Source organism: Hevea brasiliensis, chromosome 7 (genome assembly GCF_030052815.1).
Source record: "Hevea brasiliensis isolate MT/VB/25A 57/8 chromosome 7, ASM3005281v1, whole genome shotgun sequence".
Taxonomy (NCBI): domain Eukaryota; kingdom Viridiplantae; phylum Streptophyta; class Magnoliopsida; order Malpighiales; family Euphorbiaceae; genus Hevea; species Hevea brasiliensis.
The window spans coordinates 48,093,476-48,381,833 of NC_079499.1; positions in this window are offsets into that span (position 1 = coordinate 48,093,476).

Below are 288,358 nucleotides of genomic sequence, written 5' to 3' on the forward strand. Positions count from 1 at the left end.
CTAAATTTGTTGGCATTGGTTGCCAATTTCATTTCAAAGCTTAGTGTTAGTTATTCACAATTTTCAGATTTCAAACACTAAGTTTACTGTTCCATTGGTCATTTGTACAGTAGGAATTTGGCAAAATTGTCTCCATGAAAGTTGTTCCTTATTGTGTCTAGTTACATTTTTTTTTTTGAATCACTCCATTTGGGGTCTTGTAGCTCAAGTTATGGCCTAAACACCATAACTGGCCAGATTGCAAAGTTTTTAGATTTTCTGGACAGAACCAATTCTACAGTGTTTTGTACACTGACTGCAGGTCAGTTTTTGAACATGTTATGGTCAAAATTTGGGCTTCCTTTCTTCATGAAAGTTGTAGGTCTATGTCTCAGATTTCTGCTGGTAAAATTTCAGGTCAATTGGACCTTTCTACACTGAGTTATGACCAAATGAATAAACACTATTCATTTGGTCATTTTGTCCAGGCATAATGCAAGTCACCGGGATTAGGGTAATTTTTAGGTCAACTTGGTTTAGTTTTCTGGGTAGGGTTTCTTCACCAAAGTTGTGCCATTATATGTCCAATTTCATGTCTAATTGCCTTTGCACCAATTGAACCTACACAACCCAAGTTATAGCTGCCCAAACATGCTGGACTCACATCCAGACCTGCAGGGCACTCAAGGCAGCACACCACTTTCAATTTCAAGGCCACAATTACTTCCAATTTAGGGTCAAACTTTATCAAATGGTCACCAATTGACCATTAGAACTCCAATTAACCATTCAAACACAATATCTCCAATTTTCATACTAACCCTAATTGATCAAATCTCATTCTCATGCAAATTCAAAAAAAAAAAAAAAAATACAACTCCATTCAACTCCAATTCATATGTATACATTAATTGACATTAATATACAAACTTAATTGCAACTAAAGCATCCAAACCCTAACCTTTTCTTGGCTGCCACAATTCATACATACTCCTACATAAGTTTTTTATTCAATTTCTTAACAATTTCTCATTCACTTTAACTTCCTAACATGGAAAAAGAAGAGAGATGTAAGAGTTAGCACTAACCTTTTTGAAACCAAACTTAAGCTTTTTATTCTTGAAGATTTCTCCTAGAACCATAATAATCATAATCAATTATAACTTTACTTTCCCAAATTAAATATCCAATAAAAATTGAACAGTATTTCCCCTTAAATTGGACTAAGCTCCTATCACAAATCTCAAATCTACAAACCATTAATACCCAATCTGGCAGCTTTTGCATTCAAATTTATATATAATGATCTAACCGTCAGATAAATCCCAAATTTGAACCATATATTCAAGACATCCCTATACAATATCAGTAAATATTTTAACATCAAATCATCTCTAGATCATGAGATATCAAAGTATTCATTCAACCCTTCAAAATCTGAATTTTTGCAGAAATCAGTCTTACTCAGACAGCTCATGCAAAACAATTTATATCTCATAAACCACAAGTCTAAAATTCACCAAATTTTAACACAATAGCCTAACATCCCAAATATCATTTGTCCCAAATTTCATAATTTTATAAGCAACCTAACTATTTATTTTTCTCAATTTTTAGTAGCCAAAATTCAGAATTCAACCTGCAGACAACCTGTGTTCAACAATATATTTCTCCAAATCCAACCATTGAACAATCACCAAATTTTAGCCATAAGTTTTACACATACAACATATCCAAAAATCAATAGTATAAGTTGAGCCAAACTCATCTAGACAGAAGAGCAACATGCTGCCATGCTGAACCCCTGTTTCTGCTACTGTTCATCTCCTTCTCTTTCTTCCTTCCTTTCTTTCTTTCTTTTCCTTTTCTCTCTCTCTCTCTCTTGATTCGGCTGAAGAAGAAGAAACCAGAATTTTACTTTCCAATTTTCTCTCATTTAACTCTTTTTATTTGGCTTGGTGAGTTGTGATTGGTGGAGAGTGCTTTGATGACATCATGTGATGTCATAATTCCAATTTTCTTTCATTTTTCTTTCCTTTTCTTTTCTACTCATTTTCAATTTAATTTGTAGCAATATTTATTCACATTTTATGTCATAATAATTATTTACTTAACTGGAAAAGTCGGTCAAAAATCATCTCTGAAGACGAAATGATTAAAATGCCTTCCGTTTGGCTTTTTGAGCCAAAATCGTCTGTATTGATCTAAAAATTTTTCTAAACCTTTTCTTAGCATTGTAATGCCATAGAAATCTCAATGACTCTTCTCTGGAGTCCCAAAAATTATTTCATGAATTTTCTCCAAGGTTTAGAGCTTCTACTTGCGAAGATCGCAACTTCCCACTAGGTTACCCATTGCTAGGGCACCGGATCATTTAACTTGGTTGTATTTTAGTTCTAAAATTTTTCCTAAATTTTTTTTTATTAATATTTGAGTTATTTATGATTCCTTACTCTAGTCTAAATATTTGTTCAGATGTTCTAACTGTCCGGACCGATACCAGTCACCAGAACAGTTGAATGTACGGAATGGCTATAGTGGGGGTGCTACATGATTAGCCAGGCATCACGCCATGATTGACTGCAGACTGAAGATAGTCATTTTTGGTCTCCCTCTGTACGGTGATGTGGTAATATATGGGGAGAGGCAATTACTGCCATCAAACATCATTTCGGCTGCACTAGCCAGAAGGATGATCAGAAAGGGGTGTGAAGCATACTTGGCACATGTGATAGACACCCAGGTGGGGAGTCTAGCACTCAGGGGCATCCCTATAGTATGTGACTTTTCTTATGTGTTTCCTGATGAATTGCCAGGATTACCTCCAGAAAGAGAGGTGCAGTTTGAAATTGATGTTATGCCTGGTGTGGATCCAATCTCGATAACACCATATAGAATGGTATCAGCAGAATTGAGAGAATTGAAAGTGCAGTTGCAAGAGCTGCTTGACAAGGGCTTTATCCGCCCTAGTGTGTCACCTTGGGGAGCGCCAGTGTTGTTTGTTAAGAAGAAAGATGGCGCTCTCCATTTATGTATTGACTATTGGCAGTTGAATAAGGTGACAATAAAGAATAGATATCCATTGTCCTGTATTGATGACTTGTTTAATCAGTTGAGGGGTGCAGCTGTGTTCTAAAAAATTTACCTGAGATCAAGTTATTATCAGCTGAAAGTACGAGAGCAAAGTATTCCTAAAACTACCTTCAGAACCCATTATGGCCATTATGAGTTCTTAGTCATGCCATTCGGGTTAACTAACGCTCCGGCTGCTTTTATGGATCTGATGAATACTGCTTTTAGACCATACCTCGATCAGTTTGTTGTGGTATTCATAGATGATATATTGGTCTATTCAAGGAGTGTAAAAGAGTATGATAGATATCTGCGGATTGTACTACAGACTTTGAGGGAGAAACAACTATATGCCAAACTATCGAAGTGTGAATTTTGGCTGAAAGAAATATCTTTCTTGGGGCATCTAGTATCGGTAGAGGGCATCAAGGTAGATCCAAGTAAGATAAAAGCCGTCCTTAATTGGAGGCCACCCAGAAATATCACGGAGATTCGCAGTTTTCTAGGTTTAACTAGATACTACCGTCGGTTTGTGAAGGGGTTCTCCATGTTGGCATCTCCATTGACTAAGCTATTTCGAAAAGATGTGAAATTTCAGTGGACTGACAAATGTTAGTAAAGTTTTGATGAATTAAAGAGATGTTTAACTGAAGCTCTAGTCCTGACTTTACTTACTCCGGGTAAAGAATGTAGAGTTTATAGTGATGCTTCTCACAATGGGTTAGGCTGTGCATTGATGCAAGATCGAAATGTCATTGCCTATGCATCACGCCAGCTGAAACCGCATGAGAGGAATTATCCAACACATTATTTGGACCTTGCAGCTATTGTATTTGCTCTTAAGATCTGGAGACACTATTTGTATGGGGAGAAGTGCTACATCTATATAGATCATAAGAGTTTGAAGTATTTAGGCACTCAGAACGATTTGAATATGAGACAGAGGAGATAGTTATAGTTGATAAAAGACTATGATTGTCTGATAGACTATCAGCCAGGAAAAGCTAATGTTGTGGCTAATGCCTTAAGTCGCAAGACTATGGCAAGTCTACGAGTTACTCCTTTGTCTATGGTACATGAGTTGAGATCATTACATGGCAGCTTAGAGATTAATGATGAGGGGCAGGTAGTAGTTGCATGGCATGTACAGCCAGTGTTGATTGATCAGATCAGAATGGCTACTCAGAATGATCAGAAGCTATTAGAAGAAGTCCGAAGGGCAAGAAACCAAAATTCTCAATTAGAGATGACGGTCTACTACTTCACCAGGGTAGAATGTGTGTTCCTAATTATGTTGATTTGAGGCAGATCCTTTTGAGGGAAGCACATGAGTCTCCTTTTGCTATGCACCTTGGTGACACAAAAATGTATAGAGGGCTAAAGGAGCATTAATGGTGGATGGGCATGAAAAGAGATGTGGCAGAATTTGTTTCCAAATGCCTAACTTGTCAACAAGTGAAGGCAGAGCATCAAGTACTCGCTGGTTTGTTACATCCACTATCAATACTAGAATGGAAATGGGAGAGAATAACGATGGATTTTATGATGGGATTTCGAGAATATAGAAGAGTCATGATGCAGTTTGGGTCATAGTTGATAAACTGACCAAGTCTACTCATTTTCTGCTAGATCGGATGGACTACAGTTTAGAAAGATTGGCCAAGTTGTACATTGATGAGATAGTAAGACTGCATGGAGTGCTAGTATCCATCGTATCAGACAGAGATCCTAGGTTTACTTTTAGATTCTGGGGTAGTCTTCAGAGAGCCCTAGGAACTAGATTGAACTTCAGTACGACATTCCACCCACAGACAGATGGCCAGTCTGAGAGGATAATTCAGATCTTGGAGGACATGCTACGAGCCTGTGTGATTGAATTTGAGGGCAGTTGGGACATACACTTGCCTTTGATTGAGTTTGCTTATAACAATAGCTACCAATCAAGCATTGAGTTGCCTCCATATGTGTCACACCCTACCCCTCTGTAAGGCATAACATGATCCCGTAGTATACCTAATGAATTACCAACTCCGTCTACTGATAACCCATTAAATACACTACAAGGAATTTTCAAAACTTTTCTTACTTCTTTTACAGTGGTGAGCACTATTTACAGGTGTTAAAAACCTTTTTGAACTGAAGTGATAAAACTGACACATTTGACTTAATTGGAGTTTCTGTAAAAATTTTGGCAGAGTGCCATATGTACTTTGGATAAAATAGTTCTTCAGAAAACCTGTAAAAAGCACTTCAATATGTATTTGCAAATCTCAACTCCAATATATTTCTCAACACAACATATTTCTCAATTCAAATCCATAGTGATTTTTCAAAGACTGAGATACAAGAAATATAATACAAAACTATTTAAGTAAATGAAATCTCAGATTTACATTCACGATAATTTACATTTGATTACATACCAAAATATTTTACAAGAGTTTTATATACAACTGCTCAAATAATTTACATACATATTATTACATGCTTACATCAAAACCTATATACATGGGTATATCTATGATATACCTGGAGCTGATCTGAATGTATCTTCAAGGAAATTTACTTACGGCTCTATGCTCTTCTTACCTGCGACAGCATATAAAGCTATCGCTGAGTGGTGAACTCAGTGGTGCACAACTATAATTTAAAACATAGTACAATATACATTGACAAATTTTACAGTAAATAATTTGAGAATCTGAATACTGATCAAATTTCACAACTCAAAATACTCATTGCCAATAATGTAAATCATTTGTATAAATGACTTGGAGCACAAAATTCAATTTATCATATCTTGACTATCCATTTAAGTAATTCCAACAAAATTAATTATACATAAACCATAATTAAAATCACCATTCCTTACCATTCAAAAGCCATTCTGTATCTCAAAAATCATTATGTATCTCAAATATCATATTGTATCTCAAAAGTCATTATGTATCTCAAAAATCATTATGTATCTCAAAAATCATTATGTATCTCAAAAATCAATATGTATCTCAAAAATCATTATGTATCTCAAAAATTAATCTTTATCTCACTAACTATGCAAGACTAATCCGAAAGGGCCATATTCGATGTGATTCTAACTCCCTATGGTCGGGGAGGTCGAATCTGATTCTAACTCCCTATGGTCGGGGAGGTCGAATCATCGTGCACAGTACCATCACAATAATGAATCTTCCGCAAGGGCCATAACGATAAAATAAACTTAGATCTAACCTCAAATCAGAGGAAAATCTAAGCCTGTGCACGTACCATGGTAATCAAAACACAACTCACTCCATTGTCTTCTCAACAAATGAGAGAGACGGGTAATAACCTAGTCAAGCATCTATAGTGAGATATAAAACAATATCACAATCCTTTTAGTGAGCATAAATCACAATATAATTCGATTCAAATTCAATTCCAATATCCAATAATTTTTTTATGCTCATCACAATTCAAATCATAATTTACATTTTTCCATGAAAATTACCATCACAATTCAAAACATGTTATATCACAATTTTCCAAAACATAATTTATTCAATCCATAACAATGCTTAATAATTGTGGAAATACCATTTCACAAAGCTAAATTCATACATACTATAACAATTTCAATAATCATTGAATTAAATCCAATGCTTGTTAAACATAATACATAAGAAAAATATGTCATTTAATCATATGAAATATTCAAAACAAAATCAGTTAAAAACTAGTTGTGCACAAACACAATTTAAAACAATAATATACAATTAATCATATGAAATATTATTCAGAGCAAAATCAGTTGAAAACTAGTTGTGCACAAACCTCTGATGACTGTCTCCCTGATCTGGACTCAGTGTTTCCTTCCCTTTTGCTGAGTCCTTGTTAACTGAGAAACACAATTTGAAGTGTTTCAGTGCTAAATTAAACTGTCTCTATCGATGGTGTTTGGTAAATAATGCACTGAACTCAATTATTCACTTAATCACCTAATATACCAACCCTCATTGCGTTTTAGGTAAATTAGGTCTTAGTGTCGTTAATATGTCACATTCGATAGGGTTTTAGGTTTGGTACGTTTTACCAAAGTCATTTCCTTGTTTAGTGCATTTTAGTGCAAATTGCTGGATTCCGGGATACTGGTTTGACCTAACCGGACGATCTAGTTCCCTCGGTTTTCGGGTCTCGGTCGAAACTACAAACTTGTAGATCTAGGTCTTATTGCACGCGGGGCAAAATTTCAGGTCAATCCGAGTTAAGTAGACCAAGTTATGGTCATTATACTATTGCTGGTCAAATGGTACCATTTTAGGTCAATTTTAGGTCAATTTGGTCAACTCTTGTTCGGCCAGTTTTTGGACCCGAACTTTTGCAAGCTTTTTGACTTGCTTATGGTCATTTCTGGGTTTTGGTGTCTTCATAAGACTTGTAGGTATGGGTCTTAACTATGCATGGTTAAAATTTCAGGTCAATTGGACCTGTTTTGAGTGAGTTATGGCCTAAATACTCACTGCTGCCCAAATGGTCAGTTTTTAGGTCTCAAGTGTACCTAATCCGAATTGGTCATTTTCTTAGGTCACCTTGCAAGCAGAATTTTGGTATGGTTTCTCAATGAAAGTTGGCACATTTTGTGCCTAGTTTCACCTCAAATTGGTCTCATACCAATTGAGGTTACACATTTAAGGTTATAGGCTAAAATGTACACTGCCCTTGATTACTTTGCTTAACACACATCAACTACACACATTTACTTTGCAATTTGTTTACTTCCCTACCAATCTGTTTTGGTACATTAACCATAGTATAATCTACTTTACATTGACATTATTTTGGGCAGATTACCATTACCCTTAACACACCAAATATAATTCACATTTATAATATCTCAATACCATTACATACACACCTAAACACCACTAATTCTCACATACACTTTACACAATAATTTCATACACATATCCTTCATTCCTCAATGCCACAATTCTGCCAACACTCCCATGAATATACACATTTATTCAAGTGTCCCCAAGGCTGCCGAAATTGTCCTTCAACACCACATTGCCCTACAATCCATCAATTACCATCCAAGTGCCAAAATCACCATATATATGTGAAACAATTCATTAGGATATTAATTTACCATGATCAACATTATTTCTCATCAATTATATGCATAATAAATCATCAAATGTGTGACCCCATGGCTGTCCAAAAATGGCTATCTCAATAACTATTTAAACTTCAAAATTTCCTTCACAAAACTAACACCCATAACATAAACATAAAGTTTAACAAGAAAATTCTCAAAAAAGCAAACTTACCTTTAATTGTAACTTGCTAAACCTTCACCAAACTTCTCAAAATTGGTATCAATATCTTCCTTGTGATGTGTAGACCATTTTTTTGTGAAGGAACTTAAAGGATTGGAGTTGAAATGGAGAGTTAAGAAAGCTTGCATGAAAAATGGCTATGGAGTTTCCTCTCACCTCATTCACGGCAATGTTGAATGCAAATGAGGAAGATGAATTATTCAACTGCATTTTAAGTGTACACATGTCCCACTATGTGTTTAATTAATTCTCTTAGTGGTCCACTAAAAAATTAAATCATTTTATAAGTTAAACTTTCACTTAATCCCACATTAACCCATGATTTTAGCTATTTACTTAAGGTACCACCAAATTAATTTTTCATTTCATTTTATAAGTGTAATATTATTTATTTTTAATGGATATTTAGGTCAAAAGACAATTCGGGATGTCAAATGACCATAATGCCCCTGTTCGGGTTACGTTCCCGATTTTTCGGTAACACCGTATTTTGTCTGTTTTTCGATTTCTCACTTTTCTTTGTACTAATTATTTAATTTTTCTTTGATCTTTCTAATGATATTTATTCTTCAACAAGGGTCTATTTATGTCCTAAAAATGTTTTCCAGGGTTCCCCGCAGTCCAGGGCTAGTCAACGGTCCACGCCGTGACTTCCCGGTGCGGTCACCCATCGCTAGGTTTCCCGGCTCGCTTAACTTGATCACATTTCTTTACTATTATTTTTCCTTTGTTTTTCTTGTATTTTCTTTTCTTGTATTTCATTATTTTATGTCTCTTCACTCATATTGAAGTGTGGTTCTAGGCATCCTAGCTGCCCAGACAACACTGGTCACCGGAGCAGTAGAACGCACTACCAAACTTAGGGGTGTTACAATTCTCCCCCCCTTAAATAAATTTCGTCTCGAAATTTTACCTGGCATTAGTCTCTGAACAGCTGTGGTTGCTGTCTCCTCATATCCTCTTCACGTTCCCAAGTAGCTTCCTGACCTGAATGATGGTTCCACAGCACTTTAACCAGGTGTATCTGTTTGTTTCTCAGCTGCTTCACCTCATAAGCCAGAATTTTTATGGGTTCTTCCTCATATGAGAGGTCTGGATTTACTTCAATCTCTTCAACTAACAGTACATGAGATGGGTCAGATCTGTTCCTCCTTAACATGGACACATGGAAGACACTGTGTATCCTTGCTAGCTCTGGAGGTAATGCCAACCGATATGCCAAAGGACCCACTCTTTCCAGAACTTCATATGGTCCGATGAAACGAGGACTCAGTTTCCCCTTTCTGCCAAATCTCATAATTCTCTTCCAAGGAGAAACTTTGAGGAATACCTTATCACCCACTGCATACCCAATATCTCTTCTTTTCAAACCAACATAGGACTTCTGATGGTCTGATGCAGCCTTGAGTCTATCTCTAATCAATCTGATCTTTTCCTCTGTCTGCTGGACAATTTCTGGCCCAATCATCTTCCTTTCACCTACTTCATCCCAACATAAGGGAGTTCTGCACTTCCTGCCATACAATGCTTCATATGGAGGCATCCCAATGCTTGATTGGTAGCTGTTGTTATAAGCAAACTCAATCAAAGGCAATTGTGTATCCCAACTACCTTCAAATTCAATCACACAAGCCCGTAGCATATCCTCCAATGTCTGAATAACCCTTTCAGACTGGCCATCTGTCTGTGGGTGGAATACTGTGTTGAAGTTCAATCTAGTTCTTAGGGCTCTCTGAAGACTACCCCAGAATCTAGAAGTGAACCTAAGATCTCTGTCAGATATAATTGATACTGGCACTCCATGCAGTTTTACAATTTCATTTATGTAGAATCTGGCCAATCTTTCCAGGTTATAGTCCATCCGGACTGGCAAAAAGTGATTAGACTTGGTTAGTCTATCAACTATAACCTATACTGCATCATGACTATTCTGTGTCCTCAGAAATCTCATCACAAAATCCATAGTTATCTGTTCCCTTACAATGTTTCATAGGGTGCCACTTGTATGCTAGCTTGACACTTATTAATGTATACAAATTCTGTTAGTGGGATGTATCTGTCCCATCTCCTCTCGGATTCAATGACACAAGTTCTCAGTATATTCTCGAGGGCTTATCACGTATTACAGGTTATTATTATCATTTCATTTCATTATTTATAGAAACTCAATGAGTTTTAAAATTTACCTGAATCACTTGTTTCAATTGTCCATCTGTCTGAGAATGATACGTTGTACTGATATCTCTAAGCTTATAGCAATTCTTGAAGTGCAGTAATTCACATTAATATAACTGAGTCACTGACTCTAGCTACCTTACAAGTGTAGTCGTTTGATAGGCTAGTTCTGAAGTTTTAAATTTCTGACTAAAATTTCCACATTTATTTCCAGTAATAGTACTCTATTCGGGTGCAACTGTATCAATTTATAGATTACTTACAAATATTCTTAATTTATTGTACCACAAGGAAGCACGTAGCTCTACATAATAATCTCGTGTCGGTACTGTAATCTGCAGCTTACAATACAAACATTGAGAACATTATATAGTCACTACGTTATAACCTCATGGGCTAGGTTTTCTAACATCTTATCCTTCTCGAATCCACTAATATCCTATATCGATTCTGATTACAATATCCATTGACAATTACTAACAGTAACATCTTTGCCCTCATCTAGAGCAATTCTATTATCAGAACTTACTTTTAGGTCCTCTTGCCTTACATTAAGTAGGCTCGCCAATTAGCTTTATAATTTATGGTATGTTAGAAAATACTTTTAGCTAACAATTCTTCCAAAATTAATGTCAATCATACTTGTTATTGTAGTTTTAATCCTAAAAGACTAGTCACTAACACATCAAAATTCATTTCCATGTGAAGGCGTAACAACAGAACATATAGTTCTGACACTAACACACAACTAAGTAGTGCTGGGATCAAATAATAACTAATTGCTTCTTTCAAAAATTAAGAACTTACCAGCAGCTACATCTGAAGTTTCTGTTCCTTTTACTTGGCGCATAGTGGACTCTCCGACTGGTGCGCTACTATATTCGGGTTGATTCACTGTGTTATAGTGGTGAGGAATACCAACTCTATTTCTATCTTGACTCTGGCTGATGGTCTGTGAACTTCGGAGAGCAGATCGAGGTGGTTTAGTACAATCTTTAGCAAAATGTCCAAGTTTTCCACAATTGTAGCAGGCTCCAGAGGCCTTACGACAAATACCTCCATGTAACTTACCACAAACATGGCAGAAACGGGCAGGATAGGAACTTCTGGTTGTTCGACGACTAGATCTTAGTGGTCTCTGCCCTGATGATCCACCTCTATCATATTTCTGAGCTCTGGGTTCCTCAAATTCTTTTCTCTTTCTCAAATTACTGTTCGAGCTCTGACCCATAGGTTTCTCCCTCTTTTCCATTTCACACTGCCCTTGTGGGGGTTGGAGTGCAGACTTGGGCTTGGGCCAGATTATCGACCATTTGTTGGAAGAAAGTGGCCATTTCTTTGGGCCATTTGTGCAGTAATTTGTACTGTAAAGCTGAGTACGATCGGGCCTTCGACACTTTGTGGAGTTGGGGCCTCAACTTGTACTTCGCCATCACGCATCGTTTCTATTGTCTCATTTTTCTCTTCCATTCTTTTCACAGAATTTTCTATTCCTGTACAACCAACATAAGGAGATTCCTCTCCATTAGTTCACATTTATGATGTAAATGTACTATATGTATCAAACATTTGAGCAGTTGTTGTTACCGACAAAAAGATTTCAAATTCACAGTTCGAAATTCACTTTAAAACCATTGCTCTGATACCACTAAAACATGTCACACCCTACCCCTCTGTAAGGCATAACATGATCCCGTAGTATACCTAATGAATTACCAACTCCGTCTACTGATAACCCATTAAATACACTACAAGGAATTTTCAAAACTTTTCTTACTTCTTTTACAGTGGTGAGCACTATTTACAGGTGTTAAAAACCTTTTTGAACTGAAGTGATAAAACTGACACATTTGACTTAATTGGAGTTTCTGTAAAAATTTTGGCAGAGTGCCATATGTACTTTGGATAAAATAGTTCTTCAGAAAACCTGTAAAAAGCACTTCAATATGTATTTGCAAATCTCAACTCCAATATATTTCTCAACACAACATATTTCTCAATTCAAATCCATAGTGATTTTTCAAAGACTGAGATACAAGAAATATAATACAAAACTATTTAAGTAAATGAAATCTCAGATTTACATTCACGATAATTTACATTTGATTACATACCAAAATATTTTACAAGAGTTTTATATACAACTGCTCAAATAATTTACATACATATTATTACATGCTTACATCAAAACCTATATACATGGGTATATCTATGATATACCTGGAGCTGATCTGAATGTATCTTCAAGGAAATTTACTTACGGCTCTATGCTCTTCTTACCTGCGACAGCATATAAAGCTATCGCTGAGTGGTGAACTCAGTGGTGCACAACTATAATTTAAAACATAGTACAATATACATTGACAAATTTTACAGTAAATAATTTGAGAATCTGAATACTGATCAAATTTCACAACTCAAAATACTCATTGCCAATAATGTAAATCATTTGTATAAATGACTTGGAGCACAAAATTCAATTTATCATATCTTGACTATCCATTTAAGTAATTCCAACAAAATTAATTATACATAAACCATAATTAAAATCACCATTCCTTACCATTCAAAAGCCATTCTGTATCTCAAAAATCATTATGTATCTCAAATATCATATTGTATCTCAAAAGTCATTATGTATCTCAAAAATCATTATGTATCTCAAAAATCATTATGTATCTCAAAAATCAATATGTATCTCAAAAATCATTATGTATCTCAAAAATTAATCTTTATCTCACTAACTATGCAAGACTAATCCGAAAGGGCCATATTCGATGTGATTCTAACTCCCTATGGTCGGGGAGGTCGAATCTGATTCTAACTCCCTATGGTCGGGGAGGTCGAATCATCGTGCACAGTACCATCACAATAATGAATCTTCCGCAAGGGCCATAACGATAAAATAAACTTAGATCTAACCTCAAATCAGAGGAAAATCTAAGCCTGTGCACGTACCATGGTAATCAAAACACAACTCACTCCATTGTCTTCTCAACAAATGAGAGAGCGGTTAATAACCTAGTCAAGCATCTATAGTGAGATATAAAACAATATCACAATCCTTTTAGTGAGCATAAATCACAATATAATTCGATTCAAATTCAATTCCAATATCCAATAATTTTTTTTATGCTCATCACAATTCAAATCATAATTTACATTTTTCGATGAAAATTACCATCACAATTCAAAACATGTTATATCACAATTTTCCAAAACATAATTTATTCAATCCATAACAATGCTTAATAATTGTGGAAATACCATTTCACAAAGCTAAATTCATACATACTATAACAATTTCAATAATCATTGAATTAAATCCAATGCTTGTTAAACATAATACATAAGAAAAATATGTCATTTAATCATATGAAATATTCAAAACAAAATCAGTTAAAAACTAGTTGTGCACAAACACAATTTAAAACAATAATATACAATTAATCATATGAAATATTATTCAGAGCAAAATCAGTTGAAAACTAGTTGTGCACAAACCTCTGATGACTGTCTCCCTGATCTGGACTCAGTGTTTCCTTCCCTTTTGCTGAGTCCTTGTTAACTGAGAAACACAATTTGAAGTGTTTCAATGCTAAACTAAACTGTCTCTATCGATGGTGTTTGGTAAATAATGCACTAAACTCAATTATTCAGTTAATCACCTAATATACCAACCCTCATTGCGTTTTAGGTAAATTAGGTCTTAGTGTCGTTAATATGTCACATTCGATAGGGTTTTAGGTTTGGTACGTTTTACCAAAGTCATTTCCTTGTTTATTGCATTTTAGTGCAAATTCTTTGGATTAGGGATACTGGTTTGACCTAACCGGACGATCTAGTTCCCTCGGTTTTCGGGTCTCGGTCGAAACTACAAACTTGTAGATCTAGGTCTTATTGCACGCGGGGCAAAATTTCAGGTCAATCCGAGTTAAGTAGACCAAGTTATGGTCATTATACTATTGCTGGTCAAATGGTACCATTTTAGGTCAATTTTAGGTCAATTTGGTCAACTCTGGTTCGGCCAGTTTTTGGACCCGAACTTGTGCAAGCTTTTTGACTTGCTTCTGGTCATTTCTGGGTTTTGGTGTCTTCATAAGACTTGTAGGTATGGGTCTTAACTATCCATGGTTAAAATTTCAGGTCAATTGGACCTGTTTTGAGTGAGTTATGGCCTAAATACTCACTGCTGCCCAAATGGTCAGTTTTTAGGTCTCAAGTGTACCTAATCCGAATTGGTCATTTTCTTAGGTCACCTTGCAAGCAGAATTTTGGTATGGTTTCTCAATGAAAGTTGGCACATTTTGTGCCTAGTTTCACCTCAAATTGGTCTCATACCAATTGAGGTTACACATTTAAGGTTATAGGCTAAAATGTACACTGCCCTTGATTACTTTGCTTAACACACATCAACTACACACATTTACTTTGCAATTTGTTTACTTCCCTACCAATCTGTTTTGGTACATTAACCACAGTATAATCTACTTTACATTGACATTATTTTGGGCAGATTACCATTACCCTTAACACACCAAATATAATTCACATTTATAATATCTCAATACCATTACATACACACCTAAACACCACTAATTCTCACATACACTTTACACAATAATTTCATACACATATCCTTCATTCCTTAATGCCACAATTCTGCCAACACTCCCATGAATATACACATTTATTCAAGTGTCCCCAAGGCTGCCGAAATTGTCCTTCAACACCACATTGCCCTACAATCCATCAATTCCCATCCAAGTGCCAAAATCACCATATATATGTGAAACAATTCATTAGGATATTAATTTACCATGATCAACATTATTTCTCATCAATTATATGCATAATAAATCATCAAATGTGTGACCCCATGGCTGTCCAAAAATGGCTATCTCAATAACTATTTAAACTTCAAAATTTCCTTCACAAAACTAACACCCATAACATAAACATAAAGTTTAACAAGAAAATTCTCAAAAAAGCAAACTTACCTTTAATTGTAACTTGCTAAACCTTCACCAAACTTCTCAAAATTGGTATCAATATCTTCCTTGTGATGTGTAGACCATTTTTTGTGAAGGAACTTAAAGGATTGGAGTTGAAATGGAGAGTTAAGAAAGCTTGCATGAAAAATGGCTATGGAGTTTCCTCTCACCTCATTCACGGCAATGTTGAATGCAAATGAGGAAGATGAATTATTCAACTGCATTTTAAGTGTACACATGTCCCACTATGTGTTTAATTAATTCTCTTAGTGGTCCACTAAAAAATTAAATCATTTTATAAGTTAAACTTTCACTTAATCCCACATTAACCCATGATTTTAGCTATTTACTTAAGGTACCACCAAATTAATTTTTCATTTCATTTTATAAGTGTAATATTATTTATTTTTAATGGATATTTAGGTCAAAAGACAATTCGGGATGTCAAATGACCATAATGCCTGTTAGATTCGTTCGATTTTTGAATAACCGTATTTTGTCTGTTTTTCGATTTCTCACTTTTCTTTGTACTAATTATTTAATTTTTCTTTGATCTTTCTAATGATATTTATTCTTCAACAAGGGTCTATTTATGTCCTAAAAATGTTTTACAGGGTTCCCCGATCCGAGAGCTAGTCAACGGTCCACGCCGTGACTTCTCGGTGCGGTCACCCATCGCTAGGTTTCCCGGCTCGCTTAACTTGATCACATTTCTTTACTATTATTTTTCCTTTGTTTTTCTTGTATTTTCTTTTCTTATATTTCATTATTTTATGTCTCTTCACTCATATTGAAGTGTGGTTCTAGGCATCCTAGCTGCCCAGACAACACTGGTCACCGGAGCAGTAGAACGCACTACCAAACTTAGGGGTGTTACAATATGAAGCTTTGCATGGCAAAAAATGCAGAACTCCCCTGTGTTGGGATGACGTAGGTGAAAGAAAGATGATTGGGCCTGAAATTATTTAACAGACCAAGGAGAAGATCAGGGTGATCAGAGATTGACTTAGGACTGCATCAGACGGTCAGAAGTCCTATATTGATCTGAAGAGAAGGGATATTGAGTATGTAGTGGGTGACAAAGAATTCCTCAAGTTTTCCCCTTGGAAAAAAATTATGAGATTCGGCAGAAAGGGGAAACTGAGTTTTCGTTTTATCGGGCCATATGAGGTTCTGGAAAGAGTGGGTCCCTTGGCATATCGTTTGGCACTACCTTCAGAGTTAGAGAAGATACAAAATGTCTTCCATATGTCCATGTTGAGGACATATCGATCAGACCCATCTCATGTACTACCAGTAGAAGAAATTAAAGTGAGTCCAGACGTCACATATGAGGAAGAACCCATAGAGATTCTGGCTCATGAGGTGAAGCAGCTACGGAACAAGCAGATACCGTCAGTGAAAGGGCTGTGGAACCATCATTCGGTCCTGGAGGCTACTTGGGAACGAGAGTAGGACAAGAGGAGATAGCACCCACAGTTGTTTAAAGACTGATACCAGGTAAAATTTTGAGACAAAATTTATTTTAAAGGAGGAACAATTGTAACAACCTTATTTACATAGCCTGGTATATTTCACTATTCCGGTGACCGGTATTGGTCCGGACAATTAAGGAGATTAGAACCACACTTAAGATAACTAGATAAGCCCTAAACACAAATAATTAGTAATTGTCAATTAATTAAGTATAAATAAGAAAAATAGAACATAAGAGGTTAAATGAGCTGAGAGTCACAGCGAAGGGTGACCTTATCGGGAAGGACTGCGAAGTCAATTTAAACTCAAATTTTGAACTGTAAAATGTAACGCTGTGGTCCTTAGGACTATTGCAAACATAGTGGAAAAGAGAAAATCATAAAAAAGAAATGTTAAGACGATCAAATAATTAGGTCAGGGATCCGAAAGAAATATTGAATTATTTGCAAACCGGTCGAACTGGCGAGGGGCAATTTGGTCAATTGACCCCTAGAGCTGACTCCTGACCTGGCTGTTAAATAAAATAAAAGAAAAGAAAATTTTGGAATTGGAAATTAAATTAAAGAACTAAAGAAAAATAAATGAAAAAAAAGAGAAAAAGAAAAAAATGAAAAAGTAATTACATCATACATGACATCATGCATGATGCAATAAACATTATAATTAAAAATTTAAATTTTTGGATAATTTTTGGTCTTACTAAAGGTTAAATATTTAGAAAAAGAAAGGAAAAAAAAAAACAAAAGTCCTTCATCTTCTTCAAATTGCCGTGACCCATCTCTCTCATCCCTCCCTCACCTAATCCTCCATGGAAGCTCACTTTTGAGCTTGAAGACAACAAAATCTCACCATAGAAACTTCATTTACCATAACTAAACTTTGTTTGGGCAACTAAAAAAGAAGGTTCAAGGAGTAAGAAAGAAGAAAGGAAGAAGTTTGAAGAGGAAAAAAAATTTTGCATAAAGGTTGGTAATCTAAACTTGAAGTTCTAGTTGAATTAATTGTGCTTAGAGTTGAATAAACCTAGAAATATACTTAAAATGAAATGAAAATAACTTTGGAGGACTATATGTGAATTTTGACCAGCCATAGATGTATGAGAATATGATGTCACACCTTACCCCTCTGTAAGGCATAACATGATCCCGTAGAATACTTAATGAACTACCGAACTTCACCTACCGATAACTCATTAAGTACCCTACAAGGGATTTTAAAACAATTTTCTTACATTTTAGAAGTGGTGAGCATTTTAGTGAGAATTAAAAACCATTTATTCAAAGTTTAAATACTAGTAAAAATTTTTGTCCATTTTAATTTTGCCACAAATTTTATAAAAATTTTGACAGAGTTCCGTTTGTATTTGGAGAAAACCGTTCTTCAAATACCTAAAAAAAACACTTCCAAAAATTTTCTACAACTCCCATCCTCTAATAAATCTCAATCAACTCAATTCAAATCACTTCAAAGTAATTCCACAATCCAAATCAAAATTTATCATCTCAAAATATTTAACAACTCCATTCACAAGGCATAATATATGAAATTCACATGTACAGTTATTAATTTACAGAAGGAAATCCAAAAATAATATGATTAAAATTTATTTACAACTGCTCAACTTACATTGATACATACAACATTACTATATTTACATCAAAATTAACTACAAGGGTATAAAATAATACCCGTACAAAAAGATCAGTGGAGGCCTCAATTCAATAGCAGCTCACTCTGCTACTTTCTCCTTGCTCTTATCTGCGACAGCAAAATAAGCTATCACTGAGTATAAAATACTCAGTGGTGCACAATAAAAATTTAAAATGCAATACATAAATCGTTCATTGATGAAACACAATTTGAATACTTCTCAATCACATTTCACAAATATCAAAGCTCATAATAACACCATTTAGTCAAATAATTTATTAAACAAAGTGTTGCCAAAATCTTATACACTTAAGCCATGACACAAAATTTCCGATCAATGCTGTGTTGTACACCATGACAAAGCAATCTACAACCCCATTAATCGAAATCAATGAGGGCGGTGGCTAGCTAGCTAATGAGTACTCATCTGATCTCAACCTCAACTGGCAAGCCAAAGAGGGAGGAAAATAAACGATCTCAACCCCATAAATAGAGGGGAATAATGTGATACTGTCATACTATGTGTGAACATAAAATCAATTCAAAACAATTTATTCAAATAATTTATTAGAAATCTGGTAAATTTTCAAAGTCATATTCACAATCATAAGTGGCAACACAATTCGTAATTAACTCAAGAAAAATCAAATTTTCAAGAATCATATATTTAAACAACAATTACTGTGCACAGACCTGACGTGAGTCGCCTCTAGGCCTTGACTCAGTCTCTCAGAGCTTCCAAGTCTTTCTCAGCTAAAACACACAATTTCACAGTGTTTCAGTACCATAACTTAGCATAAATCCAAAAATAAATTTCACTTCATTTTTACCTAGCTTTAATGTGCTAATTTCGACATTCTCGAAGTTTTTGTGTTTCGGGTTACTATTCACTACACTATTCAAGTCAAATTGTTGACTTTTTAAGGCTTAATAGGTATGGGAACTCCAACTTCACCCACATACCACATTTTGGTCATTAAATTTGTTGGCTTTGGTCATTTTCTCAAAGCTTAAGTCCTTTTGGCAAAATTGTCAAATTTTCAGTTTTGGTGTCTCTAATTGCACTATTCCATTGGTCAATCTACTCTTCGAATTTGATAAAACTTCCTTCATAGAAAATGTTCTTTATTGTCTTAAGTTTATTCTCATTTTTGGATCACCCCAATTGGAGTTTTGTAGTCAAGTTATGGCCATTTGAACCAGGGCTGCCGGGTTAGACACAACCCAGATTTTCTGGGCAAATTTTGGTGCTGGCAGTTTTGGGTCACCAAATTGGGGTGGCCAAATGGCTTGGTTTCTGGTAGAATTTGGACTTGTGTTCTTCATGAAAGTTTTAGATCTATATCTCATCTAACCACTGGTAAAATTTCAGGTCATTTGGACCTGTCTAGCTCGAGTTATGACCAAATGAACAAACACTGTTCATTTGGTCAGTTTGTACTGTAGCAGACTGCACTTATCCAACTTTGGTCAATTTGTTCACTAGGTTTTGGTCACTTTTTGGGCATGGTTCCTAAATGAAAATTGTGTCATTCTATGTCTATTTTCATCCCCAATTAGTGCCATATCAATTGGACTTGTAAAATTTCATTTTTGGTCCTTCAAAGTTGACTTGGTCATGCTGCCAGTAGCATGACCATACACCCTCCGAATTTAACTTAATTTCCAACCATTCCCACACAACTCATTTGGTCACAATTGACCATTTTTCACTTCACAATGGGTCAAACACATCATTTACTCATTTCTCCAAATTTTTGCCTCAAAACCCTAGGCCTCCAAACCCTAATCACACTAAATTGTTGCATTTAATCACATTTAAGCATTTCAATCTTACTACCATTCTCATACAAGTTTACTAACACATTTAATTCATTTAAAACACATCATACCCTCATACATCCATGGCTGGCCAAAATTTCAGTTTGGTCCTCCCCACATTTTTTTATTTCAATTCATTAATTTCTAAGTTCATCTAAGTAACTAATTATGCATTTAAAGAAAAAAAAATGAATGTTAGCATACTAACCTTTCTTAAAACTTCAAATCTCTATCTTTTGTTCTTCTTTCTTCTTTCAATCTTCTTCTTAAGTTGAGATTACAAGCTCTAGTAAGGTTTTTAGGGGAGTTATGAAGGTTGAGTGAAGAAATTTAAGCTTGAGTATAAGCTTAAATGAAGAAACTTTCATGGAGGAATTAGGGAGAGAGTGAGACGGCAAAGGGAGAAAGAAGATGACTATTTGATTTTTTTTTCTTTTCTTTTCTTTTATCTATGTTGGCTTATGGAAGACCACAAAAAAAAAATCTAATTAATTAATTTATTAATTATACACTTATGGCATCATGCATGATATCATGCATGATGTCATCACCTTTACTTTTTCATTTTCTCTTTTTTTTTCTATTAGTTCTTTAATTTAATTCTCGATTCTGAAATTTTCTTTTCTCCGATTTTATTTGACAGTTAGGTCAGGAGTCAGCTCTCGGGGTCAATTGATCAAATTGCCCCTCGTCGGTTCATCCCGGTTTGCAAATAATTCCATATTTCTTCCGGCTCCCTGACCTAATTATTTGACTGGCTTAACAGTTCTTTTTCGTGATTTTCTATTTTCCACTGTGTTCATAAGGGTCCTAAGGACCGCAGCGTCACATTTTACGGTTCAAAATTTGAGTTTAAAATGACTTCAGATGCGTTCGAGGAGGTCACCCATCGCTGTGACTCTCAGCTCGTTTAACTTCTTATGTTCTGTTTTTCTTATTTATACTTAACTAATTGAACATTAGTAATTATTTGTGTTTATGGTTTCTCTAGTTGTCTTAAATATGGTTCTAATCCCCTTAATTGTCCGGACCGACACCGGTCAACGGAACAGTGAAATATACCAGGCTATACAAATAGGGGTGTTACATATGATGTGTTTTGAATGAATTAAAAGTGTATGTAAGCTTGAATGAGTTGAGAAATGGTGTTGGTATTCTTGGAATCAATTATATGTAACAAATCAAGTGAATTAGGGTTTGAACCTAGGGTTTTGGAAGAAAAAAAAATTAGAGAATTGGTCAAATGGTGTGTTTAACCTTGTTTGAGTTGAAAAATGGTCATATGTGACCAATTGTGGTATGTTGGAAGTGTTAGAATTAGGTTTAAATTCGGATTGCTTAGGGACATTTTGCAGGTAGCAGGACCAAGGTCCCTTTCAAGGACCAAAACTAAAAATTTACCAACCCAATTGGTGTGAGGCCAATTGGGAATGAAACTAGACACAAAATGACACATTTTTCATTTAGGAATCATGCCCAGAAAGTGACAAAAACCTAGTGAACAAATTGATGAAATCTGGAACTAGGTATTCTACCCTGTACAAAAATGACCAAATGAACAGTGTTTGTTCATTTGCCATAACTTAGGCTAGGTAGATTCAAATGACCTGATTTTTGTGGCATTAGAAAGGTATGACATAGTACAACAACTTTCATGAAGAACATAAACCCAAATTATGCCCTTAACCAAATAATTTAGCCACCAAAAATTAGTGACCTAAAACTGCTAGAACCAAGTTTGGTGCCCAAAAAATCTGGGTTAAGTCCAATCCGGCCAGCCATGTTCAAATGGCTATAGCTTGAGCTACTAAACTCCAAATGGAGTGATTCAAAAAGGGAAATAAATTTAAGACAATAAGGAACAATTTCTATGAAGAAAACTTAGCCAAATTCTAACAGCAACATGGCCAATGGAAACAAATTAGGTAACCAAAATGTGGTATGTGGGTGAAATTGGAATTGCCATACCTATTAAGCCTTAGAAAGTCAACAAATTTGACTTCAATAGTGTAGTGAATAGTAACCCAGAAATACAAATTTTAAAGAACGTCAAGTTTAGCATATTAAAGTTAGGTAAAAGTAAATTTGAATTTATATTTGGATTTATGATAAGTTAGGATACTGAAACACTGTAAAACTGTGTGTTTCAATGGAAAGGAATGCTGGAAAAGAACCCGAGGGATCGAGTCTGTCACACCCTACCCATCCGTAAGATGTAACATGATCCCGTAGTACATCTAATGAATTACCGTACTTCGCCTACCGATAACCCATTAAATATACTACAAGGGATTTTAAAACAATTTTTTTACTTTTTGGTAGTGGTGAGCGTTTTGGTAGGAATTAAAAATATTTAATTGAAGTTTCAAAACTAGTAAAAAATTTTATCCATTTTTATTTTTTCTCAAATTTTATAAAAATTTCAGCAGAGTGCCGTCTATATTTTGAGAAAACAGTTCTTCAAAACATGTGAAAAACACTTCCAAATAATTTCATTTCACAGCTTCAATCTCTAATAATATCCCAAACAATATAGTCAACCACAATTTAAATCAAAATTCAATTTTCAAATATTGCTAAAATAATTCCATTCATAAATGTGGCATTAAAATTAATTTTACATACACAATCTTAATATGCAGAAAGAAAATCTAAAATAATATTATTATAATTTTATTTGTACAACTGCTCAAACTACAGAGATACATATGCATATTATCATATCTGCATCAAACTAAACTACCAGGGTATAGACAAATACCCATATAAAAATTCTTCAACTGTGCTCCTCTCTGACTGTAGCAGCTCACTCTGTTGTCCTTTTATCTATCTGTGACAGCAAGTTAAACCTATCAATGAGTATAAAAATACTCAGTGGTGCACAATAAAGTATAAAATGCATAATATAAAACATTTATGAACAATTCATCATTCAAAAATCTCACAATCACATTTCAAAATTTTTCAAATCACAGTTATAGCAAATCATAATTTAATAAACACAATGTTGCCAATCAATAACACAACTTAGGCCATGACACAAAATTTTCAAACGTGCCGTGTTGTACACCACGATAAGGCAAACTCACCCCACTAATCGAAATCAATGAGGGAGGTGGCTAGCTAGCTAATGAGTACTCATCCAAACTCACCCCTCAAATTGGGAAGCCTGAGAGGGAGGAAAGTGATCAAATATCAAACTCAACCCCACAAGTAGAGGAGGAACATATTAATATTACCATGCTAAGTGTGAATTAAAAATAATTTTAATCAAGTTATTCAAATATTTTATGCAAAACACAATCAATTTCCAAAGTCACATTGCCATTCACAAAGTGGCAAACAATGGTTCTCAAAACCCATAATTAACACATTGCACAACTAAACAAATTTTCTATGAGAAAATGATAATTTAAGGTTTATTGTGCACAAACCTGACGTGAGTCACCTCTAGGCCTTGACTCAGTCTCTTAGACATTCCGGGTCTTTTTCAGCTGAAACACAAAATTTATAGTGTCTCAGTATCTTTGCCTCACAATAATGCCAATAATTAATTCATATATGTTTAATTCTAGCCCCAATATGCTTAAACTCACATTCTTGAAAATTTTCATGTTGATGTTACTATTCATGATACTATTCAAGTCAAAATATTGACTTTCTAAGGCTTAATAGGTATGGGAATTCTAATTTCACCCACATACCATATTTTGGTTACCTAATTTATTGGTTTTGGTTCCTTTCTCAAAACTTGAGGCTTTTAGGCACAAATTTCAAATTTTCAGTTTTGATGTCTTGTTTTGCACTGTTTCATTGGTCATGTTGCTGTTAGAATTTGGCTTAGTTTTCTTCATAGAAGTTGTTCCTTATTGTCTTAACTTTATTTCCCTTTTTGAATCACTCCATTTGGAGTTTTGTAACTCAAGTTATAGCCATTTGAATCATGGCTGCTGGATTGGTCTAACCCAGATTTTCTGGGTACCAAAACTGGTTATGGCAGTTTTAGGTCACCAAATTTGGGTGGCTAAATGACTTGGTTAAGGGCATAATTTGGATTTGTATTATTCATGAAAGTTGTAGGTCTATATCTCAGCTTTTTACTGGTAAAATTTCAGGACATTTATACCTGCCTAGCCCAAGTTATGACTATAATGTTCATTTGGTCATTTTTGTACAGGTCAGAACACCTAATTCCGGATTTGGTCAATTTGTTCACTAAGTTATGATCACTTTTTGGGCATCATTCCTAAATGAAAAATGTACCATTTTGTGTCTAGTTTCATTCTCAATTGGCCTCACACCAATTGGGTTGCTAAATTTTTAGTTTTGGTCCCTGAAAGAGACCCTGGTCATGCTACCTACAGAATGACCATAATCAATCCGAATTTAAACTTAATTCCATCACTTCCTACACACCACAATTGGTCATACATGACCATTTTTCAACTCAAGCAAGGTCAAATACATCATTTGATCATTTTCAAATTTTTCTCCAATTTTTCACTAGTTCCAAACCCTAATTCATCCATCTTACAATTTTTCATGCAATTAATGTCATTCTAACATACAAGCAACACACCCTTCATTATCCAAGCTCAATTACATGGTTAATTCCATTCAAAAGTATCAAACCCTAAACTTCCTCATGTTGGCTGAATTTTATAGGATTCTAGATAGGCTTGATTTTTCATGTTTTCATGTAATTCTAACTACTTTAATCTTAATTATATACTTATAATTCAATTAAAGTTAAGAAAGAGAGCTTACCTCAAATGGAGCTTTCTAACTTCTTGATTCTTCAAGTTTTCTTCAATTTTTCTCTTTTCAATCTTCTTAACAAGACTCAATTACAAGTTTTAGCCAAGAAATCTATAAATTTTATGGCTAAATTTTAGGGTTTAAGAAGCTTTTAAATGAGCTTCAATGGAGGAAGATGAAAGAAATGAGAGAGATGAGAGAAAGAAAGGCCCACTGCAAGAAGAAGAAAGAAATGAAAAAAATGGCTTTTTAATTTATTTTATTGTCTCTTTAAATGATTATCCTCAAATTTTCAAATTATAAAATTATTAGATTTATTGCATCATGCATGATGTCACGCATGATGTAATAAACTTTTTCAACTTTTTCTTTTTCCTTTTTTTTCATTTATTTTTCTTTTAATTGTTTTTATACAAATTTTGACTTAGTCAATTTAGTTAATTAAATTAAAATTAATTTTTAATGTCATGCATGATGTCACTTGTATGATGTCATTATTCCTATTTTCTTTTCTTTTCTTCTTTTTTTCCTTTCTTTTTCTATTGTTTTTTAATTTAATTCTAGATTCTAAAATTTTCTTTTCTCTGATTTTATTTGGCAGTTAGGTCAGGAGTTAGCTCTAGGGATCAATTGACCAAATTGCCCCTCACCGATTCGACCCGACTTGTAAATAATTTAATATTTCTTTCGGATCCTTGACCTAATTATTTTACCGACTTAACAATTCTTTTCGTAATTTTCTCTTTTCCACTGTGTTCGCAATAGTTCTAAGGACCGCGGCGTCACATTTTATGCTTCAAAATTTGAGTTTAGACTGACCTCGCAGTCACTTCCTGCGAAGGTCACCCATCGCTGTGAGTCTCGGCTCATTTAACTTCTTGTGTTTTGTTTTTCTTATTTATACTTAACTATTTGGTAATTACTAATTATTTGTGTTCAGGGCTTAACTAGGTGTCTTAAGCGTGGTTTTAATTCTCTTAATTGTCCGGACCGACACCGGTCATCGGAACAGTATAATTTACCAGGCTATACAAGTAGGGGTGTTACAATTCTCCCCCCCCTTAAAATAATTTCATCCTCAAAATTGTGTCCACTATCTGTCCTCAATTAGTCATACGTGTTGTTTTCTCATGTTTTTCTCCCATTTCTACATAGCTTCATAATCAGAGTAATGGTCCGTAGCACTTTAACCAACGCTATTTACTCATCGATTGCTTACCTCATGTGCCAAGTTTTTTATGAGCTTCTGTCATAAGTTAAATTCAAATTCATTTTAATTTTAGAGGTAAGCAAATCTGTGTGCTAGTGGATCCACTTTTTCTAGGATCTCGTGTGATCCTATGGGTGAGAACTTAGTTTTACTCTTTTCTTATCAAATCTCTTGATCATTTGATGTAACCTTCAGTTTAGTTTAAAATATTTTAGTCTTTCTTGCTGTTATTTTAGTAATTATTTTCCTTTGTAGTGTTATCTTTCTAGGCCATAGGTCCATAACCATTATCTTACCATCTCCATTTATGACCAAGGCATATGTGTTATTTTGCACTATCTTGTTTGCTTTGGTTTAACTTATTTCTTTCTTGATAAAATAGTTCGAGATATCGTTACGTGTCTTATGTAAGTTGCTTGCCTTGGTGGCAATTCCTCATCTAGTGTTTTTCTCATTTCTTACTGTTTTATTTATTTTTATCTGTCACACCTTACCCCTCTGTAAGGCATGACATGATCCCGTAAAATACCTAATGAACTACCGAACTCTACCTACCGATAACTCATTAAGTATCCTACAAGGGATTTTAAAACTATTTTCTTACATTTTGGAAGTGGTAAGCATTTTGGTAGGAATTAAAATTATTTATTCAAAGTTTCAAAACTACTTAAAATTTTTTTCCCATTTTATTTTTCTGCAAATTTTATAAAAATTTCGGCAGAGTGCCATCTGTATTTTGAGAAAACAGTTCTTCAAATACCTGAGAAAAACACTTCCAGTAAATTTTTCCACAACTCTCAACCTCCAAATAATCTCAATTCAACTCAAAATTCTCATATCAAACCATTTTAAAATAATTCCATCAACATTGCATTCAATAAAGCTAATTTACATTCACAAGTTTAATTTACAGATATAAAATCCAAAAATAATATTATTACAATTTATTATACAGTTGCTCAACTTTACATTGATACATTAAACATTACAATATTTACATCAATTAACTATAAGGGTATAAATAAATACCCGTACAAAAGATCAACGGAAGCTTTTCCGGTTCAGCAGCTCACTTTGCTGCTTTTTCCTTGCTCCTATCTACGACAGCAAAATAAGCTATCGCTGAGTATAAAAATACTCAGGGGTGCACAATAAAAATTTGAAATATAGTACATAAAACATTCATTGGCAAATTACAATTTAAATATTTCACAAGTACATTTCACAATTTATCAAAACTCATTATAGCACAATTTTGGTCAAACGATTTAATAAACATAGTGTTGCCAATTCATACACAACTTAAGCCATGACACAAAATTTTCGATCAATGTAGTGTTGTACACCACGATAAAGCAATTTACAACCCCACTAATCAAAATCAATGAGGGAGGTGGCTAGCTAGCTAATGATTACTCATCCGATCTACAACCTCAATTGGTAAACCAGAGAGGAATGAAAATTAATCGATCTCACCCCATAAATGGAGGAGGAATAATAAGGCACTGTCATGCTAAGTGTGAATCAAAAATCAATTTCGAACATTTTATTCAAATAATTCATGAGAAATCCAATAAATTTCCAAAGTCATAGTTTCATTCACAAAGTGGCAACACAATTCATGAGTAACACCAAATTTTCATAAATCATACTAAATCAATTTTTCAATGACAAAACGCTCAAATAAGGTTTATTGTGCACAAACCTGATGTGAGTCGCCTCTAGGCCTTAACTCAGTCTCTCAGACCTTCCGAGTCTTTTTCAGCTGAAATACAAAATTTATAGTGTCTCAGTATCTTTACTTCATAACAATTCCAATAACTAATTCCAATATGTTTAAACTTACATTTTGCAAATTTTCATGTTGAGGTTACTATTCATGGTACTATTCAAGTCAAAATATTGACTTTTTTATACTTAAAAGGTATGGGAACTCCAACTATCCTCACATACCACATTTTGGTCACCAATTTTGTTGGTTTTGGTCGTTTTCTCAAAACTTAGGTCTTTTAAGCAAAATTGCAAATTTTCAGTTTTGGTGTCTTAGGTTGCACTATTCCATTGGTCATTTTGCTGTGAGAATTGGGCTAAGTTTTCTTCATAGAAATTATTTTTTAATGTCTTAACTTTATTTTCCTTTTTGAATCACTCCATTTGGAGTTTTGTAGCTCAAGTTATAGCCATTTGAATCATGGTTGCCGGATTGGCCTAACCCAGATTTCTGGGCACCAAAACTGGTTCTGGCAGTTTTAAGTCACTAACTTTGGGTGGCTAAATGACTTAGTTAAAGGCATAATTTGGGTTTGTGTTCTTCATAAAAGTTTTATGTCTACATCTCAGCTTTCCACTGGTAAAATTTTAGGTCATTTAGACCTGCCTAGCCCAAGTTATGGGCAAATGAACAAACACTATTCATTTAGTCATTTTTGTACTGGTCAGATTGCCTAAGTCCGGATTTGATTAATTTGTTCACTAGGTTTTGGTCACTTTTTGGGCATGATTCCTAAATGAAAATTGTGTCATTTTGTGTCTAATTTCATTCCCAATTAGCATCACAGCAATTGGGCTTGTAAATTTTCAATTTTTGTCCCTTAAAGGGACCTTGGTCATGCTGCCTGCATACTGCCCATAACTAGTCCGAATTTCCATTTGGTTCTAACACTTCCAACATACACCAATTGGTCACAAATGACCATTTTTCACCTCAAACAAGGTCAAACACACCATTTGACCACTTCTCCAATTTTTTGTCTTCCAAACCCTAGGTGCCAAACCCTAATTCACATAATTTGTTGCATTCAACTACTACAATGCATACCAACATCACTTCCATACTCATACCAACTTACCTACACTTTGAATTCAATCAAATTTATGCATACACACATCAAAACCCTAGCTGGCCGAAATTAAAGTTTGATCCCTCATAATTTTTTTTATTTCATTTCTTTAATTTCTAAGTTACTTTAAATAACTAAGCATGCATTTAACTAGAAATTAAAAGTTTAGCTTACTAACCTCACTTTAAATTTTCACCTTTTCAAGACTTCTTCCTTTCTTCTTCTTTTTATTGTCAAGTTCTCTATCAAAGCTTGAATTCAAGATTTAATGATGGAAGTTTAAATTTCTATGGTGGGATTTAGGGTTTGATCAAGCTCAAAATGAGCTTCCATGGAGTTTGGTGAGGGAGAGGGAGAGAGAGACGGCAAAGTGGAAGAGATGAAGACTTTTGCAATTTTTTTTTTCTTTTATAAATTAATCCCTTATGGAAGACCATAATTATCTAATTTTATTTATTTAATTTTTTAATTATTGTTTATTACATCATTCATGATGTCATGCATGATGTCACTAATTTCCACTTTTCCTTTTTCTTTTTTTTTCTATTTATTTTTTCATTAGTTCTTTAATTTAATTCTTGATTCCAAAATTTTTTTTTCTCTGATTATATTTGATAGTTAAGCCAAGAATCAGCTCTCGAGGTCAATTGACCAAATTGCCCCTCGCTGGTTCGACCTGATTTGCAAATAATTCAATATTTCTTCCCGAACCCTGACCTAATTATCTGACTGGCTTAACAATTCTTTTTCGTGATTTTCTCTTTTCCACTATGTTCGCAATAGTCCTAAGGACCGCAGCGTCACATTTTACAGTTTGAAATTTGAGTTTAAATCTACCTCGCAGTCCTTCCTGAGAAGGTCACCCATTGCTGTGACTCTCGACTCGTTTAACTTCTTATGTTCTGTTTTTCTTATTTATACTTAACTAATTGGCAATTACTAATTATTTGAGTTCAGGGCTTAGCTAGTTGTCTTAAATGTGGTTCTAATCCTCTTAATTGTCCGGACCGACACCGATCACCGGGATAGTGAAATATACCAGGCTATACAAACATGGGTGTTGCAATTCTCCCCCCTTTAAAATAATTTCATCTTGAAATTTTACCTGGTATCAATCTCTAAATAGTTGTGGGTGCTATCTCCTCATGTCCTCTTCTCGTTCCCAAGTAGCCTCCTGGCCCGAATGATGGTTCCACAACACTTTCACTAACGGGATCTGCTTGTTCCGTAGCTGCTTCACCTCATAAGCCAGAATCTCTATGGGTTCTTCTTCATATGTGAGGTCTCAATTTCTTTTACTAGTAGTACATGAGATGGGTCTGATCGATACCTCCTCAACATGGATACATGGAAGACATTATGTATCTTCTCTAACTCTAGAGGTAGTGCCAACCGATACGCCAAATGACCCACTCTTTCCAGAACCTCATATGGCCCGATGAAATGAGGACTCAGTTTCCCCTTTTTGCCGAACCTCATAATTTTCTTCCAATGAGAAACCTTGACGAATACTTTCTCACCCACTGTGTATTCAATATCCCTTCTTTTCAAATCAATATAGGACTTCTGATGGTCTGATGCAGCCTTGAGTCGATCTCTAATCATCCTGATCTTCTCCTCAATCTGCTGAACAATTTCTAGCCCAATCATCTTTCTTTCACCTACTTCATCCCAACACAGGGGAGTTCTGCATTTTCTGCCATACAAAGCTTTATATGGAGGCATCCCAATGCTTGATTGGTAGCTATTGTTATAAGCAAACTCAATCAAAGGCAAGTGTATGTCCTAACTGCCCTCAAACTCAATCACACAAGCCCATAGCATGTCCTCCAAGATCTGAATTACCCTCTCAGACTGGCCATCTGTCTGTGGGTGGAATGTCGTGCTGAAGTTCAATCTAGTTCCTAGGGCTCTTTGAAGACTACCCCAGAATCTAGAAGTGAACCTAGGATCTCTGTCTGATACGATGGATACTGGCACTCCATGTAGTCTCACAATCTCATCAATGTACAACTTGGCCAATCTTTCTAAACTGTAGTCCATCTGAACTAGCAGAAAATGAGAAGACTTAGTCAGTCTATCAACAATAACCCATACTACATCATGACTCTTCTGTGTCCTCGGAAGTCCCATCACAAAATCCATTATTATTCTCTCCCATTTCCATTCTGGTATTGATAGTGGATGTAATAACCCAGTGGGTACTTGATGCTCTACCTTCACTTGCTGACAAGTTAGGCATTTGGAAACAAATTCTGCCACATCTCTTTTCATACCCATCCACCAGTAATGCTCCTTTAGCCCTTTATACATTTTTGTGCCCCCCAGGGTGTATGGCAAAAGGAGACTCATCTGCTTCCTTCAAAATGATCTGCCTCAAATCAACATCATTAGGAACACACATTCTACCCTGGTGTAGCAATAGACCGTCATCTCTTATTGAGAATTGTGGTTTCTTACCTTGCTGGACTTCTTCCAACAACCTCTAATACTTCTTATCATTTTGAGCACCCATTTTGATCTGATCAATCAACACTGGCTGTACATGCCACGCAACTGCTGTCTGTCCCTCATCATTGATCTCTAAGCTGGCATGTAATGATCTCAACTCATGTACCATAGACAAAGGAGTAACCCATAGACTTGCCATAGTCTTGTGACTTAAGGCGTCAGCCACAACATTAGCTTTCCCTGGCTGATAGTTTATCAGACAATCATAGTCTTTTATCAACTCTAACCATCTCCTCTGTCTCAAATTCAACTCTTTCTGAGTGCCCAAATACTTCAAACTCTTATGATCTATGTAGATGTAACACTTTTTCCTATACAAATAGTGTCTCCAGATCTTAAGAGCAAACACTATAGCTATAAGCTCCAAGTCATGTGTTGGATAATTCCTCTCATGCGATTTCAGCTAACGTAATGCATAGGCAATGACATTTCGATCTTGCATCAGTACACAGCCTAACCCATTGTGAGAAGCATCGTTATAAACTGTATATTCTTTACCCGGTGTAGGTAAAGTCAAGACTGGAGCCTCAGTCAAACACCTCTTCAATTCATCAAAACTCTATTGGCATTTATCTGTCCACTGAAATTTCACATCTTTTCGAAGTAATTTGGTCAATGGAGATGCCAACATGGAGAATCCCTTCACAAATCGACAGTAGTATCCAGCTAAACCCAGAAAACTGCGAATCTCCATGATATTTCTGGGTGGCCTCCAATTAAGGACAGCTTCAATCTTACTTAGATCTACCTTGATGCCCTCTACTCATACTACATGCCCTAAGAAAGATATTTCTTTCAGCCAAAATTCTCATTTCGATAATTTGGCGTATAGCTGTTTCTCCCTCAAAGTCTATAGTACAATCCGCAGATGTCTATCATGCTCTTCTGTACTCCTCGAATAGACCAATATATCATCAATGAATACCACAACAAACTGGTTGAGGTATGGTCTGAAGATAATGTTCATCAGATCCATAAAAGCAGCCGGAGCATTAGTTAACCCGAATGGCATGACCAAGAACTCATAATGGCCATAATGGGTTCTGAAGGCAGTTTTAGGAATACTCTATTCTTGTACTTTCAGCTGATAATAACCTGATCTCAAGTCAATTTTGGAGAACACAGCTGCACCCCTCAACTGATCAAATAAGTCATTAATGCAGGGCAATGGATATCTATTCTTTATTGTCACCTTATTCAACTACCGATAATCAATACATAAGCAGAGAGTGCCATCTTTCTTCTTAACAAACAACACTGGCGCTCCCCAAGGTGACACACTGGGGCGGATAAAGCCCTTGTCAAGCAGCTCTTGCAACTGCACTTTCAACTATTTCTATTCGGCTGGTGCCATTCTATATGGTGTTATAGAGATTGGGACCACACCAGGCATAACATCAATCTTAAACTACACCTCTTTCTGGAGGTAATCCTGGCAATTCATCAAGAAAGACATCCTGAAAGTCATATACCGTAGGGATGTCCCTCAGTGCTAGACTCCCCACTTGGGTGTCTATTACATGTGCCAAGTATGCTTCACACCCCTTTCTGATCATCCTTCTAGCTAGTGCAGCCGAAATGATGTTTGATGGCAGTAAATGCCTCTCCCCATGTATTACCACATCATCGAACAGAGGGAGACCAAAAGTGACTGTCTTCAGTCTACAGTAAATCATGGCGTGATGTCTGGCTAACCAATCCATGCCCAAGATAATATCATAATCTCTGAAGGGAATTTCAATCAAATCTAATAGAAAAACATGTCCTTGGATCACCAAAGGACAGTCTCTATAGATTCTGTTGACCCGAACCTCTTGTCCTAACGGACTAGTTACTAGCACTTCAAAACCCATTTAGACACACGGAACAGTAAGTGAACTAACTATGCTAGCACTAGCATACGAGTGGGTTGAACCCGGATCAAACAACACAAATACATCTTGATCAGAGATAAAGAATGTACCAGCTACAACATCAGAAGTCTCAGCCTCTTCTCGCTGTCTCATTGTATAAACCCTGGCTAAAGCACTTCCTTGTGCTGACTGGCCAACAATGCCCTGACTGCCAAAAGCAATGCCTCTACCTCTGCCAACCGATTGTGAACCTCTGGAAGCAGGAATCTGAATAGATCCTTCCGCGGTCGTAAGAGCTGGACCGAATCTAGGAGCACTAGTGCAATCTTTCGCAATATGACCCTTGCCTCCACAGTTAAAACACGCTCATGTTGCCCAATAGCATTCTCCCCATGAATCTTGCCACATGTCTCACAGGGGTCGGGAGGTTGTGAACCCTCGCCGATCATTTGACTGCACCTAGGGGTCTCTGTCCAGAGAATCTGCCCCTTCCAAATCTTCCACCTTGACCTCTGCTAGGCCCACCAAATTTCTTCTTCTTTCCAGAGGTACCACCAGAACTTGGCTCTACTTACTTTTCCCCCTTATCTTTTTTTGATTTCTCATCTTTCTCTGATTTTTCCTTTACTGGGGTCACTTTTGTTTCAATTCTCTCCAACTCAAGTGCTTGAGAAATGAGTTCTGAAAAATTGCTGTGTTTGAATTCCACTACATGCATCCTCAAATTGGGCTTCAAACCTGTCTCAAATCTCTTGCAGCTTGCACCTTGCCTTGCTAGTAGAAAGGAGACTCTCACCATAGTGGCTTAAGCATGAGAACTCCCTCTCATATTCTGCCACTGTTCTATTGCCTTGTTTTAGACTCAGAAATTCTTGTAACTTTTGATCCACATATGTGTCTGGGACGTATTTTTGTCTGAATTCTTTGATGAAGTCATCCCAGGTCAGTACTGGTGGTTCAGCCAAGCTGTGGGGGATGGTTTTCCACTAATCATACGCATCCCCTTGCAGTAGAGATACTGAATATTCAAACTTCAATTCATCTGGGCAGTGCAACTTCTTAAACACTCTATCCATCCTTTCAAGCCATTGCTCTGCCTCTAAAGGGTCCACTGTACCCTTATACTTTATAGCCCCATACTTTAATAACTTGTCATATTGTCTGGCTGGAGGCTGTGGTTGTATCACAGGCGTCTGGGGTGGAGCTTGAGCAGGCATACCCCCAGCTATTTATTGAAACATTGCCGCCATCTGCTGTGCGAACTGTGCAGGAAACTGCGGCATTTGTGGGGATGGTGCCACTGACCCACTGACATTCTGTAGAGCTAGGGCTTCCCCTTGTGCCTCAGCTTCAACAGATTGTTCAACTGAGCGATCCCCTTCTTCCATATCAATCTGAACTTAGGGTATCTCCTGAACAAATAACACAAGGAGATTTCCCTCCGTTAGTTCATATTTATGATGTAATGCACTGTATGTAACAAATAAGGACATTGAGCAGTTGTACTTAGCAAAGAAAAGACACAAATTCATAAGTTAAAACATACTTCAAAAATTTTGCTCTGATACCACTAAAACATGTCACACCTTACCCCTCTGTAAGACATAACATGATCCCCTAGAATACCTAATGAATTACCGAACTTCACTTACCGATAAACTCATTAAGTACCCTACAAGGGATTTTAAAATAATTTTCTTCTTTTTATAAGTGGTGAGCATTTTCTAATAGATATTAAAATCATTTATTCAAAGTTTTAAAACTAGTAAAATTTTTGTCCTATTTTATTTTCCCCAAATTTTATAAAAATTTCGACAGAGTGCCGTCTGTATTTTGAGAAAACAGTTTTTCAAATTCCTGTAAAAAGCACTTCCAATAATTTGTCTCAACAACTTCTTCAATTTCACAACCATCCCAATCAATTTCAATATCACTTATCAATTTCCAAAAATTCAAATCCACAATTTCCAATTGAAATATGATCCAAAATATTACTAATCAATTTCATTCAAATTAAAACAAAATACTTTCATTCATATGTAATTAAATGTAAAACAATTTATATACATCATACTAAAAATTTACATTAGGAAAAATTCAAACTAAAATTTATTACAAACTTTATGCAAACTGCTCAAGACCAGTTTTACATGTCCATACCTTTACATACATTACATACATCAAAATAAATTTTTACAGTCAGGGTATAAAATATACCCGATAACTTCAAAGCAGGTAGCTCCTCAATCCTCAGCAGCTCAGTCTGCTGCTCCTCTAGTCTCTAAATCTGTGACAGTAATAACAGCCATCTTTGAGTACTAGGACTCAATGATGCACAACATACTAAAATAAACTTTATGCAGAATTTAAATCACATTTATTCAAAATTTAAATTAAAAATGAGCAATACATTCAAAACATGACTTATGAAATTTTAATTCAAACAATTTCATTTCAAAAGTCTCAAAACACATTTCATAAAAACACACAATTATATCATGCCATTTGAAACAAATATAATCTCAATAGCCAGAGGCTAAGGACAAGTCACATCACAAGGCTAGCTAGCTCAATTATATGGGAACCCATTCTTTTTCTTCTTCTACTGGCACACACCTCAACACTTCAGCCAGAGAAGAAATCAAAATTCAAAACTGATTACCCCTACTAGTCATGCTAGTGAGGTGTTCAAATATATGGTCATGACACTGTGGTTTCAAAACTTATCTTAACAATTTACTAAACATTTATCACCATTTCAAACACAAACAATTAAACATTTATTACCATTTCAAACAAAAACAATTAATCTTTCAACAATTTAAATTAAAAGCATAATAAACATTTCAAGACAATGATATCACAATTCAATATTTCAATTCATTCAAAACGATGTGCAGTAGAAAATTTACAAAAATTCTATGCTGTGCACAAACCTTTAGCGAGTCGCCTCTTGGCCTTGACTCGATTCCTCGGGTTCTTTCCCGGTGTTCTTTTCCCCTGAAACACACAGTTTCACAGTGTTTCAGTATCATAACTCATCATTATTCCAAAAACAAATTCAAATTCCCTTATACCTAGCTTTAATATGCTAAACTTGACGTTCTTTAAAATTTGTGTTTCCGGGTTACTATTCACGACACTATTCAAGTCAATTTGTTGACTTTCTAAGGCTTAATAGGTATGAGAATTCCAACTTTCCCACATACCACATTTGGGTTACTAAATTTCTTGGTTTTTGTTGTTTTCTCAAAACTTAAGTCTTTTAAGCAAAATTGCAAATTTTCAGTTTTGGTGTCTTATGTTGCACTATTCCATTGGTCATTTTTCTGTTAGAATTTGGCTAAGTTTTCTTCATAGAAATTGTTCCTTATTGTCTTAACTTTATTTTCATTTTTGAATCACTCCATCTGGAGTTTTCTAACTCAAGTTATAGCCATTTGAATCATGGCTGCCGGATTGGACTTAACCCAGATTTCTGGGCACCAAACTGGTTCTAGCAGTTTTAGGTCACCAACTTTGGGTGGCCAAATGACTTGGTTAAGGGCATAATTTGGATTTGTGTTCTTCATGAAAGTTTTAAGTCTATATCTTCAACTTTCCACAGGGAAAATTTCAGGTCATTTAGACCTTCCTAGCCAAGTTATGGCCAAATGAACAAACACTGTTTATTTGGTCATTTTTTGTACAGGTCAGATTGCCTAATCCGGATTTGGTCAATTTGTTCACTAGGTTTTGGTCACTTTTTGGGCATGATTCCTAAATGAAAAATGTTTCATTTTGTGTCTATTTTCATTCCCAATTGGCCTCACACCAATTGGACTTGTAAATTTTTAGTTTTGGTCCCTGAAAGGGACCTTGGTCCTACTGCTTGCAGCATGACCCTAAGCAATCTGAATTTGCATTTGGTTCCAACACTTCTAACATGCTCCAATTGGTCACAAATGACCACTTCTCACTTCAAACTAGGTCAAACACATCATTTAACAATTTCTCACATTTTTCCTCCCAAAACTCAGGTGCCAAACCCTAATTCACCTATTTGTTGCATTTAACTAATTTCAAGAATACTAGCATTACTTCTATACTCATACAAGCTTACCTACACTACTAATTCAATCAAATTCATACATTATCATCACCAACCCTAGCTATCCGAATTTTCCTCTATTCCTCTAACAATTATTTTCTTTTAATTTTAAGTTAAAATCTAAGCTACTTGAACCAAAAATATAGAAATTAAACTAGGAAATGGAAGTTTGCTCACTAACCTCAACCTTTGATTTTCAATCTTTAATTCCCTTCTTCTTTTCTTCTTTATTTCTTGCTCAAGCTTCTTTTCAAGACTAAAAGACTAGGTTTAATTAAGGGGACTATGGGATTTATGGCTAGATCAAAGAGTTCTTTAAGCTTAAAATGAGCTTTAATGGAGGAAAGTAAGGGTGAGGGAGAGAGAGATATGGGGCGGCAACTTGAGGAAGACACTTTTTTTTTTCTTTTCTTTTCTTTTTCTTTTTTATATCTTTAGGAAGACCACAAATTTAAATTAAATAAATTTTAATTATAATAGTTATTGCATCATGCATGAGGTCATGCATGATGTCATCCTTTTTACTTTTCCATTTTCTTTTTTTTTTAATTTTTCTATTAGTTCTTTAATTTAATTCCCGACTCTGAAATTTTCTTTTCTCTAATTTTATTTTACAGTTAGGTCAGGAGTCAGCTCTTGGGGTCAATTGACAAAATTGCCCCTCGCCGATTCAACCCGGTTTAAAAATAATTCAATATTTCTTTTAGATCTCTGACCTAATTATTTGACTGGCTTAACAATTCTTTTTCGTTATTTTCTCTTTTCCACTGTGTTCATAATAGTCCTAAGGACCGCAGCGTCACATTTTACGGTTCGAAATTTGAGTTTAAATCGACTTCGCAGTCCTTTCCGAGAAGGTCACCCCTCGCTGTGACTCTCGGCTCATTTAACTTCTTATGTTATGTTTTTCTTATTTATACTTAACTAATTGACAATCACTAATTATTTATGTTCAGGGCTTATCTAGTTGTCTTAAGTGTGGTTCTAATCCCTTTAGTTGTCCGGACCGACACCGGTCATCGAAATAGTGAAATGTACCAGGCTATGCAAATAGGGGTGTTACAGTCATAATCTTTGAAGGGCATTTCAATCAAATTAGACAGAAAAGTGTGTCCTTGGATCACCAAAGGACAATCCCTATATAGTCTATTTACCCTGACCTCCTGGCCTAATGGACTAGTTACTAACACATCATAGTCCATCGGTACACACTGAATAGTAGTAGAATACATCACACTAACACTGACATATGAATGTGTGGAGCCAGGATCAAACAACACATATACATCTTGGTCAAGGATGGAGAAAATACTAGCTACTATGTCTGATATTTCAACCTCCTCCCTCCGACGCATTGTATACACTCTGACTAGTGCGCCACTAGGTACTGGCTGGTTAATCATGCTTTGACTTTCAGGAGTGTTACCAAGACCCCTACCTCTGCCTCTACTAGTTGGCTGTGACCCTCTAGGTGTAAAGACTTGGGCTGATCCCTCAGATATAGCAGAAGGTCCAGATCGGCGCGGACTAGTACAATCCTTGGTGAAATGTCCGCTCCCTCCACAGTTAAAACATGCACTTGTGGCCTTGAAACAAACCCCACCTTGAGTTCTACCACAAATTTCACATTGCCGTACTAATAGAGCTCCTCGGGGTGTTTGCTGGGTCTGCTAATCAGACCAGGGTGGTCTTTGGCCAAAGAATCTACCTTTGCCAGATCTGCGAGAGCTAGATCCTCCAAACTGTTTCCTCTTACCTGAACCACTTTCAAGTGCTTGAACAGTAGTCTTTTCAGTCTTCTCTTTCTCTTGTGTACCCTTCTTCACTGCCCCTTCTAATTCTATCCTTTCTAGTTCTAGGGCCTGTGAAATTAGCTAAGAAAAATTCTGGTGTCTGAATCACATAACTTGCATTCTCAAATTTGGCCTTAACCCGGCCTCAAACCTCTTACATCTGTCTCTGGGAGTGGAGACTAAGCTTCCTGCATAGTGGCTTAGCCTTGAAAAGTCCCACTCATACTCTGCTATTGTTCTGTCCCCTTGCTTCCGGCTCAAGAATTCTTGTAACTTCATGTCTACATAAGTATCAGGGACCCACTTCTATCGAAACTCCTTCAAAAAGTCTATCCAGGTCAACACAGGTTGCTCAACTAGGCTATGGGGGATGGTCTTCCACCATTCATATGCATCCCCTTGCAATAGAGAAACAGAGTACTCGAACTTCAGCTCTTCTACACACTGTAGCTTTCTGAAAACCCATTCCATTCTCTCTAACCACTATTCTGCCTCCAGTGGGTCTACAGTGCCCTTAAACTCGGTGGTCCCAAATTTCATTAATTTTTCATATTGCGTAGCTAAGAGCTGTGGTTGTGCTGTAGGTGCTTGCATCTGAGCTTAGGGTGGCACATTTCCTGCCATTTATTGGGAAAACATAGACATCTGCTGTGCAAACTGAGCAGGAAACTGCGGTGCTGGAGTAGGAGCTGGAGTGGCTGACCCACTCATGTTCTGGAGTGCTGGGGCTTCCCCTTGAACCTCAGCCTCAACAAATTGTTCCACAGAATGATCTCCTTCTTCCATTCCATTTCCCAAAAAGTTCCACTTCCTGAGATCAAACACAAGGAGGTTGACCTCCGTTAGTGCATATTCATGATGTAAATATATCATATGTATCAATTAAAGACACTTGAGCAGTTGCACTTATCAAAGAAATATTCATACACATAGTCAAAATTTATTAGAAAAACCATGCTCTGATACCACTAAAACATGTCACACCTTACCCCACTATAAGGCATGACATGATCCCGTAAAATATCTAATGAACTACCGAACTCCACCTACCGATAACTCATTAAGTATCCTACAAGGGATTTTAAAACCATTTTCTTACATTTTGGAAATGGTAAGCATTTTGGTAGGAATTAAAATCATTTATTTGAAGTTTTAAAACTACTTAAAATTTTTGTCCCATTTTATTTTTTTGCAAATTTTATAAAAATTTCAATAGAGTGCCGCCTGTATTTTGAGAAAACAGTTCTTCAAATACCTAAGAAAAACACTTCCAGTAAATTTTTCCACAACTACCAACCTCCAAATAATCTCAATTCAACTCAAAATTCTCAGACCAAATAATCCAGAAATTTTCTACTCTCTCATAACAAACACAAGGAGGTTGACCTCCGTTAGTGTATATTCATGATGTAAATATGTAATATGTATCCAACATTTGAGCAGTTGTATTTACTGACAAAATATTTCAAATTCATAGTTCAAAATTTATTTTAAAATCATTGCTCTGATACCACTAAATACGTCACACCCTACCCTTCCGTAAGATGTAACATGATCCTGTAGTACATCTAATGAATTACCGTACTTCGCTTACCGATAACCCATTAAATATACTACAAGGGATTTTAAAACAATTTTCTTACTTTTTGGAAGTGGTGAGCGTTTTGGTAGGAATTAAAAACATTTAATTGAAGTTTCAAAACTAGTAAAAATTTTTGTCCATTTTTATTTTTCTGCAAATTTTATAAAAATTTCAGCAAAGTGCCGTCTATATTTTGAGAGAACGGTTCTTCAAAACCTGTGAAAAATACTTCCAAATAATTTCATTTCACTGCCTCAATCTCCAATAATATCCCAAATAATATAGTCAACCACAATTTAAATCAAAATTTACTTTTCAAATATTGTTAAAATAATTCCATTCATAAACGTGGCATTAAAATTAATTTTACATACACAATCTTAATATATAGAAAGAAAATCCAAAATAATATTTTATAATTTTATCTGTACAACTGCTCGAACTATAGCAGCTCACTCTGCTGCTATGTCCTTTTCTCTATCTGTAGCAGCAAGTTAAAGCTATCACCGAGTATAAAAATACTCAGTGGTGCACAATAAAGTATAAAATGCATAATATAAAACATTTTTAAACAATTCATATTTCAAAAATCTCACAATCACATTTCACAATTTTTCAAATCAAAGTTATAGCAAATCATAATTTTCAAAGGTTAATATAACATAAATTTAATCAAACAATTTAATAAGCATAGTGTTGCGAATTAATAACACAACTTAGGCCATGACACAAAATTTTCAAACATGCTGTGTTGTACACCACGACAAGGCAAACTCACCTCACTAATCGAAATCAATGAGGGAGGTGGCTAGCTAGCTAATGAGTACTCATCCAAACTCACCCCACATACTAGGAAGTCAGAGAGGGAGGAAAGTGATCAAATATCAAACTCAACCCCACAAGTGGAGGAGGAACATTTAATATTGCCATGCCAAGTGTGAATTAAAAATAATTTAAATCAAGTTATTCAAATATTTTATGCAAAACACAATCAATTCCCAAAGTCACACTTCCATTCACAAAGTGGCAACACAGTAGTTCTCAGAACCCATAATTAACAGCATAACTAAACAAATTTTCTATGAGAAAACGATAATTTAAGGTTTATTGTGCACAAACCTGACTTGAGTAGCCTCTAGACCTTGACTCAGTCTCTTAGAACTTCTAGGTCTTTTTCAGCTGAAACATAAAATTTATAGTGTCTCAGTATCTTTGCCTCACAATAATTCCAATAATTAATTCATATATGTTCAATACTAGCCCCAATATGCTTAAGCTCACATTCTTAAAAATTTTCATATTGAGGTTACTATTTATGGCACTATTCAAGTCAAAATATTGACTTTCTAAGGCTTAATAGGCATGGGAATTCTAATTTCACCCACATACCACATTTTGGTTACCTAATTTGTTGGTTTTGGTTCTTTTCTCAAAACTTGAGGCTTTTAGGCACAAATTTCAAATTTTCAGTTTTGGTGTCCTGTATTGCACTGTTTCATTGGTTATGTTGCTGTTAGAATTTGGCTTAGTTTTCTTTTGTTTCTTATTGTCTTAACTTTATTTCCCTTTTTGAATCACTCCATTTGGAGTTTTGTAACTCAAGTTATAGCCATTTGAATCATGGCTGCCGGATTGGTCTAACCCAGATTTTCTGGGCACCAAAATTGGTTCTGGCAGTTTTAGGTCATCAGTTTTGGGTGGCTAAATGACTTGGTTAAGGGCATAATTTGGGTTTGTGTTCTTCATGAAAGTTGTAGTCTATATCTCAGCTTTCTACTGGTAAAATTTCAGATCATTTAGACCTGCCTAGCCCAAGTTATAGCCAAATGAACAAACACTGCTCATTTGGTCATCTTTGTACAGGTCAGAACACCCAATTCCGAATTTGGTCAATTTGTTCACTAAGTTATGGTCACTTTTTGGGCATGAATGCTAAATGAAATGTAACACCCCAAACCTCCTAGTTCTGAATAGTACCATTTTTTGTCTGTGACTAGTATTATTCAAAGACACCTTGAGGACCAAAAATAAATAGAAAATTAATTGAGATAGACACAATAAAAATTCAAGTGAACCAAAGACCTAAGGATTTAACGGGTATCAAAAAAAAAAAAGAAGGATTATGACCAGATGAGGGGCATTTTGGTCAATGCACTTCAAGAGTTGACTTTTGACCAAAATGTAAATTAAATTAAATAAAAATAAAATATTGAATTATGAAGAAATATTGAGGGAAAAATTAGAGCAAAAGTGAAAAGAAAATAAAAGAGGCAAAAAACTAGAATTTAAATTTCATTTTTGACCTAATTAAAATTTAAGGGACCAATGGGCTTTGGACAACTCATTAAATGAATTAAAAAGGAATAAATAAGTATAAAAGAAGACAAAACCCTCTCTTTCTTTCCCATTTAGTTGCCACCCACTCTCTCTCCTTCTCTCTTTCTTTCTTTCTTCTTCTTCCTTCTTTCTCCATTGACACCCATTCTCAAAACTCAATTCCTTACTTTTCCTCTATGGGTTTTGCATCTAATTGGTAGAGAGCATCAAATTAATATTTGATTTAGAGATTAAAAGCAAGGAGAAATAAGAGATTAGAAGAAAATTGAAGATTTGGGGAGTTAGAAGGAAGTCATCAAGAGGTAAGTTCTTTAATGCTCATTTTGTTATACAAACCTTAAATTAAGTTAGATTATGATGAAATTTCATAAGAAAATGAAAGGAAACATGCATGGACCTAAATTAGAGTTTTGGCCAAATTAGAAAAAAAATTAGGGTTTGATATATTTCAATGAAAATGATGATGAAATCAAGCTTAGTTGAAGTAGTATGCATGATTAGAGTAAAGAAATTACATGAAATATGTATAAATTTAATTATGGGAGATTAGGGTTCATGGGAAAATTGGGTTTTGGTGCTAAAGAGAGAAATTGGTGTGTGTAGTGTTAAATTATGATCATTTGAGGTTTATTTAGTTTGAATTGACATTGGGTAGATGAATGGAAGTAACAAAATGATAGGATTAGGGAAAATTGCAAACTTTAGTGTTTGAAAATTGTGGGTTTTGTGCTAGGAAGTGCCATTATTGTGTCAATGCTAAATTATAGTCATTTTAGGTGAATTAAATGTGAATTGAGGTTGGTTAGAGGGAAAAATTGAAGAAATGAAAATTTTAAACCTAGGGCAGAATTTGCACACTGAGTTCATTGTGTTTGACAGCCCATAAAATGAGCTACACAACTCCAATTGGTGTGAAACCAATTGAAAATGAAACTTAAGACATATAGCTAGAATTCTAATGAAGAGACCCACCCTAGAAACTGTCCAGAAATTGCCTAAACCTTGGCTTGAACTTAGAGACACAATTCTGGAACCTGCAGAATTTGACCATATGAACAGTAAACTTTGCATGGCCATAACTCTCTCTAGAAAACTCCGATTTAGGCGATTCTTGAATCAATGGAAACCTAAGACATAGTAGAACATTTCATATGAAGAACTTGAGGACAAATTATGGACTTAACCCATTCAAATTGCTGAGCAAATTTGAATCACCGAATCTGCAGAATTGCAGATTTACCATATGAACAGTAAACTTTGCATGGCCATAACTCTCTCTAAAAAACTCTGATTTAAGCGATTCTTGAACCGGTGGAAACCCAAGACATAGTAGAACATTTCATATGAAGAATATTAGACCAAATTATGGACTTAACTTGACCAAATTGCTGAACAAAATTGGATCAATAAATCTATCAAAACTAAATCTGCAGCATGAATAGTGACGTGAACAGTAATCATGTTTTGGGCATAACTTGAGCTACACAGCTCGGAATTAGGCGATTCAAAAAGGAAAATAAATTTAAGACCTAGATGAAAAATTTTCATGAAGAACACCTCACCAAATTATGATCGAAGCTAGGTAAAATTGGATTCAAAGATTAGGGCACCAAGTTGTCCAAAACCAAAATTTTCTAAAATTTGCAAAACTAACTTGGGATGCATTAGACATGCATATAATGAGTTTTTGGCAGCAATTGAGACTGGTATTGAGGTATTTTATTTGTGTATTTTTAGTAGAAAAAGAAGTTGGAAGGGACAAGGAATAGTGAGTAAAGAGAAAGGAGAGCATTGAAAGTTTGTGCACAACTAACCTTTTTCTTCGTTTTTAAACTTGTAAATTGCTTGGAATGTGTTAAATTGAATGAGTTTGCTTTGAAAAAGTTTACTTTAACTGAAATATGGTTTTTCTCTTGCATTTAAGAAATTTGGGTGTTGCCACCTTTATATGCATATTATGATGAATTTAAATGTGTTTATTGATTTATAAATGTGATTGTTGAGTGGGAAATTTTTGGAAACTGTTTTAAAACAACAGTTAGCATGACAGTCCCTTTCGAAACTCCACAGTAGTAATGGCTACTTGGGGTTGATAATTGATATTGATTATGTGTCCCATTAATAACGGTTAGTGGGGTATGACTACATGAGTGCTCATTAGCTAGCTAGCCTTTCCCTCATTAATAACGGTTAGTGAGGTTGAGATTGCTTTGTCGTGGTGTACAACACGGCACTGATCGTGAAATTTTGTGTCATGGCCTAAGCTGTGTGTTGATTTTGGCAACATTAATGCTTTGTGAATTGTGATTTATGAAGTGTGATTTCTCTTTTGAAATGTTATTCCAATAAATGGCTCTTATGGACTTAGAACTATTGTGAAGTTTTCATGCTTAAGAAAAATATGATTTATTATGCTTTGACAAATTGTGTTTTACCTTAAGTTTTAAAGTTATTAGTTGTGCACCACTGAGTGATATACTCAGCGATAGCTTCTTTATGCTGTCGCAGGTAAGGGAAAAGAGAAGGTTGCCGAGTGAGAGACTTGAAAGCAGTATTTTGGTATTGTTTGTTGGTATTTACGTTAGGTATACCCTTGTGATTCCTTTAGATGTATTTTGTACCTGTATGTATGGATGTACGGACATTGAGCAATTTGTATTTAAAAGCATTGCATTGCTATCACATTTTGAGTTTGTAACTATTTTGTATTTTACTTTGAGACTTATGAAAATGTAACTTTTGCAATATTTAGTCTATCATTATTTCCAATGAATATTTACATGGAATTTCAACTATTCTCATGTAGTTGTCCACAAAAGAATTGATAAGATAAAAAGTTATGGTTTGTTTTAAAATCCTTTATAGCATAACTAATGGGTTATCTGTAGGTGGAGTTTGGTAATTCATTAGGTATGCTACGGGATCATGTCGTGCCTTACAAGGGAGAGGGTGTAACATGTTAAGGGTATCAGAGCTTTGGTTTTTGTATAAGTTTTGAAATTACATATTTGAATAATTTTGACAAGTACAACTGCTCAATTGTCATTATTGATACATATAGTGCATTATATCATAAATATGGACTAATGGAGAAAAATCTCCTTGTGTTGGTTGTTTAGGGAGTAGAATTCCCTGTGTGAAATTGGATTATAATGTGCTAGTGACTAGTCCTTTAGGACAAGAGGTTAGGGTGAACAAATTGTATAAGGATTGTCCTTTGGTGGTCCAAGGACATACATTCTTGTTAGACTTAATTGACATGCTCTTCCGAGATTATGATATCATCTTGGGCATGGATTGGTTAGCCAGGCATCACGCCATGATCGACTGTAGACTGAAGACAGTCACTTTTGGTCTTCCCGAGTATGCAAACATAGTGATACATAGGGAGAGGCAGTTATTGCCATCCAACATCATTTCAGCTGCACTTGCTAAAAATATGATTAGAAAGGGATGTGAAGCTTATCTAGCTCATGTGATAGACACCTAGGTGGAGAGTCTAGATCTTAAAGATATTCCTATGGTATGGGATTTTCCGAATGTATTTCCGGAAGAATTACCAGGATTGCCTCCGAAAAGAGAGGTGCAGTTTGAAATTGAGACTATCCCTAGTGTGGAGCCAATCTCCATCACTTATAGGATGGCACCTGCTGAGTTGAAAGAGTTGAAGGTACAATTGCAGGAATTGTTAGATAAGGGTTTCATCCGCCCTAGCGTGTCACCTTGGGGAGCACCAGTATTATTTGTGAAGAAGAAGGATGGTACTCTCCGCCTATGCGTAGACTACAGACAGTTGAATAAAGTGACCATAAAGAATAGATATCCTCTGCCACAGATCGATGATTTATTTGATCAGTTGAAGGATGCAACTTTATTCTCCAAAATTGACTTGAGATCAAGCTACTACCAGTTGAGGGTGCAGGAACAAAGTATTCCAAAAACTATCTTTAGGACTCGGTATGGCCACTATGAGTTCTTGGTAATGCCATTCGGGTTTACTAATGCTCCAGCTGCTTTTATGGGCCTGATGAACACTATCTTTAGGCCATATTTGGACCAGTTTGTTGTGGTGTTCATTGATGATATTTTGGTGTACTCAAAGAATGTAGAGAAACATGACAAGCACTTGAGGATAGTATTTGTAACACCCCTATTTATATAGCCTGGTATATTTCACTGTTCCGGTGACCGGTGTCAGTCCGGACAATTAAGGGGATTAGAACCATCCTTAAGACAACTAGAGAAACCATAAACACCAATAATTAATGAATGCTAATTAGTTAAGTATAAATAATAAAAAACAGAACATAAGAAGTTAAACGAGCCGAGAGTCACAGCGATGAGTGACCTCCTCGGGAACAATTGCGAAGTCGTTTTAAACTCAAATTTCGAACCGTAAAATGTGACGCTGCGGTCCTTAGGACCCTTATGAACACAGTGGAAAAAAGAAAATCATGAAAAAGAGCTGTTAAGTCAGTCAAATAATTAGGTCAGGGAGCCGGAAGAAATATGGAATTATTTACAAACCGGGTTGAACCGGCGAGGGGCAATTTGGTCAATTGACCCCGAGAGCTGACTCCTGACCTAACTGTCAAATAAAATCGGAGGAAAGAAAATTTCGGAATCGAGAATTAAATTAAAGAACTAATAGAAAAAAAAAAAGAAGATGGAAAAGTCAATGGTGATGACATCATGCATGATGTCATAAAGGATTAATTAATTTATTTTATTAATTTGGGATTTTTGGTCTTCAAAAAGGGGATAAGACTAAAGAAAATAAAACAAAAAAAATTAGAAAAGTGTCTTCTTCTTCCCTTGGTTTGCCACCCCACCTTCTCCCTCTCATCTCCATGGAATTCTTCCATTTAAGCTTACAATTAAGCTTGATTTTCTCCACTTAATCAACATAACTCCCTTAAATACCTCACTAGAACTTATAATCTCAACTTATGAAGAAGAGTATAAGAAGAAAGAAGGGCTAAAGCTAGAGATTGAAGCTTTAAGTTAAGGTTAGTATGTTAACTCCTTATTTTTCTATTTAAATGCATAATTAGTGTTTGAAATGAGCTTGGAACTTGATTAAATGAAACAAATATGGGGGAAGGACCATTGCTGAAATTTTAGTCTGGTTGAAGGGAGTATGAATTGCATGAATTTAATGAGATTGAATGAGTGTAGAAACCTTAATTGGTTGAATGATTAGCATTAAAACCATTAATGTAGTTAAATACAATGAATTAGTGAGATTAGGGTTTGAATGTTAGGGTTTGTGAACCAAATTTTGGAGAAATGCATAAATGATATCTTTGACCAATTGTGGACTGAAAAATGGTCAATAATGACCAAAGGAAATGTGTGGGAATTATTAGCATGGGAGTCAAATTCGTAGGTCAAATGGTCATGCTGCTGGTAGCATGACCAAACCAACCTTGAAGGACCAAAACGGAAATTTTACAAGTCCAATTGATATGCCAGCAATTGGAGATGAAAATAGACATAAAATAGCATAATTTTCATTGAGGAACCATGGCAAAAAACTGGCTAAAACTTGGTGAACCAATTGACCAAAGTGAAATGAGAGTAGGCTGCCACTGCACCAAACTGACCAAATGAATAGTAACTATTCATTTGGTCATAATTCCAGCTAGACAGGTCAAATTGACCTGAAATTTTACCAGCAATTAGATAAGATATAGATCTAAAACTTTCATGAAGAATACCAACCCAAATTATGCCATTAACCCATTCAAATTATTGAGCAAAGTTGAGTTACTGTACCTGCAAAACTGCAGGATTGCCATTTGAGCAGTAATGTTTGAATGGCTATAACTCTCTCTAGAAAACTCTGATTTAGGTGATTCTTAAACCGATGGAAACCTAAGACATATTAGAACATTTCATATGAAGAAAGTTAGACCAAATTATGAACTTAATTTGATCAAATTACTGAACAAAGTTGGATCAAAAACCTGCCAGAACCATAGTTGCAGTATGAACAGTGCACGTGAACAGTAACTGTATTTTGGCTATAACTTGAGCTACAAAACTCCGATTGGGGTGATCCAAAAATGAGAATACACTTAAGACAATAAGGAATATTTTCTATGAAGGAAGTTTTGCCAAATTCTAATAGTAGATTGACAATGGAATAGTGCAACTTCGGAGCACCAAAACCGAAAATTGGCAATTTTGCCAAAATGACCTAAGCTTTGAGAAAATGACCAAAACCAACAAGTTTAATGACCAAAATGTGGTATGTGGGTGAGGTTGGAGTTCCTATACCTATTAAGCCTTAGAAAGTCAACTATTTGACTTGAATAGTGTAGTGAATAGTAACCCGAAACACAAAATTTAAAGAACGTCGAATTTAGCACGTTAGAGCTAGGTAATTGTGAAGCTAAATTTATTTTGGATTTATGTTAAGTTCTAGTACTGAAACATTGTAAAATTGTGTGTTTCAGTTGAAAAGAATATCGGGAAGGAACCCGAGGAACCGAGTCGAGGCTAAAGGACGACTCGCTTGAGGTTTGTGCACAATAAACCCTATTTAAGCATTTTATCCTTGAAAAATTGATTTAATACGCATTATGAATTTATGAACTTTTGTGTTGCCACCTTGTGATCAAATTGTAACTTTGGAAATTGATTTGATTTTTGTATGCAATATTTGAATGAAATGTTTGAAATGGATTTTTGATTCACACTTAGCATGACAGTTACTTATTATTCCTCCTCCATTTATGGGGTTGAGATCGTTTATTTTCCTCCCTCTCTGGCTTACCAGTTGAGGTTGTAGATCGAACGAGTACTCATTAGCTAGCTAGCCACCTCCCTCATTGATTTCGATTAATGGGGTTGTAGATTGCTTTGTCCTGGTGTACAACACGGCATTGATCGGAAATTTTGTGTCATGACTTAAGTTGTGTATGACTCTGGCAACACTGTGTTTATGAAATTGTTTGACTAAACTATGTTTAATGGATTATTTGACAAAATGGTATCATTATGGACTTTGATATTTGCAAAATGTGACTGAGAAATATTTAAATTGTGTTTGGCAATGAATGATTTATTTGTTGTATTTTAAATTTTTATTGTGCACCACTGAGTATTTTTATACTCAGCGATAGCTTATTTTGCTGTCGCAGATAAGAGCAAGGAGAAAGCAGCAGAATGAGCTGCTGGTAAATCGAGGACTACTCTGATCATTTTGTACAGGTATTATTTTATACCCTTGTAGATAATCTTGATGTAAATATAAAAATGTTGTATGTATCAATGTAGTTGAGCAGTTGTAAATAAATTGTAATAATATTATTTTGGATTTTCTATGGTAATTTAATATTTGTACATATGAATTCCCTGCTTTATGTTTTGTGAATGGAATTATTAAATATTCTAAGTTGACAAATTTGATTTGGATTGTGGAACTATTTTGGAATGAATTGATTTGAGTTGAATTGTGAATTATTGAAGGTTGGGAGTTGTGAAACATTTTTGGGAGTGTTTTTCCCAGGTATTTGAAGAACGCTTTTCTCCAAAAACAAACGGAACTCTGTCAAAATTTTTATAAAATTTGCGGCAAAATTTAAAATGGACAAAATTTTTACTAGTATTTAAGCTTTGAATAAATGGTTTTTAATTCTCACTAAAATGCTCACCACTTCCAAAATGTAAGAAAATCATTTTAAAATCCCTTATAGGGTACTTAATGGGTTATCGGTAGGTGAAGTTCGGTAGTTCATTAAGTATTCTACGGGATCATGTTATGCCTTACGGAGGGGTAAGGTGTGACAGTATTGCAGACTTTGAGGGAGAAGCAGTTGTATGCCAAATTGTCGAAATGTGAGTTTTGGCTAAAGGAGATTTCATTTTTGGGGCATATTATATCTACAGAAGGTATCCAGGTGGATCCTAGCAAAGTTGAAGCCATTCTTAATTGGAAGCCACCCAAAAATGTCACAGAAGTTCGGAGTTTCCTTGGTTTGGCTGGGTATTACCGAAAGTTTGTGAAGGGATTCTCCATGCTAGCATCTCCACTGACCAAGCTACTTAGGAAGGATGTAAAATTTCAGTAGACTGATCGATGCCAGGAAAGTTTTGATGAGTTAAAGAGGCGTTTAACTGAAGCTCCAGTCTTAACCTTGCCCACATTGGGTAAGGAATATACCATATATAGTGATGCTTCTCATAAGGGATTAGGCTGTGTATTGATGCATGATAGAAACGTCATTGCCTATGCTTCACGCCAGCTTAAACCGCATGAGAGGAATTATCCTCCTCATGACTTGGAGCTAGCAGCCATTGTCTTTGCCTTGAAGATCTGGAGACATTACTTGTACAAAGAGAGATGTTATATATACACAGATCATAAAAGTTTGAAATACTTGGGCACACAGAAGGAGTTAAATTTAAGGCAGAGGAGATGGTTAGAGCTGATAAAAGATTATGATTGCTTGATAGACTATCAGCCTGGAAAGGCAAATGTTGTAGCTAATGCTTTAAGTCGCAAGACTATGGCTAGTTTGAGGGTTTCTCCTTTGTCCATGGTGCATGAATTAAGGGCATTGCATGTTAATTTGGAGATTAATAAAGATGGGCAGATGGTAGCTACTTGGCAAGTGAAGCCAATGCTGGCAGAACAAATTAAAGTAGTTGCACAAAAGGATGATAAGTATGTGAAGTTAATGGAAGAGGCTCGGGATGGCAAGAAACCAGAATTATCAATAAATGATGAGAGCTTGTTATTAGATAAGGGCAAAATGTGCATTCCTGAAAATGTTGAACTGAGGTAGACCATTTTAAAGGAAGCACATGATTCACCTTTTGCAATACTCCCTGGTGGAACCAAAATGTACAGAAGTGTGAAAGAGCACTATTGGTGGAGAGGAATGAAGAAAGATATTGCATAATATGTTGCCAAATGCCTAACTTGTCATCAAGTAAAGGCAGAAAACCAAGTGCCTGCGGGGTTACTACAACCATTGCTAATTCCCGAGTGGAAATGGGAAATAATCACTATAGATTTCATGACAGGACTTCCACGTACACAAAAGAATCATGATGCAGTTTGAGTTATTGTTGATAGATTGACCAAGTCTGCACACTTTTTGCTAGTGAGGATGGATTACAGCCTAGAAAGATTGGCCAAACTGTACATTGATGAAGTGGTGAGGTTGCACGGAGTGCAAGTGTCTATTGTGTCTGATAGAGATCCTAGGTTCACTTCTAGATTCTGGGGTAGTCTCCAAAAAGCCCTAGGAACTAGATTGAAATTCAATATAGCATTCCATACTCAGACAGATGGCCAGTCTGAAAGGATCATTCAGATTTTAGAGGACATGCTTAGGGCTTGTGTGATTGAATTTGAGGGAAGTTGGGACTCACACTTGCCTTTAATTGAATTTGCCTACAACAACAGTTATCAGTCAAGCATCGGGATGCCTCCATACGAAGCACTTTATGGTAAAAAGTGTAGAACTCCCTTGTATTGGGATGAAGTTGGCGAGAGGAAGTTGATTGGCCTAGAATTAGTGCAGCAGACGGAAGAAAAGGTTAAGCTCAATAGAGACAGACTCAAAGTTGCAACGGATAGGCAGAAGTCCTACATTGACCTAAAAAGAAGAGATATTCAGTACAGTTTGGGTGACAAGGTGTTCCTGAAAGTTTCTTCATGGAAGAGGATCATGAGGTTTGGTAGAAAGGGGAAACTAAGTCCTCACTTCATTGGGCCGTATGAGGTTCTGGAAAGAGTGAGTCCATTAGCATATAGACTTGCATTGCCTCTAAAGTTGGAAAAGATTCACAATGTCTTCCATGTCTCCATGTTGCGGAGGTACAGATCAGACCCCTTTCACATTTTGCTAGTAAAGGAGATTGAGGAGAATCCAGACCTGACATATGATGAAGAGCCCATAAAGATCTTGGCACATGAGGTGAAGCAACTGAGGAACAAGCAAATACCTCTAGTGAAAGTGCTGTGGAACTATCATTCAGGCCAGCAGGCTACATTGGAGCGTGAGGAGGACATGAGGAGACAGCACCCACAACTATTCAGAGACTGAGACCAGGTAAATTTCGAGGACGAAATTTATTTTTAAGGAGGGGAGAATTGTAACACCCTGAACCTCCAAGTTATGAATAATACCATTTTTGGTCCGTGACTAGTACTATTCAAAGACACCTTGAGGACCAAAAATAAATAGAAAATTAATTGACATAGACACAATAAAAATTCAAATGAACCAAAGACCAAAGGATTTAACGGGTATAAAAAAAAAAAAAGGATTATGACCCGATGAGGGGCATTTTGGTCAACTCACTTCAAGAGTTGACTTTTGACTAAAATGTAAATTAAATTAAATGAAAATAAAATATTGAATTATGAAGAAATATTGAGGGAAAAATTAGAGTAAAAGTGAAAAGAAAATAAAAAAGGCAAAAATCTAGAATTTAAATTTCATTTTTGACCTAATTAAAATTTAAGGGACCAATGGGCTTTGGACAACTCATTAAATGAATTAAAAAGGAATAAATAAGTATAAAAGAAGACAAAACCCTCCCGTTCTTTCCCATTTAGTTACCACCCACTCTCTCTCCTTCTCTCTTTCTTTCTTTCTTCTTCTTCCTTCTTTCTCCATTGAATCCCATTCTCAAAACTTAATTCCTTGCTTCTCCTCTATGGGTTTTGCATCAAATTGGTAGAGAGCATCAAATTAATATTTGATTTAGAGATTAAAAGCAAGGAGAAACAAGAGATTAGAAGAAAATTGAAGATTTGGAGAGTTGGAAGGAAGTCATCAAGAGGTAAGTTCTTTAATGCTTATTTTGTTATACAAACCTTAAATTAAGTTAGATTATGATGAAATTTAATAAGAAAATGAAAAGAAACATGCATGGAACCTAAATTAGGGTTTTGGCCAAATTAGAGAAAAATTAGAGTTTGATATATTTCAATGAAAATGATGAAGAAATCAAGCTTAGTTGAAGTAGTATGCATGATTAGAGTAAAGAAATTGCATGAAATGTGTATAAATTTAATTATGGGAGATTAAGGTTCATGGGAAAATTAGGTTTTGGTGCTAGAGAGTGAAATTGGTGTGTGTAGAATTAAATTATAATCATTTGAGGTTTCTTTAGTTTGAATTGACATTAGGTTGATGAATAGAAGTAACGAAATAGAAGGATTATGGAAAATTGAAAACTTTGGTGTTTGAAAATTATGGGTTTTGTGCTAGGAAGTGCCATTGATGTGTCAATGCTAAATTATAGTCATTTTGGGTGAATTAAATGTGAATTGAGGTTGGTTAGAGGGAAAAAATTGAAGAAATGAAAATTTTAAACCTAGGACAAAATTTGCACACTGAGTTCAGTGTGTTTGACAGCCCATAAATTGAGCTACACAGCTCCAATTGGTGTGAAACCAATTGGAAATGAAACTTAGGACATAGGGCTAGAATTTTCATAAAGAGGCCCACCCCAGAAACTGCCCAGAAATTGCCTAAACCTTGGCTTGAACTTAGAGACAAAATTCTGGAACCTATAGAAATTAACTGTATGAATAGTAAAATTTGCATAGCGATAACTCTCTCAAGAAAACTCCTATTTAGGCAATTCTTGAATCGATGGAAACCTAAGACACAGTAGAACATTTCATATGAAGGACTTGAGGCCAAATTATGAACTTAACCAAATCAAATTGCTAAGCAAAGTTGAATCACCGAATCTGCAGAATTGCAGATTTACCATATGAACAGTAAATTTTGCATGGCCATAACTCTCTCTAGAAAACTCTGATTTAGGCGATTCTTGAACTGATAGAAACCTAAGACATAGTAGAACATTTCATAGGAGGAACATTAGACCAAATTATGGACTTAACTTGACCAAATTGCAGAACAAAATTGGATCGATAAATCTGCCAAAACTAAATCTGCAGCATGAACAGTGACATGAACAGTATTCATGTTTTGGGTATAACTTGAGCTACACAGCTCGAAATTAGGCGATTCACAAAGGAAAATAAAGCTAAGACCTAGATGAACAATTTTCATGGAGAACACCTCATCAAATTATGATATAAGCTAGGTAAAAATTGGATTCAATAATTGGGGCACCAAGTTATCCAAAACCAAAATTTTCTAAAATTTACAAAGCTAACTTGGGATGCATTAGACATGCATATAATGAGTTTTTGGCAGCAATTGAGATTGGTATTGAGGTATTTTATTTGTGTATTTTTAGTAGAAAAAGAAGTTGGAACGGACAAGGAATAATGAATAAAGAGAAAGGAGAGCATTGAAGGTTTGTGCACAATTAACCTTTTTCTTCGTTTTTAAACTTGTAAATTGCTTGAAATGTTTTAAATTGAATGAGTTTGCTTTGAACAAGTTTACTTTGACTGAAATATGGTTTTTCTCTTGCATTTAAGAAATTTGGGTGTCGCCAACTTTATATGGATATTATGAAGAATTTAAATGTGTTTATTGATTTATAAATGTGATTGTTGAGTGGGAAATTTTTAGAAACTGTTTTGAAACCACAGTTAGCATGACAGTCCCTTTCGGAACTCCCCTGTAGTAACGGCTACTTGGGGTTGATAATTGATATTGATTATGTCTCCCATTAATAACGATTAGTGGGGTAAGACTACATAAGTACTCATTGGCTAGCTAGCCTTTCCCTCATTAATAACGGTTAGTGAGGTTGAGATTGCTTTGTTGTGGTGTACAACACGGCACTGATCGTGAAGTTTTGTGTCATGGCCTAAACTGTGTGTTGATGTTGGCAACACTAATGCTTTGTGAATTGTGATTTATAAAGTGTGATTTCTCTTTTAAAATGTTATTCCAATAAATGGCTCTTATGGACTTAGAACTATTATGAAGTTTTCATGCTTAAGAAAAATGTGATTTATTATGCTTTGACAAATTGTGTTTTATCTTAAGTTTTAAAGTTATTAGTTATGCACCACTGAGTGATATACTCAGCGATAGCTTTTTTATGCTATCGCAGGTAAGGGAAAAGAGAAGGCTGCCGAGTGAGAGACTTGAAAGCAGCATTTTGGTATTGGTTGTGGGTATTTACGTTAGGTATACCCTTGTGATTCCTTTGGATGTATTTTGTACCTATATGTATGAATGTACTGACATTGAGCAGTTTGTATTTAAAAGCATTGCATTGCTATCACATTTTGAGTTTGTAACTATTTTGTATTTTACTTTGAGACTTATGAAAATGTAACTCTTGCAATATTTAGTCTATCATTATTTCCAATGAATGTTTATATGGAATTTTAACTATTCTCATGCAGTTTTCCGTAAAAGAATTAATAAGATAAAAAGTTATAGTTTGTTTTAAAATCCTTTGTAGCATAACTAATGGGTTATCTGTAGGTGGAGTTCAGTAATTCATTAGGTATGCTACGGGAACATGTCGTGCCTTGCAAGGGATAGGGTGTGACATGAAAAATGTGCCATTCTGTGTCTAGTTTCATTCCCAATTGGCCTCACACCGATTGGGTTGGTAAATTTTCAGTTTTGGTCCCTGAAAGGGACCCTGGTCATGCTGCCTGCGGAATGACCATAATCAATCCGAATTTAAACTTAATTCCAACACTTCTTACACACCACAATTGGTCATACATTACCATTTTTCAACTCAAGCAAGGTCAAACACATCATTTGATCATTTCTCAAAATTTTCTCCAATTTTTCACAAGTTCTAAACCCTAATTCATCCATCTTACAATTTTTCATGCAATTAATGTCATTATAGCATACAAGCAACACACCCTTCATTATCTAAGCTCAATTACATGGTTAATTACATTCAAAACTATCAAACCCTAAACTTCCTCATGCTAGCTAAATTTTATAGGATTCTAGACAGGCATGATTTTTCATGTTTTCATGTAATTCTAACTACTTTAATCTTAATTCTATACTTATAATTCAATTAAAGTTAAGAAAGAGAGCTTACCTCAAATGGAGCTTTCTAACTTCTTGATTCTTCAATTTTTCTCTTTTCAATCTTCTTAATAAAACTCAATTACAAGTTTTAGCCAAGAAATTTATAAATTTTATGGCTAAATTTTGGTTTTTAAGAAGCTTTTAAATGAGCTTCAATGGAGGAAGATGAAAGAAATGAGAGAGATGAGAGAAAGAAAGGCCCACGGCAAGAAGAAGAAAGAAATGAAAAAAATGGCTTTTTAATTTATTTTAATGTCTCTATAAATGTTTATCCTCAAATTTTCAAATTATAAAATTATTAGATTTATTGCATCATGCATGATGTCATGCATGATGTAATAAACTTTTTTAACTTTTTCTTTTTCCTTTTTTTTTCATTTATTTTTCTTTTAATTATTTTTATACAAATTCTGACTTAGTCAATTTAGTTAATTAAATTAAAATTAATTTTGATGTCATGCATGATGTCACTTGTATGATGTCATTATTCCTATTTTCTTTTATTTTCTTTTTTTTTCCTTTCTTTTTCCTGTAACACCCCCGTTTGCATAGCCTGGTAGATTTCACTGTTCCGGTGACCGGTGTCAGTCCAGACAATTAAGGGGATTAGAACCATACTTAAGACAACTAGAGAAACCATAAACACCAATAATTAGTGATTTCCAATTAGTTAAGTATAAATAAGAAAAACAGGACATAAGAAGTTAAACGAGCCGAGAGTCACGGCGATGGGTGACCTCCTCGGGAACGACTGCGAAGTTGCTTTAAACTCAATTTTTGAACCGTAAAATGTGACGCCGCGGTCCTTAGGACCATTATGAACACAGTGGAAAAGAGAAAATCGCGAAAAGGAACTGTTAAGTCAGTCAAATAATTAGGTCAGGGAGCCGGAAGAAATATGGAATTATTTGCAAACCGGGATGAACCGGCGAGGGGCAATTTGGTCAATTGACCCCGAGAGCTGACTCCTGACCTAAATGTCAAATAAAATCGAAGAAAAGAGAATTTTCGAATCGAGAATTAAATTAAAGAACTAATAGAAAAAAATAAAAAATAAAAAAAAAGAAAGGAAAATCAAAAAGTAAAAAGGTGATGACATCATGCATGATGTCATAAACAAATTAATTAAATTATTTATTAAATTGATTTGTGGTCTTCCATAAGCCAAGTTTATAAAATAAAAGAAAAAAAATGGTCATCTTCTCACTTTCCCGTCTACACTCTTTCTCTCTCTCTTTTCTCCTTTGTTCCTCCATAGCCATGAAAAATCAGGCTTTTAAAGCTTGAATCAACCCCATAAATCCCACAAATTTCTTATGTAAATCTTATTGTTGGATCTTGACAAGCTTATTGAGAACAAAAAGAAAGAAGAAATTAGAAGAATTGGAGCTTTTGGAAAAAACTTCAATTGAAATATGTTGATCCAACCTTTTCTTTAAGTAAAAATGTTTGAATTAGAGTAGAAATGGATAGAATAACATGAAAAATTGAGAAAATTATGTATGAGAATAAAGATGTAAATTTCAGCCAGCCATGCGATTGTGAAGTGTTTATATGTTTTAGTTCAAGTAAATGTGTGTACAAGCCTAATTGAGCAAGTAGATGTGATTGGCACACTTTGATTTGATGAATTTTAATAAATTAGAAATTAAGGTTTGAATGTTAGGGTTTGTGAACCAAAATTTGGAGAAATGAGTAAATTGCATGTTTGAACTAATGTGAGGTGAAAAATGGTCAATAATGACCAAAAGAGATGTGTTTGAATTGTTGGAAGTGAAGCCAAATTCGGAGGTTGCATGGTCATGCTACTGGCAGCATGACCAAGCCAACTTTGAAGGACCAAAACGGAAATTTTACAAGTCCAATTGATATGCCACCAATTGGGGATGAAAATAGACATAAAATGACACAATTTTCATTAAGGAACCATGCCCAAAAACTGACCAAAACTTAGTGAACCAATTGACAAAAGTGAAATGAGAGCAGGCTGTCAGTGCACAAACTGACCAAATGAACAGTAATTGTTCATTTGGTCATAACTCGAGCTAGGAAGGTCAAAATGACCTGAGATTTTACCAGTAATTAGATAATACATAGATCTAAAACTTTCATGAAGAACACCACCCCAAATTATGCCACTAACCTAATCAAATTATTGAGCAAAGTTGAGTTACTGAACCTGTAAAACTACAGATTTCCATTTGAATAGTAAAGTTCCAATGGTTATAACTCTCTCTAGAAAACTCCGATTTAGGCGATTTTTGAACCGATTGAAACCTAAGACATAGTAGAACATTTTTTATGAAGGAAATTAGACTAAATTATGGACTTAACTTGATCAAATTACTGAACAACGTTGGATCAAAAATCTGCCAGAACCTAAATTGCGGTATGAACAGTGCACGTGAATAGTAATTGTATTATGGCTATAACTTGAGCTACAAAACTCCCATTGGGGTGATCCAAAAATGAGAATACACTTAACACAACAAGGAACATTTTCTATGAAGGAAGGATTGCCAAATTCTAACAGTAGATTGACCAATGGAATAGTGCAACTAGGAGCACCAAAACTAAAATTTGACAATTTTGCAAAAAGAACTTAAGCTTTGAGAAAATGACCAAAACCAACAAGTTTGGTGACCAAAATGTGGTATGTGGGTGAAGTTGGAGTTCCCATATCTATTAAGCCTTAAAAAGTCAACAATTTGACTTGAATAGTATAGTGAATTGTAACCCGAAACACAAAAACTTCGAGAACGTCGAAATTAGTACATTAAAGGTAGATAAAAATGAAGTGAAATTTATTTTTGGATTTATGCTAAGTTATGGTACTGAAACACTGTGAAACTGTGTGTTTCAGCTGAAAAAGACTTGGAAATTCGAAGAGACTGAGTCAAGGCTTCAAGGCGACTCAAGTCAAGTTTGTGCACAATAATAATTATTTAAATATTTTAATCTCAAAAATTTGACATCTTTGATTAATTATGTACTGTGTTGCCATTTTATAATCGTAAATGTGACTTTGGAAATTGATCAAATTTCTCATAAATTATTGTATAAATTGTTTTGAATTGATTTTATGTTCACACTTAGCATAACAGTACCACATTATTCCTCCTCCATTTATGGGGTTGAGATCGTTTATTTTCCTCCCTCTCTGGCTTGCCAGTTGAGGTTGTAGATCGGATGAGTACTCATTAGCTAGCTAGCCACCTCCCTCATTGATTTCGATTAATGGGGTTGAGATTGCTTTGTCGTGGTATACAACGCGGCATTGATCGGAAATTTTGTGTCATGGCTTAAGTTGTGTATGACTTTGGCAACACTGTGTTTATGAAATTGTTTGACTAAACTGTGTTTAATAGATTATTTGACAAAATGATGTTATTATGAACTTTAATATTTGTGAAATGTGATTGAGAAACATTTAAATTGTGTTTGGCAATGAATGATTTATTTATTGCATTTTAAATTTTTATTGTGCACCACTGAGTATTTTTATACTCAGCGATAGCTTATTTTACTGTCGCAGATAAGAGTAAGGAGAAAGCAGTAGAGTGAGCTGCTGTTAAATCGAAGACTACTCTGACCATTTTGTACGGGTATTATTTTATACCCTTATAGATAATCTTGATGTAAATATAAAAATGTTGTATCTATCAATGTGGTTGAGCAGTTGTAAATAAATTGTAATAATATTATTTTGGATTTTCTTCTGTAAATTTAGTATTTGTACATATAGATTTCCTGCTTTATGCTTTGCGAATGGAAATATTAAATATTTTGAGATGAGAAATCTTGAATTTTATTGTGAAATTATTTTGAAGTGTGTTGAACTGAGTTGATTGAGTTATTGAAGGTTAGGAGTTGTGAAATATTTTTGGAAGTGTTTTTTTTAGGTAATTGAAGAACTGTTTTCTCCAGTTTTCAAACAGAACTCTATCAAAATTTTTATAAAATTTGCGGTAAAATTTAAAATGGACAAAATTTTTACTAGTATTTAAGCTTTGAATAAATGGTTTTTAATTCTCACTAAAATGCTCACCACTTCCAAAATGAAAGAAAATCGTTTTAAAATCCCTTGTAGGGTACTTAATGGGTTATCGGTAGGCGAAGTTCGGTAGTTCATTAAGTATTCTATGGGATCATGTTATGCCTTACGGAGGGGTAAGGTGTGACATGTTTTAGTAGTATCAGAGCATGGTTTTTCAATAAATTTTGACTATGTGTATGAACATTTTATTGATAAGTACAACTGCTCAAGTGTCTTTAATTGATACATATGACATATTTACATCATGAATATGCACTAACGGAGGTCAACCTCCTTGTGTTTGATCTCAGGAAGTAGAAATTTTGAGAAAACGGAATGGAAGGAGGAGATCATTCCGAAGAACAATCTGTTGAGGCTGAGGTTCAAGGGGAAGCCCCAGCACTCCAGAACGTGAGTGGGTCAGCCACTCCAGCTCCTGCTCCAGCACCGCAGTTCCCTGCTCAATTTGTACAGCAGATGGCTGCGTTCTTCCAGCAAATGGCAGGTAATGTGCCACCCCAAGTTCATATGCCAGTACCTGTAGCACAACCACAGCCCTCAGCTCGACAATATGAAAAGTTGATAAAATTTGGGGCCACCGAGTTTAAAGGCACTGTGGATCCACTGGAGGCAGAACAGTGGTTGGAAAGAATGGAACGAGTTTACAGAAAACTGCAGTGTACGGAAGAGATGAAGTTCGAGTATTCTGTTTCCTTGTTACAAGGGGATGCATATGAATGGTGGAAGACCATCCCCCACAGCCTGGTTGAGCCGCCTGTGCTGACATGGACAGACTTCCTGAGGGAATTCAGGCAGAAATGGGTTCCTGATGCATATGTAGATAAGAAGTTGCAAGAATTCCTGAGTTTGAAACAAGGGGACCAAACCATAGCAGAGTATGAGAGAGACTTCTCAAGGCTAAGCCACTATGCTGAAAGCTTAGTCTCCACCCCCAGAGATAGATGCAAGAGGTTTGAGTCCGGATTAAGGCCGAATTTGAGAATGCAAGTCGTGGGTTTTCGACATCAGAATTTTGCCGAATTGATCTCACAGGCCCTGGAACTGGAAAGGATAGAATCTGAAGGGGCAGTGAAGAAAGGTACACAAGAAAAAGATAAGACTGAAAAGAGTACTGGATAAGCATCTGAAAGTGGTTCTGGCAAGAGGAAACAGTTTGGGGGATCCAGCTCCTGTAGATCCGGCAGAGGCAGATTCTCTGGCCAAAGACCAGCCCGGTCTGGTCAGCTGACCCAACAAGCTTCTCGAGGATCTCTATCAGTACGACAGTGTGAAACTTGTGGGAGAACTCATGGTGGGGTTTGTTTCAAGGCCACCGGTGCATGTTTTAATTGTGGAGGGAGCAGACATTTTGCTAAGGATTGCACTAGTCTGCGCCGGTCTGGATCTTTTGCTACATCCAAAGGATCAGCCCAAGTCTCTGCACCTAGAGGGTCACAGTCAGCTACTAGAGGTAGAGGCAGAGGTAGGGGTCCTGGTAACACTCCTGGAAGTTAAAGCATCATAACCACCAAAGACCAAAGAGTGCACCAGTCAGAGTGTATACCATGCGTCAAAGGGAAGAAGCTGAAACATCAGACGTTGTAGTTGGTAATTTCTCCATCCTTGACCAAGATGTGCATGTGTTATTTGATCCTAGCTCCACACATTCGTATATTAGTGCAAGTGTGATGTGTTCTACTGCTATTCAGTGTGTACCAATGGATTATGATGTGCTAGTAACTAGTCCATTAGGCCAGGAGGTCAGGGTAAATAGGCTATATAGAGACTGTCCTTTGGTGATCCAAGGACACACTTTCCAGTCTGATTTAATTGAAATGCCCTTCAGAGATTATGATTTTATCTTGGGCATGGATTGGTTAGCCAGGCATCACGCCATGATTGACTGTAGATTGAAGACAGTCACTTTTGGTCTTCCTCAGTATGGTGATGTAGTAATACATGGGGAGAGGCAGTTATTGCCTTCAAACATCATTTCAGCTGCACTGGCCAGAAAAATTATTAAAAAAGGGTGTGAGGCATACTTGGCACATGTGATAGACACCCAAGTGGGGAGTCCAAAGATCGAGGACATTCCTATCAGATGTGACTTTTCGGATGTATTTCCTGATGAATTGCCAGGATTACCTCCAGAAAGAGAAGTGCAGTTTGAAATTGATGTTATGCCTGGTGTGGACCCAATCTCCATAACACCATACAGAATGGCACCAGCAGAATTAAAAGAGTTAAAAGTTCAGTTGCAAGAGTTGCTTGACAAGGGCTTTATCCGCCCTAGTGTGTCACCTTGGGGAGCGCCAGTATTGTTTGTAAAGAAGAAGGATGGCACTCTCCGGTTATGCATTGACTATCGGCAGTTGAATAAGGTGACAATAAAGAACAGATACCCATTGCCCCGCATCGATGACTTATTTGATCAGTTAAGGGGTGCAGCTGTGTTCTCTAAAATTGACCTGAGGTCAGGCTATTATCAGCTGAAAGTACAAGAGCAGAGTATTTCTAAAACTGCTTTCAGAACCCGCTATGGCCATTATGAGTTCTTGGTCATGTCATTCGGGTTAACTAATGCTCCGGCTGCTTTTATGGATCTGATGAACATTATCTTCAGACCATACATCGATCAGTTTGTTGTGGTATTTATCGATGATATATTGGTCTATTCGAGGAATGCAGAAGAGCATGATAGACATCTGCGGATTGTACTGCAGACTTTGAGGGAGAAACAGCTATACGCCAATTTGTCGAAATGTGAATTTTGGCTGAAGGAGATATCCTTTTTGGGGCACATAGTATCAGCAGAGGGTATTAAGGTAGATCCTAGCAAGATTGAAGATGTCCTTAATTGGAAGCCACCTAGAAATGTCACAGAGATTCGCAGTTTTCTGGGGTTAGCTGGATACTACCGTCGATTTGTGAAGGGATTCTCCATGTTGGCAACTCCATTGACCAAGCTACTTAGAAAGGATGTGAAATTTCAGTGGACGGACAAATGCCAGCAAATTTTTGATGAATTGAAGAGATGTTTGACAGAGGCTCCAATCCTGACTTTACCTACACCGGGTAAAGAATATACAGTTTATAGCGATGCTTCTCTCAACGGGTTAGGTTGTGTGTTGATGCAAGATCGAAATGCCATTGCCTATGTATCACGCCCGCTAAAACCGCATGAGAGGAATTATCCAACACATGATTTGGAGCTTGCAGCTATTGTGTTTGCTCTTAAGATCTGGAGACATTATTTGTTTGGGGAGAAGTGCTACATCTACACAGATCATAAGAGTTTGAAGTATTTGGGCACCCAGAAAGAGCTGAATTTGAGACAGAGGAGATGGTTAGAATTGATTAAAAGACTATGATTGTCTAATAGACTATCAACCAGGGAAAGCTAATGTTGTGGCTGATGCCCTAAGTCGCAAGACTATGGCAAGTCTACAGGTTGCTCCTTTGTCTTTGGTACATGGGTTGAGATCATTACATGCCAGCTTAGAGATTAATGATGAGGGGCAGACAGCAGTTGCATGGCATGTACAGCCAGTGTTAATTGATCAGATCAAAATGGCTGCTCAGATTGATGGAAAGTATCAGAAACTGTTGGAGGGAGTTCGGCAGGGCAAGAAACCAGAGTTCTCAATCAGAGATGATGGTTTACTGCTACACCAGGGCAGAATATGTGTTCCTAATGATGTTGATTTGAGGCAGATCATTTTGAAGGAAGCAAATGAGTCTCCTTTTGCCATGCACCCTGGTGGTATGAAAATGTATAGAGGGCTAAAGGAGCATTACTAGTGGATGGGTATGAAGAGAGATGTGGCAGAGTTTGTATCCAAATGCCTAACTTGTTAGCAAGTAAAGGCAGAGCATCAAGTACCAACTGGGTTATTACATCCACTGTCAGTGCCAGAGTGGAAATGGGAAAGAATAACAATGGATTTTGTAATGGGACTTCCGAGGACACAGAAGAGTCATGATGTAGTATGGGTCATTGTTGACAGACTGACTAAGTCTGCTCATTTTCTACCAGTCCGAATGGACTATAGTTTAGACAGATTGGCCTTATACACATCGATGAGATTGTGAGACTTCATGGAGTGCCAGTATCCATTGTATCAGACAGAGATCCTAGGTTCACTTCTAGATTCTGGGGTAGTCTTCAGAGAGCCCTAGGAACTAGATTGAACTTCAGTACTGCATTCCACCCACAGATAGATGGCCAGTCTGAGAGGGTAATTTAGATCTTGGAGGACAAGCTACGGGCTTGTGTGATTGAGTTTGAGGGTAGTTGGGATACACACTTGCCTTTGATTGAGTTTGCTTACAACAACAGCTACCAATCTAGCATAGGGATGTCTCCATATGAAGCTTTGTATGGCAGAAAATGTAGAACCCCATTGTGTTGGGATGACGTGGGTGAAAGAAAAATGATCGGACCCAAAATTTGTAATAGACTGAAGAGAAAATCAGGGTGATCAGAGATCGACTTAAAGCTGCATCAGACCGTCATAAGTCCTAAATTGATTTAAAGAGAAGGGATATTGAGTATGCAATGGGTGAGAAAGTTTTCCTCAAGGTTTCTCCTTGGAAGAGGATTATGAGATTCGACAGGAAGGGGAAACTAAGTCCTCGTTTTATCGGGCCATATGAGGCATTGGAAAGAGTGGGTCCTTTGGCTTATCGTTTGGCACTACCTCCAGAGTTAGAGAAGATACATAACGTCTTCCATGTCTCCAGAGTAGACCAAGTTATGGTCATTACACTATTGCTGGTCAAATGGCATCAATTAGGTCATTTTTTTGGTCAATTTGGTCAACTTTGGTTCGGCCAGTTTTTGGACCCGAACTTGTGCAAGCTTTTTGACTTGCTTATGGTCATTTCTGGGCTTTGGTGTCTTCATAAGACTTGTAGGTATGGGTCTTAACTATTCTTGGTTAAAATTTCAGGTCAATTGGACCTGGTTTGAGTGAGTTATGGCCTAAACACTCACTGCTGCCCAATTGGTCATTTTTCAGGTCCTAATTGCACCTAATCCGAATTGGTCATTTTCTTAGGTCACCTTGCAAGTAGAATTTTGGTATGGTTTCTCAATGAAAGTTGGCAAATTTTGTGCCTAGTTTCACCTCAAATTGGTCTCATACCAATTGAGGTTACACATTTAAGGTTATAGGCTAAAATGTACACTGCCCTCAATATGCCTTTCACACCCCACTTCAAACACACATTTACCTTCACAATTTGTTTACTTACCTACCAATCTGTTTTGGTACATTACCAAAAGCATTTTCTACATTACATCAACATTACTTTGGGCAGATTACCATTACCCTCAACACACCAATTATAATTCACATTTACAATTTCTAAGTACCATTACATACACACCTAACCATTACAAATTTTACATACACTTTACAATATCAATCTACATACATATCATCAATCCTTCTAGGTCAATATTCTGCCTACACTTCCTTCAATATATACATTTACTCAAGTGTTCCCAAGCTGCCGCAAACCTTCTTCAACATCAAAGTGCCGTCCAACTTACCAATTCCCATCCAAGTGCATAAATCACCATATAAACATGAAGTAATTCACTAGGTTACTAACTCACCATGATCAACATTATTTCTCATCAATTATATGCATAATAAATCACTAAATGCGTGACCCCATGGCTGTCCAAAAATGGCTATCTCAATAACTACTTAAACTTTAAAATTTCCTTCACAAAATTAACACCCATAACATGAACATAAAGTTTAACAAAGGAATTCTCAAAAGTGTAAACTTACCTTTGATTGTAACTTGCTAAACCTTCACCAAACTTCTCAAATTTGGTATCAATATCTTCCTTGTGATGTGTAGACAAAGTTTAATGAAGAACCCTAGGTGATTTGGGGTTGAAATGAGGATGGATCAAGCTTTACCCAAAACGGCCATGGAGGTTTTTGTGTTCTTCAATTCGGCAATATTGAGAGGACATGAGGAAGATGAGATTTCAGCTGGTTAGTGGACTTACTTCAGCCATATTTATGTTTAATTAAATCCCTAGTGGTCCACTAACTAAATTTAAATCATATTTTAAGCTAACTTTCACTTAATCCCACATTTAACCTTGATTTTAGCTATTTACTTTAGGTACCACTAAATTAATTTTTCCTTTTATTTTCTAAGTGTAATACTATTTATTTTTAATGGACATTTAGGTCAAAAGACACTTCGGGATGTCAAATGACCATAATGCCCTGTTCGATTACGTTCGATTTTTCAGAATAATCGTATTTTGTCCTGCTTTTTCGATTTCTCACTTTTCTTTGTACTAATTATTTAATTTTTCTTTGATCTTTCTAATGATATTTGTTCTTCAATAAGGTTCTATTTAAGTCCTAAAAATGTTTTCCGTGGTTCCCAGATCGCAGCCAGTAATCAACGGTCCACGCCGTGACTTCCCAGTGCGGTCACCCATCGTTAGGTTTCCCGGCTCGTTTAACTTGATCACATTTCTATGCTATCATTTTTCCTTTGTTTTTCTTGTACTTTCTTTTCTTGTATTTCATTATTTTATGTCTCCTCACTCATATCGAAGTACGGTTCTTGGCATCCTAGCTGTCCGGACAACACTAGTCACCGGAGCAGCAGAACGCACTACCGAACTTTGGGGTGTTACACATACAATTGGTATTCAACAACTTTTCTTTGTAATTTACACTCATTTATACTTACTCAACATAAATTTGAAGAGAAACATAAGTTTAAGTCACTAATCTCTTTTAGCTCAAATCCAAGCCAACCAAAACTTTAATTTTTCTTCAAAATTTTGCTGCCCAAAGCTTCCTCAAGGTGTGGGGTGAATTTTTTGTGAAGACAACTAGGGCTTTTATGGTGTGGAAGCTAGGGAAAATCAAGCTTGAAAAAGCTTGTCCATGGAGGTTAGGGAAGGAATGGTTTACGGCAAGGAAGAAAGAAGAAATGAGAAATCTGGTTTTTCTCTCTTTTTTCAGCCCATTTCTCTCTTTTAAATATAGTTATGCCATGTGTCAACATTGGGTTGGGTGAAGGCACACTAATGACATCATGTGATGTCATAAATTCCCATTTAATTCATTTTTTTTTCTTTTCTTTTCTGCTCATTTTCAATTCAATTTTTAGTAATATTTATTCACATTTTATATCATAATAATTATTTGCTTAACTGGACAAGTCGTCCAAAAATCACCTCTGAAGGCGAAATGACCAAAATGCCCTCCGTTTGGCTTAACGGGCCAAAATTGTCTGTACCGATTGAAAATTTTTTCTAAGTATTTTCTTGGCATTCTAATTCCATAAGAACCTCAATAACCCTTCTCTGGAGTCCCAGAAATTATTTTATAATTGTTCCCCTAGGTTTAGGGCTCCTAGTTGCGAGAACCGCAACTTCTCACTAGGTTACCCATCGCTAGGGCACTGGCTCATTTAACTTGGTTGTATTTTATTTCAAAAATTTTTATAAATTTTTCTTATTAATATTTGAGTTAATTATGGTTCCTCACTTTAGTTTAAATATTTTTCCGGACGTTCTAGCTGTCCGGGCCGACACTGGTCACCGGAACAGTAAACTGTATGGACTAGCTAAAGTGAGGATGTTACAACTCTTCCCCTCTTGTTCAAATTTTGTCCTCGACATTTACCTGATGCAAACAGTTGAGGGAACTATTGCCTCATCGTCTCTTCACTTTCCCAAGTTGCCTCCTCGATGTTGTGGTGCCTCCTCGATGTTGTGGTGCCTCCAAAGCACTTTCACTAGTGGAATCTGTTTATTCCTCAACTCTTTCACTTCTCGAGCTAGGATCCGTATGGGTTCTTCTTTATATGTCAAATCCGGTTGTACTTCAATTTCTTCCTTGGAGATGACAAGTGAAGGATCTGAGCGGTATCTTCTTAGCATAGATACGTGGAACACATTGTGGATCTTGTCCAGCTCTGGTGGTAAAGCTAGCCTATAGGCCACTGGACCCACACGTTCAATGACTTCATATGGGCCAATGAACCTAGGGCTTAACTTAACTTTTCTTCCAAACCTCAGTACCTTCTTCCACGGTGAGACTTTGAGAAACACTTTATCGCTAACCGCATATTCTATTTCTTTTCTCTTTAAGTCGGTATAGGATTTCTGTCTGTCTGAGGCAACCTTCAGATTGGCTTTGATTAGTTTTACCTTCTCCTCAGTCTGTTTCACCAGGTCTAACCCTACTAATTTATCTTCGCCCAATTTAGTCTAGCACACTGGAGTTCTACATTTTCTCCCATACAATGCTTCATAATGGGCCATTTGGATGCTAGCTTGGTAGCTATTGTTGTATGCAAATTCTGCCAGTGGGAGGTATCTATCCCAACTTCCCTCCAACTCAATGACATAACTCCTCAGCATATCCTCAAGGACCTGACATATATTTCATGTTATTATTACCATTTCAGTTCAATATGTGTATTAGTTTAATTGGTTTCAATTGTTTACCCGGATTACTCTTTCTGATTGCCCATCCATCTGAGGATGGAAAGCTGTGCTGAAGTGGAGTTGTGTACCCAAGGACTCATGCAACTTCTTCTAGAATCTCGATGTAAACCTTGGGTTTCGATCAGATATGATGGAAAGTGGAATTTCACGCAATCTAACTATCTCACTGATATACAATTCTGCTAACTTCTCTAGTGAGTAGTCATTCCTAACTGGCAGAAAGTGTGCTAACTTCGTCAATCTATCTACTATCACCCATACTGCATCATGTTTCTTCTGGGTGAGAGGTAGACCACTCACAAAATCCATGGTGACCCGATCCCATTTCCATTCAGGTATGCGTATAGGCTGTAGCAAACCTGATGGAACTTGATGTTCTGCCTTGACTTGCTGACATGTCAAGCATTTAGTCACATAGTCAGCTATGTCCTTCTTCATACTAGGCCACCAATACTGAAGCTTCAGATCATGATACATCTTTGTACTTCCTGGGTGCACAGCATAAACACTGGCATGTACCTCTTTCAGAATACTGGCTTTTAATTCCCCATTATCTGGTACACATACTCTTCTTTGTAGTCATGACACCCATCCGCTTACGTCATAGTCGATTACTTTCCCCGAGATTTGGCTCATAATAGCCATTAACTTTTCATCCGCTTTTGCCCATCTAAAATCATGTAGCAGGTTTGGCCTCACTTGCAACTCAGCCAAAATAGCTCCATCTCGAACCAAAGATAGACGGGCATTCAATGATCTCAAAACTGTGACAGATTTTCTGCTCAAAGCATCAGCAACTACATTTGCCTTCCCAGGATGGTAGTCAATTACACAATCATAGTCCTTCAGGAACTCAATCCATCACCTCTGTCTAAGGTTGAGCTCTTTTTGGGTTGGCAAGTATTTCAAGCTTTTGTGGTTTGTGTAAATGTAGCACTTTTCACCATACAAGTAGTGCCTCCATATCTTCAATGTGAAGATAATTGCTGCAAGCTCTAGATCATGGGTAGGGTAATTCTGTTCATGTGGCCTTAGCTGCCTGGAAGCATAAGCGACCACCTTCCCCTCTTGCATCAATACACACCCTAACCCATTATGAGAGGCATCACTGTAGACCACAAAGTCCTTTCCTGACACTGGCTGTGTTAACACTGGTGCCTCTGTCAACATAGCCTTTAACTTCTCAAAACTGGTCTGACACTTATCATTCCAGTCAAATCTGATATTCTTATGTAACAACTTGGTCATTGGAGCAGCTATTAAGGAAAATCCCTTCACAAATCTTCTGTAATACCCAGCTAGCCCCAAGAAACTTCTGACCTCAGTTGTATTCCTGGGAGGCTTCCATTCCATCACTGCTTCTATTTTCTTGGGATCCACTCTAATCCCATCAGCTGACACTATGTGCCCAAGGAATGCAATGTCATTCAACCAGAAGTCACACTTGGATAACTTAGCATACAGCTTCTTTTCTCTCAGGGTTTGCAGAACAATCCTTAAATGTTCATCATGTTCTTCCCTGGTCTTGGAATACACCAAAATATCATCAATAAAGACCACTAAGAACCGATCTAGGTATGGATGGAAGATACTGTTCATATGGTCCATGAATGCTACTGGTGCATTTTTTAGGCCAAAGGGCATCACCAGAAACTCATAATGCCCATACCGAGTCCTGAATGTAGTCTTTGGCACATCTACATCCCTCACCCTCAACTGATGATACCCTGATCTGAGATCAATCTTAGAAAATATTCCTGCTCCCTTCAACTAATCAAACAGATCTTCAATTCTAGGCAACAGATATTTATTCTTCACAGTTACTTTATTCAACTGCCGGTAATCGATGCATAGCCTCAAAGTCCCATACTTCTTTTTCACAAATAGCACTAGAGCTCCCCATAGTGATACACTGGGGCGTATAAACCCCTTATCAAGCAACATTTGCAACTGAGTTTTCAACTCCCTCAATTCAGTGGGTGCCATCCTATAAGGAGCATTGGAAATGGGTGCTATACCCGGCATTACCTCAATAGCAAACTCGACTTCCCTTTCTGGTGGTAAACTAGGCAACTCTTTAGGAAATACATCTGGGAAGTCTCTTACTGTGGGTATATCACTCAGGTTTGGTTTAACTTGCCTAGTATCAACCACGTGTGCTAGGTAAGCTTCACAGCCTTTTCTCATCATTCTTCTTGTAATTGTGGCTGAGATAACATTGGACAGGAAATCTGTCCTTTCACCCACAACAGTGATCTCATTACCCTCAGAAGTTTTCAGAGAAATTCTCTTCAATTTACAATCAACTATTGCTGGATGATGTGACAACTAGTCCATTCCCAAAATCACGTCAAACTCGTGGAAGGGCAACTCAATTAGATCTGCTGAGAATTCATACCCCTGAATCCTTAACGGGCAACCCTTGTACACTTTGTTCACCACTACACTGTGGCCCAACGAATTAGTGACCAGAATGTCTTGGTCACTCTCCCCTACTAGTATCCCTCTTTCTACGGGTAGGTTAATGCAGATGTATGAATGAGTGGATCCTAGATCCACCAATGCATGCACAGATGTATTGTAGAGGGAGAACGTACCCCTGATGACGTCCGAGGCATCTTACTCCTCCTGAGCTCTCATGGCATAGGCTCGCAGTGAGTCCGCCTCGTGCCTCTCTGCTGGCTCAGATGCAGGCCTCTGTGATGGTCCCACTGCCTCAGATTTGCTAGATTTCCTACCTCTTTGTGGTGCAGGAGCAAGTCTATTTGCTTGTGTTGGAGTAGCTGTAGTAGTTCTATGTGGACAGTTGCTTAGCTGATGCTCTGTCGACCCACACCTTAAGCAGGCACCAGTCACTCTCCAACACTCCCCCTTATGCCATTTCAGACAATGTGGACATGCAGAAGATGCTGGGGCTGGTCCCCTGAACCCCATCCTCGAGAGCGCCCACTAATGGTGTGGGTGACCTCTCCTAGGGGTAACCGTGGCTGGGCCCCGATCATCGACCACGACCTTGTGGTTGACCTGAACTTTGTGCAGGTGGACCTTTGAACTTCTTCCCAGGTGCAGGAGATGAACTAGATTGACCCGAGCCCCTCTTCTGCTGTCTCTCTCTTCTGGTCTGCTCACTTATTCTAACCTTTTCAACTTTTATTGCAGCTTCCACTAACTTGGTAAAGTCTGTGATTCCCAATGCAGTAATCATGATCTTTATGTTGTCATTTAATCCCTCTTCAAATCTCTTACACCTTTCGGCCTCATTAGGGACTATCTTCCATCCGTAGCGGCTTAATCTGACAAATTCCTTTTCATACTCGGCCATTGTCAGCTGTCTCTGTCTCAGGTTAATGAACTCTCTTCTTCTCTCTTCCAGGTATACACTACCCACATATTTCTTCTTGAATTCTGAGAGGAAGAAGTCCCAAGTTATTACTTCTGGTTGCACTTCACTAGAAACCGTATCCCACCATTCATATGCATCGTCTTGTAACAGAGATATGACAGCTTCTAGGTTTTGCTCTGGAGTGCAGTGGAGTTGTTTTAAAACTCTGCCTGTTCTGTTCAACCAATTTTCGGCTGCAATAGAATCATCTTCTCTCTTGCTAAAGAAGTCTACTGCTCCAAATTTTCTCAACCTTTCCAGGTGTGATTTCGGTTGCGGAGGTGGTGGTAGCGGTGGCATTACCCCAGCCATTTGTTTGAAGATTTTGGCCATTTGTTGGAACACGACCTGTGGAGGTTGAGTAGGCTCTGATGGAGCTAGTGGAGCAGGTTCTCCCCTACCCCCAGTCTCAGCTACTGCAGGTGGAGCATGACTCTCCACTTCCTCCTCAATTGCCCTCTGAGATGAAGGGTCCATATCCTATTTAACAAAGACAACAGATCTGCATTAGTGTCACCTCGACTCTTACAAATGCAATGCATGGTATGGACTCAATCTAGGCCCAGAAACACCTAAACCGTGCTTTGATACCACAACGAGTGGCATTGCAAAGGGTTTACTGTTCCATTAGTTACTGCTGCAGTGGGAATTTGGAAAAATGATAAACATGAAAGTTGTTCCTTATTTTGTCTAGTTGAATTTTCTTTTTTGAATCACTCCATTTGGAGTTTTGTAACTCAAGTTATGGTCCAAAAACCACAACTGGCCGGATTGAAATTTTTCTGGACTGACCATATCTACAGTGTAGTGAACAGTGACTTCAACTCACTTGTTGGATAGGTTCTGGTCATAATTTGTCACACCCTACCCCTTTGTAAGGTATAACATGATCCCGTAGTATATCTAATGAATTACCAACTCCGTCTACTGATAACCCATTAAATATACTACAAGGGATTTTAAAAACTTTTCTTGCTTCTTTTACAGTGGTGAGCACTATTTACAGGCATTAAAAACTTTTGTGAACTGAAGTGATAGAACTAACACATTTGAATTATTTGGAATTTCTGTAAAAATTTTGGCAGAGTGCCATCTGTATTTTGGATAAAACAGTTCTTCAGAAAACCTGTAAAAAGCACTTTAATAGATTTCCAATCTCAACTCCAACATATTCTCAACACAACATTTTTCTCAACTCAAATCCACAGCGATTTTTCAAAGACTGAGATAAGAGAAATATAATACAACTTTTACAAGCCAAAATAACTCATAATTATTTTACAACTTCAATGTACAATTTTAATTTACAACTGCTCAAAACCAAAAACAATATGTACATACAGTGGTCATACATTACAGTACAAAATGCAAAATGTGGTATACTCATTATACCTGAAAATCTCTCGCTGGAGGTACTAGCAGCCTAGTCTGCTGCCCTGTCTGTCTGTCTACCTGCGACAGCAATAAAAAGCTATCGCTGAGACAATGTCTCAGTGGTGCACAACATTAACCAAAAACAATTTAAATCACAATTCATAAATCATAAAAATAATGGATACTTAAAACCATGGTTAATTTCAAGACAGTAATTGTCAACAAGAATTTAAACTCCATTTCTCGATATCACAATAAATTTCAATAAGTCAGATCATGGTTGAATTCAAAAGACAGTATATGTCAATAAGAGTTTAAATTCATTTCACAATCTCACAATACATATCAATAAATCACACACAGCTTAATCATGTTCAAAAGTTCAATTCGTCCCAAAAGCCGATGGCTAATGAGGTATCCAATTCGTCCCAAAAGTCGATGGCTAGTGAGGAATAACATAGCTAGCTAGCAAAAATATGAGTACTCATCCAATTCGTCCTCAACAGGCACACACCTCAACACTTCAGCCAGAGAGAGAATTCAATTCGTCCCACTAGACAAGCTAGTGAGGAATACAATCAATATACATGATAGCTGTGGTTTCAAACCATTTCCAATACTTTTCAATTAATAAGTATCCATCAATATCATTCAAACAATTTCTCACAGTTTCAAATCGTTTACAATGCTTTTCAAGCAATAAATATCCATTCAAACACATTTCCACAATTTAAAACAATAATGTACAAATAGTCATAATTCATTTCAATTTAAAAATTCAAAAGAAATAGTTGTTGTGCACAAACCTCTGAAAATTGTCTCCTGGTCTGGACTCAGTGTTTCCTTGCCTTTCCCTGAGTCATTACTAACTGAGAAACACAATTTGAAGTGTTTCAGTACTAAATTAAACTGTCTCTATTGATAATGCTTGATAAGTAATTCACTGAAAGCTATTATTTGCTTAATCACTTAATATATCGACCCTCGATGCGTTCTTGGTAAAATAGCTTTTATTGTCACTAATAATTCACATTCGATAGTCTTTTAGGGTTGGTACATGTTACCAATTTCATTTCCTTGTTTAGTGCATTTTATTGCAACTTGGTGGATTTCGGGATACTAGTTTGACCTAGCCGGATGACCTAGTTCCCTCGGTTTTCGAGTTTCGGTCAAAACTACAAACTTGTAGACCTATGTCTTATGGAATGCGGGACAAAATTTTAGGTCATTCTGAGTTATGTAGACCAAGTTATGGTCATTTTACTATTGCTGGTCAAATGGCATCAAATTAGGTCATTTTAGGTCAATTTGGTCAACTTTGGTTCGGCCAGTTTTTGGACCCGAACTTGTGCAAGCTGTTTGATTTGCTTATGGTCATTTTTGGGCTTTGGTGTCTTCATGAGACTTGTAGGTATGGGTCTTAACTATTCATGGTTAAAATTTCAGGTCAATTGGAGCTGTTTTGAGTGAGTTATGGCCTAAACACTAACTGCTGCCCAAATGGTCAGTTTTCAGGCCTCACTTGATCTTAATCCGGATTTGGTCATTTTTCAAGCTACCTTGCAAGCAGAATTTTGGTATGTTTCCTTCATGAAAGTTGGCACATTTTGTGCCTAGTTTCACATCCAATTGGTCTCATACCAATTGGAGTTACATATTAGAGTTATAGGTTAAAATGCACACTGCCCTTAATTACATTGCATAAAAATGTATCAATAACACATTTACCTTACTCTAAGTCCATCTCTCTTACCCATTCTGTTTTGGTACATTACCAAAACCATTTACCACTTCACATTACAATCATTTTGGGCAGAATACAAACATCCTCAATACACCAAATAAAACTCTAATTCATAAAGTCCAATTATAACCATAAATACACATAACACTACTCATCATTTCATACAATTTCTACCACTAATTTATATACATATCCATCAATCATCAATGTCATAATTCTGCCAATATCTTCATGAATTCATACATTCATCAAAGAGTCCCAAGGCTGCCGAATTGTTCTACAATGCCAAAGTGTCCTACAATTCATCAATTTCCATTCCAAGTGCACAATCACCGTATACATACGGAATAATTTACTAGGATATTAAATCACCCTAATCAACATAATTTCTCATCAAATATATGTATGAATATTTCATTAAACATACAACTCCATGGCTGTCCAAAATTAATATATCAAGAACTCCTCAAAACTTAAAATTTCCTTCACAAAGCAAACACCCATAACAAGTATACAAACTTACCTTTGGTTGGGACTTGTTAAACCTTGACTAAACTTCTTGATTTTAGTATCAAACTCTTCCTTGTGATGTGGGGATAAAACTTAATGAAGAAACTTAGGTGATTAGAAGTGAAATGAGGGAATGGATCAAGCTCATGCAAAACGGCAATGGAGTTCTCCCTTTCTTCTCAATTCGGCATGGTTGAATCCAAGTGAGGAAGATGAAATTGCTGATGATATAATGGGTGTACACCTGCCCCATTTAGCTTTTATTTAATTCTTTAGTGGCCCACTCACTCAAATTAATCATATAATAAGTTTAATTTCCACTCATTCCACATTAAACCCTTAATTTTTGTTATTTACTTTAAGTACCACCAAATTAATTTTTCATTTTATTTTCTAAGTGTAATATTATTTATTTTTTTATGGACATTTAGGTCTAAAGACAACTCGGGATGTCAAATGACCATAATGCCCCTGTTCGGGTTACATTCTCGATTTTTCGGTAACACCGGGTTTTGTCTGTTTTTTGATTTCTCACTTTTCTTTGTACTAATTATTTAATTTTTCTTTGATTTTTCTAATGATATTTATATTTCAATAAGGGTCTATTTAAGTCCTAAAAATATTTTTCAGGGTTCCTCGCAGTCCAGGGCTAGTCAACGGTCCACGCCGTGACTTCCCGGTGTGGTCACCCATCGCTAGGGTTCTCGGCTCGCTTAACCTGGTTACCTTTCTTTGCTATTATTTTTTCTTTGTTTTTCTTGTATTTTCTTTTCTTGTATTTCATTATTTTATGTCTCCTCACTCATAACGAAGTGTAGTTCTAGGCATCCTAGGCTGCAGGCAACACAGTCACGTAAAGCTTGAGAACGCACTCACCGAACTTAGGGTGTTACAATTCTCCCCCCCCCCCTTAAATAAATTTCGACTCGAAATTTTACCAGCATTAGTCTCTCGAGCAGTGTGGGTGTTGTCTCCTCATATCCTCTTCACGTTCCCAAGTAGCTTCCTGGCCAGAATGATGGTTCCACAGCACTTTAACCAGGTGTATCTGTTTGTTCCTTAGCTGCTTCACCTCATAAGCCAGAATTTTTATGGGTTATTCCTCATATGAGAGGTCTGGATTTACCTCAATCTCTTCAACTGATAGTACATGAGATGGGTCAGATCTGTACCTCCTTAACATGGACACATGGAAGACACTGTGTATCCTTGCTAGCTCTGGAGGTAATGCCAACCGATATGCCAAAGGACCCACTCTTTCCAGAACCTCATATGGTCCGATGAAACGAGGACTCGCTTTCCCCTTTACGCCAAATCTCATAATCCTCTTCCAAGGAGAAACTTTGAGGAATACCTTATCACCCCTTTGCATATTCAATATCTCTTCTCTTGAGATCAACATAGGACTTCGACGGTCGATGCGACCTTGAGTCTATCTCTAATCAATCGATCTTTTCCTCTGTCTGTGAACAATTTACGGCCCAATCATCTTCCTTTCACCTACTTCCTCCCAACATAAGGGAGTTCTACACTTTCTGCCATACAAAGCTTCATATGGAGGCATCCCGATGCTTGATTGGTAGCTGTTGTTATAAGCAAACTCAATCAAAGGCAAGTGTGTATCCCAACTACCTTCAAATGCAATCACACAAGCCCGTAGCATATCCTCCAATATCTGAATAACCCTTTGGTGGCCATGCATGCGTGGGTGGAATCTTTGTGCTAAAGTTCAATCTAGTTCCTAGGGCTCTCAAGACTACCCTGAATCTAGAAGTGAACCTAGGATCTGTCGGATACAATTGATCGCACTCCATGCAATTTTATAATCTCATATATGTATAATCGGCCAATCTTTCCGTGCTATAGTCCATCCATAGCGGCAAAAGTGAGCAGACTTGGTCAATCTGTCAACTATAACCCATACTGCATCATGACTACTCTGTGTCCTTGGAAGTCCTGTAACAAAATCCATAGTTATCCGTTCCCATTTCCACTCTGGTATTGACAAAGGATGTAACAAACTAGCTGGAACTTGATGTTCTGCCTTTACTTGCTGATAAGTTAGGCATTTGGAAACAAACTCAGCTATATCTCTCTTCATACCCATCCACCAGTAATGCTCTTTCAGCCCTCTGTACATTTTAGTTCCACCAGGGTGCATAGCAAATGGAGACTCATGTGCTTCCTTCATAATGATCTGTCTCAATTCAGCATCATTAGGAATGCACATTCGCTCGATGTAGCAATAAACCATCATCTCTCCAGAGAATTCGGGTTTTTGCCTGCTGACTTCTTTCGGTAGCTTCGATATTTTTCATCACTCTGACGACCATTACGATCGATCAATCAACACTGGCTGTACATGCCATGCAACTACTGTTTGTCCCTCATCATCAATCTCTAAACTAGCATGCTGTGCTTTCAATTCATATACCATGGACAAAGGAGAAACTCTGAGACTTGCCATAGTCTTGCGACTTAAGGCGTCAGCCACCACATTTGCTTTCCCTGGCTGATAGTCTATTAAGCAAACATAATCTTTGATGAGTTCTAACCATCTCCTCTGCCTCAAATTTAATTCCTTCTGGGTGCCTAAGTACTTCAATCTCTTGTGATCTGTGTAAATGAAGCATTTCTCTCCACACAAATAGTGTCTCCAGATCTTCAGAGCAAAAACAATAGCTGCTAGCTCCAGATCATGTGTTGGGTAGTTCCTCTCATGCGGTTTCAGCTGGCGTGATGCATAAGCAATGACATTTCGATCTTGCATCAGTACACAACCTAAACCATTGTGAGAAGCATCACTATAAACTGTGTATTCTTTACCCGGAGTAGGTAAAGTGAGGACTGGAGCTTCAGTCAAATACCTCTTCAACTCATCAAAACTTTGCTGGCATTTATCTGTCCACTGAAATTTCACATCTTTCCGAAGCAGCTTGGTCAGTGGAGAAGATAACATAGAAAACCCCTCCACAAACCGGCGATAATATCTAGCTAAACCTAGAAAACTGTGAACTTCTGTTATATTCCTGGGCGGCTTCCAATTAAGGATAGCTTCTACCTTGCTGGAATCTTCCTTGATCCCTTTAGCTGACACAACATGTCCCAAAAAGGAGATTTCTTTCAGCCAAAATTCACATTTCTACAATTTGGCGTATAGCTGTTTCTCCCTTAAAGTCTGCAGTACAATCCGCAGATGTCTGTTATGCTCCTCTACATTCCTTGAATATATTAAAATGTCATCAATAAACACCACCACAAATTGATCAAGATATGGTCTGAAGATAGTGTTCATTAGATCCATAAAAGCAGCTGGAGCATTTGTTAACCCGAATGGCACTACTAGAAACTCATAGTGGCCATACCGAGTTCTGAAAGTAGTTTTTGGAATACTCTACTCTTGCACCTTCAACTAATAATAACCAGATCGCAGATCAATTTTGTAGAATACAGCTGCACCCTTCAACTGATCAAACAGATCATCAATGCGAGGCAATGGATATCTGTTCTTTATTGTCACCTTATTCAACTGCCGGTAGTCAATGCATAAGCGGAGAGTACCATCCTTCTTCTTAACAAACAACACTGGTGCTCCCCAAGGTGACACACTAGGGTGGATAAATCCCTTTTCAAGTAATTCTTGCAACTGTATCTTTAACTCCTTCAACTCTGCTGGTGCCATTCTGTATGGCATTATGGAGATTGGTTCCACACCAGGCATAACATTAATTTCAAACTGCACTTCTCTTTCCGGAGGTAATCCTGGCAATTCATCAGGAAACACATCTAGAAAGTCATGTACTGTAGGGATGTCCTTCAATGCTGGACTCCCCACTTGGGTGTCTACCACATGTGCCAAGTATGCTTCACACCCCTTTCTGATCATTTTTCTGGCTAGTGCAGCCAAAATAATGTTTGATGGCAATAACTGCCTCTCCCCATGTATTACCACATCATTGTACTGGGGAAGGCCAAAAGTGGCTGTCTTCAGCCTACAGTCAATCATGGCATGATGCCTAGCTAACCAATCCATGCCCAAGATGATATCATAATCTCTGAAGGGCATTTCAGTGAAATCAGACAGGAAAGTGTGTCCTTGGATCACCAAAAGACAATCTCTATACATTCTATTAACCCTGACTTCCTGTCCTAACGGACTTGTTACTAGCACCTCAAAGTCCATTTTTGTACATGGAACAGCAATGCAATCAATGATGCTAGCACTCACATAAGAATGGGTAGAACCCGGATCAAATAACACAAACACATTCTGATTAAAAGTTGAGAAGGTACCAGCCACAACATCAGATGTCTCTGCCTCTTTCCTCTGTCTCATTGCATACATTCTGATTGGAGCACTGTCTTGCTTTGATTGTTTCACTGTGCCTTGGCTGCCTGCTGGGCTACCTCTACCCCTGCCTCTACCTCTGCTGGGTGGTTGTGAACTTCTAGTGACAGGGCTCTGAACTGACCCTTCTGTAGTAGTAGGAGGTGGTCCAACTCTGCGACTACTGGTGCAGTCCTTGGCAAAGTGTCCTGTGCCTCCACAGTTATAACAGGCTCCAATAGCCTTGTAGCATATCCCACCATGATTTCTTCCACATGTTTCACATTGGCGGGGAGGGTAGGAACCTGCAGTACTCTGCGACTGGATAGGGAGGCTTCATCACGAATATCTTCCCTACTGCATTTATTGCCACCTATGCCATGTCCCCCATAGTTCTTCCTCTTTCCAGTAGGACCACTAGAACTCTGTTTTACAGATTTTCCCTCTTTCTCTGTCTTCTCTGATTTCTTTTTCTCAGGAGCAGCTTCAGACTCAATTCTTTCTAACTCTAGAGCTTGAGAAATAAGTTCAGAGAAGTTAGTGTGTTTGAAGCCGACTACTTGTAATCTGATACTGGGCTTCAAGCCAGTTTCAAACCTCTTCCATCTCTCCCTGCTGGTAGCAAGTAAACTTACTGCATAATGGCTCAGGTGGGAAAATTCCCTTTCATACTCAGCCACTGATCTGTTCCCTTGTTTTAGACTTAGGAACTCTTGTAGCTTCTGGTCTATATAAGCATCAGGGACATACTTCTATCTGAATTCCCTGTGAAAGTCATTCCATGTTAGCACTACAGGTTCTACTAGACTGTGGGGAATGGTTTTCCACCAGTCATAAGCATCCCCCTGTAGCAAAGATACTGAGTATTCAAATCTGAGCTCCTCCGTGCAATGCAGTTTCTTGAATACCCTATCCATCCTCTCTAACCATTGTTCAGCTTCTAGAGGATCTACTGTCCCCTTAAACTCTGTAGCCCCATACTTCATCAATTTGTCATACTGCCTAGTAGGAGATTGTGGTTGTACCACTAGTGTCTGTATTGGGACTTGAGTAGGCACATTACCAGCCATTTGTTGGAATATTGCAGCCATCTGCTGAGCGAACTGAGCGGGAAACTACAGTACTGCAGGGGCTAGTGCTGCTGAACCACTGACATTATGTAGGCCTGGGGCATCCCCTTGCACCTCAGCCTCAATAGATTGATCGACTGAACGATCACCCTCTTCCATGGTCAATTCGAGGATCTTAGACCTCCTGAACAATTAACACAAGGAGATTTCCTCCCGTTAGTGCATATTTATAATGTAATGTACTGTATGTATCAAACAATGATATTGAGCAGTTGTACTATGAAGAAAGAATATTCAAATAACAGGTGAAAACAGAATTTAAAAACTTTGCTCTGATACCACTAAAACATGTCACACCCTACCCCTCTATAAGGCATAACATGATCCCGTAGAATACCTAATGAATTACCAACTCCGTCTACTGATAACCCATTAAATATACTACAAGGGATTTTAAAAAATTTTCTTGCTTCTTTTACAGTGGTGAGCACTATTTACAGGTATTAAAAACTTTTGTGAACTGAAGTGATAGAACTAACACATTTGAATTATTTGGAATTTCTGTAAAAATTTTGGCAGAGTGCCATCTGTATTTTGGATAAAACAGTTCTTCAGAAAACCTGTAAAAAGTACTTTAATAGATTTCCAATCTCAACTCCAACATATTCTCAACACAACATTTTTCTCAACTCAAATCCACAGCGATTTTTCAAAGACTGAGATAAGAGAAATATAATACAACTTTTACAAGCCAAAATAACTCATAATTATTTTACAACTTCAATGTACAATTTTAATTTATAACTGCTCAAAACCAAAAACAATATGTACATACAGTGGTCATACATTACAGTACAAAATGCAAAATGTGGTATACTCATTATACCAGAAAATCTCTCGCTGGAGGTACTAGCAGCTTAGTCTGCTGCCCTGTCTGTCTGTCTACCAGCGACAACAATAAAAAGCTATCGCTGAGATAATGTCTCAGTGGTGCACAACATTAACCAAATACAATTTAAATCACAGTTCATAAATCATAAAAATAATGGATACTTAAAACCATAGTTAATTTCTAGACAGTAATTGTCAACAAGAATTTAAACTCCATTTCTCGATATCATAATAAATTTCAATAAGTCAGATCATGGTTGAATTCAAAAGACAGTATATGTCAATAAGAGTTTAAATTCATTTCACAATCTCACAATACATATCAATAAATCACACACAGCTTAATCATGTTCCAAAGTTCAATTCGTCCCAAAAGCCGATGGCTAATGAGGTATTCAATTCGTCCCAAAAGTCGATGACTAATGAGGAATAACATAGCTAGCTAGCAAAAATATGAGTACTCATCCAATTCGTCCTCAACAGGCACACACCTCAACACTTCAGCCAGAGAGGGAATTCAATTCGTCCCACTAGACAAGCTAGTGAGGAATACAATCAATATACATGATAGCTGTGGTTTCAAACCATTTCCAATACTTTTCAATCAATAAGTATCCATCAATATCATTCAAACAATTTCTCACAGTTTCAAATCGTTTACAATGCTTTTCAAGCAATAAATATCCATTCAAACACATTTCCACAATTTAAAACAATAATGTACAAATAGTCATAATTCATTTCAATTTAAAAATTCAAAAGAAATAGTTGTTGTGCACAAACCTCTGAAAATTGTCTCCTGGTCTGGACTCAGTGTTTCCTTCCCTTTCCCTGAGTCTTTACTAACTGAGAAACACAATTTGAAGTGTTTCAGTACTAAATTAAACTGTCTCTATCGATAATGCTTGATAAGTAATTCACTGAAAGCTATTATTTGCTTAATCACTTAATATATCGACCCTCGATGCGTTCTAGGTAAATTAGGTTTTAGTGTCACTAATATGTCACATTCGATAGTCTTTTAGGGTTGGTACATGTTACCAATTTCATTTCCTTGTTTAGTGCATTTTATTGCAACTTGCTGGATTCCGGGATACTAGTTTGACCTAGCCGGACGACCGAGTTCCCTCAGTTTTTGGGTTTCGGTCAAAACTACAAACTTGTAGATCTATGTCTTATGGAACGCGGGACAAAATTTTAGGTCATTCTGAGTTATGTAGACCAAGTTATGGTCATTTTACTATTGTTGGTCAAATGGCATCAAATTAGGTCATTTTAGGTCAATTTGGTCAACTTTAGTTCGGCCAGTTTTTGGACCCGAACTTGTGCAAGCTGTTTGACTTGCTTATGGTCATTTTTGGGCTTTGGTGTCTTCATGAGACTTGTAGGTATGGGTCTTAACTATTCATGGTTAAAATTTCAGGTCAATTGGACCTGTTTGAGTGAGTTATGGCCTAACCACTAACTGCTGCCCAAATGGTCAGTTTTCAGGCCTCACTTACACTGAATCCGGATTTGGCCATTTTTCAAGCTACCTTGCAAGCAGAATTTTGGTATGTTTCCTTCATGAAAGTTGGCACATTTTGTGCCTAGTTTCACCTCCAATTGGTCTCATACCAATTGGAGTTACATATTTAGAGTTATAGGTTAAAATGCACACTGCCCTTAATTACATTGCATAAACATGTATCAATAACACATTTACCTTACTCTAAGTCCATCTCTCTTACCCATTCTGTTTTGGTACATTACCAAAACCATTTACTACTTCACATTACAATCATTTTGGGCAGAACACAAACATCCTCAATACACCAAATAAAACTCTAATTCATAAAGTCCAATTACAACCATAAATACACATAACACTACTCATCATTTCATACAATTTCCACCACTAATTTATATACATATCCATCAATCCTCAATGTCATAATTCTGCCAATATCTTCATGAATTCATACATTTATCAAAGAGTCCCAAGGCTACCGAATTGTTCCACAATGCCAAAGTGTCCTACAATTCATCAATTTCCATTCCAAGTGCACAATCACCATATACATGTGGAATAATTTACTAGGACATTAAATCACCCTAATCAACATAATTTCTCATCAAATATATGTATGAATATTTCATTAAACATACAACTCCATGGCTGTCCAAAATTAATATATCAAGAACTCCTCAAAACTTAAAATTTCCTTCACAAAGCAAACACCCATAAAAAGTATACAAACTTACCTTTGGTTGGGACTTGTTAAACCTTGACTAAACTTCTTGATTTTAGTATCAAACTCTTCCTTGTGATGTGGGGATAAAACTTAATGAAGAAACTTTGGTGATTAGAAGTGAAATGAGGGAATGGATCAAGCTCATGCAAAACGGCAATGGAGTTCTCCCTTTCTTCTCAATTCGGCATGGTTGAATCTAAGTGAGGAAGATGAAATTGCTGATGATATAATGGGTGTACACCTGCCCCATTTAGCTTTTATTTAATTCTTTAGTGGCCCACTCACTCAAATTAATCATATAATAAGTTTAATTTCCACTTATTCCACATTAAACCCTTAATTTTTGTTATTTACTTTAAGTACCACCAAATTAATTTTTTATTTTATTTTCTAAGTGTAATATTATTTATTTTTTTATGGACATTTAGGTCAAAAGACAACTCGGGATTTCAAATGACCATAATGCCCCTGTTCGGGTTACATTCCCGATTTTTCGGTAACACCGGGTTTTGTCTGTTTTTTTATTTCTCATTTTTCTTTGTACTAATTATTTAATTTTTCTTTGATTTTTCTAATGATATTTATATTTCAATAAGGGTCTATTTAAGTCCTAAAAATATTTTCCAGGGTTCCCTGCAGTCCAGGGCTAGTCAACGGTCCACGCCGTGACTTCCCGGTGCGGTCACCCATCGCTAGGGTTCTCGGCTCGCTTAACTTGCTTACCTTTCTTTGCTATTATTTTTCCTTTGTTTTTCTTGTATTTTCTTTTCTTGTATTTCATTATTTTATGTCTCCTCACTCATAACGAAGTGTAGTTCTAGGCATCCTAGCTGTCCGGGCAACACTGGTCACCGGAACAGTAGAACGCACTACCGAACTTAGGGGTGTTACATAATTTGGGTTAGGTTTCTTCAAGAAAGTTGTTGGTCTATATCTCAGCTTGTTGTGGGTAAAATTTCTGGTCAATTGGACCATTCTACTATGAGTTATGGCCAAATGACCAAATACTGTTCATTTGGTCATTCTGTAAACAGATCGCAGTCACCCGGATTGGGGCAAGCTTTTGGTCCACTTGGTTTGGTCTTATGGGCATGGTTTCTTCACCAAATTTGTGCCATTATGTGTCTAGTTTCATGTCCAATTCGCCAAACACCAATTGAACCTCTACAATTCAAGTTATGGCTGCCCAAACCTGCTGGACTCATGTCTAATTCTGCAGGTCACCTAGGGCAGCCACACTAAACCTAAATCCCATCACTCAACACACTTCATTTTTGGTTTAAACAGAACTAAATGGTCACTAATTGACCATTAATACCCATTTTCATCATCACATGGTCAAAGTCCCATTTCTCCACCCCAAACCCTAACTCAAACATTACCATTCATGCATTTTCATTGAATTTCTTCAATCCACTTACAAAATGCACGTTAAGGGCAGCCATAATAACCTTTTAACTTTATTAAATCATCATAAACAAACCCTAACCATGGCTGCCAAAAATTTAGGGTTTACATACAATTGGTATTCAACAATTTTTCTTTGTAATTTACACTCATTTATACTTACTCAACATAAATTTGAAGAGAAACATAAGTTTAAGTAACTAACCTCTTTTAGCCCAAATCCAAGCCAACCAAAACTTTAATTTTTCTTCAAAATTTTGCTGCCCAAAGCTTCCTCAAGGTGTGGGGTGAATTTTTTGTGAAGACAACTAGGGCTTTTATGGTGTGGAAGCTAGGGAAAATCAAGCTTGAAAAAGCTTGTCCATGGAGGTTAGGGAAGGAATGGTTTACGGCAAGGAAGAAAGAAGAAATGAGAAATCTGGTTTTTCTCTCTTTTTTCAGCCCATTTGTCTCGTTTAAATATAGTTATGCCATGTGACAACATTGGGTTGGGTGAAGGCACACTAATGACCTCATGTGATGTCATAAATTCCCATTTAATTCATTTTTTTTTTCTTTTCTACTCATTTTCAATTCAATTTTTATTAATATTTATTAACATTTTATATCATAATAATTATTTACTTAACTGGACAAGTCGGCCAAAAATCACGTTTGAAGGCGAAATGACCAAAATGCCCTTCGTTTGGCTTAACGGGCCAAAATTGTCTGTATTGATTGAAAATTTTTTCTAAGTATTTTCTTGGCATTCTAATGCCATAAGAACCTCAATAACCCTTCTCTGGAGTCCCTGAAATTATTTTATAATTTGTCCCCCGGGTCTAGGGCTCCTAGTTGCGAGAACCGTAACTTCTCACTAGGTTACCCATCGCTAGGGCACCGGCTCATTTAACTTGGTTGTATTTTATTTCAAAAATTTTTCTAAATTTTTCTTATTAATATTTGAGTTAATTATGGTTCCTCACTTTAGTTTAAATATTTTTCCGGACGTTCTAGCTATCCGAGCCGACACTGGTCACTGAAACAGTAAACTGTACGGACTAGCTAAAGTGAGGATGTTACAATATAAATGTATGTAAATGTATGGACATGTAAAACTGCTCATGAGCAGTTGTATAATGCTTGTAATAAATTTTGGTTTGGATTTTTCCTAATGTAAATTTTTGGAATAATGCATATAAATCATTTTATCTTTAATGAAATATGATTGAAAATATTTTGTTTTAATTTGAATGAAATTAATTAGTAGTATTTTGATGATGTTGAAGTTTGGAATTTGAGAAATGATGTTGAAATTGATTGGGATGGATGTTGAATTGATGAAGTTGTTGAGATAAATCATTGGAAGTGCTTTTTATAGGTATTTGAAGAACTGTTTTCTCAATATATAAACGGCCCTCTACCAAAATTTTTATAAAATTTACGAAAAAATAAAATGGGATAAAAATCTTAACTAATTTTCAAACTTTAATTAAATGTTTTAATACCTATTAGAAAATTCTCACCACTTATAAAAAGTAAGAAAATGATTTTAAAATCCCTTATAGGGTACTTAATGAGTTATCGGTAGGTGAAGTTCGGTAGTTCATTAGGTATTCTACGAGATCATGTTATGCCTTATAGAGGGGTAAGGCGTGACATGCAATGCATGAATGGACCATTTTTTTCTTTTTTTTTTCTTTTTTTGCCTTTACTTTTGCAAAATGAAAATGAAACCATACCAATAGAACCAAAACTGAACCAAAACCAAACCATATAAACTGAACTAAAATTGGACCAAAGACTGAATCAAAACAAAAAAAAAAATCTCCAGAACTGAATCTTTGCCCCCTTATACCTTTAACTCTCACGCGCAGGGTAAAAAAAAAATTCTATCCTAGGCTTCGGTACATTGGACACACCAACAGGGGGTGGTCCAGGACAATCCTTCCCTCATAAACAAGGGATTTATATCCTTAAAGTTTAACCATAAGTAAGCATCCTCTTGCTTAATATGGGTTTGGAAATGGACTTGGGCCTATACACACATTGGGTTTATGCATAGGCCTAGGTTCATCTCAACTTCCACTAGAGCTTATGGTTTAAACAGTAAGGTTATAAATCCAGCACAACAAAAATCTATGGGGTACCTAGGGCTGAAATCTATGGCTCATGGACTTCATCGAGTAAGAAAAGAGTCACCCATGTGAGAGCTTGTCCATTAAGTACAATGGCCGGAGCTATGGCTCTTTTATATACTCGAAGGTATGGGCATGGGGTGCTAACATTCACCAATTCGTCACAGCTCGAATGGAACTATGGTCTCCTTGGCTAGTAATAGCGGGGCTAAGAAGGGTAAAGGTGAACTGTGTGATAGTGTAGTGTAATTCAAAAAGTTTAACAGAGGAATAATATTAGACTAATAGAAACATGTTGGAGTAACTATCCATTTAATCCCCAGTGGAGTCGACAAACTGTAAGAAGGGGGCGTGAGGTGAAATATCATCTACTAGAATTATATAAAATGCACCAGGTAATGCCCAGGAAAGATGGTGGAGTCACAATGGTCTCACTTAAGTACTACCTCTTTAGACAGCATTTCCTAGACATGCACTTCATACAATCCTGATAGAATCAAACTACTGGTAAGTACCGTCTTCCCATAACACTACCACGATACTAAGGATTTATGCAATAAAGGCATAGATAGAAAGGAGTCGCCACCCGGGTAATAACCGGGACATATTTAGTGTTTCTTTTGAGGGTCATGGATGGTAACTTACTCCTTGCAAAGTTTCCACAACCATCATTACCACAGCCCAATGTCTAGGTTCGGGATAGTGGGTACGTAAGGGGAAGGTGTTAGGCACCCCTTACACCTAGTCTAACCTCGTTAATTCGAGTGCTAGTCTTCTACTAATGTTTCTAAAAGTCTTGTTTATTATTCCTTTATTAAACTTTATCCTTAAAATGCAATTCTAATCCTACACAAGTAAGTAATTCACAAAAGGGTTGTTGTTTACAAATAATATTCATGCATAAGTAATTCCTATCTATGGGGTTGCTAATTATTTAAATAAAATTTACCAGATGACTAAAATTAATTTATTATTGAGAATTTAATTTACAAACAAATTCAATTTCAAAAAAACCTACGTTTCTATTTAACATAATTAATTAATTTTTCACTAAGTTACCCCAAGGATAATTAAACTAAATTAATTATGTACATGTCACACCCTACCCCTCTGTAAGGCATAACATGATCCTGTAGTATACCTAATGAATTACCAACTTCATCTATTGATAACCCATTAAATACACTACAGGCGATTTTAAAACTTTTCTTACTTCTTTTTATAGTGGTGAGCACTATTTACAGGTGTTAAAAAAAATTTTGAACTGAAGTGAAACAGCCAACACATTTGAATTATTAGTAATTTCTGTAAAAATTTTGGCAGAGTGCCATCTGTATTTTGAATAAAACAGTTCTTCAAAAACCTATAAAAAGCACTTCAAATATATTTCTCAATGTCAAACTCCAACATTTAATCAACACAATATGTTTCTCAACATTTGTCAACTCAAATCCACAATAATTTTTCCAGTGTTTTCAAAAGCTGAGATAAAAGAAATACATCACAATATTTACAAGCCAAAATAATTTAGAAATATAATTTACAACTTCAATGTACAATTTTAATTTACAACTGCTCAAAATCAAGAACACTATATACATACAGTGAACATACATTACAATACAAAATGCAAAATATGGTATGCTCAATATACTCGATGATCTCTCAGTGTAGTACTAGCAGCCTAGTCTGCTGCCCTGTCAGTCTGTCTACCTGCGATAGCAATGAAAAGCTATCACTGAGTCATTGTCTCAGTGGTGCACAACATTAACTAAATACAACTTTAAATCGTAAATCATAAGTCATATAAATAGTGGATACTTAAAACCATAGTTAAATTCAAAGATAGTGAATGTCAATAAGAATTTAAACTCCACTTCACAATATCATAATAAATACCAATAAATCACACACACACAGCTTAATCATGTTGCCAAAGTTCAATTCATCCCAAAAGCCGATGGCTAGTGAGGAATTCAATTCATCCCAAAAGCCGATGGCTAGTGAGGAATAACATAGCTAGCTAGCAATAATATGAGCACTCATTCTATTCATCCTCAACAGGGACAAACCTCAACACTTCAGCCAGAGAGGGAATTCAATTCATCCCATTAGACAAGCTAGCGAAGAATTCAATCAATATACGTGATAGCTGTGGTTTCAAACCAATTACAATGCTTTTCAATCAATAAGTATCCAGCAAATATCATTCAAACAAATTTTCATAATTTAAAACAATAATATACAAATAGTCATAGTTTATTTCAATTGAAAAATTTAAAAGAAATAACTGTTGTGCACAAACCTTTAATAACTGTCTCTTAGCCCTGACTCAGTGTTTCCTTCCCTTTCCCTGAGTCTTTGCTTACTAAAATACACAATTCGAAGTGTTTCAGTACTTATTTAAACTGTCTCTAAGAATAAAGCTTAATAATTAACTTATTGAATTCTATTATTTCCTTAGTCAACGTAAGATGTTGACCCTCGATGCAGTCTAGGTGAATTAGGTTTTAATGTTACCAATGTATCATATTTAATAGCATTTTAGTATTGGTACATGTTACCCAATTCATTTTCATGTATAATGCATTTTATTGTAATTTGTCGGATTCCGGTATACTAATTTGACCTAGCCGGATGACCTAGTTCCCTCAGTTTTCGGGTTTTGGTCAAAACTACAAACTTGTAAGTCTATGTCTTATTACACGCAAGGAAAAATTTCAGGTCATTCTGAGTTTTGTAGACCAAGTTATGGTCAATCTACCAATGCTGGACAGAATGTACCAAAATGGTAGCTTGAGGTCATTTTTAGGTCACTTTTGATTCGGCTAGTTTTTGGACCTGAACTTGTGCAAGTTATTTGGCTTGGTTCTGGCCATTTCTGGGTTTTGACATCTTCATAAGAATTGTATATATATATGTCTTAACTATTCATGGTAAAAATTTCAGGTCAACTGGACCTATTTTGAGTGAGTTATGGCCAAAACACTAGTTGCTGCCCAAATGGTCAATTTTCAGGCTTTCAAAGCACTAATCCAGATTTTGTCATTTTTTAAGTCACCTTATAAGCAGAATTTTGGTAAGCTTCCTTCATGAAAGTTGGCACATTTTGTGCCTAGTTTCACCTCCAATTGGTCTCATACTAATTGGAGCCACACACTTAAGGTTCTAAGTCAATACATACACTGTCATATTACAATTTGTTTATCCTTTACCAATTACACATCCTATGCTTACCAAGTCATTTCCTACATGCCATTTCTGGTTTGTACCATAACATAAACAAATTTAGCAACTCATTTTTGGTCATTTTGGCAGCTTATAACCATTCTTAATATGTACATTATAGTACAGAATTTTCCAAGTCCAATTACAAATAATTTAACCACATAACATAGCTCATTTATATGTTCAAATTCAAACCTTTATACACATACACATTCTGCCATAACAAGCACCATAATTCAACAATATAATTCCATAAACCAAACCATGAAACAACACATTTTGGTCTACACTTCAAAGTTGCCGATTGTACATGTCCTTCGATTTGTTTCCAAGCTTCCAAAATCAAGTGTACTATCACACATACATTTAGTATACATTATCCAATTTATTCCTACACACATAAAAACTTACATCAACACCTTAATCTACCATTTACATGCAAGGATAAACTGCTCTTATTGAAGTTCCATGGCTGCCAAAAATGTACCTCTCCCTTAACTCATCAAACTTTAAAAATCCTTCCACAAATCAACTACCCACAACACCCATGCAAAGTTTAATGAAACAGGAATTAAAAATACATACTTACCACTCTTAAAATTCTTCAAAACCTCACCAAAACTTGATTTTCTTGCTGCCTATCTACTACCCAAGTTGTGTAGAACAACTTTAGTGAAGGATAATGGAAGAAAATTGGCTTGGATCATGGAAGAATGAAGCTTGCATGAAGCTTGTAAAATACGGCCATGGAGGTTTTCTTTCTTCTTGGTTTCGGCTGGTCTTGGCAAGGTGAGGAAGATGAAGTTATTTCAGCCATAATATGTGTAGTGGTCCACTTAAGTGGAGTGAGTGGAGCACTAAGTAAAGATTTACTGTTTATTTATTCTAAAGTTTCCATATTCCCACATTTAACTCCTATCTTTTGCTATTTAATTTATGTACCACCAATTTAATTTTTCATGACATTTTCCAAGTGTAACATCATTTATTTTTAATGGATATTTAGGTCAAAATACAATTCGGGATGTCAAATGACCACAATGTCTCTGTTCGGGTTGCATTCCTGATTTTTCGGTAACATCGAGTTTTGCCGTTTTATCGATTTCTCATTTTTCTTTGTACTAATTAATTAATTTTTCTTTCATATTTCTAATGATATTTATGCTTCAATAAGTCTTTAATTATGTCTTAAAAATATTTTCCAGGGTTCCCCGCGGTCCAGAGCTAGTCAACGGTCCACGCCGCAACTTCCCGGTGCAGTCACCCATCGCTAGGGTTCTCGGCTCGTTTAACTTGGTTACATTTCATTGCTATTATTTTTCTTTTGTTTTTCTTGTATTTTCTTTTCTTGTATTTCATTATTTTATGTCTTCTCACCAATATTTTAGTATAGTTCTAGGCATTCTAGTTGTCCGGACAACACTGGTCACTAGAACAGTAGAACGCACTACCGAACATAGGGTTGTTACAATTCTCCCCCCCCTTAAAATAAATTTCATCTCAAAGTTTTACCTGGCATTAGTCTCTGAACAGCTGTGGGTGCTGTCTCCTCATATCCTCTTCACGTTCCCAAGTAGCTTCCTGGCCTAAATGATGGTTCCACAGCACTTTAACTAGGTGTATCTGTTTATTCCTCAGCTGCTTCACCTCATAAGCCAGAATTTCTATGGGTTCTTCCTCGTATGAGAGGTCTAGATTTACATCAATCTCTTCAACTGATAGTACATGAGATGGGTCAGATCTGTACCTCCTTAACATGGACACATGGAAGACACTGTTTATCCTTTCTAGCTCTGGAGGTAATGCCAACCGATATGCCAAAGGACCCACTCTTTCCAGAACCTCATATGGTCCGATGAAACGAGGACTCAGTTTCCCCTTTCTGCCAAAGCTCATAATCCTCTTCCAAGAAGAAACTTTAAGGAATACTTTACCACCCACTGCATATTCAATGTCTCTTCTCTTCATATCAACATAGGACTTCTGAAGGTCTGATGCAGCCTTGAGTCTATCTCTGATCAATCTGATCTTTTCCTCTGTCTGCTGAACAATTTCTGGCCCAATCATCTTTTTTCACCAACTTCATCCCAACATAGGGGAGTTCTGCACTTTCTGCCATACAAAGCTTCATATGGAGGCATCCAATGCTTGATTGGTAGCTGTTGTTATAAGCAAACTCAATCAAAGTCAAGTGTGTATCCCAACTACCTTCAAACTCAATCACATAAGCCCGTAGCATATCCTCCAATATTTGAATTATCCTCTCAGATTGGCCATCTGTTTATGGGTGGAATGCTGTGTTGAAGTTCAATCTAGTTCCTAGGGCTTTCTGTAGACTACCCCAGAATCTAGAAGTGAACCTAGGATCTCTGTCAGATACAATTGATACTGGCACTCCATGCAGTCTTACAATTTCATATATGTACAATCTGGCTAATCTCTCCAAATTATAGTCCATCCGGACTGACAAAAAGTGAGCAGACTTGGTCAGTCTATCAACTATAACCCATACTGTATCATGACTATTTTGTGTCCTCCGAAGTCCCATCACAAAATTCATAGTTATCCGTTCCCATTTCGAGTCTGGTACTGGCAATGGATGTAACAAACCAGCTGGAACTTGATGTTCTGCCTTTACTTGCTAACAATTTAGGCATTTGGAAACAAATTTAGCTATATTTCTTTTCATACCCATCCACCAGTAATGCTCTTTCAGCCCTCTGTACATTTTAGTTCCACCAGGGTGCATAGGAAAAGGAGACTCATGTGCTTCCTTCATAATGATCTATCTTAATTCTACATCTTTAGGAACGCACATTCTGCCCTGATGTAGTAGTAAACCATCATCTCTCACAGAGAATTCAGGTTTCTTGCCCTGCTGGACTTCTTTCAGTAGCTTCTGATATTTTCATTATTCTGAGCAGCCATTCTGATCTGATCAATGAACACTGGTTGTACATGCCATGCAACTACTGTCTGTCCCTCATCATCAATCTCCAAACTGGCATGCTGTGCTTTCAACATATGTACCATGGACAAAGGAGAAACTTTGAGACTTACCATAGTCTTGCGACTTAAGGCGTCAACCACTACATTTGCTTTCCCTGGCTGATAGTCTTTTAAGCAATCATAGTCTTTAATGAGTTCTAACCATCTCCTCTGCCCCAAATTCAATTTCTTCTGGGTACCTAAGTACTTCAAGCTCTTGTGATCTGTGTAAATGTAGCATTTCTCCCCATACAAATAGTGTCTCCAGATCTTTAGAGCAAAAACAATAGCTGCTAGCTTCAAATCATGTGTTGGGTAGTTCCTCTCATACAGTTTCAACTGGCATGATACATAAGCAATGACATTTCGATCTTGCATCAGTACGCAGCCTAACCCATTGTGAGAAGCATCACTATAAACTGTGTATTCTTTACCCTGAGTAGGTAAAGTAAGGACTGGAGCTTCAATCAAACACCTCTTCAACTCATCAAAACTTTGCTGGCATTTATCTATCCACTGAAAATTTTCATCTTTCCGAAACAGCTTGGTCAGTGGAGAAGCTAACATAGAAAACCCTTTCACAAACCGGCGATAATATCCAGGTAAACCCAGAAAACTACGAATTTCTGTGATATTCCTAGGTGGCTTCCAATTAAGGATAGCTTCTACCTTGCTGGAATCTACCTTGATCCCTTCAGCTGACACAACATGTCCCAAAAAGGAGATTTCTTTCAGCCAAAATTCACATTTCGACAATTTGGCATATAGCTGTTTCTCCCTTAAGGTCTGCAGTACAATCCGCAGATGTCTGTCATGCTCCTCTGCATTCCTCGAATATATCAAAATGTCATCAATATACACCACCACAAACTGGTCGAGATATGGTCTAAAGATAGTGTTCATCAGATCCATAAAAGCAGCTGGAGCATTTGTTAACCCGAATGGCATTACTAGAAACTCATAGTGGCCATATCGAGTTCTGAAAGCAGTTTTTGGAATACTCTGCTCTTGCACTTTCAACTGATAATAACCAGATCGCAAATCAATTTTGGAGAATAAAGCTGCACCCTTCAACTGATCAAACAGATCATCAATGCGAGGCAATGGATATCTGTTCTTTATTGTCACCTTATTCAACTGCCGGTAGTCAATACATAAGCGAAGGGTGCCATCTTTCTTCTTAACAAACAATACTGGCGCTCCCCAAGGTGACACACTAGGGCGGATGAAGCCCTTTTCAAGTAGTTTTTGAAACTGTACCTTCAACTCCTTCAACTCTGCTGGTGCCATTCTGTATGGTGTTATGGAGATTGGATCCACACCAAGCATAACATTAATTTCAACCTGCACCTCTCTTTTTGGAGGTAATCCTGGCAATTCATCAGGAAACACATCTGGAAAGTCATATACTGTAGGGATGTCCCTCAATGCTGGAATCCCCACTTGGGTTTCTACCACATGTGCGAAGTATGCTTCACACCCCTTTCTGATTATTTTTCTGGCTAGTGCAGCCGAAATGACATTTGATGGCAATAGCTGCCTCTCCCTGTGTATTACCACATCACTGTACTGAGGGAGACCAAAAGTGACTGTCTTCAGCCTACAGTCAATCATGGCGTGATTCCTGGCTAACTAATCCATGGCCAAGATGATATCATAATCTCTGAAGGGCATTTCAATGAGATCAAATAGAAAAGTGTGTCCTTGGATCACCAAAGAACAATCTCTATGCATTCTATTAACCCTGACCTCTTGTCCTAATGGACTTGTTACTAGCACCTCAAAGTCCATTTTTGTACATGGAATAGCAATGCAATCAATGATGCTAGCACTCACATAAGAATGGGTAGAACCTGGATCAAATAACACAAACACATTTTGATTAAAAGTTGAGAAGGTACCAGCCACAATATCAGATGTCTCGGCCTCTTCTCTCTGTTTCATTACATAGACTCTGACTAGAGCACTGCCTTACTCTGATTATTTCACTGTGCCTTGGCTGCCTGCTGGGTTACCTCTACCCCTGCCTCTACCTCTGCTAGGTGGTTATGAACCTCTGGTGACAGGGATCTAAATTGACCCTTCAGCACTAGAAGGAGGTGGTCCAACTCTACGAGTACTGGTGCAGTCCTTGGCAAAGTGTCTTGTGCCTCCACAGTTATAACAGGCTCCTATGGCCTTGTAGTACACCCCACCATGATTTCTTCCTGAAGTTTCATATTGGCGAGGAGGGTAGGAACTTCTGGTACTCTGCTGACTAGATGGAAGAGGTTTATGTCCCGAATATCTTCCCCTACTAGACTTCTTACCACCTCTGCTGTGTCCCCCATAGTTCTTCCTCTTTTCAAGAGGACCACTAGAACTCTGTTCTACTGACTTTCCCTCTTTTTTTGTCTTCTCTGATTTCTTTTTCTCAGGGGCTGCTTCAGATTCAATTCTTTCTAATTTTAGTGCTTGAGAAATAAGTTCATAGAAGTTAGTATATTTGAATCCGACCACTTGTAATCTGATACTAGGCTTCAAGCCGATTTCAAACCTCTTACATCTCTCCCTGCTGGTAGAAAGTAGACTTACTGCATAATGGCTCAGGCAGGAAAATTCCCTTTCATATTCAGCCACCGATCTACTCCCCTGTTTTAGACTTAGGAAGTCTTGCAGCTTCTGGTCTACATAAGCATTAGGGATATATTTTTGTCTGAACTCCCGTAAAAAATCATTCTATCTTAGCACTGAAGGTTCTACCAGATTATGGGGAATGGTTTTTCACTAGTCAGATGCATCCCCCTGTAGCAGAGACACTGAATATTCAAACCTGAGCTCCTCTATACAATGTAGCTTCTTGAACACCCTATCCATTCTTTCTAACCATTGTTCTGCCTCTAGAGGATTTACTATCCCCTTGAACTCAGTAGCCCCATATTTTATCAATTTGTCATACTGCCTAGTAGAAGACTATGGTTGTACCACTGGTGTCTGTAGTGGGACTTGAGTAGGCACGTTACCAGCCATTTGTTGGAACATTGCACCCATTTGCTGAGAAAACTGAGCAGGAAACTACAGTACTGAGGGGCTGGTGCGGCTGATCCACAGACATTGTGTAGGGCTGGGGCATCCACTTATACCTCAGCCTCAATAGATTAATCGACTGAACGATCACCCTTTCCATAGTCAATTCGAGAATCTTAGACCTCCTGAACAAATAACACAAGGAGATTTTCTCTCGTTAGCGCATATTTATAATGTAATGTACTGTATGTATCAAACAATGAGATTAAGCAGTTGTACTATGAAGAAAGAATATTCAAATTACGGTGAAAACATAATTTAAAAACTAGCTCTAATACCACTTAAACATGTCACACCCTACCCCTCTGTAAGGCATAACATGATCCCGTAGTATACCTAATGAATTACCAACTTCGTCTACTAAAAACCCATTAAATATACTACAAGGGATTTTAAAACTTTTCTTACTTCTTTTTACAGTGGTGAGCACTATTTACAGGTGTTAAAAATTTTTTTGAGCTAAAGTGAAACAGCTAACACATTTGAATTATTAGTAATTTCTGTAAAAATTTTGGCGAAGTGCCATCTGTATTTTGAATAAAATAGTTTTTCAAAAACCTGTAAAAAGCACTTCAAATATATTTCTCAATCTCAAACTCTAACATTTAATCAACACAATATGTTTCTCAACATTTATCAACTCAAATCCACAAAAATTTTTCTAGTGTTTTCAAAAGCTGAGATAAAAAAAATACATCACAATATTTACAAACCAAAATAATTTACAAATATAATTTACAACTTCAATGTACAATTTTAATTTACAACTGCGCAAAACCAAGAACACTATATACATAGAGTGAACATACATTACAATACAAAATGCAAAATATGGTATACTCAATATACCCGATGATCTCTTAGTGTAGTACTAGCAGCCTAGTCTGCTGCCCTGTCAGTCTGTCTACTTGCGACAGCAATGAAAAGCTATCGCTGAGCCATTGTCTCAGTGGTGCACAACATTAACTAAATACAACTTTAAATCACAAATCATAAGTCATATAAATAGTGGATACTTAAAACCATAGTTAAATTCAAAGACAGTGAATGTCAATAAGAATTCAAACTCCATTTCACAATATCACAATAAATATCAATAAATCACACACACACAGCTTAATCATGTTGCCAAAGTTCAATTCATCCCAAAAGCCGATGGCTAGTGAGGAATTCAATTCATCCCAAAAGTTGATGGCTAGTGAGGAATAACGTAGCTAGCTAGCAATAATATCAGTGCTCATTCTATTCGTCCTCAACAGGCACACACCTCAACACTTCAGCCAGAGGAGGAATTCAATTCATCCCACTAGACAAGCTAGCGAGGAATTCAATCAATATACGTGATAGTTGTGGTTTCAAACCATTTATAATGCTTTTCAATCAAAAAGTATCCATCAAATATCATTCAAACAATTTTTCACAATTTAAAACAGTAATATACAAATAGTCATAGTTTATTTCAATTGAAAAAGTCAAAAGAAATAACTGTTATGCACAAACCTCTGATAACTGTCTCTTGGCCCTGACTCAGTGTTTCCTTCCCTTTCCCTGAGTCTTTGCTAACTGAAATACACAATTTGAAGTGTTTCAATACTTATTTAAACTGTCTCTAAGAATAAAGCTTAATAATTAACTTACTGAATTCTATTATTTCCTTAGTCAACCTAAGATGTTGACCCTCGATGCAATCTAGGTGAATTAGGTTTTAATGTTACCAATGTGTCATATTTAATAGCCTTTTAGTGTTGGTACATGTTACCCAATTCATTTTCATGTATAATGCATTTTATTGCAATTTCTCAGATTCTAGTATACTAATTTGACCTAGTCGGATGACCTAGTCTCCTTAGTTTTCGGGTTTCAGTCAAAACTACAAACTTGTAGGTTTATGCCTTGTTGCACGCGGGGCAAAATTTCAGGTCATTATGAGTTGTGTAGACCAAGTTATGGTCAATCTACCAATGCTGGACAGAATGTACCAAAATGGTAGCTTTAGGTCATTTTTAGGTCACTTTTGGTTCGGCCAGTTTTTGGGCCTGAACTTGTGCAAGCTATTTGGCTTGGTTCTGGCCATTTCTGGGTTTTGGTGTGTTCATAAGAATTGTAGATATATGTCTTAACTATTCATGTAAAAATTTCAGGTCAATTGGACCGGTTTTGAGTGAGTTATGGCCAAAACACTAACTGCTGCCCAAATGATCAATTTTCAGGCTTTCAAAGCACTAATCCGGATTTGGTGCCTAGTTTCACCTCATGAAAGTTGGCACATTTTGTGCCTAGTTTCACCTCCAATTGGTCTCATACCAATTGGAGCCACACACTTAAGGTTCTAAGCTAAAACATACACTGCCATATTATAATTTGTTTATCCTTTACCAATTACACATCCTATGCTTACCAAGTCATTTCCTACATGCCATTTCTGGTTTGTACCATAACATAAACACATTTAGCAACTCTTTTTTGGTCATTTTGGAAGCTTATAACCATTCTCAATATGCACATTATAGTACATAATTTTCCAAGTCTAATTACAAACAATTTAACCACATAACATAGCTCATTTACATGTCCAAATTCAAACCTTTATACACATATACATGCTGTCATAACAAGCACCATAATTCAAAAATATAATTCCATAAACCAAACCACGAAATAACACATTTTGGTCTGCACTTCAAAGTTGCCGATTGTACATCTCCTTCAATTTGTTTCCAAGCTTCCAAAATTAAGTGTACCATCACACATACATTTAGTATACATTATCCAATTTATTCCGACACACATAAGCACTTACATCAACACCTTAATCTACCATTTACATGCAAGGATAAACTGCTCTTATTGAAGTTCCATGGCTGCCAAAAATGTACCTCTCCCTTAACTCATCAAACATAAAAAATCCTTCCACAAATCAACTACCCATAACACCCATTCAAAGTTTAATGAAACAAGAATTAAAAGTACATACTTACCACTTTTGAAATTCTTCAAAACCTTACCAAAACTTGATTTTCTTACTGCCTATCTACTGCCCAAGTTGTGTAGAACAACTTGGATCATGGAAGAATGAAGCTTGCATGAAGATTGTAAAATGCGGCCATGGAGGTTTTCTTTCTTCTTGGTTTCGGCTGGTCTTGGCAAGGTGAGGAAGATGAAGTTATTTCAGCCATAATATGTGTAGTGGTCCACTTAAGTGGAGTGAGAGGAGCACTAAGTAAAGATTTAATGTTTATTTATTCTAAAGTTTCCATATTCCCACATTTAACTCCTATCTTTTGCTATTTAATTTATGTACCACCAATTTAATTTTTCATGACATTTTCCAAGTGTAACATCATTTATTTTTAATGCACATTTATGTCAAAAGACAACTCGGGGTGTCAAATGACCACAATGCCCCTGTTCGGGTTGCATTCCCTATTTTTCGGTAACACTGAGTTTTATCGTTTTCTCGATTTCTCATTTTTCTTTGTAGTAATTAATTAATTTTTCTTTGATATTTCTAATGATATTTATGCTTCAATAAGTCCTTAATTATGTCTTAAAAATATTTTCCAGGGTTCCTGTGACACCCCTTACTCGTCTACAGTATATCCGAGTAAGATATGTCACCCGGTGTACCGGAACACTCTATTTTATCTTAATCATTTTTATTCTTCCTTAATTTATTTTTTTATCATAGTTTTGAATATAACTTGTGAAATATAATTCATTTAAGTCATTTATTGAAATTATAATTTATTTGAGGTTTCGAAAATTTTATAGAAAATCCGGCAGAGTACCGGCTAAAAATGGAGAAAACAGTTCTTTGGAACCTGTGAAAAAGCACTTCCAATAATCATTTACAATCAATCCCAACTCCATTTCATCAACAAAATCTCAATATGTTTTTGAACAATATTTCCATTTCTCAATCATTCATCTCATATGATAATCATGTAAAAGTCGTAAATAAATATTCACTTTTTCATTCACAAACACAATTTCCACTATATACATTAACATCAAAATACATTATATAAGTCTCATTAACACAAGAGAAAATAAAAGATAGTTACAAAATACTAAAATGAAACCTAGTGTCCTACCAATGCACTGAAGATGGTGAGGTGACACAGACACTAAGCAGAGCTGCAGGAGGTCTCACCCCGGTCACGTGGTCTCATGGGCTCTCGGCCGATCTCGTAACCTACGCATGGCAAAAGTAACGCGCTAAGCAATAATGCTTAGTGGTGCCAATAATAAAATAAAAATAAATAACATAAAATAAATATGCAGTGAATGTATTGATGTTTCATTTCAAATAAATTTCCGATGAGTATTTGTAATCTTACTTATTTTGTACTTGTTATATTCATTATTTCATTAAATTTGTCCACTATCATTTTTTTGTTGCCCAAGTAACTTATACTGGATGACTGGACTGGATAAATGGGTAAACTGGCACTGGGTATCAAGTACCTCGGGCTGCCACACCATCGGTCATATGTGTCTCCCGGTGTGCAACAGAACAACTAATAAGCTGTAATAACATTAGGCACAAGGCCAAGTATCAACATAATGTCAGAATGGCTAAAAGCCATGAAATCACAGAATGGCATAATGCCATGTGCAGTACTGCTAACTAAACCCTATTGGCATGCCAAACTATCCAAACCAATCTTGTTAGGTATACTACGGCATTTGACACTTTTGAATTTTTCAATTTTTGAATTTCAAGTTTTGGTGTTACTATTCCCTTCATTAGTCAACAAAAATGTTGACTTTTGTATAGAAAATAGGTACATTGGTTTTAACACTCCCAACATACCTCATTTTGCAATCAAAATTTGTTGATATTGATTACCAATACCATTTCTAAGCTTAAAATTAATGGAGCAGAATTTGCAGTTTTCATACCCTATATTTACTGTTCCATTAGTTACTGTTGTAGTGGGAATTTGAGAAAATGATAAACATGAAAGTTGTTCCTTATTTTGTCTAGTTTAATTTTTTTTTTTTGAATCACTCCATTTGGAGTTTTGTAGCTCAAGTTATGATCCAAAACCCACAACTGGCCGGATTGGAATTTTTCTGAACTGACCATATCTATAGTGCAGTGAACAGTGACTGCAACTCCCTTGTTGGATGGGTTCTGTTCATAATTTGGGGTAGGTTTCTTCATGAAAGTTGTTGGTCTATATCTAAGCTTGTTGTTGGTAAAATTTCAGGTCAATTGGACCATTCTACACTGAGTTATGGCCAAATGAACAATAATTGTTCATTTGGTCATTCTGCAGAAACTGGTTGCAGGACACCCGGATGGGGGCAAGTTTTTGGTCCACTTGGTTTGGTCTTATGGGCATGGTTTCTTCACCAAAGTTGTGCCATTATGTGTCTAGTTTCATGTCCAATTGGCCAAACACCAATTTAATCTACACAGCCCAAGTTATGGCTGTCCAAACAGGCTGGACTCACATCCAAACCTGCTGGTTTCACTAGGCAGCATACCAAATCAGTTTTCTAATACTACAATTCACTCCAAGTTGTGGTCAATTTACCTCAAATGGTCACTAATTGACCATTAGAATGTTCATTCACCATTACATAAGCAAAGTCCAAATTTCTCTCCAAAACCCTAATTCTCCATTCCCATTCTCACAACATACCTTAGTTAAACACACTAATTCATTATAAATATATATATATATATATATATATATATATATATATATATATATATACTTTAAACACTATCTCTAGTCCACTCTAAACCCATCAAAACAATCAAAATCACCACCCCCTATAGGCTGCTGAAATTGACCATATACCCTAGCATGCATAATTCTCTTCAATTCCCGCAAATTCCTAGCCTAACTTAGCGTCTTAACATGGATATCCAAAGAAAGAAAGAGAAAGATGGCAATAACCTTACTAGGGCAGAATTTTCTCTTGTAAATTCTTCACTTTCTTTTGTTTTCTTGGCTGCCAAACACTCTAGCAAGGTTGGGTGACAAATTTTAGTGAAGGACTTTATAGAATTTGGGGTGAGAAATTAAAGGATTAAAGGTATGAGAGAATGAGAGTTATGGAGGAAGAAGGAGAAAACTCACGGCTGGCTGAAGAAGAAGGAGAAACACCAGAAATTTTTGGTCCATTTTGTCTCTTTTAATTGTTTTAAGAAGGCTTGTTGAATGGTGATTGGTGGAGGCCTTCCTAATAACATCATGTGATGTCATATTTAGGTATTTCTTTCATTTTCTTTTCTTCTTTTCTCTACTCATTTTCAATTCAATTTTTAACAATATTTATTCATATTTTAGATCATAATAATTATTTAATTAATTGGAAAAGTCGGCCAAAAATCGCCTCTGAAGGCGAAATGACTAAAATGCCCTCCGTTTGGCTTAACGGGTCAAAATTGTCTGTACCGATTGAAAAAATTTTCTAAATATTTTCTTGGCATTCTAATGCCATAGGAACCTCAATGACCCTTCTCTGGAGTCCCAAAAATTATTTTATGAATTTTTCCCTGGGTCTAGGGCTTTTAGTTGCGAGAACCGCAACTTCTCACTAGGTTACCCATCGCTAGGGCACCGGCTCATTTAACTTGGTTGTATTTTATTTCTAAAATTTTTCTTAAATTTTTCTTATTAATATTTGAGTTAATTATGGTTCCTCACTTTAGTTTAAATATTTTTCCAGACGTTCTAGTCATCGGACCAGTCACGGGACGATGGGAATGTACGGAGTTGCTACAGGGAGGAGGGTGTTACAACTCTTCCCCTCTAATTTAAATTTCGTCCTCGAAATTTACCTGATGCAAACAGTTGAGGGAACTGTTGCCTCATCGTCTCTTCACTTTCCCAAGTTGCCTCTTCGGTGTTGTGGTGCCTCCAAAGCACTTTCACCAGTGGAATCTGCTTATTCCTCAGTTCTTTCACTTCCCGAGCCAGAATTCTTATGGGTTCTTCTTCATATGTCAAATCCGGTTGTACTTTAATTTCTTCCATGGAGATGATATGTGAAGGATCTGAGCGGTATCTTCTTAGCGTAGATATGTGGAACACATTGTGGATCTTGTCCAGCTCTGGTGGTAAAGTTAGCCTGTAGGCTACTGGTCCCACACGTTCAATGACTTCATATGGGCCAATGAACCTAGGGCTCAACTTACCTTTTCTTCTAAACCTCAGTACCTTCTTCCATGGTGACACCTTGAGGAACACTTTATCGCCAACTGCATATTCTATTTCTTTTCTCTTCAGGTCGGCATAAGATTTCTATCTATCTGAGGCAACCTTCAGATTGGCTTTGATTTGTTTTACTTTCTCCTCAGTCTGTTTCACCAGGTCGGGCCCTACTAGTTTGTCTTCGCCCAATTCAGTCCAGCACACTGGAGTTCTACATTTCCTCCCATACAGTGCTTCATACGGGGCCATTTGGATGCTAGCTTGGTAGCTATTGTTGTATGCAAATTCTGCTAGTGGGAGGTATCTATCCCAACTTCCCTAAAACTCAATAACACAACTCCTCAGCATATCCTCAAGAACCTGACATATATTTCATGTTATTATTATCATTTTATTTCAATATTTGTATTAATTCAATTGGTTCAATTGTTTACCTGGATTACTCTTTCTGATTGCCCATCCGTCTGAGGATGGCAAGCTGTGCTGAAGTGGAGTTGTGTACCCAAGGACTCATGCAACTTCTTCCAAAATCTCGATGTAAACCTTGGGTCTCGATCAGATATGATGGAAAGTGGAATTCCATGTAGTCTAACTATCTCACTGATATACAATTTTGCTAACTTCTCCAGTGAGTAGTCAGTCCTAACTGGCAGAAAGTGTGCTGACTTCGTCAATCTATCCACTATCACCCATACTGCATCATGTTTCTTTTGGGTGAGAGGTAGACCACTTACAAAATCCATGGGGATCCGATCCCATTTCAATTCAGGTATGCGTATAGGCTGTAGCAAACCTGATGGAACTTGATGTTCTGCCTTAACTTGCTGACATGTCAAGCATTTAGTCACATAGTCAGCTATGTCCTTCTTCATACCAGGCCACCAATAGTGAAGCTTCAGATCATGATACATTTTTGTACTTCCTGGGTGCATAGCATAAACACTGGCATGTGCCTCTTTCAAAATACTGGCTTTCAATTCCCCATTATCTGGTACACATACTCTTCTTTTGTAGTGCAAACACCCATCTGCTTTCACCTCATAGTCAGTTGCTTTTCCCTCTGAGATTTTGCTCATAATAGCCTTTAGCTTCTCATTTACCTTCTGCCCATCTAAAATCTGCTGTAACAGGTTTAGCCTCACTTGCAACTCAGCCAAAGTAGCTCCATCTCAAACCAAAGATAGACGGGCATTCAATGATCTCAAAGCTGTGATGGATTTTCTGCTCAAAGCATCAGTAACTACATTTGCCTTCCTAGGATGGTAGTCAATTACACAATCATAGTCCTTCAGGAACTCAATCCATCGCCTCTGTCTAAGGTTGAGCTCCTTCTGAGTTGGCAAGTATTTCAGGCTTTTTGTGGTCTGTGTAAATGTAGCACTTTTCACCATACAAGTAATGCCTCCATATCTTCAGTGCGAAGATAATTGCTGCAAGCTCTAGATCATGGGTAGGGTAATTCTGTTCATGTGGCCTTAGGTATGCGGAAGCATAAGCGACCACCTTTCCCTCTTGCATCAATACACACCCTAACCCATTATGAGAGGCATCACTGTAGACCACAAAGTCCTTTCCTGACACTGGCTGTGTTAATACTGGTGCCTCTCTTAACATAGCCTTCAACTTCTCAAAACTAGTTTGACACTTGTCATTCCAATCAAATCTCACATTCTTGTGTAACAACTTGGTCATTGGAGCAGCTATTAAGGAAAATCGCTTCACAAATCTCCTGTAATACCCAACTAGCCCCAAGAAGCTTCTGACCTCAATTGTATTTCTAGGAGGCTTCCATTCCATCACTGCTTCTATTTTCTTGGGATCCACTCTATTCCCATCAGCTGACACTACGTGTCCAAGGAATGCAATCTCATTCAACCAGAAGTCACACTTGGACAACTTAGCATACAACTTCTTTTCTCTCAGGGTTTGCAAAACAATCCTCAAATGCTCATCATGTTCTTCCCTGGTCTTGGAATACACCAAAATATCATCAATAAAGACCACTACGAACCGATCTAGGTATGGATGGAAGATACAGTTCATAAGGTCCATGAATGCTGCTGGTGCATTTGTTAGGCCAAAGGGCATCACTAGGAACTCATAATGTCCATATCGGGTACTGAATGCAGTCTTTGGAACATCTGCATCCTTCACCCTCAACTGATGATACCCTGATCTGAGATCAATTTTAGAAAATACTCCTGCTCCCTTTAACTGATCAAACAGATCATCAATTCTAGGCAACGGATACTTATTCTTCACTGTCACTTTATTCAACTGCCGGTAATCAATGCATAACCTCAAAGTCCCATCTTTCTTCTTTACAAACAGCACTAGAGCTCCCTATGGCGACACACTAGGGCGTATGAACCCCTTATCCAGCAACTCCTGTAACTGTATTTTCAGTTCCTTCAATTCTCTGGGTGCCATCCTATAAGGAGCAATAGATATTGGTGCTGTACCCGGCAGTGTCTCAATAGCAAATTTAAATTCCCTTTTCTGGTGGCAAACCAGGCAACTCTTCAGGAAATACCTCTGGGAAGTCTCTTACTGTGGGTATATCACTCAGGTTTGGCTTAACTTGCGTAGTATCAACTACGTGTGCTAGGTAAGCTTCACAGCCTTTTCTCATCATTCTTCTTGCAACTGTGGCTGAGATAACATTGGACAGGAAATCTGTCCTTTCACCCACAACAGTGATCTCATTACCCTCATGAGTTTTCAAAGAAATCTTCTTCAGTTTACAATCAACTATTGCCTGATGACGTGACAACCAATCCATTCCCAAAATCACGTCAAACTCGTGGAAGGGCAACTCAATTAAATCTGCCGAGAATTCATACCCCTGAATCCTTAATAGGCAACCCTTGTACACTTTGTTCACCACTACACTGTGGCCCAACGAATTAGTGACCAGAATGTCTTGGTCACTCTCCCCTACTAGTATTCCCCTCTCTACGGGTAGGTTGACGCAGATGTATGAATGAGTGGATCCTGGATCCACCAATGCATGCACAAATGTATTGTAGAGGGAGAACATACCCCTGATGACGTCTGGGGCATCTTGCTCCTCCTGAGCTCTCATGGCATAGGCTCTGGCAGGTGATCTGGTCTCAAGCCTCTCTGCTGGCTCAGATGCAGGCCTCTGTGATGGTCCCACTGCCTCAGATTTGCCAGATTTCCTACCCCTTTGTGGTGCAGAGCAGTGCATGCGCTTGTGTTGGAGCAGCTGTAGTAGTTCTGCGTGGACAGTTCCTTAGCTGATGCTCTGTCGACCCACACCTTAAGCAGGCACCAGTCACTCTCCAACACTCCCCTTTATGCCACATCAGGCAATGTGGACATGCAGAAGATGCTGGGTGTAACACCCTACCCCTCTGTAAAGCATAACATGATCCCGTAGTATACCTAATGAATTACCAACTCCGTCTACTGATAACCCATTAAATACACTACAAGGGATTTTAAAACTTTTCTTACCTTTTTTTTTTTTTTTTTTTTTTTTTTTTTACAGTGGTGAGCACTTTTTACAGGTGTTAAAAACCTTTTTGAACTGAAGTGAAACAGCTAACTCATTTGGACTATTAGTAATTTCTGTAAAAATTTTGGCGAAGTGCCATCTATATTTTGGATAAAACAGTTCTTCAGAAAACCTGTAAAAAGCACTTCAATATTTTCCTCAATCTCAAACTCCAACAAAATTCAACACAATATTTTTCTCAACTCAAATCCACAACAATTTTTCAGTATTTTCAAAGGATGAGATAAAAGAAATATAACACAAATTTTACAAGTCAAAATAACTCATAATTTACTTTACAACTTCAATGTACAATTTTAATTTACAACTGCTCAAATAATTTACATACATATTATTACATGCATACATCAGACCTATGTACATGGGTATACCTATAATATACCTGGAGCTGATCTGAAAGTTTCTTCAAAGAAACTTACTCACTGCTCTATGCTCTTCTTACCTGCGACAGCATACAAAGCTGTCATTGAGTGGTGAACTCAGTGGTGTACAACTATAATTTAAAACATAGTACAATATACATTGACAAAATTTACAGTAAATAATTTGGGAATCTGAGTACTCATCAAATTTTAAAACTCAAAATATTAATTGCCAATAATGTGAATCATTTCTATAAAATGACTTTGATCACGAAATTCAATTTATCAAATCATAACTAACCATTTAGGTAATTCCAACAAAATCAATTATACATAAATCATAATTGAAATCATAATTCTTTACCATTCAAAAACATTTTGTGTCTCAAAAACCATGTTGTATCTCAAAACCATGTCAGATCTCAAAAATCATGTCAGATCTCAAAAATCATTCTTTATTTCAAAAACCATTCTTTATCTCAAAAACCATTCTTTATCTCAAAAACCATTCTTTATCTCACTAACTATGCAACACTAATCCGAAAGGGCCATCTTCGGGGTGATTCTAACTCCCTATGGTCAGGGAGGTCGAATCAGATTCTAACTCCCTATGGTCGGGGAGGTCGAATCATCGTGCACAGTACCATCACAATAATAAATCTTCTGCAAAGGCCATAACGATAAAATAAACTTAGATCTAACCTCAAATCAGAGGAAAATCTAAGCCTGTGCACGTACCACGGTAATCAAAACACAACTAACTCCATTGTCTTCTCAACAAATGAGAGAGACGGGTAATAACCTAGTCAAGCATCTATAGTGACATATAAAACAATATCACAATCCTTTTAGTGAGCATAAATCACAATATAATTCGATTTAAATTCAATTCCAATATCCAATAATTTTTATGCTCATCACAATTCAAATCATAAATTTGTATTTTTCCATGAAAATTACAATCACAATTCAAAACATGTTCTAGCACAATTTTCCAAAACATAATTTATTCAATCTATAACAATCCTTAATAATTGTGGAAATACCATTTCACAAAGCTAAATTCATAAATACTATAACAATTTCAATAATCATTGAATTAAATCCAATGCTTGTTAAACATAATACATAAGAAAAATATGTCATTTAATCATATGAAATATTCAAAACAAAATCAGTTAAAAACTAGTTGTGCACAAACCTCTGATAACTGTCTCCTGGTCTTGACTCAGTGTTTCCTTCCCTTTTCCTGAGTCTTTGCTAACTGAGAAACACAATTTGAAGTGTTTCAGTACTAAATTAAACTATCTCTAACGATAATGCTTGATAAGTAATTCACTAAATGCTATTATTTGCTTAATCAACCTAATATGTAGACCCTCGATGCATTCTAGGTAAATTAGGTTTTAATGTTACTAACATGTCACATTCGATAGTCTTTTAGGGTTGGTACATGTTACCAAGTTCATTTCCGTGTATACTGCATTTTCTTGCAATTTGCTGGATTTCGGGATACTAGTTTGACCTAGCCGGACGACCTAGTTCCCTCAGTTTTCGGGTTTTGGTCAAAACTACAAACTTGTAGATCTATGTCTTATGGAACGCGGGGCAAAATTTCAGGTCATTCTGAGTTATGTAGACCAAGTTATGGTCATTTTACTATTGCTGGTCAAATGGCATCAAATTTGGTCATTTTAGGTCAATTTTGGTCAACTTTGGTTCGGCCAGTTTTTGGACCCGAACTTGTGCAAGCTGTTTGACTTGCTTATGGTCATTTCTGGGCTTTGGTGTCTTCATAAGACTTGTAGATATGGGTCTTAACTATTCATGGTTAAAATTTCAGGTCAATTGGACATATTTTGAGTGAGTTATGGCCTAAACACTAACTGCTGCCTAAATGGTCAGTTTTCAGGCCTCACTTGCACTTAATCCGGATTTGGTCATTTTTCAAGCTACCTTGCAAGCAGAATTTTGGTATGTTTCCTTCATGAAAGTTGGCACATCTTGTGCCTAGTTTCACCTCCAATTGGTCTCATACCAATTGGAGTTACATATTTAGAGTTATAGGCTGAAATGCATACTGTCCTTAATTACATTGCTTATACATCTATCCATTACACATTTACCTTGCTACAAGTGCACTTCTCTTACCAATTCTGTTTTGCTACATTACCAAAACCATATATCACTTCACTTTAAAGTCACTTTGGGCAGAATACAAATATCTTCAATACACCAAATGAAACTCTAATTCACAAAGTCCAAATACAACCATAAATACACATAAACACTCCTAATTGTTACATACAATTTCCACAACCAATTTACATACATATTCATCAATCCTCAATGTCACAATTTACCCAATATCTTCATGAATTTAAACACTCATCAAGAAGCCTGAAGGCTGCCGAAATGCTTCACATTGCCAAAGTGTCCATAATTTCGTCAACTTCAATCCCAATTGCACAATCACCACATATACATGGAAATAACTTACTAGGACATTAATCACCGTACTCAACATAATTTCCCATCAAATATATGTAAGGATAAATCATCAAATACACAACTCCATGGCTGTCCAAACTGGATATATCAATAACTCCTCAAAACTAAAAAATTTCTTCACAAAGCAAACACCCATAACATGTTTTCAAACTTTAACAAAGAAATATTCAAAAAATCAAACTTACCTATTGTTGGGACTTGCTTAATCTTCACTAAAACTTCTTAATATTGGTATCTACTTCTTCCTTGTGAAGTGGGGATAAATTTTAATGAAGATAGGTGTGGGAAAAGGAGGCTTCATCATGGGATTGTTAAGCTTTGAAGGTGGGCGGCCATGGGAGCTTTTCACTTCTTCATTTCGGCATGGGTGAACCAAGTGAGGAAGATAAAGTGTTTAGTGGAGCAATTCTGCCCACTAAACACATATTATAATCCTAAGTGGTCCACTTACACTAAATCAAATATATTTTCTTGTTTAACTTTCATTTATCTCACATTAAACCCATAATTTTTGCTATTTACTTTATATACGACCAATTAAATTTTTTATTATATTTTCCAAGTGTAATATTATTTATTTTTAATGAACATTTAGGTCAAAAGACAATTCGGGATGTCGATTGACCATAATGCCCCTATTCGGGTTGCATTCCTGATTTTCGGTAACACCGGGTTTTGTCTGTTTTTCGATTTCTCACTTTTCTTTGTACTAATTATTTAATTTTTATTTAATATTTCTAATGATATTTATACTTCAATAGGGGTCTATTTAAGTCCTAAAAATATTTTTCAGGGTTCCCCGCGGTCCAGGGCTAGTCAACGGTCCATGCCGTGACTTCCCGGTGCGGTCACCCATCGCTAGGGTTCTCGGCTCGCTTAACTTGGTTGCATTTCTTTGCAATTATTTTTCCTTTGTTTTTCTTGCATTTTATTTTCTTGTATTTCATTATTTTATGTCTCCTCACTCATATTGAAGTGTAGTTCTAGGCATCCTAGCTGTCCGGACAACACTGGTCACTGGAACAGTAGAACGCACTACCGAACATAGGGGTGTTACAATTCTCCCTCCCTTAAATAAATTTCGTCTCGAAATTTTACCTGGCATTAGTCTCTGAACAGCTGTGGGTGCTGTCTCCTCATATCCTGTTCACGTTCCCAAGTAGCTTCCTGGCCTGAATGATGGTTCCACGGTACTTTAACCAGGTGTATCTATTTATTCCTCAGCTGCTTCACCTCATAAGCTAGAATTTTTATGGGTTCTTCCTCATATGAGAGGTCTGGATTTACTTCAATCTCTTCAACTGATAGTACATGAGATGGGTCAGATCTATACCTCCTTAACATGGACACATGGAAGACATTGTGTATCCTTGCTAACTCCGGAGGTAATGCCAACCGATATGCCAAATGACCCACTCTTTCCAAAACCTCATATGGTCTGATAAAACGAGGACTCAGTTTCCCCTTCCTGCCAAATCTCATAATCCTCTTTCAAGGAGAAACTTTGAGGAATACCTTATCACCCACTGCATATTCAATATCTCTTCTCTTCAGATCAACATAGAACTTCTGACGGTCTGATGCTGCCCTGAGTCTAGCTCTGATCAATCTAATCTTTTCCTCTGTCTGCTTAACAATTTCTGGCCCAATCATCTTTCTTTCACCTGTTTCATCCCAATATAAGGGAGTTCTGCACTTTCTGCCTTAAAAAGCTTCATATGGAGGCATCCCAATGCTTGATTGGTAGCCGTTGTTATAAGCAAACTCAATCCAAGGCAAGTGTGTATCCCAACTACCTTCAAATTCAATCACACAAGCCCATAGCATATCCTCCAATATCTGAATTACCCTTTCAGACTGGCCATCTGTCTATGGGTGGAATGCTGTGGTGAAGTTCAATCTAGTTCCTAGGGCTCTCTGAAGACTACCCTAGAATCTAGAAGTGAACCTAGGATCTCTGTCAGACACAATCGATACTGGCACTCCATGCAATTTTACAATCTCATATATGTACAATCTGGCCAATCTTTCCAGGCTATAGTCCATCCGGACTGGCAAAAAGTGAGTAGACTTGGTTAGTCTGTCAATTATGACCTATACTGCATCTTGACTATTCTGTGTCCTCGGAAGTTTCATCACAAAATCCATAGTTATTCGTTCCCTTACAATGTTTCTTAGGGTGCCGTTTGTATGCTAGCATGACACTTATTATTGTAAACAAATTCTGTTAATGGGATGTATCTGTCCCATCTCCCCTCGGATTGAATGACACAAGTTCTCAATATATTCTTGAGGGCTTATCACATAGTACAGGTTATTATTATCATTTCATTTCATTATTTACAGGAACTCAATGAGTTTCTGAATTTACCTTAATTACTTGTTTCAATTGTCCATCTATCTGAGGATGATACGTTGTACTGATATCTCTAAGCTTATAGCAATTACTGTGGTACAGGTAGTTCACATTATTGTAACCGAGTTACTGACTCCAGCTACCTTACAAGTGTAGTCTTTCGACAGGCTAGTTCTGAAGTTTTAAATTTCTGACTAAAATTTTCACATTTATTTCCAGTAATAGTACCCTATTCGGGTGCAACTGTATCAATTTATAGATTACTTACAAATATTCTTACTTTATTGTATCACAAGGAAGCACGTAGCTCTACACAATAATCTCGTGTCGGTACTATAATCTGCAGCTTACAATACAAATATTGAGAACATTACATAGTAACTACGTTATAACCTCATGGGCTAGGTTTTCTAACATCTTATCTTTCTCGAATCCACTAATATCCTAAACCGATTCTGATTACAATTTCCTTTGACAATTACTAACAGTAACATCTTTGTCCTCATCTAGAGCAATTCTATTACTGTAACTTACTTTTAGGTCCTCTTGCCTTACATTAAGTAGGCTCATTAATTAGCTTTATAATTTATGGTATGTTAGAAAATACTTTTAGCTAACAATTCTTCCAAAATTAATGTCAATCATACTTGTTATTGTAGTTTTGATCCTAAAAGACTAGTCACTAACGCATCAAAATTTATTCCCCTATAAAGGAATAGCAACAAAACATAGAATTCTAACACTAACATATAAATAAGTAGTGCTGGGATCAAATAATAACTCATTGTTTCCTTCAAAAATTAAGAACTTACCAGCAGCTATATTCGAAGTTTCTGCTCTTTCTCCTTGGCACATAATGGACGCTCTGACTGGTGCGCTACTATATTCGGGTTGATTCACTGTGTTATAGTGGTGAGGAGTACCAACTCTATTTCTATCTCGACCCTGACTAACGGTCTGTGAACTTCAGAAAGCAGATCGAGGTGCTCTAGTACAATCTTTAACAAAGTGTCCAAGTTTTCCACAATTGTAGCAGGCTCCAGAGGCCTTACGACAAATACCTCCATGTAGCTTACCACAAACATGGCAGAAACGGGCAGAATAGGAACTTCTGGTTGTTCGACGACTAGATTTTGGTGGTCTCTGCCCTGATGATCCGCCTCTATCATATTTCTGAGTTCGGGGCTCCTCAAATTCTTTTCTCTTCTCCAAATTACTGTTCGAGCTCTGACCCATAGGTTTCTCCCTTTTCTCCATTTCATGTTGCCCTTGTGGGGGTTGGGTTTGTACTTGAGTTTGAGCTGACAAAGTATCAGCTATTTGTTGAAAGAAAGTGGCCATTTGCTGGGCCATTTGTGCAGTAATTTATACTGGTAAAGGCTGATCAATGCCTTCGACACTTTGTGGAGTTGGGGCCTCAACTTGTACTTCTGCTATCACGGACTGTTCTATTGTCTCATTCTTCTCTTCCATTCTTTTCACAGAATTTTCTATTCCTATACAACCAACACAAGGAGATTCCTCTCCATTAGTTCACATTTATGATGTAAATGTACTATATGTATCAAACATTTGAGCAGTTGTAGTTCTGACAAAAAGATTTCAAATTCACAGTTCGAAAATCACTTTAAAACCATTACTCTGATACCACTAAAACATGTCACACCCTACCCCTCTGTAAGGCATAACATGATCCCGTAGTATGCCTAATGAATTACCAACTCCGTCTACTGATAACCCATTAAATACACTACAACGGATTTTAAATTTTTTTTTTTTTTTTTTTTACAGTGGTGAGCACTTTTTACAGGTATTAAAAACCTTTTTGAACTGAAGTGAAACAGCTAACTCATTTGGACTATTAGTAATTTCTGTAAAAATTTTGGCAGAGTGCCATCTATATTTTGGATAAAACAGTTCTTCAGAAAACCTGTAAAAAGCACTTCAATATTTTCCTCAATCTCAAACTCCAACAAAATTCAACACAATATTTTTCTCAACTCAAATCCTCAACAATTTTTCAGTATTTTCAAAGGATAAGATAAAAGAAATATAATACAAATTTTACAAGTCAAAATAACTCATAATTTACTTTACAACTTCAATGTACAATTTTAATTTACAACTGCTCAAATAATTTACATATATATTATTACATGCATACATCAGACCTATGTACATGGGTATACCTATAATATACCTGGAGCTAATCTGAAAGTGTCTTCAAAGAAACTTACTCACTGCTCTATGCTCCTCTTACCTGCGACAGCATACAAAGCTATCACTGAGTGGTGAACTCAGTGGTACACAACTATAATTTAAAACATAGTACAATATACATTGACAAAATTTACAGTAAATAATTTGGGAATCTGAATACTCATCAAATTCTAAAACTCAAAATATTAATTGCCAATAATGTGAATCATTTGTATAAAATGACTTTGATCACGAAATTCAATTTATCAAATCATAACTAACCATTTAGGTAATTCCAACAAAATCAATTATACATAAATCATAATTGAAATCATAATTCTTTACCATTCAAAAACATTCTGTGTCTCAAAAACCATGCTGTATCTCAAAAATCATGCTGTATCTCAAAAATCATTCTTTATCTCAAAAACCATTATTTATCTCAAAAACCATTATTTATCTCAAAAACCATTCTTTATCTCACTAACTATGCAACACTAATCCCAAAGGGCCATCTTCGGGGTGATTCTAACTCCCTATGGTCGGGGAGGTCGTATAAGATTCTAACTCCCTATGGTCGGGGCGGTCGAATCATCGTGCACAGTACCATCACAATAATGAATCTTCCGCAATGGCCATAACGATAAAATAAACTTAGATCTAACCTCAAATCAGAGGAAAATCTAAGCCTGTGCACGTACCATGGTAATCAAAACACAACTAACTCCATTGTCTTCTCAACAAATGAGAGAGACGGGTAATAACCTAGTCAAGCATCTATAGTGACATATAAAACAATATCACAATCCTTTTACTGAGCATAAATCACAATATAATTCGATTCAAATTTAATTCCAATATCCAATAATTTTTATGCTCATCACAATTCAAATCATAAATTTGCATTTTTCCATGAAAATTACAATCACAATTCAAAACATGTTCTAGCATAATTTTCCAAAACATAATTTATTCAATCCATAACAATGCTTAATACTTGTGGAAATACTATTTCACAAAGCTAAATTCATACATACTATAACAATTTCAATAATCATTGAATTAAATCCAATGCTTGTTAAACATAATACATAAGAAAAATATGTCATTTAATCATATGAAATATTCAAAACAAAATCAGTTAAAAACTAGTTGTGCACAAACCTCGATAATCGTCTCTGGTCTTGACTCAGTGTTTCCTTCCCTTTTCCTGAGTCTTTGCTAACTGAGGAACACAATTTGAAGTGTTTCAGTACTAAATTAAACTGTCTCTAACGATAATGCTTGATAAGTAATTCACTGAATGCTATTATTTGCTTAATCAACCTAATATGTCGACCCTCGATGCATTCTAGGTAAATTAGGTTTTAATGTTACTAACATGTCACATTCGATAGTCTTTTAGGGTTGGTACATGTTACCAAGTTCATTTCCGTGTATACTGCATTTTCTTGCAATTTGCTAGATTTTGGGATACTAGTTTGACCTAGCCGGACGACGTAGTTCCCTAGGTTTTCGGGTTTCGATCAAAACTAAAAACTTGTAGATCTATGTCTTATGGAATGCGGGGCAAAATTTCAGGTCATTCTGAGTTATGTATACCAACTTATGGTCATTTTACTATTGCTGGTCAAATGGCATCAAATTTGGTCATTTTAGGTCAATTTTGGTCAACTTTGGTTCGACCAGTTTTTGGACCCGAACTTGTGCAAGCTGTTTGACTTGCTTATGGTCATTTCTGGGCTTTGGTGTCTTCATAAGACTTGTAGATATGGGTCTTACTATTCATGGTTAAAATTTCAGGTCAATTGGACCTGTTTTGAGTGAGTTATGGCCTAAACACTAATCACGCCCAAATGGTCAGCTTTCAGCCTCACTTGCACTTAATCCGGATTTGGTCATTTTTCAAGCTACCTTGCAAGCAGAATTTTGGTATGTTTCCTTCATGAAAGTTGGCACATTTTGTGCCTAGTTTCACCTCCAATTGGTCTCATGCCAATTGGAGTTACATATTTAGAGTTATAGGCTGAAATGCATACTGTCCTTAATTACATTGTTTACACATCTATCCATTACACATTTACCTTGCTACAAGTGCACTTCTCTTACCAATTCTGTTTTGCTACATTACCAAAACCATATATCACTTCACTTTAAAGTCACTTTGGGCAGAATACAAATATCTTCAATACACCAAATGAAACTCTAATTCACAAAGTCCAAATACAACCATAAATACACATAAACACTCCTAATTGTTACATACAATTTCCACAACCAATTTACATACATATTCATCAATCCTCAATGTCACAATTTACCCAATATCTTCATGAATTTAAACACTCATCAAGAAGCCTGAAGGCTGCCTAAATGCTTCACATTGCCAAAGTGTCCATAATTTCGTCAACATCAATCCCAATTGCACAATCACCACATATACATGGAAATAACTTACTAGGACATTAATCATCGTACTCAACATAATTTCCCATCAAATATATGTAAGGATAAATCATCAAATACACAACTCCATGGCTGTCCAAATTGGATATATCAATAACTCCTTAAAACTAAAAAATTTCTTCACAAAGCAAACACCCATAACATGTTTTCAAATTTTAACAAAGAAATATTCAAAAACTCAAACTTACCTATTGTTGGGAGTTGCTTAATCTTCACTAAAACTTCTTAATATTGGTATCTACTTCTTCCTTGTGAAGTGGGGATAAATTTTAATGAAGATAGGTGTGGGAAAAGGAGGCTTGATCATGGGATTGTTAAGCTTTGAAGGTGGGCGGCCATGGGAGCTTTTCATTTCTTCATTTCGGCATGGGTGAACCAAGTGAGGAAGATGAAGTGTTTAGTGGAGCAATTCTGCCCACTAAACACATATTATAATCCTAAGTGGTCGACTTACACTAAATCAAATATATTTTATGTTTAACTTTCATTTATCTCACATTAAACTCATAATTTTTGCTATTTACTTTATATACCACCAATTAAATTTTTCATTATATTTTCCAAGTGTAATATTATTTATTTTTAATGGACATTTAGGTCAAAAGACAATTCGGGATGTCGATTGACCATAATGCCCCTGTTCAGGTTGCATTCTCGATTTTTCGATAACACCGGGTTTTGTCTGTTTTTCGATTTCTCACTTTTCTTTGTACTAATTATTTAATTTTTATTTAATATTTCTAATGATATTTATACTTCAATAGGGGTCTATTTAAGTCCTAAAAATATTTTTCAGGATTCCCCACGGTCCAGGGCTAGTCAACGGTCCACGCCGTGACTTCCCGGTGCGGTCACCCATCGCTAGGGTTCTCGGCTCGCTTAACTTGGTTGCATTTCTTTGCTATTATTTTTCCTTTGTTTTTCTTGCATTTTCTTTTCTTGTATTTCATTATTTTATGTCTCCTCACTCATATTGAAGTGTAGTTCTAGGCATCCTAGCTGTCCGGACAACATCGTCCTTTGGAACAGATGAACGCACTACCGAACATAGGGTGTTACATCGGGCTGGTCCCTGAACCCCATCCTGGAGAGCTACCACGATGGTGTGGGTGACCTCTCCTAGGGGTAAAGCGTGGCTGGGCTCTGAGGTGACCACGACCTTGTGGTTGACGTGAACTCTGTACAGGTGGACCTTTGAACTTTTCCCAGGTGCAGGAGATGAACTAGACTGACCTGGGCCCCTCTTCTGCTGTCGCTCTCTTCTGATCTGCTCACTTATTCTTACTTTTTCAACTTTTATTGCAGCTTCCACTAACTTGGTGAAGTCGGTGATTCCCAAGGCAGTGATCATAATCTTTATGTTGTCATTTAATCCCTCTTCAAATCTCTTACACCTTTCGGCCTCATTAGGGACTATCTCCCTCCCATAGCGGCTTAATCTGACAAATTCTTTTTCATACTCGCCATCAGCATCTCTGCCTCAGATTAATGAATTCCCTTCTTCTCTCTTCCAGGTATACACTACTCACATATTTCTTCTTGAATTTGGAGAGGAAGAAGTCCCAAGTTATTACTTCTGGCTGTACTTCACTGGACACCGTATCCCACCATTCATAAGCATCATCTTGTAATAGAGATACAACAGCTTCTAGATTTTGCTCTGGAGTGCAGTGGAGTTATTTTAAAACTCTGCCTGTTCTGTTCAACCAATTTTCGGCTGCAACAGAATCATCTTCTCTCTTGCCAAAGAAGTCCACTGCTCCAAATTTTCTCAATTTTTCCAGGTGTGATTTCAGTTGTGGAGGTGGTGGTGGTGGCATTACCCCAGCCATTTGTTTAAATAATTCGGCCATTTGTTGGAACACGGCCTGTGGAGGCTGAGCAGGCTCTGCTTGAGCTGGCGGAGCAGGTTCTCCCCTACCCCCAGTCTCAGCTGCTACAGGTGGAGCATAACTCTTCACTTCCTCCTCAACTGCCCTCTGAGATGTAGGGTCCATATCCTATTCAAAATAACAAAGACAAACAGATTTGCATTAGTGTCACCTCAACTCTTACAAATGCAATGCATGGTATGGACTCAATCTAGGCCCAGAAACGCCTAAACCGTGCTCTGATACCACTAAATGTGACACCCCTTACCCGTCTACAGTATATCCGAGTAAGATATGTCGCCCGGTGTATCGGAACACTCTATTTTATCTTAACCATTTTTATTCTTCCTTAATTTATTTTTATCATAGTTTTGAATATAACTTGTGAAATATAATTCATTTAAGTCATTTATTGAAATTATAATTTATTTGAGGTTCCAAAAATTTTATAAAAAATCAGGCAGAGTGCCGGCTAAAAATGGAGAAAACAGTTCTTCGGAACCTGTGAAAAAGCACTTCCAATAATCATTTCCAATCAATCCCAACTCCATTTCATCAACAAAATCTCAATATGTTTTTGAACAACATTTCCATTTCTCAATCATTCATCTCATATGATAATCATGTAAAAGTTGTAAATAAATATTCACTTTTTCATTCACAAACACAATTTCCACTATATACATTAACATCAAAATACATTATATAAGTCTCATTTACACAAGAAAAAATAAAAGATAGTTACAAAATACTAAAATGAAACCTAGTGTCCTACCAATGCACTGAAGATGGTGAGGTGACACGGACACTATGCAGAGCTACAGGAGGTCTCACCCAGTTTGTGGTCTACTGGGCTCTCGATCAGTATCTCCAGAACCTACGCGTGGCAAAAGCAACGCGCTAAGCAATAATGCTTAGTGGTGCCAATAATAAAATAAAAATAAATAACAGAAAAAAATATGCAGTGAATGTATTGATGTTTCATTTCAAATAAATTTTCGATGAGTATTTGTAATCTTACTTATTTTGTACTTGTTATATTCATTATTTCATTAAATTTGTCCACTTTCATTTTTGGTTGCCCAAGTAACCTATCTTTGGACGATTGGATCGAAAAAGCAGTAAACCGCACTTTGAGTATCAAGTACCTCGGGCCGTCACACCATCGGTCACATATGTGTCTCCCGGTGTGCAACAGAACAGCTAATAAGCTGTAATAACATTAGGCACAAGGCCAAGTATCAACATAATGTCAGAATGGCTAAAAGTCATGAAATCACAGAATGGCATAATGCCATGTGCGATCGCTAACTGAACCCTATTGGCATGCCAAACTATCCAAACCAATCTTGTTAGGTATACTAGGGCATTTGACACTTTTGAATTTTTCAATTTTTGAATTTTAAGTTTTGGTGTTACTATTCCCTTCACTAGTCAACAAAAAATGTTGACTTTTGTATAGAAAATAGGTACATTGGTTTTAACACTCCCAACATACCACATTTTGCATTCAAAAATTTGTTGGTATTGATTACCAATACCATTTCTAAGCTTAAAATTAATGGAGCAGAATTTTCAGTTTTCATACCCTATATTTACTGTTCCATTACTTACTGTTGCAGTGGGAATTTGAGAAAATGATAAACATGAAAGTTGTTCCTTATTTTGTCTAGTTGAATTTATTTTTTTGAATCACTCCATTTGGAGTTTTGTAGCTCAAGTTATAGTCCAAAAACGACAACTGGCCGGATTGGAATTTTTCTGGACTGACCATATCTACAGTGCAGTGAACAGTGACTGCAACTCCCTTGTTGGATGGGTTCTGTTCATAATTTGGGGTAGGTTTCTTCATGAAAGTTGTTGGTATATATCTAAGCTTGTTGCTGGTAAACTTTCAGGTCAATTGGACCATTCTACACTGAGTTATGGCCAAATGAACAATCACTGTTCATTTGGTCATTCTGCAGAAACTGGTTGCAGGACACCCGGATTGGGGCAAGTTTTTGATCCACTTGGTTTGGTCTTATGGGCATGGTTTCTTCACCAAAGTTGTGCCATTATGTGTCTAGTTTCATGTCCAATTAGCCAAACACCAATTGAACCTACACAGCCCAAGTTATGGCTATCCAAATAGGCTGGACTCACATCCAAACATGCTGGTTTCACTAGGCAGCATACCAAATCAGTTTTCTAATACTACAATTCACTCCAAGTTGTGGTCAATTTACCTCAAATGGTCACTAATTGACCATTAGAATTTTCATTCACCATTACATAAGCAAAGTCCAAATTTCTCTCCAAAACCCTAATTCTCCATTCCCATTCTCACAACATACCTTAGTTAAACACACTAATTCATTATCAATATATATATATATATACTTTAAACACCATCTCTAGTCCACTCTAAACCCATCAAAACAATCAAAATCACCACCCCCTATAGGCTACTGAAATTGACCATATACCCTAGCATGCATAATTCTCTTCAATTCCCACAAATTCCTAGCCTAACTTAGTGTCTTAACATGGATATCCAAAGAAAGAAAGAGAAAGATGGCACTAACCTTAGTAGGGCAGAATTTTCTCTTGTAAATTCTTCACTCTCTTTTGTTTTCTTGGCTGCCAAACACTCTAGCAAGGTTGGGTGACAAATTTTAGTGAAGGACTTTATAGAATTTGGGGTGAGAAATCAAAGGATTAAAGGTATGAGAGAATGAGAGTTATGGAGGAAGAAGGAGAAAACTCATGGCTGGCTGAAGAAGAAGGAGAAACACCAGAAATTTTTGGTCCATTTTGTCTCTTTTAATTGTTTTAAGAAGGCTTGTTGAATGGTGATTGGTGGAGGCCTTCCTAATGACATAATGTGATGTCATATTTAGGTATTTCTTTCATTTTCTTTTCTTCTTTTCTCTACTCATTTTCAATCCAATTTTTAACAATATTTATTCATATTTTAGATCATAATAATTATTTACTTAACTGGACAAGTCGGCCAAAAATCGCCTCTGAAGGCGAAATGACCAAAATGCCCCTCCGTTTGGCTTAACGGGTCAAAATTGTCTGTACCGATTGAAAAAATTTTCTAAATATTTTCTTGGCATTCTAATGCCATAGGAACCTCAATGACCCTTCTTTGGAGTCCCAAAAAATTATTTTATGAATTTTTGCCCGGGTCTAGGGCTCCTAGTTGCGAGAACCGCAACTTCTCACTACGTTACCCATCGCTAGGGCACCGGCTCATTTAACTTGGTTGTATTTTATTTCTAAAATTTTTCCCTTGCTCATCGCTAGGGACAAGAGAATGTACGGAGTTGCTACAGGGAGGGTGTTACAGTTCCCTGCTGTCCAGGGCTAGTCAATTGTCCACTCCGCAACTTCCCAGTGCGGTCACCCATCGCTAGGGTTCTCGATTCGTTTAACTTGATTACATTTCATTGCTATTATTTTTTCTTTGTTTTTATTACATTTTATTTTCTTGTATTTCATTATTTTATGTCTCCTCACCAATATTTAAGTGTAGTTCTAGGCATTCTTGTAATACCCCTCACCCGACAATCGGTGCCGGAGCACCCTAACTTATCTTACTTTATTTTTTTTTAAATAATTTTGAATTCATTTAATTTAATACCAATTATTTTTCGATGGAGAAACCAGTGGAATTTCCCCTAATTTATTATCGTTTGGCGTATTTCAATATTCACCTGTTTGAAATTCAACAATATTTCTAAAATAAAATCTTATCCATACTAATCATAATTATCTCATCAATCATTCTCATAATTTTGTCATATTTCAAATCTCATCCATACATTTCAATTTCATAATCATTTCCATACATTTCCATTCATACTTAATTCATATGTAAACATTCTCAAATTACATAAGCAAAATTTTCAAATTTCCTTAATTTACATAATTTACAAAATAATTACAAAATTTCATAATTTACATAATATATAAATTAATTACATATGAAAAAGCTAATTAATTAATTTACATCGCATTCCTATTAATTACCTGTTCATAATCTACATTATAATACAATATCTAGCATTTTATACAAAATACAAAATATGATATATATATATATATATGGGCCATATCTACATGCATTGCGGAGGAGGTGATAAACTTTGACACTCTGCAAATCAAAACTCCCAAAATTCCCAGTCAAACGTCCATTGGGTTCTAGCTTCAGTACCTGTGCGAAGGAAACAATTCCATCGCGCTAAGCATTGCTGCTTAGTGGTGCAATAATATAACAAGGAAATAATATACAAATAATGATAGAAATAAAACATAATTCAAATAATTAAGATTTATTTATACTTCACATGCGGTTTCTAAAATTTAATATGTTTTATCCTAATTTAGTCTTCTTTAAAAGTGTTTATTTCGCCAATGTACAGTAATAATGTACAAAGAAAAATGATCTGAAAATAATAAATTTATGCTTATATTATTATATAAGTCACATTTGCAATATTTATTTATGTTATAATTTTCTTTCCTAATCTTTTAGCATTTTCTCTATACTTGCTAGGTTGTCTCAGATTATTTCATAAGAAGTAAATTTTGATATCGGTCCAGTTCATTTCGATTCTTTCTAATAAATAACTATTCTAATTTATTTTAGGTCATCTTACTCATTTATTTAATTTCTAATATTCTTAATTACTAATATTCTTAACTTATTTCAATAAATTTCACTGTCTAAGTAACCTATGACAGGTTGACTAAACTGGACAACGAGTTGTTGGCACTGGACACCGCGGTGCCTCGGGCCGTCATACCATGGGACGCAGAACGTCAACCACGTATGCAGTCAGTATGGCTAGAAAGCCATGATAACATATAATGGGGCATAAAAGCCATGAATGTTGGCATAAAGCCATGAATACGGGCATAAAGCCATGAATACGAGCATAAAGCCATGAATACAGGCATAAAGCCTTTCGCAGTACTGCTAAAACAATACCCTATTGGCATGCCAAACTATCCAATCTAACACACATGTCTAGGTAATACAAGGGCACATAATATCGTTAAATATTAATATATTGTGTTTTATGACTTTATTATTTCATGATAAATTTCATAATTTGTACATTCATCATAATATTCATACATTCCTTACATCATTCATATTGATCACAATTCACAACAATGGTGTTCATATACCATTGTACTCAAAACGTTCTTCCTTTCTCTTATAAAGAAAACTAATGTTCCATTCATATTTTCATGTGATTCATTTATTCATTACAATATTTATATGAATTCATAACTCATACAAGGTGTTATTATCTTATTTGTAATGGAAACATAAATCCTAATGTAAACCTCATCCCATTTATACTCAACAATCCATCTAGGTTAATGTCATTTCATATTCAAGTGGTATTACTTATGTTTTATTAGACCTACTAATAATGGGAATAAATCTTAACTATATACTCACATAACTTAAATGTTCATTAAGTCATTTAGGTGAATTACTATTCCTATTCCAAGTAATCCATGAATGTTTCATGGATTCCAAATTTCATACCTTAATTTCCTCTACCAATTTAGTTATTATACTTTGTGTCTTTGTATTACTATTCATATTACTATTCACTCAAATTGTTGACTTTTTAATACATAATAAATTTATTGAACCTAAGTTCTCCAAGATACCACATTTTGCATTCAAAATTTGTTGGTATTAGTTGCCAATACCATTTCCAAGCTTAATGTTAATTGGGCAAAATTTTCAGTTTTCATGCTTTGTCTTTACTGTTCCATTTGTCACTTTTACAGTAGTAATTTGGGAAAATGTCCAACATGAAAGTTGTTCCTTATTTGGTCTAATTGAATTTCCTTTTTGGAATCACTCCATTTGGAGTTTTTTAGCTCAAGTTATGGCCTAAAAACCATGACTGGCCGGATTGGGCAGAACCCAAAATTTTGGGTAAAATTGTTTCTGCCAGATTTGGCAACTCAAGTTTGGTTGATAATTTGACTAGGTTATGGTCATAATTTTGGTTAGATTTCCTCATAAAAGTTGTTGGTCTATATCTCAGCTTGTTGTTGGTAAAATTTCAGGTCAATTGGACCTTGCTACATTGAGTTATGGCCAAATGACCAAATACTGTTCATTTGGTCATTTTGCTCAGGCAGATTGCAGGTCACCTGGATTAGGGCAAACTTTTGGTCAAGTTGGTTTGGTTTTCTGGGCATGGTTTCTTCACCAAAGTTGTGCCATTATGTGTCTAGTTTCACCTCCAATTGGCCTCATACCAATTGGAGTCACACAACCTCAGTCATAGGTCAAACAATACCCTGGACTCATAGGTCCAAATTTCGTGCATAAGAGAAGCACTCCCAATTTTCAATTTCACCCAAATTCCAAACTTCAATTCACATTTATAACACTTCTAATAGTTAATAATCAACCTAAACATCATCAAATTCAAGTCACAACACAAAATTCCATATTTGAGCAAATAATTTTAAATTCCAAGAGAATTTCTAGCACTAACCTTATTCCTTAGCTTCACTCAACTTCAATTCAACCTTCTAATCAATCAAAAACTTGAAGCTCCTTCTTGGTCCACCTTGGCTGAAATTCCTCTTGCCCCAAACTCAATTTTTTTTTTTTTTTTTTTGTTTTCTTGAGTGCTTTCTACTAATTAGGCTTTAGTTTAGGGTGGGCTATAATTTTTCCAAGAAAAAATTTGGTTGTGACTTAGGGTTTTAAGCTTTGGATTTTAGGTTTTAATGGAAAATTTTAGAGAAGAAGGGAAGAAGGCAATTGGATGGGAAGAAGAAGGGAAAAAATGCAGATTTTTGTTCAATAATTAACCTATATAATAATTAAATATTTAATGGCAATATGGTAAATAAGTAGAATGGCAAATTTGAAATTATTTTAAAGTTTATAATCATTATAATTTGACTTTTCAATAATTATTTTTAATTTTCATAATTTCAATTAATTAAATTAATTTAGCTTCATTAAATTAATAATCATCATTTTTGGTCAATATTGGACCCTCAAATTTAATTGACCAAATTTTGCTCTTACTGAGTTGTCGGTTTATCTCGCTTTCTTCTTTCTTTTACTCATTTTTAATTTAATTTTCATCAATATTTATTCCTATTTTATGTCATAATAATTATTTACTTAATTGGACAAGTTGGTTAAAAATCATCTCCGAAGACGAAATGACCAAAATGCCCTCCGTTTGGCTTAACAGACTAAAATTGTCTGTACCGATTGAAAAATTTTTCTAAGTATTTTCTTGGCATTCTAATGCCATAGGAACCTCAATGACCCTTCTCACCCATCGCTGGGGCTCCTAGTTGCGAGAACCGCAACTTCCCACTGGGTTACCCATCGCTGGGGCACCGGCTCATTTAACTTGGTTGTATTTTATTTCTAAAATTTTTCCTAAATTTTTCTTATTAATATTTGAGTTAATTATAGTTCCTCACTTTAGTTTAAATATTTTTCCGGACGTTCTAGCTATCAGGATCGACACTGGTCACCGGAACGGTAGAATGTACGGAGTTGCTACAGGGAGGGTGTTACAATTCTAGCTGTCCAGACAACACTGGTCACCGGAATAGTAGAATGCACTACCGAACATAGGGGTGTTACAATACATGCGTAATTTATTCTAATATCACATAAGGCCCAAACAATCACAACCTAATAAAGATTTCTAACATGCAAATTTATTTTACAATTATCGAGTATTAAATTAAATTTATTTTACATGCTAATGTTAGTTTAATTTATAAACAAGATTAATTTTAATTTACAAAGTATTTATTTAAATTAATTACAAGCAAACATCAGTTAAATTAAGAAAAAAGTTAATTTTAATTTACCAAATAAAAATCCTATTATTACTACAATTTCATGCCAATGGTTATTCTAGAAATTAAGATTACTTACTTATTAGTAATTGCAGTTGCCATTGGGGCAAGCTACCCTTAAAAAAGGGTATTCTCTTCTAGTATGGCAATGATATCCCTGGTTTACTCCTGTTCAGCTTTATGTAAGCTCCACGCAAATGCCCTCTTTGGTACTTACCTTAGGGCTACTTACCAATTTTGCTAGTAATAAAAAATAAAGAAGCTAAAGAAAATAAGAAAATATTAATAACAATTTACATTGGATTCTAACTTTAGTCTCCTAAAGGGTTAAGATTCCTAATTAGTTACAACTACCTGAAGATCCACATCTTTTAATATATTCCGAACACTTCATAATACTTCTTGAATTAAAAAACCACAGAAAAACAGATCAAATATCAATTGGAACCCATAAAAATACAAGAACATGCATAAACATACAATTTCCAAATTCTGGCAGATTGACAGTAGCAAGAAATTTGATTTTTGAAAAATAGTTAGACAAGCCTAAAAATTATGAACAAATTATAGAAGATAGCCAAAACATCATACAACATCATAAAATTTATAAACCAAACAAAACCCTAGCCGAATGGTCTACACAAATCGTAACTTTTTCCAGTAACAGAATCGCACTACTTTTTTTTGTAAAATTCATAACTCACCAACCATAGTAAATATGAATGCGAAACTAATTGGAAAAGATTCACAAGATTCCAAACTTAATTTTAGGCACCAGATTTACACAAAAATATTAAGAAATAAGGGAGATATGAGCTCCACAAGTCAGGTATCCTGCAAATCAGATTTTACAAGAACCCTAATTTTAAATAGCCATAACTTACAAAATATTAAAGCTTTTTTAGTGATTCTTGAGCCTAAAAATAATAGAATTTTGTGTAGAATATTAATATAAGTTTTTACAAATTTTTTACAGATTCAAAAAATAATGAAAAATAATAAAATTACGAGAGACAAAAAACTAAACATGTGCAGAGTTGTGTATCCCCTCAAATTAAACATGATTACATGATCTATATGAACATAAAAAATAAATTAAAAACAAGGAACATAGAATTAAACATTACATGGCATAGATTGTGACACCCCTTACCCGTCTACAGTGTAGCCGAGCAACCTATGCCACACGGTGTACCGGCACACTCTATTTTATCTTAATTAATTTTCATCATAATTTTGAATATAACTTGTGAAATATAATTTATTTAAGTCATTTATTGAAATTATAATTTATTTGAGGTTCCGAAAATTTTAAAGAAAATCCGGCAGGGTACCGGCTAAAAATGGAGAAAACAGTTCTTCGGAACCTGTTAAAAACACTTCCAAATAATTTCCAAACAATCCCAACTTCAATTCATCAACAAAGTCTCAATATCAAAATCTCAACAACATTTTCATTTCTCAAACATCCATTTCTCATAATGCTCATATACAACAATAAATAAATGCTCAAATTTTGCATTCATAACCATAACTTTCATTATTTACATGAACATCAAAATACATTACATAAGTTCAAATACATATGAGGAAGTAAAAATTAGCTACAAAATATCAGAATGACGCCTAGTGTCCTACCAATGCACTGCAGAAGTTGAGGTGACACGGACACTGTGCAGAACTGCAGGATGGACTCACCCAGTCTGTGGTCTACTAGGCTCACGATCTGTATCTCCAGAACCTACGCGTGGCAAAAGCAACGCGCTAAGCAATAATGCTTAGTGGTGCAATAATAAAATAAAGGAAATAGCAAGAAATAAATATGTAATGAATGTATATGTTATATTTGTTTGGTATTTGTATATCACTTACTTTGTCCACTTTTATTCATTTGGTTGCCCCAAGTAACCTACACTAGGACGATCGGATCGATAATTAGCAACCGCATGGGTATCAAGTACCTCGGGCCGTCAAACCATCGGTCACATATGCATCTCCCGGTGTGCAATGAGCGACTAACAAGTCAGAACAATATCGAGCACAAGGCCAAGTCTCAATGCAAGGTCGAATGGCTAAAAGCCATAAAATCACGGAATGGCATATTGCCATGTGCAAGATCTTGCTAATCGAACCCTATTGGCATGCCAAACTATTCAAACCAATCTTGTTAGGTATACTAGGGCATTTGAAACTTTTAAATTCTTCAATTTGTGAATTTCAAGTTTTGGTGTTACTATTCACCTCATTGGTCAACAAAAATGTTGACTTTTGGATAGACAATATGTACATTGACTTTGGCAGTCCCAATATACCACATTTTACATTCAAAACATGTTGGCAGTAAGCATTTATACCATTTCAAAGTTTAAACCAAGGGAAGTAGAATTTTCAGTTTTTGGAACTCAACTTTACTGTTCCATTGGACACTGTTTCAGTGGGAATTTGAAGAAATGGCAAACATGAAAGTTGTTCCTTATTTTGTCTAGTTGAATTTCCTTTTTTGAATCACTCCATTTGGAGTTTTGAAGCTCCAGATATGGTCCAAAAGCCACAGCTGGCCGGATTTCCATTCTGCAGAAATTACCAAATCTACAGTAACATGAACAGTGACTGTGACTGCTATTTGGGTGAGGTTTTGGTCATAATTTGGGGTAGGTTTCTTCATGAAAGTTGTTTTCCTATTTCTTAACTTTTCGCTGTAAAACTTTCAGGTCAATTGACCATATCTATAGTGATTTATGGCCAAATGATCAGTTACTGTTCATTTGGTCATTTCTGCAGGTGCTGTTGCAGGGGATCCGGATTGGGGCCAACTTTTGGTCCTCTTGCTTTGGTCTTTTGGGCATGGTTTCTTCAGCAAAAATGTGCCATTATAAGCCTAGTTTCAAGTCCAATTAGCCAAACACCAATTGGACCAACACAGCCAAAGTTATGGCTGTGTAATTGGACTGAAATCTCAGTCCATTGCTGCTGTCCCTAGGCAGCATAGTCATTCACTTTGCCATGCTATTTTTTAGTCCATATTATGGTCAAATCTCCTCAAATGGTCACTAATTGACCATTAGAATGTTCTTTAACAATTGCATAAGCCAAGTTCACATTTTACTCCCAAAACCCTAGTTCAAAGTCATGATTTATACAATTTACCTTAGTTAGCTACTAATTCACTATTCTTATGTTTATAAATTTCAAACATGGTTTCTAGTTCACTTCAAGCTCATAAAAAACACTCATTCCTATTCCTTCAATAGGGCAGCCGAAATTCATGTACACATACACATGAGTTTTGTTCATTTAAATTTCATTTTCTTACTATATTTAAGTTCCTATTCATGAAATTAAAGAGTTTTAGGTATATAGTGCACTAACCTTTAAGTGGCAGAATTTTCCCAAGTTAAATCTTCACTTTCCTTCACTTTCTAGTCTGCCAAAAGGTTGTTTAAGGTGTGGGGTAAAATTTTAAAGAAGAGAGGTTAGGGTTTTGTGGTGAAACAAAGGAAGAATCAAGCTTTTTGATTGAAGATTAATGGAGGGAGAGGGGAAGGGATTTCGGCTGGTTTGTCCAAAGGAAGAAGATGAATTTTTTTTTTCCTTCTAATTTCAGCCTCTTTTAGTTGTTTTAAGTGAATTAGTTGTAAGGTGATTGGTGGACCATTTTAAATGACATCATAATGATGTCATTATTTGCATTATTTTGCATTTTCTTTTCTTTTCTTTCACTACTCATTTTCAATCTAATTTCTAGTAATGTTTATTCATATTTTATGTCATATTAATTATTTACTCAACTGGACAAGTCGGCAAAAAATCACCTCTAAAGGCGAAATGACCAAAATGCCCTCCGTTTGGCTCAACGGGTCAAAATTGTCTGTACCGATTGAAAAATTTTTCTAGGTATTTTCTTGGCATTCTAATGCCATGGGAACCTCAATGACCCTTCTCTAGAGTCCCAAAAATTATTTTATGAATTTTTCCCCAGGTCTAGGGCTCCTCGTTGCGAGAACCGCAACTTCCCTCTGGTTACCCATCGCTAGGGCACCGGCTCGTTTAACTTGGTTGTATTTTATTTCTAAAATTTTTACTAAATTTTTCTTATTAATATTTGAGTTAATTATGGTTCCTGACTTTAGTTTAAATATTTTTCCGGACGTTCTAGCTGTCCGGACCGACACTGGTCACCGAAACAGTAGAATGTACGGAATTGCTACCGGGAGGGTGTGACATAAATCTTGAAAAGAAAATAAAAGAACTAACCTTTAAGAAATATCACTAGAAAGAAAGAAGAACTAAAAGAATTTTGGCTATTCCTCTCTTTAATTTTTTTTCTTTTTTTATTTATTTATTTTTTTTGTCTTCTCCTCCACTATTCTCCTTTTTTTTTTTCTTTCTCCAGTAGGGTATTTATAGGGTTTAGGGAGAGAGGTGTAATAGGGTTTGGAGTCTCAGGGTGATAAAGTTCAGATAACTTAAACAACTAGGATTGCAGAATTTGGGTGAGACTGAGATATGGATGAGGTGTTTCAATCAATAGGAAGAGAGAGGAAGGGGAAGGTGTAACACCCCTCACCCGTCTACAGTGTAGCCGAGCGAGGCATGCCACATTCGGTGCTGGAGCACCCTATCTTATCTTACTTTATTCGTTTACTCATTTTCAAGTTATTATCTTTTACTATCAATTATTTTTCTATGGAGAAGCAGTGGAATTTCCCCTATTTTATTACACATTGGCGTGTCTTATAATTCACATGCTTGGAATTCAACAATATTTTCAAAAATAAAATCTCATATTTCAATATCATCCATATATTTCAATTCTCATATTCATTTCCATTCACTTTCGTTCATACTCCATTCACATATCAAAATTCTCATATTTCTATTAATTTATATGATTTACAACTAATTACATAAAGTTCATACTTTAATTGATATACAAATTAATTACAATTCTATAATTTATATTAAAACATACAATTCCTGGGTCCTATCTACATGCATTGCTGAGGAGGTGACAACTTGAACACTTCTGACACTTCTGCAAATTAGAACTCCAAAATCTCTGTTTAATATTCACTGGGCTTTACTTTTAGTACCTGCGCGAGGAAACAAATCTATCGTGTAACACCCCCATTTGCATAGCTTGGTATATTTCACTGTTCCGGTGACCGGTGTTGGTCCGGATAATTAAGGGGATTAGAACCACATCTAAGATAACTAAATAAGCCATAAATACAAATAATTAGCAATTGTCAATTAGTTAAGTATAAATAAGAAAAACATAACATAAGAAGTTAAATGAGCCGAGAGTCACAGCGATGGGTGACCTTCTCGGAAACGACTACGAAGTCAATTTAAACTCAAATTTCGAACCGTAAAATGTGACGCCGTGGTCCTTAGGACCCTTATAAACACAGTGGAAAAGAGAAAATCATGAAAAATAACTGTTAAGCCAGTCAAATAATTAGGTCAGGGAGCCGAAAGAAATATGGAATTAATTGCAAACCGGGATGAACCAGCGAGAGGCAATTTGGTCAATTGACCCCAAGAGCTGACTCCTGACCTAACTGTCAAATAAAATCGGAGAAAAAAAAAATTCGGAATTGAAAATTAAATTAAAGAACTAATAGAAAAAAAAAGAAAAAAGAAAAAAAAAGGAAAATGAAAAAGGTGTAGGGAAATGACATCATGCATGACATCATGCATGATGCCATAAATCCCATAATTAATAATTTGATTAAATGGATTTTTGGGTTTTCCATAAGACAAAAGACATAAAGAAAGAAAAGAAAAAAAAATAAAACACAAAGTCTTCTTCAAAACGTCACTTTCCCTCTCCCTCATATCTCCATAGTTAAACCTCCATTAAAGCTTGTCTTCAAGCTTTAAAACCGTTACCAAATCCGAACTTCTTCCATAATTACTCCATAAAACCTTATTCCCTTCCCTTGAGAAAGAAATTTAACAAGAAAGAAAGAAGAAAAGAGGAGAAAAATTGAAGATTGGATATCAAAGTTGAGGTAAGCACATCAAATTGAAAGTTTGAGATTAATTGTTGTGTTTTTAGCTTGAATTACTTGTAAATAAACTTAAAATAAAAAAAATATGTGTGAGGGACTAAACTGAAATTCGTCCAGTAGGGAAGGGAGAGTGATTTGCATGAGTTTGATTGAGTTAAACATGTTAAAATGCTTGAATGAGTTGAAAGATTGTGTTTATATGCTTTGAATTAGTTAATTACAATGAATTAGTGTGGTTAGGGTTTGAAACCTAGGGTTTTGAGGCAAAAATTTTGGAGAAATTGGTAAATGATATATTTGACCTAATGTGAAGTGAAAAAAAGGTCATTTGTGACCAAATGAGGTGTGTTAGAAGTGTTGGAATTAAAAGCCAATTCGGATTGGATAAGGTTATGTGCTGGCAGCATGATCAAAATTTCATTTGAGGGACCAAAAACGAAATTTTACAAGTCCAATGGATATGGGACCAATTGCAGATGAAAATAGGCACTAAATGACACAATTTTCATTTAGGAAGCCTACCCAAAAAGTGACTAAAACCTAGTGAACAAAGTGACCGAAGTTGAGAAATCACAGGCTGCCCTGCATAACCTGACCAAATGAACAGTGTTTGTTCATTTGGTCATAACTCGAGCTAGGCAGGTCAAAATGACCTAAAATTTTACCAGTGGTTAGATGAGATATAGACCTAAAACTTTCATGAAGAATACCAACCCAAATTATGCCATTAACCCAATCAAATTACTGAGCCAAGTTGGGTCACTGAATCTGCAGACTGCAGATTTGCCATTTGAACAGTAAAGTTTCAATGGCTATAACTCTCTCTAGAAAACTCCAATTTAGGCGATTCTTGAACAGATGGAAACGTAAGACATGGTAGAACATTTCATATGAAGAAAATTAGACCAAATTATGAACTTAACTTGATCAAATTACTGAATGAAGTTGGATCAACAAATCTGCAGAACCAAATTCTGCAGCATGAACAGTAAACGTAATTTGCTTATAACTTGAGCTACAAAACTCTAATTGGGGTGATTCAAAAAGAAGAATAAACTTGAGACAATAGGAAACTTTTTTTATGAAGAAAGTTTTGCCAAATTTCAACAGTAAACTGACCAATGAAACAGTAAAATTAGGGACACCAAAATTAAAAATTTGCAATTTTGCCTAAAAGACCTAAGTTTTGAAAAAATGACCAAAACCAACAAGTTTAGTGACCAAAATGTGGTATGTGGGTGAAGTTGGAGTTCCCATACCTATTAAGCCTTAGAGAGTCAGCTATTTGACTTGAATAGTGTAGTGAATAGTAACCCGAAACACAAAATTTCAAGAACGTCGAGTTAAGCGCGTTAGAGCTAGGTAAAAGTGAAGCTAAATTTATTTTGGATTTATTTTAAGTTCTAGTACTGAAACACTATAAAATTGTGTGTTTCAGTTGGAAAGAATACCGGGAAAGAACCCGAGGAACCGAGTCAAGGCCAAGAGGCGACTCGCTTGAGGTTTGTGCACAACTAACTCTTTGTTATTTTTCAATTCCAAATTGGTTTGAAATAAATTTATTGTATGATTTATGATATTTTTGTGTTGAGAATTTTAACTTATTGAATGAAATTGTATAATTTGAATATAAATTTTCTTATGCATTTAAGGATTTATTGCATTGTTTTGAGGATTGTAAATTTTAAGTTTGATGTGTTGCCAACCTTGAGCATGAATTTATGATGATTAAATATGTTGATTTGTAAATACTTTGCAAATAGAAATTGTTTTGAATATGATTTGAAACCACAGTTGACATGACAAAATATGTTGTGAATTCTCATTAGCTTGTCTAGTGAGATAACTCCTCCACTTGATGGGGCGAGTTTATTCCTCTCTGGCTTGCCAGTTGGGGAATGATGTGAATGAGTACTCATATATACTAGCTAGTATTTGTTTCTCCCTTTTAGCCTCGGTTATTGGGAGAATGTGAAATGTCGTGGTGTACAACACGGCATCTATTCGAATTTTGGGTCATGGGTTCGACTGTGTGTATTATTGGCAACGCCCTTTAAATTATGCATGATTTGATAAATTGTGATTGAAATAAATAATTTATCAATGATTCAAAAAATTTTTCATTGTCTCGTAATTTAAAAGAAATGCAAATAAATAGTTACTATTTGATCAAAATGTTATTCGAATGAATAATTTGCATGAATGAAAATGTTGATTTCTGAAGGTCATGGATTTTGAAGAATTTAGAAATTTTAAAATTCTATTTGTTATGAATTGTCAAGCATAAATTGTATTAAGTTTTAAATTATTAGTTTGTACACCACTGAGTTCATCACTCAGCGATAGCTTTGTATGCTGTCGCAGATATAGAGACTAAAGGAGCAGTAGATTGAGCTGCTGAGGACAGGGGAGCTACCTGCTAGAAGTTATCGGGTATAATTTATACCCTGACTGTAAATATTTCTTTTGATGTATATATTGCACATAAATGTATGGACATGTAAAAATGGGTCTTGAGCAGTTTGTATAAAATTTGTATAAAGTTGTAATATATATTGTAGTTTGAAATTCTCTTAATGTAAATTTTGTAATGATGTGTTTTGTTTCTAATGAAATATGAATGGAACTATTTTATTTAATTTGAATGAAATAGATTGCTAGTATTTTGATGATCATTGGATAGTGGATTTGAAATTTGAAAGTTGATAAATGTGTTGAGAAATTGATTGAGATTGAGTATGAAATTGAAGCAGTTGTTGAGAAAAATTTTTAGAAGTGCTTTTTACAGGTATTTGAAGAACTGTTTTCTCAAAATACAGAGGGAACTCTGTCAAAATTTTTCTAAAATTTGCGTAAAAATAAAATGGGCCAAAAATATTAACTAGTTTTAATTTTAACTAAATGTTTTAAGTACTTATTAGAAAATGCTCACCACTTATCAAAAGTAAGAAAATTGTTTTAAAATCCCTTGTAGGGTACTTAATGAGTTATCGGTAGGTGAAGTTCGGTAGTTCATTAGGTATTCTACGGGATCATATTATGCCTTACAAAGGGGTAAGGTGTGACACATTGCGCTAAGCGTTGCTGCTTAGTGGTGCAATAATATAACAAAGAAAATAATATACAAAATACAGATGGAAATAAAACATGGTTCAGATAATTTAGATCTAATTATGCTTCAATAAGGTTTCTAAAATTTAACATCCTTTCTTTTTTTTTTTTCTAATTTGGTCCTCTTTGGAGGTGCTTAGTTCATAAGGTTAAGTAAGAATATACAATATACTAATATTCTAATAGCATTATTTTTAACTTAATATTATTATGAAAGGTACATTTGTAATATTTATTTAAATTATATTTCTATTATTAATCTTTTTTGTATCATTTAATTCAATACCTTCTAGGTGACCTTAAATTATTTCATAATAATTAAAGCTCCCAGTGCATTCAATAATAGATAACTTTTTTTTTTATCATCAGTCCAGTTCATTTTAATTCTTTCTAGCATTTTATTAATCGTTTTCTTTGATGATTTTGAGCCTCATTTTATTGTAATCATTCTTGTTCTTTATCTTGATATTTAATTTTCTTACTTTCTTTGATAATAAATTCAATTACATTTATACTTTTCCATGCCCAAGTAACCTATACAAATTGACTGGACTGGATAAATGGGTAAACTAGCACTAGGTACCAAGTACCTCGGGTTGTCACACCATCGGTTACAACGTGTCTCCCGGTGTGCAGACAGAATGGCTAATAAGCCATAAAAGCAATAAGGCATAAAGCCAAGTATAACATCATAATCAGTATAGCCATAGGCTATCATATCATAGAATGGCATGAAGCCATACGCAGTACTGCTATCAGAATCCTATTGGCATGTCAACCTATCCAAACAAATCACACTAGGCCTACTAGGGCATATTACAAAGTTATTTCTTGAATATTTGTACTTAACATGTAAGGTTACTATTCATTTAGTCATTTAAGTCAAAATATTGACTTTCTCATATATAATAGTTACATGAGTTTTAATCACATAGATTTACCACATTTTGGTTTCCAAAAGTGTTGGCATTAGTTGCCAATCTATACTTCTAACCAATGGAAAATAAATCAAAAATTTCAGTTTTGGGTGCTAAAGTTCACTATTCCATTAGGCCATTCTACAATGAGAATTTGGCCAAGTGTTCTTAATCAAAGTTGTTCTTTATTGTGTCTATTTACATTTCACTTTTTGAATCACCCCATTTGGAGTTTTCTAGCTCAAGTTATGGTCAAATAACCATAACTGGTTCATTTCCTAATTCTGTCTCTTTAATTAGGCAGATTTTGGCATTACCTTTTTCCAATTTAATTGGACATGTTGTAGTTACTTTTAGGCTCAGTGTTCTCCATAAAATTTGTTTCCCTATGTCTTATGGTCACTCAAAAATTTTAATTACAATTTTCCAAGTTTTGTAGAATCAATTATACCAATTTAATTGGCCTAGACTCCAGTACCCTGTGTCTTCAGGTTCCAGGTTCAGGTCAATAAACTTGACCTCCATTTTAGGGTTCTTATGCTCATAATTTGAGGACAATGTCTAAAACAAAGTTGGAACCCTATTTCTTAGGGTTCCAGATTAGTATGGCTCAACCTAATTAGAGTTTCCTAGTGGGAGATATGCTATAAATACTATTCTGGGGTCAATTGTGATTTGGTCAAACTCCAAGTTCTAATGTGTTAATTTCTTCTAACCATTTGACCTAGTTCCTTTAGGTTCTGGGTTTTGGTCAAAAGACAAATATTGTAAACCTATGTCTTATAAAACTTTTGCCATTGGTTTCATTGCATTTAAATTTTTATAGACCAAGTTATGACCATTTTGCCAAAATTGGTCAGGTAGTCTATGTCCAGAAAATTATGGGCAGAATGGTTCAGGTTAGTTTGCTATCCTAATTTGAGTCAACAATTTCATTCGGTTAGAGGCAGTTCTGGGCTTGGTGTTCTCAATGAAAGTTATAGTACTATGTCTAAGCTTTCCAATGGTATAAAATTCAGGTCATTTGGACCTGTCTAAAGAGAGTTATGGCCAAATGAACAGGTGTTCATTTGGTCATTTTTCTGGGTTCAGTGTTTGGATATCTAGATTAGACCAGCAAATTGGTCAACTTATGGAAAAAATTTGGGCAGGGTTTCTTCATGAAAAATAGGATATTTTGAGTCTAGTTTCACCTTCAATTGGCCTCATACCAATTGGAGTCAAATAACTTCAGTTATAGGTCAAACAAGACCCTGGACTCATAGGTCCGAATTTCCTGCACATGAAACATCACTTCCAATATTTCATCCTCCTTACTCCCAACTATAATTCATCACTCATAACACTTCAAATGATCAACAAACAGCCTCAACAAGATCAATCTCAAGCCATATCACCAAGGTAACAAAATTAACTCAAACCCTAACTCAAGGTCTCAATTTATGCACACCACAGGTAAATCAACATGTTAATCACATTTACTTATTAATCAACACTTATAACCACAAGTATAACCATCATGTCATCAAAATCCTATCAATTCTCATAGCTTCCAAAAATTTAATTCTACACAAAGTTATCTTTTTCTTTTTATTTCAAGTAATTTCAACTCATCTTAAGTCTAAATCAAACTTTAAACAAAAGAGATAATGATATTAGGCACTAACCTCTTTGAGCAGAATTTTTCCTTACCTAACTTCAGTTTTTCCTTCACTTTTTCCTCTTCAAATTGCTGCCTCTAACTTGCCCAAGGTGTAAGATCAATTTTTCATGAAGAGGTTATGAGGTTTTATGGTGTAGTTGAGTGAGAAATAGAGCTTGGGTGATGCATCAATGGAGGACTCTTTCTCTTTCTCTTTGGTTCATTTTAGTTCGGCTGCTTGGGAAGGACTGCGAAGTCGAGAGTCACAGTGATGGGTGATCTTCTCGAGAAGGACTGCGAAGTCGATTAAAACTCAAATTTCAAACCGTAAAATGTGACGCTGCGGTCCTTAGGACATTGCGAACACAGTGGAAAAGAGAAAATCATGAAAAAGAAATGTTAAGCCGGTCAAATAATTAGGTCAGGGATTCAAAAGAAATATTGAATTATTTACAAACTGAGTCGAACCGGCGAGGGGTAATTTGGTCAATTGACCCCGAGAGGTGACTCCTGACCTGACTGTCCAATAAAATCAGAGAAAAGAAAATTTTAAAATTGGAAATTAAATTGAAGAACTAATTGAAAAATAAATAGAAAAAAAAAAGAAAATAAAAAAGTGAAAAGTGATGACATCATGCATGATGCAATAAGCATTATAATAAGAAAAAGTATTTTTGGATAATTATTGGTCTTCCATAAGGATTAATTCATAAAAAAAAAAAAGAAGACAAAAAGTGTTATCTTTTTCAAAGTGCTGAGCTCTCTCTCTCCCTCTCCCTCACCCAAAATTCACCATTAAAGCTCCTCTTTGAGCTTGCAAATCTCAAAACCCCACCATAGAAAACTGCTTTGCCAAGGTTAAAAATTGTTTGGGCAACTAGAGAACAAGGTCTAAGAAGAAAGAAAGAAGAAAAGAAGAGGTTTGAAGAGGAAAAATTTTCTGCACTAAGGTTAGTAAACTAAACTTAATTTTCTAGTTGAATTAATGGTGATTATAGTTGAATGAACTTAGGATTATGCTTAAAATGAAACAAAAATAATTGTTGGAGGACTAAATGTAAATTCATCCAATAGTAAGTTAAGGTTTAAAATGAGTAAATTTGATGTATTTGAAGGTTTGTTTAAGTTGAATGATGTATGTAAGCTATGGATTGGTGATTGGAATGTATTAAATTTGAAGTGTATGAAAATTAGGGTTTGACACCTAGGGTTTTAGGAGGAAAAATGTGAGAATTTGTTAAATGATGTGTTTGACCTTGTTGGAGTTGGGAAATGGTCATTTGTGACCAATTGAGGTATGTTGGAAGTGTTAGAGTTAGGTTTAAATTCGGATTGCTTAGGGACATGTTGCAGGCAGCAGGACCATGGTCCCTTTCAAGGACCAAAACTGAAAATTTACTAATCCAATTGGTGTGAGGCTAATCAGATATGAAACTAGACACAAAATGGCACATTTTTCATTCAGGAATCATGCTGAAAAAGTGACTAAAACCTAGTGAACAAATTGACCAAATCCGGATTAGGCAATCTGACTTGTACAAAAATGACCAAATGAACAGTGTTTATTCATTTGGCCTTAACTTGGGCTAGGTAGGTCTAAATGACCTAAAATTTTACCAGTAGAAAGCTGAGATATAGACCTAAAACTTTCATGAAGAATACAAACCCAAATTATGCTCTTAACCAAGTCATTTAGCCACCCAAATTTGATTACTTAAAACTGCCAGAACCAGTTTTGGTGCCCAGAGATCTGGGTTTGGCCAATCCGATAACCATGATTCAAATGACTATAACTTGAGCTACAAAAATCCAAATGGAGTGATTCAAAAATGGAAATAAATTTAAGATAATAAGGAACAATTTCTATGAAGAAAACTTAGCCAAATTCTAACAGCAATATGATCAATGGAATAGTGCAACATAGGACACCAAAACTGAAAATTTGCAAATTTTGCCTAGATGACTTAAGTTTTGAGAAAACAGCCAAAACCAACAAATTAGGTAACCAAAATATGGTAGGTGAGTGAAATTAGAATTCTCATACCTATTAAGTATTAGAAAGTCAACAAATTGGCTTGAATGGTGTAGTGAATAGTAACCCCGAAACACAAATTTTAAAGAACATCAATTTTAGCATATTAAAGCTAGGTAAAAGTAAATTTGAATTTATTTTTGGAATTATGATAAGTTGTAATACTGAAACACTGTGAAACTGTGTGTTTCAGTGGAAAAGAATACCAGGAAAGAACCCAAGGTGTCGAGTCAAGGCGAAGAGGTGACTCGTTTAAGATTTGTGCACAACATAGAATTTTTATAAATTTTCTTCTGCACATTATTTTGAATAAATTGAAATATTGAATTGTGACACCATTGTCTTGAAATGTTTACTATGCTTCTGATTTAAATTGTTGAAAGATTAATTGTTTATGTTTGAAATGGAAATAAATGTTTAACAAATTATTAAGATTGTTTTGAAACCACAGTGTCATGACCATATATTTGAATACCTCACTAGCATGACTAGTGGGGGAAATCAGTTTTGAATTTTGATTCCTTCTCTGGCTAAAGTATTGAGGTGTGTGCCAGTAGAAGAAGAAAAAGAATGGGTTCCCATATATTTGAGCTAGCTAGCCTTGTGTTGTGACTTCTCCTTTGTAACACCCCTCACCCGTCTACAGTATAGCCGAGCAAGGCGTGCTACACGGCGTGCCGGAACACCTAGTCTGTGATTATTTCATTTCTTGAACTCAATTAGATTTTAAGAAGTCTTTTTATGTAATATTCATATCATGCTGTTACTATTGTCATACTTTGATAAAATCAGTGTTTCAAGATTGGTAATAAAAATTTGGCAAGGTGCCGTCTATATTTAGGACAAACTGTCCTTCCAAACCTGTTGAAAACAGTTTAATATGATGATATCAAATTCTCAAATATTTCACAGTCTCTATTTCTCAGTAAAGTCAATAGACTTTTACAGTCATTAAACAGTTCCATAATACAGTCCATAATAATTTAAATATATATAGAAAATCTCCATGTTATTTAATATGTACAAAATATTACAAACTTTAGAGCTATCATAACATTATAAAATACAGGGCTGAATTTCAAATATACAACAAAAGTACAAAATACAAGATATCCTAAGTCCTACCATGTATGCAATGCAGTGCAGATGACTCTAGACTCCTGTGCAGATCTGATGTCTCACCCGGGTCAGAGGTCCACTGGCTCCACCGTGTCTCCAATACCTACGCGTTAAAAAAGCAACGCACTAAGCAATTTTGCTTAGTGGTGCCAAATATAAAGAAATATACACTAAAATAAAGTAAATAAAGTGTTTACGAATTTTTGGTGGTGCTGTATGTCAGTAGACTGGATTTAGGTATTTGAATTTAATAGTACTTGAATTACTGCCCGTGTAGCCTATATACTGACCATACTGGATAAACGGATATACTGGCACTGGATACCTAGTACCTCGGGCCATCACACCATCGGTCACGAAGTGTCCCTCGGTGTGCAAATAGCGTGGCTAAAAAGCCATATAGTCAATCTGGCGATAAGCCAAAAATGAATACACAATATGTATAGCTGTAGGCTATTAAAGTCACAGTGCGGCATAATAAGCCGTAAAAACACAGTATGGCATAAAGCCATTTACAGAACAGCTGTCAGAATCCTATTGGCATGCCAACCTATCCATACTAGTCAACTAGGCAAACTATGGCACATTATTAATTAATTGTTTAATTCTTCAATTTTTGGAGTTTACTAACTATTATATAATTCACAAGTCAATGCATATGTTAACCTTTTTAGGTAATATGGATAAGTTGTTTCTAGCATCAATATGTCACAATTTATATCTCAATATGCTGCCAATATAGTGCAATTTACCATTTTTACAAGTTGGCATTCATTGCCAAAATGCTTCAAGCATCATTGTATGCAAAATGTCAAATTCTCAATTTTTGTGTGCTAGATTGGTCTAGCTTAAAGTCCTAATTCCCTTGGTTTTTAGCTTCTAATCAAAGAAGAAAAATTATAGCTCTATGTCTTATTGCACGCGGGGCAAAATTTCAAGTCATTCTGAGTTGTATAGACCAAGATATGGTCAATTTACTAAAGCTGGACAGATTGCACCTTTAGTGCAAAATTTGGTCAATTTTAGGTCAGTTTTGGTTCGGCAGTTTTTGTACCCGAACTTGTGCAAGCCATTTGACTTGGTTCTGGCCATTTCTGTGAAGGAACGGAAGCGTGAAAAACACAAGTTTATACCAACGAATTCAAAAATTTTTATCTAGGGTCACATGCATCATGCAAGATTTATTTTTATCTATTTGATTTCAATGATAAACAACATATTAAAACTCTTTTAATATTTTTTTGGATATGTATTTGCCATTTAAGATTTTAAAATTAATCAGATTAATTTTAGAACACTAGATTCAATCAAGAACGATTACACTAACCTCTTGATGCACTGCAGCGTGTCTGCGCCTTTGAGATTCGTCTTCAGGACTCCAGATGTTGTCCCTCTACCTTGTCCACACCAAGAACACCTATGGCAGCCCTTGAACAGCTTCTAAAGCTTTTTCTATTAATTAGAAATTCAAGTTCTGCCTTTTAAGAGATTAGAGATGTAAACAGGACACTAGAAACAATTTCTAGTGTTCTTAATTCAAGAGATTGATGGCTAATCTCTTTGAATTGGTGAGAGATGAAGAAGAATAGATGAAAAGCCTCAAAGTGGCGTGACAAAGGAGAGGAGTGGCTGCTGGTTGCTTTTCTTTTCATAACAACACTTAAATAGCTAGGTTAGCACATTAAACCCTTGCCACATGTCACCTTTTGATTAGCTCTAGGTTTAAGTGACCCAATCACATTGTGCCAAGTGTCAAACCTATATTTAATCTTGATTTTAATCATCTTACATGATTAAAAAATATTTGGCAAGCTTATGTGTAATCCCATGTGTCACCATCTCATGGTGCCACGTGTCACACTGTGAAATGACCAAATTGCCCATGTGTCTTAATTTTGAGTTCTTAACCCAAAATAATTATTTTTCTTCTTCTAATCAATTTATATCAAATATAAATTAATTAATTAATCTCTATTAATTAATTTCTCATTAATTAAATTCATATTTAAACACTTTAAATATAAATTTAACTTATACTATACATCCAATAATCTAGATTTGGTTTCAAGTCATGCTAGGGACTTTGCAATTTAATTGCAAACCAAACCTATTTAATTAATCAATTAAACTCTTTAATTAATTAATTAAATCATATTTAAATAGGTGATAACTTGTGTATGTGTGTGACTTACTAGGCTCATCACTAATTGGCAATGAGGCAAGATATCAACTCTTAATATCATCAGAACTCTTTCTTACCATAAACGATTTCTCTAAATCATTTTATGAACCTCATAGACCATGGTTAATACCTAGTATAGCATGCCATGGCCACCCAATTAGTAATAAGGTTTACCTTCAACGAACCTATAATCATATGTTACCATGCACTAGAATCTCTCTGTTACAAAATCCCAACTCAAGTTAGAGTCATGGTTTATGTCAAACTCCATTTGCTATGAATATTATGTTCTCTTTTAATTCCAGTTCTTGATTAAAAAGATTTTCTCATCAGAAACTCTTTTCTGAATAAATCTATCTGTCCTAGCCAAGAACTTGAAACATCAAGAACAATTAAATGAACATAGGATTTTATCTCTATTTACTTAGAGGAACAGATTCCATCTTGATCAACACCTACCTCTATATATAACTTGTAGGAGCCTACAGATGCCCATATACCCATACACAGTACAAGTATGAAAGCAGTATCAAACTCAAACTACCTATATACAAGATAACTGTGCTATCTCAGGTCTAAAGATTATATGCACTAATATGATTTATGACAAAACATTGACAAGAGTAAACTCCATGTGCTTGTTATAAGTGTCACTGGTTCGGCCTACTTATCATTTATAAGTGCCTATCATGTTTGTCATACGGCATGAGACTCACCATTCCATCTTATTTATATCTCATATAAATAACTTGGGAACAAACATGAATACAATCTTTCTGGATAAGTCATGTCCTTATTATGAAGTATCATCGATTGTGAACTTATTTATGATACTTTATGCTAGAAATATTGTCACTCATATTATTAACAACTTAAGAATAATATTTCTAACAAAATATCAATGGAACTTTTCTATTACACATAAATATATTATGTAAACGAAAAAGTGGAAATGCCTTTTATTAATAAAAATATGTACAAGATACATACTAAATGATATGCTCTAGGGCATACTACAAACATTCTGGGCTTTGGTGTCTTCATAAGAATTGTAGATCTATGTCTAAACTGACCATGGTAAAAATTTCAGGTCAATTGGACCTGTTTTGAGTGAGTTATGGTCATCCAAAGGACTACTGTTCATATGGTCAAAAATCTGGGTTGCAAGGTTGCTAATCCGGATTTGGTCATTTTTAAGGTCAGTTTCTAGGCAGAATTTTGGCAACATTTCTACATGGAAGTTGGCCTATTTGGTGTCTAGTTTCACCCCCTATTGGCCTCATACCAATTGGGTTCATAGTTTGGCACTTATGGCCTAATTTATGTACTGCCTTCACACACAACCTGCACAAAGCACATACACTTCCAATTTGATATTCCTTCTCCTCCTCATTTCTTCAATATTCAATCAATAACACTTCCATATATATATTGTACACAATTCTAGCAACAATTTTGGGTAGAATATTCAAGTGCTCAATGCACACAATTCACCATTAATTCAACATTCACTTCCACCAAAATTTAACACATCTCAATGTCAATATTACACATACACTTCAACATAATCATACTTCAATATCACTTACACTTGCTGCCCACAATTTAACCTTAGCATATTTCATTAGTAACTACATGTTCACACACAAATTAATGCTATTAGGGGCTGCCCAATATGGCAGTTTGCTCAAGGCATCAAAGTTCCATTTCACACCCTTAATTCAAACACTACATGCATATACTTAGATACAAACTTACTACAACTTTCATTTAAATTAATCAACCTTCATTTCCATTCATTAGAAGTAAAAATAACTCAAGCTCAACAAAGGTTCATGGCTGCCAAAAATGGACAAGTCCATTTCTCACTATTTCTTTCATTTCTCTTCACCAAAATACTCACCTCAACCTAAACACAAGGTTTACTAAAGCAAGGGAGAGGTTTTGGACACTTACCACTTGTGAGCTTCCTTCAAACTTCACCAAATCTTATTTTTCTTGTTGCCAATATCTTCCCCAAGGTGAGTAGGCAACCTTTAATGAAGGAATTAAGTAGAAAGGAGGGCTTGATCAATGGTGCATGGTGATGGAGGGAGTTTGGCCATGGTGGACTTCCATGGAAGTTCAATTCGTCCAAAACTTTAAAGGTTGAAGATGAAGATGATAATGAGTGCAATCTGCTGTCCCAAACCATATTTTAGTGTCCCAATATTCAAGTTAGTGGAGCACTAAGCTCATTTTATTATTTAATTAGTTAAAGTTTCCTTATTTGCACATTTTGCACCATTCTTTTTTTATTTACATATTGTACCCCATTTCAATTTTTTTCATGACATTTCCTAAGTGCAATATCATTTATTCTTAATGGACATTAAGGTCAAAAGGCAACACTAGGTGTCAAATGACCAAAATACCCCACTTCGGGTTATATTCCCAATTTTTCGGTAACACCGATTTTTGTCTGTTTCTCGATTTTTCATTTTTCTTTGTACTAATTTACTAATTTTTCTTTGATATTTCTAGTGTCAATTACATTTCAATAAACCTTTATTTATGTCTCAAAATTAGATTCAGAGGGTTCCCCGCGGTCTTGGGGTCAGGAATGGCCTTCCCAGTGCGGTCACCCATCGCTGCGGTGTCAGCTCGTTTAACTTAGCTTCATTTTCTCTCTTTCATTTTTGTTTGATTTTTCTTGTATTTTCTTTTTATTTATTTCATCATTATATGTATGTTCACCATCACCGAAGTGTAGTTCCAGACATCCTGACTTGCTTGGACTGTTATTTGACCACCGGAGCAACAGAACCTACAAAACACGTGCAATGGGGATGTTACAACTCTTCCCCTCTAAATAAAAATTTTGTCCTCGAAATTTACTTGATGTGAAGAGCTGAGGGAACTGTTGTCTCATTGTCTCCTTGCTCTCCCATGTTGCCTCTTCCGTGTTGTGGTGTCTCTATAGGATTTTCACTAGTGGAATTGTCTTATTTCTGAGTGCTTTTACCTCTCGTGCCAAGATTTTAATTGGTTCTTCTTCATATGTCAGGTCAGGTTGTACTATAATTTCTTCTGCTGAGATGACATGTGAAGGATCTTATCTGTATCTTCTGAGCATCGAGACATGGAACACATTATGTATCTTGTCCAGCTCAGGTGGTAAGGCTAATCTGTAGGCTACTGGTCCCACACGTTCAATAACTTCATATGGGCCAATGAACCTAGGGCTTAATTTTCCCTTTTTCCCGAATCTCAACACTTTCTTCCACGGTGATACTTTGAGAAATACCTTCTCGCCAGCTTCATACTCAATGTCTTTTCTCCTCAAGTCAGCATAAGATTTCTGTCGGTCCGAGGCAACTTTCAAATTGGCCTTTATCAGTTTCACCTTATCCTCTATCTGTTTTATCAGGTCTGGCCCCACTAGCTTATCTTCACCCAATTCAGTCCAACATATAGGTGTTCTGCATTTTCTCCCATACAGTGCTTCATAGGGTGCCATTTGTATGCTAGCTTGATAGCTATTATTATATGCAAATTCTGCCAGTGGAAGGTATCTGTCCCAACTCCCCTCAAACTCAATAACACAACTTCTCAGCATATCCTCGAGGACCTATCACATATGTTCGGTTATTATTATCATTATCAATTCAATTATTGTTTACAATAACTCAATGAGTTTCAAAATTTACCTGGATTATTCTTTCTGACGGTCCATCCGTCTGAGGATGAAAAGCCGTACTAAAATGGAGTTGTGTGCCCAAGGATTCTTGTAATTTCTTCCAAAATCTAGATGTAAACCTCGGGTCTCTATCAGATATAATGGAAAGTGGAATTCCATGTAGTCTAACTATCTCACTGATGTATAATTCTGCTAGCTTTTTCAGTGAGTAGTCAGTTCTGACTGACAGAAAATGTGCTGATTTGGTTAACCTATCCACAATCACCCATATTGCATCATGCTTCTTCTGAGTGAGAGGTAGACCACTGACAAAGTCCATAGTGACTCTGTCCCATTTCTATTCAGGTATGTTTATGGGCTGTAACAAACCTGATGGAACTTGATGTTCTGCTTTGACTTACTGACATGTCAAGCATCTAGTTACATAGTCAACTATGTCCTTCTTCATACCGCCACCGATGTCGAGTTTCAGGTCATGGTACATTTTTGTGCTTCCTGGGTGCATAGCATACACACTGTTATGTGCTTCTTTTAGAATACTGGTTTTCAATTCTTTATTATCTGGAACACACACTCTTTCTTTATAGTACAGGCACCCATTTTCTTTCACTTCATATTCAGTTTCCTTCCCCTCAGTGATTTTACCCATAACAGCCATTAATTTCCCATCTGTCTTCTGCCCATCCTCAGATCTCATGTAATGATTCGGCTTCACTTGCAACTCAGCCAAAATAACTCCATCATGAGTTAAGGATAGTTGGGCATTCAGAGATCTTAATGCTACAATAGATTTTCTGCTTAAAGCATCAGCGACTACATTTGCCTTCTCAGGGTGGTAGTCAATCACACAATCATAATCTTTCAGGAATTCAATCCATCGCCTCTGTCTCAAATTAAGTTCCTTCTGGGTTGGCAGATACTTCAAACTCTTATGGTTTGTGTATATGTAGCATTTTTCTCCATACAAGTAATGCCTCCATATCTTCAATGCGAAGATAATTGCTGCTAACTCTAAATCATGAGTAGGGTAATTCTTTTGATGTGGCCTTAACTGCCTGGAAGCATATAAGACCACTTTCCCTACTTGCATGAGTACACACCCTAACCCATTGTGTGAGGCATCACTATAGACTACAAAGTCTTTTCTAGACATTGACTGTGTTAACACTGGTGCCTCTGTCAACATAGCCTTCAGCCTCTCAAAACTGGCTTGACACTTGTCATTCCAGTCAAATTTCATATTCTTGTGTAGTAATTTGGTCATTGCAGCAGCTATCAGGGAAAATCCCTTTACAAATCTTCTATAATATCCAGCTAACACCAAGAAACTTCTGATCTCAGTTGTATTTCTGGGAGGCTTCCATTCCATCATTGCTTCAATCTTCTTGGGATCCACTCTGATCCCTTCAACTGATACTACATGTCCAAGGAATGCAATCTCATTCAACCAGAACTCACACTTGGACAATTTAGCATACAATTTCTTCTCTTTTAGAGTCTGCAGAACAATTCTCAAATGCTCATCATGTTCTGCTTTATCCTTGGAATACACCAGGATGTCATCAATGAAGACCACTACGAACCGATCTAAGTATGGATGGAAGATACGGTTCATAAGGTCCATGAATGCTGCTGGAGCGTTTGTTAACCCAAATGGCATCACCAGGAATTCATAATGCCCATACCGGGTTCTAAATGCAGTCTTAGGCACATCTGCATCCTTAACCCTTAGCTGATGATACCCTGATCTGAGATCAATCTTAGAAAACACACCGGCTCCCTTCAACTGATCAAACAGATCATCAATTCTAGGTAATGGATACTTGTTCTTCATCAAGTACTGCTTAATCGCCAGAGTCAACACATAACCTCAGTGTCCCATCTTTCTTCTTTACAAATAGTACCGGAGCTCCCCAAGGTGACACACTGGGGCGTATGAACCCCTTGTCTAGTAATTCTTGCAGCTGGATTTTTAACTCTTTCAATTCAGCAGGTGCCATCCTATACGGAGCAATTGAAATTGAGCTGCACTGCATAATCTCAATAGCAAATTCAACTTCCTTTCTCGTGGCAAACTAGGCAATTCCTCAGAAATACCTCGAGAAATCCTCATCGTGGGTATGTCAGACAAGTCAAGTTTACCCTGCCTAGTGTTAACCACGTGTGCCAGATAGGCTTCACACCCTTTTCTCAGCTATCTCCTTGCAACTGTAGCTGATATGACATTGGACAAGAAATCTGTCCTTTCACCCACTACTATTATTTCTTTGTTCTCAGCAGTTTTCAGAGAGATTCTCTTCAATTTACAATCTACTATTGCCTGATGATGGGATAACCAGTCCATTCCCAAAATCACATCAAACTCATGGAAAGGCAATTCGATTAAGTCTGCTGAGAACTTTTTCCCTTGAATCTTCAATGGACAGCCCTTATACACCTTGTTTACTACAACACTGTGGCCTAGCGGATTTGTGACCAGGATGTCTTGGTCACTTTCCTCCACTGGTATTCCTTTTTCTACGGGCAGCTTGATACAAATATATGAATGAGTAGATACAGGATCCACTAATGCATGCAAAGAAGTATTATAAAGGAGGAACGTACCCTTGATGACATCTGGAGCATCCTGTTCCTCCTGTGCCCGTATAGCATAGGCTTTGGCTGGTTTTCTGCCTTCTGCTCTCCACGCACTCGACACGAGTTTTAGTGAAGTACCACGCCTCAGCCTTACCCGGCCTTCTACCCCTTGGAGCTGGAGGGGCAGGCCTATCAGTTGATACCGGAGTGGATGTAATAGTTCTGCGTGGACAATCTCGGACTAGGTGGTCTGTAGATCCACACCGTAAACAAGCACCTATCATCCTCCAACATTCACCCTTATGCCATTTTTGGCAATGTGGGCAAGCAACAGATACTGTTGGGGCTGGTCCCCTATACCCTGTTCCTGGAGAGCTAGCCATTGAAGGGGTGGACTAGCCTCTCCTTGGTGCAAACTGAGATTTAAGCCTCTGTGACTGACCCTGACTTGGTGCTCTACTAAAACTCTGAGTAGGTGAACCTCTGAATTTCTTACTAGGGGCAGAAGATGTACCGGTCTGACCCTGACCTCTTTTCTACTGTCTGTCCCTTCTGTTCTGCTCATTCATTCTAACTTTTTCAACCTTCAGTGCAGCTTCCACTAACTTGGCAAACTCTGTAATCCCCAAGGCTGTAATCATTACTTTAATGTTATCATTGAGTCCTTCCTCAAATCTCTTGCATCTCTCTGCCTCATTAGGGACTATTTCCCGCCCATAGCGGCTCAGTCTGACAAATTCTCTTTCATATTCAGCCACTGTCAGCTATCTCTGGCGTAGGGTAATAAACTCCCTTCTCTTCTCTTCCAGGTATACACTGCCCACATACTTCTTTCTGAACTCAGTGAGAAAGAAATCCCAAGTTATATGTTCTTGTGGCACCTCACTAGTTATTGTATCCCACCACTGGTATGCATCATCTTGCAGTAGTGATACAGCAGCTTCCAAATTCTGCTCTGGAGTACAATGAAGTTGTTTCAAGACTCTTCCAGTTCTGTCCAACCAGTTTTCAGCTGTGACAGAATCATCTTCCCTTTTGCCCAGAAAATCCACTGCTCCAAACTTCCTGAGTCTCTCCATATGAGATTTTTTATGTGGAGGTGGTGGTGGTGGCATAACTCCTGCCATCTGTCTAAAGAACTCAGCCATTTTCTGAAATGTGGCTGGTGCATTTGGTACTGGTGGAACAGGTTCCCTCCTGTCTCTTGGTTCAGTCATAGATGGAGCATGACTTTCCACTTCCTCATCGACCTCTCTCTGCAATGTGGAGTCCATATTCTGATCAAAATAACAAAACAAATCAAAAGATCTGCATTAGGGTCATCTTAACACTTACAATGCAAGGCATGATATGCAATCTATCTAGGTCCAGAAACGCCTAAACCGTGCTCTGATACCACTAAATGTAACACCCCTCACCCGCCTACAGTATAGCTGAGCAAAGCGTGCTACACGGCGTGTGGGAACACCTAGTCTGTGATTATTTCATTTCTTGAACTCAATTAGATTTTAATAAGTCTTTTATGTAATATTCATATCATGCTGTTACTATTGTCATACTTTGATAAAATCAGTGTTTCAAGATTGGTAATAAAAATTTGGCAAGGTGCCGTCTATATTTAGGACAAACTGTCCTTCCAAACCTGTTGAAAACAGTTTAATATGATGATATCAAAATCTCAAATATTTCACAGTCTCTATTTCTCAGTAAATTCAATAGACTTTTACAGTCATTAAACAGTTCCATAATACAGTCCATAATAATTTAAATATATACAGAAAATCTCCATGTTATTTAATATGTACAAAATATTACAAACTTTAGAGCTATCATAACATTATAAAATACAGGGCTGAATTTTAAATATACAACAAAAGTACAAAATACAAGATATCCTAAGTCCTACCATGTATGCAATGCAGTGCAGATGACTCTGGACTCCTGTGCAGATCTGATGTCTCACCCGGTCGTAGGTCTACTGGGCTCCCCAGCTGTGTCTCCAATACCTCCGCGTTACAAAAGCAACGCGCTAAGCAATTTTGCTTAGTGGTGCCAAATATAAAGAAATATACACTAAAATAAAGTAAATAAAGTGTTCACAAATTTTTGGTGGTGCTGTATGTCAGTAGACTGGATTTAGGTATTTGAATTTAATAGTACTTGAATTACTGCCCGTGTAGCCTATATACTGACCAGACTGGATAAACGGATATACTAGCACTAGGTACCTAGTACCTCGGGCCTCCACACCATCGGTCACAAAGTGTCTCCTGGTGTGCAAATAGCGTGGCTAAAAAGCCATATAGTCAATCTGGCGATAAGCCAAAAATAAATACACAATATGTATAGCCGTAGGCTATTAAAGTCACAGTGCGGCATAATAAGCCGTAAAAACACAGTATGGCATAAAGCCATTTACAGAAAAGCTGTTAAAATCCTATTGGCATGCCAACCTATCCATACTAGTCAACTAGGCAAACTAGGGCACATTATTAATTAATTGTTTAATTCTTCAATTTTTGGAGTTTACTAACTATTATATAATTCACAAGTCAATGCATATGTTGACCTTTTTAGGTAATATGGATAAGTTGTTTCTAGCATCAATACGTCACAATTTATATCTCAATATGCTGCCAATATAGTGCAATTTACCATTTTTACAAGTTGGCATTCATTGCCAAAATGCTTCAAGCATCATTGTATGCAAAATGTCAAATTCTCAATTTTTGTGTGCTAGATTGGTCTAGCTTAAAGTCCTATTTCCCTTGGTTTTTAGCTTCTGGTCAAAGAAGAAAAATTGTAGCTCTATTTCTTATTGCACGCGGGGCAAAATTTCATGTCATTCTGAGTTGTATAGACCAAGATATGGTCAATTTACTAAAGCTGGACAGATTGCACCTTTAGTGCAAAATTTGGTCAATTTTAGGTCAGTTTTGGTTCGGCAGTTTTTGTACCCGAAATTGTGCAAGCCATTTGACTTGGTTGTGGCCATTTCTGGGATTTGGTGTCTTCATAGGAATTGTAGATCTATGTCTAAACTAACCATGGTAAAAAGTTCAGGTCAATTGGACCTATTTTGAGTGAGTTATGGTCATCCAAAGGACTACTGTTCATATGGTCAAAAATCTGGGTTGCAAGGTTGCTAATCCGGATTTGGTCATTTTTAAGGTCAGTTTCTAGGCAGAATTTTGGCAACATTTCTACATGAAAGTTGGCCTATTTGGTGTCTAGTTTCACCCCCTATTGGCCTCATACCAATTGGGTTCATATTTTGGCACTTATGGCCTAATTTATGTACTGCCTTCACACACAACCTGCACAAAGCACATACACTTCCAATTTGATATTCCTTCTCCTCCTCATTTCTTCAATATTCAATCAATAACACTTCCATAGATATATTGTACACAATTCCAGCAACAATTTTGGGCAGAATATTCAAGTGCTCAATGCACACAATTCACCATTAATTCAACATTCACTTCCACCAAAATTTAACACATCTCAATGTCAATATTACACATACACTTCAACATAATCATACTTCAATATCACTTACACTTGCTGCCCACAATTTAACCTTAGCATATTTCATTAATAACTTCATGTTCACACACAAATTCATGCTATTAGGGGCTGCCAAATATGGCAGTTTGCTCAAGGCATCAAAGTTCCATTTCACACCCTTAATTCAAACACTACATGCATATAATTAGATACAAACTTACTACAACTTTCGTTTAAATTAATCAACCTTCATTTCCATTCATTAGAAGTAGAAATAACTCAAGCTCAACAAAGGTTCATGGCTGCCAAAAATGGACAAGTCCATTTCTCACTATTTCTTTCATTTCTCTTCACCAAAATACTCACCTCAACCTAGACACAAGGTTTACTAAAGCAAGGGAGAGGTTTTGGACACTTACCACTTGTGAGCTTCCTTCAAACTTCACCAAATCTTGTTTTTCTTGTTTCCAATATCTTCCCCAAGGTGAGTAGGCAACCTTTAATGAAGGAACTAAGTAGAAAGGAGGGCTTGATCAGTGGTGCATGGTGATGGAGGGAGTTTGGCCATGGTGGACTTCCATGGAAGTTCAGTTCGTCCAAAACTTTAAAGGTTGAAGATGAAGATGATAATGAGTGCAATCTACTGTCCCAAAGCATATTTTAGTGTCCCACTATTCAAGTTAGTGGAGCACAAGCTCATTTCAATATTTAATTAGTTAAAGTTTCCTTATTTGCACATTTTGCACCATTCTTTTTTTATTTACATATTGTATCCCATTTTAATTTTTTTCATGACATTTCCTAAGTGCAATATCCTTAATTCTTAATGGACATTGAGGTCAAAAGGCAACACTAGGTGTCAAATGACCAAAATACCCCACTTCGGGTTATATTCCCGATTTTTCGGTAACACCGATTTTTGTCTGTTTCTCGATTTTTCATTTTTATTTGTACTAATTTACTAATTTTTCTTTGATATTTCTAGTGTCAATTACATTTCAATAAACCTTTATTTATGTCTCAAAATTAGATTCAGAGGGTTCCCCGCGGTCTTGGGGTTGGCAACGGCCTTCCCAGTGTAGTCACCCATCGCTGCGGTGCCAGCTCGTTTAACTTAGCTTCATTTTCTCTCTTTCATTTTTGTTTGATTTTTCTTATATTTTCTTTTTATTTATTTCATCATTATATGTCTGTTCACCATCACTGAAGTGTAGTTCCAGACATCCTGACTTGGTTGGACTGTTATTTGACCACTGGAGCAACAGAACGTACAGAACACGTGCAATGGGGATGTTACATCCTTAGCCTCTGACTATTGAGATTATATTTGTTTCGAATGGCATGATATAACTGTGTTTTTATGAAATTTGTTTTGAGACTTTTGCAATGAAATTGTTTGGATTAAAATCTTATAAATCATGTTTTGAATTTATATTTCATGTTCAGTTTAATTTTTGAATAAATATGATTTAAATTCTGCATAAATGTTATTTTAGTATGTTGTGCACCATTGAGTCCTAGTACTCAGCGATGGCTATTATTGCTGTCGCAGATATAGAGACTAGAGGAGTAGCAGAGTGAGTTGTTGAGGATTGAGGAGCTACCTACTCTGAAGTTTATTGGGTATATTTTATACCCTGATTTTAAAAATTATTTTGATGTATGTAATGTATGTAAATGTAGAAATGGTCATGAGCAGTTGTATAAAGCTTGTAATTAATTTTGGTTTGGATTTTTCCTAATGTAAATTTTTGTAATGATGTATATAAATTGATTTATCTTTAATGAAATATGAATGGAAGTATTTTGTTTTAATTTGATGAAATTACTTAGCAGTATTTTTGATGATGTTAAATTTTGGAAATTGAGAAATGATGTTGAAATTGGTTGGGATGGATGTTGAAATGATGAAGTTATTGAGATAAATCTTTGGAAGTGCTTTTTACTGGTAATTAAAGAACTGTTTTCTCAAAATATAGACGGCACTCTACTGAAATTTTATAAAATTTGCAGAAAAATAAAATGGGACAAAAATCTTAACTAGTTTTCAAACTCTAATTAAATGTTTTAATACCTATTAGAAAATGCTCACCACTTATAAAAGTAAGAAAATTGTTTTAAAATCCCTTGTAAGGTGTAACACCCCTATTGGTATAGCCTGGTATATTTCACTGTTCCGGTGACCGGTGTCGGTCCGAACAATTAAGGGGATTAGGACCACACTTAAGACAACTTAAGAAGCCATAAACACAAATAATTAGTAATGTTTAATTAGTTGACTATAAATAAGAAAAACATAACATAAGAAGTAAAACGAGCTGAGAGTCACAGCGATGAGTGACCTCCTCGGGAACGACTGCGAAGTCATTTTAAACTAAAATTTCGAACCGTAAAAAGTGATGCTGCGGTCCTTAGGACCCTTATGAACACAGTGGAAAAAAGAAAATCACGAAAAAGAACTGTTAAGCCAGTCAAATAATTAGGTCAGGGAGCCGGAAGAAATATGGAATTATTTGCAAACTGGGATGAACCGGCGAGGGGCAATTTGGTCAATTGACCCCGAGAGCTGACTCCTGACCTAACTATCAAATAAAATCGGAGAAAAGAAAATTTTGGAATTGAGAATTAAACTGAATTTTCGGGCAGCTTGAGAGGAGTGTGGTATGCATGAATATGATGCAATTGAGTGAGTTTAGAAACTTTACTTAGTTAAATGATTAACATTAAAATCATTAGAAGTAGTTAAATGCAAGAATTAGTGAGATTAGGGTTTCAAAGCTAGGGTTTATGAACCAAAATTTGGAGAAATGCATAAATGGCATATATAACCTATTGTGACATGAAATAATGGTCAATTATGACCAAATAAGTTGTGTGGGAATGGTAGGAAATTAAACCAAATTCGTAGGTCAATGGTCATGCTGCTGGCAGCATGACCAAACCCACTTTGAAGGACCAAAACTCAAATTTTACAAGTCCAATTGATATGCCACCAATTGGAGATGAAAATAGACATAAAAGAGCACAATTTTCATTAAGGAACCATGGCCAAAAACTGACCAAAACTTGGTGAAACAATTGACCAAAGTGAATTGATTGCAGGCTGCCACTGCACTAAACTGACCAAATGAACAGTAACTGTTCATTTGGTCATAACTCGAGTTAGACAGGTCAAATTGACCTGAAATTTGGCCAGGGATTAGAGGGAATATAGATCTAAAACTTTCATGAAGAACATCACCCCAAATTATGCCATTAACCCATTCAAATTATTGAGCAAAGTTAGGTTACCAAACCTGCAACTCTGCAGAATTTTCAGTGAGCAGCAATGTTTGGATGGCTATAATTCCCTCTAGAAAACTCGGATTTGGGCGATTCTTGAACCGATGGAAACCTAATAGATAGTAGAACATTTCATATGAAGAAAGTGAGACCAAATTATGAACTTAACTTGATCAAATTATTGACCAAAGTTGGATCAAAATCTGCCAGAATCCAAAATTACAAAGATGAGCGATTGCGTAAGCGAGAAACTTATTTTGGCCATAACATGAGCTACAAAACTCCGATTGAGGTGATCCAAAAATGAGAATACACTTAAGACAATAAGGAACATTTTCTATGAAGGAAGTTTTGTTAAATTCCAACAGTAGATCGACCAATGGAATAGTGCAACTTCGGAGAACCAAAACCGAAAATTGGCAATTTTGCCAAAATGACCTAAGCTTTAAACAAATGACCAAAACCAACAAGTTTGGTGACCAAAATGTGGTATGTGGGTGAAGTTGGAGTTCCCATACCTATTAAGCCTTAGAAAGTCAATAATTTGACTTGAATAGTGCAGTGAATAGTAACCCAAAACACAAAATTTCGAGAACGTCGAATTTAACACGTTAGATCTAGGTAAATGTGAAGTTGAGTTTATTTTGAATTTATTTTAAGTTTTAGTACTGAAACATTGGAAAATTTCGTGTTTCAGTGGAAAAGAATACCGGGACAGAACCCGAGGAGTCGAGTCAAGGCCAACAGGCGACTCGTTTGAGGTTTGTGCACAACATATACTTTTATAATCATCTTTTGCATAATGTTTTGAATAATGTGAAATATTGGATTATAGCATTTTTATGATGTTTGATTTAAATTGTGAAAGTTATTGTGTATATTTGAAATGACAATGTTTAGCAAATTGTTAAGATAAGTTTTGAAACCACAGTGTCATGACCATATATTTGAACACCTCACTAGCACGACTAGTGGGGGTAATTAATTTCGAATTTTGATTCCTTCTCTGGATAAGTGTTGAGGTGTGCCAGTAGAAGAGGATGTGAATGGATATCCATATATTTGAGCTAGCTAGCCTTGTGATATGATTTATCTTTAGCCTCTGGCTATTGAGATTCTATTTGTTTCGAATGGCATGATCTAACTGTGGGTTTTATGAAATGTGTTTTGATACTTTGACATGAACTTGGTTTGCATTAAAATCTCATAATTCATGTTTTGTGTTTAATGCTCATGTTTGTCAAATTTTTGAATAAACGTGATTTTATTTTTGCATAAAGATTATTTTAGTATATTGTGTACCACTGAGTCCTAGTACTCAGCGATAGCTTCTATTGCTGTCGCAGATACAGAGACTAGAGGAGCAGCAGACTGAGCTGCTAAAGATTGAGGATCATTCAGCCTAAAATCTTCGGGTATAATTTATACCCTAATTGTAAATATTTCTTTTGATGTATATATTGCACATAAATGTATGGACATGTACAAATGGGTCTTGAGTAGTTGTATAAAATTTGTATAAAGTTGTAATATATATTGTAGTTTGAAATTCTCTTAATGTAAATTTTGTAATGATCTATTCAAATTGTTTAGTTTCTAATGAAATATGAATGGAACTATTTTATTTAATTTGAATGAAATGGATTGTTAGTATTTTGATGATCATGGGATACTGGATTTAAAATTGAAAGTTGATAAATGTGTTGAGAAATTGTTTGAGATTGAGTTTGAAATTGAAGCAGTTGTTGAGAAAATTTTTAGAAGTGTTTTTTACAGGTATTTGAAGAACTGTTTTCTCAAAATACAGAGGGAACTCTGTCAAAATTTTTATAAAATTTGCGGAAAAATAAAATGGGCTAAAATTTCCAACTAGCTTTTCACTTAAGTACGTGTTTTAAATACTTATTAAAAATGCTCACCACTTACCAAAAGTAAGAAATTGTTTTAAAATCCCTTGTAGGGTGCTTAATGAGTTATCGGTAGGTGAAGTTCGGTAGTTCATTAAGTATTCTACGGGATCATGTTATGCCTTACAGAGGGGTAAGGTGTGACATAAGGTACCTAATGAGTTATCGGTAGGTGAAGTTCGGTAGTTCATTAGGTATTCTACAAGATCATGTTATGCCTTACAGAGGGGTAAGGTGCGACAATCGAAACCTCAATGACTCTTCTCTAGAGTCCCAAAAATTATTTCATGAATTTTCTCTCGGGTTTAGAGCTTTTAGCTGCGAAGACCGTAACTTCCCACTAGGTTACCCATCGTTAGGGCACCGGCTCATTTAACTTGGTTGAATTTTATTTCTAAAACTTTTCCTAAATTTTTCTTACCATTATTTGAGTCATTTATAACTCCTCACTCTAGTCTAAATATTTTTCCAGATGTTCTACATGTCCGGACCAACACCGGCCACCAGAACAGTAGAATGCACGGAATTGCTATAGTGAGGGTGTTACAGAAGGCACCAATAGGGAGTGAGGATGAGGTGTGGTAGGGTTTGAAGCCCTAGTGTGATAAGACTCAGATAACTTAAACAACTAAGATTGAGGAATTTGGGTGAGACTGGTATATGGGTGAGGTGTTCGAGCCAATAGGAAGAGAGGGAAAGGGGGTGGCACCAATAGGGAGTGAGGAAGAGAGTGGGGCCAAAAGGGAAGAGAAAGTTTGTATGGGAGAGGGATAGAGAAAAAGATATTTTCTTATTTTAATTTTCAAAAAATAAATTAAATGGGTCATGTTTAAAATTCCTATCTAGGCTTTCTTAGGCCCATGGGGCCCAATTAAACTTAATTAGGTACATTTAAAAACTACCCATATTAAATTTAAACAAAACAAAATTTTATTTAAATTTAATTAAATTCATTTCCCAACAAAAAACATATTATTATTTTTTTTTCAAGATCATGCCACGGAATTAATAATTCAGCTCCATGCTTCCAATTACATCTTACAGTCATATAATTTTTCATCATTGGGTTTCCCACAGCCTCAGTGCATATACTTATCACAAAATAAGGGTCTACAGTAGTCATAAATTAAAAGTAACACGTATAAGGTGAGGTCATGCAGTCTTTGATATGAGGTCTTATAGTTGTTTTGGTATTGCAATGGACCTTTTGCCTAAAGTTTAGTGAAAAACAATAGCTTATTTGTGTAGCAGCAAAGTATAAGGTATGACTTTGTTCCCCTAAAGGAAACAAGATGCTATAGATGATGTTAATAACATGGAATATAATACTTTCAGGAATTTATTGTTTGAAAATAGAGTAGATAATTTTATACAGTTATGGTAAGGCGGTAGATATAGTATTTCTTTCACAATTAATTATACTATAAGAATATAGTAATGTTTTATCAGAAAGAACGGATGAATAGCATCAATAAAATGATGTTCTAGTTAGAACAGTAGTGTGATAGGAAATAGTTAACTCGGGTATTCCTTAGGAAGAGCACAATTCTCATTGTGAGGATCATAATGGATCAGATCATGATGATGCGGAACTTTTGAATGACAAGAGAAAAAAGAGAGTCCTGAAACTCCCTTCTTAAGGTATTAGAGGATAGTTTATAGTTCAGTAAAAGAGGAGGCAATGATTGCAAATCATTGAAAGATAAATCATAGAATACTGATAGATAAAAGAAAATGTAGAAGTGAAAATTTGAACAGTTGGTTTAAATGTAAAAAGAAATGACACTAAGTAGAGTGTTTAGTACAGTGAATTCAGATGTGCGAAACTCAGAGCAAGTCCACTTGGGATAGTGTTAGGAGCCAAACCATGGAGTTTAAAATTGTAAGATATAGTCAAGCACTGTTTATTCCTATTTCTAAGATGAAATAGGTAGCATGGGGATAAAATCCATTTAAGTTCATAACAAATGGAGAAAACTTAGTTGAAGAATGCAATCGGAGTAAGTAACAATTTTAAGATGTGTAATGGTATCCAAAACTATCTTATTAGACAAAGGAGTGAATTAATGAGTAGTAAGTTAGAAAAAAGTGAACAAGATGGTGCAAAATGGCACATAGGCTAGTGATGAATAGAGATGGTGAGATAGCGGTCATGAGGTCTGCGGCCAAGGATTAGATAATTATTTCTGATATGACCAATAACGTGAATGAGCGGAAGCATGAAAAATATAAATGTAGATCATTGATTTCAAAAATTTTTCATCTAGGGTCACATGCATCATACAAGATTCATTTTTATCTATTTGATTTCAATGATAAACAGCATATTAAAACTCTTTTAATATGTTTTTGGATCTACATTTGCCATTTAAGATTTAAGAATTAACAGATTTATTCATTAGAACCCTAGATTAGATCAAGAATAAGTGCACTAACCTTTTTGATGCACTGCAGTGTGTTTGGCACCTTTGGGATGCGCCTAGGACACCAAATGTTGTCCCTCTGGCTTGTCCACACCAAGATCACCAACGGCAGCCCCTTGAACAGCTTCTCAAGCTTTTCCAATCAATTAGAAATTCAGGTTTTGCCTTTTGAGAGGTTACAGATGTCACACCTTATCCCTCTGTAAGGCATAACATGATCCCGTAGAATACCTAATGAACTACCGAACTTCACCTACCGATAACTCATTATGTACCCTACAAGGGATTTTAAAACCTTTTTCTTATATTTTGGAAGTGGTGAGCATTTTCTTACATTTAATATAAGTTTAAAAGCTAGCTAAAATTTTTGTCCATTTTTATTTTTACACAAATTTTGGAAAAATTTCGGCAGAGTATAGTTTGTATTTTAAGAAAATGGTTATTCAAAAACCTGTAAAAACACTTTCAATAATTCTTTTTTATCAAACTCACTATTACCTCAACACAATTCAATATCATTTCTCAATTCAGTTGTCATCAAAATAATACTCAATAATTCCATTCATTTTTCATTAAAGTAAACACAATTTACATTCATCAATCAAACTTTACATTAGCAAATCCAAAATAATATTATTACAAACTCTATACAACTGCTCATCACTAGTTATTACATGTACATACATTTACATACATCAAAATAGTTATTACAAACAGGGTATAAAATATACTCGATAAAACTTCAAAGGTGTAGCTCTAATATCCTCAGCAGCTCACTCTGCTACTTCTTTAATCTCTATATCTATGACAGCAATAACAGCCATCGCTGAGTATTATGACTCAGTGGTGCACAACATACTAAAATAACATTTATGCATAATTAAAATCACATTTATTCAAACACATTACTGAAAATGAAAGACAGATGTAAAACATGATTTATAAACTTTTAGTCCAAACAATTTCATTTAAGAATTCTCAAATCAATTTCATAAAAACACACAGTTATATCATGCCATTTGAAACATATTCATCTCAATAGCCGGAGGCTTATGAGAAATCACAAGGCTAGCTAGCTCAATCTATAGGTACCCATTCAATTTCTTCCTCTACTGACACACACCTTAACACTTCAGCCAAAGAGGGAATCAAAATTCAAAACTATTTCTTCCCACTAGTCATGCTAGTGAGGTATTCAAATAAATGGTCATGACACTGTGGTTTCAAAACTATCCTAATAATTTACTAAACATTTATTGCCATTTCAACCACATACAAGTAAACTTTCAACAATTTAATTCAAAAGCATAATATACATTTTGCAATATAAGTAATTCATTTCATGCACTTTGTAAATGAATTTTAAAGAATATTGATATTGTGCACAAACCTTAAGCGAGTCGCCTCTTGGCCTTAACTCGATGCTTCGGATTCTTTTCTAGTATTCTTTTCAACTGAAACACACAATTTTACAGTGTTTCAGTACCATAAATTATCATAAGTCCAAAAATAATTTCAAATCTATTTATATCTAACTTTAATATGCTTAACTTGACGTTCTTTAAAATTTGTATTTTGGGGTTACAATTCACAATACTATTCAAGTCAATTTGTTGACCTTCTAATGCTTAATAAGTATGGGAATTCTAATTTCACCCACATACCACATTTTGGTTACCTAATTTGTTGGTTTTGGTTGTTTTCTCAAACTTCAAATCTCTTAGGCACAAATTTCCAATTTTCAGTTTTGGTGTTCAGTTTTGCACTGTTACATTAGTCATGTTGCTTTAGAAATTTGACTAAGTTTTCTTTATAGAAGTTGTTCTTTATTGTCTTAACTTTATTTCCCTTTTTCAATCACTCCATTTGGAGTTTTGCATCCCTAGTTATTGCCATTTGAACATGGCTGGCCAGATTTAGTGTTACCCAGAATTCTAGGCATTTATTGGTTAATAGCAGTTTTTGTGGGTTGATTGCAGGTGAGTTTTTGGATAGCTTATGGTCAAATTTTGGGTTTATTGTCTTCATGAAAGTTGTAGGACTATGTCTAAGCTTTCTACTGGTAAAATGTCAGGTCATTTGGACCTTCCTAGGCTAAGTTATTGTCACACCCTACCCCTCTATAAGGCATAACATGATCCCGTAGTATACCTAATGAATTACCAACTCCGTCTACTGATAACCCATTAAATACACTACAAGGGATTTTAAAAACTTTTCTTACTTATTTTACAGTGGTGAGCACTATTTACAGGTATTAAAAACTTTGGTGAACTGAAGTGAAACAATTAACTCATTTGATTTATTTGGAATTTCTGTAAAAATTTTGGCAGAGTGCCATCTGTATTTTGGATAAAACTGTTCTTCAGAAAACCTGTAAAAGACACTTCAATAATTTTTCAAATCTCAACTCCAATACATTTCTCAACACAACAGTTTATCAACTCAATTCCATAGAAATTTTTCAAAGTCTGAGATAAGGAAATATAATACAATTTTCACAAGTCAAATAACTCATAATTAATTTACAACTTCAAGGTACAATTTGAATTTACAATCGCTCAAAACCAAAACAAAATGTACATACAATGTCATACATTACAAGATAAAATGCCAAATGTGGTATACTCACTATACCCAAAAATCTCTTTGGAGGTATATGCACCTAGTCTCACGCCTGCTCTGCCTCTCTACTGCGACAAAGAATAAAGCTATTCTTTGAGACAATGTCTCAGTGTTTCACAACATTAACCAAATACAATTTAAATCAAAATTCATAAATCATATCAATAGTGGATACTTAAAACCATAGTAAATTTCAAGACAGTAATTGTCCATAAGAATTTAAACTCCATTTGTCAATATCACAATAATTTTCATAAGTTAGATCATGTTTGAATTCAAAAGACAGTATATGTCAATGAGAGTTTAAATCCATTTCACAATCTCACAATACATATCAATAAATCACTCACAGCTTAATCATGATCCATAGTTCAATTCGTCCCAAAAGCCAATGGCTAATGAGGTATTCAATTCATCCCAAAAGTCGATGACTAATGAGGAATAACATAGCTAGCTAGCAAAAATATGAGTACTTATCGAATTCGTCCTCAACAGGCACACACCTCAACACTTGACCAGAGAGGGAATTCAATTGTCCCCACTAGACAAGCTAATGAGGAATACAATCAATATACATGATAGCTGTGGTTTCAAACCATTTCCAATGCTTTTAAATCAATAAGTATCCATCAATGTCATTCAAACAATTTCTCACAGTTTCAAATCATTTACAATGCTTTTCAAGCAATAAATATTCATTCAAATAAATTTCCACAATTTAAAACAATAATATACAAATAGTCAATATTTATTTCAATTGAAAATAATTCAAAAGAAATAGTTGTTGTGCACAAACCTCTGATATTTGTCTCCTGGTCTTGACTCAGTATTTCTTTCCCTTTTGCTGAGTCTTTGTTAACTGAGAAACACAATTTGAAGTGTTTCAGTGCTAAATTAATTTGCTTCTAACGATAATGTTCGATAAACAATTCATTGAATACTTTTATTTGCTTAATCACCTAATATACCGACCCTCGATGCGTTTTAGGTAAATTAGGTCTTAGTGTTAATAATATGTCACATTCGATAGGGTTTTAGGTTTGGTACGTGTTACCAAACTCAATTCTATGTATATTGCGTTTTCTTGCATTTTATTGCAAATTGTTGGATTTCGGGATAGTAGTTTGACCTAGCCGGACGATCTAGTTCCCTCGGTTTTCGGGTTTCGGTCAAAACTACAAACTTTTAGATCTATGTCTTATTGCACGCGGGGCAAAATTTTAGGTCAATCCGAGTTAAGTAGACCAAGTTATGGTCATTACACTATTGCTGGTCAAATGGCATCAAATTAGGTCAATTTTAGGTCAATTTGGTCAACTTTGGTTCGGCCAGTTTTTGGACACGAACTTGTGCAAGCTTTTTGACTTGCTTCTGGTCATTTCTGGGTTTTGGTGTCTTCATAAGACTTGTAGGTATGGGTCTTAAATATTCATGGTTAAAATTTCAGGTCAATTGGACCTGTTTTGAGTGAGTTATGGCCTAAACACTCACTGCTGCCCAATTGGTCATTTTTCAGGTCCTAATTGTACCTAATCCGAATTGGTCATTTTCTTAGGTCACCTTGCAAGCAGAATTTTGGTAGGTTTTCTCAATGAAAGTTGGCACATTTTGTGCCTAGTTCCACCTCCAATTGGTCTCATACCAATTGAGGTTACACATTTAAACTTATTGGCTAAAATATACACTGCCCTTGGTTACTTTGCTCAACACACATCAATCACACACATTTACCTTGCAATATGTTTACTTCCCTACCAAATCTGTTTTGGTACATTACCAAAACCACATCCCACTTTACATTATCCTCACTTTGGGCAGATTACAATTATCTTCAATAAACCAATTAAAGTTCACATTTACAAAGTCTAAATACAATCACATACACACCTAAACATCACTAATTCTCCCATACACTTTCCAAAATAATTTCATACACATATCCATCAATCCTTCTATGTCAACATTCTGCCAACACTTCCATGAATACATACATTTATTCAAGTGTCCCCAAGCTGCCGAAAATTGTCCTTCAACACCAAGTGTCCTACAATTCATTAAATCTCATTCCAAGTGCAAAGATCACCTTATACATGTGAAGTAATTCACTAGGTCATTAAATCATCATGATCAACATCATTCTCATCAATTATATGTACAAATACTTCATCAAATACATGACTCCATGGCTGTCCAAAATGAACACAACAATAACTCTTCAAACTCAAAAATTTTCTTCACAAACCCAACACCCATAACATGTACACAAAACTTAACAAAGCTATCTTCAAAAATATGAACTTACCTTATGTTTGGAGCTTGTTAAACCTTGCTTAAACTTCTCAAATTTAGTATCAAACTCTTCCTTGTGATGAGTAGACAAAGTTTCATGAAGGAACCTAAGAGATTGGAGTTGAAAATGGAGAGTTAAGAGAGCTTGCATGAAACGTCAATGGTGGCTTCCTCTTTCTCTCAATTCGGCATGGATGAGGAAATGGAGAAGATGAGTTTTGCAGATTGTTTATTTGATGTACACCTGCCCCTTTGTGTTTATTTTATTCCTTAGTGGTCCACTCATTTAAATTAAATCATAAAATAAGCTTAAATGTGTTATTTACACATTTTTCATCCCACTTTTGGCTATTTGTATTAGGTACCTCTTTTAATTTTTCATTTCATTTTATAAGTGTAATATTATTTATTTTTAATGGACATTTAGGTCAAAAGACAATTCGGGGTGTCAAATGACCATAATGCCCCTGTTCGGGTTACGTTCCCGATTTTTCGGTAACACCGGGTTTTGTCTATTTTCCGATTTCTCACTTTTCTTTGTACTAATTATTTAATTTTTCTTTGATCTTTCTAATGATATTTATTCTTCAATAAGGTTCTATTTAAGTCCTAAAAATGTTTTCCCGTGGTTCCCGCAAATTGTATAGTCAACGGTCCACGCCGTGGCTTCCCAGTGCGGTCACCCATCGTTAAGTTTCCCGGCTCGTTTAACTTGATCACATTTCTTTGCTATTATTTTTCCTTTGTTTTTCTTGTATTTTCTTTTCTTGTATTTCATTATTTTATGTCTCCTCACTCATTTTGAAGTGTAGTTCTAGGCATCCTAGCTGTCCGGACAACACTGGTCACCGGGACAGTAGAACGCACTACCGAACTTTGGGGTGTTACAATTCTCTCCCCCTTAAAATAAATTTTGTCTCGAAATTTTACCTGGCATTAGTCTCTGAACAGCTGTGGGTGCTGTCTCCTCATATCCTCTTCACGTTCCCAAGTAGCTTCCTGGCCTGAATGATGGTTCCACAAAGACTTTAACTGTGTGTATCTGTTTGTTCCTCAGCTGCTTCACCTCATATGCCAGAATTTTTATGGGTTCTTCCTCATATGAGAGGTCTGGATTTACTTCAATCTCTTCAACTGATAGTACATGAGATGGGTCAGATCTGTACCTCCTTAAAATGGACACACGGAAGACACTGTGTATCCTTGCTAGCTCTGGAGGTAATGCCAACCGATATGCCAAAGGACCCACTCTTTCCAGAACTTCATATGGTCCGATGAAACGAGGACTCAGTTTCTCCTTTTTGCCAAATCTCATAATCCTCTTCCAAGGAGAAACTTTGAGAAATACCTTATCACCCACTGCGTACTCAATATCTCTTCTTTTCATATCAACATAGGACTTCTGACGGTCTGATGCAGCCTTGAGTCTATCTCTAATCAATCTGATCTTTTCCTCTGTCTGCTGAACAATTTCTGACCCAATCATCTTCCTTTCACCTACCTCATCCCAACATAGGGGAGTTCTGCACTTTCTACCATACAAAGCTTCATATGGAGGCATCCCAATGCTTGATTGGTAGCTGTTGTTATAAGCAAACTCAATCAAAGGCAAGTGTGTATCCCAACTACCTTCAAATTCAATCACACAAGCCCGTAGCATATCCTCCAATATCTGAATAACCCTCTCGGTGGCCATGCATGCGTGGGTGGAATGCTATGCTGAAAGTTCAATCTAGTTCCTAGGCTCTCTGAAAGACTACCCCAGAATCTAGAAGTGAACCTAGGATCTCTGTCAGATACAATGATACTGGCACTCCATGCAATTTTACAATCTCATATATGTACAATCGGCCAATCTTTCCGTGCTATAGTCCATCCGAATCGGTAAAAGTGAGCGGACTTGGTCAACTCACAACTATAACCCATACCGCATCATGACTACTCTGTGTTCTTGGAAGTCCTGTAACAAAATCCATAGTTATTCGCTCCCATTTCCACTGCATCGACAAAGTATGTAACAAACCAGCTGGAACTTGATGTTCTGCCTTTACTTGCTGACAAGTTAGGCATTTGGAATCGAATTCAGCTATATCTCTTTTCATGCCCATCCACCAGTAATGCTCTTTCAGCCCTCTGTACATTTTAGTTCCACCAGGGTGCATAGCAAATGGAGACTCATGTGCTTCCTTCATAATGATTTGTCTCAATTCCACATCACTAGGAACGCACACTCGCTTCGATGTAGCAATAAACCATCATCTCTCACAGAATTCGTGTTTCTTGCCTGTTGGACTTCTTTCAAGAGCTTCGATACTTTTCATCACTCTGAGCAGCCATTTTGATCCGATCAATCAACACCGGCCGTACATGCCAAGCAACTCTTTATCGTCCCTCATCATCAATCTCTAAACGGCATCTTTGTGCTTTCAATTCACATACCATGGACATAGGAGAAACTCTGAGATTTGCCATAGTCTTGCGACTTAAGGCGTCAGCTACCACATTTGCTTTCCCTGGCTGATAGTCTATTAAACAATCATAATCTTTGATGAGTTCTAACCATCTCCTCTGCCTCAAATTCAATTCCTTCTGGGTGCCTAAGTACTTCAAGCTCTTGTGATCTGTGTAAATGTAGCATTTCTCCCCATACAAATAGTGTCTCGGATCTTGAGCAAAAACAATAGCCGCTAACTCCGGATCATGTGTTGGGTAGTTCCTCTCATGCGGTTTCACCGTGGCGTGATGCATAAGCAATGACATTCGATCTTGCATCGATACACCTAACCCATTATGAGAAGCATCACTATAAACTGTGTATTCTTTACCCGGAGTAGGTAAAGTGAGAACTGGAGCTTCAGTTAAACACCTCTTCAACTCATCAAAACTCTGCTGACATTTATCTGTCCACTGAAATTTTTCATCTTTCCGAAGCAGTTTGGTCAGTGGAGAAGATAACATAGAAAACCCCTTCACAAACCGACGGTAATATCCAACTAGACCCAGAAAACTGCGAATTTCTGTGATGTTCCTGGGCGGCTTCCAATTAAGGATAACTTCTACCTTCTTGAGTCTACCTTGATCCTTCTTGGTGACACAACATGTCCCAAAAGGAGATTTCTTTCAGCCAAAATTCACATTTCGACAATTTGGCGTATAGTTGTTTCTCCCTTAAAGTCTGCAGATAATCCGCATGGATATGTCTGTCATGCTCCTCTGCATTCCTTGAATATATCAAAATGTCATCAATAAATACCACCACAAATTGATCAAGATATGGTCTGAAGATAGTGTTCATCAGATCCATAAAAGCAGCTGGAGCATTTGTTAACCCGAATGGCATTATTAGAAACTCATAGTGGCCATATCGAGTTCTGAAAGCAGTTTTTGGAATACTCTGCTCTTGCACCTTCAACTGATAATAACCGGATCGCAAATCAATTTTGGAGAATACAGCTGCACCCTTCAACTGATCAAATAGATCATCAATGCAAGGCAATGGATATCTGTTCTTTATTATCACCTTATTCAACTGCCGGTAGTCAATGCATAAGCGGAGAGTACCATCCTTCTTCTTAACAAACAACACTGGTGCTCACCAAGGTGACACACTAGGGCGGATGAAGCCCTTTTCAAGTAGTTCTTGCAATTGTATCTTCAATTCCTTCAACTCTGCTGGTGCCATTCTGTATGGCGTTATGGAGATTGGATCCACACCAGGCATAACATTAATTTCAAACTGCACTTCTCTTTCCGGAGGTAATCTTGGCAATTCATCAGGAAACACATCTGGAAAGTCATATACTGTAGGGATGTCCTTCAATGCTGGACTCCCCACTTGGGTGTCTACCACATGTGCCAAGTAGGCTTCACACCCCTTTCTGATCATTTTTCTGGCTAGTGCAGCCGAAATGATGTTTGATGGAAATAACTGCCTCTCCCCTTGTATTACCACATCACTGTACTGAGGAAGGCCAAAAGTGACTATCTTCACCTCTGATCAATCATGGCATGATGCCTAGCTAACCAATCCATGCCCAAGATGATATCATAATCTCTGAAGGGCATTTCAATGAAATCAGACAGGAAAGTGTGTCCTTGGATCACCAAAGGACAATCTCTATACATTCTATTAACCCTGACTTCCTGTCCTAGTGGACTCGTTACTAGCACCTCAAAGTCCATTTTTGTACATAGAACAGCAATGCAATCAATGATACTAGTACTCATATAAGAATGGGTAGAGCCCGGATCAAATAACACAAACACATTTTGGTTAAAAGTTGAGAAGGTACCAGCCACAACATCAGATGTCTCTGCCTCTTCCCTCTGTCTCATGGTATAGACTCTGACTGGAGCACTATCTTGCTCTGAATGTTTTACTGTGCCTTGGCTGCCTGCTGGGTTACCTCTACCCCTGCCTCTACCTCTGCTAGGTGGTTGTGAGCTTCTGGTGACAGGGCTCTGAACTGACCCTTCTGCAGTAGTAGGAGGTGGTCCAACTCTATGACTACTAGTGCAGTCCTTGGCAAAGTGTCCTGTGCCTCCACAGTTATAACAGGCTCCAATAGCCTTATAGCATATCCCACCATGATTCTTTCCACAAGTTTCACATTGGCGGGGAGGGTAGGAACCTCTGGTACTCTGCTGACCAGATAGGGGAGGTCTCTGTCCTGAATATCTTCCCCTACAAGATTTCTTGCCACCTCTGCCATGTCCCCCATAGTTCTTCCTCTTTCCAGTATGACCACTGGAACTCTGTTCTACTGATTTTCCCTCTTTCTCTGTCTTCTCTGATCTCTTTTTCTCTAGAGTAGTCTTAAACTCAACTCTTTCCAACTCTAGGGCTTGAGAAACAAGTTCAGAGAAGTTAGTGTGTTTGAAGCCGATCACTTGTACTCTGATACTGGGCTTCAAGCCAGTTTCAAACCTCTTGCATCTCTCCCTGCTGGTAGCAAGCAAACTTACTGCATAATGGCTCAGGCGGGAAAATTCTCTTTCATACTCAGCCACTGGTCTGTTCCCCTGTTTCAAACTTAGGAATTCTTGCAGCTTCTGGTCTACATAAGCATCAGGGACATATTTCTGCCTGAATTCCCTGAGGAAGTCATTCCATGTTAGCACTGCAGGCTCTACCAGACTGTGGGGAATGGTTTTCCACCAGTCATAAGCATCCCCCTGTAGTAAGGACACTGAGTATTCAAATCTAAGCTCTTCTGTACAATGTAGCTTCTTGAACACCCTATCCATCCTCTCTAACCATTATTCAACTTCTAGAGGATCTACTGTCCCCTTAAACTCTGTAGCCCCATACTTCATCAATTTGTCATACTGCCTTGTAGGAGACTGTGGTTGTACCACTGCTGTCTGTATTGGGACTTGAGTAGGCACATTACCAGCCATTTGTTGGAACATTGCAGCCATCTGCTGAGCGAACTGAGTAGGAAACTACGGTACTGCAGGGGCTGGTGCAGCTGAACCACTAACATTATGTAGGCCTGGGGCATCCCCTTGCACCTCAGCCTCAATAGATTGATCGACTGAATGATCACCCTCTTCCATATTCAATGCTAGGATTTAAGATCTCCTGAATAAATAACACAAGGAGATTTCCTCTTGTTAGTGCATTTTTATAATGTAATGTATTGTATGTATCAAACAATGATATTGAGCAGTTGTACTATGAAGACAGAACATTCAAGTAACAGGTGAAAACAGAGTTTAAAAACTTTGCTCTGATACCACTAAAACATGTCACACCCTACCCCTCTGTAAGGCATAACATGATCCCATAGTATACCTAATGAATTACCAACTCCGTCTACTGATAACCCATTAAATACACTACAAGGGATTTTAAAAACTTGTCTTACTTATTTTACAGTGGTGAGCACTATTTACAGGTATTAAAAACTTTGGTGAACTGAAGTGAAACAATTAACTCATTTGATTTATTTGGAATTTCTGTAAAAATTTTGGCAGAGTGCCATCTATATTTTGGATAAAACAGTTCTTCAGAAAACCTGTAAAAGACACTTCAATAATTTTCCAAATCTCAACTCCAATACATTTCTCAACACAACAGTTTATCAACTCAATTCCATAGAAATTTTTCAAAGTCTGAGATAAGGAAATATAATACAATTTTCACAAGTCAAATAACTCATAATTAATTTACAACTTCAAGGTACAATTTGAATTTACAACTGCTCAAAACCAAAAACAAAATGTACATACAGTGTCATACATTACAGTACAAAATGCCAAATGTGGTATACTCACTATACCCAAAAATCTCTTGCTGGAGGTATATGCAGCCTAGTCTGCTGCCCTGTCTGTCTCTCTACCTGCGACAACAATAAAAAGCTATCATTTGAGACAATGTCTCAGTGGTGCACAACATTAACCAAATACAATTTAAATCACAATTCATAAATCATATCAATAGTGGATACTTAAAACCATAGTCAATTTCAAGACAGTAATTGTCCATAAGAATTTAAACTCCATTTGTCAATATCACAATAATTTTCATAAGTTAGATCATGTTTGAATTCAAAAGACAGTATATGTCAATGAGAGTTTAAATCCATTTCACAATCTCACAATACATATCAATAAATCACACACAGCTTAATCATGATCCATAGTTCAATTCATCCCAAAAGCCAATGGCTAATGAGGTATTCAATTCGTCCCAAAATTCGATGACTAACAAGGAATAACATAGCTAGCTAGCAAAAATATGAGTACTCATCCAATTCATCCTCAACAGGCACACACCTCAACACTTCAGCCAGAGAGGGAATTCAATTCGTCCCACTAGACAAGCTAATGAGAAATACAATCAATATACATGATAGCTGTGGTTTCAAACCATTTCCAATGCTTTTAAATCAATAAGTATCCATCAATGTCATTCAAACAATTTCTCACAGTTTCAAATCATTTACAATGCTTTTCAAGCAATAAATATTCATTCAAATACATTTCCACAATTTAAAACAATAATATACAAATAGTCAATATTTATTTCAATTGAAAATAATTCAAAAGAAATAGTTGTTGTGCACAAACCTCTGATATTTATCTCCTGGTCTTGACTCAGTATTTCTTTCCCTTTTGCTGAGTCCTTGTTAACTGAGAAACACAATTTGAAGTGTTTCAGTGCTAAATTAATTTGCTTCTAACGATAATGTTCGATAAACAATTCATTGAATACTTTTATTTGCTTAATCACCTAATATACCGACCCTCGATGCGTTTTAGGTAAATTAGGTCTTAGTGTTAATAATATGTCACATTCGATAGGGTTTTAGGTTTGGTACGTGTTACCAAACTCAATTCTATGTATATTGCGTTTTCTTGCATTTTATTGCAACTTGCTGGATTTCGAGATACTAGTTTGACCTAGCCGGACGATCTAGTTCCCTCGGTTTTCAGGTTTTGGTCAAAACTAAAAACTTGTAGATCTATGTCTTATTGCACGCGGGGAAAAATTTTAGGTCAATCGGAGTTAAGTAGACCAAGTTATGGTCATTACACTATTGCTGGTCAAATGGCATCAAATTCGGTCAATTTTAGGTCAATTTGGTCAACTTTGGTTCGGCCAGTTTTTGGACCCGAACTTGTGCAAGCTTTTTGACTTGCTTCTGGTCATTTCTGGGTTTTGGTGTCTTCATAAGACTTGTAGGTATGGGTCTTAACTATTCATGGTTAAAATTTCAGGTCAATTGGACCTGTTTTGAGTGAGTTATGGCCTAAACACTCACTGCTGCCCAATTGGTCATTTTTCAGGTCCTAATTGTACCTAATCCGAATTGGTCATTTTCTTAGGTCACCTTGCAAGCAGAATTTTGGTATGTTTTCTCAATGAAAGTTGGCACATTTTGTGCCTAGTTCCACCTCCAATTGGTCTCATACCAATTGAGGTTACACATTTAAACTTATTGGCTAAAATATACACTGCCCTTGGTTACTTTGCTCAACACACATCAATCACACACATTTACCTTGCAATATGTTTACTTCCCTACCAAATCTGTTTTGGTACATTACCAAAACCACATCCCACTTTACATTATCCTCACTTTGGGCAGATTACAATTATCTTCAATACACCAATTAAAGTTCACATTTACAAAGTCTAAATACAATCACATACACACCTAAACATCACTAATTCTCACATACACTTTCCAAAATAATTTCATACACATATCCATCAATCCTTCTATGTCAACATTCTGCCAACACTTCCATGAATACATACATTTATTCAAGTGTCCCCAAGCTGCCGAAAATTGTCCTTCAACACCAAGTGTCCTACAATTCATTAGATCTCATTCCAAGTGCAAAGATCACCTTATACATGTGAAGTAATTCACTAGGTCATTAAATCATCATGATCAACATCATTCTCATCAATTATATGTACAAATACTTCATCAAATACATGACTCCATGGCTGTCCAAAATGAACACAACAATAACTCTTCAAACTCAAAAATTTTCTTCACAAACCCAACACCCATAACATGTACACAAAACTTAACAAAGCTATCTTCAAAAATATGAACTTTCCTTATGTTTGGAGCTTGTTAAACCTTGCTTAAACTTCTCAAATTTAGTATCAAACTCTTCCTTGTGATGAGTAGACAAAGTTTCATGAAGGAACCTAAGAGATTGGAGTTGAAAATGGAGAGTTAAGAGAGCTTGCATGAAACGTCAATGGTGGCTTCCTCTTTCTCTCAATTCGGCATGGATGAGGAAATGGAGAAGATGAGTTTTGCAGATTATTTATTTGATGTACACCTGCCCCTTTGTGTTTATTTTATTCCTTAGTGGTCCACTCATTTAAATTAAATCATAAAATAAGCTTAAATGTGTTATTTACACATTTTTCATCCCACTTTTGGCTATTTGTATTAGGTACCCCTCTTTTAATTTTTCATTTCATTTTCTAAGTGTAATATTATTTATTTTTAATGGAAATTTAGGTCAAAAGACAATTCGGGGTGTCAAATGACCATAATGCCGCTGTTCGGGTTACGTTCCCGATTTTTCGATAACACTGGGTTTTGTCTGTTTTTCGATTTCTCACTTTTCTTTGTACTAATTATTTAATTTTTCTTTAATCTTTCTAATGATATTTATTCTTCAATAAGGTTCTATTTAAGTCCTAAAAATGTTTTCCAGGGTTCCCCGCAGTCCAGGGCTAGTCAACGGTCCACGCCGTGGCTTCCCAGTGCGGTCACCCATCGTTAGGTTTCCCGGCTCGTTTAACTTGATCACATTTCTTTGCTATTATTTTTCCTTTGTTTTTCTTGTATTTTCTTTTCTTTTATTTCATTATTTTATGTCTCCTCACTCATTTTGAAGTGTAGTTCTAGGCATCCTAGCTGTCCGGACAACACTGGTCACCGGGACAGTAGAACGCACTACCGAACTTTGGGGTGTTACAGTTATGGTCATATATGTAACTACTGTTCATTTAGTCATTTTTATACAGGTCAGTTTGCCAATTCTGGATTTGGCCTAATTGTTCACTAAGTTATGGTCACTTTCTGGGCATGATTCCTAAATGAAAAATGTGTCATTTTGTGTCTAGTTTCATTTCCAATTAGCCTCACACCAATTGGTTTGTAAATTTTCAGTTTTGGTCCCTGAAAGGGACCTAGGTCATGCTGCCTGCAGATTGACCCTCTCCAATCTGAATTGGAACTTGGTTCCAACAATTCATACACACTACAAATGGTCACAATTGACCATTTGTCAACTCAAATAAGGTCAATAACATCATTTGGCCAATTCTCAAATTTTTCTTCATTTTTTTTCTTTTCCACTGTGTTCGCAATGGTCCTAAGGACCGCGACGTCACATTTTACTGTTTGAAATTTAAGTTTAGGCTGACCTCGCAGTCATTCCCGAGAAGGTCACCCATCGCTGTGACTCCCGGCTCATTTAACTTCTTGGGTTCTATTTTTCTTATTTATACTTAACTATTTAGCAATTACTAATTATTTGTGTTCAGGGCTTAACTAGGTGTCTTAAACGTGGTTCTAATCCCCTTAATTGTCCGGACCGACACCGGTCACCGGAACAGTACAATATACTAGACTATGTAAATAGCGGTGTTATAACAGATGTATATAGGACACTAGAAACGATTTCTAGCAATTTTAATTCAAGAGAATGTTGGCAATTCTCTTTAAATTGATGAGAGATGAAGAAAAAGAGAGGAAGAGCAAGGCATGGGTGGCAGCACCTTTGGATGAATGAGCATATTGTATTTTGTTATTTCATCCTTTCCCTTATATAGCTAGGTCACCACTTAAAACCCTTGTCACATGTCACCTTCTGATTGGCTTTAGGTTTAATTGACCCAATCACATTGTGCCAAGTATCAAACCTATATTTAATCTTGACTTTGATCATCTTACATGATTAAAAGACATATGAAAAGCTTATGTGTAGTGCCATCTGTAACCATCTCATGGTGCCACATGTCACCCTATGAAATGATCAAAATACCCTTGTGTCTTAATTTTGAGTTCTCAACCCAAAATAATTATTTCTCTTCTTCTAATCAATTTATATCAAATATAAATTAATTAATTAATCTCTATTAATTAATTTCTCATAATTAAATTCATATTTAAATACTTTAAATATAAATTTAACTTATACTATGCTTCCAATAACCTAGATTTGGTTTCAAGTCATGCTAGGGACTTTGCAATCTAATTACAAACCAAACCTATTTAATTAATCAATTAAACTCTTTAATTAATTAATTAGATCATATTTAATTTGGTGATTACTTGTGTATGTGTGTGACTTACTAAGCTTATCACTAATTAGCAATGAGACATGATATCAACTCTTAATATCATCAGAACTCTTTCTTACCATAAATGATTTTTCTAAATCATTTCATGCACCTCATAGACCATGGTTAACACCTAGTATAGCATGCCATGGCCACCCAACCAGTAATAAGGTTTATCTTAAATGAACCTATAATCATATGTTACCATGCACTAGAATCTCTCTTTTACAAAATCCCAATTCGAGCTGGAGTCATGGTTTATGTTAAACCCCATTTGCTATGAATATTATGTTCTCTTTTGATTCCCTTTCTTGATTAAAAGATTTTTTCATCAGAAACTCTTTTCTGATTAAATCTATCTGTCCTGGCCAGGAACTTGAAACATCAAGAACAATTAAATGAACATAGGATTTTATCTCTATTTACTTAGGGTAACAGATTCTATCTTGATCAACACTTACCTCCATATATAACTAGTAGGAGCTAACACATTCCCATATATCCATACACAGTACAAGTATTAAAGCAGTATCAAACTCAAACCACCTATATACAAGATAACTGTGCTGTCCCAGATCAAAAGATTATATGCACTGATATGATTTATCCAAATGCATTAACAAGAGTAAACTCCATGTGCTTGTCATAAATGTCACTGGCTCAGCCTACTTATCATGCATAAGTGCCTACCATGTTTGTTATATGGCATGAGAATCACCATCCCATCTTATTTATATCTCATGTAAATAACTTGGGAACAAACATGATTACAATCTTTCTGGATAAGTCATGTCCTTATTGTGAAATATCCTCGATTGTGAACTAATTTTTGATACTTTGTGCTAGAAATACTGTCATTCATATTCTTAACAACTTAAGAATAGAATTTCTAACAAAATATCAATAGACCTTTTTTATTACACATAAATACATTATGTAAATGGAAAAGTGAAATTGCCTTTTATTAATAAAACATGTACAAGATATATACTAAATGATATGCTCTAGGGCATAGTACTAACAATCTCCCACTAGCACTAGAGCCATTCATTACAATACCTTAGACCCATCTTCTCAAGATGTCGGTCTAACTGTGCTTGTGACAAAGGCTTAGTGAATGGATCAGCTGAATTTTCAGCTGATGCTATTTTCTGCCTGACTACATCGCCTTGCCCAACTATCTCTCTGATAATGTGGTAGCACCTTTCTATGTGTTTGGATTTTTGGTGAGACTGGGGTTCCTAATATCCAAACAGCCTCTTTTGCAGCATCTGATGTAGCAATATACTCAGCCTCTATAGTGGAATCTGCAGTTGTACTCTGTTTGGAACTCTTCCAACTTACTGTACCTCCATTACAAATGAACACATACCCAGAGGTAGGCTTTCTATCATCAATATTTAATTGGAAATCAGAATCAGTATAACCATCCAATTGTAAGTCTCTACCTCTATATATTAAGAATAAATCCTTAGTTCTTCTCAAGTACTTAAGGATATTCTTGACAGCTATCCAGTGTTCCAAACCTAGATTAGATTGATACCTGCTACTCAAACTAATAGCATATGTGATATCTGGTATAATACATAACATTGCATACATCAAACTTTCAATAGCCGAAGCATATGGAATCTTAGCCATTTAATCTCTTTCTTCAGGTGTCTTTGGAGACATCTCTTTAGAAAGGTGGATACCATGTCTCACCAGTAACAATCCTCTCTTGGAATCAAGCATGTTAAACTTCTTTAACACCCTTTCCAACTATAGACTTTGGGATAAATCAATTATTCTTTTCGCTCTATCTTTATAGATGTGAATCCCAAGAATATAGGTTACCTCCCCTAAGTCTTTCATGAAGAATGTATTTGACAATCATACCTTTACAGTTGTCAGCATACTTGTGTCATTACCTATCAACAGAATATCATCCACATATAAGACAAGGAAAGTGATAGCACTATCACTAACCTTCTTATATATACATGGCTCATCCTCATTTTTTATAAAACCAAATGACTTAATGGCTTCATCAAAACGGATGTTCCAACTCCTTAAAGCTTATTTCAACCCATAAATAGATCGCTTTAGCTTGCATACTTTGGAACCATCTTGGGATTCAAATGAAAGAGCGGAAGCATGAAAATCACAAGTTTATATCATTAAATTCAAAAATTTTCACCCAGGGTCACATGCATCATACAAGATTTATTTTTAACTATTTGATTTCAATGATAAACAACATATTAAAACTCTTTTAAGATGTTTTTGGATCTGTATTTGCCATTTAAGATTTTAAAATTAATCAGATTAATTTTAGAACCCTAGATTAGATCAAGAACAAATACACTAGCCTCTTGATGTACTGCAGCGTATTTGTACCTTTGGGATGTGTCTTTAGGACACCAGATGTTGTCCCTCTAACTTGTCCACACCAAGATCACCTATGGTAGCCCTTGAACAGCTTTTAAAGCTTTTTCTATGAATTAGAAAATCAAGTTTTGCTTTTTAAAAGATTAAAGATGTAAACTAGATACTAGGAACAATTTCAAGTATTTTTAATTCAAGAGATTATTTGCTAATCTATTGGAATTGATGAGAGATGAAGAAGAAGAGAGAATGGGAGCCTCAAGGGTGGCGGCACAAAGGAGGCAGCAGCTGATTGTTATTTTTCTTCTTTTTATAACAGCACTTATATAGCTAGGTCACCACTTAAAACCCTTGCCACATGTCACCATCTGATTGGCTCTAGGTTTAATTGACCCAATCACATTGTGCCAAGTGTCAAGCCTATATTTAATCTTAATTTTAATCATCTTACATGATTAAAAGACATTTAGCAAGCTTATATGTAGTGCCATGTGTCACTATCTCATGGTGCCATATGTCACCCTGTGAAATGACCAAAATGCCCCTGTCTTAATTTTCAGTTCTCAAACCAAAATAATTATTTCTCTTCTTCTAATCAATTTATATCAAATATAAATTAATTAATTAATCTCTATTAATTAATTTTTCATTAATTAAATTCATATTATACTATACATCCAATAACCTAGATTTGGTTTCAAGTTATGCTAGGGACTTTGCAATCTAATTGTAAACCAAACCTATTTAATTAATCAATTAAACTCTTTAATTAATTAATTAAATCATATTTAATTTGGTGATTACTTGTGTATGTGTGTGACTTACTAGGATCATCACTAACTGGCAATGAGACATGATATCAACTCTTAATATCATCAGAACTCTTTCTTACCATAAATGATTTCTCTAAATCATTTTATGCACCTCATAGACCATGGTTAACACCTAGCATAGCATGCCATGGCCCCCCAATCAGTAATAAGGTTTATCTTAAATGAACTTATAATCATATGTTACCATGCACTAGAATCTCTCTGTTATAAAATCCCAGCTCAAGCTGGAGTCATGATTTATGTCAAACCCCATTTGCTATGAATATTATGTTCTCTTTTAATTCCAGGTCTTGATTAAAAGGTTTTTCTCATCAGAAACTCTTTTCTGATTAAATCTATCTGTCCTAGCCAGGAACTTGAAACATCAAGAACAATTAAATGAACATAGGATTTTATCCCTATTTACTTAGAGGAACAGATTTCATCTTGATCAATACCTACCTCCATATATAACTAGTAGGAGCCAACACACCTATACATAGTACAAGTATGAAAGCAGTATCAAACTCAAACCACCTATATACAAGATAACTGTGCTATCTCAGGTCTAAAGATTATATGCACTGATATGATTTATGACAATACATTGATAAGAGTAAACTCCATGTGCTTGTCATAAGTGTCACTAGTTCGACCTACTTATCTTGTACAAGTGCCTATCATGTTTGTCATATGGCATGAGACTCACGATTCCATCTTATTTATATCTCATATAAGTAACTTGAGAACAAACATGAATACAATCTTTCTGGATACGTCATGTCCTTATTGTGAAGTATCCTCGATTGTGAACCTATTTATGATACTTTGTGCTATAAATACTGTCACTCATATTCTTAACAACTTAAGAATAGAATTTCTAACAAAATATCAATGGACCTTTTCTATTACACATAAATATATTATGTAAACGAAAAAGTGGAAATGCCTTTTATTAATAAAAGATGTACAAGATATATACTAAATGATATGCTCTAGGGCATACTACTAACAATCTCCCACTAGCGCTAGAGCCATTCATTACAATATATTAGACCCATCTTCTCAAGATGTCGGTCTAGCTGAGTCTGTGACATGAGCTTAGTGAATGGATCAGCTGGATTTTCAGCTGATGCTATTTTCTGCATGGCTACATCGCCTCGTCCAACTATTTCTCTGATAATGTGGTAGCGCCTTTCTATGTGTTTGGATTTTTAGTGAGACCAAGGTTCCTTAGCCTGTATGGCTGCTCCATTGTTGTCATAGTGAAGTGGAAATGCTGACTCAATGGAAGGAACTACTGCAAGTTCTGTCATGAACTTCTTTATCCAAACAGCTTCCTTTGCAATATCTGATGCAGCAATATACTCAGCCTCGGTAGTGGAATCTGTAGTCGTACTCTATTTGGAACTCTTCCAACTGACTGCACCTCCATTACAAATGAACACATACCCAGAGGTAGATTTTCTATCATCAATATCTGATTGGAAATCAGAATTAGTATAACCATCCAATTGCAAGTAACCACCTTCATATATCAAGAATAAATCCTTAGTTCTTCTCAAGTACTTAAAGATATTCTTGACAACTATCCAATGTTCCAAACCTGGATTGGATTGATACCTGCTAGTCAAACTAACAGCATATGCGATATCCAGCCTAGCATACAACATTGCATACATCAAACTTTCAATAGCGAAGCATATGGAATCCTGGCCATTTTATCTCTTTCTTCAGGTGTCTTTGGAGACATCTCTTTAGAAAGATGGATACCATGTCTCACTGCTAACAATCCTCTCTTTGAATCAAGCATGTTAAACCTCTTTAACATCTTTTCCAAGTATAGACTTTGGGATAAACTAATTATTCTTTTCACTCTATCTCTATAGATGTGAATCCCAAGAATATAGGTTGCCTCCCCTAAGTCTTTCATGCAGGATTTATTTGACAACCATACCTTTATAGTTGTCAGCATACCTGTGTCAATACCTATTAATAGAATATTATCCACATATAAGACAAGGAAAGTGATAACACTATCACTAACCTTCTTATATACACTTGGCTCATCCTCATTTTTGATAAAACCAAATGACTTAATGGCTTCATCAAAATGGATGTTCCAACTCCGCGAAGGTTGTTTTAACCCATAAATGGATCGCTTTAGCTTGCGCACTTTGGAACCATCTTGGGATTCAAAACCCCTAGGTTGTTTCATGAAAATGTTTTCTTCAATGTATCCATTCAGAAAAGCTATTTTGACATCCATCTGCCAAATCTCATAATCATAGTATGCGGCTATTGCTAATAGAATCCTAATTGATTTAAGCATGGCAACAGGTGAGAAAATCTCCTCATAGTCGATTCCTTGCCTTTGGCAAAACCCTTTCGATACTAGCCTTGCCTTATAGGTTTCTACCTTTCCATCAGAACCAATTTTCTTCTTGAAAACCCATTTGTTCCCTATAGGTATAATATCTTCAGGTGGGTCAACAAGATCCCAAACTTGATTCTTATACATGGAATCAATCTTAGATTTTATAGCATCAATCCATTTTGAAGAGTCTATATCTGATATAGCTTCTTCATAGGTAACTGGATCATTTCCATGATCTACTTCTTCATGGGTAGACAACTCTTATTCTTCTTTATGAAGGAAACCATATCTCACTGGTGGGTGAGATACCCTGGTTGTTCTATGAGGAACAGTTGTAGATGTTTCATTAATAGGTGTAGGTTGACTAGATGGATCTATATCCATCTGATCTGTTGGTTGATCAGAATTCTCCAATTCCAACTCTATTTGCCTTCCTTTGCCTCCTTCTTGAACAAACTGCTGTTTAAGAAATGTGGCATGTCTACTCACCACAACCTTTTGTGATGTAGGCAAATAAAAATAATATCCAAAACTATCTTTTGGATATCAAACAAATCGACCCTTTTCTAATCTGGTCTCCAATTTATCAGTGTTCAGCTTTTTAATATAAGCTGGGCAACCCCAAGTCTTAACATGCTTAAGACTTTATTTTCTTCCATGCCATAACTCATAAGGTGTGGAATATACTGATTTTGATGGAATCCTATTCAGAATATACAAAGTTGATTCTAATGCAAATCCCCAAAAGGAGATTGGCATATAGTATAGCTCATCATACTATGTATCGTATCCAATAGGATATGATTTCTCCTTTCAGATACACCATTCAGCTATGGTGTTCCTGGAGGAGTAAACTAAGAAACAATGTCATGCTCTCTCAAGTATTCATCAAATTCAGTACTTAAGTATTCACCTCCATGATCTGATCGAAGAGCTTTAATACTTTTTCCTGTTTGATTTTCTACTTTACATTTAAATTCTTTGAACTTTTCAAAGGATTCATGTTTGTATTTCATCAAATACAAATACCCAAACCTTGATTTATCATTAGTAAAGGTAATAAAGTAATGAAAACTGCCTCTAGCCATTTCCTTAAATGGACCACATATATCACTATGTATTTGCTCTAAAATATTTTCAGCCCTTAGCCCTTGTCCAACAAAGGGTTATCTAGTCATTTTGCCCTGAAGACAAGATTCACAAGTTGGAGTAGGCTTAGAGCCTAATGAGGATAGAATCCCCATTTTCTCCAATTTTGCAATCCTATCTTCTGCAACATGACATAACCTTAAGTGCCAAATATATTTTGAACTTGAGTTGGTTTTCACCATGGCATTGCATTCATTTAGATCACTTGCATTCATTTTGTGTTTGTCATTATTATCCAAATAATGAAGACCATCATTCATATAACCCGAACCAACATATTTATTTCCAAAATAAATATTGCAAACATCATCTGTGAACTGAAATTCATAGCCATTTCTAGTCAAACTAGATATAGAAATAATGTTCTTAAAAGCATCAGGTACATATAAAATATTATCCAAACACAAAATATGTCCAAACATGTAAAAATATTTAGATCCTATAGCTAAAGCTTCAACAGTTGAGCCATCGCCAATTAGGAGTCTAACATCTCGAGAACGCAAGCTGCTACTATTTGCTAGTTCCTGCATATCATAAGAAATGTGACAACTGGCACCAGTATCTAAAACCCAAGCTGTAGATGAACTATGAGTATCATCAGAATCTAAATAACAAGATATGGACATACTTTCCGAAGGTCTATCCTTCTTGTCCTTCAGAGAAGCAAGATACTCTGGGCAATTCCTTTTCCAGTGCCCATCCTTTTGGCAGTGGAAACAATTTCCTTTGCCTCCATCATCTTTAGTCTTCCCTTTATGTTTAGCTATTTTCTGGGAAGGACCAGGAATCTGAGGTTTCTTTTTCTTATTGCCCTTCTTCTTATTGGACTTTCCAGTAGAAGAAGATGCAATTAAAGCTACCTCTTTTCCTTTATTGCCCGGCATATTCTTTTGGGCAATAACCAGCATGTTGAGTAAACCAGCCAAGGTGCATTCCTATTTAGTCATATGGAAATTTGTCACAAAATTCCCAAAAGACTCAGAAGGGGACTGAAGGATCAAATCCGTCTGTAGTTGGAAATCCATGTTGAAGTCAAGATGTTCCAACTGCTCAATCAACCGAATCATCTTGTGGACATGATCCCTAACATTCTGTCCCTCAGACATCCCCAAAATCCAGATTTGAATATGATTCAAACAAATTTAAAAATTTAGATTTGAATCACATTCAAACAAATTTAAAAATTCAGATTTAAATCATATTCAAACAACCTTAAAAATTCATATTTGAATCACATTCAAATAATTTTTAAAAAATCAAATTTGAATCACATTCAAATAATTTTTAAAAATTCATATTTGAATATTATTCAAATAAATTTAAAAATTCAGATTTGAATATGATTCAAACAATTTTAAAAATTTAAATTTGAATCACATTCAAACAACTTTTAAAATTCACATTTGAATCACATTCAAACAATTTTTAAAATTTTGATTTGAATCAAAATTTATTTGTGTGATTAAAACTATAATTAAACAATTTAATTAGACATAGGATAGGCCTTAGATTATACAATAATTGCAAAATTTAAAACCAAACCTTATGCCACCCATGAAGCCCAAAGATGGCGCACCATTGATGGTGAGATCAAGCATGCCGCCACACTTCTTTATCCAACCAGCAATGGATCTATCATCTCATGATTATTCCAAATAATTAAATCACATAATCAGCAATCTAAATGGCAAATTTAATCTGGGTCTGGTACCAATTGAAAGAGCGGAAGCATGAAAAACACAAGTTTATATCATTGAATTCAAAAATTTTCACCTAGGGTCACATGCATCATGCAAGATTTATTTTTAACTATTTGATTTCAATGATAAACAGCATATTAAAACTCTTTAACATGTTTTAGGATCTGTATTTTCCATTTAAGATTTTAGAATTAATTAGATTAATTTTAGAACCCTAGATTAGATCAAGAACAAATACACTAACCTCTTGATACACTGCAGCGTATTTATACCTTTGGGATGCATCTTTAGGACACCAGATGTTATCCCTCTAGCTTGTCACCAAGATCACCCATGGCAGCCCTTGAACAGCTTCTAAAGCTTTTTCTATGAATTAGAAAATCAAGTTTTGCCTTTTAAAAGATTAAAGATGTAAACTGGACACTAAAAACAATTTCTAGTATTTTTAATTCAAGAGATTGTTTGCTAATCTCTTAGAATTGATGAGAGATGAAGAAGAAGAGAGAATGGGAGCCTCAAGGGTGGTGGCACAAAGGAGGCAGCAGCTGATTGTTATTTTTTTATCTTTTCATAACAATACTTATATGGCTAGGTCACCACTTAAAACCCTTGCCACATGTCACCTTCTGATTGGCTCTAGGTTTAATTGACCCAATCACATAGTGCCTAGTGTCAAACCTATATTTAATCTTAATTTTAATCATCTTACATGATTAAAAGACATTTGGCAAGCTTATGTGTAGTGCCATGTGTCACCATCTCATAGTGCCACATGTCATCCTGTGAAATGACCGAAATGCCCCTGTATCATATTTTTGAGTTCTCAACCCAAAATAATTATTTATCTTCTTCTAATCAATTTATATCAAATATAAACTAATTAATTAATCTCTATTAATTAATTTCTCATTAATTAAATTTATATTTAAACACTTTAAATATAAATTTAACTTATACTATACATCCAATAACCTAGATTTGGTTTCAAGTCATGCTAGGGACTTTGCAATCTAATTGCAAACCAAACCTATTTAATTAATCAATTAAACTCTTTAATTAATTAACTAAATCATATTTAATTTGGTGATTACTTGTGTATGTGTGTGACTTACTAGGCTCATCACTAACTGGCAATGAGGCATGATATCAACTCTTAATATCACCAGAACTCTTTCTTATCATAAATAATTTCTCTAAATCATTTTACGCACCTCATAGACCATGGTTAACACCTAGCATAGCATGCCATGGCCACCCAATTAGTAATAAGGTTTACCTTAAATGAACCTATAATCATATGCTACCATGCACTAGAATCTCTCTGTTACAAAATCCCAACTCAAGATGTAGTCATGGTTTATGTCAAACCCCATTTGCTATGAATATTATGTTCTTTTTTAATTTCAGTTCTTGATTAAAAGATTTTTCTCATCAGAAACTCTTTTCTGATTAAATCTATCTGTCCTGGCTAGGAACTTGAAACATCAAGAACAATTAAATGAACATAAGATTTTATCCCTGTTTACTTAGAGGAACAAATTCCATCTTGATCAACACCTACCTCCATATATAACTAGTAGGAGCCAACACATGCCAATATACCCATACATAGTACAAGTATGAAAGCAGTATCAAACTCAAACCACCTATATACAAGATAACTATGCTATCTCAGGTCTAAAGATTATATGCATTGATATGATTTATGACAATACATTGACAAGAGTAAACTCCATGTGCTTATCATAAGTGTCACTGGTTTGACCTACTTATCTTGTATAAGTGCCTATCATGTTTGTCATATGGCATGAGACTTACCATTCCATCCTATTTATATCTCATATAAATAACTTGGGAACAAACATGAATACAATCTTTCTGGATAAGTCATGTCCTTATTGTGAAGTATCCTCGATTGTAAACCTATTTATGATACTTTGTGCTAGAAATACTGTCACTCATATTCTTAATAACTTAAGAATAGAATTTCTAACAAAATATCAATGGACCATTTCTATTACACATAAATATATTATGTAAATAGAAAAGTGGAAATGCCTTTTATTAATAAAAGATGTACAAGATACATACTAAATGATATGCTCTAGGGCATACTACTAACATCAAAACCCCTAGATTGTTCCATGAAAATGTTTTCTTCAATGTATCCATTGAGAAAAACTGTTTTGACATCCATCTGCCAAATCTCATAATCATAGTGTGCAGTTATTGTTAATCGAATCCTATTTGATTTAAGCATGGCAACAGGCGAGAAAGTCTCCTCATAGTCGATTCCTTGCCTTTGGCAATACCCTTTCGCTACTAGCCTTGCTTTATAGGTCTCTACCTTTCCATTAGAACCAATTTTCTTCTTGAAAATACATTTGTCTCCTATAGATACAATACCTTCAGGTGGGTCAGCAAAATCCTAAACTTGATTCTTGTACATAGAATCAATCTCAGATTTCATAGCATCAATCCACTTTGAGGAGTCTATATCTGACATAGCTTCTTCATAGGTAAGTGGATCATCTCCATTATCAACTTCTTCATGAGTAGACAACTCTTATTCTTCTTCATGAAGGAAACCATATGTCACTGGTGGGTGAGATACCTTTGTTGATCTATGAGGAACAGCTATAGATGTTTCATCAATAGGTGTAGGTTGACTAGATGGATCCATATCCATCTGATCTGTTGGTTGGTTAGAATTCTCCAATTCTAACTCTATTTGCCTTCCTTTGCCTCCTTCTTGAACAAACTATTATTCAAGAAATGTTGCATCTCTACTTACCACAACATTTTGTGATGTAGGCAAATATAAATAATATCCAAAACTATCTTTTGGATATCTAACAAATCGACCATTTTCTGATCTGATTTCCAATTTATCAGTGTTCAGCTTTTTGATATAAGCTGGACAACCCTAAATCTTAACATGCTTAAGACTTGGTTTTCTTCCATACCATATCTCATAAGGTGTGGAAGATACTGATTTTGATGGAATCCTATTCAGAATATTCAAAGCTGATTCTAATGCAAATCTCCAAAAGGAGATTGGCATATCAGTATAACTCATCATACTACATACCATATCCAATAGGGTATGATTTCTTCTTTCAGATACGCCATTCAACTGTGGTGTTCTTGGAGGAGTTAGCTGGGAAACAATGCCATGCTCTCTCAAGTATTCATCAGCTTCAATACTCAAGTATTCACCTCTACGATCTGATCGAAGAGCTTTAATATTTTTCCTGTTTGATTTTCTACTTCAGATTTAAATTCTTTGAACTTTTCAACGGATTCATGTTTGTATTTCATCAAATACAAATACCCAAACCTTGATTTATCATAGTAAAGGTAATGAAAACCACCTCTAACCATTTCCATAAATGGACCACATACATCACTATGTATTAGTTCCAAAATATTTTTAGCTCTTAGTCCTTGTCTAACAAAGGGTGATCTAGTCATTTTGCCCTGAAGGCAGGATTCACAAGTCGGTGTAGGCTCAGAGCCCAATAAGGATAAGTCCTTATTTTCTCTAGTTTTGCAATCCTATCTTCTGCAACATGAGCTAATCTTAAGTGCCAAATATATTTTGATCTTGAGTTGACTTTTATCATGGCATTGCATTCTTTTAGATTGCTATACTCTGGGCAGTTCCAATTCCTGTGCCCACCCTTCTCGCAGTGGAAAAACTTTCCTTTGCCTCCATCAGCTTTAGTCTTCCCTTTCTTTTTAGCTATTTTCTTAGAAGGACCAGGAATTTGAGGTTTCTTTTCTTATTGCCTTTCTTCTTATTAGACTTTCCAGCAGAAGAAGGTGCAATCAAAGCTATCTCTTTTCCTTTATTGCCGGTATATTCTTTTGGGCAATAACCAGCATGTTGAGTAAACCAGCCAAGGTGCATTCCTATTTAGTCATATGAAAATTTGTCACAAAATTCCCAAAAGACTCAGGAAGGGACTAAAGGATCAAATCCATTTGCAATTGGAAATCCATGTTAAAGTCAAGATGTTCCAACTGCTCAATCAGCCGAATCATCTTGTGGACATGATCCACAACATTCTGTCCCTCAGATATCCTCATGCGGAACAGTTGTCTAAATATCTCATACCTAGCATTCCTACTGTGTTCACCATACAACACTTGTAGTTAAAGGAGGATCTCACTCGCACTCTGCATGTTCTCATGCTGCTTCTGTAACTCATTACTCATAGAAGCAAGCATGTAACACTTAGCTCTCATATCATGCTCCTTCCACTTGTCTAAAGTTTCATGTTCCTCTTGTGTGGCCTCTGGAGGTAAGGGACTAGGAACCTATGAGTCTAGAATATATCCTATATGTTCAAGGTTCAAGACAAGTTTTAAATTTCTTAGCCAATCATATAGATTAGGTCCTGTCAACCTATTGCGATCAAGTATGCTTACAAGAATATTGGATAGTGGTGGTTGTTCTATGCTCATTACTATCAGAAAATTAACTATAAAAAATAACCAGATTAATTAGTAAATATATCATGTAATTAACCAAAATGATTATGGTCTTTTAATCAAATTGGTCCTCCCACTAACTTAGCGAATGCTATACTTCCAAAGTAGAAAACAAAAATCCTAGTTAGATGGATTTCTAGTGGGTGATTGAATTCTTATAATTCTATTGATCATCCTTAGGCACATCCATTATTGGGATTACAATAAAATATAAGTAAGTAACTCCTTGCCCGTCACATCTCATGTGAGGTTCAATCCTTTAGCTAGCCCCTAATGCTCAAAATCTCAGGCACATCCATTATTGACTTATCTTGCATTAGTTAAGTTGATCCCATTGAGCCAGTAAACATGCAAATAATTTTAATGCCCTCAAGCACATCCATTATTGGCCACCAAACTATTACATATTTATAACATCTCATGCTTAACAATTATTCTTAAGAAAATCTCTTAAATTAATTGCATGATATGAAAGTATTTAAAATTTCTTAAAATAATTACCTCAATGGAGGGCCCATGTTATAATTACTTTAATTATACCATTTCCAACTTAATCATTTGTTTGGAAGATTTTGTGGTCGTCCTAATTACTATTAAGGTCTCACTTTGCACATTATACAATTAGCATGTATATATTATATACTTGCATGCATTCCCATATATCTCATGCATTCATGGATAATAAATAAATATGGTATGATCATGGACTTTCTAAGGGATACAATTCTGAGCCACCAAGAATTGAATCAGGGCATTCCTAGGTGCATTTCATTCATTCATATTACAAGAGTTGCTGAAGGAGTACATAATCAACACTTGATCTTGAATTCCTCCCACTGGTCCCACCAATGCTCTTGACCTCCTTGTTCTTCTTGCAATCCAATTACATAGTAATCCTTGGCATACCAAGGTGAATTTACGAGAACTAAATAAATGAAATTATAACCCAAAAATATTACAATCTTTATAATACATGCCCAAAATAAATTAAAATAAATTAATTAATTTACAACCCAAAGAAACATAAAAGAAATAAATTCAATCACACTGGTCTTTTATTGTCCATGATCATTCATAATGCATATCACTATTTAACAATTAAATAAAACATACATACTTAAATTAAATTGAATATCTCATATTCAACTTAAAAATCCAGATTTGAATATGATTCAAACAAATTTAAAAATTTAGATTTGAATCACATTCAAACAAATTTAAAAAATTCAGATTTGGATCAAATTCAAACAAATTTAAAAATTTATATTTGAATCACATTCAAACAAATTTAATGGTGTGATTATAATTTTAATTAAAAAATTTAATTAGGCATAAAATGAGCCTTAGATCATATAACAATTGCACATACAACACCCATCATGGCGGTGCCCATACCATGCGCACCATGGCGGTGCCCATACCATGCGCACCATGGTGCAACCAAGCATGCCGCCACCTTTTCTTTTGCAACCAGCAATGAGCTAATCATCTCATGATCAAATCACACAATTAAATCATATATTAAAACATCTAAATGGCAAATATAGTGGCTCTGATATCAATTGAAGGAGTGGAAACATGAAAAACATAAGTTTAGATCATTGAATTCAAAAATTTTTCATCTAGGGTCACATGTATCATACAAGATTCATTTTTATCTATTTGATTTCAATGATAAACAGCATATTTAAACTCTTTTAATATGTTTTTGGATCTATATTTGCCATTTAAGATTTTAGAATTAACAGATTAATTCATTAGAACCCTAGATTAGATCAAGAACAAGTGCACTAACCTTTTTGATGCACTACAGTGTGTTTGGCACCTTTGGGATGCGCTTAGGACACCAGATGTTGTCCCTCTAGCTTGTCCACACCAAGATCACCAATGGCAGCCCCTTGAACAACTTCTCAACCCTTTCCAATCAATTAGAAATTCAGGTTTTGCCTTTTGAGAGATTACAGATGTATACAGGACACTAGAAACAATTTCTAGCAATTTTAATTCAAGAGAATGTTGGCAATTCTCTTTGAATTGATGAGAGATGAAGAAAAAGAGAGGAAGAGCAAGGCAAGGGTGGCAGCACCTTTGGATGAATGAGTAGATTGTATTTTGTTATTTCATCCTTTCCCTTATATAGCTAGGTCACCACTTAAAACCCTTGCCACATGTCACCTTCTGATTGGCTCTAGGTTTAATTGACCCAATCACATTGTGCCAAGTGTCAAACTTATATTTAATCTTAACTTTGATCATCTTACATGATTAAAACACATATAGCAAGCTTATGTGTAGTGCCATGTGTCACCATCTCGTGGTGCCACATGTCACCCTATGAAATGACCAAAATACCCATTTGTCTTAATTTTGAGTTCTCAATTCAAAATAATTATTTCTCTTCTTCTAATTAATTTATATCAAATATAAATTAATTAATTAATCTCTATTAATTAATTTCTCAAAAATTAAATACATATTTAAACACTTCAAATATAAATTTAACTTATACTATACATCCAATAACCTAGATTTGATTTCAAGTCATGCTAGGGACTTTGCAATCTAATTGCAAACTAAACCTATTTAATTAATCAATTAAACTCTTTAATTAATTAATTAAATCATATTTAATTTGGTGATTACTTGTGTATGTGTGTGACTTACTAGGCTCATAACTAATTAGCAATGAGACATGATATCAACTTTTAATATCATCAGAACTCTTTCTTACTATAAATGATTTCTCTAAATCATTTCATGCATCTCATAGACCATGGTTAACACCTAGCATAGCATGCCATAGCCACCCAATCAGTAATAAGGTTTACCTTAAATGAACCTATAATCATATGTTACCATGTACTAAAATCTCTCTATTACAAAATCCCAATTCGAGCTGGAGTCATGGCTAATGTCAAACACCATTTGCTATGTATATTATGTTCTCTTTTAATTCCAGTTCTTGATTAAAAAGATTTTCTCATCAGAAACTCTTTTCTGATTAAATCTATCTGTCCTGGCCAGAAACTTGAAACATCAAGAACAATTAAATGAACATAGGTTTTTATCCCTATTTACTTAGGGTAACAGATTCCATCTTGATCAACACCGACCTCCATATATAACTAGTAAGAGCCAACACATGCCCATATAACCATACACAGTACAAGTATGAAAGCAGTATCAAACTCAAACCACCTATATACAAGATAACTGTGCTATCTCAGGTCTAAAGATTGTATGCACTGATATTATTTATGACAATGCATTGACAAGAGTAAACTCCATGTGCTTATCATAAATGTCACTGGCTCGGCCTACTTATCATGCATAAGTGCCTATCATGTTTTTTATATGGCATGAGACTCACTATTCCATCTTATATATATCTCATGTAAATAACTTGGGAACAATTATGATTAGAATCTTTCTGGATAAGTCATGTCCTTATTGTGAAGTATCCTCAATTGTGAACCAATTTATGATACTTTGTGCTAGAAATACTGTCACTCATATTCTTAGCAACTTAAGAATAGAATTTCTAACAAAATATCAATGGTCCTTTTCTATTACACATAAATACATAATGTTAACGGAAAAGTGAAATTGTCTTTTATTAAGAAAACATGTACAAGATATATGCTAAATGATATACTCTAGGGCATACTACTAACATAAGGTCACCTTATAAGGAAATATGGAAGAACATAAGTGACAGAACTAGTAAAAGAAGATTAGGATTATTCAAATAGACTAAAGGCTGTAACAAATTGTCAAAAATCCTATATAGACTCGCTTTATTTCCATAATTGAAGTAAATCCAGACCTAACTTATGATTATAAAAAAAAAAACCATAAAGATCTTGGCACGGGAGGTGAAGCAACTGAGAAATAAATAAATACCTTTGGTTAGAATGCTATAAAAACATCATTTGGGTTAGGAGGCCATACGGAAATGTGACAAAGACATAAGGAAACAACACCCACAGCTAATCAAAGACTGACATTAGGTAAATTTTGAGGACAAAATTTTTTTTAAGGAGAGGAGAATTGTAACACCTGAAGGAGCGGAAGCATGAAAAACATAAATTTAGATCATTGAATTCAAAATTTTTCTTCTAGGGTGTCATGCATCATGCAAGATTCATTGTCTATCTATTTGATTTCAATGTTAAACAGCATATTAAAACTCTTTTAATATGTTTTTGGATCTATACTTGCCATTTAAGATTTTAGAATTAACAGATTAATTCATTAGAACCCTAGATTAAATCAAGAACAAGTGCACTAACCTTTTGATGCACTGTAGTTGTGTTTGGCACCTTTGGGATACGCCTAGGACACCAGATGTTGTCCCTCTAGCTTGTCCACACCAAGATCACCAATGGCAGCCCCTTGAATAGTTTCTCAAGCCTTTCCAATTAATTAGAAATTCAGGTTTTGCCTTTTGAGAGATTACAAATATATATAGCACACTAGAAATTATTTCTAACAATCTTAATTCAAGAGAATGTTGGCAATTCTCTTTGAAATAATGAGAGTTGAAGAAGAAGAGAAGGGAAAGGCTCTTTGGGTGGTGGCACAAATGAAAGAGATAGTAGATTGTATTTTGTTCTTTTATCCTTTCCCTTATAAAGCTAAGTCATCACTTAAAACCCTTGCCACATGTCACCTTCAGATTGGCTCTTAGTTTAATTGACCCAATCACATTGTGCCAAGTGTCAAACTTAGATTTAATCTTGACTTTGATCATCTTACATGATTAAAAGACATATGGCAAGCTTATGTGTTGTGACACCCCTTACCCGTGTACAGTATATCCGAGTAAGCAATGTCACACGGTGTATCGGAACCCTCTATTTTAACTTAATTAATTTTTGTCATAGTTTTGAATATAGTTTATGAAATATAATTTATTTAAGCCATTTATCAAAATTATTATTTATTTGAGGTTCCGAAAATTGTAAGGAAAATCCGGCAGAGTACCGGCTAAAAATAGAGAAAACAGTTCTTCGGAACCTGTTTCCAATATTCATATCTCATCACTCTCAAACTCCAATATCAAAATCTCAACATTTTTCAATTTCATTTCTCAATCATTCATCTCATATAATATCATGTATAAATCACAATCAAACATTCACTTTTCCATTCACAAACACAATTCTCATTATTTACATGAATATCAAAATACATTTCATAAGTTCAACTACATATGAGAAAATAAAAATTTAGTTACAAAATACCAAAATGACACCTAGTGTCCTACCAATGCACTGCAGAAGTTGAGGTGACACGGACACTGTGCAGAGCTGCAGGATGGACTCACCCAGTCTGCGGTCTACTGGGCTCACGATCAGTATCTCCAGAACCTACGCGTTGCAAAAGCAACGCGCTAAGCAATGATGCTTAGTGGTGTAATAATAAAATAAAAGAAAATAGCAGAAAATAAATATGTATTTAATGTATATGTCTTATTTGTTTTGTATCATTATATTCATTTATTTCTTTAACTTTGTCCATTTTCATTCATTTGGTTGCCCAAGTAACCTATACTAGACGATCGATCGATAACGGGTAACCGCACTTTGGGTATCAAGTACTCGTGCCGTCACACCATCGGTCACATATGTATCTCGATTGTGCAGTAAATAGCTAACAAATCAGAATAATATTAGGCACGAGGCCACATCTCAATACAAGGTCGAATGGCTAAAAGCCATGAAATCACTGAATGGCATATTGCCATGTGCGATCTTGCTAATCGAACCCTATTGGCATGCCAAACTATCCAAACCAATCTTGTTAGGTATACTAGGGCATTTAATACTTTTGAATTCTTCAATTTTTGAATTTCAAGTTTTGGTGTCACTATTCACCTCATTGGTCAACAAAAATGTTGACTTTTGGATAGAAAATAGGTACATTGGTTTTGGCACTCCCAACATACCACATTTTGCATTCAAAACTTGTTGGCATTAAGCATTAATACCATTTCTAAGCTTAAACCAAGGGAAGCAGAATTTTCAGTTTTTGTAGCCCAACTTTACTGTTCCATTGGGCACTGTTGCAGTGGGAATTTGAGGAAATGGTAAACATGAAAGTTGTTCCTTATTTTGTCTAGTTGAATTTATTTTTTTGAATCACTCCATTTGGAGTTTTGTAGCTCTAGATATGGTCCAAAAACCACAGCTAGCCGGATTTCCAATATACAGAATTTACCGAATCTACAGTACCATGAACAGTGGCTGCCACTGCCTTGTTGAATATGTTCTGGTCATAATTTGGGGTAGGTTTCTTCATGAAAGTTGTTTGTATATATCTCATCTTGGTGCTGTAAATATTTTAGGTCAAATGGACCATTCTACAGTGAGTTATGGCGTCATTCTGCAGAATTTGCTCGTAGGGTATCCGGATTGGGGCTAACTTTTGGTCCACTTGCTTTGGTCTTTTGGGCATGGTTTCTTCAGAAAAATTGTGCCATTATAAGTCTAGTTTCATGTCCAATTGGCCAAACACCAATTGAACCTACACAGCCAAAGATATGGCAGTCCAAACAGGCTGGATTCACAGCCTCCTTGCTGCTGTCCCTAGGCAGCCTACCATTCCACTTTGCCATGCTATATTTCAGTCCAAATTATGGTCAACTTACCTCAAATGGTCACTAATTGACCATTATAATGTTCTTTAACAATTTCATAGGCCAAGTCCTCATTTTACTCTCAAAACCCTAGCTTCCCATTATGATTCACACAAGATGCCTTAATTTACTAACTCATTCACTAACCACATACATACATGCTTTAAACATGATCTCTAGTCCACTTTAAATCCATCAAAACAATCAACCCTATCCCTTCCTTAGGGCTGCCGAAATTCATGGTGGACATACACAAAATTTTTATTCATTTAAGTTACAATTTCTTACTTAATTCAAGTCTCTAATCATGAAATTAAAGAGTTTTAGGTATATAGATGCACTAACCTCTTGTAGGGCAGAATTTTCCAAGTTTAATCTTCACTTTCTTTCCTTTTCTAGGCTGCCAAACACTTTCCCAAGATGAGTGGACAAGTTTTAATGAAAGGGGTTTAGGGTTTAGTAGTGGAAACAAGAGAGAAATGAAGCTTTTTGATGGTTTTAATAGAGGTTTGGCTAGGGCAAGGTTTTCGGCTGGTTGGGGAGGATGATGGCTGCTGTGTTTTTTTAATTTTTTTGGTCTTCATTTATCTCTTTTATTAGTTAGTTACTTGGTTGTTTACATATGATTGGTGGTAGCTTTTTAAATGACATCACATTATGTCATAAATGAGCCTTTTTTTTATTTTTCTTTTCTTTTCATCACTACTCAATTTCAATTTAATTTTTAGTAATGTTTATTCATATTTTATGTCATATTAATTATTTACTTAACTGGACAAGTCGGCCAAAAATCACCTCTGAAGGCGAAATGACCAAAATGCCCTCCGTTTGGCTTAACGGGTCAAAATTGTCTGTACCGATTGAAAAATTTTTCTAAATATTTTCTTGGCATTCTAATGCCATAGGAACCTCAATGACCCTTCTCTGGAGTCGCAAAAATTATTTTATGAATTTTCTCTTGGGTCTAGGGCTCCTAGTTACGAGAACCGCAACTTCCCTCTAGGTTACCCATTGCTAGGGCACCGGCTCGTTTAACTTGGTTGTATTTTATTTTTAAAATTTTTCCTAAATTTTTATTATTAATATTTGAGTTAATTATGGTTCCTCACTTTAGTTTAAATATTTTTCCGAACGTTCTAGCTGTCCGGACCGACACCGGTCACCGGAATAGTAGAATGTACGGAGTTGCTACCAGGAGGGTGTTACATGTGTAGTGCCATGTGTCACCATCTCATGGTGCCACATGTCACACTGTGAAATGACCAAAATACTCTTGTGTCTTAATTTTGAGTTCTCAACCCAAAATAATTATTTCTCTTCTTCTAATCAATTTATATCAAATACAAGTTAATTAATTTATCTCTATTAATTAATTTCTCATAATTAAATTCATATTTAAACACTTTAAATATAAATTTAACTTATACTATACATTCAATAACCTAGATTTGGTTTCAAGCCATGCTAGGAACTTTGCAAACTAATTTCAAACCAAACCTATTTAATTAATCAATTAAACTCTTTAATTAATTAAGTAAATCACATTTAACTTGGTGATTACTTGTGCATGTGTGTGACTCACTAGGCTCATCACTAATTGGCAATGAGATATGATATCAACTCTTAATATCATTAGAACTCTTTCTTACCATAAATAATTTCTCTAAATCATTTTATGCACCTCATAGACCATGGTTAACACCTAGCATAGCATGCCATGGCCACCCAATTAGTAATAAGGTTTACCTTAAATGAACCTATAATCATATGTTACCATGCACTAGAATCTCTTTGTTACAAAATCTCAATTTGAGCTGGAGCCATGGTTTATGTCAAACTCCATTTGCTATGAATATTATGTTCTCTTTTAATTCCAGTTCTTGATTAAAAAGATTTTCTCATCAGAAACTCTTTTCTGATTAAATCTATCTGTCCTGGCCAGGAACTTGAAACATCAAGAAAAATTAAATGAACATAGAATTTTATCCCTATTTAGTTAGGGTAACATATTCCATCTTGATAAACACCTACCTCCATATGTAACTAGTAGGAGCCAACACATGCCCATATACCCGTACATAGTACAAGTATGAAAACAGTATCAAACTCAAACTACCTATATACAAGATAACTGTGCTATCTCAGATCTAAAGATTATATGCACTGATATAATTTATGACAATGTATTGACAAGAGTAAACTCCATGTGCTTGTCATAAATGTCACTGGTTCGGCCTACTTATCATGCATAAGTGCCTATCATGTTTGTTATATGGCATGAGACTCACCATTCCATCGTATTTATATCTCATGTAAATACATTAGGAACAAACATTAATACAATCTTTCTAGATAAGTCATGTCCTGTGTGAAGTGTCCTCGATTGTGACCAATTTATGATACTTTGTGCTAGAAATACTGTCACTCATATTCTTAACAATTTAAGAATAGAATTTCTAATAAAATATCAATGGACCTTTTCTATTACACATAAATATATTATGTAAATGGAAAAGTGAAAATGCCTTTTATTAATAAAACAAGTACAAGATACAAACTAAATGATATGCTTTAGGGCATACTACTAACAATCTTCCACTAGCACTAGAGCCATTCATTACAATATCTTAGACCCATCTTCTCAAGATGTCAGTCTAGCTGAGTTTGTGACATAGGCTTAGTGAATGGATCAGCTGGATTTTCAGCCGATGCTATTTTTTGCATAGCTAAATCACCTTGCCCAACTATTCTAATAATGTGGCAGCACTTTTCTATGTGTTTGGATTTCTAATGAGACCGGGGTTCCTAATATCCAAACATCCTCTACTGCAGCATCTGATGCAGCAATATACTCAGCCCCTGTAGTGGAATCTGCAGTCGTACTCTATTTGGAACTCTTCCAACTGACTGCACCTCCATGACAAATGAACACAAACCCAGAGGTAGACTTTCTATCATCGATATTTGATTGGAAATTAGAATCAATATAACCATCCAATTGCAAGTTACCACCTCTATTATCAGGAATAAATCCTTAGTTCTTCTCAAGTACTTAAGGATATTCTTGGCAGCTATCCAGTGTTCCAAACCTGGATTGGATTGATACCTGCTAGTCAAACTAACAGCATATGCGATATCCGGCCTAATACACAATATTGCATACATTAAACTTCCAATAGCTGAAGCATATGGAATCCTGGCCATTTTATCTCTTTCTTCAAGTGTCTTTGGAGACATCTCTTTAGAAAGGTGGATACCATGTCTCACTGGTAACAATCCTCTCTTGGAATCAAGCATATTAAAACTCTTTAACAACTTTTCCAAGTATAGACTTCGGGATAAACTAATTATTCTTTTCGCTCTATCTCCATAGATGCGAATCCCAAGAATATAGGTTACCTCCCCTAAGTCTTTCATGGAGAATGTATTTGACAACCATACCTTTACAGTTGTCAACATACCTGTGTAATTACCCATCAACAGAATGTCATCCACATATAAGATAAGGAAAGTGATAGCACTATCACTAAACTTCTTATACACACTTGGCTCATCCTCATTTTTAATAAAACCAAATGACTTAATGGCTTCATCAAAATGGATGTTCCAACTCCTCGAAGCTTGTGTTAACCCATAAATGGATCGCTTTAGCTTGCGCTCTCATGAAAATGTTTTCTTCAATTTATCCATTGAGAAATAACTGTTTTGACATCCATCTGCCAAATCTCATAATCATAGTATGCAGCTATTGCTAATAGAATCCTAATTGATTTAAGCATGGTAACAGGCAAGAAAGTCTCCTCATAGTTGATTCCTTGCCTTTGGCGAAACCCTTTCGCTACTAGCCTTACTTTATAGGTCTTTACCTTTCCATCAGAACCAATTTTCTTCTTGAAAACCCATTTGTTCCCTATAGGTACAATACCTTCAAGTGGATCAACAAGATCCCAAACTTGATTCTTATACATGGAATAAATCTCGGATTTCATAGCATCAATCCATTTTGAAGAGTCTGTATCTGATATAGCTTTTTCATAAGTAAGTGGATCATCTTTATGATTTACTTCTTTATGAGTAGACAACTCTTGTTCTTCTTCATGAAGGAAACCATATCTCACTGTTGTTCAGGAAATGTGGCATCTTTACTTACCATAACCTTTTTTTATGTAGGCAAATAAAATAATATCCAAAACTATCTTTTGGATATCCAACAAATCAACCATTTTCTGATCTGGTTTCCAATTTATCAGTGTTCAGCTTTTTGATATAAGCTAGACAACTCCAAATCTTAACATGCTTATGACTTAGTTTTCTTCCTTGACATATCTCATAAGGTGTGGAAGATACTAATTTTGATGGAATCCTATTCAGAACATATAAAGCTGATTCTAATGCAAATCCCCAAAAGGAGATTGGCATATCAGTATAGCTCATCACACTACATACCATATCTAATAGGGTATGATTTCTCCTTTCAGATACACCATTCAGTTGTGGTGTTCCTGGAGGAGTCAACTAGGAAACAATTCCATGTTCTTTCCAGTATTCATCAAATTCAGTACTCAAGTATTCACCTCATCGATCTGATCAAAGAGCTTTAATACTTTTTCCTGTTAGATTTTCTACTTCAGATATAAATTCTTTGAACTTTTCAAAGGATTCATGCTTGTATTTCATCAAATACAAATACCCAAACCTTGATTTATCATCAATAAAGGTAATAAAATAATGAAAACTGCCTCTAGCCATTACTTTAAATGGACCACATACATCACTATGTATTAGCTCCAAAATATTTTCAGCTCTTAGCCCTTGTCCAACAAAGGGCGATCTGGTCATTTTGCCTTGAAGGCAGGATTCACAAGTTGGAGTAGGTTCAGAACCCAATGGGGATAGAATGCCTATTTTCTCTAGTTTTGCAATCTTATCTTCTGCAACATGACCTAACCTTAAGTGCGAAATATATTTTTGAACTTGAGTTGATTTTCCCCATGGCATTGCATTCATTTAGATCACTTGCATTCATTTTGTGTTCGTCATTATTATCCAAATAATAAAGACCATCATTCATACAACCCGAGCCAACATATTTATTTCCAAAATAAATATTGCAAACATCATCTGTGAACTGAAATTCATAACCATCTCTATTGAAACTAGATATCAAAATGATGTTCTTAAAAACATCAGGTACATATAAGATATTATTCAAACATAAAACATGTCCAAACATGTAAAAAGATTTAGATCCTATGGCTAAAGCTTCAATAGTTGAGCCATCGCCAATCCGGAGTCTAACATCTCGAGAATGCAAGCTGCTACTGTTTACTAGTTCTTGCATATCATAAGAAATGTGAGAACTGGTACCAGTATCTAAAACCCAAGCTGCATATAAACTATGAGTATCATCAGAATCTAAATAACGAGATATGGACATACCTTCCGAAGGTGTATCCTTCTTGTCCTTCAGAGAAGCAAGATACTCTGGACAGTTCCTTTTCCAGTACCCATCCTGCTGGCAGTGGAAACACTTTCCTTTACCTCCATCAGCTTTAGTCTTCTCTTTCTGTTTAGCTATTTTCTTGGAAGGACCAGGAATTTGAGGTTTTTTTTTCTTATTGCCCTTCTTCTTGTTGGACTTTCCAGCAGAAGAAGATGTAATCAAAACTACCTCTCTTTCTTTATTGCCCGGCATATTCTTTTGGGCAATAACCAACATGTTGAGTAAACCAGCCAAGGTGCATTCCTGTTTAGTCATAAGGAAATTTGTCACAAAATTTCCAAATAACTCAAGAAGGGACTGAAGGATCAAATCCGTTTGTAATTGGAAATCCATGTTAAAGTTAAGATGTTCCAACTGCTCAATCAGCCGAATCATCTTGTGGACATGATCCCCAACATTCTGTCCCTTTGACATCCTCATGCGGAATAGCTATCTAGATATCTCATACTTAGCATTCCTACTGTGCTCACCATACAACTCTTGTAGGTGAAGGAGGATCTCAATTGTACTCTGCATGTTCTCATGCTGCTTCTGTAACTCATTACTTATAGAAGCAAGCATGTAACACTTGGCTCTCATATCTTGCTCCTTCTACTTGTCCAAAGTTTCATGTTCCTCTTGAGTGGCCTCTGGAGGTAAGGGACCAGAAACATTTGAATATAGAACATATCCCATATGTTCAAGGTTCAGGACAAGTTTTAAATTTCTTAGCCAATCAGAGAGATTAGGTCCTGTCCACCTATTGCGATCAAGTATGCTTGCAAGGATATTAGATGGTGGTGGTTTTGGTGTGCTCATTATTATCAGAAAATTAACTGCAGAAAATAACTAGATTAATTAGTAAATGTATCATGTATTTAACCAAAATGATTATGGTCTTTTAATCAAATTGGTCCTCCCACTAACTTAGCGAATCCTACACTTCCAAAGTAGAAAACGAAAATCCTAGTTGGATAGATTTCTAGTGGGTGATTGAATTCTTATAATCTTATTGATCATCCTCAGATACATCCATTATTGGAATTACAATAAACTATAAGTGAGTAACTCCTTGCCCATTACATCTCATGTAAGGGTCAATCCTTTACCTAGCCTCTAATGCTCAAAATCTCAGGTACATCCATTATTAACTTATCTTGCATTAGTTAAGTTGATCCCATTGAGCCAGTAAACATGCAAATAATTTTAATGTCCTCAGGTACATCCATTATTGGCCACCAAACCATTTACATATTTACAACATCTCATGCTTAACAATTATTCTTAAGAAAATCTCTTAAATTAATTGCATCATGTGTAAGTATTTAAATTTTCTTAAAATAATTGCCTCAATAGAGGGCCCATGTTATAACCTTTATAATACATGCCACAAAAATAAATTAAAATAAATTAATTAATTCACAACCCAAAGAAACATAAAAGAAATAAATCCAATCACATTGGTCTTTTATTGTCCATGATCATCCAACATGCATATCACTATTTAACAATTAAATAAAACTTACATACTTAAATTAAATTGAATATCTCATATTCAACTTAAAAATCCAGATTTGAATATGATTTAAACAAATTTAAAAATTCATATTTGAATCGCATTCAAACAAATTTAAAAATTTAGATTTAAATCAAAATTTAATTGTGTGATTAAAACTCCTAATTAAACACCTTAATTAGTTATGGGCCCAATTACAGGCCTTGAAACAAAGCCCACATTCAAGCCCAAACAGCCATGCGCACCCTAGGTTTGCACTACCATAGAAGCCGCCACATATGGTGACTCTAAACAAGCATGCCGCCACCTTTGTTGGTCCAACCAGTGATGAAACAATCATTTCATGATCAAATCACACAATTAAATCATGTAATCAACAATCTAAATGGCAACTGTAGTGGCTCTAATACCAATTGAAGGAGCGAACGTATGAAAAACATAAGTTTAGATCATTGAATTCAAAATTTTTCTTCTAGGGTGTCATTCATTATGCAAGATTCATTATTTATCTATTTGATTTCAATGTCAAACAACATATTAAAACTCTTTTAATATATTTTTGGATCTACATTTGCCATTTAAGATTTTAGAATTAACAGATTAATTCATTAGAACCCTAGATTAAATCAAGAACAAGTGCACTAACCTTTTGATGCACTGTAGTTGTGTTTGGCACCTTTGGGATACGCCTAGGACACCAGATGTTGTCCCTCTATCTTGTCCACACCAAGATCACTAATGGCAGCCCCTTGAACAGCTTCTCAAGCCTTTCTAATCAATTAGAAATTCAGGTTTTGCCTTTAACGAGATTCCAAATGTATATAGCACAATAGAAATGATTTTTAGCAATCTTAATTCAAGAGAATGTTGGCAATTCTCTTTGAATTGATGAGAGATGAAGAAGAAGAGAGGGGAGAGGCTCTTTAGGTGGCAGCACAAATGAATGAGATAGCAGATTGTATTTTGTTCTTTCATCCTTTCCCTTATATAGCTAGGTCATCACTAAAAACCCTTGCCACATATCACCATCTGATTGGCTCTTAGTTTAATTGACCCAATCACATTATGCCAAGTGTCAAACTTAGATTTAATCTTGACTTTGATCATCTTATATGATTAAAAGACATATGACAAGCTTATGTGTAGTGCCGTGTGTTACCATCTCACGGTGCCACATGTCACTCTGTGAAATGACCAAAATACCTTTGTGTCTTAATTATGAGTTCTCAATCCAAAATAATTATTTTTCTTCTTCTAATCAATTTATATCAAATATAAATTAATTAATTTCTCATAATTAATTCATATTGAAACACTTTAAATATAAATTTAACTTATATTATACATCCAATAACCTAGATTTGGTTTCAAGCCATGCTAGGGACTTTGCAATCTAATTACAAACCAAACCTATTTAATTAATCAATTAAACTCTTTAATTAATTAATTAAATCACATTTAACTTGGTGATTACTTGTGTATGTGTGTGACACACTAGGCTCATCACTAATTGGCAATGAGATATGATATCAACTCTTAATATCATCAAAACTCTTTCTTGCCATAAATGATTTCTCTAAATCATTTTATATACCTCATAAACCATGGTTAATACCTAGCATAACATGCCATGGCCACCCAAATAGTAATAAGGTTTACCTTAAATTAACCTATAATCATATGTTACCATGCACTAGAATCTCTCTGTTACAAAATCTTAATTCGAGCTTGAGTCATGGTTTATGTCAAACTCCATTTGCTATGAATATTATGTTCTCTTTTAATTCCAATTCTTGATTAAAAAGATTTTCTCATCATAAACTCTTTTCTGATTAAATCTATTTGTCCTAGCCAGGAACTTGAAACGTCAAGAACAATTAAATGAACATAGTATTTTATCCCTATTTACTTAGGGTAACAGATTCTATCTTGATCAACACCTACCTCCATATATAACTAGTAAGAGCCAACACATGCCCATATACCCATACACAGTACAAGTATGAAAGCAGTATCAAACTCAAACCACCTATATACAAGATAACTGTGCTATCTCAAGTCTAAAGATTATATGCACTGATATGATTTATGACAATGCATTGACAAGAGTAAACTCTATGTGCTTGTCATAAATGTCACTGGTTCGACCTACTTATCATGCATAAGTGACTATCATGTTTGTTATATGGTATGAGACTCACCATTCCATCTTATTTATATCTCATATAAATACATTGGGAACAAACATGAATACAATCTTTCTGGATAAGTCATGTCCTATGTGAAGTATCCTCGATTGTGAACCAATTTATGATACTTTGTGCTAGAAATACTATCACTCATTTTCTTAACAACTTTAGAATAGAATTTCTAACAAAATATCAATGGACCTTTTCTATTATACATAAATAAATTATGTAAACAGAAAAGTGAAAATGCCTTTTATTAATAAAACATGTACAAGATACATACTAAATGATATGCTCTAGGGCATACTACTAACAATACCCTCATATTAAATAGTCCGTACATTTTACTGTTCTGGTGACTAGTGTCTGCTTGTACAGCTAGAATGTCTGGGACTATTTTAATTCACATAGAAGAGACACAAATAAAATTGATAAAGATCAAATGAGGTTGAATTAAAATAAGAGAAATGAAGCATAAATAGTTTAAATGATTCTATAGTGCTGAGGTTGGGTGACCGACTCGGCAAGTGGTTGCAAACTCAGTTGCTACCTTAAATTCGTATGGGATCCTGTGAAATCCTTAATTAAGGGTTAATTGCGAAATTATTGGGAATGAGAAAATCAAAGAAATAAAAAGGAAAAAAGGGCAATTAGGTGAATCAGAACCTTAGGACTCATCGAGCATTATGGTAAAAGATGGACTATAACTCGATGAGGGGCACTTTGATCAATTCACTTCAAGAGGTGACTTTTGACCTAAATGTCCATTAAAATGTATGAGATTAAATTATTGAAAAGGGATGAAAAATGTGAAGAACTGGATGGAAGAAAAGAAAGAAATGAAATTTTCAATTTTAAATTGAATTATGACATAAGCATGACCTCACCATGAAACAATTAAAAATTATAATTTAAATTAATTAAATTATGGGATAATTCTTATAAATGAAGACGAAATTAACCAAAAATCAAACAAAACTCTTATCATCTTCTTCCCATGATGGCTGGCTCCCTCTATCCCTCATCCTTCCTCCATATTCATCCAACCAAAGCTCCATAACCCTAATTTCTTTCCTAATCACCATACAAAAATCTATAGAAAACTTAAATTGGACCTTAGTTAGAAGATTGGGAGAAAAAGGAAATAAAGAAATTGAAGGGAATAAAAGATTGTAATTCATCAATTGAGGTAAGTGCACTTCAAGCTATTCTACACATTTAATCCTTGAATTTAAGTTCAAATATGTGGTAATAACTTAAGAAAAGATGAGAATCATGCATGAACTTTGAGAGTGAAATTCGGCCAACATGAAGGGAATTAGGGTTTGGTGTGTTTAATTTCAATTGAGCATGAATTCTAGCTTATATAATATTGTAAACATGATTTGAGTATTGATTTGCATGTGATTGCATGGAACTCAGGTTATGTAGTTAGGGTTTTTAAGGGAAATTTGGGAGTTTAATGATATGATGCTCAATTGATGTTGTTGAGGTCAAATATTGACCATTTTATGTGAATTGTTTAAGTTTTGAAGTTGGTTGTTGGATTGAATTGAACAATTGGAAGTGTGACTTTTGTGTAGGGATTCTGGACCCTAGAGTCCAATGTGTTTATGTGGCCATTAGTAGAGCTACATAGCTCTAATTAGTGTGAGGCTAATTGGAGAAGAAACCTAAGACATAATGCTAGAAATATCATGAAGAAACCTTATCCAGAAACTGACCATAGGATGCCCTAAATTTGGCTTGAATCCGGAATTGCAATTCTAGACTTGGCCAAAAATAACTAAATGAATAGTACTTGGTAAATTAGGCACAACTCACTCTAGAAAACTCCAAATTAGGTGATTTTTGAACCAATGGAAACCTGAGACATAGGAGAACAATTCTTATGAAGACCATAGAGCCAAATTATGAACCTAAGTTGATCAAATTGCTAGACAAAGTTAGTGGACCAAACCTGCCCTAGACTAAACCTGAATCTAGAAAATGAGAAGGATTAGGTATACGACCAGTTTTGGTAAAATTGCCATAACTTGGGCTACAAAAATGAAAATTAGGTAATTCCAAAGCCAAAATTCTCATAAGACATAGAACTAAAAATTTCAAGTTTTGACCAGAACATAGTTCTTAGGGCAAGATAGGGGAATTATTGGGATAATTCAAGAATCCTAAATCTGGAATTCTTGCTCCTTGGCCAATTGGCCCTGTGACTTCCAAATGGTTATCAAGCTATAACTTCCTCTACAAAACTCCAATTTAAGTGATTCAAGATGATTTGGAAACTTAAGACAAAGACCTAAAACATTATTTTAGGGATTAGGGCCAAATTATGAGCTTAAGATGCCCAGATATGGAATGAAAAGTTAAGGTATAAATCTAGAAACCTGGAATCTCAGGATATGGCACTTGAAACAGTATTTAGTAATTTGGCCATAACATGAGATCCAGAACTCCAAATTGAGTGATTCAAATTTCAAAATAAAAATAAGACATAAGGGAACAATGTTCATGAAGAACACTTCACCAAATTATGATTAGAACTAGGTTAAAATGGGATAGCAATTTCAGGGTCTAAAACTGCCATGGACCTAGAATGCATTGAAATTTCAATGTCTACTTAGGGATGCATTAGGCATTAAGTTGATTAGCTATTAAAGATAATTGAAATGAGTATTGAAGATTAGTAATTGTGTGATTTTAGAGGACAAAGAAACTTCCAAGAAAGGGAAGGATTAAGCCAAGAAAAGAAAAGACAAATAAGGTTTGTGCACAACTAACCCTTTTTATTTGTTTTTCACTTTGAAATTGATTTGAATAAGCCTATATGAATGAATTATGATTTTTATTGTATTGAGAACTTTAATTTGTTGAATGAAATTGTATAAATCAAATATATTTTTCCTATGCATCTAAAAAATTATTTACATTGTTTTGAAAATTGTGAATTATGAAATGAAATTATATTGTGGAAAGGCAAATGTTAGCCCTTAATTTTAATGTAGCAAGGGGGTGGGCCTGTATTTGAATGTATTTTGAAATACTTTTGTGAACTTGATGTGTTTCTAGCCATGTGCATGAATTTACAACAATTAAATATGTTTGTTGATTTATAAATGTGTTTTGTGAATGGAATTTCTTTACAAATATTTTGAAACCACAGTTAACATGGCAATGTGATTGTGTTCCTCATTAGCTTGTCTAGTGAGATGATATTGATTATAATCTCCTCCACTTTGGGGTTGAGTTTCCTCCCTCTCTGGCTTGCCAGTTGAGGTAGAGTTCAGATGAGTACTCATATATATACTAGCTAGTCTTTGGTGCCTCCCTTTAGCACGGTTATTGGGTGGAGTTTGCTTTGTCATGGTGTACAACATGGCAATCATTGTGAAAGTTTGTGTCATGGGTCCAACTGTCTAAATTGTTGGCAACACCCTTAAATTATGCATACTTTAATAAAAATGAGATTTAAACAAATGTTTGTTAGTGGTTCAAAAATGTTATATTGTTTTCATGGTTCAAGAAAAATATGAATATTTCAAATGCTTTATTTTGATTTGGTAAATTGTGATTACTTTAACAAATGACTTCCAAAGAAATGATTTGCATGATTGAAAATACTGATTTTGGTTTTATGAACTATGAAGAATTTAAATAGTCCAAGCTCTTTGCTATGAATTGTCAAAGCATGTATTGTATTAAGTTTTAAATTATTAGTTATGCACCACTTAGCGATAGCTTTTATATGCTGTTACAAATGAAAAAAAGGATAGAGCAGCTGAGTGAGACTACTTGAAGTCGTGACTTGAAGTCGAGTTAGGTCTATCTTAGGGTATATCATAGGTATACCCTTGTATATTAGGTTTTGATGTAATCATATAACTATTTGTATGTAATTACATTCGAGCAGTTGTACAGAACTTTATATTATTATTTTTGGGACTGTAATCAAATGTAAATTATTGTAATATTATTTCTTCTAAGTTTGATCATTTGAAAAGTTTTGTAATATTAATTTTGCTACTTCAATGAATGCAATTATTTAAATTTCTTTTTGAACTATGTAATTAATGAATAAATTTCCTTATGATGAAATTATTGAGCATGAATTATAGAAACTGTTACAAGTGATTTTTGATAGGTTTGAAGAACTGTTTTTACATAATTTTAGCCGTTACTACGCGGCTTTTTCACAAAATTTTAAAAATGCCTAATTATTTCTAAATAAGTTTTATGACACATACTTAAATTGAAAACACTTAAATTAAATTTTTATCACCACGCCAAACTTAAAAATGAATTTGTTTTGTCAAAATCCCTCGTAGTATATTTAATAGATTATCGGTAGGCGAAGTTCGATAATTTATTAGGTATACTACGGGATCATATCATATCTTACAGAGGGGTAAGATGTTACAGCTCTAGGGCATACTACTAACAATATCCCACTTACACTAGAGCCAATGATTATAGTATATAGTACTCATCTTCTAAAGATAATTGTATGACTATCGTCAATCTAAGGCTTAAGTGAAGTGATCAGCCGAATCACTAGCTAACGCTATCCTCTGTGTTATTTTCCAACTGGTTTTCTGATTAAAAGATTTAGCTAATTTCTGGTGTTTAGATTTCATGTGAGACCTAGTCCCTCTACCCAAACTAAGGCACTATTGTTGTCATAGATGAAAAATTGATGACACAATCAAAGGAACCTTGATGAGTTCTGTTAAGAACTTCTGAATCCAAACAACCTTTTTGCAACATTGTATGTAGCAAAATACTTAGCTTCTATAGCAGAATCCATAGTTATATTACCTTTATGAATCCTTTTCATTCAACTACTATAAATGGACACAAAACAATAAATAGAGATATGTAACCTTTACATAGCCTTATGTGACTATCACATTAGCTTATTCAACAATCACATGATCCTGTGTAACTTTTACACATTTTGTGTGATTATCATATTTCTCTATTTTAAATAGACTTTCTATTTTTACCATTTGACTATAAGTTTGAATAGTAGACTTTATTAGTCACAAATTACTTTCTCCTCTTGACAAGATTTGTATTCCAAATACTTGCAAAGTATTTAGGAATAACCTTATCATATACTCAGTATTCCAAACCTGAGTTTGATTGACATTTGCTAGTCGCTAATAGCATATGCAATGTCCTGCTTTGTATACAGCTTAGTATACTTAGCTTTTCTCTTTAGGAGTCTTAAAAGATCTTTCTTAAGATAGTTGGATATTTTGCTTCACAAACAATAATCCTTTCTTTAGAATCAAAACATTTTGAACCCTTTTAACATCCTTTCTAAAACTAGACTTATGAAGAATCCTATTATTCCTATTCGCTCTATCTCTATAGATGCAAAATACAAGATCATAGGTTTCATTCCCTATGTCATAAATGGAGAAAAATATATGTAACTAAGCTTTACAGTCACTGGTATGCCAATTGTCATTTCCTATTAATAAATGTCATCCATATGTATATTTAGGTAAGTAGTTGCTCCCACTCACATTCTTATACATATGAAACTCCTTGAAGTTTTGCTTAAAACCATAAATTGATGTTTTAAGCTTATACACATTCGAACCTTTCCAAGATTATGTCTTCCTTTATGTGTCCATTAAGGAAGATAGTTTTGAAAACTATTATCAAAGCATATAATCATAGAAACTATTATCAAAGCATATAATCATAGTGCATTATATTGCCATCTTTATCTCAATGAATTCAAGGATAGCTTAGATAAGGAGGTTTCCTTATATTCAACCCCTTTCCATTATGTGAAACTCCTTTTACAATGAGCTTTGCTTTATAGTTCTCTACCTATTCATTTAGAACTTGCTTAGTTCTTGAGAAACCTTCTTAGCTCCTACTAGGTACCATATATGACATCCTCATTTTAGGAAGTCTATACGTTCTATTGTTCTAGTAACTAATGTTTATCTGGATGACCAAAATGTCTGGAACTATATTTAAACTAGAGTGAGGATTCATAAATAACCTAAATAATGACAAGAAAAATTAAGAAAAAATTAAAAAGAAATGAAATGGAGATAGGTTAAATGAGCCGAAGCTACAGCGATGGGTAACCCTAACGGGAAGCGACTGTGAAGATAGTTGCCGACCCTAGACCCATGGGGAACCTTGTGAAATAATTATTTGGGACTCAAATGAAGAATTATTGAGGTTTAGATGGCAATAGAATCCCAAGAAAATACAAGAAAATTTATGTAAATCGGTATAGACAATTTTAGCTCAATAAGCACAACGAAGTGCATTTTGGTCATTTCACCCTCAAAGATGATTTTTTACCAACATGTCCATTTAAGTAGGTGAGATTTATGTCATAAAATTTGAATAAATATTGATGAAAATTTAATTAAAAATGAGTAAAAGAAAGAAGAAAGAAAATAAAACAAAATAAAAAATTAAAACCTAATTATGACATAAGCAAGATGTAAGGATGATGCTATTAAAAATTTCTCAACCAATCAAAACTAGACAAGCAAAACTATAAAAGGATAAAAAGGGATTAATTAAAGTAAAAACCAATTCATCTTCTTCCTTCTCCATAGTGGCCGAACCCCTTTTCCCATGCCACCCTCCATTGATGAGCTTATCAAGCTCATAAAACCCTAAGTTCTCTTCATATTTCTTATAAGTCCCAACACAAAACCTTGATTTTTAACCTTGATTAACAATTTGGGAGAAAAAAGAATAGGAGAAGTGAAGGTTTAACAAGTGAGAAAATTCATTAATTCAAGGTTAGTGCTTAATCTTGTCTTTTCTCTTCTTAAATTCTTAAATTAAAATGAACTGAGGTGAAATTATATGAGAAATGTTGAAAAAAAAGCGTGTGTGTGAGAGTGGAATTTTGGCCAGCCATGGTAGGAAGAGGAATTGAGGTGTTTAATTGAATTTAACTTTGAATCCTAACTTAAGTAAGATGAAATATAAGATTTATATGTGGAATTGCATGTGTAGTATGAAATTATGACTTGTGGTGGTAAGGGTTGGTGATAAGTTGGAGGTTTTGTGCCTTAAGGCTAAATTGAGATTGTTAAGGTCAGTTATTTACCATTTGATGAGAATTGGTTGTGATTTAAAGTGAATTGTTGAATTAAATTGTGAATTGAATGAGTTGCCTTTGTGCTGGAAATTCTGGACTTTGAGTTCAGTAGGTTTTGGCAGCCATAAGTTGAATTGTGTAGCTTTAATTAATGTAAGGCTAATTGGAGGTGAAACAAGGGACATAATGCCACATTTCTTATGAAGAGACTCTACCCAGAAAACTAACACAAAGTGACCTAAATTTGACTTGAATCTGGGTAACCAAAATCTGGACCTGGAAAAATGACCATATAAATAGTGATTATTCAAATGGGCATAACTTTGTGTAGAGAGGCCCAAATGACCTGATTCTTGAATCCATGGAAAGCTTAGACATAGTAGAACAACTTTCATGAAGAATGGAAACTCAAATTTTGACCATAACCTAATCAAATTGCTAACCAAAATTAACCTATCAAACTGTCAGAACCAAAATTGCCCAGAAATTCTGGACACTGACCAATCCGCCTAGTTATGGTAAAAAGACCATAACTTGAGCTAAAAAACCCCAAATGGAGTGATTCAAAAAGTGAATTAAAGTAGAGACATTAAGGAACAACTTTTGTGCAGAAACGTTAGCCAAATTCCTATTGCAGATTAGTCCAATGGAACAATGAACGTAGGTGACAAAAACTGAAATTTTAGAAATACTTTTAGAAAGACTTAAATTGTAATTAGCAACTAATGCCAACAAGTTTATAACTCAAAATGTGGTACTACTATGAATTTATAATTTGTATTCCTATTATTTATTAAATAGTCAAATTTTGCATGAATAGTAATGTGAATAGCAACCACAATGGCATGATTCAAAATGATATGAAAAGCTAAGATGAACACCTAAAACTTTATTTTAAAGACCTAGAACCAATTCTAAGCTTAAGTGTTTGAAATTGTATGACAAAGAAGGTAGAAAATCCTGAAACTAGTAGACTTACAGGGTTCAGCACCCTGGATAGTCATTAATCAATTAATTATAACTAGAGTTATACTACTTCAAAATGAATGATTCAAAAGGGAAATTAAAGTTAACACATAAAGAAACAACTTCCATGAAGGAAGTATGGCCAAATGGACCATGCATCTTGGCCAAATTGCTAGAGGAAATTAGGATATAAAATTTGAAATCCACGAAATTTTCATGGACAAATTGGGATGGTACCCCACTTAAATGATTTAATGAACACCTAAATCATGTGAGTAGGTAGTTGAAACTTATATTCCCATCACAAATAGAACTTATGAGACATTGCCAACATAACTTGAAATGTGAATTGTAATTACCATAAATGAAAATACTTGAACTTAAGTGACATGTGAGATGATGTGTTTGATAAATTGTGATCCATATAAATAAAATTTATGAATACATGCATTAAGTGAAAATGAGTTTGTACATTGTATTTCCACTAGGGATAGAATTAAAATGCTACAAAATATAAAGAGAAAATATAATGAAATAATAAAACATATTAATGCCTAATGGTACTATTGTGCCCATGTATTGCCTAGATACGTATGTCAGATTGGATAGATTGGCATGCCAATAGGGGATTGATTTAGCAGTACTGCATAAGGCTTTATGCCGGTATTCATGGCTTTATACCTGCATTTATGGCTTGTATGCCCGACTATTTATTACCATGGCTTTTTAACCATATTGATTGCATACGTGGTTGACATTTTGCATCCCATGGCAAGACAGCCCGAGGCACCATGGTGTCCAGTGCTAGCTATGTTGATTGCATACATGGTTGATGTACGTGTCCCATGGTATAACGGCCCGAGACACCACGGTGTCTAGTGCTAATTTACCCGCTTATCCAGTTTAATCAGCCTATCATAGGATACTTAGGCAATGAAATTTGTTAAGAATAATGGAAATAAAATAAATGAGTAAGGACCTGAAATGAACTAGATTAGCTCTAAAAATTTTATTTATTATGTAATGATTCAAAAAACCTAGAAAGTGTTGAGTAAAATGATAACAAGATTAGCAAAATAAATATAACTTAAATAAATATTACAAATACATCTTCTATAATAATATGAACATAAATTCAATATTTTTATTAATTTTGTATTTTATATATTATTACTGTAAATTTACGAAATAAGTGCTTCCAAAGAATAACCAAAAAAAAAAAAGAGACAAAAGATATTTAATATTAAAATTTCATATGAAATCAATATAATTCTCAACTATACAATTTTCGTTCCATTATTTATCTTTATTTATATATATTATTTTCTTGTTGTATTATTGCACCACTAAGCATAAATATTTAGCGCGATGGATTGTTTCCTCACGTAAGTACTGAAGATAAAACCAAGTGGACATTAGACTGGGATTTTAAAGTCCGGATCTGCAGAAGTGTCTAGGTTATCACCTCCTCAGCCATGCATGTAGATAGGGCTCATATAGGCCATATTAATGTATTCTGTACATCATAAATATTTCCTATGTTGTAATATAAATTATGAAAATGTATTTAATATGTATGTGATGTAAATTAATAAATTGGCTCTTGCATATGTAATTAATTTGGATATCATGTAAATTATGAATTTAGGTAATTAGTTTGTAAATCAAGTAAATTAATGAAATTTGAGTATTTTTATATATGAATTTAGCATCAATGGATTTGTATGGAAATGAATATGCAATTGAAATACATAATGATATTTGAAATGATGAGATGGTTGTGATAGATATGGATGAGATTATTATTAACAAAATATATTGTTGAAATTTTTAAACAGGTGAATATGGAGACGCGCCAAATAGAAATAGAACAGGGGAAACTTCGTCAGTTTCTCCTTAAAATATAATTAATTTTAAAATATAACGAGATTGAAAAATTTTTAAAGGAATAAAGTAAGATAAGATAAGGTGCTCCGGTACTGAATATAGCACTTCTTGCTCGACTACACTGTAGACGGGTATGGCATGTTACACCATACCCATAGGAAAGTTTACAAGAACATAAATATAGCTCTTAATGATTAAATCCATTTTGGATCTTATGGCTTTTACCATTAATGAAACAAACTTATATCAAATATAATTTTTTCATCAATTGTATGATCATCTCTATGACCAATCTCTACATAAATGGACAAGTTTTGTACATTAATATGTAGAATTCTATATTTCTTCAAATTTGAGACATAGAAATTAACTTCAAGGTACTGTAATGGTGATATCACTAATGGGTATAAACTTATTACTGGAAGGATTTACATCCATTTAATCTGTTGTTGGATGACTCTTTATCTAATTTCATCTTCCATCCTTTGTCATTCTCTTATAGAAACTCTTTTCTTTAGAGAATGACCCCGCTCATAACAACTCTTTGTTTAGCAGGAAGATAAAATTATATCCTAAACTTTCTTTAGGATATCCAACAATTTTATCCTTTTATTAAATTTCTCTTTTAAACAACTTTAATCTTAACAACATTAAGATTTAGTGATTAACCATAACATATCCTATATGATGTGGTGGAAGTTAATATAGATCATAATCTATATTGAAGATTTAAAGCTATTAATAATGCTAATCCCTACAACAAGTTTAGCAGTTTCCTGTAGTTCATCATATTCTGAACTGTGTCAAACACTAGTACAATTTTTCTTTTAAATAATTCATACAACTATGAAATTCTAAGAGGATTAAATTAAGATATAATATTATGTTCCTGTAGGAACTCGTCGAATTTAGTACTTGAGTATACTTGGGCTTTAATCAGATTAAGGACCTTAATACCCTTTCCATATATCTCTCTACTTTAGGTCTGAATTCTTTGAACTATTCAAAGATTTCAAGTTTGCATTTCTTAAATGTAAACATCCTTAAAATATTGAGAAAAACCTCTTCTAACCATTTCCATATGGATCACATACATCTCTATATATTAGTTCTAAAATTCCTTTAGCTCTCTTGATTTTGTCAAGTTGCCTTGAGAACAAGACTCACTAGTTAGCTTAATGAGTACTCAGTCCCCATTTCACTAACTCAGTGATCCTACCCTCTACAATTTAACTAAGTCACAAAAGCCAAATTCATTTTAGATTAGTTTTAGTTTCGATTATATAAATCTCAATTTAATTGCTTGGAATTGTTTTGTTAATATTATCAACATAATAAATACAATTGTTCAAGCAACCCATACTAATATTTCATTTCAAAAATAAAATGTAAATATCATCCATGAATCTTTATTCATATTCATTACAAGTCACACTTGATATAGAAATGATGTCTTAAAACATTAGGTATATACAAACATTGTCCAAAACAAATATACAAAGATAAAATACTATGGACTTGGTAGCAACCTTTGCTCCATTGCCAAAATGTTGTATATCTTCATAATTTTACCAAACTTTATCATTTACTGGTTCGTACATGTCATAACATTTATGAGAATTAGTTCCAGCAATATAATGAACTATAAGTACTTTAGAATATTTAGAAACAAGATAAAGATATACCTTCACAAGGCCTATCATTCTTGTTCTTCTTATACTCTAAGTACTTTGGGCAATTCTTTTTATGGTGCTCAACCCTTTGATAATAAAAACAATTTTCTCTGCATATTACTTTAACCTTCTTTTCCTTGAATTGACTTTTGGATACTTTTCTTAAAAATTTAGGGATTAAAGCATTGCTTTTCTCATTGCTTTTCCTCTTAGTCATACTAGAAGTAGAGGCAACTAAGACTACTTCTTTTCCTTTATTGCCAAGCTTAGCCTTTTGAGCCATGACTAGCAATTTTAACAACTCTGTAAGAGTACACTCTAGTTTGTTCATGTGAAAGTCTACAATAGTCTTATAGAAAGAGTTAGGAAAAGATTGTTGGATCAAATCCAATTGTGGGGTGAAATCCTTCAAGAAATCATGGCTTAACTCAATCAGATTATGTAAATTATTTCCCACATTCAATCCTTCCAACATCTTTAACATGAACAACTACTATGACATCTCATGTCATACAGTCCTATTTTGTGCACCATACAACTCTTGTAGGTTAAATAGGATTTCTGAAGCTGTAAATGTATTATCATGCTCCCTTTGCACCTCTTTGCACATAGTGGCAAACATGTAACACTTAACCTACAAGTTGTCATCATGCCACTTTCTTAAAGTGTCATGTTCCTCCTTTGATGCACCTTCAGACAAGGGATTAGGTTTTGTGTCCAAAACATATCCTATATGTTTATAATTTAAAACTATTTTGAAATCCCTTTGCCAATCTTGGAAATTAGGTCCAGTGAGCTTATTGGCATCTAGCATGACAACAAGAATAATGGTGGGTAATTGTATCATTATCATTTTATCAGAATATACAGCATAAGATAATAAGATTCTAATTAGTATATTGTGTTTTGTAACTTACCAAATGATCACAGTTTTTTTATCAAATTGGTCCTCCAACTAATTTAGCGAATCCTACACTTACAAAGTAAGAAACGGAAATCCTAGTTGGAAAAGATTGTTAGTAGTATGCCCTAGGGCATATCATTTAGTATGTATCTTATACATGTTTTATTAATTAAAAGGCATTTTCACTTTTCTGTTTACATAACATATTTATGTGTAATAGAAAAGGTCCATTGATATTTTGTTAAGAATTCTATTCTTAAGTTGTTAAGAATATGAGTAACAGTATTTCTAGCACAAAGTATAATAAATTAGTTCATAATCAAGGATACTTCACAATAAGGACATGACTTATCTAGAAAGATTGTAATCATGTTTATTCCTAAGTTATTTATATGAGATGTAAGTAAGATGGAATGGTGAGTCTCATGCCATATAACAAACATGATAGGCACTTATGCCTGATAAGTAGGCCGAACCAGTGACACTTATGATAATCACGTGGAAGTTTACTCTTGTCAATGCATTGTCATAAACCATATTAATGCATATAATCTTTAGACCTGAGATAGCATAGTTATCTTGTATATAGGTGGTTTGAGTTTGATACTACTTTCATATTTGTACTGTGTATGGGTATGTGGGCATGTGTTGGCTCCTACCAGTTATATATGGAGATAGGTGTTGATAAAGATGGAATCTGTTACCCTAAGTAAATAGGAATAAAATCCTATGTTCATTTAATTATTCTTGATGTTTCAAGTTCCTAGCCAGGATAAACATATTTAATCAGAAAAGAGTTTCTGATGAGAAAATCTTTTTAATCAAGAATTAGAATTAAAAGAGAACATAATATTCATAGCAAATGGGGTTTGACATAAACCATTACACCAGCTCGAATTGGGATTTTGTGACAGAGAGATTCTAGTGCATGGTAACATATGATTAAAGGTTCATTTAAGGTATTCCTTATTACTAATTGGGTGGCCATGGCATGCTATGCTAGGTGTTAATCATGGTCTATGAGATGCCTAAAATGACTTAGAGAAATCATTTATGGTAAGAAAGAGTTCTGATGATATTAAGAGTTAATATCATATCTCATTGCCAATTAGTGATGTGCCTAGTGAGTCACACACATACACAAGTAATCACTAAGTTAAATGTGATTTAATTAATTAGTTAAAGAGTTTAATTGATTTAATTGATTAATTAAATAGGTTTGGTTTGCAATTAGATTGCAAAGTCCCTAGCATGGCTTGAAACCAAATCTAGGTTATTGGATGTATAGTATAAGTTAAATTTATATTTAAAGTGTTTAAATATGAATTTAATTATGAGAAATTAATTAATTAATTTATATTTGATATAAATTGATTAGAAGAGGAGAAATAATTATTTTGGGTTGAGAACTCAAAATTACAACACAAGGGTAATTTGGTCATTTCACAAGGTGACATGTGGCACCATGAGATGGTAACACATGGCATCATGGTTTGTCATTTGTCTTCCTATCATGCAATATGATCAAAGTCAAGATTAAGTCTAGCTTTGACACTTGGCTTAATGTGATTAGGTCAATTAAAATTAAGATGCAATCAGGTGATGACATGTGGCAAGGGTTTTAAGTGATGACCTAATTATATAATGTGATGTTATAAGAAAATAAAAGATAAGCCACTCTCTTCTTATTTTCTTCAAGGTGCCACCACCCTTATGCTCTCCTCTCTTCTTCACCTTTTCTCATCAATTCAAAGAGAATTGCTCAAATTCTCTTGAATTAAAATTACTAGAAATTATTTCTAGTGTCCTATACACATCTACAACCTCTCTAAAGGCAAATCCCTAATTTCTAATTGGTTGGCAAAGCTTGAGAAGCTGGTTTAGGGGCTGACCATTGGTGATCTTGGTGTGGACAAGCTAGAGGGATAACATTTGGGGTCCTAGATGCTTCACAAAGGTACCAATCACATCAACAATGCATCAAAAGGTTAGTGCACATATTCTTGTATCAATCTAGGGTTCTAAAGAATTAATTTGTTAATTCTAAAATCTTAACTGGCAAATGTAGATCCTAATACATATTAAAAGTGTTTTAATATGCAATTGGACATTGAAATCAATTAGGTACATAATGAATGTTGCATGATGCATGAGACCCTAGAAGAAAATTTTTGAATTCAATGTTCTAATCTAACAATTTTTGTGCTTCTGCTCCTACAATTGGTATTAGAGCCACTATATTTGCCATTTAGATTGTTCAATATGTGATTTAGTTATGTGATTTGATCAAGAGTTGATTGTTTCATTGCTGGTTGGACCAACAAAGGTTGCAGCTTGGTTATCACCATGATGATGAGCATGGTTTGGCCATGTTTGATGGGTCTAAGCATGCGCATGGATTTTGGGCTTGAGTGTAGGCTTGATTTCAAGGCCCATAATTAGGCCCATGAATAATTAAAATGTTTAATTAGGAGTTTTAATCACACAATTAAATTTTAATTTAAATCTGAATTTTTAAATTTGTTTGAATGTGATTCAAATCTGAATTTTAAATTTGTTTGAATCATTTTCAAATCTGGATTTTTTAGTTGAATATGAGATATTTAATTTTATTTTAGTATGTTTCTTTTATTTAATTATTAAATAGTAATATGCATGATGGATGATCATGGACAATAAAAGACCAATGTGATTAGATTTATTTGTTTTATTTTTCTTTGGGTTGTAAATTAATTAAATTAATTTTTGTGGCATGTATTATAAAGGTTGTAATATTTTTGGGTTGTAATTTCATTTATTTGACGACTTTAAAGTCCATGTTCTTGTAAATTCACCTTGGTATGCCAAGGATGTAACACCCTCCCGGTAGCAACTCCGTACATTCTACTGTTCCGGTGACCGGTGTCGGTCCGGACAGCTAGAACGTCCGGAAAAATATTTAAACTAAAGTGAGGGACCAAAATTAACTCAAATATTAATAAGAAAAATATAGTAAAAATTTTAGAAATAAAATACAACCAAGTTAAATGAGCCGGTGCCCAAACGATGGGTAACCAGAGGGAAGTTGCGGTTCTCGCAACGAGGAGCTCTAGACCCGGGGGAAAAATTATAAAATAATTTTTGAGACTCCAGAGAAGGGTCATTGAGGTTCCTATGGAATTAGAATGCCAAGAAAATATTTAGAAAAATTTTTCAATCGGTACAGACAATTTTGACCCGTTAAGCCAAACGAAGGGCATTTTGGTCATTTCGCCTTCAGAGGTGATTTTTGACCGACTTGTCCACTTGAGTAAATAATTATTATGATTTAAAATATGAATAAATATTACTAAAATTAAATTGAAATTGAGTAGTGATGAAAAGAAAAGAAAAATCAAAGAAAGGCTCATTTATGTCATCTTGATGATGTCATTAAGAGCTCTAACCAATTACCTTTAAACAACTATCAAATTAACAAATAAAAGAGACAAAATGAAGGCTAAAGGAATTGAAAACCAGCTGCTCTTCTTCTTCTTCTTCCTCAAGACGTGAATCTCTCCCTCTTCTCCCTCCATTGATTTTCAAACAAAAGCTTCATTTCTCATGCTTCCTCACCATATTTCCTCAAGACCCCAACACTAAAATGAATCCTTGGAGCTAGAGGAAGTGTTTGGCAGCCAAGAGAGTACAAGGAAAGTGAAGTTAAGCTTGGAGAAATTCTGCCACTTAAAGGTTAGTGCACTAAAACCTTTTCTTTCAATTTTAGGTGTAGTATGCATGCCAAATTAAGTGGGAAATTCAAGAAATTGAAAGAATTAGTTAAGGAATTAAACATCCCTAATTCAGCAACCTTGGGAACCTTATGGGGTTTGATGAATTCCTGCATATATACATGATTAGTGATGATGATTGATGAGGTTATATGCATGAGAAGTGATAGGAATTTAATTGATTAAGTTTTGAAATTTGAAATTAGGGAAATTGTGAAAACTTTGAAATTTAGCTAGGGTTTAGGAATGAAAATTTGACTTGGCTTATGAATTGGTTAAAGAACATTCTAATGGTCAATTAGTGACCATTTGAGGTATGTTGACCATAAATTGGACTGAAAAATGGCATGGCAAAGTGGAATGGTAGGCTGCCTAAAGACAGCAGCATAATGGCTGAGATTTCAGTCCACTTGGACTGTCATATCCTTGGCTGTGTTAGTCCAATTGGTATTTGGCCAATTGGACATGAAACTAGGCTTATAATGGCACATTTTTTCTGAAGAAACCATTCCCAAAAGACCAAAGCAAGAGGACCAAAATTTGACCCCAATCCGGATACCCTGCAACCAGCACCTACAGAAATGACCAACTGTTCATTTGGCCATAACTCACTGTAGAATGGTCAAATTGACCTGAATTTTTTTTTACAGCAACAAGATAAGATATAGACAAACAACTTTCATGAAGAACATTACCCCAAATTATGCCATTAACCCATTCAAATTATTAGGCAAAGTTAAGTTATCAAACCTGCAACTCTGCAGATTTTCACTTGAGCAGTAATGTTTGGATGGCTATAACTCTCTCTAGAAAACTCGGATTTAGGCGATTCTTGAACCGATGGAAATATAAGGTATGGTAGAACATTTCATAAGAAGAAATTTAGACCAAATTATGAACTTAACTTGATCAAATTACTAACCAAAGTTGGACCAAAAATCTGTCAGACCCAAAATCTCAGCATGAATAGTACACGTGAACAGTAAACTTATTTTGGCCATAACTTGAGCTACAAAACTCCAAATGGAGTGATTCAAAAAAGGAAATTCAACTAGACAAAATAAGGAACAGCTTTCATGTTTACCATTTGCTCAAATTCCCACTGCAACAGTGCTTAATGGAATAGTAAAGTTAAGTTTCAAAAACTGAAAATTTTGTTTCCCTTGGTTAAAGCTTAGAAATGGTATTAATGCTTAATGCCAACAAGTTTTAAATGAAAAATGTGGTATGTTTGAAGTGCCAAAGTCAGTGTACATATTCTCTATGCAAAAGTCAACTTTCTTGTTGACCAATGAAATGAATAGTGACACCAAAACTTGAAATTCAAAAATGTGAAACTTAAAAATGCAAAATGCCCTAGTAGGCCTAATGTGATTGGTTTGGATAGTTTGGCATGCCAATAGGGTATTGTTTTAGCAGTACTGCGAAAGGCTTTATGCCGGTATTCATGGCTTTATGTCCGTATTCATGGCTTTTATGCCCGTATTCATGGCTTTTATGCCGATTATGTGATATCATGGCTTTTTAGCCATAGTGACTGCATACGTGGTTGACGTTCTGCGTCCCATGGTATGACAGCCCGAGGCAATCATGGTGTCAGTACACGACCGTTATCCAAATTACTGCTCAGTATAGGTTACTTGGGCATGGAAAAGTATAACTGTAATTGAACTAATTGTTAAAGAAAATACAAAAATTAAATATCAGGAATGATTATGATAGAATACAAAGAAACTCAAGATCATGAAGAAAATAATTAACAAAATGCATGAAGAAGTTAATATCATAAAACGTAATTAGCCCTCGACTAAACATTAAGTTGGTAATTATTCAGTTCTTATGAACACAATGGCTAAGAAATTATGATTTTTATTAGCATATTATATTTTCTTGTATTATTGGCACCACTAAGCTTTATGCTTAGCGCGTCGCTTTTGCAACGCGTAGGTACTGAAGATTTGGACAGAGGGCCCAGTAGACCACAGATTCAGTAAGGCAATTCACAGTTCTGCATAGTGTCCGTGTCACCTCAACTTCTGCAGTGCATTGGTAGGACACTAGTTGTCATTTTGGCATTTTGTAACTAAATTTTTATTTTCTCATATGCATTTGGATCTATGTAATGTATTTTGATGTTCATGTAAATAATGAATGTTATGGTCATGATTGCAAATTTGAGCATTTATTTATTGTTTGTATATGAGTATTATGAGAAATGGATGTTTGAGAAATGAAAAGGTTGTTGAGAAATGAATGGTTGAAAAATGTTGAGATTTTCAATAATTGGAGTTTGAGATGATAAGACATGAATGTTGGAAGTGTTTTTCACAGGTTCCGAAGAACTGTTTTCTCCATTTTTAGCCGGTACTCTGCCGGATTTTCTTTAAAATTTTTGGAACCTCAAATAAATAATAATTTTGATAAATGGTTTAAAATGAATTATACTTCACAAGTTATGTTCAAAACTATGATAAAAATGAATTAAGATAAAATAGAGTGCTCCGGTACACTGAGTGGCATAACTTGCTCGGCTACATTGTAGCCGAGTAAGAGTAAGGGGTGTCACAAAGGATTACAATGTAATGGATTGCAAAATGATCAAGGAGGTCAAGAGCATTGGTGGGACCAGTGGGAGGAATTCAAGATCAAGTGTTGATTATGTACTCCTTCAGCAACTCTTGTAAAATGAATGAATGAAATGCACCTAGGAATGCCCTGATTCAATTCTTGGTGGCTCAGAATTGAATCCCTCAGAAAGTCCATGATCATACCATATTTATTATTTATCCATGTATGCATGATATGTATGGGAATATATGCAAGTATATGATAAATGCATGCTATTTGGATAATGTGTAAAGTGAGACCATAATAGTAATTAAGTCGACCACTAAATCTTCCAAACAAATGATTAAGTTGAAAATGGTATAATTAAAGTAATTATATCATGGGCCCTCCATTGAGGCAATTATTTTAAGAAATTTTAAATATTTACATATGATACAATTAATTTAAGAGATTTTCTTAAGAATAATTATTAGGCATGAGATGTTGTAAATATGTAAATAGTTTGATGGCCAATAATGGATGTGCCTGAGGACAATAAAATTATTTGCATATTTACTAGCTCAATGGGATCAACTTAACTAATGTAAGATAAGTCAATAATGGATGTGCCTGAGATTTTGAGAATTAGGGGCTAGGTAAATGGTTGAACCTCACATGGGAAGTGATGGGCTAGGAGTTGCTCACTTACAGTTTATTGTAATTCCAATAATGGATGTGCCTGAGGATGATCAATAAGACTATAAGTATTCAATCACCCATTAGAAATCCATCCAACTAGGATTTTTGTTTCCTACTTTGGAAGTGTAAGATTCGCTAAGTTAGTGGGAGGACCAATTTGATTAAAAGACCATAATCATTTTGGTTAATTACATGATACATTTACTAATTAATCTGGTTATTTTCTGCAGTTAATTTTCTGATAATAATGAGCACACCACAACCACTACCATCCAATATCCTTGCAAGCATACTTAATCATAATAGGTTGACAGGACATAATCTTTCTGATTGGCTCAAAAATTTAAAACTTGTCCTGAACTTAGAACATATTGGATATGTTCTAGACTCAAATGTTCCTAGTCCCTTACCTCCAGAGACCACTCAAGAGGAACATGATACTTTGGACAAGTGGAAGGAGCATGATATGACAGCCAAGTATTACATGTTTGCTTCTATGAGTAATGAGTTACAGAAGCAGCATGAAAATATGCAAAGTGCTAGTGTGATCCTCCTTCACCTATAAGAGTTGTATGGTGAGCATAGCATGAATGCTAGGTATGAGATATCTAGGCAGTTATTTCGAATGAGGATGTCTGAGGGACAGAATGTTGAAGATCATGTCCAAAAGATGATTCGGCTTATAGAGCAGCTCGAACATCTGGACTTTAACATAGATTTACAACTACAGACGGATTTGATCCTTCAGTCTCTACCTGAGTCATTTGGGAATTTTGTGATAAATTTCCATATGACTAAGTAGGAATACACTTTGGCTGGTTTACTTGACATGCTGGATATTGCCCAAAAGAATATGCTGGGCAATAAAGGAAAAGAGGTAGCTTTGATTGCATCTTCTTCTGCTGGAAAGTCCAAAAGGAAGAAGGGCAATAAGAATAAGAAACCTCAAGTTCCAGGACCTTCCAAGAAGATAGCCAAACAGAAAACAAAGACCAAAGTTGACAAAGGCAAGGGAAAGTGTTTCCACTACTAGAAGGATGGGTACTGGAATAGGAACTGCCCAGAGTATAGCAAGTAATAGCAGCTTGCAATAACGAGATATTAAACTCCAGGTTGGTAATGGCTCAACTGTTGAAGCTTTAGCCATAGGATCTAAATCTTTAAACACGTGTGGACATGTTTGGTATTTAAATAAGGTTTTGCATATACCTTTTGCTTTTAAGAATATCATTTCTATATCTAGTTTGACTAGAGATGGTTATGAATTTCAGTTCATAAATGATGTTTGCAATATTTATTTTGGAAATAAATATGTTGGCTCAGGTTATATGCATGATGGACTTTATTATTTAGATAATAATGTTAAGTACAAATCTAATGCAAGCAATCTAAAAGAATGCAATGCCATGATGAAAATTAACTCAAGTTCAAAATATATTTAGCACTTAAGATTAGGTCATGTTGCAAAAGATAGGATTGCAAAATTGGAGAAAATGGAGATTTTATCTTCATTGGGTTCTAAACCTACTCCAACTTGTGAATCCTGCCTTCAGGGCAAAATGACTAGATCACCCTTTGTTGGACAAGGACTAAGAGCTAAAAATATTTTGGAGATAATATATAGTGATGTATGTGGTTCATTTAAAGAAATGGCTAGAGGTGGTTTTCATTACTTTATTACCTTTACTGATGATAAATCAAGGTTTGGGTATTTGTATTGATGAAATACAAACATGAATCCTTTAAAAAGTTTAAACAATTTAAATCTGAAGTAGAAAATCAAACAGGAAAAAGAATTAAAACTCTTCGATCAGATCGTGGAGGTGAATACTTAAGTACTGAATTTGATGAATACTTGAAAGAACATGGCATTGTTTCTAGCTGACTCCTCCAGGAATGCCACAGTTGCATGGTGTATCTGAAAGGAGAAATCGTACCCTATTAGATATGGTATGTAGTATGATGAGCTATACTGATATGCCAATCTCCTTTTGGGGATTTACATTAGAATCAGCTTTGCATATTCTGAATATGATTCCATCAAAATCAGTTTCTTCCACACCTTATGAGATATGGCATGGAAGAAAACAAAGTCTTAAGCATGTTAAGATTTGGGGTTGTCCAGCTTATATCAAAAAGTGAACACTGATAAATTAGAAACCATATCAGAAAAGGGTCGATTTGTTGGATATCCAAAAGAGAGTTTTGGATATTATTTTTATTTGCCTACATCACAAAAGGTAGTGGTAAGCAGATATGCCACTTTTCTTGAACAACAGTTTATTCAAGAAGCAGGTAAAGGAAGGCAAATAGAATTAGAATTGGAGAATTCTGATCAACCAATAAATCAAATGGATATAGATCTATCTAGTTAACCTACACCTATTGATGAAACATCTACAGTTATTCCTTGCAGATCAAGTAGGATATCTCGCCCACCAGTGAGTTATGGTTTTCTTCATGAAGATGAACAAGAGTTGTTTACTCATGAAGAAGTAGATCATGGAGATGATCCACTTACCTATGAAGAAGCTACATCAGATATAGACTCTTCAAAATAGATTGATGCTATGAAATCCGAAATTGATTCCATGTATAAGAATCAAGTTTGGGATCTTGTTGACCCACCTGAAGGTATTATACCTATAGGGAATAAATGGGTTTCAAGAAGAAAATTGGTTCTGATGGAAAGGTAGAGACCGATAAAGCAAGGTTAGTAGCGAAAGGATTTCGCCAAAGGCAAAGAATCGACTATGAGGAGACTTTCTCGCCTGTTGATATGCTTAAATCAATAAGGATTCTATTAGCAATAGCTGCATACTATGATTATGAGATTTGGCTGATGGATGTCAAAACAGCTTTTCTCAATGGATACATTGAAGAAAACATTTTAATGGAACAACCTAGGGGTTTTGAATCCCAAGATGGTTCCAAAGTATGCAAGCTAAAGCGATCCATTTATGGGTTGAAACAAGCTTCGAGGAGTTGGAACATCCGTTTTGATGAAGCCATTAAGTCATTTGGTTTTATCAAAAATGAGGATGAGTCATGTGTATATAAGAAGGTTAGTGATAGTGCTGTCACTTTCCTTGTTTTATGTATAGATGACATTTTGTTGATGGGTAATGACACAGGTATGTTGACAACTGGAAAGGTATGGTTGTCAAATACATTCTCCATGAAAGACATAGGGGAGGCAACCTATATTCTTGGGATTCGCATCTATAGAGATAAAGCGAAAAGAATAATTGGTTTATCCCAAAGTCTATACTTGGAAAAGGTGTTAAAGAGGTTTAACATACTTGATTCTAAGAGAGGATTGTTACCAGTGAGACATGGTATCCACCTTTCTAAAGAGATGTCTCCAAGGACACCAGAAGAAAGAGATAAAATGGCCAGGATTCCATATGCTTCGGCTATTGGAATTTTGATGTATGCAATGATGTGTACTAGGCCGGATATGTACACCCCTTACCCGTCTACAGTATAACCGACTAAGATATGTCACACAGTGTACCGAAACACCTATTTTATTTCAATCATTTTTATTCTTCCTAATTTATTTCTTTCATAGTTATGAAGTAAAGCATAATTCATTTAAGTCATTTATTGAAATCATAAATTTATTTGAGGTTCCGCAAATTTTATAGAAAAATCTGGCAGAGTACGGGCTAAAAATGGAGAAAACAGTTCTTTGGAACCTGTGAAAAACACTTCCAATATGTTTTCAATCATTCCCAAACTTCATTTCATCAACAATGTCTCAATATTTTTCAATAATATTTCCATTTCTCATTCATTCATTCATTTCACATAATATTCACATACAAGTCATAAATAAATACTCAATGTTCCACTCATAAACATAATTTCCATTATTTACATTAATATCAAAATACATTACATAAGTCTTAATTATACATGAGAAAATAAAAGTTTGATTACATCATACCAAAATAAAACCTAGTGTCCTACCAATGCACTGAAGAAGGTGAGGTGACACGGATACTATGCAGAGCTGCAGATGGTCTCACTCAGTCTGTGGTCTACTGGGCTCTCTATCGGTCTCTCCTGAACCTACGCATGGCAAAAAGCAACACGCTAAGTAATAATGCTTAGTGGTGCCAGTAATAGAAATAAAAGAAATAACAGAAAATAAATATGCAGTAAATATTCTGATGTCTTATGCAGACCATTTTTTGATAATTATTTGTACTCTTATTTGTTTTGTACTTGTTATATTTATTATTTTATTAAATTTTTCCTCTTTCATTTTTGGTTGCCCAAGTAACCTATACTAGATGACTGGACTGGATAAACGGGTAAACTGGCACTGGGTATCAAGTACCTCAGGCCGTCACACCATTGGTTACATATGTATCTCCCGGTGTGCAACAGAACAGCTAATGAGCTGTAATAAATATTAGGCACAAGACCAAGCATCATCACAATGTCAGAATGGCTAAAAGTCATGAAATCACATAATGGCATAATGCCATATGCAGTACTACTAACTGAACCCTATTGGCATGCCAACCTATCTAAACCAATCTTGCTAGGTGTACTAGGGCATGTTATACTTTTAAATTTCACAATTCTTGAAATTGAGGTTTAAGTGTTACTATTTATTTTATTAGTCAACTAAAATGTTGGCTTTTGCATAGACAATAGGTACATTGGTTCTAATATTCCCAACATACCACATTTTGCATTTTAAAATTGTAGGTATTGGTTGCCAATACCATTTCTAAGATTAGTGTTGGTTATTCACAATTTTCAGATTTCAAGCACTAAATTTACTATTCCATTAGTCATTTGTACAGTAGGAATTTGGCAAAATTGTCTTCAAGAAAGTTGTTCCTTATTGTGTCTAATTACATTTCCTTTTTTGAATCACTCCATTTGGAGTTTTGTAGCTCAAGTTATGGCCTAAACACCATAACTGGCCGGATTGGACAGAATCCAAAATTCTACGCAAAATTGGTTCTGCTAGATTTGGTAACTTAAGTTTAGCTGGCAATTTGATTAGGTTATGGTCAGATTTGGATTTTTGTTCTTCATGAAAGTTATAGGTCTATGTCTCAGATTTCTGCTGGTAAAATTTAAGGTTAATTGGACCTTTCTACACTGAGTTATGATCAAATGAATAAACACTATTCATTTGGTCATTTTGCGCAGGCAGAATGCAAGTTATCCGGATTAGAGTAATTTTTAAGTTAACTTGGTTTGGTTTTCTAGGTAGGGTTTCTTCACTAAAGTTGTGCCATTATGTGTCTAGTTTCATGTCCAATTGGCCTTGCACCAATTGAACCTCTACAACTCCATTTATAGCTGCCTAAACCTGCTGGACTCACACTCAGTCTTGCAAGTCAGCCAAGGCAGCTCACCCAAACTCAAATACCAAGCCACAACTCACTTCATTTTCTCCTCACACACATTCAAATGGTCACTAATTGACCATTACAAGGTTAACAAACCATCACATGAGCAAACCCTAGAATTTTTCAAGTGTCCAATTATTTTCATGTTCATACATGCACAATTCTTGCATTTCACTTACTTAAATATGTTCAATCACCCATCCAATACCAAAGGCTGCTCATAACCATTTTTCTATCAAGAAAAATCATCAAACCCTAACTAACCCTAGCTTCCAAAATTTTTAAGGTGCATACACACACATGTTTGTTTTATTTTCTTACATTTCCTACACATTTCATGCCATTTAACATGAACTAAAGCAAAAGGACTAAGAGTTGGACACTAACCTTTAAGTGGCACTTCTTGGACTTGTATAAACCTTAGAATTTCTACTTCTTATGGCTGCCTAGAGTTGCCTTGTGATGTGGGGATGAATTTTTGTGAAAGGATATTAGGATTTTAAGGTGGGATTTAGGGAGATTTCAAGCTCAATTTGAGCAACAATGGAGGAAGAAAGTGTTGGAAGGGTGTCGGCCATGGGAAACAAAGAGGAAGATGATAATTTCTTTCTATTATTTGGTCTTATTTTATATCTCTCTTATCCCTTAATAAAACTTGTTAATCTCCCATTGGTTTAAAAATTTTAATTGAGGTCATTATGACATCATTTATATATATTAATCTTATTTCTTTTCTTTTCTTCATTTCTTTCACTCATTTTTAATTATTTTCTCATAAATATTAATTCATATTTTATGTCATAATAATTATTTACTTAACTGGACAAGTCAGTCAAAAATCATCTCTGAAGACGAAATGACCAAAATGCCCTCCATTTGGCTTAACATACTAAAATTGCCTGTACCGATTGAAAATTTTTTCTAAGAATTTTCTTGGCATTATAATTCCATAGAACCCTCAATGACTCTTCTCTGGAGTCCCAGAAATTATTTTATAAATTTTCTCTCTGGTCTAGGGCTCTTAGTTGTGAGAACTGTAACTTCCCACTGGATTACCCATCACTAGGGCACCGACTCGTTCAACTTAGTTGTATTTTATTTCTAAAATTTTTCCTAAATTTTTCTTATTAATATTTGAGTTAATTATGATTCCTCACTTTAGTTTAAATATTTTTCCAGACGTTCTAGCTGTCCAGACCAACATTGGTCACTGGAACAGTAGAATGCGCAGAGTTGCTGCAGGGAGGGTGTTACAGGATATCGCACATGTTGTTAGTTTGACTAGTAGGTTTCAATCCAATCCAGATTTGGAACACTAGATAGCTGTCAAGAATATCCTTAAGTACTTGAGAAGAACTAAGGATTTATTCTTGATTTATGGAGGTGGTGACTTGTAATTGGATGGTTATACTGATTCTGATTTCCAATCAGATATCGATTATAAAAAGTCTACCTCTGGGTTTGTGTTCATTTGTAATGGAGGTGCAGTCAGTTGGAAGAGTTCCATACAGAGTACGACTGTTGATTCCACTACAGAGGCCGAGTACATTACTGCATTAGATGCTGCAAAATAGGTTGTTTGGATATAAGGAATCCCGGTCTCACCAGAAATCCAAATACATAGAAAGGCACTACCACATTATCAGAGAGATAGTTGGGCAAGGCGATGTAGCCATGCAGAAAATAGCATCAGCTGAAAATTCAGCTGATCCAGCCATGCAGAAAATAGCATTAGTTGAAAATCCAGCTAATCCATTCACTAAGCCTATGTCACAAGCTCAGCTAGACCGACATCTTGAGAAGATGGGTCTAAGATATTGTAATGAATGGCTCTAGTGCTAGTGGGAGATTGTTAGTAGTATGCCCTAAAGTATATCATTCAGTATGTATCTTATACATGTTTTATTAATTAAAAGGCATTTTCACTTTTCCGTTTACATAACATATTTATGTGTAGTAGAAAAGGTCCATCGATATTTTGTTAGAAATTTTATTCTTAAGTTGTTAAAAATATGAGTGACAGTATTTCTAGCACAAAGTATCATAAATTGGTTCACAATCAAGGATACTTCACAATAAGGACATGACTTATCCAGAAAGATTGTAATCATGTTTGTTCTCAAGTTATTTATATGAGATGTAAATAAGATGGAATGGTGAGTCTCATGCCATATAACAAACATGATAGGCACTTCTGCATGATAAGTAGGCTGAACTAGTGACACTTATGACAATCATGTGGAAGTTTACTCTTGTCAATGCATTGTCATAAATCATATCAGTACATATAATCTTTAGATCTGAGATAACACAGTTATCTTGTATATGGGTGGTTTGAGTTTGATACTGCTTTCATATTTGTACTATGTATGGGCATATGGGCATGTGTTGGCTCCTACCAGTTATATATGGAGATAGGTGTTGATAAAGATGAAATATGTTACCCTAAGTAAATAGGGATAAAATCCTATGTTCATATAATTATTCTTGATGTTTCAAGTTCCTAGCTAGGATATACAGATTTAATCAGAAAAGAGTTTCTGATGAGAAAATTTTTTTAATCAAGAATTGGAATTAAAAGAGAACATAATATTCATAGCAAATGGGGTTTGACATAAACCATGACTCCAGCTCAAATTAGGATTTTGTAATAGAAAGATTCTAGTGCATGGTAACTTATGATTAAAGGTTCATTTAAGGTATTCCTTATTACTGATTGGGTGGCCAGGGCATGCTATGCTAGGTGTTAACCATGGTTTATGAGATGCCTAAAATGACTTAGAGAAATCATTTATGGTAAGAAAGAGTTCTGATGATATTAAGAGTTAATATCATATCTCATTGCCAATTAGTGATGAGCCTAATGAGTCACACACATACACAAGTAATCACCAAGTTAAATGAAATAGTTTAATTGATTAATTAAATAGGTTTGGTTTGCAATTAGATTACAAAGTCCCTAGCATGGCTTGAAACCAAATCTAGGTTATTGGATGTATAGTATAAGTTAAATTTATATTTAAAGTATTTAAATATGAATTTAATTATGAGAAATTTATTAAAAGAGATTAATTAATTAATTTATATTTGATATAAATTGATTAGAAGAGGAGAAATAATTATTTTGGGTTGAGAACTCAAAATTACAACACAAGGGTAATTTGGTCATTTCACAGGGTGACATGTGGCACCATGAGATGGTGACACATGGTATCATGGTTTGTCATTTGTCTTCCTATCATGCAAGATGATCAAAGTCAATATTAAGTCTAGCATTGACACTTGGCTTAATGTGATTAGGTCAATTAAAATTAAGATGCAATCAGGTGATGACATGTGGCAAGGGTTTTAAGTGATGACCTAATTATATAATGTGATGTTATGAGAAAATAAAAGATAAGCCACTCTCTTCTTATTTTCTTCAAGGTGCCGCCACCCTTATGCTCTCCTCTCCTCTTCACCTTTTCTCATCAATTCAAAGAGTGTCACACCCTACCCCTCCGTAAGGCGTAACAAGATCACGTAGTATACCTAATGAATTACCAACTTCGTTCACTGATAACCCATTAAATACACTACAAAGGATTTTAAAACTTTTCTCACTTCTTTTTATAGTGGTAAGCACTATTGACAGGTGTTAAAAAAATTTTTAACTGAAGTGAAGCGAAATAACACATTTGAAGTATTAACAATTTCTGTAAAAATTTTGGCAGAGTGCCATCTGTATTTTGAATAAAACAGTTCTTCAAAAACCTGTAAAAAGCACTTCAAATATATAATTCCTCAATCCCAAACTCCAATAATCTGTTCAACACAATAAATTTCTCAACATTATCAACTCAGTTCAACAATCAATTTTTCAGTGTTTACAAAAAAACTGAGATAAGATAAATTTATCACAATACTTTTACAGGCCAAATAGTTTATAATTTTAGTTTACAAATGCTCAAGACTAAGTACAATATATACATATAGTGCACATACATTACAATAAAAACTACACAATATGGTATAGTCAATATACCCGGCGAAATCTCAAAATGTGGTACAAGCAGCCTACTCTGCTGCTCTGTCTGTCTACCTACAACAGTAATGAAAAAGCTATCGCTGAGTAAAATTTACTCAGTGGTGCACAATAACGATTTAAAATGTGGTCTGTAAAACTTTTATTCACAATTTACAATCCAAACAATTCACAATTTTTCAAAGCTCATATAATACAAATTTGATCAAACAATTGAATAATAACATAATTGATCAAATAACTGAATGACACAGTTTTGCCAATCAATAATACAATTTGATCAAATAACTGAATAACACAGTTTTGCCAATCAATAACACAATTTGATCAAATAACTAAATAATACAGGGTTGCCAATCAATAACACAATTTAGGCCATGACACAATTTTTCCGCACATGCCGTGTTGTACACCACGATAAGATACACTCACCCCAATAATCGAAGTCAATGAGGGAGGAAGCTAGCTAAATAATGAGCCACACTCACCTCAGACTGACAAGTCAAAGAGGGAGGAATATAATCACACTCACCCCAGACTGATAAGTGAAAGAGGGAGGAATATAATCACACTCACCCCATAAATGGAGGAGGAACATAGTAACAGTGTCATGCCAAGTATGAATCAAAACAATTTCAAATCATAATATTTCATACAATTCCCAAATCACATTTTATCTCAAAATTTCCATTTGCAAAGTAGGCAACACAATAATTTCTAAATAAGATTCTCAAGGCCAAAACAATAAAAAATTATTCATAACTCATTTCTCCAAATAAATTTTTTGGTAAAAGCAGTGAATATAAAAAGTATTGTGCACAGACACAATTTAAAACTATAATGTTCAAATTAATTTTTAAGTAGAAAATAAGAAATCAAAATTATTGTTCACAAACACAATTTAAAACAATAACATACAAATAATCATAATTTATTTCAATTGAAAAATTCAAAAGAAATAACTATTGTGCACAAACCTCTGATATATGCCTCTTGGCCCTGACTCAGTGTTCCTTATGCTTCTTAATATCCTTTTCAACTGAAACACACAATTTAATGTGTTTCAGTACTCAATGAATTTGTTTCTAATAATAAAATCCAATATTTAAATTTTCTTGGTACTATTCCCTTCAATTCATTTCATTAGTCAACCTATAATATTGACCCTTGATGCACTCTAAGTGAGTCAATTCTAATGTTTCCAATATGTCACATTTTATAGCCCTTTAGTGTTGGTATATGTCACCAATTTCATTTCCAAGTGTATTGCATTTTATTGCAATTTACCAGATTTCGGTGTACTATTTTGACCTAGCTAGACGACCTAGTTCCCTCGGTTTTCGTGTTTCAGTCCAAACTACAAACTTGTAGGTCTATGTCTTATTGCACACGGGGCAAAATTTTAGGTCATTCTGAGCTATTTAGACCACGTTATGGTCAATTTACCAATGCTGGACAGAATGTACCAAAATGGTAACTTTAGGTCATTTTTAGGTTACTTTTGGTTCAGCCAGTTTTAATACCGGAACTTGTGCAAGCTATTTGACTTACTTATGGTCATTTCTGGGTGTTGGTGTCTTCATAAGAATTGTAGATATATGTCTAAACTATTCATGATAAAAATTTCAGGTCAATTGGACCTGTTTTGAGTGAGTTATGGCCAAAACACAAACTGTTGCCCAAATGGTCAATTTTCAGGCTTTCAATTCACTAATCTAGATTTGGTCATTTTTCAAGTTACCTTCTAGGCAGAATTTGTTAGTAGTATGCCCTAGAGCATATCATTTAGTATGTATCTTGTACATATTTTTATTAATAAAAGGCATTTTCACTTTTCCATTTACATAATTTATTTATGTGTAATAGAAAAGGTCCATTGATATTTTGTTAGAAATATTATTCTTAAGTTGTTAAGAATATGAGTGACAATATTTCTAGCACAAAGTATCATAAATAGGTTCACAATCGAGGATACATCATAATAAGGACATGACTTATCCAGAAAGATTGTATTCATATTTGTTCCCAAGTTATTTATATGAGATATAAATAAGATGGAATGGTGAGTCTCATGCCATATGACAAACATGATAGGCACTTATAAATGATAAGTAGGTCGAACCAGTGACACTTATGACAAGCACATGGAGTTTACTCTTGTCAAAGTTTTGTCATAAATCATATCAGTGCATATAATCTTTAGACCTGAGATAGCACAGTTATCTTGTATATAGGTAGTTTGAGTTTGATACTGCTTTCATACTTGTACTATGTATGGGTATATGGGCATCTATTGGCTCCTACTAGTTATATATGGAGGTAGGTGTTGATCAAGATGGAATCTTTTCCTCTAAGTAAATAAAGATAAAATCCTATGTTCATTTAATTGTTCTTAATGTTTCAAGTTCCTGGCCAGGACAGATAGATTTATTTAGAAAAGAGTTTCTGATGACAAAATCTGTCACACCCTACCCCTCTGTAAGGCATAACATGATCCCGTAGTATACCTAATAAATTACCAACTTCGCCTACTGATAACCCATTAAATACACTACAAGGGATTTTCAAAAACTTTTCTTACTTCTTTTACAGTGGTGAGCACTATTTACAGGTGTTAAAAACCTTTTTGAATTGAGGTGAATTAACTAACACATTTAGACTATTAGTAATTTCTGTAAAAATATTTTAGCAGAGTGCCCTCCGTATTTTGGATAAAACAGCTCTTCAAAAACCTGTAAAAAGCACTTCAATATCTTTCTCAATCTCAAACTCTAGCATAATTCAACACAAATCCACAATAATTTTTCAAAGACTGAGATACAAGAAATATAATACAATTTTTATAAGTCCAAATAACTCATAATTTATTTTACAACTTTAATGTACAATTTTAATTTACAACTTCTCAAAACCAAGAACACTATGTACATACAATGAACATACATTACAATATAAAATGCAGAATATGGTATACTCAATATATCCAATGATTTCTCGCTGAATGTACTAGCACCTAGTTCACGCCTCTGTCACCATTTACTTGCATGATAAAGAATGAAAAGCTATCGCTGAGTAAAATTTACTCAGCGGTGCACAATAACAATTTGAAATGCGATATATAAATCTTTTATTGACAGTTCACAAATCAAATGATTCACAATTCCATTTCACAATTTACAAAATTCACTAACACAAATTTGATCAAGTAATTGAATAATACCGTTTTGCAAATCAATAACACAATTCGATCAAATAACTGAATAATACCGTTTTGCAAATCAATAATACAATTCGATCAAATAACTGAATAATACCGTTTTGCAAATCAATAACACAATTCGATCAAATAACTGAATAATACAATGTTGCCAATCGATAACATAATTTAGGCCATGACACAATTTTTTCACACATGCCGTGTTGTACACCACGACAAGACACACTCACCCCAATAATCGAAATCAATGAGGGAGGAAGCTAGCTGAATAATGAGTACTCATCCACACTCACCTCATACTGGGAAGTCAAAGAGGGAGGAACATAATCACACTCACCCCAGACTGATAAGTCAAAGAGGGAGGAATATATCACACTCACCCCATAAATGGAGGAGGAACATAGTAACAGTGTCATGCCAAGTGTGAATCAAAACAATTTCAAATCACAATATTTTATACGAACCACAAATCACATTTTATCTCAAAATTTCTATTTGCAAAGTTGGCAACACAATAATTTCCAAATAATATTCCCAAAACCAAAGCAATAAAAATTATTCATAACTCATTTCTCCAAATATATTTGCTAGTAAAAGCAGTGAATATAAAAGTATTGTGCACGGACACAATTTAAAACTATAAAGTTCAATTAAATTTTTAAGTAGAAAATGAGAAGTCAAAATTATTGTGCACAAACATAATTTAAAACAATGACATACAAATAATCATAATTTATTTCAATTGAAAAATTCAAAAGAAATAACTATTGTGCACAAACACAATTTAAAACAATAACACACAAATAATCATAATTTATTTCAATTGAAAATTTCAAAAGGAATAGCTATTGTGCACAAACCTCTGATAACTGTCTCTTGGCTCGACTGTTTCTTCCTTCCTCCCCGAAGTTCGCTAACTGAGAAACACAACTTGAAGTGTTTCAGTACTCATTTAAACTGTCTCTAACGATAATGCTTGATAATTAATTCACTGAATTCATTTATTCGCTTAGTCAACCTACTATGTCGACCCTTGGTACATTCTAGGTAATTTAGGTTTTAATGTCATTAATATGTCACATTCGATAGTCTTTTAGGGTTGGTACATGTTACCAAATTCATTTCCGTGTATACTGCATTTTCTTGCGATTTGCTGGATTCCGGGATACTAGTTTGACCTAGCCGGACGACCTAGTTCCCTCTGTTTTCGGGTTTCGGTCAAAACTACAAACTTGTAGATCTATGTCTTATGGAGCGACGGGAAAAATTCCAGGTCATTCTGTGTTATGTAGGCCAAGTTATGGTCATTTTACTATTGCTGGTCAAATTGCACCAAAATTGGTCATTTTAGGTCACTTTAGGTCATTTTAGGTTCGGCCAGTTTTTGGACCCGAACTTGTGCAAGCTGTTTGACTTACTTATGGTCATTTCTGGGCTTTGGTGTCTCCATAAGACTTGTATATATGGGTCTTAACTATTCATGGTTAAACTTTCAGGTCAATTGGACCTGTTTTGAGTGAGTTATGGCCTAAACACTAACTGCTGCCCAAATGGTCAATTTTCAGGCCTCATTTGCACTTAATCCGGATTTGGTCATTTTTCAAGCTACCTTGCAAGCAGAATTTTTGCAAGCTTCCTTCATGAAAGTTGGCACATTTTGTGCCTAGTTTCACCTCCAATTGGTCTCATACCAATTGGAGCCACACACTTAAAGTTATAGGCCTAAAACACAAACTGCCTTATTGCAATTCTTGCATACATATCAAACATCACTTTTAACACTCACCCAACTTAACATTCAAACTAATTCTGGTTGTACCATGACCTAAACATAATTCACAACACATTATAGGTCATTTTGGCAGCTTACAATTACATTCAATGTGCACCAACAAGTGCAGAATTTGCCCAACTCAATTTACAATAATTTAACTCCATAACCAAGCTCATTCACATATCCAACCTTCACACAACTATACATACATTCAAACTGCCATAACAACCAACACATTTTAACATCATTATTCCATAAACCAAGCATGAATTCCAGCATTCTTCAAGAGTTAACAAACTGCCACAATGTTACACTTACATTCCATTACTTTCCAAGCTTTAAATCTCATTTTACATTTACATATACTAAGTATACATTACCCAAACAATTTCCTACACAATATACATTTAATCAATCATTTAATTCACCATTTACAAGCACAATTAAACTGCCTTCAAGGTGTTTCCATGGCTGCCAAAAGTGCACATTCCCATTCAACATCAAAACTCAAAAATTTCTCCATAAATCAAACACCCATAACACCCTTACAAACTTTAACAAAGCAATAATAAAAAACTCAAACTTACCTATGGATGAGACTTCTTAAATCTTCACCAAAACTTGGTCTTCTTGCTGCCAATCTACTGCCCAAGTGGTGTAGACTAACTTTGATGAAGGAAGGTAGAAGGAAAGAAGCTTGAATCTCATATGCATGGAGCTTCAACCATGTGTCAATGGAGTTATTTGGGAGAAAATTTTCTGCTGGTTCTAAGGTTGAAGATGAAGATGTATATTCTGCCCAAATGAAGCTTTAGTGGTCCACTTAAATGAGTTAGTGGACCACTATGTAAGAATTAAATCATTGTTTATTCTAAGGTTTCATTTTTCCACATTTAACTCCCAATTTTTGCTATTTACATTAGGTACCACCAATTTAATTTTTCATGACATTTTCCAAGTGTAATATTATTTATTTTTAATGGACATTTAGGTCAAAAGACAACTCAGGGTGTCAAATGACCACAATGCCCCTGTTCGGGTTGGATTCCCGATTTTTCGGTAACACCGGGTTTTGTCCGTTTTTCGATTTCTCGCTTTTCTTTGTACTAATTATTTAATTTTTCTTTGATATTTCTAATGATATTTCTACTTCAATTGATTTCTCTTTAACTCCTAAAAATATTTTTCAGGGTTCCCCGCGGTCCAGGGCTAGTCAACGGTCCATGCCGTGACTTCCCGGTGCGGTCACCCATCGCTAGGGTTCTCGGCTCGCTTAACTTAGTTGCATTTCTTTACTATTATTTTTCCTTTATTTTTCTTGTATTTTCTTTTCTTGTATTTCATTATTTAATGTCTCCTCACTCATATCGAAGTGTAGTTCTAGTCATTCTAGCTGTTCGGATAACACTGGTCACCGGAACACCGAACTTAGGGGTGTTACAATTCTCCCCGCTTTAAAATAAATTTCGTCCACGAAATTTTTTCCAATAGCCATCTTACAATAGTCATACGTTTATTTTCTCCTTTCTATATGATCGTATAATCTTCTTTCTCTCGAATTTGTATAAGACTTTTAACAATCTAATACAACATTTAATTTGTTTGTATAACACCAATCTTCTCTTACTATTGTCCTGTCTAATATTTCGATTCATGTTCCTTCTTGAATGACACTTGAGGTCATGTTAGAATCATTTATCTAGTCATTGGTCCTCTGACCATTCTAGTCCATAGTCTTCCTCACATTCATAACATTTCTTTGTTATATTTGAACCAACTGTTCGAATTTTTACTTCCATAACTCTTTTTATCTGTCAATATTCTATAACTTACTTTCTTTTGTACTGAACTATAACCTTTCGATATTCTAACCTTTGAGTTTTAGATCCCTAAGTAGGATTTTCAAACTTATTTCTAACAATTAAATTCTGTCATGGCATAACTATACCAAAACAGATGCCGTTGGCAACTATTCTTATCTAAGTGTACTATCGGATAGTACGTAGCTCTACACAATAATCTCAAGTCAGTACTGTAATCTGCAGCTTACAGTATAAACATCAAGAACATTGCATAGTTACTATGATACATCCCAATAGATCAAATTTTCCTATCTTTTATCCTTTTCGAATTCACTAATATCCCAAACTTATTATGATTATAATATCCATTAACAATTACTAACAGTGACATCCTTGCCCTCATCTAGAGCAATTCCATTACTGCATCTTACTTTTACGTCCTCTTGCCTTACATTAAGTAGGCTCACCAATTAGCTTTATAATTTATGGTGTGTTAGAAAATACTTTTCGCCAATAAAATCTTTCAAAACTAATTTCACTTATTATCACAATCCTTATTTTAAAGGGCTAATCACTAATGCATCAAAATTTGTTCCCCTGTAAAGGAATAACAATAGAAAATATTGTTATAACACTTCCATAAAAGTATGCACCCGTGTCAAACAATACATATATATATCTTAGTTACTATTTGAGAAAGTACCAGCAATAATATCAAAAGTCTAAGTCTCTTCTCTCTGCCATATAGCGTATACTCCAGCTGGAGCATCACCCTATTCAGGTGATTCACGATGTCGACTTCTAGGTGTACTACACCTACCTCTACCTTTGCCTCTACTAACTGATGGTGAACTCTTTGGGGTAGAAACTTGGGTTGATCCCTTTGGTGTAGTAAATGATCCAGAACGACATGGATTTACACAATCCCTAGCAAAATGACTAGTCTCTCCACAATTAAAACATGCTCGTACGGCTCTATAACATACCCCACTATGTGGTTTACCACAAGTTTCACAAAGTCGATCTGACAGCGCATTTCTGGGTTTCTGTTGAGTTTGTTGATCGGATCGAGGAGGTTTCTCTCTAGAAGATCTATCTCTAACGGACTTCTTACTATCTCTGTTGTATCCCCCAAAGTTTTTCCTCTTTCCAGTAAGACCACTAGAACTCTATTCTACTGACTTTCCCTCTTTTTCTGTCTTCTTTGATTTCTTTTTGTCAGAAGCTGCTTCAGATTCAATTCTTTTTAATTCTAGTGCTTGAGAAATAAGTTCAGAGAAGTTGTTATGTTTGAATCCGACCACTTGTAATTTGATACTAGGCTTCAAGCCGGTTTTAAACCTCTTACATCTCTCCCTACTGGTAGAAAGTAGACTTACTGCATAATGGCTCAGGCGGAAAAATTCTCTTTCATATTCAGCCACCGATCTACTCCCCTGTTTCAGACTTAGGAACTCTTGCAGTTTCTTATCTACATAAGCATCAGGGACATATTTTTGTCTGAATTCCCTGAGAAAGTCACTCCATGTTAGCACCGCAGGTTCTACCAAACTGTGGGGAATGGTTTTCCACCAGTCATAAGCATCCCCCTGTAGCAAAGACACTAAGTATTCAAATCTGAGCTCCTCTGTGCAGTGCAGTTTCTTGAATACCCTATCCATCCTTTCTAACCACTATTCTGCCTCTAGAGGATCTACTGTCCCCTTGAACTCTGTAGCCCCATATTTCATCAATTTGTCATATTGTCTAGCAGAAGACTGTGGTTGTACCACTGGTGTCTGTATTGGGGCTTGAGTAGGCACATTACCAGCCATTTGTTGGAACATTGTAGCCATCTGCTGAGCGCGAGCGAGGAACTGCAGATGCTGCGAGGTGGTGCTCTTGAACCACTGACATTATGTAGGGCTGGGGCATCCCCTTGAACCTCAGCCTCTATAGATTGATCGACTGAACGATCACCCTCTTCCATAGTCAATGCGAGGATCTTAGACCTCCTAAACAAATAACACAAGGAGATTTCCTCCCGTTAGTGCATATTTATAATGTAATGTACTGTATGTATCAGACAATGAAATTGAGCAGTTGTACTATGAAGAAAGAATATTCAAGTAACATGTGAAAACAGAATTTAAAAAACTAGCTCTGATACCACTAAAACATGTCAAACCCTACCCCCTCTGTAAGGCATAACATAATTCCGTAGTATACCTAATGAATTACCAACTTCGCCTACTGATAACCCATTAAATACACTACAAGGGATTTTCAAAAACTTTTCTTACTTCTTTTATAGTGGTGAGCACTATTTACAGGTATTAAAAACCTTTTTGAACTAAGGTGAATTAACTAACACATTTAGACTATTAGTAATTTCTGTAAAAAAATTTTGGCAGAGTGCCCTCCGTAATTTGGATAAAACAGTTCTTCAAAAACCTGTAAAAAGCACTTCAATATTTTTCTCAATCTCAAACTCTAGCATAATTTAACACAAATCCACAATAATTTTTCAAAGACTGAGATACAAGAAATATAATACAATTTTTACAAGTCCAAATAACTCATAATTTATTTTACAACTTTAATGTACAATTTTAATTTACAACTGCTCAAAACCAAGAACACTATGTACATACAGTGAACATACATTACAATGTAAAATACAGAATATGGTATACTCAATATACCCAATGATTTCTCGCTGAATGTACTAGCAGCCTAGTCTGCTGCCCTGCCAGTCTGTTTACCTGCGACAGTAATGAAAAGCTATCGCTGAGTAAAATTTACTCAGTGGTGCACAATAACAATTTGAAATGCGATATATAAATCTTTTATTGACAGTTTACAAATCAAATGATTCACAATTCCATTTCACAATTTACAAAATTCACCTAACACAAATTTGATCAAGTAAATGAATAATACCGTTTTGCAAATCAATAACACAATTCGATCAAATAACTGAATAATACCGTTTTGCAAATCAATAACACAATTCGATCAAATAACTGAATAATACCATTTTGCAAATCAATAACACAATTCGATCAAATAACTGAATAATACAATGTTGCCAATCGATAACATAATTTAGGCCATGACACAATTTTTTCACACATGCCGTGTTGTACACCACGACAAGACACACTCACCCCAATAATCGAAATCAATGAGGGAGGAAGCTAGCTGAATAATGAGTACTCATCCACACTCACCTCATACTGGGAAGTCAAAGAGGGAGGAACATAATCACACTCACCCCAGACTGATAAGTCAAAGAGGGAGGAATATATCACACTCACCCCATAAATGGAGGAGGAACATAGTAACAATGTTATGCCAAGTGTGAATCAAAACAATTTCAAATCACAATATTTTATACGAACCACAAATCACATTTTATCTCAAAATTTCTATTTGCAAAGTTAGCAACACAATAATTTCCAAATAATATTCCCAAAACCAAAGCAATAAAAATTATTCATAACTCATTTCTCCAAATATATTTGCTAGTAAAAGCAGTGAATATAAAAGTATTGTGCACGGACACAATTTAAAACTATAATGTTCAATTAAATTTTTAAGTAGAAAATGAGAAGTCAAAATTATTGTGCACAAACATAATTTAAAACAATGACATACAAATAATCATAATTTATTTCAATTGAAAAATTCAAAAGAAATAACTATTGTGCACAAACACAATTTAAAACAATAACACACAAATAATCATAATTTATTTCAATTGAAAATTTCAAAAGGAATAGCTATTGTGCACAAACCTCTGATAACTGTCTCTTGGCTCTAACTCAGTGTTTCCTTCCCCTCCCTGAGTCTTTGCTAATTGAGAAACACAATTTCAAGTGTTTCAGTACTCATTTAAAATGTCTCTAACGATAATGCTTGATAATTAATTCACTGAATTCATTTATTCGCTTAGTCAACCTACTATGTCGACCCTTGGTACATTCTAGGTAATTTAGGTTTTAATGTCATTAATATGTCACATTCGATAGTCTTTTAGGGTTGGTACATGTTACCAAATTCATTTCCGTGTATACTGCATTTTCTTGCGATTTGCTGGATTCCGGGATACTAGTTTGACCTAGCCGAACGACCTAGTTCCCTCTGTTTTCGGGTTTCGGTCGAAACTAAAAACTTGTAGATCTATGTCTTATGGAAAGCGAGGCAAACTTTTAGGTCATTCTGAGTTATGTAGGCCAAGTTATGGTCATTTTACTATTGCTGGTCAAATTGCACCAAAATTGGTTATTTTAGGTCACTTTAGGTCATTTTAGGTTCGGCCAGTTTTTGGACCCGAACTTGTGCAAGATGTTTGACTTACTTATGGTCATTTCTGGGCTTTGGTGTCTTCATAAGACTTGTAGATATGGGTCTTATCTATTCATGGTTAAAATTTCAGGTCAATTGGACCTGTTTTGAGTGAGTTATGGCCTAAACACTAACTGCTGCCCAAATGGTCAATTTTCAGGCCTCATTTGCACTTAATCGGGATTTGGTCATTTTTCAAGCTACCTTGCAATCAGAATTTTGGCAAGCTTCCTTCATGAAAGTTGGCAAATTTTGTGCCTAGTTTCACCTCCAATTGGTCTCATACCAATTGGAGCCACACACTTAAAGTTATAGGCCTAAAACACAAACTGCCTTATTACAATTCTTGCATACATATCAAACATCACTTTTAACACTCACCAAACTTAACATTCAAACTAATTCTGGTTGTACCATGACCAAAACATAATTCACAACACATTATAGGTCATTTTGGCAGCTTACAATTACATTCAATGTGCACCAACAAGTGCAGAATTTGCCCAACTCAATTTACAACAATTTAACTCCATGACCAAGCCCATTCACATGTCCAACCTTCACACCACTATACATACATTCAAACTGCCATAACAACCAACACATTTTAACATCATTATTCCATAAACCAAGCATGAATTCCAGCATTCTTCAAGAGTTAACAAACTGCCACAATGGTACACTTACATTCCATTACTTTCCAAGCTTTAATCTCATTTTACATTTACATATACTAAGTATACATTACCCAAACAATTTCTTACACAATATACATTTCATCAATCATTTAATTCACCATTTACAAGAACAATTAAACTGCCTTCAAGGTGTTTCCATGGCTACCAAAAGTGCACATTCCCATTCAACATCAAAACTCAAAAATTTCTCCATAAATCAAACACCCATAACACCCTTACAAACTTTAACAAAGCAACAATCAAAAACTCAAACTTACCTATGGATGAGACTTCTTAAATCTTCACCAAAACTTGGTCTTCTTGCTGCCAATCTATTGCCCAAGTGTTGCAGACTAACTTTGATGAAGGAAGGTAGAAGGAAAGAAGCTTGAATCTCATATGCATGGAGCTTCAACCATGTGTCAATGGAGTTTTTTGGGAGCAAATTTTTTGCTGGTTCTAAGGTTGAAGATGAAGATGTATATTCTGCCCAAATGAAGCTTTAGTGGTCCACTTAAATGAGTTAGTGGACCACTATGTAAGAATTAAATCATTGTTTATTCTAAGGTTTCATTTTTCCACATTTAACTCCCAATTTTTACTATTTACATTAGGTACCACCAATTTAATTTTTCATGACATTTTTCAAGTGTAATATTATTTATTTTTAATGGACATTTAGGTCAAAAGACAACTCGGGGTGTCAAATGACCACAATGCCCCTGTTCGGGTTGCATTCCCAATTTTTCAGTAACACCGGGTTTTGTCCGTTTTTCGATTTCTCTCTTTTCTTTGTACTAATTATTTAATTTTTCTTTGATATTTCTAATGATATTTCTACTTCAATTGATGTCTCTTTAACTCCTAAAAATAATTTTCAGAGTTCCCCGCGGTCCAGGGCTAGTCAACGGTCCACGCCGTGACTTCCCGTTGCGGTCACCCATCGCTAGGGTTCTCGGCTCGCTTAACTTAGTTGCATTTCTTTACTATTATTTTTCCTTTATTTTTCTTGTATTTTCTTTTCTTGTATTTCATTATTTAATGTCTCCTCACTCATATCGAAGTGTAGTTCTAGGCTTTCTAACTGTCCGGACAACACTGGTCATCGGAACAGTAGAACGCACTACCGAACTTAGGGGTGTTACAAAATCTTTTTAATCAAGAACTGGAATTAAAAGAGAACATAATATTCATAGCAAATGGAGTTTGACATAAACCATGACTCCAGCTTGAGTTGGGATTTTGTAACAGAGAGATTCTAGTGCATGGTAACATATGATTATAGGTTCATTTGAGATAAACCTTATTACTAATTGGGTGGCCATGGCATGCTATGCTAGGTGTTAACCATGGTCTATGAGGTTCATAAAATGATTTAGAGAAATTATTTATGGTAAGAAAGAGTTCTGATGATATTAAGAGTTGATATCATGTCTCATTGCCAATTAGTGATGAGCCTAGTAAGTCACACACATACACAAGTTATCACCTATTTAAATATGATTTAATTAATTAATTAAAGAGTTTAATTAATTAATTAAATAGGTTTAGTTTGTAATTAAATTGCAAAGTCCCTAGCATGACTTGAAACCAAATCTAGATTATTGGATGTATAGTATAAGTTAAATTTATATTTAAAGTGTTTAAATATGAATTTAATTAATGAGAAATTAATTTATAGAGATTAATTAATTAATTTATATTTGATATAAATTAATTAGAAGAAGAAAAATAATTATTTTGGGTTAAGAACTCAAAATTAAGACACAGGGGCATTTTGGTCATTTCACAGTGTGACACATGGCACCATGAGATGGTGACACATGGCATTACACATAAGCTTGCCAAATATTTTTTAATCATGTACGATGATTAAAATCAAGATTAAATATAGGTTTGACACTTGGCACAATGTGATTGGGTCACTAAAACCTAGAGCTAATCAAAGGGTGACATGTGGCAAGGGTTTAATGTGTTAACCTAGCTATATAAGTGTTGTTATGAAAAAGAAAACAACCAGCAGCCACTCCTCTCCTTTTTCACGCCATTTTGAGGCTCTCCATCTATTCTTCTTCATCTCTCATCAATTCAAAGAGATTAGCCATCAATCTCTTGAATTAAGAACACTAGAAATTGTTTCTAGTGTCCTGTTTACATCTCTAATCTCTTCAAAAGCCAGAACTTGAATTTCTAATTAATAGAAAAAGCTTTAGAAGCTATTCAAGGGCTGCCATAGGTGTTCTTGGTGTGGACAAGTTAGAGGGACAACATTTGGTGTCTTGAAGACAAATCTCAAAGGCGCAGACACGTTGCAGTGCATCAAGAGGTTAGTGTAATCGTTCTTGATTTAATCTAGGGTTCTAAAATTAATCTGATTAATTTTAAAATCTTAAATGGCAAATACAGATCCAAAAACATATTAAAGAGTTTTAATATGTTGTTTATCATTGAAATCAAATAGATAAAAATAAATCTTGCATGATGCATGTAACCCTAGGTGAAAATTTTTGAATTCAATGGTATAAACTTGTGTTTTTCACGCTTCCGTTCCTTCAATTGGTATCAGAGCCACTATATTTGCCATTTAGATTGATTTTTATATGATTTAATTGTGTGTTTGATCATGAGATCAAAAGTTCATTGCTGGTTGCAAAGCCAAGGTGGCGGCACAAATGATGAACACCATGGTGAGCATGGTTGATGCACCACAATGGTGTGCAAAGGTAAATGGATGGTGAATGTGCAATTGTTGTATGATCTAAGATCCATTTTATGTCTAATTAAATTGTTTAATTAGAATTTTTATCACACAATTAAATTATGATTCAAATCAGAATTTTTAAAATTGTTTGAATGTGATTCAAATTTGAATTTTAAAAGTTGTTTGAATGTGATTCAAATCTGAATTTTAAAAGTTGTTTGAATGTGATTCAAATCTGAATTTTTAAAGTTGTTTGAATCATATTTAAATCTGATTTTTTAAAATTGATTGAATAAAATTCAGATCTGATTTTTTAAAAAATGTTTGAATGTGATTCAAATCTGATTTTTTAAAAAATGTTTGAATGTGATTCAAATATGAAATTTCAAAGTTGTTTGTATATGATTCAAATCTGAATTTTTAAATTTGTTTGAATGAGATTCAAATCTGAATTTTTAAATTTATTTGAATCATATTCAAATCTAGACTTTTAAGTTGAATATGAGATATTCAATTTAATTTAAGTATGTATGTTTTATTTAATTGTTACATAGTGATATGCATGATGGATGATCATGGACTATAAAAGACTAATGTGATTGGATTTATTTCTTTTAAGTTTCTTTGGGATTGTAAATTAATTAATTTATTTTAATTTATTTTGGGCATGTATTATTAAGTTTGTAATAATTTTTGGGGTTGTAATTTCATTTATTTAAGTTCTTGTAAATTCGCCTTGGTATGCCAAGGATTACTATGTAATATTGGATTGCAAGAAGTTTAAGGAGGTCAAGAGCATTGGTGGGACCAGTGGGAGGAATTCAAGATCAAGTGTTGATTATGTACTCCTTCAGCAACTCTTGTAAAATGAATAAATGAATGAAATGCACCTAGGAATGCCCTGATTCAATTCTTAGTTGCTCATAATTGAATCCCTTAGAGAGTCTATGATCATACCATATTTATTGCTTATCCATGAATGCATGAGATGTATGGGAATGTATGCTATTATATGATATATGCATGCTAATTGGATAATGTGCAAAGTGAGACCTTAATAGTAATTAGAATGACCATAAAATCTTCCAAACAAATGATTAAGTTGGAAATGCTATAATTAAAGTAATTATAACATAGGCCCTCCATTGGGGCAATTATTTTAAGAAATTTTAAATAGTTGCATAAGATGCAATTAATTTAAGAGATTTTCTTAAGAATAATTGTTAAGCATGAGATATTGTAAATATGTAAATAGTTTGGTGGCCAATATTGGATGTACCTGAGGACATTAAAATTATTTGCATAATTACTGGCTCAATGGGATCAACTTAACTAATGCAAGATAAGTCAATAATGGATGTACCTGAGATTTTGAGCATTAGGGGCTAGGTAAAGGATTGAACCTCACATGAGATGTGATGGGCAAGGAGTTGCTCACTTATAGTTTATTGTAATTCCAATAATGGATGTACCTGAGGATGATCAATAGAATTATAAGAATTCAATCACCCACTAGAAATCCATCCAACTAGGATTTCTGTTTTCTACTTTGGAAGTGTAGGATTCGCTAAGTTAGTGGGAGGACCAATTTGATTAAAAGACCATAATCATTTTGGTTAAATACATGATACATTTACAAATTAATCTGGTTATTTTCTGCAATTAATTTTCTGATAAAAATGAGCACAGAACAACTACCACAATCCAATATCCTTGCAAGCATACTTAATCGCAATAGGTTGACAGGACCTAATCTCTCTGATTGGCTAAGAAATTTAAAACTTGTCCTGAACCTTGAACATATAGGATATGTTCTAGATTCAAATGTTCCTGGTCCCTTACCTCCAGAGGCCACACAAGAGGAACATGAAACTTTGGATAAGTGGAAGGAGCATGATATGAGAGCTAAGTGTTACATGCTTGCTTCCATGAGTAATGAGTTACAGAAGCAGCATGAGAACATGCAGAGTGCAAGTGAGATCCACCTTCACCTACAATAGTTGTATGGTGAGCACAGCAGGAATGCTAGGTATGAGATATCTAGGCAGCTGTTCCGCATAAGGATGTCTAAGGGACAGAATGTTGGGGATCATGTCCAAAAGATGATTCGACTGATTGAGCAGTTGGAACATCTTGACTTCAATATGGATTTCAAACTACAGACGGATTTTATCCTTCAGTCCCTTCCTGAGTCTTTTGGGAATTTTGTGACAAATTTCCATATGACTCAACAGGAATGCACCTTAGCTGGTTTACTCAACATGCTGGTTATTGCCCAGAAGAATATGCCGGGCAATAAAGGAAAAGAGGTTGCTTTGATTGCATCTTCTTCTGTTGGAAAGTCCAACAAGAAGAAGGGCAATAAGAAAAAGAAACCTCAGATTCCTAGTCCTTCCAAGAAAATAGCTAAACAGAAAAGGAAGACTAAAGCTGATGGAGGCAAAGGAAAGTGTTTCCACTGCCAAAAGGATGGGCACTGGAAAAGGAACTGCCCAGAGTATCTTGGGTCTCTGAAGGACAAGAAGGATACACCTTCAGAAGGTATGTCCATATCTTATTATTTAGATTCTGATGATACTCATAGTTCATCTACAGCTTGGGTTTTAGATACTGTTGCCAGTTCTCACATTTCTAATGATATGCAGGAACTAGCAAATAGTAGCAGCTTGCGTTCTCAAGATATTAGAGTCCGGATTGGCAATGGCTCAACTGTTGAAGCTTTAGCCATAGGATCTAAATCTTTTTACATGTTTGGACATGTTTTGTGTTTGGATAATATTTTATATGTACCTGATGCTTTTAAGAACATCATTTCTATATCTAGTTTTACTAGAAATTGCTATGAATTTCAGTTCACATATGATGTTTGCAATATTTATTTTAGAAATAAATATGTTGGTTCGGGTTATATGAATGATGGTCTTTATTATTTGGATAATAATGACAAACACAAATTGAATGCAAGTGATCTCAAAGAATGCAATGCCATGGTGAAAACTAACTCAAGTTCAAAATATATTTGGCACTTATGGTTATGTCATGTTGCAGAAGATAGGATTGTAAAACTGGAGAAAATGGGGATTCTATCCTTATTGGGCTCTGAGCCTACTCCAACTTGTGAATCTTGCCTTCAGGGAAAAATGACTAGATCACCCTTTGTTGGACAAGGGCTAAGAGCTGAAAATATTTTGGAACTAATACATAGTGATGTATGTGGTCCATTTAAAGAAATGGCTAGAGGGGGCTTTCATTATTTTATTACCTTTACTGATGATAAATCAAGATTTGGGTATTTGTATTTGATGAAATACAAACATGAATCCTTTGAAAAGTTTAAAGGATTTAAATCTGAAGTAGAAAATCAAACAGGAAAGAGTATTAAAGCTCTTCAATCAGATCGTGGAGGTGAATATTTGAGTACTGAATCTGATGAATACTTGAGAGAGCATGGCATTGTTTCTTAGCTGACTCCTCTAGGAACGCCACAGCTGAATGGTGTATATGAAAGGAGAAATCATACCCTATTGGATATGGTACATAGTATGATGAGCTATACTGATATGTCAATCTTCTTTTGGGGATTTGCATTAGAATCAGCTTTGTATATTCTAAATAGGATTCCATCAAAATCAGTTTCTTCCACAACTTATGAGATATGGCATGGAAGAAAACCAAGTCTTAAGCATGTTAAGATTTGGGGTTGTCCAGCTTATATCAAAAAGTTGAACAGTGATAAATTGGAGACCAGATCAGAAAAAGGTCGATTTGTTGGATATCCAAAAGAGAGTTTTGGATATTATTTTTATTTACCTACTTCACAAAAGGTTGTGATAAGTAGAGATGCCACATTTCTTGAACAACAGTTTGTTCAAGAAGGAGGCAAAGGAAGGCAAATAGAGTTAGAATTGGAGAATTCTGACCAACCAACAGATCAGATGGATATAGATCCATCTAGTCAACCTATACCCATTGATGAAACATCTACAGCTGTTCCTCGTAGAACAACCAGGGTATCTCACCCACCAGTGAGATATGGTTTTCTTTATGAAGAAGAACAAGAGTTGTCTATTCATGAAAAAGTAGATCATGGAGATGATCCACTTACCTATGAAGAAGCTATATCAGATATAGACTCTTCAAAATGGATTGATGCTATGAAATCCGAGATTGATTCCATGTATAAGAATCAAGTTTGGGATCTTGTTGACCCACCTGAAGGTATTGTACCTATAGGGAACAAATGGGTTTTCAAGAAGAAAATTGGTTCTGATGGAAAGGTAGAGACCTATAAGGCAAGGCTAGTAGCGAAAGGGTTTCGCCAAAGGCAAGGAGTCGACTATGAGGAGACTTTCTCGCCTGTTGCCATGCTTAAATCAATTAGGATTTTATTAGCAATAGCTGCATACTATGAATATGAGATTTGGAAGATGGATGTCAAAATAGCTTTTCTCAATGGATACATTGAAGAAAACATTTTCATGGAACAACCTAGGGGTTTTGAATCCCAGGATGGTTCCAAGATATGCAAGCTAAAGCGATCCATTTATGGGTTGAAACAAGCTTTGAGGAGTTGGAACATCCGTTTTGATGAAGCCATTAAATCCTTTGGTTTTATCAAAAATGAGGATGAGTCATGTGTATATAAGAAGGTTAGTGACAGTGCTATCACTTTCCTTGTCTTATATGTGGATGACATACTGTTGATGGGTAATGACACAGGTATGTTGACAACTATAAAGGTATGGTTGTCAAATACATTCTCCATGAAAGACTTAGGGGAGGCAACCTATATTCTTGGGATTCGCATATATCGAGATAGAGTGAAAAGAATAATTGGTTTATCCCAAAGTCTATACTTAGAAAAGGTGTTAAAGAGGTTTAACATGCTTGATTCTAAGAGAGGATTGTTACCAGTGAGACATGGTATCCACCTTTCCAAAGAGATGTCCCCAAAGACACCTGAAGAAAGAGATAAGATGGCTAGGATTCCTTATGCTTTGACTATTGGAAGTTTAATGTATGCAATGTTGTGTACTAGGCCGGATATTGCATATGCTGTTAGTTTGACTAGCAGGTATCAATCCAATCCAGGTTTGGAACACTAGATAGCTGTCAAGAATATCCTTAAGTACTTGAGAAGAACTAAGGATTTATTCTTGATATATGGAGGTGAAGACTTGTAATTGGAAGGTTATACTGATTCTGATTTCCAATTAGATATCGATGATAGAAAGTCTACCTCTGGATATGTGTTCATTTGTAATGGAGGTGCAGTTAGTTGGAAGAGTTCCAAACAGAGCATAACTGCAGATTGCACTACAGAGGCTAAATATATTGCCGCATCAGATGCTGCAAAGGAAGCTGTTTGGATAAAGAAGTTCGTGACAGAACTTACAGTAGTTCCTTCCATTGAGTCAGCAGTTCCACTACACTGTGACAACAATGGAGCGATCATCTGAGCTAAGGAACCAAGGTCTCACCAGAAATCCAAACACATAGAAAGGCGCTACCACATTATCAGAGAAATAGTTGGGCGAGGCGATGTAGCCATGCAGAAAATAGCATCAGCTGAAAATCCAGCTGATCCATTCACTAAGCCTATGTCACAGACTTAGTTAGACCGACATCTTGAGAAGATAGGTCTAAGATATTGTAATGAATGGCTCTAGTGCTAGTGGGAGATTGTTAGTAGTATGCCCTAGAGCATATCATTTAGTATGTATCTTTTACATATTTTTATTAATAAAAAGGCATTTCCACTTTTCCGTTTACATAATATATTTATGTGTAATAGAAAAGGTCCATTGATATTTTATTAGAAATATTATTCTTAAGTTGTTAAGAATATGAGTGACAATATTTCTAGAACAAAGTATCATAAATAGGTTCACAATCGAGGATACTTCATAATAAGGACATGACTTATCCAGAAAGATTGTATTCATATTTGTTCCCAAGTTATTTATATGAGATATAAATAAGATGGAATGGTGAGTCTCATGCCATATGACAAACATGATAGGCACTTATAAAGGATAAGTAGGTCAAACCAGTGACACTTATGACAAGCACATGGAGTTTACTCTTGTCAATGTTTTGTCATAAATCATATCAGTGCATATAATCTATAGACCTGAGATAGCACAGTTATCTTGTATATAGGTAGTTTGAGTTTAATACTACTTTCATACTTGTACTAAGTATGGGTATATGGGTATCTGTGGGCTCCTACTAGTTATATATGGAGGTAGGTGTTGATCAAGATGGAATCTGTTCCTCTAAGTAAATAGAGATAAAATTCTATGTTCATTTAATTGTTCTTGATGTTTCAAGTTCCTGGAGAGGATAAATAGATTTATTCAGAAAAGAGTTTTTGATGAGAAAATCTTTTTAATCAAGAACTGGATTTAAAAGAGAACATAATATTCATAGCAAATGGAGTTTGACATAAACCATGACTCCAGCTTGAGTTGGGATTTTGTAACAGAGAGATTCTAGTGCATGGTAACATATGATTATAGGTTCATTTGAGGTAAACCTTATTACTAATTGGGTGGCCATGGCATGCTATGCTAGGTGTTAACCATGGTCTATGAGGTTCATAAAATGATTTAGAGAAATCATTTATGGTAAGAAAGAGTTCTGATGATATTAAGAGTTGATATCATGTCTCATTGCCAATTAGTGATGAGCCTAGTAAGTCACACACATACACAAGTTATCACCTATTTAAATATGATTTAATTAATTAATTAAAGAGTTTAATTAATAAATTAAATAGGTTTAGTTTGCAATTAAATTGCAAAATCCCTAGCATGACTTGAAACCAAATCTAGATTATTGGATGTATAGTATAAGTTAAATTTATATTTAAAGTGTTTAAATATGAATTTAATTAATGAGAAATTAATTTATAGAGATTAATTAATTAATTTATATTGGATATAAATTAATTAGAAGAAGAAAAATAATTATTTTGGGTTAAGAACTCAAAATTAAGACACAGGGGCATTTTGGTCATTTCACAGTGTGACACATGGCACCATGAGATGGCGACACATGGCATTACACATAATCTTGCCAAATATTTTTTAATCATGTAAGATGATTAAAATCAAGATTAAATATAGGTTTGACACTTGGCACAATGTGATTGGGTCACTTAAACCTAGAGCTAATCAAAGGGTGACTTGTGGCAAGGGTTTAATGTGTTAACCTAGCTATATAAGTGTTGTTATGAACAAGAAAAACAACCAGCAGCCACTCCTCTCCTTTGTCATGCCATTTTGAGGCTCTCCATCTATTCTTCTTCATCTCTCATCAATTCAAAGAGATTAGCCATCAATCTCTTGAACTAAGAACACTAGAAATTGTTTCTAGTGTCCTGTTTACATCTCTAATCTCTTAAAAGGCAGAACTTAAATTTCTAATTAATAGAAAAAGCTTTAGAAGCTATTCAAGGGCTGCCATAGGTGTTCTTGGTGTGGACAAGCTAGAGGGACAACATTTGGTGTCCTGAAGACAAATATCAAAGGCGCAGACACGTTGCAGTGCATCAAGAGGTTAGTGTAATCATTCTTGATTTAATCTAGGGTTCTAAAATTAATCTGATTAATTTTAAAATCTTAAATGGCAAATACAGATCCAAAAACATATTAAAAGAGTTTTTATATGTTGTTTATCATTGAAATCAAATAGATAAAAATAAATCTTGCATAATACATGTGACCCTAGGTGAAAATTTTTGAATTCAATGGTATAAACTTGTGTTTTTCACGCTTCCGTTCCTTCAGAATTTTGGTAAGCTTCCTTCATGAAAGTTGGCACATTTTGTGCCTAGTTTCACCTCTAATTGCTCTCATACCAATTGGAATCACACATTTTCATTTATAACCTAAAATGTATTCTGTTTTTACTAACCATAGTTTGCATTGAAAATCGGCACTTTTAATGAACACCATTCACATTTCATTTTGGTCAATTGTCCAACCACAATGCAATTTGTTAATTTGTCCAGCAAAAACTCAGTTTAATGAAATGAAATGTCCAACAATACTCAATTCACTTAAACATCCAATAGTTATTCTATTTAAGTAAATATCCATTACACTCAATTCAATGAAATCAATATCCAACTCTTATACAAACCTTCAAACCCTAATCCATTGATCAAAACCACTAATGTACATTCCATTAACTCATAATCAACATTAATCTACATGAAATTAAAGCTCTCTTACATACATCAAAACTGCCCAATTACACATACACTTCGAGCTTTCATTTTCAATTCACAACCTCACTTCACGTGCACAATTCAAACTATACCTATGGTAATCAAACTCTTATACATTTAAACACTCTAATCAACATCATTCCCTAACAAATACATGTAAGAACAAACCAACTACTTTAATCACCATGGCTGCCAAAATTGAAGTCCACCAATTACCCATCTAATTCTTCAAATTTCTCCATAAATCAACTCATTACAACATTAACTCAAAGACTAATTAAGAAAGGGAAGGAAAATTAACACTGACCTTGACTTGAGCTTCACAAAACTTCACCAAATCCTCTCCTTCTTGTTGCCTATCTCTTTCCCATGTTGTGTAGACAAACTTTAGTGAAGAAATCAAGTGGAAAAGGGGCTCACTTCATGCTTGCATGGAGGTTAGGAAGCTTTGGCCATGGTGTTTCCATGGTGGATTCAATTTAGCTGGTGAGAGTGAGGTTGAAGAAGAAGATGTTTTTGCCCATTTCCACTTTGATATATCTCTTTTTTTTTTTAAGGATAGTGGAGCACTAACCAATAATTTAATGTTTAATGATTTAAAGTTTCCCTAATTTGCACATTTAGCTCAATTCTTTCACTATTTACATAATGTATCACTATTTAATTTTTTTTCATGATATTTCTAAGTGTAATATCATTTATTTTTAATGGACATTGAGGTCAAAAGGCAACTCTAGGTGTCAAATGACCAAAATGCCCCACTTCGAGTTATATTCCCGATTTTTCGACAACACCGATTTTTGTCTGTTTTTCGATTTTTCATTTTTCTTTGGACTAATTATTTAATTTTTCTTTGATATTTCTAATGACATTTATACTTCAATAGATGTTTATTTAAGTTCTAAAAATATTTTCCAGGGTTCCCCGTGTAACACCCCTATGTTCGATAGTGCGTTCTACTATTCCAATGACCAGTGTTGTCCATGAAGGAACGGAAGCGTGAAAAACACAAGTTTATACCATTGAATTCAAAAATTTTCACCTAGGGTCACATGCATCATACAAGATTTATTTTTATCTATTTGATTTCAATGATAAACAACATATTAAAACTCTTTTAATATGTTTTTGGATCTGTATTTGCCATTTAAGATTTTAAAATTAAACAGATTAATTTTAGAACCCTAGATTAAATAAAGAACGATTACACTAACCTCTTGATGCACTGCAGCGTGTCTGCGCCTTTGAGATTCGTCTTCAGGACACTAGATGTTATCCCTCTAGCTTGTCCACACCAAAAACACCTATGGCAGCCCTTGAATAGCTTCTAAAGCTTTTCTATTAATTAGAAATTCAAGTTATGCCTTTTAAGAGATTAGAGATGTAGACAGGACACTAAAAACAATTTCTAGTGTTCTTAATTCAAGAGATTGATGGCTAATCTCTTTGAATTGATGAGAGATGAAGAAGAATAGATGAAAAGCCTCAAAGTGGCGTGAAAAAGGAGAGGAGTGGCTGCTGGTTGCTTTTTCTTTTCATAACAACACTTAAATAGCTAGGTTAACACATTAAACCCTTGCCACATGTCACCCTTTGATTAGTTCTAGGTTTAAGTGACCCAATCACATTGTGCCAAGTGTCAAACCTATATTTAATCTTGATTTTAATCATCTTACATGATTAAAAACATTTGGCAAGCGTATGTGTAAACCCATATGTCACCATCTCATGATGCCACATGCCACACTGTGAAATGACCAAAATGTCCCTGTGTCTTAATTTTGAGTTCTTAACCCAAAATAATTATTTTTCTTCTTCTAATCAATTTATATCAAATATAAATAAATTAATTAATCTCTATTAATTAATTTCTCATTAATTAAATTCTTATTTAAACACTTTAAATATAAATTTAACTTATACTATACATCCAATAATCTAGATTTGGTTTCAAGTCATGCTAGGGACATTGCAATTTAATTGCAAACCAAACCTATTTAATTAATCAATTAAAATCTTTAATTAATTAATTAAATCATATTTAAATAGGTGATAACTTGTGTATGTGTGTGACTTACTAGGCTCATCACTAATTGGCAATGAGACATGATATCAACTCTTAATATCATTAGAACTCTTTCTTACCATAAATGATTTCTCTAAATCATTTTATAAACCTCATAGACCATGGTTAACACCTAGCATAGCATGCCATGGCCACCCAATTAGTAATAAGGTTTACCTTAAATGAACCTATAATCATATGTTACCATGCACTAGAATCTCTCTGTTACAAAATCCCAACTCAAGCTGGAGTCATGGTTTATGTCAAACTCCATTTGCTATGAATATTATGTTCTCTTTTAATTCCAGTTCTTGATTAAAAAGATTTTCTCATCAGAAACTCTTTTCTGGATAAATCTATCTGTTCTAGCTAGGAACTTGAAACATCAAGAACAATTAAATGAACATAGGATTTTATCTCTATTTACTTAGAGGAACAGATTCCATCTTAATCAACACTTACCTCCATATATAACTAGTAGGAGCCAACAGATGCCCATATACCCATACACAGTACAAGTATGAAAGCAGTATCAAACTCAAACTACCTATATACAAGATAACTGTGCTATCTCAGGTCTGAAGATTATATGCACTGATATGATTTATGACAAAACATTGACAATAGTAAACTCCATGTGCTTGTCATAAGTGTCACTGGTTCGGCCTACTTATCATTTATAAGTGCCTATCATATTTGTTATATGGCATGAGACTCACCATTCCATCTTATTTATATCTCATATAAATAACTTGGGAACAAACATGAATACAATCTTTCTGGATAAGTCATGTCCTTATTATGAAGTATCCTCGATTGTAAACCTATTTATGATACTTTGTGCTAGAAATATTGTCATTCATATTCTTAACAACTTAAGAATAATATTTCTAACAAAATATCAATGGACCTTTTCTATTACACATAAATATATTATGTAAACGGAAAAGTAAAAATGCCTTTTATTAATAAAAATATGTACAAGATATATACTAAATGATATGCTCTGGGGCATACTACTAACAGTTCGGACAGCTAGAATGCCTAGAACTACACTTCGATATGAGTGAGGAGACATAAAATAATAAAATACAAGAAAAGAAAATACAAGAAAAACAAAGGAAAAATAATAGCAAAGAAATGTAACCAAGTTAAGCGAGTTGAGAACCCTAGCGATGGGTGACCGCACCGGGAAGTCATGGCGTGGACCGTTGACTAGCCCTGGACTGCGGGAAACCCTGAAAAATATTTTTATGACTTAAAGAGACATCAATTGAAGTATAAATATCATTAGAAATATCAAAGAAAAACTAATTAATTAGTACAAAGAAAAGTGAGAAATCGAAAAACGGACAAAACCCGGTGTTACCGAAAAATTGGGAATGCAACCCGAACAGGGGCATTGTAGTCATTTGACACCCCAAGTTGCCTTTTGACCTAAATGTCCATTAAAAATAAATAATATTACACTTAATGTAAATAAAAAAAATGGGATTCAAATTGAGTAATTAACACATTTAACTTATAATGTAATTAAATATTGGTGAGTGGAGCACTATGGGGTTAAAATAATCAATATGTGGGCAGGTGTAAACCCCACTAACACCTTCATCTTCTTCATTCACTCACCATTGCCGAAATGAAAAGCTTGAAAATCCTCCATGGCCGTTTTGCTTAAAGCTTCATAATCTCCATCTTTTCCACCTCCAAACACCAAAGTTTCTTCACTAATTTTGATCCCCACCTCACAAGGAAGAAGTAGATACTAAATTCAAGGGATTTTGGTGAAGATTTAACAAGCCCCAACAATAGGTAAGTGTTTAAATTGATTTTTTTTCTTAAGTAAAGTTTATAGGAAGCTTGAGATGAACAAATTGATGAAGAAAATTTGAGGTTTTGGTGAGTTGTTATTATGCACTAGTTAGGCAGCCATGGTACTTAAATATTTTGAATTATTTTCACATGAAATTGATGGGTATTGATGTTGATAAAAGTGAATAAAAGTTTTAGTAGGTTAATTCTTGGTGTATGTTAAAGTTGAGCACTTGAGTTGGAAATTTTGTTGAATTTAAAATTCTATGCGTGAGTGCCTAAATGGACAGCCATGAAATTGTATGCTAAATGAAATATTATTACATGTATTGTGAAGAATTAATGTTGACTAATGTGATTTAAAGTATTGGTAAGTTAACTTCATGCATATGTAATGGTGGACCAAGTGGAAATTGAGTTTGAAGGCAATTATGGAGGCTTGACAAATATGGCAGCTTGTTAACTCTTTAAAGGATGCTGGAATTCATGAAGTTGTTTAATGAATTGTGGTCCTAAAGTTTTCCAAATATGTATGTAAATTAGTAGTGAAGATATATGTTATGATAGTGGACATGTAAATGAGCATGATTAGGTGATTAAATTGTGGTAATTGAGTTTGACAAATTCTGCACTTTATGGTGTATGCTGAAAGTGATTGTAAGATGCCAAAATGATCAATAAAATGTTTTGAAATATGTTTAGGTTAGGGTGCAAACCATAATTGGCATGAAGGTGAAGTTTGATAAGTGTTAAAGGTGATTTTTTATGAGTATAAACAAAATGCAATAGGGCAGTTTGTGTTTTGGGCTTAGAACCTTAAGTGTGTGGCTCCAATTGGTATGAAACCAACTGGAGGTGAAACTAGGCACAAAATGTGCCAACTTTCATGAAGGAAGCATGCCAAAATTCTGCTTGTAAAGTAACTTGAAAAATGACCAAATCCGGATTAGTGCAATTAAGGCCTGAAAATTTACCATTTGGGCAGCAGTTAGTGTTTAGGCCATAACTCACTCAAAACAGGTCTAATTGACCTGAAATTTTGACCATGAATAGCTAAGACCCATATCTACAAGTCTTATGAGGACACCAAAACCCAGAAATGACCATAAGCAAGTCAAACAGCTTGCACAAGTTCGGGTCCAAAAACTGGCCGAACCAAAATTGACCTAAAATGACCTAAAGTGACCAATTTTGATGCATTTTGACCAGCAATAATAAAATGACCATAACTTGGTCTACATAACTCAGAATGACCTGAAATTTTTCCCCGCATGCAACAAGACATAGATCTACAAGTTTTTAGTTTTGACCAAAACCCGAAAACTGAGAGAACTAGGACGTCCGGCTAGGTCAAACTAGTATCCCGGAATCCAGCAAATTGCAAGAAAATGCAATATACAAGGAAATGAATTTGGTAACATGTACCAACCCTAAATGACTATTGAATGTGACAAATTAGTAACATTAAAACCTAATTTACCTAGAACGCATTTAGGGTCAACATATTAGGTTGACTAAGCAAATAATAGAATTCAGTGAATTAATTATCGAGCATTATCATTAGAGACAGTTTAAATGAATACTGAAACACTTCAAATTGTGTTTCTCAGTTAGCAAAGACTCAAGGAAAGGGAAGGAAACACTGAGTCAAGGCCAGGAGACAGTTATCAGAGGTTTGTGCACAACAGTAAATTCTTTTGAATTTTTTAATTGAAATGAATTATGACTATTTGTACATTATTGTTTTAAATTGTGGAAATGTGTTTAAATGAATATTTATTGCTTGAAAAGCATTGTAAATGGTTTGAAACTGTGAAAAATTGTTTGAATGATATTGATGGATACTTATTGATTGAAAAGCATTGGAAATGATTTGAAACCACAGCTATCATGTATATTGATTGTATTCCTCGCTAGCTTGTCTAGTGAGGCGAATTGAATTCCCTCTCTGGCTGAAGTGTTGAGGTGTGTGCCTGTTGAGGACGAATAGAATGAGGTCTCATATTTTTGCTAGTTCGCTATGTTATTCCTCATTAGCCATCGACTTTTGGGACAAATTGAATACCTCATTAGCCATCGGCTTTTGGGACGAATTGAACTTTGGAACATGATTAAGCTGTGTGTGATTTATTGATATGTATTGTAAGATTGTGAAATGGAGTTTAAATTCTTATTGACATTCACTGTCTTTTGAATTTAACTATGTTTTGATTTCTGAGATTTATTGTGATATTGTAAAATAGAGTTTAAATTCCTTATGACATTTATTGTCTTGAATCTAACTATGGTTTTATGTATCCACTATTTATATGATTTATGAATTGTGATTTAAAGTTGTATTTGGTAAATGTTGTGCACCATTGAGACATTGTCTCAGCGATAGCTTTTCATTGCTATCGCAGATAGACAGATGGACAGGGCAGCAGACTAGGCTGCTAGAGCATTCAGCGAGAGAGCATCGGGTATATTGAGTATACTCCATTTTGCATTTTGTACTGTAATGTATATTCACTGTATGTATATTTTATTCTTCGTTTGAGCAGTTGTAAAATAAAATTGTACCTTGAAGTTGTAAAATAAATTGTGAGTTATTTTGACTTTTAAAATTTGTACTGTATCTCTTTAATCTCAGTCTTTGAAAAATTATTGTGGAATTGAGTTGAGGAAAATATTGTGTTGTTTAATTGTTGGAGTTGAGAATGAGAAATATATTGAAGTGTTTTTTTTACAGGTTTCCTGAAGAACTGTTTTATCCAAAATACAGATGGCACTCTGCCAAAATTTTTACAGAAATTCTTAATAATTCAAATGTGTTAGTTCTATCACTTCAGTTCAAAAAGTTTTTAACACCTGTAAATAGTGCTCACCACTGTAAAAAAAAGAAGAAAAATTTTAAAATCCCTTGTAGTGTATTTAATGGGTTATCAGTAGACGAAGTTGGTAATTCATTAGGTATACTACGGGATCATGTTATGCCTTACAGAGGGGTAAGGTGTGACACCCCGCAGTCCAGGGCTAGTCAAAGATCCACGCCGTAACTTCCCAGTGCGGTCACCCATCGCTATGGCTTTCGGCTCGTTTAACTTGGTTACATTTCATTGTTATTGTTTTTTCTTTGTTTTTCTTGTCTTTTCTTTTCTTTTATTTCATTATTCTATGTCTCCTCACTAATATTTAAATATAGTTCTAGGCATTTTAGCTGTCCGGACAGACACTGGTCATCGGAGCAGTAGAACGCACTACCGAACATAGGGGTGTTACAAAGAGAATTGCCCAAATTCTCTTAAATTAAAATTACTAGAAATTGTTTCTAGTGTCCTATAGACATCTACAACCTCTCTAAAGGCAAATCCCTAATTTCTAATTGGTTGGCAAAGCTTGAGAAGCTGGTTTAGGGGCTGCCCATTGGTGATCTTGGTGTGGACAAGCTAGAGGGACAACATTTGGGGTCCTAGGTGCTTCACAAAGGTACTAATCACATCAAAAGTGCATCAAAAGGTTAGTGCACATATTCTTGTATCAATCTAGAGTTCTAATGAATTAATTTGTTAATTCTAAAATCTTGAATGGCAAATGTAGATCCTAATATATATTAAAAGTATTTTAATATGCAATTGAATATTGAAATTAATTAGGTACATAATGAATGTTGCATGATGAATGAGACCCTAGAAGAAAATTTTTGAATTCAATGTTCTAATCTAACAATTTTCATGCTTCCGCTCCTTCAAAAATTTCTAGGGGTGATTGAATTCTTATAAACTGTAAATCATCCTCAAGTACATCTATTCTTGGAATCATAACAATTCATAAGTGAGTGACTGTTTACTCATCACATCTCATGTGAGGTTGAATTAATTATTTGGCCCCTAATGCTCAAAACCTCAGGTTATTCTTGGTCTATCTTGCATTCATTAAGTTGTGCCCACTAAGTCAGCAAGTATGCAAATTTGAACCTTAATGACCTCAGGTACATCCATTCTTAGCCACCAAAGTATTTACATACTCACAACATCTCATGCTTAACAATTATCTCAATAAAATATCTTAAACCACATACATCATCCCTATGTAACCATAGCCAATAATGTAAGTGTTTAAAATTTCTCAAATAATTGCCTTAGTGGAGAGCCATGATACAATTTCCAAAATCACACTATTACCAACCTAATCATTTTATTGGAAGATTTCCTTGGCCAACTTAATTAATATTTGGTCTCACTTTGCACATTAACTATTTTTCATGCACATCATGAACTTACATATCATATACATACATTCATTCAATGGTAATGTAAAAGGCATGATCATTGACTATTTTATGGGAATCCAATCCTAGCCATAAGGATTTGGATTCTAGGGCATCCTAGGTTATCATTCATCTATTTAAAGCTTGATCATAGATCTCCAACTCTTGAAGCCTTGTGCTCCCACTGATCTCCATTAATGTATTGAACTCCATTTCTTCTTGTAAAATCCACCAAGCCAATTATAATATTTATCCTTGGCATACCAAGGTGAAAATTACAATATAATGAGTATACAAGCTCAAATAAATAAATTACAACCTAAGGCTATCATAATAAACTTATGATACAAACCTTGTAAAAATTAAAATAATTTTTACAATCCCATAGAAATGAATAAGAGCACAATCACGTTGGTCTCCTAAAGTCCATGATCATCCTTCATCCCAATTTCCATATTTATCACATGAACATGCCTTTTAATTTCAAATATCTAATATTCAAAATTAAACTAACCATTCACGAATCACATTCACAATCATGTCATACTCATGTTGGGACTTAGATTAAACATTTTAATCACCAAGAAATGCCATAAAACTTGATCAAGCACAATGTTCACAACATTGGCCGAATGGACATTCCAGCTTAACTATTTCATGCTTTAATAAATTTTCATGATTTTTCTTGGATTTCCATGGTTTTAAACTACATCTCATACATATTAAACACCATAAAACAAGTAAATTTACAAAGATAAAATTGTTTGCTGAAAATCCAAATTTGGTCGAATAGATTTCTTCATGGTCACCACCATGGTTGAATCAATTCTAACGATTTCCTTTTTGTAATTTTCTTGTTTTTAATTGCATCTAATGTAACAATCAAGTGTCCCATGCATCATACAACATGATTAATTACTCCTAATGGCAAATTAGGGTGGCTCTGATACTAGTTGTAAGAAAAATGCACCAAAACAAGCCTTAAGGTGCAAAGTTAGCAATTTTTAAATTTTATAACCCTATGTTTCATACAACATACATAAACACTTTATACTATTGTAAAACACATAGTTTTGGTCATAACCAATTGCTAACAAGCCTAATTAGACATTACGAAACAAAATCCCAAAATTTTACCAAGTTAGGGTTTTGGAGAATTTCTTACCCCTAAGGCACATAATCATAATTCCAACACCAACTCCGGGGAGTGAAGACTATCAAGCACTAGCCTTCTAGCTTATCCACACAAGCCCTTTGATCAAAGCTCCTTGATCAAACCAAAAACCTTCCTTGCACCTCCCTTTTGATTTGGCCAACTTAGAGAGGAGGTGAGGAGTTGATTTTCTTGGTTTGCTTTCTTTGGAAGTAGAAAGAAACACTTTCTCAAGAACTAATTCAAGTGTATTAACACTTAACACTCTTGAAATGAATAAGGAAGATGAAAGAAATTTTCTTCTTGGTGGGAGGATATGGTTCGGCTGGTTTGAAAAAGGAAGAAGAAGATCATTTTGTCTTCATTCCTTTTCTTTTATTAACCTAATTTACTTAATTAAAATTAATTAGACAAGTGTCATAATCTCATTTAACTCTTAAAAGAGTTTTCAATTCTCAATTGGAGCACTTGTCACTTCTTAATCTTAATTAAAAAAAGTAAAACTTGATTAATTAGTATTCTAAATACTAATTAATTAACTATTAATTAATTAGATTTTTCCTCCTATTTTTGACAAAGTCAAAATGATCAAATTATCAAAGTTTGAAAAGTCAAGCTCTCTAAATTTTGACTAAGTCCATTTCTTCCATAAGCTTGTTCATTCAAGTTTATATTTAAACACTTTAATTATTAACTTGAACACTTCCATTGGTAAATTTAGTTTCAAGTCATGCTAGAAACTTTGTAATCTAATTACAAACTAAATTTATTAATTTAATTAATTAATTAAACTATTTAATTAGTTAATTAAACTATTTAATTATTTAATTAAATTAATTATGCTTTGATCAAGTTGCTCTTATGTGTCTGACTTAATAGGTTTATTACTAATTGGCAATGAGAATAATGTTAACTCCTTAATTGTAAAATTCTCACTTACATAATCTGTACGTTATACTATTCCGATGACTGAGGTTGTCCAGACAGACATCCAAAGTACAGACAGTCAGAATGTGGATAGCCAGAATACAGACAGTAAAAAATGTTTGAAACTACACTTCGGTGATAGTTCACAGACATAAATTGATGAAATAAATAAAAGAAAATACAAGAAAAATTAAGGAAAAATAAAAGAGAGGAAATGAAACTAGGTTAAACGAGCCGGCACCGTAGCGATGGGTGACCGCACTGGGAAGTTATAGCGAAGGCAATTGCTGACCCCAGGACCATGGGAAACCCTCGGAAATAATTTTCGAGACATAATTCAACGCCTATTGAGGTGTAATTAACCTTGGAAATGTCAAAGAAAAATAAATGAATTAGTACAAATAAAAACAAAAATTTGAGAAACCGATAAAAATCGGTGTTACCGAAAAATTGGGAATACAACCCGAAGAGGGGTATTTTGGTCATTTGACACCTAGTGTTGACTTTTGACCTAAATATCCATTAAAAATAAGTGATATTAAACTTTGAAAATATCATGAAAAATAAAAATGTGGTACATAATGTAAATAGTGAAAGCTTAGTGGCAAATTTGCAAATTTGCCAATTTAAGTATAATTAATTCATTTCCTAAAGTTAGTGCTCCACTAACTCACATTATGGGACATCTATATAAATCATCTTGGACAGAAATTCATCATCTTCAACCTAGAACAAAAACCAGCCGAATGAAAACACCATTGAAGCACCATGGCCGAATGTGTTCCACCACCATGCAACCTTGATTTAGCCCGCCTTTCCACTAGTTTTCTTCATTAAAGCTTGCACACTCAACTTGAGAAAGCTTTTGAGAGCAAGAAAGGAAGGATTTGGTAAGGTTTTGGGAAAGCTCTCAAGAGGTAAGTGTCCAAACTTCCTACCTATCTTTGGTATTCTTGATATTTAGCTTAAGGGGAGTTGATTGGTGTTGAAATTTGAAAGAAATTGTTGAGTTTGCAATCTGCCCATTTTCGGCAGCCATGGGAGGTGAGCTTGCTTGAGTTTTTCTTATACTAAAATGATGGGAATTAGTGTTGATTAGGTGAATTTGATGCATTGATAAATTACCTCCCATGTATGTATATTGAACACTTGAAATTAGGAGTTTAGAAAGTGTATTTGAGAACCATGGTAATGGCCAATTTCAGCAGCCTTGAAATTCATGGATTAATGTTTGATTTCATGAATTTAAATGATGAATTATGATATTGATGGATTAAGGGCAATATATGTAAGAAATGGTTGGAATTGTATGTAGTAAAAGCAAGTGATTTCATGTGTATGTATGCGTTGAATTAAACTTTGAGAATTAGGATTGTAATATGTTCATTGAGCACTTGTGTATTCTGCTCAAATTGATATAATTGAGTTGTGATTAATGAGTATTAGAAGTGCCATGTATGTTTTTTTGGAGTTTGGAAGAAGGAGGAGATTGAAATTGGGAGTGCTTATTGCTTGCAGGTTGAGTTGTTGTTGAATCCAATAGCTTTTCATTACCATATCTCCCTTTATGTTGCCCCAATCGGTATGAGGCCAATTAGAAGTGTTTTGGGACATCCAAACCTTCATTTTTTAAGAAGAAACCCTGCCCAAATTTCGTTCATAGGTTATTCAAATTTTGGCTTGAATACGGATAGCTTGCTGGATTAGACTCAGAATTGACTATATGAACAGTATGTGTTCATATGGCCATAACTTGCCCTAGGAAGGTCAGAATGACCTGAATTTGGAACCATTAAAAAGCTTAGACATAGGGGAAAACTTGTCCTGAAGACCACTTGACTCTTTTTTGCCTTTAACTAAGTCAAACTGTTAGCACAAGTTGGGTCGCCAAAACTGCCAACCCAGAAAATTGACCAAAACACTGTTCCATTGATATGCTTGACTAGTTTTGGCAAAAATGCCATAACTTGGTCTCCAAAGTTGAAAATTGAGTGAAACTAGTGCCAAAAGTTTTATAAGATATAGCACAACAATTTTTATGTTTTAACCAAGCTCCAGAACCCATTGAATCCTAGGGAAAATATTAGCCAAAGTTAGGAATTGAAATCTAGAAAATGTTAAGTTGAACCCAGAATGCCATTGATACCAGTGTGTTCAATTGGCCATAACTCACTCAAAACATGTCCAAATGACCTGAAATTTATATCAATGGAAAGCTTAGACATAGAGCTATAACTCCTATGAAGACACCAAAGCCCAGAATGACCAAAACCAAGTCAATTTGCTTGCCCAAGTTAGCGTACCAAATCTGCCAGAATTGAGTTTGACCTAAAAATGACCTAACTTTGCATTAAAAATGCAATCTGTCCAGCTTTAGTAAATTGACCATATCTTGGTCTATACAACTCAGAATGACATGAAATCAATGGCAAAAATTCAATAAGATATGGACCTATAAATTTGCTTCTTTGACCAGAAACTAAAAACCAAGGGAAACAGAACATTTAGCCAGATTAATCTAGCATACCAAAACTGAAAAATTGATGTTATCATGCAATAAGTCTTAGAAATAAAATTGCCAATAAATGCCAACTTGTGAGATTTGTAAAATGTACTATATTAGCAACATATTGAGATGCAAATTGTGACATATTGATACTAGAATCAACCTATCCATGATGCATAAAAAGGTCAACATTTTTGTTGATCAGTGAAAGGCATAATGACCTATAAACCCTAAAAATAAAGAATTAAATATTTAAGCTTGTAAATGCTCTAGTCTTGCCTAGTTGACTAGTTTGGATAGGTTGGCATGCCAATAGGGTACTGACAGCTATACTTGTAACACCCTCATTTGTATAGCCTGGTATATTTTACTGTTCCAGTGACCGGTGTCGGTCCGGACAATTAAAGGGACTAGAACCACATTTAAGACAACTAAAGAAGCCATAAATATAAATAATTAGTAATTGCCAATTAGTTAAGTGTAAATAAGGAAAAATAGAACATAAGAGGTTAAATGAGCCGAGAGTCACAGCAATGGGTGATCGTCTCGGAAATGACTGCGAAGCCGTTTTAAACTCAAATTTCGAATCGTAAAATGTGACGCTGCGGTCCTGAGGACCATTATGAACACAGTGGAAAAAAGAAAATCATGAAAAAGAACTGTTAAGCTAGTCAAATAATTAGGTCAGGGAGCCGGAAGAATTATTGAATTATTTGCAAATCGGGATGAACCGGCGAGGGGCAATTTGGTCAATTGACCCCGAGAGCTGACTCCTGACCTAACTGTCAAATAAAATCGGAGAAAAGAAAATTTCAGAATTGAGAATTAAATTAAAAAAATAATAGAAAAATAAAAAAAAAAAGAAAATGGAAAATGGAAAAGTCAAAAGGTGATGACATCATGCATGACCTCATGCATGATGCCATAAAGAATATAATTTATTTATTTATTTATTTAGATTTTTAGGTCTTCCATAAGGATAAAAACAAAACAAAAGAAAAGAAATAAAAAATTCATTTAGTCATCTTTTTTTTCCTTGTTGCCGCCTCCCATTCTTCTCTCTCCCTCACCATTGCAAACTCCATTAAAGCTTGTCTTCAAGCTTTGAAACCACCATTAAACCTCAAATCCTTCCGTACTTGCTTCACAAAAACTTGATTTAGTCACTTGAGAAGGAACTTGGTCATCAAAGAAAGAAGAAAAGAAGAGGGAAATTAAAGAATTCAAATTCAAATTGAGGTAAGTGCAATTTCAAGTTTAGATTCTTATTGAATTCATGAATTTAAGTTATGTGTGGTGAAATTGCATTAGAAATAAAGGAAATCATGCTTAAATAAGGGAAGAGAGAATGTGGCAGCCATGGAACCCTAAGGTTTTGATGGTATTTAGTTAAGTTAAACATGAAATATTGGTGAATAGATGTTATATATGTGAATTGTATAATTAGATTACTTGAATTGTTAAGATTGGACAAACTTAGGGTTTTGGACATTAGGGTTTAGAGACCAAAAATGTGAGAAACTTGTAAATGGTGTCTTTGACCTAATGTGAAGTGAGAAATGGTTATTTTTGACATAATTAAGTGTGTTAGAAGTGTTGGAATTAAAGTCAAATTCGGAGGGAGTGTGGTCATGCTACTGCAGCATGACCAAATCAACTTTGAGGGACTAAAAATGAAATTTTACTAGTCCAATTGGTATGGGACCAATTGGGACTGAAAATAGGCACTAAATGACACAATTTTTATTTAAGAAGCATGCCCAAAAAGTGACCAAAACCTAGTGAACAAATTGACCAAAGTTGAAAAATCACAGTCTGCCTCTGTATAACTGATTAAATGAACAGTATTTGTTCATTTAGCTATAACTCGAGCTAGGCAGGTCTAAATGATCTGAAATTTTACCAGCGGTTATTTGAGATATAGAACTAAAACTTTCATGAAGAACACCAACCCAAATTATGCCATTTACCCAATCAAATTACTGAGCAAAGTTGGATTACTGAATCTGCAAACTGCAGATTTATCATATGAACAGTAAAGTTTCAATGGCTATAACTCTCTCTAGAAAACTCCGATTTAGGTGATTCTTGAACCGATGGAAACCTAAGGCATAGTAAAACATTTCATATGAAGAAATTTAGACCAAATTATGTACTTAACTTGATCAAATTACTGAACAAATTTGGATCAATAAATCTGCTAGAACAAAAATCTACAGCATGAACAGTAACCATCATTTGGATATAAATTGAGCTACAAAACTCCAATTGGAGTGATTCAAAAAGGAGAATAAACTTAAGATAATAGGGAACATTTTCTATGAAGGAAGTTTTGCCAAATTCCAATAGAAAAGTGACCAATGGAACAGTGAAACCTTAGACACCAAAACTAAAAATTTGGCAATTTTGCCTAAAAGACCTAAGCTTTGAAAAAATGACCAAAACCAACAAGTTTGGTGACCAAAATGTGGTAGGTGGGTGAAGTTGGAATTCTCATACCTATTAAGCCTTAGAAAGTCAACAATTTGACTTGAATAGTGTAGTGAATAGTAACCCGAAACACAAAAATTTCAAGAACGTCGAGTTTAGCACATTAGAGTTGGGTAAAAGTAAAGTTAAATTTATTTTTGGATTTATGCTAAGTTATGGTACTGAAACACTGTGAAACTGTGTGTTTCAGCTGAAAAAGACTTGGAAGCTCTGAGACACTGAGTCAAGGCCTAGAGGCGACTCACGTCAGGTTTGTGCACAATAAACCTTATTTGAGCCTTTTGTCATTGAAAAATTGATTTAGTGTGATTTATGAAAATTTGAAGTTAATTATGAATTGTGTTGCCATCTTGTGAATGAAATTATGACTTTGGAAATTTATTGGATTTCTCATGAATTATTTGAATAAATTGTTTTGAATTGATTTTGTGTTCAAACTTAGCATGACAGTATCACATTACTCCTCCTCCATTTATGGGGTGAGATCGATTATTTTCCTCCCTCTCTGGTTTACCAGTTGAGGTTGTAGATCGGATGAGTACTCATTAGCTAGCTAGCCACCTCCCTCATTGATTTCGATTAGTGGGGTTGTAGATTGCTTTGTCGTGGTGTACAACGCGGCATTAATCGGAAATTTTGTGTCATGGCTTAAGTTGTGTATGAATTGGCAACACTGTGTTCTTAAATTATTTGACTAAATTGTGTTATTATGAGCTTTGATAATTTGTGAAATATGATTGAGAGATATTTAAATTATGTTTTTGCAATGAATAATTTATGTATTATATTTCAAATTTTTATTGTGCACCACTGAGTATTTTTATACTCAGCGACAGCTTGTTTTGCTGTTGCAGATAAGAGCAAGGAGAAAGCAGCAGAGTGAGCTGCTATCGATATTGAAGACTTCATTGACCTTTTCTGTACTGGTATTGTTTTATACCCTTGTAGTTATTTTGATGTAAATACTGTAATGTCATAAGTATCAATGTAAAGTGAGTAGTTGTATAATAAGTTGTAATAATATTATTTTTGGAACTTCTTTTATAAATTAATATTTGTAGTTTGTGAATTTCATACTTTATGCACTGTGAATGAAGTTATTAAATATTTTAAGATGATAAACTTTGATTAGGTTGTGGAATTATTTTTGAAGTGGATTAAATTGAGTTGACTTGAAATTATTTGGTGGTTGGGAATTGTGAAAATTTTTTGAAGTGTTTTTCTCAGGTATTTGAAGAACTATTTTCTCCAAATACAAACGAAACTTTGGCAAAATTTTTATAAAATTTGCGGTAAAATTAAAATGGACAAAAAATTTTACTAGTTTATAAGCTTTAAATAAATGATTTTAATTCCTACCAAAATGCTCACCACTTCCAAAATGCAAGAAAATAGTTTTAAAATCCCTTGTAGTGTACTTAATGAATTATCAGTAGGTGAAGTTCGGTAGTTCATTAGGTATTCTACGGAATCATGTTATGCCTTACAGAGGGGTAAAGTGTGACAATACTGTAAATGGCTTCACGCCACACTGTGTTTTATGGCTTATTATGCCACACTATGATTTTAATAGCCTATGGCTATACAGATTATGTTATTATACTCGGCTTATTGCCTGATTTATTATATGGCTTCTTAGCCACACTGTTTGCACACCGGGAGATACTTTGTGATCGATAGTGTGATGACCCGAAGTACTAGGTACCCAGTGCTATGTTAACCGTTTATCCAGTCTGGTCAGTGTATAGACTACACGGGCAGTTAATTTAAGCATTATTTAAATTTAGAAAGCTAAATTAAGTGTAGTGACATACAGTACTACCAAATTAAGTAAAAATTAAATATTAGTAAATAAAAGTACAAAAGGCAATAAAAGAATAATCTTAGTAAAGATTACTGAAATATTAGATTGCAAAGAATATTGACACTATAAATTCATAAATGATTAAATTATTCTATTTTAGTGTATTTCTCTTTATGATTGGTACCACTAAGCAGAATTGCTTAGCGCGTTACTTTTGCTATGCGTAGGTATTGGAGACACTGCTGGGGAGCCCAGCCGACCTACAACCGGGTGAGAGATTAGATCTGCACAGGAGTCCAGAGTCATCTGCACTGCATTGCATACATGGTAGGACTTAGGGATTCTTGTGTTTTGTCTTTCTGTTGTATTTTGAAATTTGGCCCTATATTTTGTAATATTATGAAAAATTTAAAGTTTGTAATAATTTGTACATATTAAATAATATGGAGATCTTCTGGATGTATTTAAATTATTATGGACTGTACTTTGAATTTGTTTAATGACTGTGAAAGTCTATTGACTTTACTGAGACCTTGAGATTATGTACAAATTTGGAATTTAAGAATATTATATTGAACTGTTTTTAACAGGTGTAAAAGGACTATTTGTCCGAAATACAGATGGCACTTTGCCGGATTTGTATTATAATTTTGTAACACTCAGTTTTATCAAAACATAAAATAATAAACAATCATGATGTAAATTTCACACAACGGTTTCCTAAACCAAATTGAGTATTCAGAAAATAATATAATCACAGACTAGGTGCTCCGGCACGCCTTACTCGGATAAACTGTAAATAGGTGAGGGGTATTACATTAATATTATTAGAATCATTTCAAACTTAAAATGAAATTTTCTTTTCGTTTAAGTTCTCATAAATCATGGTTGACATCTAGCATAATGTACCATGACTACCCAATTAGTTTTAAATTAATTGTCCAATTCGTGAACCTTGATCATATGTACCATACACTAAAATCCCTCCATTACAAAATTCCGATTCTAGCTAAATTCATAGTTTCATGTCAAACTCTTATGCTTAGAATTATTGTAACACCCTCACTGTAGCATTCTGTACATTCTACTGTTCTGATGATCGGTGTCAGTCCGGATAGCTAAAACGTCAGAAAAAATATTTAAACTAGAGTGAGAACTCATAATTAACTCAAATAATGGTAAGAAAAATTTTAAAATAATTTTGGAAATAAAATACAACCAAGTTAAATTTTTAGAGACTCCAGAGAAGAGTCATTGAGGTTTCTATGGCATTAGAATGCCAAGAAAAGGCTTTGAAATTTTTTTCGATCAGTACAGACTATTTTGGCTAAATAAGCCAAATAGATGGCATTTTGGTCATTTCGTCTTCAGAGATGATTTTTGACCTGTAACACCCCTATTTGCATAGCTTGGTATATTTCACTGTTCCGGTGACCGGTGTCGGTCTGGATAATTAAGGGGATTAGAACCACGTCTAAGACACCTAGTTAAGCCCTAAAAACAAATAATTAGTAATTGTCAAATAGTTAAGTATAAATAAGAAAAACAAAACACAAGAATTTAAATGAGCCGAGAGTCACAGCGATGGGTGACCTTCTCAGGAAGGACTGCGAGGTCGATTTAAACTTAAATTTCGAACCATAAAATGTGACGCTGTGGTCCTTAGGACTATTGCGAACACAATGGAAAAGAGAAAATCATAGAAAAGAATTGTTAAGCGAGTCAAATAATTAGGTCAGGGATCCAGAAGAAATATTGAATTATTTGCAAACTAGATCGAACCGGCGAGGGGCAATTTAGTCAATTTATCCCTAGAGCTAACTTATGACCTAACTGTCCAATAAAATCAAAGAAAAGAAAATTTTGGGATCAAGAATTAAATTAAAGAACTAAGGAAAAATAAATAAAAAAAAAAGGGAAAAAGAAAAAGTTGAAAAAGGTTAATTACATCATGCATGACGTCATGCATGATGCAATAAACCTAATAATTAAAAATTTAAATTTTAGGATAATTTTTGTCTTACTAAAGATTTAAAAAGTCATAAAAGAAAAAAAAAATAAAATTCACTCTTCTTCTTCCTTTTGCCGTAACACCTTCTCCCTTCTCTCTTTCTCTCATAACTCCATTAGAGCACCAAACCCAAGCTCCATAAACCCTAAATGAGTCATAAGTTTCCTAAGATTTCTTAAGCAAACCTTGTCCTTGACCCTTGATTTAGCTATTGACAACAAAAAGAAGGAGAAAGAAGGAGAGTTTAAGAAGGGAGAAAAGACATCTAATAAGGTTAGTGTTTTAACTCTTCCTTTCCTAGATATACTTCATGTGTAGGTATGTAAATTATGATAAAATTAAAACTAATCAAACGAAAATATGGTTGAGGGACTATATATGAATTTCGGCCTAGAGGTAGTGAACTAGGGTTGAGTGATTTGGATGCAAATAATGAAGTAGTTAAGTGTAAATGAGTGTATAAGTACTAATTATGCATTTAGATTTCATCAATTGAGCTAAGCATGAAAATTAGGGTTTTGGCATTAGGGTTTGGGAGATAAAAATGTAAAAAGTAGCCAAATGATGTGTTTGACCTTGCTTGAGTTGAAAAATGGTTATTTATGACCAATTGTGGTGTGTAGGAAGTGTTGGAATTAAGTTTGAATTCAGATTGGTTATGGTCATTTTGCAGGCAGCATGACCAAGGTCCCTTTCAGGGACCAAAACTGAAAATTTACTAGCCCAAATGGTGTGAGGCCAATTGGGAATGAAACTAGACACAAAATGGCACATTTTTCATTTAGGAATCATGCCCAGAAAATGACCATAAATTAGTGAACAAATTGGCCAAATCCGGATGAGGTAAACTGACCTGTACAAAAATGACCAAATAAACAGTGTTTGTTCATTTATTCATAACTTGGGCTAGGCAGGTCCAAATAACCTGACATTTTACCAGTAGAAATTTGAGATATAGCCCTACAACTTTCATGAAGAACACAAGTTCAAATTATGCCCTTAACCAAGTCATTTAGCCACCCAAAGTAAGTGACCTAAAACTGCTATAACCAAATTAGTTGCCCAGAAAATCTGGGTTAGACCAATCCGGCCAGCCATGTTCAAATAGCTATAACTTGGGCTAAAAAACTCCAAATGGAGTGATTCAAAAAGGGAAATAAAGTTAGGAAAATAAGGAACAACTTCTATGAAGAAAACTTAGCCAAATTCTAATAGCAACATGACCAATAGAATAGTACAAAACAGAAACCAAAACTGAAAATTTGAAATTTGTGCCTAAAAGACTAAAAATTTGAGAAAACAACCTAAACCAACAAATTAGGTAACCAAAATGTGGTATGTGGGTGAAATTAGAATTCTCATACCTATTAAGCATTAGAAAGTCAATAAATTGACTTGAATAGTGTCATGAATAGTAACTCCGAAATACAAATTTTAAAGAACGTCAAGTTTATCATATAAAAGCTAGGTATAAGTAGATTTGAATCCATTTTTGGATTTATGATAAGTTGTGATACTAAAACACTGTGAAACTATGTGTTTCAGTGGAAAAGAATACCAGGAAAGAACTCGAGGCATTGAGTCAAGGCCAAGAGGCGACTCGTATAAGGTTTGTGCACAACATCAATATTCTTTAAAATTCATTTACAAAATGCATGTAATGAATTACTTATATTGCAAAATGTGTATTATGCTTTTGACTTAAATTGCTAAAAGTTTATTTGTTTGTGTTTGAAATGGTAATAAATGTTTGATAAATTGTTAAGATAGTTTTGAAACCACAGTGTCATGACCATATATTTGAATGCCTCACTAGCATGACTAGTGGGGGAAATCAGTTTCGAATTTTGATTTCTTCTCTGGCTAAAGTGTTGAGGTGTGTGCCAGTAGAAGAAGAAAATGAATGGGTACTCATATATTTGAGCTAGCTAGCCTTGTGATGTGACTTCTTATAAGCCTCTGGCTATTGAGATGATTATTATTTCTAATGGCATGATATAACTGTGTGCTTTTATGAAATTTGTTTTGAGACTTTCGAAATGAAATTGTTTGGATTAAATGCATATAAATCATGTTTTGTATTTATTTCTCATGTTCAGTTCAATTTTTGAATAAGTATGATTTAAATTCTGCATAAAGGTTATTTTAGTATGTTGTGCACCACTGAGTCATAATACTCAGCGATGGCTATTATTGCTGTCGCAGATATAGAGACTAGAGGGGTAGCAGAGTGAGCTGCTAAGGATTGTGGAGCCACCTTTCCTGAAGTTTTATTGGGTATATTTCATACCCTAATTGTAATAATTATTTTGATATATGTAAATGTATGTACATGTAGAACTGGTCATGAGCAGTTGTATAAAGTTTGTAATAATATTAGTTTGGATTTTTCTAATGTAAATTCTGAATTGCTGAATGTAAATTGTTTTAACTTTAATGAAATATGAATGAAATTACTTTGTTTTAATTTGAATAAAATTGCTTAGTATTATTTTGGATGATATTGAATTGGAAATTATTGATTTAAATTTTGGAATTTGAGAAATGATGTTGAAATTTGTTGTGGTGGATGTTGAAGTTGTTGAGTTGATGAGATAAATCATTGGAAGTGTTTTTTTCAAGTATTTGAAGAACTGTTTTATCAAAATACAGATGGCACTCTGTCGAAATTTTTCTACAATTTGCGGAAAAGTAAAAAGGGACAAAAATTTTAACTAGTTTTCAAACTCTAATTAAATATTTTAATACCGATTAGAAAATGCTCACCACCTCAAAAAAGTAAGAAAATGATTTTAAAATCCCTTGTAGGGTACTTAATGAGTTATTGGTAAGTGAAGTTCGATAGTTCATTAGGTATTCTACGGGATTATGTTATACCTTACAGAGGGGTAAGGTGTGACATGACCGACTTGTCCAGTTAAGTAAATAATTATTATGATCTAAAATATGAATAAATATTACTAAAAATTTAATTGAAAATGAGTAGAAAAGAAAAGGAAAGAAAAATGAAATAAATTGGGAATTATGACATCACATGATGTCATTAAAATGCCAACACGGAATCACAATTTGACAAATTAAATAAAGGGATAAAAATGAAATAAAAAGGAGATAAAAAAAAACCAAACAGCCATCTTCCTCATTTCCTTCTCATTGCCGGAAATCTCTCATCTCTCTCTCTTCCATGAAAAAAATTTCTTCATCTCTCTTAATTTTCATTGATTTCCCTCCACAAAACCTTAAACCTCCTTCATTAAAACTTGTCTACACCACTTGGGAAGGTGTTTGGTTACCAAGAAAACCAAAGAAAGTGAAGGAAATTGAAGGGAGAAATTCTCTCCAAGAAGGTTAGTGTGACACCCCTTACCCGTCTACAGTGTAGCCGAGAGCAAGTTATGCCACTCAGTGTGCCGGAGCACCAATTTATGTTTCTATTTACAATTTATCCCTTTTTAATTTATTTGTTTACAATTTTTGATAAATCTAAATTTTTCTGCAATTTTTAGAAAATCCGGCAGAGTGCCGGCTGTAAATTGGAAAAACAGTTCTTCTGAACCTATTTAAAAACACTTCCAATATAATTTCCAAATCCAAACTCCATTATACACATTTCAAGTCAATCTCAAAATCTCAATCTCAAAACACAATACTATTTTCAAAACTTTTCTGTTCACTCATCACTTGAAGCATATTCATAAATATTTCTCAACATTTCATTATGCAAAAAATTTCAATGATATGAAATTTCATATATTTACATTATTACATAATTACAAGAGTTTATAGTTACAATCCAAACTAATCCAAAATGCCAAAATACAAAATGCTCCCAAAATCCTATGTCCTACCATATGCACTGCAGGTGTGAGGTGACTCGGGACTCCGGATGCAAATCTGAAGGCTCACCCGGTCTGATGTCTGGTCGGCTCACCAGCTAGGTCTCCAGTACCTGCGTGTGGCAAAAGCGACGCGCTAAGCAATACTGCTTAGTGGTGACAAAATAAAATAAAATAAAATAAAATAAAATAAAACGAATATGCAGAATGTGTGTTTACATTTTTGGTAGACTTAACTTCTGATATTATTTGCATTATTATTCGATTAAAATTTGGTAAGGTTTATTATATTGCCCGAGTAACCCTTACTAATTGACTGGACTAGATAAACGGGTAAACTGGCACTGAGTACTAAGTACCTCAGACCATCACACCATCGGTCACATTGTGTCTCCCGGTGTGCAACAGAATAGCTAATAAGCTGTAATAATTATCAGGGTTAAAACCCAAGTGTAATAATTCAAACAACATAGCCAAAGGCTATTATGTCACAGAATAGTGTGGGAAGCCATGAAACATAGAATGGCATGAAGCCATATGCAGTACTACTAACAGAACCCTATTGGCATGCCAAGCTATCCAAACCAATCTTGTTAGGTATACTAGGGTATTTCACACTTTTAAGTTTCACAATTTTTGGAATTTAAGTTTTAGTGTCACTATTCCATTCATTGGTCAACAAAAATGTTGACTTTTGCATAGGCAATAGGTACATTGGTTCTAATATCATCAACATACCACATTTTGCATTCAAAATTTGTTGGTATTGGTTGGCAATTCCATTTCTAAGCTTAATGTTAGTTGGGCAGAATCTTCACTTTTTATGCCTTGTCTTTACTGTTCCATTGGTCAATTTTTCAGTGGGAATTTGGCAAACTGATCAACATGAAAGTTGTTCCTTATTTTGTCTAGTTGTATTTCCTTTTTTGAATCACTCCATTTGGAGTTTTTTTAACTCAAGTTATGGTCCAAAAACCACAACTGGCCGGATTGAAATTCTATCTAGAATTTCTGGACTGACCATATCTATAGTACAATAAATAGAGACTGCAACTCACCTTTTAAATATGTTCTAGTCATAATTTGGGTTAGATTTCTTCATAAAAGTTGTTGGTCTATATCTCAGCTTGTTTCTGGTAAAATTTCAGGTCAATTGGACCTTTCTACACTGAGTTATGGCCAAATGACCAAACACTGTTCATTTGGTCATTTTGCCCAGGCAGTCTGCAGGTCACCCGGATTAGGGCAAGCTTTTGGTCCACTTGGTTTGGTTTTATGGGCATGGTTTCTTCACCAAAGTTGTGCCGTTATGTGTCTAGTTTCAAATCCAATTGGCCTTGAACCAATTGAACCTCTACAATTCAAGTTATGGCTGCCCAAACCTGCTGGACTCAAGTCCAATTCTGCAGGTCACTCCAATGGCAGCCACACCAAACCCAAATCCATTACTCAACACAATTCATTTTTTATTTAAATAGAACCAAATGGTCACTAATTGACCATTAAAACTTACTCTCACCATTAACTAATTAAGGTCTCCAATTTATGCCCAAACCCTAACCCTAATATCTTAAGTCATGCATTTACATACCTTCCATTGTCCTAAGCATTGTATTAATGTTAAAGGCAGCCAAATTCCAATTTAACTCTAAGAAATCTTCAAAACTCTACTAGGTTCAAGGCTGCCCAAAATTTTGGGATGGACATACACAAGACATTTAGCAAATTTCTTTGCAATTTTGCACTCAATTAAACTTATTCAACATAAATTTGAAGAGAAACATAAGTTTAAGTCACTAACCTCTTAGGGAGCTAATCCAAAGGTTGTAAGATCTCTTTCTTTTTAATTCTTTTTGCTCCCAAAAGCTTCACTAGGATGTAAGAACAAATTTTTATGTTGCTAGGTTAGGGTTTTGTTGAGAAAAGACTAAGGAATTCAAGCTTTATAAGCATAAAAATGGAGGAGGGAAAGGAGGAGTATGGGGCGTCTCTTTTGGGAAGATGAGTAGCTGCAGAATTTTTTTATAGAATTGTCTTTTTTCTGCCCATTTTATGTATTATAAATGTCTTCCTTTAATTTGATTGGCCATCCCTTTTTAATTACCTCATGCTTACATAAGCATGAGGTAATAAATCCCATTTTCTCTCCATTTCTTGTCTAATTAATTGCAATTAAATTTTTAACAAAATTTAGTCATATTTTATGTTATATAAATTATTTATTTAACTAGACAAGTTGGCCAAAAATCATCTCTGAAGACGAAATGACCAAAATGCCCTCAGTTTGGCTTAACGGGCCAAAATTGTCTGTACATATTGAAAAAAATTTTTTAAGTATTTTCTTGGCATTCTAATGCCATAAGAACCTCAATGACCCTTCTCTGGAGTCCCAAAAATTATTTTATAATTTTTCCCCTTAGTTTAGGGCTCCCAATTGCGAGAATCGCAACTTCTCACTAGGATACCCATCGCTAGGGCACCGGCTCATTTAACTTGGTTGTATTTTATTTCTAAAATTTTTCCTAAATTTTTCTTATTAATATTTGAGTTAATTATGGTTTCTCACTTTAATTTAAATATTTTTTCGAACGTTCTAGCTGTCCGAACCAACATTGGTCATTGGAACAGTAGACTGTACGGACTAGCTAAAGTGAGGATGTTACAGTTAGTGCCATATTCTTTGCTTTTACATCTTTCTAAACATGAATTTAAGCTAAGTTGAAAATTTGATAAAAATTAAATTAATGAGGCATGATTATGTTCCATGAAATTTTGGCAGCCTTAACATGAGTTAGGGTTAGGAGAATTCTTTGATTTAAAGTGACATATTAGCTACCCCTAGTATAAATTATATGATTAGTATAGCACATTAGGAGTAAGATGCATGAATTGGAGACTTGGTCAATTAGGGTTAGGGTTTTGAAATTTAATTTTGGTAGTGGATGAAAATAGACATAAACTAAAGTTGTAATGGTCAATTAGTAACCATTTGGCTATGATTAATGAGGAATTGAAGTGATTTGTGCCAATGGAATTGAGGGTAGATGTGCTGCCTTGGGTGACCTGCAGGTCTAGATATGAGTCCAGCAAGTTTGGGTAGCTATAGCTTAAGTTGTGTAGGTCCAATTGGTGCAAGGCCAATTGGACATGAAACTAGATACATAATGACACAACTTTGATGAAGGAACCCTCTCTAGAAACCAAACATAGGATGCCCTAAAAATTAACCAAATTTGAGTAACACACATTCTGCCTGGGCAAAATGACCAAGTGAACAGTGTTCATTCATTTGATCATAACTCACTGTAGAAATGTCCAATTAACCTGAAATTTATATCAATAGAAAGCTTAGACAATTTAGGACAACTTTCATGAAGGACACAACTTCAAATTTTGATTAGAACTTAATGAAATTGCCTACCAAACTCAGGACACTAAAACTGCTAGAATGGATTCTGCCCAGAAATTATGGGTACTGCCCTATCCAGCCAGTTATGGTATTTAGGCTATAACTTGAGCTACAAAACTCCAATTGGAGTGATTCAAAAATGGAATTAAAGAAGACACAATAAGGAACAACTTTGATGAAGAAAAGTTAGCCCAGTTTCCACTGTAGAATTGTCCAATGGAACAGTAAACTTAGTTAATCAAAACTGAAAATTTAGAAATGCATCTAGGGGACTTTAAATTGCAAGTGACAATTAATACTAACAAATGTAAAACTTAAAATGTGGGATCTTGGTGTAATTAGAATTAACATATCCATTAAGTATGAAAAAGTCAATATTTTGGTTGACTAGTAAGGTGAATAGTAATCAAAATGGTTAGCAAATTAAGATGAAGACCTAGAACCAATGCTTAGAATTGTATGACAAATGGGGACTATGCATCTTAGTCAAAATTGATAGAGGAAAATTAAGGCCATAAATTTGAAATCCATGAAATGTTCATGAATTATTTGAAACATTAAAAGTAAGTCACCTAATTGATATGAATAGGAAGTTAGGGCTTATATGCCCATCACAAGTAGAATTCATAAATATTAGTAATTCAACATGAAATATAAAATTTGTAATTGCGTAAGTAGATTTTCGAATGTATAAATGAGAAAGGACAAGAAAAAGTATTTTGAGTACAATGGTACATGAACACCATTGTTATGAATAGAGATCCAAAATGAATGATGTAAGGATATAATGAATAAATATATGAATTATGATGAAGGTAAAACAGTACATGAACTCCATTGTTGTGAATTGAGATCCAAAATGAATGATGTAAGGAATGTATGAATTGTGATTAATGTATAAACTATACATAATTGTGATTTAGAAATTTGTACTTCTGCTAAGAACAAAATTAAAATGTTATAAATTATAATTGGAACTTATAATGAAATAAGAAGACATATTAATATTTAATGGTACTTATGTGCCCATGTATTGCCTAGACACGCGTGTCAGATTGGATAGATTGGCATGCCAATAGGGTATTGTTTTAGCAGTACTGCGAAAGGCTTTATGCCCGTATTCATGGCTTCATGCCGTACTCATGGCTTTTACGCCCGATTATGTGTTATCATGGCTTTTTAGCCATTCTGACTGCATACAGAATTGACGTTCCGCGTCCCATGGTATGATGGCCCGAGGCACCGCAGTGTCCAGTGCTAACGACCTGTTATCTAGTTTAGTCAACCTATCATAGGTTACTTGGGCAATGAAATTTGTTAAGAATAATGTGAATTAAATGAATAAATAAGAAAGAAACTAGAATTAGTTTTAAAATTTTATTCACTATGAAATGATCCAAACACCTAGGAAATGTTGAGTGAAAGTGTAACACCCACGTTTGCATAGCCTAGTAGATTTCACTGTTCCAGTGACCGGTGTTGGTCCGGACAATTAGGGGGATTAGAACCATAAACACCAATAATTAGTGTGAAGGAACGGAAGCGTGAAAAACACAAGTTTATACCATTGAATTCAAAAATTTTCACCTAGGGTCACATGCATCATGCAAGATTTATTTTTATCTATTTGATTTCAATGATAAACAACATATTAAAACTCTTTTAATATGTTTTTGGATCTGTATTTGCCATTTAAGATTTTAAAATTAATCAGATTAATTTTAGAACCCTAGATTAAATCAAGAACGATTACACTAACCTCTTGATGCAATCGCAATGTCTGCGCCTTTGAGATTCATCTTCGTGACACCGATGTTGTCCCTCTAGCTTGTCCACACCAAGAACACCTATGGCAGCCCTTGAATAGCTTCTAAAGCTTTTTCTATTAATTAGAAAATCAAGTTCTGCCTTTTAAGAGATTAAAGATGTAAACAGGACACTAGAAACAATTTCTAGTGTTCTTAATTCAAGAGATTGATGGCTAATCTCTTTGAATTGATAAGAGATGAAGAAGAAGAGATGAAAACCTCAAAGTGGCGTGACAAAGGAGTGTGGCTGCTGGTTGTGTTTTATTTTCTCATAACAACACTTAAATAGCTAGGTTAACACATTAAACCCTTGCCACATGTCACCCTTTGATTAGCTCTAGGTTTAAGTGACCCAATCACATTGTGCCAAGTGTCAAACCTATATTTAATCTTGATTTTAATCATCTTACATGATTAAAAAACATTTGGCAAGCTTATGTGTAATCCCATGTGTCACCATCTCATGGTGCCACGTGTCACACTGCAAAATGACCAAAATGCCCCTGTGTCTTAATTTTGAGTTCTCAACCCAAAATAATTATTTTTATTCTTCTAATTAATTTATATCAAATATAAATTAATTAATTAATCTCTATTAATTAATTTCTCATTAATTAAATTCATATTTAAACACTTTAAATATAAATTTAATTTATACTACACATCCAATAATCTAGATTTAGTTTCAAGTCATGCTAGGGACTTTGCAATTTAATTGCAAACCAAACCTATTTAATTAATCAATTAAACTCTTTAATTAATTAATTAAATCATATTTAAATAGGTGATAACTTGTGTATGTGTGTGACTTACTAGGCTCATCACTAATTGGCAATGAGACATGATATCAACTCTTAATATCATCAGAACTCTTTCTTACCATAAATGATTTCTCTAAATCATTTTATGAACCTCATAGACCATGGTTAACACCTAGCATAGCATGCCATGGCCACCCAATTAGTAATAAGGTTTACCTTAAATGAACCTATAATCATATGTTACCATGCACTAGAATCTCTCTGTTACAAAATTCCAACTCAAGCTGGAGTCATGGTTTATGTCAAACTCCATTTGCTATGAATATTATGTTCTCTTTTAATT